At 41.1% G+C, this 234631-nt stretch overlaps 2 protein-coding genes and 1 long non-coding RNA gene across 17 annotated transcripts; 2 read left to right on the plus strand and 1 right to left on the minus strand.

The window, feature by feature from the left end:
- Positions 1-362: 362 nt before the first annotated feature.
- MTFR2 (mitochondrial fission regulator 2) lies at positions 363-24600 on the plus strand. 12 transcript variants are annotated; one of them, XM_081907169.1, is made up of 14 exons: positions 433-571; positions 1133-1200; positions 1680-1827; positions 2622-2744; positions 5464-5568; positions 6622-6743; positions 7433-7608; positions 8718-9024; positions 10602-10782; positions 12104-12165; positions 20502-20597; positions 21240-21301; positions 23719-23751; positions 24307-24600. In XM_081907169.1, coding segments are annotated over exons 3-14 (1332 nt in total). In that variant the 5' UTR covers positions 433-571; positions 1133-1200; positions 1680-1764; the 3' UTR covers positions 24309-24600. The 12 variants fall into 12 exon arrangements, 11 of the variants coding, with proteins under 11 accessions (XP_081763304.1, XP_081763298.1, XP_081763295.1 ...); XR_014167262.1 differs by having other exon boundaries at positions 21240-21921; positions 23316-24600; XM_081907170.1 differs by lacking the exon at positions 20502-20597 and having other exon boundaries at positions 23719-24600.
- A 134-nt stretch (positions 24601-24734) lies between these two features.
- PDE7B (phosphodiesterase 7B) lies at positions 24735-180583 on the minus strand. Of its 4 annotated transcripts, XM_081907192.1 has the most exons (14): positions 180464-180583; positions 108145-108205; positions 104138-104301; positions 54363-54446; positions 48829-48980; positions 46335-46398; positions 44854-44949; positions 43379-43479; positions 41936-42067; positions 38184-38275; positions 36524-36668; positions 30015-30111; positions 27786-27866; positions 24735-25898 (listed from the first exon to the last, which is right to left on the minus strand). In XM_081907192.1, the coding sequence occupies exons 3-14, from the start codon at positions 104166-104168 to the stop codon at positions 25684-25686; spliced, it is 1290 nt and encodes a 429-aa protein (XP_081763318.1). In that variant the 5' UTR covers positions 104169-104301; positions 108145-108205; positions 180464-180583; the 3' UTR covers positions 24735-25683. The 4 variants fall into 4 exon arrangements, with proteins under 4 accessions (XP_081763318.1, XP_081763316.1, XP_081763317.1 ...); XM_081907190.1 differs by lacking the exons at positions 104138-104301; positions 180464-180583 and adding an exon at positions 179562-180430; XM_081907191.1 differs by lacking the exons at positions 104138-104301; positions 180464-180583 and adding an exon at positions 148877-149263.
- Positions 180584-181312: 729 nt separating this feature from the next.
- LOC309367697 lies at positions 181313-234285 on the plus strand. The gene is made up of 2 exons (XR_014167292.1): positions 181313-181451; positions 233155-234285. It is a non-coding gene; the product is annotated as an uncharacterized lncRNA (long non-coding RNA).
- Positions 234286-234631: the final 346 nt, after the last annotated feature.

Below are 234631 nucleotides of genomic sequence, written 5' to 3' on the forward strand. Positions count from 1 at the left end.
TAAGCCGCCCTGAGTCGCTGTCAAAGGGAAAGGCGGGCTATAAATAAATATAATAATGGTAGGGATGGCAACGGTTGTTAAGTTTTCATTAGCTTCAATGGGAACTTGATGAGATATTAGGTGATTATAGCTTTTGTCTTGTGTGCTGTCTCCCATAAAAGCAACTAGAAGTGCAACTAAAACCACAACCCCTCGCTGACGTATGTTTAACATATATGAGACACTGCCTCTGTGCACACAGCGGACGCAACAGCACCACAGCGATCCTGCCGCCGACCGACTAGAGCTCGCTGCCGCTTCCCATCAGCCCCCGCGGTCAGAAAGCTTCTCTCCTACGGTCGGGCTCCGCGCCGCGCCGCGGCAAACCACACCCTTTCCAGAAACGTCGCCTTAGCGCTGCGGGATTGGCTGCAGAGCGAAGCCACGCCTCTTCCCGCTCGTCCAATCAAGAGAGGGAGTGCCAAGGTTTGATTGCGCTGAGTCCTTGTCTCGCGCTCAGCGTCTTTCCGCTCATCTCTCGCTTCGGCGTCCGCGCGCGCGTGTCTGTGAGAGAGAAGTCTCGCGGTGGCGGGTGAGTTTTCCCTCCGGCAGCTGCTTCGGTCTCCGCGCGGTGCGCTCGTGCTGCGGGGCGGGCTTCGTTCTGCGCCCTGCTTTAGCTGACGGCTTGGGAAAGTCGTATGAAAGCAGCCCCTCAACGGCTGAAGGAGGACCGTTGGGGCGGGGTTGGCTCTCCCCACGCGAGTTGTGGGTAGCTCCCTTCCCGGCCGATAGGAAGCGGGCCTGTCGAAAGACAAAATAAAATAAAATAAAAAGCAACCCGCCACCAACAGCCCCCTCACCGAATGGTAAAACTCCCCTTCCTGACCCCTCAGCAGCTGCAATGAACGAGCGAGGACAAGGGATTCCTCTGCTTGAGACCTCTCGCCCGCTCTCCCTTCTTCCTGTCACATTGTTGAGGTTTCTGCAAAAGCTGCAGAGTTTGTCCTGGTAACAGTTTCTCATTCAGCTAATACTTTTTTTGTTTTCAATATTTTTATATCACGGTTTAATCATGTTTCCAGGTCTCTGTTTACAAAAAGTCGTTTCCTTCCGCCTCTAAACGCGCGGCCGTCCCTTTCCCTTTCTTCCGTAGAAACGTGACCCTCCGAGTGGTGCAGCAATAAAACTGCTCGCACATTTGCAAAGCTGAACCGGGTCCAGGTTGGTTTCGGATTAGATCGGGGAGCGCGGGTTGAGGTTGCTGCGTTGCAGAGGGTTGGACTGGGAGTCCCTTCCAACTCTACAATTCTCAGTTTGAGGTGTTGGTGAAATGGTGGTTGTGTTAAACATCAGCTGCCTCTTGAGTTAAGGGGCGGGGGGGGGGTTTGAGAAATTGTGGTTCATTCTCTTGGCTGTAAAAGTGTGGCAATGTTTTTTAGTTGTGTGTGAGAGGTGTGTCCCTTTTGAATATTAATACTGCTCCTGCAAACACATGCTATGGATCGAGCTTGAGTTTGGGGAAAGTACTCTACAATTCAATGATTCAATTATTATTTCTAATAATTTATAATACTCCTTCCTTATTACTCTTTTAACTAATTGTGCTTTTACATTGCATTTATAAATATTTCATGTGGATGTATAAGTAAACTGAGTTTGTAGTTTTACCCTAATTATGAAATAAACTCTTCTCTTTGCAGCTGTAGCAAATATTTGCTGATCCCCTCTGGCATGTGCAACAGTAATTTTTAACTGGCACTTGAGTTAATTCAAGTGCTTTGTACTATGTCTCTTGTACTGAATCTCTTAAGACAACTGCTGGAATATTATGGTGTGCCACCAGAATTGGTAAGCAAATATTATTGACAAGCTCAGGAGTGGGGATGTTTTATGGAAGTTTTGTATTAAAACAGAGTTAGAGCTATACAGTTTTCACAGTGTTCCATGACTCCATTCTGTATGCTTACCATCAGCGTCTAGGGTTCTTCTGGTGAGTGTGGAGGAGTAGAGCAGGAAGACGGCTGAATGATTGAGAAATTTGTATATCCTTCCTGGAGAGGAGGAGTCTTGCAGTTTCAGACTTGATTTCAGCACTGAAAGTGCTTCGAACTGCATTTATCACCAATAACATAGTAGTAAAGAAGAACATCATAAGGGACAAGAATTAGGAGTCCAACAATGGCCTTAACAAAAAAAGGACTATAATAAATATCACGGAAGAGAGGCATAAACCACCCTCTATAATCTGATTGATCTATATAATGTGAGTTTGCCTCTCTGTTCCACTCCCTGCTGACCTGAAGAACAAAGCGAGTCCAACTTTCTGTTCTCAGTCAGGAGGGTAGTGCACCAAATAGCAGAGGGGTATTCAGTAGAATAAAGTCTCGGATTGTGAAGGCAGAGCACAGCCACCATGACTAGAGCTACCATGCTTTTCTCTAGAAGGTAGAGCTGGAAGGTTCCTCCTTCCCAGGGATGGCATGAAGTTATCCCCTCCTGATCCTGCCTTCTTTCTGAAGAAGAGTTAGCTCTTTTCTGTATGCTTCCCTACCCTGCTGACTGAGAATCTAGAATGTTTGGGTTGATTATAGATTCTTGGATTGGCACAGATTGCCTTTTTATGACATTTTTTCTTTTTACAGCTTATACAGAGGTGTGAAGTTTGTCTTAATGCCTTTGCTCATATGATTGCATCCCATCTTCCTTCAAACACCTCTTCAGGAGCACACTTCCAACAGTTATGTGCCATCTCAAGAAGCTATGCAGTAAGATCATCAACATTTTTCTTTTTTCCTTAATAGTGCTTATGAAGTGTGTAGGTGTTGGCTTCTTCCATAGCAATTTTACTTCATGACTAGCTTCACATTTCTGCACTATCAGAAATGTTCTCCAGTGTGTCCTTTCCCTTCACTTCTTTCTTTCTTTCTTTCTTTCTTTCTTTCTTTCTTTCTTTCTTTCTTTCTTTTTTATCTTGGGAGTCTTCCATACATGATGATGATTAATGATATTTCTATGCCATCCTGTAACCAAAGTTATTGGTGGCATACATAAAAATGTTTAAAATAAAATATAAGCAATGAAAATAAGTTGCAGTATATGCAACACAGGACAGATTATGTAATAAAATTTAGCAAATATATGCTTTTTCACAAGCAGTTATCTTTTTGTAACTTCTACAGTTCTACACTGTACCTTTTAATAACTTCATGTGCTATTTATTTTTGTTAATGAAATTTCAAGACTGTCCTTCATCACACACGGTTAACACAGGGTGGTTTCCCACATAATGTAACACAGCCTCATATAACATAAAACAGTAATAAACTTAAATTGCTAATAAAAACAATAATCAGTCAAACATGTTGGTGCAGAGTAAATACAAAGGCACATAAAAACAAGTGTATTTTAATTTGACTGTTGACTCCCAGCAAGGATGTTGCCATCTGTGCCTTCAGGAGAAGAGAATTCTACACTCATGGTGCTACGCCACAACAGACAAGTTCGTATCCTCCATCCCGGTAACCGGTTGGTATGGGAAGAAGTATAACAGGGTTGCAGGTCATTTGAAGCTTTAAAAGTCAACACTAGCATCTTAACTGTGCCTGCTAACATATAGGCAGCCAATACAGATCATGCAGAATAGGTGTAAAAATGGTGCAGATGCACCTATCAATACTCCAGTGGCAGAATTTACCACTAGCTGGTTAAAAGACATCTCTGGATGTCTTTAAGGGATCCCCAGTGTAGAGTGCATTTCATTATTATTATTATTATTATTTATTAAAATAATTCAAGGAGGTTTCCCAGGTAAGTAACACCCAGACTATTGAAATGCACTCTAATAGAATAGATAATAGATAGAGTGCATTTCAATAGTCAGGTGATACTTACCTGGGAAACCCCCTTGAACTTGGTACAACCTCCCTTTGAGGAGACATTCACAGGATTGCACAGTCAGTGAGCTTTATTGAATCTCTCCACCCCCAACCCCATTATTTCACGTCAAGTACTTTTTGACTACTGAAATAATAATAATAAAAAATTATTTATATCCCGCCCTCCCCAGCCAGAACCGGACTCAGGGTGGCTAACATCAAAATATATAATACATTAAGACATAAAATTCAGCAATCGACTGAAATACAGATTAAAATCGGATTTAAATCAAAATAAGATCAGATGGATACCCGCAAATTATAACTATGACTATAGCGGTTGGGAACTTTAAGTACTCACCATGCTCAGCTATTTGTATGAGCCGGTGAGAAGAGTTAGAGAGGCCACTTATATGCAGGGTCTTGTAAAAGGAGAGGGGTCAGACTGAGCCCCAACCAAAGGCCTGGCGGAACAGCTCCATCTTGCAGGCCCTGCGGAAAGATGACAAGTCCCGTAGGGCCCTAGTCTCATGCAACAGAGCATTCCACCAGACGGGGGCCAGGGCCAAAAAGGCCCTGGCTCTGGTCAAGGCCAGTCTAACCTCCTTGAGGCCTGGGACATCCAAGATGTTATTATTTGCAGACCGTAAGGTCCTCCGTGGGGCATAGCAGGAGAGGCGGTCCCATAGGTACGAGGGTCCCAGGTCATATAGGGCCTTAAAGGTTAGAACCAGCACCTTAAACCTGACTCTGTACTCCACCGGGAGCTAGTGCAGCTGATATAGCACTCGTTGGATGTGGTCGCACTGCGAAGACCCCGTACGTAGTCTCGCCATGGCATTCTGCACCCGCTGGAATTTCTGGGTCAGCTTCATGGGCAGTCCCGGAGGAGGTAATCAAGCATGGATCACAGTGTCTAGATCAGGGCGAGAAAGATAAGGAACCAACTGCTCAACACGGCGGAGATGGAAAAATGCTGCCTTTGCTGTATCTGTAACCTGTGCCTCCATAGAGACGGAGGCGTCAAGGGTTACACCCAGACTCTTGACAGAAGGTCTGGCACTAATTGCGCCCCTGCAAGGGATGGGAATTTAACCCCCAACCCCATGTCATCTCGACCCAACCAGAAGACCTCTGTCTTTAAAGAATTTAGCTTCAACGCAACCATCAGGCTCCCACGCAACCATCCAGCCATGGCCTTTTGAGAGATACAACACATAAATTATCTATCAGGTAAAATAAACATGCTGAATCAGACGTCAATCAATTTATGAAAACAGTTTCCAACTGAAGCATTCCTGCGGAAACCCCCCCTTTCCCCCCCAATTGTATGATTAAAATTGATGATTCGTGTTTACCTTAAAATCCTGCACAGTAACAATCACCTTTATTTGCCCAAACAGTAAGTGTTTGCATCTGCTACTAAGCTGAAAACCAGCCTACACTTTTTTAATTCCTGCAAAACGCATCTATCTTAAGGTTTTGTTAATGTGCACATACATTTTATTGGCTAAAATATAGATGACAAAGCAACAAAAGTTATTTAATTGGTTGACAGCTGTTTTAAAAATATTCTCATTTAACTTGAAGAGGATTGCTTGATTCTTAGGTGTCCTGGGCATGGGAAAGAAAAAAGTATGGATCTACCCGAAGTTTCGTTCGCAGACTGGGGAAATATCTTTCTTTAACTCCTTGTCCAAGGCCTCAGTTTCAGGTATAGGGGTTATTGCAAAGTGTAAGATTAATACAATTTTAATACATTATTTAAAATCATGTTCTGTGTGGCATATAATAATGTAGGGAACAAACAGCAGGCATCCCTAAATGAATTCTACTGGAATTGTGCTGTTTAGGATTTGGAAATTGGTTATAGAAATGTATTTTGAGTTATGGTAGAAATGATTATTATCCAGCACTGAGAATTAAGGAGGAAAATGGATAAAGGGAAGGGAAAATCCTAAATATTTCTATGCTATGAATATGAAAAAGAAGTATTTGAGAGTCCAGAGCTAAATGATTTTGGAGACAATGAGATCATCTATGCTGTAGTACTTGGGGGGGGGGTACTGAATACTATCTGCTAGCCATTGCAATTCAGCTAAAAGATGGTGCTGTAACTGTGCTCCTGAAAAACAAATTGAGAGAATTGTGCTCTCTCCCACCTAAGTGTTGGCTTTTCAAAAGAGTTATGGTGGTAGTGCCTCCAAACCTCTTGAAACAATATGTATAACCCTGCTGTTGACAGTTCTAGTTTACCTCATCTTAAATGAATGATTAGAATTTTCAAAGATAAAGACAAGGAGTAAAAAAGTGGTTGGAAGTATGGCATTGCTACCAAAGAGGGCAATAAAGAGTTGTCAAGTTGGAGGCTGCTTCTTGCCATTTGTGTACAGTGGCTTGCCATGCAGATCAGGTGATACTCACCATGTCTCACTACTCTTTGCCCTTGCGGTTGGATCCATGCAGTGAGCCTCTGCGCATCACATATTGACACACAAAGGCAGGCAACCCGCAGTGGCTTAATTGGTGGCTGATTTGTCTGTTCTTGCTCTCAAAAGGTTATTCTGCTTGGCAAATAGCTGATAGGATATCGGACAGGACAACAACATCGTTCTCCTGCACCACTCACTAAACAGAGAAATAATTCATTAAAATACTAGAACTAGTGGATGCTTGATATTTTTATTTTGTATATATACAGTATATATAAATGTATACTGATATACATTTATAGACTTTTAATAATATTTCTTCCCTGCTGCCTTAGGTAATCCAGAGTTTGAATTCTTTGACATCTGAGCAAAGTATTTCTAGTAGCTCTGTTACACCATCTCTTGCTGATGTTTTGTGGATGGCAGAAAATGAGAAAGAACCATACGCTAGATTTAGGTAAGTAAAACTGACATGTCTTTAGAATAAATGTTTGTTTTATAATGGAATTGTCTCAGTGATTCTTAGCTACTGCTTTCTTTACTTGAGAGACAATAACAATCAGCATTTGATTTTTTACAAGAACATCATCCAAGCTTTTGCAGGCACATTTATATTTCTCAGTAATGGGTTGTATCCTGAGAATGGAGAGTGAGGGAAGATGAGGAGGGTGGCTTTCTCATTCCCTTTCCTTCTGCCCACCCACTGAGAAATGCCTCTCTTAAATGTCAGGAGACACGTCCCCCCCAAAGAACAGTGGCATGGGGGGTTTTATTGAGAGAAGAAGATTGCCCAATATGTAATAGAAGCACTTTGTACAAGTAGACTTCTGATTGTGCATAAGAATATAAGATGAACCTGCTGAATCAGGCCAGTGGCCCACCTACTCCAACATCCAGTTCTTTCAGTGGCCAACCAGCTGCTTATGAGAAGTGAACAAGCAGGATGTGAGTACAACTGCACTCTTCTGCACCTGAGAGAAATGCCCACAAAACACAGACATATATAGAATTGTGCTGCAGAACACCTAATGTTGAGTTCTGTCATGGTCAGATTGAATATGTTTGTATATCTCTTTACAGTAATAATTTTGGCTTTTTCAGTGTTTCCTCTGTTCACTTATAAATCTATACATTGGTATTTTCTAGATTTGATGAATGGAGAGGAGTTATGCCGATTGCTACAAAAGGAAGTATGCAAAACTTAACTGTTGTGAATGAAGATGCATTCAAAAAAATTTCTGCTCTTGAGAATGAATTAGCTCATCTTCGTGCACAGATTGCAGCAATTGTGGCAGTGCCTAGATCAGGAAATGATCAACCATGTAAGCCTGTCTTTGTGATTCCTGATACATGTGTCCATGCATGGCTCCTGCTCTTCATAATGTCCAGTCACACTGCCATCTCATAGCAACATTTATATAGAAAACTCTCTTGATATTTCATTGTCCAGCACACAGTGTTCATATGTTTAAAAGTTAGATATGTAGTGTAGGCAAGAGAAAACGAAATAACATATATTAGAGTCTAGTCAACACACTAGAGAGGAGAGTTATTGGGAATTTTGCCTGAATCCAAAGAACTCGCAATTATTTCTGTATATTCCTAGGAGGGAACAGCATTCCCCCCCCCCCACCGCCCCTGCCCCCCACAATGCTGCCTGGTAAACTTCTTTTCAGATTGAGGGAAAAGTATAGTATAGTATAGAGGTCTACTGTTCAATCAAAAAAGGGGGAGTCATGGTTGTTGTTGTGTTATAAAATATTCATTAATTATGTAAATGAAAGTTGGGGCTCTGTGCATTGCCCATATTTTACCATTGTACCATAACAGCTGAAAATGTTACTATATTCTTCAGGATTCAGCCTTTTAGAAATGAGGATTATAAACACTTTAACAAATAAATTTGTAAACATTTTCTTGTAGCCCTTATATCTATAGTAATGTGCTTGAAAAGGTGTAATAATGATGTCTGAAATCTTAAACTAAAGAAGGACTGTGAGTGACTTTAGTGGTGGGAGGTTGTCTAGTATAGTTTATTTACCATATTTTTATCCAATTCTTTCTCCATGGAATTCATGGCACTATTTATAATATTACATTTTACCCATGCAATATTTCTGAGGAAACCTAGGTTAAGAGAGAGTCATTCAGTAGTTGTCATGGCTGAACAGTGATCTGAATCCAGGTCTTCCTTGTCCAAGTCTGAAATCTGCCAGAACCAGTGTAGCATAATGATTTGTCTGTTGAATAATCTTTTTAAAAGAACCTTTCAAGGTAGTATGATTTTGTTCCTTGGAGTCTTCTGTTGTTTCATGGAAGACAACTCTTGCTAGACTTTGCTGGTAGTGTTAAAAGTGCATCAAAGGACCTTCATGCCATTGTCTTATCAACATTAAAGTTCCCTAATATCACCTCTTTAATTGTTTAATAGGTTCAGGCATTGTGAATTCTTCAAACATGGCCTTTAATGCTCTCTCACAGCCAGGAGTGACTTCGACACCAGTCCCAAGTTCTCACATTGCTGTTCCTCCACCGCCACCAGCACCACCATGTCCAGCTGTACCGCTATCTAATTTTGATTCCTGTAATTCAGCCATTGAGCTTATTAAACAACGTCGGGCTTCAAGTAAGATAAGAAATACTACAGATAGTACAGGTTGGCAGAAGGAAGAAGCTCTTCCCACTATGATGGATGTTCTGAAGGATATAAATAAGATCAAACTAAGAGCAGTTGAGAGGTATGTTGAGCAGAACATGCGTTTGAAGATAAAATAATGAATATAAAATATGGTCAACATCTTCCCTCTGAGAAGTTATTTAAGAGTGCCTGAAACTGGTGTTATATGCACAGGTGCCTAGCTGCTGTCAGCACCCACTCCTGCTTGAATGCACTTGACTGATGAGTGAATACATAAATTGTACAGAACTCACACTGAACTAGCAAAATTATTTCCCCTGAAAATCTAAGTTGGTGCTCATAAACTTCCTTCCTTTCCCTGTTGTGCTGAGTGGGTGACAGAGACATGGCATTGAAACCTCTCCTGATAGTTCATTATAGCTGCTACAAATCATTTTTGCTATATAATGTATTTATTTTTATTTAACAAACTGTGTATACAACTTAACTCTAAATACAGTTGCACCTTGGTTCTCGAAGGTAATCCATTCCAGAAGTCTGTTTGACTTCCAAAACGTTCAAAAACCAAGACACAGCTTCCAATTGGCTCCAGGAGCTTCCTGCCCTCAAGCGGAAGCTGTGTCGGACATTCGGCTTCTGAAAAACATTGAAAAACCGGAACACTTACTTCAAGGTTTTCAGCATTCGGGAGCCAAAACGTACGAGTACCAAGGCATTCAAGAACCAAGGTACTACTATACAACCTCAAAGTGGTTTACAAAGATGATAAAAATCACATCAAGATGGCCAAAAAAAAATCAATTTTTAGTTAAAAACAGTTTATTTTGAAAAGGAAGATCAATAAAATCAAAAGCTAAAAATATATGTTCTACAATTTGTTGAATTCAAATAATAAGTCGTAACAGGTTAGCTTCCTTTTTTCCCTAAGGAGTCTTTTCCTGGATCTGAAAATGAACTGAAATCAAGAATGAGGTGCATGATACCAAATTTGATACCTGAATGCATCAGCACATCACATAAATTTGCACGAGGTTGTGCTGTTGTGAAGGTGCCTACTTGTCATGTAGTTCAATACGTCTTGGTGTCAGCTCCCCAGACATAGATGAAGAATTGGCTACCACTTTTATTTGAAAAGTTCAAGTGGCTCCTTCATGCTCTCACATGCAGCTGAACTCATGGGAAAGGATCTACAGTGGACTCAATGAGTTCTTTAACTCTCTTCCTCAATACTAGGCCAGGTGCACATAGTGTCAAGTGTACAGCAAGATACCCAGAATTTACTTTGCATGAGAATGCATTGATTCTTTTCAAAGTGACCCTTTGCTTACAGAAAGCACTTTGATCCAGCGCTTTGATCCTGTCTGTCAAACAGGGAAGAAAACAACTTTCGCAGATACACCTCTCCTTGTGCCACTTCCCATGCTATTCTGAAGAGTACCCCCAATCCTCTGAAGTAGATTTGTGAAGGCTTTGGTGGTTGAAGAGGAGAGAGGGAATACATGAAAGTTTTCTCTTTCCTGGTTGTATTGTCAGAAGCCTTCCTGGAATAAAAAAAGCCTTCTATCTGTGGAGGGTCACAGAACTGAAGAGGGTGGCAAGTAGTACTGCATGCATTTACTATGTAGGAGAAGCAGCATCTTTGACTGAAGATTGCAAACATTTTGGCTCTCTTTCCAGATCACCAGGAGGTACACCTCTACCCAAAACAAAAAAAAGAATTGCATCACAGTGGGATCCAGCAGCTTTAATAGCAGAAGCTCTTAAAGAGAAATTTGCATCACAGAACAATGATGATTCCTTTGATAAAGAGAACAGATCCTATGGTGCTTCTCCATTTTCCAGTCCAGATACCCCAGTGGTATGTATCTGGTTTTTTTTTTTTTTGTTAATGGCTTCTGTCATTTATATATGGCATCAATACTAGTGATATAGAATGAAATAGTTTGTCATTTTATTAATTATAGATATTTTTGTACAGCTCTTCTTTAAAATTGCTAGGGCAACCTACACAAGGACATATAAAGTCAGTTAAAATACACTTACAGCTTACAGTTTATATTAAAAGAAAACAGTAACAATCATAACAGGTGTAACTGTAGTACAGTATAAAAAAGATCAACAGCATTGAAGAGATCTAAAACATACTAAGAGATGTAACCAAATTTAAAAGATTAATGCTGCTACAAAAGCATTAAGCATGGTTTTAAAGCTAGTGGAGGAAACTTGAGAGCGGACTTCCTGAAGGAGGCTCCCATGTTCCAATTATGATCATTTACCCATGATTAAGGATTGGGATAGGGTTGCCTCTGCACTAGCTGAATGTCTTTCCCATCCTTGCCCAGTGCTGGCAAGTGCTTTCCATCTTCTGCATTAGGGGCCAGTAGAAGGAGGCTTACTTTCAAAGTACAGGGATGGCTTGAATTCTTCTGTTGTCTTACAGAGAGAGGATGCCACACAGTAGCTGTACAGTTGTGATCCTAAGTTTATTTTCTTGTGATACTTTCTCTTGACCCTTATTGAATTCAGGAAATGAGTTAAAAAATAAACTGCCATGCAGTAGTTTCAGTTATTCAGAAGCTGGTGGGAGATTTATAGATGCATTTTGAATTAAATAAATAACTGAACAACAATAATTGCATATGTATACTGCCCATATTTACAGAGACATTAAAAATACAACAGCTACTTCCAAAATTAGCAAAACCAGTTATAAAAACATTAGCAAAATATACCAACATACACACAATGGCTAAGAACAATTAAAAACCCATATAAAATGAGTTTAGCCACATAATACTAGAACATGACAAACTCAAAGTGGGAAAGGAAGTTGTGAAGCAACCCATGAAACTCTTTGTCATGAAGAGCAGCTGATTTGTTCACATTGGACACAGGAGCAGGTGATGAAATAATTCATTCTGAAAAATGAGTAAATTTTGATATTTCATATCAAATATCAAAATTTGTTATTTCATATCAAAATGCTTCTTTTAAAACAGATGAGTCATTTCCTAACAAATTGGTTGTTTATTGTAGGCCTATGTTTGACATTCTCACTTGCTCTACATTGAAGCTTCTTGTTTGGCCTGTTCATTAAGATTGGAGAAAAGTGTTAATCAACTCGTATATTCCTCTTCAATCTTTTCTAAAAATAGCATTTAAAATGTGTTTTGTTTCAGGTTGGCTGTCGCGTTTTGAAGCCAAGTATGAAGCAGACGCTTATTAGAACTAATGAGCTGATGTAGGTATCACCTGCAAAACCAGCAATTCATATTTAGCCATGGTGTAGAGCTTCTTGAGAAAAGCTCTGCCACTGGTTTCGTAGACCTTGATACTGTGCTATAAAGCAACGGCTTTTAGAGCTAGCTGTTTTTCATTAATCTACTTCAGCAGCCAAGCATCTGGAATTTGTTTGCGTAAAATATTTTATTAGCAGGAGTATGTTTTACTGGTTTTTATAACAACTTTCTAGTCTGGGCTGCAGAATTTAAAGCAGACACATAAACATGTCAAAAAAGGGAAGAGAATAGTACCATAGAAACAAAATATAAATTAATTTGGTTATATGTAGATGATAATATATTTACGAAACGGTATCCTGTTCATTTGTTTTCCTGTAATGGGATTAGCTATTGTGTGAAGAGTTGATGCGTGTTGTGGCTTTTGGCCTCTCCCCTGCACATTCACATTCTCGGCAGCCTTACTTCAACACATTGAGGATATCTCTGCAGAGGGAGCATCTGTCCCACCTAACACATGTAGCCTTTCCCCATCAACTGAGACCCTTATGTACGGAGCTTGCATGTGCTTGATGGGCTTTCCCTTTGCGATCTTGCCCCCAATGCATTTACAATGAGGGAGAGGTTGGGGGTGAAGACACAAAGACAGGACCAGTGGACAGAGCCCCACTTCCTCTTACATGATTGCTAATTTCATGATGGGAACATCACTGAATAGGGTTAATGTGTTGATAATAAGGAATAGCTTCCTCAAAATTATCCCTTTCTCAATTTGATTCAGTGTTGCAGCCTTATAAGATCTCAATAATTGGCACCAGTGGTGTTTGCTTGGTTTTGAGTAAGAGACCATTAATTTCCTTGAATACTGTAAAAGTTTGTAAAGAAAACACAGGAACTGTGTGCATATTTGAAATGCATGATTCAAATAAATATTGCTGTTGACTATTTGCACTCCAGTAAATTTTGCTTACAAAAGAAATCTTTATGTCTAAACTGTATGATCATTCTCCATGACTGAAATATTTCAGATTTCGTAGTCTTGTGTATGAAGATTTGTGGAGGAATATAAGCTATATGATATGTCATTCCCCTTGTAACTTACAGTACACTATACAGGGTCAAAGTCTCATCTAAAAAAGTTTGCATCTCTTCTACCACAACCATTTAAACTCTGGATGCCCCGTCATACATGCAACCTAGATATTGCAGAGCCCAGAGAGTTTCTGGATTTTACCCATAATGTGTGTTTATCAGGTTCTCCCCATGTATTCAAACCTTCTGGTGGACTCTTGCGGACTTTTGAGTGTTGCTTTTTATTTATTGTATTTTTATATTTTTATTTACTTACCGTATTTATATTTTTATTTATTTTCCCAGTTACAGTGCATTGTTCCTTATAATTCTTGCAAATGGGTTTTTTTGTGTGGATGGCAAGCAGAGGAAATTTGGCTCAATATATTGGTTTCTTTCCCTGAGATTAAATTGCTTCCTTCTGATAATTTGTTGCTTGATATTGTATTCTGTTCCATCATTGCATGGTTCTTTCTCAAGGGAGAGATAACTTTTAGTTCTGTATAAAGACATTACTTGGCCTGTATCATAAATAATGTGATAGCAGTAAATGCATGTAATTTGAATGTTGGCTATGTGTGCCTGTTTAGTTATTGAGTGATGTGCCACTCTAGAGCTAACAGTACATTGATGTCTGTCTTAGTATGTCACCTCTTAATTGTAAACAATTAGCAGTGTGTGATATATAGCCTTTTAATATTTAAACAGTGGGTTAGAGATAACTTGGAAGCCATGTATGGTTGGGTGGTTTTTTGTGGCAGTAATGGAAATTCTAGGACAAATTAAAAGATATGCAATACTTGCCTTCTTATCAGATCTAAACCTATTTATCTTCAACAACAACAAAAATGCATTGTATAATTTGCAAAGTATTTCTCAGTTAGTTTTGTAGCATATTGTCTGTCTCTCAGTTGTTTGAGGGGAGAGGTGAAAAAGGAGTCAGGTTGGAAGGATAGCAGATGCAGGAAACTCTTCTTCTAGCAGTATGTCTAAGCTATATCAAAGGTTTCCAGAAGGCAAGCAGCAATTCACAAGATAATTAAGGCCCTGCATACACTTTGCATAACAATGTCAGTAACAGCCCCCCAAAAAACACATTTTGGATTTGAGTGTTATCTATATCTCCTTTAGACACGGCAATTATTACTCTCAACTGTTGTAGATTTTATTGCATAAAAATCTTTATACCATACATTTTGAGTGAGTAAAAACCTTGTCTTAATGAGTGTTTCACTCATGCTAAAAGAGAAATATTTTATAGGAGTTGTTTTTTCCATGTTTGTCATAATTTTCAGTTGCTTGTAACTTTTCCAAACGGAACTCATTTTGTATTTGAATGTTCAGTTGTGGTTGTATTTTGAACAATGAAATTTTGAGAGTGAGGTTGGTTTTCATAGAATCATAGAATTGGAAGGGACCCTGAGGACTATCAAGTCCAGGGTTTCCCAAACTTGGGTTTCCATCAGTTTTTGGGCTACAATTACCATCATCCATGACCACTGGTACTGTTAGCTAGGGATGCTGGGAGTTGCAGTCCAAAAACTGAGAGAGACCCAACCTAAACTAGACTAGCCTAAATCCATTTTGTTTCACTGTCACTGGTCCTCAATCATAGGTTCATTCCATCCCTGTTTGCGGACTTAAAAATTAGGATGATGTTGATGCATTTTACATGCACTTCCCCACAAAACACACAGATTTCAATGCTTTTGAATGCATTTCCTCTTTTAATATGACTTAATTTACCATATTTTTCGCCCTATAGGATGCACTTTTTCCCCTCCAAAAATGAAGGGGAAATGTGTGTACGTCCTGTGGGGCGAATGCAGGCTTCAGGAAGCTATCTGCAAGGCTTGGGAGCCCGCGGGAGTTCCCGTCGGGCTCCCTAGGCTTGCGGATAGCAGGCTGCATCCCGAAGCCTGGGGCGCGGAGTAGTGCGCCACGGGCTTCAGGCAGATATCCGCCTGGGGGGAAAATATTTTTTCCCCTTTATTTCTCCCTCCCCCCAAAAAAACAACTAGGTGCGCCCTTTAGGGCGAAAAATACAGTACATAAAATACGTATTATTGTGCACAGTTTTTTGGACCAAAACTATTGTTTAGTTTAGCATGTTTAGCTTGGAGAAGAGGAGGTTAAGGGGTGATATGATAGCCATGTTCAAATATATAAAAGGATGTCACATAGAGGAGGGAGAAAGGTTGTTTTCTGCTGCTCTAGAGAAGCGGACACAGAGCAATGGATCCAAACTACAAGAAAGAAGATTCCACCTAAACATTAGGAAGAACTTCCTGACAGTAAGAGCTGTTCGACAGTGGAATTTGCTGCCAAGGAGTGTGGTGGAGTCTCCTTTGGAGGTCTTTAAGCAGAGGCTTGACAACCATATGTCAGGAGTGCTCTGATGGTGTTTCCTGCTTGGCAGGGGGTTGGACTCGATGGCCCTTGTGGTCTCTTCTAACTCTATGATTCTACTGCAAAATCCAGAGGAATGTATGATTGCATTCTGAGCCAAAAGGACGATCAGAAAAATATGGAACAAATTCCTCCGTCATCCTGATTGTGAAAATGGTATCTCAGTCACATCCTTTACCGTAGATGTTAATGACCAACCCATGTATTTTAAATGTGATTAACACATGCTTCTAACCACCAGAGGGCAATCTGATACTATAGCTTTGCGCAAAAAAAATAAAAATAGTTTTGCTTTTATATTGCCTGTCTTCCATAGACAGCACCTTTTCTTCCCAGAAGTAGAGTTTAACAACCAAATACCTTGGTTTTGTTTTTAGTCTGTTGATATTCATGCTATAAAGTTTCTTGGTCTTTCTAGTTTCTAAAAGAACTCGAGCGTAGAAGGCTAGTTTCTCAAAAGCTGCAGTTGCCTGGTGATAAACAGGATTCCTGCATATCCAGAGGTAAATTCCCCTCTCTGTGGGCTCATTACCACATATTTCTCTACTATTGTGCTATGCTACTTGTTCTCTTAGCAGTCCCCCCGCACCCTGATTTGTGTGGCATCCCCATTCTGTTGGTGTCTTTAGAAGATTACAGCTGCATCAGCACTTGGAACTAGACCAGCTAGCTGACCAGCTATTTCTTAATGTAGTAGTATGTGGACTGTAGTGACCGTGGTATTTCTCGTGTGAGTTCTTTGCTCAGTGTGCTTGCTGCTGTCTTCCCCTTCTCCCTGTGGTCTGTTAATATTTATCAGTGGAGTGAAACCTCTACAAGTGCTCAGTCCTCATGATGCATGGTTGTTCTTTGTCTTCTGGTGCTTGTGCATCTCCTGATATTGTATGGGAGCTCTAACTCTTGGCAGTTGTGTTTTGCAGTTCTCTCTTACATTTCATACGGTCTTCTTTCCAAAACCAAAAAATCAATGCATTGCATGGCATAGAGTTACCATTGCCTGGCACAGAATTAGTAATCACCTCTGTAGCCTGGATTTCTTGGATCTCCTGGACCCTGAGATGCAAATGGGACTTGAGGTTCCTTTATTTGGAGCATATTCTAGGGCTTATTTTTTATAAAGCAGAAGTGCCATCTGGTGATACACTGCTAATCATAAGAATTTTGGTGCACTAACATACCTCCCATAATCCAGTAATCTGCCCTCAAGTCATTTTTAGTATCTTAAATAATACATTTTATCTGATAAAACTTTTTGCTTCATCTAAGGAGTTTTGCATCTTTTAAAATACTGATTTTTTCCCTACAGCATTTTACCATGCATTTAGCATTATTTCAAGTTAAATAAGTAGAAGGGGGAAACTCAGCTATAGAGAATATCATCCTGCGAATAGAGACAGCACTTTGGTTGTGGTTTATTTTTAATTTGCTTATCTTTCAATTGATAAATGAGCATTGGCTTATATTTCACACTAGGGTTAATATAGGTTGAATAAATTCTCTGTACTTGGTGTTGACTAACTTTTATATTTATGGATATTTGATAAAAAACACTGCACAGAACTCTGACACTTGGAAAATTATGGAGTGCAGTATGTTCTCAACTGCTGGAAAAGCCCGAAAATGGGATCAAAATTTCTAGCATATTAACTCATAATGCAGATTGGCATAGGCAGCCCAAGTAACAAATGGCATGAAATTTAATGTTGGGCTATAGGAGTCATGTTACCCTTTCCCACCCTCATCAGTTTTTGATTTGGTAATGGAGAATTTCTACTAGCACTCAGAAATACATGGTTTGTTTCCTTGACTCACAAATATAAAAGTTATTAGGATACTTCTGTGATCAAGAAGGGCTTCAAGAGATCCTGATTTTTTTTGGAGGGGGGAAGAATCCTGATTAAAGAAAAGTGAGAAAATAGGGGATGTTTTGATATCTAAAAGTTCTGAGAACTTCTTACTAATTGTATGATGTGCTCTAAGAGGGCCAAGCCAAACGGATTGCTGTGATAAGAAGTATTACCCACTCCTGAACCAATTCTGAACTGTAGGGGGATTTTCAGAAATAGTCTAGAGTGTTCAGCAGGCTTGTAGAATTCAACCTGTATTTATAAACAGCATCTGAAAGTGGCAAAAATTCTTGTGAAGATGCAAGCACAAAGCAAATGCTTGACTAAATTGGCTAAAATGTGAGATATGCACATATGCAAACACCATCCTTCTGTATTTTTTTTATTAACAGTTATCTTTTGACATGAATACTTACAGCAGTATGTTAAAGATACAGTTTAGTTCTTGGCATCACTGCATAGCAGTCACAATTTCACACAAGGCCTTGTTCAGACCTAACACTAAACCACAGTTTGTCTGTTTAACTTAACTGTAGTTTGTACATCCAAACCCTCCCCAGCCACCTAACTATGGCTTATATACAACCAGGATATTAGAATATGAAATCATGGTTTGAAGCTGGTTCATGATTCTCTGCTTGCTTGAACTATGTTCGTCATTGCAGCCAAACTTGCTATCCTGGGTTAACCCCTTTTGTTCCAGCCTTGTATCCCAGCCACCCACATGGGTAAGAGTTGTTAGAAAATGCTCATGCAGCCAAGTGAATCTCACTGGCAGTTTTCCAGCTCTTTCCTTCGTTCCTCCTCTGCCTAGCATTAGGGTTCCCCACACCCATGCCATGACAAGCTCTTCCTTTCCAGCCTGCCAACCTAGCTCCACTTTGCAATGAGAAAATTTATGTCATTTTTTTACTAGCATGTATCCAAGAGCACATGTTGAAAGCATTCCTTTGTTCTTAGTATCTTACCCCAATTTTAAAGACAAATGCAGCTTCACAAAAATCCTATCTATAGCAAGTACATGAAGCTGACCTTTGTTCTTCCCCATTTATGTGCTTTTGGCAGTTCTGTTTCTGGGAAACACTCATGACCCTTCAGTCCCCCTTTGGTCAGTATCATGCTATCACCATGGACTCAGGCAGTCCAAGGATGATTGCTCACTCAGAGTAATCATACTAGTACCAAGGTTTGAAGATTGTAAACAACGTGTGATAGCAATTATTGGGGAGAGTGTTTTTTTTTAAAAAAAAATTACATAAACACTCTGTGTTACTTTGTATTCCCTTGGAAAGATGGTGTTGTTTATGTGTGTCAGCTACATTAGCAATATCTCAGCTCGGCTGCTGCAGACTAGTAGTAGCTGTTGCTACAGAAGCAAAGGACAAGAAAGAGAGAGGGATTTTTGTTGACACATGAAGAAAAGTACAAAAGGGAACTCTAGAATATGAACTGCATTGAGGCGATACATAGCCAGCTGTCCAAAGAAATGTCCTTGAAAGGGATCAGTTGTTGCATTCTTCAGTTCTGTGCAAAGATGAACACTCTCAAAAGCTTTTTAAAATTCTCACTACTCACTATAAGCACTCTGGGGTAGAACCATGCACTATGCTGTTCTACTATAAAGTAGCCTCACTCCTAGATACAGATGCCACCCTTGGCTACTGGGCAGTCAGCAGCATTGGTGGCCAAGACAGGCTGCTCCATTGCTGGCTAGGCAGATCATCTCTTCTGCTCCTGGAATTTCTGGAGAGGCATCTTCAGTGGCAAAGCTTCAGTAAGTGCCGTTATCATGGTAGCCATGTACAAACATCAAGAGGACAAAGAGGCTGATGGTGACTGTACCAGAAACAACTGCTATATCAGCCTGAATATGCTGTCAGATGCCTCAGAGGAACTGTGCAATGGGACCAAGAGGGCTGATGAATTGCCTGTGTATTTCCTACAGTCTTTTGAGGACTGGTTCACCACCTTCCTTAGGTTCCAAGATAGGAAAAGAAGAAGAGCAACCACCATCCAGAGCTCCAACTACAGATAAGAAACTTGACATAATGCAGACCTTGGCCCCAGAGATAGGTCTGTCAGAAGTCGGAGTCAGGAATGATTTTTACAAAGTTGGGAGCAGACTTCAAATATGTTCAGGTATGAAACAGAGGTTGGTGGTTTGGGGTATGTTCATGTCTGTGGAAAGAGTCCATCTTACACTGCTTGTGGTTGGGAAGTTTAGTGTTTCATTCACAGCTATGAGGGTCTCTGGAGGCAGAAATTGGGCAAGAGTCTCTTGTGTTTACTGGGTGATTGGTAAAGCTGGGTGGGTAGTTCTTTCAGAGCTGGTGTCGGATGATTGAGTATCCACTGGAGTAGTATATGCATCCCTTCCATTATCAGTCATATTTTGGGGTGGCTAACAAATTTCAAAGAAATGGCCATGGAACTGCAGGGAGATGTCTTGCAGCAAGAAATTATTTTATTCATGAGGGTTGAGAAGGAAGGATTTAGAGATGTGTAGGGCATTCTGAAGAACTGGGGAAGAGAGGAAAAGTTTGTGGCTTGTGTTTGGCATGAGGTGTAACAAGTATGTTCCTGCCCCATTTTTGTAGCTAGGTAGTAGTAAGAGAACCAGTAATGTGAAGGCCATGCCATTCCTTGGCCACTGCAGAGGCAGCAGAGTGGGCAACAAATCAGCATTACACAAAACAATCCATTGTATCAATTGTGAACAAAATGCATGGCTTGGTAAACAAACTGGTTTTAACGAACTGTGGCTTGGTGTTATGCTCAAACACAGTCTATTGCTTCCTTTCAGCTTAATGCATATTCATACACAATCATAGTAGCTAAAGTTTGGTCCTACATTTGGTTTTGTTAGGACCATGTGATATTATTTGGCATAGCTTTATGTAAAAAGATGTGTTTTATACTCAAGTCTAACTTCTATTTGCATTTAAAATTTATGTACCTAAATATATATATGATTGAGTATTACCAATGTTATGCTCATCATCTGTTAGCAGAAGAGGAATGGAGCAAATTTTCAGTGATCCCCAAACTAAAAAATCTTCTTTGGAGGATCCCCCCCAGCCCTTCAGAACAGATTTAGGGAAGCATAGGTAGGTAGCGGAAGGGAGGGGAATAATTGGAAATTGCCTAAATCTCTGTTTTGCTGACATGCCTTCCATCAGTTCAGTGGAGAGACAGCGGTGGATGCCATCCGCTGTGCTGAAATATTTGCCACAATACAAAAGCAAGAGTTTCTTTTTGCAGTATGGTTCCCACAGAAATAAATGCTGTTGAGGGTGACTTATGCCCATATCTAGTTAAAGAACTCAGACTGACCCGTGAATAGACTGCTTGGTACATGACCTATCAGAATAAAATTGTCCGTGATAGCCATTCTTCCATTCAAAAATGAAAGAAGATAATGCCCAGAGAAATCTCGTTTTTCAGACTTGGGGAGAACATCAACATACTCTAGAATTTTTGTTTATTTGTCACTTCCAGGTAAATGTGCTTAGGAATTGCAGCCTTTATTTAAAGTGTGTTTCACTGAAATCAGTGAGACTTCTCACAAGTATATGAATATAGTTTTGGAATATTTGAGTAAATTGCAGCTAGGGTTTTAAAGTGCACTGGTATCACAATGTGGCCCACTTGCCCACTTAAATTGAAAAAGAAAGGAATCTGATAAGAATTGTAGAAAAATGTCAAAGTGGAGTTAAATATTGAAACATTCAGTAATTTATCCTTTTCAGCAATCTGTTCATCCCTCCTTTATGGTTGACTTCAATCTTCAGAAAGACACAGAGATACCACGGTAGGTAATTAAGGTTAAAATAATAATCTATGGAATCCTAATTAGCTTTTTCTTATCCTGATATGTGGAAGAAAATCTTGAACAGTCTTTGCTATAGTTTTGACAAGTTAATGCTGCTATTACTATTTATATAAAGCTCCTTTCTTCACAGAGTGAAATGTGGCTTCAAAGTCCATTTTCACACTAATCTAAAGAGATCACACTAGTATTTTATTTTTTCAACCTAAGCTTTCCTTTCTGCCTTGGGACTTATTAAGGTTTACATTCCTTTGGCTTGGAGACTCTGTGGCTCTTGTTGTGTATTTCTTAGTTCTGGTTTTTGGCAAATCACTGATATTTCACTTCTTAATGCTTGCTTTTAGTATCTGTTTTTTAAACTAATGGAAGTAGCACTTCAAGACATTCATTCACACAACCAGGTTTCTCCTACAGTAGGTTGTAATTTATCATGTGCTGGTGGCACAGATAGAACTCCCTTATTAAACGAACAGTGCACTCATCTGTGTCAGGGAAGCTGAGACAGAAAAAACTGATTACCGCTCTAGCTGTGTGAATTGGCTATATGGAGTTGCTATAGGCCTCATTAAGGCAATGAAAGTGTGGGTGTTTCCTAAGCCAGTGTTTCCCAACCGGTGTTCCGCGGCACACTAGTGTGCCGCGAGACCTTGCCTGGTGTGCCGCGAGTCGGGCGGCGAGAGGCGGCGGCGGCGAGGATCCGCGTCGAGCCGGGGGCGGCTCCGCGGTGGTGGTGCCGAGGTTTCTCTCTCCATTCTCCCCTCACACACACACACAGGAAATAACACAGGATCAGCTGACAGGACCCGGCCAATGGGGCGGCGGCGGGGCAGCGCGCGCAAAAGGGAGGAGCGCGAGACAGCGGACGAGGAGGAGGCCGGCATGTCCGGGCAGCAGCAGCAACAACAGCAGCAGCAACTCCCGGCTACGGCTCCTCAAGCCCCGGGCAACCCTACTCCCTCACCAGCCTCGGCCGCCCTCCTGCTCCACCCGCCGCCGCCTCCCCCGCCGCCGCCGGCCACCTCGGCCCCGCCGCCGCCCCCTCCTCCGCCCGCTATCGCCGCCACCACCACAACAGCCGCCGCCGCCTCAGCTGGGCCCATGCATGCTGGGAGCGGCGGCGGCAGCAGCAGCGCCCCGGCGCCCTTCCTTCACGGCGGCGACCCGGCCCTCATGGTTCGGGAGGCGGGCGCGAGAGCCCCACCCCTCGGCGCTCGCCAGCTCCGCGCGCGTCCTTGCCTGGGCGAAGGTGCTTCTTGGACGGGAGGCTGCGGCGACCAAAGACCCCGGCGGCTGTCAGGAGGAAGCGGAGGAGGAGCGGGAGGCTGACCCCGAACTTGTGGGAGGAGGCGAGAGAGAGAAGGCGCTTGGGCAGCCACCCCAAGCCGGCGCACGCGGGCGCCCCTTTGGAGCTGCCCACCTGAGCGCACGGGACAGGAGCGGCGATTTGATTCGCGCCAGGCCACGCTTGCTGCGGAGGGAGGAGGAGAGCGGCGCCTTCCAGCCTCATCTCGCTTCGTGACAGCGCCGACCGAGCCTGAGAGGGAGCAGATCCGAGGGGGATCTCCCCCACCCAGCCACCCCCTCGCCGCCCGCCCTGCTCCTGTCGTGGCAGCTGACGAGCCGACTCGCCCTGACCTGCGGGGTCCCCCACGCCGCCTCCGCTCACGGCGGCGACCCGGCCCTGAACGAGCAGGAGAAGGAGCTCAAGCGGCGCCTCAAGCGGCTCTACCCGGCCGTGGACGAGCAGGAGGAGGAGTTGGAGGAGTCCCTCAGTCCCTCGCTTTGCTGCCTCCTCCCCCCCCCCACCCCAAAGCTTGGAGGTTCCCCGGCAAGGGGGAGGGGAAAAAATTGAAACTTACACTTTCGTGCGTCCCTCCCGGCGTGACGCTGTGCGCTGACGTCACGGGGCTGTAATGGTGGTGTGCCTCGAGATTTTTTTCATCAATCAAGTGTGCCTTTGCCCAAAAAAGGTTGGGAAACACTGTCCTAAGCACAGATGTACCATATCTCATCCAGAGAACTCTTGAGTTTAATCAAAATGTAATGCTGTTGTGTAGCTGTATGTCATAGAGTTCTTCAGCACTGTTCTTCAGTGAATTTCTTGCAGTATGTTGCAACTAAAATGTGTGCCTGAAGCTCTGTTTGCTCAGTACACTTTCTTCCACGTTGTACAAAGGGAGAAAAAGCTTTATATTTCAATCTCTGAGCAGAAGTAAGCTCTTGATTTGACTTGCAAACAAAATGTTCTTTTGCGTTGTTGTGAGTTTGCTTTTCTGCTGTGTTCCAATTCAGGCAACACCTAAGATTTCATGGTAGTTGACTTGTTCCTTATTTTGATGATGAATTTTTTGAAATCAAAGGATAGTTAAACTTTATGATGATTCACATTTCCATTGCAAGATGCATACGGAAGAATGGGCTGACATGTAATTGTATGTACTCACTTGCTTTTTGAAATTAATCTGTCATAGAAACTCCCTCATAATTGTATAACAGTTTGGTTATCATGGAAATTAAGGAGTACTTATGTAATAAGCAATTTTATGGCAAATCTGGAAGTAGATCACACCTAATAGTCACATAACTTATATGTGACTAGTGTAAAAAAAATAATGGATTGGATGATTTTCAAAATGAATTTTCTTTAAATTGTTAAACACATCACACACTCAAACAAGTCTAGGAAATCTTGTATTTTTCTCTGAATTTCAGCAGCCCAAAATAAGATTTAACTATCATCATGAAATGTGCTTGGTGAAGCACTAGTAGATAAGCAAAACCATTAATGGTTCTACTTGTATATAGGAGAAAGTGAGTCCAGAAAATTTCCCCCCTATATATTCAGTAATCAGTTACTGTACTCCCATATTTCTGCTAATTTTGGCATGCAAAACTGACTTCATGAGATTCAAAATGAGCTGTTTGTGATTGTTGTAGGTAGAGTACTTCTCATTATATGATAAAAAGAATGAGCTTATGTCTGACAGGAAATATGACTTTCAACAAATTTTTGGTGGGGTGTGCCTCTCTACTCCCAATGATTGTGGATACATCTCAGCACATTCAATTACTGCAAAATTTCAACAAGATCCATGACTACGAAGAAGCCCTTGCCGATTTTCCCTAAGTGTTTATTCTCCAAGCTTCATTGGGTTGCAGTTTGCCACCATGTTCCTAAATAAGGTAAAATTTTGTGAAAAATATGGACAGATCATTTGAAAATACGAGGAGGGTAGGGATTGGCAACAACTGAACTGAGTTCAGCTTAACTAGAGCAGTGTGGCTTAACACTACGGAGCCGCAGGTGTATCAAGCATTCAAATAAATTGCCCTTCTAATCTTGAAAACAGGCCGGACTAAAATGAGATGACTTTTGATAGCCATCAGAAAGTAATGGATGCTAGAGGTTAAGGCCTTTATCTGCAAACAAAAGTGTATTAATAGTCTAACATCTTTACAAATGCTTCCAATACTAAAACTAAAAGTATTTTGTTCACAGTGCCATTGTTTATATAGGTAGCTTTCCCATAATACTTTGTTATTTCGGTATGGGATCAGTAGCGCCTTATATGTACAGGAGACACACATGTGCGAATATAAACAGGTCACAGATACAGTCATCAAAAGAGACATCTGGAAACATTTAAACTGTACAACTCTTCCCTTTTGGATTTGATAGGAAATACTGTTCTTGCAGTGAGAAGAATGCCAGTCTTTTACCTAAAGTGGCATAAAATGGTTAACAAAATGGGGCACCACCATGAAAAAGCTTTGTGTACACAGAATAACCTTACATCAAGGTTCTTAGATTCCTTGTCCAGTGCACCAAATACAAAAATTAAAAAGGCTTTAATTGTTTTAAATGAGACGCTTTTCTCTTGCATGGCCAGATGTCCTTCTGACGGTGCTGGTGGTGGGTTTTAATGTGCAGCCCAGCTGCCAGACTGAAGACTGTACATTGCTCTAAGCCGTCATTCACAAACACACATCACAGCATGACCCAAAGTGAATGCAATAGATAACCAAGAATGCATTGGTCTTGCCTGTATCCTCTAATCCTCTTATTAGTTGGTACCTGCCTACTGCCCCAGCTTCAGCACTACTGAAAAGCTTCTCATTCAAGCAGTTTGTGATCAGAAGTGATGAATGGCTTCAGATAGTAAGATGAGGAAGTGGGATTTGGCTGAACTTTAGGGCCAAACCCCAAAGTGGTGTAGGTTTAGTTGAGGAGGACATCTGTCGCTTTGGCTTTCCTCCCTGATTTCTTCGCTTCCTGCATTGTTGACCATGGCCCAACAGACCCCTTGGGGTTTTGTTCACTGTTGTGAAAGGTAGTAGCACTGCAGCAGAGTGCTAAGCCAGCACTATGGGGCTTCTTCATTTAAAGTCTGTTCTTCATTTTCAGTCATTGGGACTGTGTGGTCAGTGCTCCTGCTGCTGCTGTATTGCTTATGAAGCAGACTTCTCCACTTGGTCTTGTTCCTCCTCAGATGGTTCAGCATGTTTTCAGATAAGGGTGTGTTCCCAGTAAAGTTGGCCCATTCTTCAAAGAGTGGCTCTACAATGTAGGTCATGAAGCCTGAGGGAAAACACGAGGCAGAGCATATCAGCAGCTAAGTCAGCTAGGCCTTCCCGCTAGTACAAAGCTTGAAATAAAACCTGTGGACCATGTTTTCTTCAGCAGTGATGGGGGGGGCGGGGCAGGGGGAAGATGGCAACATTGGAGCCTCATGTAGCTTCAGGCCTTCAATTTATTTAAATTTAATGTAAATTTATGTTAATTAAGCTGGCAACACCACCAGTTGCTTCTACGTCAACTCCTTTCTTCTGTTTTCAGCAATGGAAATTGTCTAATAAAAAAGGGCAATGGTATACCACTTGAACTGTGTGGACTTGCCCCATGCAGAAGCTTGAATTAGTTGTCTAATCCAATTTTAAGTTTAAATTGTATTAAATTTGCATTTGTTTAATTCCTGCAGAGATGTTGACCTAGCTCATCTATTAGTGCCCTCTGTCCTGAGAGCTTATTTACTAGTTCAGGAGGTCTTAGGGCTACTTTGCACAATCCAGAAAAGGATATTACAATTGTATATTTTCATGGTGACCACTGTTATAATGTGAACAGGAACTGGAACTGAGAACTGCTGATAAACATCTGTTCAATGTCTGAAACAGTAATTAGAGTTGGGCCATAAATTGTTGCGAACACATTTCATGTGATGCTGCTACTATTATAAAAATATCAGACATTTATCTTTTTGAATTTGATCTCTGGGTACATTCATATTTAATTACTCAAAGAAGACAGACACCAAAACAATTTAATCTGTCATTGATTTTAACCATAGCTGGTCCAACTTTTGAATACCGCAAAGCTCAGAGAAAAGTAGAAGCATTTCTTTGAGCAAAACATTTAAAGGTTATAACTATCTTTTTTTATTTGGCAGGCACAGGACCAAAAGACAGAGGATTTATTTTTAACTGGAAAACAACCATTGAGTTATTCAACTAACGAGCCTTGTCCTTCAATTCTGTCCTAGACTTAAGAGGACTTTGTAAATAGTCTATCCAGGTTTGGGGGAGAATGGAAGTTGACTTGAATCATTTGAAAGAGGTGAAGGTAAAGTAAATCCTCCAATTGCCTATTCAAAATGTGCAAAACTGGGGTGCATCCCACCTCTCAACTTCACAGACACATGTGCTTTGATGTGTACAAAGGGGGAAAGGGGAAGATGTGGAGGATTCCTGGAAAACCACAAACAACTTGGTCCTGCACGAATACAGGATTTCAGATTTTGTTTCCTTGTTAAGTATTTAATTGAGGCTGTGTTGCAGAAGGTAAGCAACAAGGTTCATCTAGAGGTACTTCATGCAGCACCCTTTTTTACTGGGTTGGTAGTCATGAATTCTGTTTTTTTTAATTATAGCTAGTAATGGAACCAATGTCTGTCCCATTACACATAGATTTTTCTCCTCAGAACGCTGAAAGTGATTTGGAAACAGGAACACTGAGCATGGTGTCTACATTATATCTACTTTTCTGTCTGGTAAGGAGGCTTCAGTTGGTGTTGGGACTATTCTGTTTCTTCAAAATTTTGCAAAATGGGTTTTGACATAGCAACAGGACATGGGGAAAGAACTTTTACCACCACATGCAGCTCTCCATCTGCTGTCTGTTTCCAGCCTTAAAAATGTCTCCTTCCCCAATCCTCGCATTTCACTTGTCTGACAAAGCATCAGATCATGCGAGTGAAAGATTCCATACGGCTGATCTGCCCTGTATGTACTTTTTAGTTACAAAAATGTATATACTTTTTGTATATACTTTTTTGTTGCAGCTTAAATTGGTCTCCTGGATTGTTTGCAAAACTAATTTGACTTTGGGTAACTTTTATATAAATAATCTATTTGTACTTCACCATTTGGTTTATGATCAGGCTAATGATGGAAGGCATTGCATACTCACCAATTTGTATACTAGGTATTGTGTCTTTCTGCTGATTACAAAGAGGGCTTACTTCCAAGTCAAATTTCTTCTCCAGGTCACCTACCAGAAAGAAGGAACAACTTTTGAAGGCTTATCTGGGTGGTTGCGGTTCTTTTGTGTCTGTGTGATATACAGGACACAGGTTAACAAGAGTTTAGAAACATCTATTAATATACTAACCACGTTTGATGCTGTAAATGTGTGTGCAAACAAACAAAAAGCTTTGTCATTGTCTAGTACTCTTCCACTGCTGTCTAAAAGACACATTGTAAATAGCCTTTACAAAGCCATGCGTCCTAACAGTGCTATCCTAAAAATGTCTACCAGAAGCCCTGCTGGATCAGAGCAAAGGCCCATTAGTCCAGTGACTTATTCTTACAATATTTCTACAAACCAGGTACCTATGGAAGCCTGCAAGCAGGTAATGAGCACATCAGCACTCTCCCCATGTCTGCTGCTCCTCAGCAAACCTGTATGATACTGGAGGGTAGGATGCAGCCATCATTGCTAGTAGCCACTGGTCGCCTTATTTTCCATAATTTTATCTCTAAACCTAGTGTTCATTATTATATTTTGTTAATTCTACAGTTCAACTATGTGTTGCAGGAGGAAGTATTTCTTTTTCCCCTGTCCTGAATCTCCCACCATTCAGCTTCGTTTGATGAAAATGGTTTCTAGTATTTTTAGAACTTCTCTCTATCTACGTTCTCCACATGATGCATAATTTTATACATCTCTAGCATATCCCCCCTTCTCCACACTAAAAAGCTCCAAATATACCTTTCTTCATAGGGAAGTTGCTCCATCCCCTTTATCATTTTGGTTGCCCCTTTCTGAACCTTTTTCAAGCCCTTTCCACCTTTATAAGGTACAATCAAAACTACACAACATACCAAGTACAATCACACCATAGATATGTATGACAGTCTGATATATGTAAGGTTTCTCTCTCTCTCTCCATTTCTTGCCTCTAATATCTTCCTTGATTCTGCTTGCTATCCTCTTGGCTTTTATGGGATACTCAGAAGGAGGTCCCATTGAGTTCCATGGGATGTACTCCCTGGTAAGTGTAAATTTCCCCTAGGAAATTTTACTTAATCCTGGTTTGTGTCATTCAGAGTTACTGCGCTGAAGATTCTTAGACTCTTGATTTTCATAGATTAATGATTTTAAAATTTAATTTAAAACAACAACAACACATTTAATAGAGATTTTGTAATGACTTGTAACTTACCAAATTGTAATTTTGTATGACATGTTTGCAATGCCCTTTTGGAACAATTAGGACTATGTGAAGCTCAATGAATAAAAGATAACATGAAACCATGTGATCTACTGGCATCTCCCTTGGTGTGCCTGACAAGTGCATTCTAATCATTAGCAACTCTAATGACATGCACAATGCTCAAGATGATACCTCACTTTGGAGGCAAGTAGACATTTGTCCAGAACAGAAAAGTTTCTGAGTGAGTTGGGTTCATGTTGTCCTCAGATGTTATCTTCTGCAGGTGGTTTGTCACTTGTAAGGACTGCATTTTAAGATTCAGATATCTGAAGAAGTGTGCATGCACACGAAAGCTCATACCAAGAACTAACTTAGTTGGTCTTTAAGGTGCTACTGGAAGGAATTTTTTTGTTTTGACTATGGCAGACCAACACGGCTACCTATCTGTAACTGCATTTTAAGAATGATACATGCTTGCAGGCAAACTCAGACATCGTTGCCCAATATCTGGTAGGTAAAGGTAAAGGGACTCCTGACCATTAGGTCCAGTCATGGCCGACTCTGGGGTTGCGGCGCTCATCTCGCTTTATTGGCCGAGGACGCCGGCGTACAGCTTCCGGGTCATGTGGCCAGCATGACTAAGCCACTTCTGGCAAACCAGAGCAGCACACGAAAACGCCGTTTACCTTCCCACCGGAGCGGTACCTATTTATCTACTTGCACTTTGACGTGCTTTTGAACTGCTAGGTTGGCAGGTTGGCAATATCTGGTAGTCCAGCTAATTAAACAGCCTTAGTTCTATTAACTTACTTCTTCCCTTTAATCATAGCCACTTATTCAAGGAGGCCTGTCAGCATATTTTTGTGGGAGGTTTAAAGTGAGCACTGGGCACTGTGGGATAAGTAAATGCCATTTCCCATTAACAAAACCGGATTGAGTGACTGGAAACACAAACACAAAGTGAAATGTATGAGCCTGCTGACCTTGCCTGTAGAATTCCTCACAAACCCGTTCACTCCACTGTTTGCTCATTTCCCAGAGCCGGCAAGGATTGCAGATGTCTGCACACTTTAGCGCAATCTGGAAATAAGGACAAGAAGGTATGAATGACGCAGTAAAAGACACTGCACTCCATACACTGAAAACACATGTGTAGTATAGGCCTAATGTCTGTTGTGCCAAGAACACCACTGTTGTTTATGGGCACCAGGATTGCTCAGTCCAGTATTAAAAGTTTAATTCAGCACATTTTTGGGGAGTTACTAGATTTTTCATGAATAAGAATGAAATTGAAAGGGAAGAAACTTCAAATGAAATAAACACACACCTTCAAAAGTACCATCTAAAAGCAAGTGTCCCCCACTCCTAATAACCCACAGAATACTTGGGTCAAAATAATAATAATAATAATAGTGATGGTATAAAACAAAGTCAATTCTAGCCAATAGGCTAACATATAGAGTTCTGTTTTGCATAAAGCAAATACATTGTCTTAAATGTTAATTAACCGTTTTTATGGAAGGATTATTCTGGATCCAGGTTTGTCCATGGGAACCTTGGTACCTGAAAATTTCCAGAATGCTTCTGCAAAACCATATGTTTTTATTCTGCCATATATGATACATTGACTTTGGTATTGCCATTGTCATGATTTTCTGCTAGGCTCTAGAGATTCGTTACCCTGAGTTTCCTCCATTTGTCAGCTAAGTTTTCCCACTTTGTAACGTAACTTGGCTCCTATTCAGATATAGGTCAGATAACACACCCTTTAATTTCAGGTGCATAATAATTTTTAGCTGGTTCTGGATTTAGATTTGTAGATTGTTGCATGATATGCTATATACATCAGGGTACATCAGGGTAGTGTTTCCAAACTACCCTGAATGTTCCATGAGCTTCATTCAGGAGGCCCACAGCAGGTCTGTGAATCCAATCTTTTGAAAACTTTGACCAAAAATAGACGGAACACAAACTACTTGATATGTTCTAGCATAACTTCAGCTTTTTAAAGTTACTGATACCTTGGTAGTCCTTATATTAGCATTGCAACTTAATCATAATAAACATCAGTTCATTAATCATTTCATTAGCTCTTTCAATTAATTAGTCTAAATCTTGAATTAAACCTCATAAGATATTAATCACAAAATTGATCAGTTGAGCGAACAGCAAGAGCATTCATACTCAAACACTTAATTCTTGATACACTATTCATTAAGCAACCAGAAAGTGCATTACTCAGTTTAATCAATTTGCTCACTTCCAAATTTTACCCCCACAAGTTGTTCATCAACACCAGAATTTCCCTTCTGAGGTAGAATGCTTTAGCCTATATCCTTTGGCTAAAGATAAAATCAGGAAGACACTGTAGGGGAAGAATGCTTGAGTACCGTGCTGCGATCCTAGTGACTTATTTCATTGGGTGAGGGTATATATCAGGACAGCTGTTTTAAGTTGTGTGACTTGTTCTTTTTATGATTGCTAGGTGGCTTTATTCTCATTTCCCTCATCCCAAATACTGCTTCTGATCACACATGAAATATCTCAGCCCCTGTGAGGAGTTGTTCATTTTGTTGTCTCCTTTTATCTTTCATGCAAATATGGCTATGCCATGAACATGTGAAATACTATTTTGGTCAAAGAACATTAAGTACAAGGTGTGAGAGACTAGAGGCAAGATAGACAGGTAAGTCTGTAATTATGCTTCCGAAGAAGCAGCATCTGCTTCGTGATTTGTTCTTCTGACTCCTCCACAGTAGCAGCTATGTTAAGCAGTCTGCAGGCGGGCTTTCCATTTGAAATGGAATAATGATCTCAGCTTTTTTAAAAAACTAAAAGCTATGAAGTAGGAGGCATCTTCTACTGTCATTTCTTTTGTTAAGCAATCAGCGCAAGTTATATTTCAGGTTAATAACCATAATAGTGGGACCTTAGTCTGAAGATCCTATTACCTACTGCATTACAGCTAGAACAACCAATTTGAGTCTTTCTGAGCCTAAATTAGATTTGGCTTTGTCACTGCCCTCTGAAGAACAGCCAAGCGAGACGTGATAGGTAGAATGTAGCAGATTAGAAATATTTAGGGATGGCTTGGCATTCACTTCTAACAAAGTTAGGGGAAATGATTCTAGATACTTGGCAAAAAGAAGGGCTACCAGCTTCTTTTCTGGCAGGGTGCTCCTTTCATAAGATGCCTGATTAGCAGAAATTGCAGAGTGAAATGCTTCCTAGTTGGAGATACATTGATTGTCAAAGCTTCACCTGCTGAATTGTGCATGGCAGTCTGCTTAGATGTTCCATGCAGCACATTAGTAGTAGTATGCTGATAAGATAAATAATAAGGATAACTAGGTGCAGGACTGTACTGTATCATTTTCATAGTTAACCAGGAATATGCAGCATAATTCATTATAACTGAAGTTCACTGTTGTTTAAATAGCTTTAGGATACATCTCTCTGGAATAACTTTCAGTGCACACTTGAGTAAGAAAAAGTGTTAAATACATCTTTTCTGAGGAGCTACATCAGGTAAGTGGAGAGGAATAGCAGCACACTTTAACTGCTATATAGTAGCATCTAGCATCTCTGCTGCTATATTGGTATAAATATTCAATAAAATGCAATCCAGAACTTCTTCTATAATGAAAACAAAATGCATTAAGGGTGAGGCTTTATTTTGATAGAACAAGGGACTTGTATATTTTTGCTGAACTCTTTAGAAGTGGGGAATATCCTCCCACCGAAAATAAGTAGTTTAATTGCAGCTTTTTCTACTCAGACATCTGCAAAATCCATTTAAGATTTTCATGTGATGCCATTTATTTTTGCTGGTATTTCTCTATAAAGGGAAGATATTTAGAGCGGAGCTCTCTCAGTAACAGAGGCTGATGTACCTTCAGCCCCAAAGTTTACATGCTGCATTAAATGTTCCCATAATATATGCAGCCAGATCCTAGTTTAAAGCAACAGAAAATGGTTAGAATTTGGCTGGCATGCTGACATGTTTCCAGTCATCCCATGACCCTGCACATGGGAATTATTATGTTCCCATCAGCAGGACAACTAATTTTTGAGAAGCCTGGTTCCTGAAATTTGGTACTTGTTTGTGTTCAAGTGCTGAGAGAATCTCTTTGGAAAGCAAACTATGAATGCCAAAGTTATGAATCTCAGAGAGGAAAAGTAATATAAAATCCAACAGAGAAAAAATATAGGTGAAAAGCCCCCCACTGTGACTCTTGTAGGGAGCTTAGCAGATTGGAGAGAACCAAGGCATTCAAGTACTCCCCCACCCCACCCCAGTAACCAACATTGTTTATGATGCTCATTGCTAGAATAGTTAAACCTCAGCCATGTGTAACCAGAACCAGCATCACTTCTCATCAGCCTCTTTATCTTCTACAGTGGTACTTCAGGTTAAGAACTTAATTTGTTCTGGAGGTCCGTTCTTAACCTGAAACTGTTCTTAACCTGAGGTACCACTTTAGCTAATGGGGCCTCCCGCTGCGCCGCAACCATGCAATTTCTGTTCTCATCCTGAAGCAAAGTTCTTAACCCAAGGTACTACTTCCAGGTTAGCAGAGTCTGTAACCTGAAGCGTCTGTAACCTGAGGTACCACTGTACTCTACAGAAATATATGTACATTTAATTTCCTCCATCTCAGTTAATATTGTGATTTTTTATATGGAAATGTATAATACAGTGGCTGGGTTATATGTGCCCCACGGAACACAACCTCAGTGGTCTCACTCAGTCTAACTAGCCTAGGAATGCTTCCAGATGGAGGGCTTCTAGCACTGCCAAATTATTGCTCTTCTGCTGGAAGGCACAAGTTGACATGTCATTCACTGTCCACGTTTCCAGAGGTGTGGCACTTGTTTGGTGTCAGCATCTTGCTATGTTCTGTCTATACCACGATGGGCCATAGACCAGTGGGAAATATTGTCCCCTCCCCTTTACTGACTCCACATAGTCACCACACACTTTCTCTTCACATTTTGAAGCTGGTGCCTTTTGTCACCATTTCAGCACCCAGTTTTGAACTGGTGTGCATGCACTTTTTTTTTCATGGCCAGTTTTGACATTCCACGATAATACAATTGCATAACTTAAAAGAGTGCAATCCAGTGCAAGAGGATCATAGCCTTACTTTCAAGTACCGTATTTTTCGCACCATAGGGCGCACCGGACCATAGGGCACACCCAGTTTTTTTGGGGGGGGGAATAAAGGGGGGGGGAATTATTTCCCCCCCAGGCGCGGGGCTGGGACGGGGGAAGCTCAAGCTTCCCCCGACCCCAGCCCCCAAACAGGCAAGTCTCCTCGAGCCATGGGAGCGCTCCCGCTGCTTGCGGAGAGGTCCGTGAAGCCTGGACGCGCTGAGCTCAGCGTGCGCAGGCAAGTCTCCGCAAGCAGTGGGAGCCCAGCGCTGTCCCCCGAGTTTGCGAGGCTGGCGACAGGGAGGAGCAGGCTTCTCCCCCCCACCAGCCTTCTAGCCAAGTCGGGGGACAGCGGGATGGCGCACTGCGCCTCTCCCGCTGTCTCCCGAGTTTGTGGGGCTGGCGACGGGGAGGAGCAGGCTTCTCCCCCCCGCCAGCCTTCTAGCCAAGTCGGGGGACAGCGGGAAGGGCGCGCTGCGCCTCTCCCGCTGTCTCCCGAGTTTGTGGGGCTGGCGACGGGGAGGAGCAGGCTTCTCCCCCCCGCCAGCCTTCTAGCCAAGTCGGGGGACAGCGGGATGGCGCTCTGCGCCTCTCCCGCTGTCTCCCGAGTTTGTGGGGCTGGCGACGGGGAGGAGCAGGCTTCTCCCCCCCGCCAGCCTTCTAGCCAAGTCGGGGGACAGCGGGATGGCGGCGTTCCGCCTCCCCGCTGTCCCCCGAGCTTGTGGGGCTGGCGGTGGGGCTCTCCTGAAGCCTGGAGAGCGAGAGGGGTCGGTGCGCACCGACCCCTCTCGCTCTCCAGGCTTCAGCGAAAGCCTGCATTCGTACCATAGGACGCACACACATTTCCCCTTCATTTTTGGAGGGGAAAAAGTGTGTCCTATGTTGCAAAAAATACGGTAAACATTGCTGTGTTTGGGTTCTAGGTCCTTCCTTTTTCTTCACAACCCAGCTAGCAATTTAATGTTTGCCTTTTCTAGGCAGTTTGGCAACTAGAATTTTGTTAAATTGTAATTGTGCTCTTCATATACCGAAAACTTAAAAGTGCAAACAGCAGTGTGTAGAGAGTGAGAACAACTCCCTCTAGGAGAGGCAGCAATTTAATTAGGGAGTTTTTAAAGAAAAGGGGCTATGCAAGGACATTACAGCCATCTTCTCTCAACCAAGCAATGCATTCCTTAGTTCCCTTTCTGTCCCAGGCATTCTAAAAAAAACCTTGCAAACAGAGGATTCCTTGCAACCAGAGAAACTGCTCTTTGTAATTAAGGGGCCAAACAGTTGTGCAGTTATAAAAAGAGGAAGTAATTAATTAGGCTGAGCCTTAAAAGAAGTCAGAAAAGTAACACCGGGAATCTTTTACACTACAGTGATGTTCAATAGTTGCTGTTCTGTTGCCTTCTTTCCCTGTTGTCTCCTCTAATGTTTCAAAACCGATGCCTGCTTGTTTAAATGGCTTTCAAGAAACAAAAAGTCAACACTGGTGAGAGCTTGGCTAGCTTTTACTTGGGTGCACCAATAAAAATGCACGAACTGTAACACAATTGTGTTCTGATCTTTTAAAATCATGTAAAAAAACAAAACAAAAAACCAGCACTTTCAGCCTGAGACAAGTGGACTGAAGCCATACCAGATTCCATCTGGAACACACCTATTACGTTTATTCAAAAGTAAACCCTGCTGTTTTCAATGGAACCCCCCTCCCCTTCCTAAACTCTAGGCAAATAGCTAAGGAGAGAGAATTCCCCTTATCTGCAGTGCAGGACATGAAATGGCTTTGCAACCAGAAATGTAATGGCATCTCTAGCATGTCATTTAGCTTCCCAGAATCAACTCCCACTGTGCCTCAGTTTTACTTTTTTCCTGTCTGCAACTGCAGAAGGAATGTGCTGCTATTCCACTCCTTTCATCATAGATTTTTTTAGGAGATAGGTAAAATGACAGAGGTAGTGCTGGGAAATATAGGAAGATTACAGGATGATGACTGCATTGTTTAGCCCTTCTGTTAAACATGAGTAAACAGGGTATATCACTTGCACAATAAATGCCTCCACTGGGAGCAGCCTAGGTAGAATACCCCAAATGCTACACATATTCACAAGCACATGTTGCCCCTATATCAATCTTGATGTAACTATATGGCGAGGAAAGCTCTGCTCCATAAGTAGCAGGAGAGAAGTGGTATGCTGTTCCCCTGTTCTGCATGTGTATTACAAAAGGACCCGACAGTTTGTCAAGCCAATCCACACATTGAATGTATGAATACACACACACACACACACACACACACACACACACGGGTTATGTGTTCACAGAAAGAGGTAGGAAAATCTTTACATTTACCTGAAGCATAAAATGCCTATCGGGAGCATCCTCCATTTTCAAATCCTGATTTTTGAGATGAGCTTTCAACCGGATCAGAAATTCGTTCTGCCTGTTGATGTCTGTTGCCAAGATCAGGGAGCCCAGCTGCTGTTCAATATCATGCCTGTAATTTAAAAAGGAAAAGTGTGTTTTGAGCAAGGCATTATTAATACCTCTTCATATCATCTCTCCTATCTTCTGGTGTTTGGGGATGCCAATCCTTATTTAGCACATCCGATTTAATGCACCATTGCTGAACTCACTTTGGTATACTTGTTCACAATTATGCTCCAAAAGTTTTCTCCTCACTCCCAGAACCAAACACTCTGAACTGGTTTAGCAACTATCAACCCATGACCACTAACTGCATCCTGGTAATTGGTTAGAATCGCTCAATTACTTAATTGTCTCTCTCATCATAACGAGCTCAAATAGCAAGTGGTGAAGGAAAATGTATGGCTTTCCAGAGAAGCTTTTTGAGACTTTATGGCAGTGATGGCCAAACTTGGCCCTCCAGCTGTTTTGGGACCACAACTCCCATCATCCCTAGCTAACGGGACCAGTGGTCAGGGATTATGGGAGTTGTAGTTCCAAAACAGCTGGAGGGCCAAGTTTGGCCATCACTGTTTTATGCTGACTTTATTTGCAGCGGGATGTTTTACATTGCCCTGGTCCAAGGTAGAAGGTTCCTATTCATGTATGCCTCAAGTGGTTATTATTATTGATTTTTTTATTGAATTTATATACTGCCCTATACCCAAAGGTTAAGTGGAATGTAAACAAAATAAGGTAAGCCAGTATTTTTCTCTTTGGTCTGTCTTATTGGCTGTTACTTTAGTCAGACAATTAACTGTGACATTATTTTGTCCATGAAAAATAGAAGGATGGGAGATTTTTTTATCCACAATTCCTCCCCCCTACCGAAATTTGTTCCCATTTCTAAAAGTATATTGTTTCATAAAATGACTTAGTAGCACAGCGAATAGATTAAGGCAGAGTCCAAAGACTAAATATTGGCATGTTCAGCTCAAATGTATGAGGAAAATTAAGCTATTCTAGTGGGTGTGGGCAGCACAAAATTATCTTGCAAAATTACTTTGGGGTCAGAGGTGGCAGCATATTTCTCCTTTAATGTGCTTTGCTGTCTCTGGCTGTTTTCCCCCAGAATGCCCTGGCTTGCAGTTCAAGAACATTATTTAGAAATGTTTAATGCACAAAAGAGCACCCACAAGGGATGTGTGGTGGTGATGGCCCAAGAATAATAAATTTCTGGGTAATTTTGAGAAAATACAATAGCAGTCACTGATTCTCTCTCTCACACACACACACCCAAAATTTGCCAAACACTCCCTTCCATCACTGCAATTGTTGAAATGGGAACTATGTTTCATCTCAGATACAAAATTTGTGTTTGTGTGTGTTTCAGCTGAACCCTAGAATGCATGCAATACCAGTCAAACTGGGCAATTTTAATGTAATTTTACTTTTTTCAGATGGCTATCCCTAGGATGCATATTTTCTTTCATTCACATCAATACTCTGTATACCTCCCTGTACGCAGGGGAGTTACGAAGTTGTCAGAGTCAAAATTTTCTGGAAAATACCATGTTTCTTAAGTTTCCTAGTGGATGGTGCTTACCTCTCTTCTGTTGGCAGATGTGCAAGCAGCCTTGACTCTCGAAGCATGCCTATTGTAGATCTCCAGTGATGATTTTCTAAAACAGAGACATTCTGGAGGAGGAAACAAATAACCAAAAAGATTGTCAGCCCAATGAAGTCCATATGAATGGAGGAACAGGCATCAGTGCATGTTTCCCTAACTGAATGGGAAACTGCACAGACCAATGGGTTGCTGCATGAATTATTCCCCGGTCCTATTCACCAGTCAGGACTACATTGCTCCAATTACACATTTGAACCATTGTACATCAGTTGTTTGGAATGAAATGGGTAGCAGGTCTCCCTCCTTAGCTTTACCAGTATAACAGCATCATGAGTCCTCAACTAACTAATGTAATTCCCTTATGCATGTGTTAATTTTGTATGTTAGTTCTGGTGCTGCTATGATTAACGCTGACTGTACCTCGTGATCTATAATGACAAGGCAGGAAAGCAGGAAGAAAACAAGAGCTCATGTTTTCATTTGTAATTGCCTATGAAAGTTGGAGGCAAAGTCTGAGCGATAACGAGGCGTTTTTCATAGTGGGAACTGTGGTTCCAAGGTCCTTGTCATCATTGTTCAAAGCTCCCCTGCTGTCCTTGTGGCATCAGGGGCTCAAATCAGAACTTTGTACTTTGGGAAGCAAATTATGGTACTTGGTACATGCTGTTCCCATCTGGAAATCTCCGGTCACAAAAGGCAGCTTTGTCATGCATAAATGATGGAATGTACTAGAAATAACACATTTTCTTCTGGAATTATTCATGCAACAACCTTATTCCTGTATGCGCTCACATTTAGTGGTGTCTAATGTTTGACATAAATGCTGCTTTTTCATTATTTGTAACTAGCATTTTTGCACACATCAACATGCATCAGTAAATGACTGACAGGCTGTTATGCCAAAATGTGTAAGAAGAACCATCGACTAGGCATGTGAGTGCTAAGGGGGGTTGGATTTTTTAAAAAAGTGATTTAAAAATGTTTTGGAACTTTTAAAATAAAGTAGATGCTGCTCCTTATGTATGTGATAGTGATATAGGGGGCACTGTTCCATGTCACGCTACATTTTAAAGCATGCTGTTCTAACAGGCTTGAAACAAACATCAGACTTATATTTTTACACACTGTATCCACACATGCACTTTCAAAACACACCTGAAATTGCCCTTACATGTGGTATTTTACTACAGCTCTTCACATACTTTGAGATACTGCAACCAGGAGACATTCAGCCACATACCAGAAAATTAGGCTTCTACAATTGAGTTAAAGCACTCTGGCACAGCAAATCCACTTAAAAAACACACCTGACTTTTTGCAGTTAGGAAAGTGATGGGGAAATGAAGTAAAAAGTGTGGGATAATGATTAACAGGAAGACTTATAACCACTATGCAAACAAATCAGGTTGAAATTTGTAAACTACTTGGAAGTGGTGTTTTTTTTTAAAAAATAATCAAGCTGTATCTAAATTGTATGGAATAAATAAATAAAATTGGGATGAACGTTCATTGTCATATAACCATCCTGCAAACAAGTTGGACTGAATGTTCAATAAAAACCAGATCTGCATAAGCTTTGTGAAAGCAAATCAGGATGAGTATTTAATTAAAAATGTTGTCTTGAGCCTTATAGTAACGAATGCCTCAGATATGCCTTCACAATTATATTGAACACTCTTAAAAATGGAGGTAATTTAGTCTGAATCTTGTTTTGTTACAAGATTAAGGTTTCTTGCTCGCTTTATAATTTGTAAACTGGTTTGTTGAGTCCGTCTTCTGATGGAACTATGATATTGCTCTCTATATTCTTTCTTTTGAAGTTAGCATGGTGTGGGTTTCCTAAAATAGGATGCCCTCTGAGATGTGGTTGTTCATGTGAGGATGAGGACACTTGGAAAATATACTTATGAAGATTCCTGACATAGCAGTTTATCTGTATGTCTATGTGATATTATGCAACATTTTGGTTTATCTGTGAAGACTGTACAGTTCTCAAAGAATAATCTGCATTTACTTCATAGGATAATAATGTTCAGAGTTTTCTTTTCCTCCTATCCAGAACCCCTGACATTTGGAGGAGTCTGGAGCAGTGCCCCAGATCATCACAGTGGTATGATCTATGTTTGGCTATGGCTTGTCAAAACAGATAGAGCAAGCTGAGTTACTCACAGGATATCTCAGCATCCTTCTGTCATAGCCTTGGCTCTCATAGCCCTGTCTGTTGCTTTATCTTAGTGTAGGACAGTCTGGCCTGTTACACAACTGACATCTCCAGGGAGAAAGTATAGATGGTAGTGAGAACTGAAGAGAATCTCTCTCTCTCTCCCCCCTCCATCCCCAATTAGTTCAATAGAAAACCAGGATTCCCCAGAGAGCTGGTTACAGACTCAATTGCACTAATCTAGTTCACCAGAAACAAGCAGAGCACAAGTGAGAGTGGCCAGTGAATTAGGTAGTATAAAATACAACCTTGTACTAGCATACTAAATCCTAAGGTTCTCTGACCACAGTTATACATTTCAGATACAAAAGCAACTGCTTGCTGTGGGTAACTTCTCACATTCTTTTTTGAAGACATGGGTGCAGTCTTTGGAAATCCCCTCTGTGCACACTGTACTTTATGTTTTGAGGATGAGAGTTGAAACTTTCCAATTTCTTAAGAATATCTAGGAAAAGGCCAACTGCTTCTCTCCAGCCCCATCTCCCAGTCACTACTGCCTACTTTAAATCAGGAAGGGGTTCTGTGGGATGCCAGAGGGCACACTATATTGTCATTTAGCTAACCTGTGCCAAACAGGTAACTTATCCACCATATAATAAGTGGAGATGATGGGGGAGCACAGGGAACAAAGATGTAACTAGTTACTAGTAAAACAGTGTATCTGTGTGAAACAGCTCTTCATTTTGAACTGGGGTCTTCTCTGAAAAGTCTGGCTTTGGGTAGGATTCCATAGAAATACAGAATAGCACTGAATGTTGTAATGGGAATATAACTTAAAAAAACAAAGTTTATAGCACCTGAGATAAGTTTGAAAGTGTGAGGGGACGTTTTCCAGTGTCTTCATAGCTCCACTTTTCTCCCCAAGACCAAAAAACCCCCCAAAAATGTATTGTGCAAAACAGGAAAAATTATTCAAATCAGTTTAATTTTCACGAGTTACCAAGTTCAGATGTTCTACTCACAAAAGTTGGGTTGCCTAGGTGCCAAAACTCAACTTGAAAAAGAAAAGGAAGGAGCAGCATATAGACAGCCCTGAATATACAGTGGCACCTCGGGTTAAGTACTTAATTCGTTCCGGAGGTCCGTACTTAACCTGAAACTGTTCTTAACCTGAAGCACCACTTTAGTTAATGGGGCTCCTGCTGCTGCCGCGCCGCCGGAGCATGATTTCTGTTCTCATCCTGAAGCAAAGTTCTTAACCTGAAGCACTATTTCTGGGTTAGTGGAGGCTGTATCCTGAAGCGTATAACCTGAAGCATACTTAACCAGAGGTACCACTGTAATGATGCCTGATTATTTGTGATGGTGACTAGAACGTTTGTTTGTATAAGGGAGAAGAATTGTGTAGGATTCGTATCCAGAAATGGTTCCAGAATTTACAAGACTCCTTCCTAAGATAGAAAACCTAACGTTGCAATTGTAGTGCTGCAATATAAAATGCAGCTAAGCTATAATAAAAATCTAAAATTGTACCTGTATAACTTTTGAGACATAAGTACATTCTCACCTGGTATAAACTGGCAAGATGGTGTTTGGTTTTTATCAAAAATGGTTGGTTTACTCCTGGATGATCTACATCATGTGCTGCAGCAGCGAGTAGTCCAAGCATGATGTCCAGAGGTGTGAGGAAGTTGGCAAGCTGCAACCATGCAAAAAATCAAGGTTAAATGAAATATGAGAGCTGTTGCTCACCATTCACAGTTAAGCGAACTCATGCCCATAAAACTGTTCAACTTTTATGACAATGCAGAGTAAGTTCACTATGTAGCTCATTTGCATGACACTGATGAGGTCATAAAGGCTCCTGAGTTTATATTACAGCTCCACATTGATTTTTGCAGCAGTACACTTGGGGTGCTTCCAGACCTCTGCTATATTTGAGTGGGATTTAGTCACATACTAGCAAATCCAGTTGTGCAATTAAGTCGATGTGGCATTCTAGCACAAAAAACCCCTTCTTATAAAAATAAAAACCAGACCTTTTGCATAAAAGTGTCAAGAAAAAGCCCTGGGAAGTGTGGGATACCATTTGCTCAATGCAACATTTTACAACCTCCCTACAAACAAATCTGAATGCATGCTCAATAGGTAGCTGACAGTGTCTAACGTCACAAACGTCGTGTAAACAAATCAGGATGAATGCCTGGAAGTGACCTCGGTTGAAACAAATGGTTGAGGTGCCAGCAATCAAAACAATGTTCAAATGGGGAGGTGGATGTTACGTGTAAATACCTTTTGAAAATCTGCCAAAGGATAATGCAGATACACGTGATACCAGCCAGACCTCATGCACTACTGCCACAATGACAGATATTAATGGTGAGTAAAAAGTAGTGCATTGTAAAAAAGCATTATTTTAGCAAATCTCAAAAGTCAGTGTAGCACCCTTTGATTTATGACGGGGGGGGGGGGAGGCAGATCCAGCTGTTCTGTTGCTGGCTGGCATTCATGAATAATGTAGCTGTGAATAGCTTAACTGAGGGCTCTAAACAAATGGAAAAGGTGCTGCATAAGCAGAGTACATACCTACAGATATATTCATCAGCTGTTCTATTGATTTGGTGACACTGGATTTAAGATTGCCTTATAGGTTCCAAGCAAAGGATATGCATGTCTAAGATACTTTGGGTGGTAGTCAGCTATCTTTTACTCAGTGTAGACCCACTGAACCCCCTCCCCTTGCAGCTTTCTTCATTTGAGCTCCATAAATTCTGTGTGTTTGTGTAATTTTGTTGTCATTTTTAAACAACTAAGAAACTGTGGCTGATCAACAGATCTGCCAGTAGATCCCAATCTATATTCTGCTTCACAGCAACTCAGTCAATCCACAAACAAAAACCCCCAATATACATCTTGAGGAATGCATTTGTCTTTCATTAGTAGAATGGCATCAATATGTCCTATTGAGAAATTATCTTAACAATTCTTAGGAGGGAAGGAGTTTGGTTACCTTGGGCTCCTTTAGGTAGCAGTGCATAGCCTGGGTGACATCAGCAGCATGAACAGCATTGTGGTATGGGTTTTGACTGTGATAATCTTCTTGCACCATAACTAGAAGTGAAAGAAGATAAACAATTGGCGTAGCCCTTAACAGTGCTAGAAGGCAAAGGGTTAAAGTGTCACTTATATTTTGAAGCATTCAAAAGTCGAGACCAACCAAAGTGTCACAAAATAGTGAGCAAGCTCTTGAGTCCAAGAGAATTCTTCATCAGGCTGGATGTTAAGCAAACCAGAAGGGGGAGATGTTAAGCAGGAGAGGAAGTGAGAGGAAATTCAGTTTGGCACTGAATTCATAATGCCTACATTGGTCAAAAGTTCATTTTTGTTGCATAGACAGAATGGCTAAGGGTATAGGGATTGTCATGCAGAGTGCCAGCACTTCAGAATTTACCACGACACCACTGACTCTTACCCCAAAACATAATCATTCTTTGAATATGTGATTAAAATATGTTTGGTCATTTTGAAACTTTGGATTTATGTCTTGAATTCAACCCACTGAAGCTCTTTCTTAAAAAGAACCCAGTGGCTTGGCACTCTTACAAGACTGTCCCTTGGTGGAAGAAAAACGCACCCACATGCTAGAAAAGCTTCGCCAGACTTTGAAAGGCTTTGAAGCCTATTTTATAAATTACCCTTTATTGTTCTTCATGAAAGCATGGATTCAGAAGAAAAATAAATAGTATTTGTGGGGGATAGGGGGAGAATCTATGATTGCATAATTATACAGTATAAGATTGCTTTTCTATATGAATATTAATATGTTGGTACCTGCGTTTTCTGCTGCAAGAGATTAACACAGCTACTACCTATCTGGAAATGGCCTCAAAATATGGTCCTCCAAAATCACCCCTGCACTAAGGCAGAGACCAGATATTCTGAATCTGGATTATCACTTAAAACAACAACAACTTAGCATTTTAAGATTCTCTAGATAATATGTTTATCCCAGTTCTGGAATGGGTCAACTTTCCAACTTTACAGCTCTCCCCACTCCCATTATCATAAGAAATGAGAATTGTACAGGTTTGCTGTTGAAGCCGAGCCTCCCATGTAACTGTTCAATTTCAACTTACCAAAGACTGATAAAGGAAATGTCACACTAACCCACACTAAAGAAGAACATATTATACCAAGCAGAGGGCCTTCTCGGTAGTGGCGCCCGCCCTGTGGAATGCCCTCCCATCAGATGTCAAGGAAATAAGCAGCTATCCTATTTTTAAAAGACATCTGAAGGCAGCCCTGTTTAGGGAAGTTTTTAATATTGAATGCTGTATTGTTTTAAACACTCAATTGGGAGCCACCCAGAGTAGTTGGGGAAACTCAGCCAGATGGACAGTGTATAAATAATAAATTTTATTTATTTATTTATTTATTTATATTTATTTATTTATTTATTTCTAGAGAGAGGGAAGAAGTACTTACCTAAGAATCTGTGCAATGTAACCATGTCTAACTGAAAATGGTGGATAAGCCCATGTACATTGAAGAGGTGGCACAGCAAGGTTACAAGGCTGTTTCCTGAGGGAACAGAGAGACGTGCATTAACTGGATGAAAAAAACCCATACAGTGGTCCCTCGGGTTAAGAACTTAATTCGTTCTGGAGGTCCGCTTTAGCTAATGGGGCCTCCACTGCTGCTGCACCACTGCCATGTGATTTCTGTTCTCATCCTGAAGCAAAGTTCTTAACCCAAGGTACTATTTATGGGTTAGCGGAGTCTGTAACCTGAAGCGTCTGTAACCCTAGGTATCACTGTATTTAGCAACCTTGTTAATTGTGTTACTGTCTTGCCCCGCTAGCTGGGTCCCGCTGGGGACCCAGAAATGCAGGCTCCATAAGCCTGAAAACCTTCCTTCTGCTTCTCAGTTATGTTAACGCATAGACTCATGTTACCTCAATGGCAAGAAAATCCCTCTCATAATGGTATTTTCAGAAGCGTCCCCCAAAATAAGGACCATAGGACTGGAGGGGGCATAGCTTGGTGGGTAATCTAAATGGCTTGCCCAAACAAGATTCCCTGTTCATATCCTACCATCTCCAGTTAAAGACAGTGAGACTGCTGGTGGCGGTACTGGCTTGTGGTCCCACAATGTGCCTGTACGGTAAATAGCAATTTTTTGCAAATAGTTTGGTGTGGTGAACTGTCTTGTATTCACATTCAAAATTCCAAGGGGTTGTCTTCAACTACAGCCTTCTCAGAGTAAACCCGTTAAAATTAATGAATCAAAGTCAGTAGTGTCCATTAATGTAAATGGGTCTACGCTAAGTAGAACTAGCACTGAATATCCTCCTACATGTCTAAAAGTTCTGCAAATTCTGGAAACTAAAATGAATGATTGCTATTTAAATTGCTCTGCTTCAAGAGCTAGGAGGAGATAATAGCATATATATTTTTTCAACCAAATAACATTGAAAAACAATTCCCAAGAAAATTGCATTGTAGTTTTCTTAAATTATTTGCAAGACAAATTCTGGGTTATAGCAGAAAATGGTCTGGATATGTTTTTTGTGTTGTTGTTTTTTTAAAAAATAAGATCTAGGCAATTGAGGGAAAGGAGTATTTCTATGCTTCAAAGATTCCAGGAATAATGGTGTCAATAGCCAAATCTCTACTGCCTTTTGACATCTCTTCAGCATACATATATTGTCAGCCTTTTCCCACAACCATGGGAGCTAGAAACTGGGCTCTTGAAAATGGATTGCATTTTTTCAGAAGTTTGCACATGCCACCAGATTCCGTATGGAACAGATTCTGCAATACATGATGTGACTGCAGCTATGCACACTTCTAAACCCTTCCCTTCATTTAGGAAAACTGAGACATAGGTAAAAACTATGGCAATAAAAGATTTAAGGCAATGATTAAGAATCAATGTTCTCTGAAAGGTATTTTATGCAACTTACCATTTGTCAAGCGGTCAAACAGGAAAATGTCAAAATCCCACATTCCCACTTTGGATAGCATATACTGGGAATATAAAAATAAAAGGCAGAATGTACAAAATAAGTATTGACAGATTTACGTGAAATCTTAAAATTTACTTTATAAATTATGGGGCTCATGGTTTCTGGGAAACTGCACACCCGCGTTTAAGATATGTGAAAGTGGGCTGAATTTGCACAGTGGTAATGGAAATGCACTCTATATATGTTCAGAAGTAACCATCCCCTTTCACATGCTCTGGATATGAGCTCACAAATTATTATTTACTTTCTTATGTTTGCCCTGACCTTTGACATCTGAGATATGTGCTTTCAGGACTCACCCTGGTCCTGTGATTGTAATCTGTTTTAACTGCATTTTGAATTTTTATTTGTTGTAACCTGTCCCGGGTGAAGGGCAGGTGATATATTTAATAGCAACAACAAGGAGAACAATAAATATTTAGATTTAATAATTAATAATAAACCTAAAATAATTATACTAATTTAAGAAAAAATATATATATTAGAAATAATTTAGTACATAAAATTGTACTCTTTGGTACATTTATGACATTTGAAAGTGTAAGTACCTTTGTTTTAATTAAGTAATAGTTCAAATGTAGCCAGTTTTAGAGAGGAACCTGCATAGCGAACACTGCCATCCTATACATGTCTAATCCAATCTCAGAAGCAAGCCCAAAATGAGCCTTACTCTCGGCTGATTGTGCATAAGATTGCAGTCTAAGACACCTACATATAGCTTAGTATTTGTCAGTTGGGAAAAGAGCACTGTAAACAAAACTAGGTTTTTATAGGGAAAGCTCGTTATTGGAACTCACATTATTGGGGGCAGGGAGGAACTCAGAAAATGGGGTTGGGGAAGCTATGGCCCTCCATTTCTGGACTATTGCTCTCTTCATCCTTGATGGGAGCTGGAGTCTAACAATATCTGGATGGCCATAGTTTCACATCCCGGCTGTAGTGTAATTAACAACAATTTAGAAAATCAGCAAGACCATCTTATCTAACAGGTTCTCTAGAAGCACCCATAGAAACCGTAGAAAATTAGCTATGCTGAACTTGCTTTCTTTTTATCCCATTCCATCCAAGCAGATATATATCCTTGAAATAAGTTCTTAGCATAGCTCTAAATATATTTCTCTAAAAAGAATCAGCATCTTAAAGAACCACAGCTTCTGCTTTCCACTTTCAGCTTCACAGACTTCAGAAATGTATTTATTTCATATATATTTTACATACTGCTTAACGCTAGAACCGTCTCTAAGCGGTTTAGAAAGAGAAATTGAAGGTTTGCCCAAGACTGAAATGAGCTTCTCAACTGTGTACCCTCCAACATTTCAGACAAAAACAGGGACACATTTGCAAAACCTCAACTGGTTGAAACTTCCTGACATAAGAATGTAAGAAGAGCCTGATGGATCAGGCCAAAGACCCATCTACTCCAGAATCCTGGTCTCACAGTGGCCAACCACTGTGGCCTGCATGAAAACCCACAAGCAGGATTCGAGCACAAGAACACGCTCCTTCCTGTGGTTTCCAGCAACCAGTATTCATTGAAAAGTTTGTTTGCTGAAATGCCTGCTCTCTGCTGTATTAATTTACACTGCAATACCTGGTCCAGTGCTGTTTTAGAAACCATGAAGGCAGGGGGAGCGCATCCCATTTTGCCGCTTGAGGCAACTTTCCCTGCCCTTCCGTTCCCATACCTGTTGCGCCACTGGCACTCCTTCTTTCAATGCCCTTCTGCTTCTGCAGTTTGGGGTGAGATCTTACCCAAAACAATCAAGATATTGCGCACTCACAAATCTTGTGCGATTACAGCTGAAATCAGTGGAACTTCTGCGGAGGCAGTGGGGCATCCATAGGACTGCTGCTTGAAGCATCCACAGCAGTGTGCCTAATGGCAGAGCCAGCTCTGCTTGAAGGTATGGCTTCTTTTCACAGAATCACAGAGTCGGAAGGGACCATGAGGATGATTAAAGATATAGTAGAATCAGGGTAACCAACATGGTGCCCCCCAGGGTCACACACTTTTGAATTCTACAACTTGCAACATTCATAACTATTGACCATGTTGGCTAGGGCTGATAAGAGTTGTAGACCAACAACATATTGACCGCACCATGTTGACCACCCGTGTGCTACAACACACTTGGGTCATTTCCCCTCCCTCAGCAGTCCCCAAAGTAGCAGTCCCCAAAGTAGCACACATTGTTCAGGAGAGGCTTCTGACCCACTGGAGAGGCATTTCAGGGGGTGCAAGTGCTAACAGGGGGAGGAGGGGGTGAGAAACATTCTTTCCATGAACTTCCTCATGTTAAATTATCTCAGGATCCAATTCTACTTATCTAACATTCCTTCATGTTGAACTCAAGCAAATCTTCAGCTGATCTCTTTGTTGCATTTAGAACAATAAGTCTTTAGTAGGGAGTTTGTTGGAAATGCCTCTTACCCTTGCTTGCCCAAGGTAGCCTTCATCCAGCAAGTACAGCGAAGCCTGTGGTACGATTCCACGCAGTAGCCTGGATGCATGGAAGTATCTCTGGAAGCTCAACAGTCTTTTTACCTTTTTCTTTGTTCCAATTTCCCCTGAGTAAATGGTATCTGTGGAAAAATGACAGGTACAAAGATCTTCACTAAACGAATAAGCAGGAACTCAATGAAGGCCAGATTTTGACTATGCTGAAAATGCAGAAGTACTAGGACCATGGGGTTTTCTCTTCTAAACAGATATGTTTCTGCCACTATATTCTACTCTCCCAAGGGCAACAAGAAAACAAATTATAAACTGTCAAAGATATGGAGCATCAAAGCATGGATGCTTTAACATGTTCTACTGGAAAAACAAATATAAGGATAGAGTGAATTATTTAAGTGGGTTTTTTCAGTGAAAAACAAAAAAGCAATGTGATTCAGAACACCTTGGACTTGCAACCAGCATGAATATTTGATAGAACAATGTTCTAGGGAATGCTGAGTAAACCATGCTGAGGGGAGCACTGGAAGATAGAAACAAAGCCAAATTTCAAACAGAATGAAACATCTGCAGTCATAACAGAAGTGTGAAAAATATCCTTAAAAATGCATGTTATATTTAAATAATGTAATAGTGGCACTGACTAAACACACATGACCAGATGGTATCTGGTACAAGATGCTCCGTGATAATGTACAATTCATTATATTTTTATGTCTCCCAACTTAGCTTACATAGGTGATGTTCAGGTTGGGGCAATTGTCTTGGGCCTCGTACATAGAGGCACCCAAACAAACCAAGACAAACTTGGTTATGTTTCAGTGTTCATCATAAGCTACCCGCCATTTACTGGGTCTGACTTCAAAAAGAGACATCTTCTCTTTTTGTCCCTTTGTTTGGCCTCCCCTCCTCTCTCAGACTGCCAGGACTGAAGCGGCTTGACCCAGACAGTCTGAGAGACCAGTTCCCAAAGAATCTGCAATCAATTGTTTCTAACAGAGGCTGTATGCATATTACTGACTTAAAATATAATGAGGTTATCTCTACCCTGGCTGTGTTTCAAACCACTTTCGTATTTATCAGTATGGTTTGATGTATTTCAAAGTCACCTATGTTGTAATATTCATTTATTGACTCACACTTGAGTGCATGAAAGGGTTAGCCTGCGCTGAGCTCAAGTTGCCAGTGTAGGTGAAGTTACTAGGCTTCCAGCAGCCTTTGCTTCCTCCCCTCTCTTTCTTTTCTTTCTCCTGCTTCCCTCTCTGTTACAAGAGAGAAAACAATCTCTTCCAAACCTCTCTCTTCAACAAGCCACTGTCTGTTGATACAAGTGGAGGAGAGGGTGTGTTTATGTCTTCATCATATGACTTAACAGTTTCAAATCAGACTGAAGCTGGTATAGGGGGAAATGCATCAAAGTGCAGCATTTCCCAATAATCTACAGGATAGATATGGACTGTGGCTAATGTTCTGTGTTCACAGTCCATTGGTGGGAGCATACTGGATGTGGAGTTAATGGAAGCAGGGATACAGCCTGACTTGTGCTTATTGGTCAGCAGTTGCCTCTGCTTGTGAGTTTCCTCTCTGAACAAGAAGTGTGCTCCAAGCTTTCCAATCCAGTTCAGAAATTCCACTGAAGATTAGACAAAGACCCAATGACCACTATTAGAGAAGCTACTGTGTTTCTAGTCGACCACTGGACAGGAATTTATTCCACTGAAAACCTACTAAATTCAGTAGGGAAACCATCAAAATTTACAACATTGTACTGGCCAAATTGGTTGATACCTGACAGCACATTAACTGCTGAATCTGCAAACAGATTAAGGTAAAGTACTGAAAACTTAGGTTTAGTTCCACTGACTCTAGAGGGGCAGCAAATCATTCTGCAAATGCAATTGTATGCTAGAACTGCATTGTGTCGCAGTAATAAATTTGACAATCAACCATCTAAGGAATTTTCAGATTGAGTGTCTTAACCTAGCTTCCTAAATCTTATCTGTAGTTTTATAGTAAGATACATTTCAAAGTGTAAAATTATGGCTGATTACAGAGTAAGTGAAAGGAAATAGCCATTCTTTCCCCCCGTTCCTCCTTAAGGAAAATGAACATAACCTGCAATAACAGAAAACCCTGTTTTTCATTTATCATCTTAATAGTTCATCCACTTTGTTCTCTTCCTTGTGTCAGCTGGAAAATCTCAATGTTATCATCAGAACACCCTTTCCTTAGAACAGAAGGTCAGGTAACAAATTAAGCAACTCACCGCTATATATGTGTGTGTGTGTGTGTGTGTGTGTGTGTGTGTGTGTGTGTGTAAGTGTAAGTCATATATGAAAAAGGATCAAGTAACTAGTCAGATTCTTGTACAAATATTGTCCAAGTAATATAAAAAAAATTATGGAATTAGAAAAACAATCCTTTATTGTATTTGCAAGTTAACACTGGGACATTATTTTAGTGAATTAAAATATCTCAACAAGTTGATTTGATTTTCTCAAAAAAAAAAAAAAGGGGAAGGGAAGAGTCTAACCTACTTTCAGTAATGGTTTCAACTAATTAAAATTTGAAAAACATATATATATTCACCATAACTGAAGTCCTTTGAGAATCCTACACGAGGATTCCATAACTATCTCCTGTTTCATGGTATTCCAGCTTTGCTTGTGCATCTTCTAGCTAAAAGTATCATCAAATACTTCAATATATGTCTAATCAGAAGTAAGCCTGATTAAATTTTATGAGACTTACTGCTCCTGCACCATACTTTTAAAGCACATTTCATTTCCCAAAGAATCATGAGAACTTGTTAAGGAATCTTGGAATTGTATACTACAGTATCCAGGATCCCATTTGGGCATGAGGAAAGAAATGAGCTTTAAATGGATGGTGCATACACAGCCTTGCAGCCTAACTTAAGCAAATGAAATGATTCATGTTATTGGGTTTGAAAATAAAATGCCATTTTACTAGTATTTGATGGGTCTGATACCAGTATCAATTTCTGTGCTTTCAAAACCTGTAAGTCACATATGCAGTGCCCTTCAGCCTGTTTGATTCTTTACTAAGTCCATCTTGGTAGGCACCAGTCTGACACAGGCTGAACTTTCTATGGTGAGCATGGGGATGTCTCGGAGAAAAAAAGGCCTTTCCCCAGGGCACTTTCCCCTCTCCAGCTGTGCATTAGTGCCTGACAGGGATTTCAAGAAACTGGTATCTGAGTGCACCAGACACTACATTTGAACACTATGATATTGGTTTGGAACACAGTATCAACTTTCATGGGGGTTACGTTCTGGTGATCACACCTAAAGCCAAAACTGCATATACAGTAGACAAAGCACTGGGTTCAATTGCAGGTGGGATGTCCAAAATATTACACCCCCCCCCCCAGATGTCTGCCCTATTTCTTCCCCACTTTCAATTTTTTTTATTTATTGCTAAGTGCATAAAGTTAAATGCTTGGAAGTTACAGACTTACTGTAGTCTGTTCTGCCAAACTTGGGAGAGAGAGAGAGGGAGAGAGAACGTGTTCTAAAGTAGACAGATGAGCCACAAGTCAAGTTCAAAGTATACAGTTCACTCTACTTGAGCCAGGGTTACCTAAAGACATTTCGGTGCTTGAAGCAAAATCTCCAAGTGGTGTCTCCCCCAAGCCCCAAGCTAACTTCTATGAAGGAAGAAGGTTCAGAGAATGAAAATATAACCCAAGAATACTAACTGTACTTGTATAGTTGTTGGTCAAAGGAAATCTGCATCCTAGTGTTAATATTTTTAGATATGAAAGTGACTTTCACAGGACAATCTTGTGTAATTTGTCCTAATGAACAATAAGAGATGTAGGTCTCATTATCAATCACTTATAGGTGTTAATAATGACGTATATTAGTATGGTTCATAGTCCCTTTCTTGGGCTGTAGTTCTAGGTTCTTAATAACAAATTCCCCATTAGGAACATAACAGGTTATTGGTTTGTGAGGTTTTTAGTTCTTGCTTTTATTATGTATTTGGTGTTTTTAACTTGCATTTGTATGTTGTGAACCGCCTTGATATCTATGGAAGAAGGGTGGTATAAGCAAGCAAGTAAGCAAGCAAGCAGGCAAGCAAACAAGCAAGCAAGCAAACAAACAAACAAGGAAAAGCCCCCCCCCCCAGTTCTCTGGGATTCACTCGCCCCCCTGCCACTGTACCACATGGAATTCCCTCTTGTTCTTAATTAAGGCAATCAAGAAATATGTGCTGTATCAGTCATTGACAGATTGCATCCTAAGATAATGAAAGCCAATTTTAATCACCACACATGAGTCACTGAAAAGATTTGGTTCAGTGATTCACTGAGCAACTTAGTCAATCGGAGGATTAAATTATTGCTGCCTTACCAGGAGAATCTGTTTGGAAAGCCAAGCTGGGCTAAGCTCCAGTAAAATGGGGGGAAAGGATGCAATAAACATCTGATAACAGAAGCGCTATAAATAAATGTGACATTTACCCTTCATACTATACAGATAACCTGTTCTTCTACAGATGGCCATGTTTAATTACACACAAACATCAGAACTCTCACTTTGAGAGAATTGAGGGGTTTACAGAATTGCGACATGGTTTGTACACTGAAATGTGCTACAGATTCATTAATAAATGCAGGTTAAAGGCACAGTTCAGATGAAGGAAAGCATTTTAAGTTCTGTTCAATAGGATTTTAGAGTGCTTAACTGTGGCTTGATTGTGGCCCATACCACAAGCAGAAATTCCACCAAGTGAAAGGAACACTGAGCTAAAACCATAAATCTTCATGAGTTGCAAAATTCAGGATTACATATTCCTGGAAAACTCCCAGGCCTCAAAGAATCAAGCCCCACCTGAAATCCCAAGTGGAAATAGCACACCTGATCCCGCACGTTATGCAGGTACAGGATTCTTCATCACATAACAGCCCTTTGCTTTGTATGTCTAGCTTCCTATTTGACACATCAGGAAGATGGAGGGGGAACTCCCTAGAATACTTCCTAAGGGCTCATCCACCACATCTGCTTGTCCTGTGCCTAGAAAGCATGGGTCCAAGCAGTCTCCCCCTTGCCCCACTCTTTTCTTAGGGAAAACCCACTCTTTAGCTCTAAACTGGAGGGAATGGCAACCCACAGAAAACCTGGTTGCCATTTGCTCTGATTGAGTGCTAGAGAGCAGTTTTCCCTGGGGGGAAGCTGTGGGACAAAAGGAAATGTGGTTAGATTTTCCATATGTGCCTCTGATTTTATTTCTTCAACAGCAGGCAAGGTAGTGTGTACTGGCTTGTTCTCTTATCTGTCCATGAATTCTAGCCTCTGGGAACATCCAGAACTGAGTAAGCAGTTTTCACCTGATGCCGCAGCTAAGGTAAAATAATTTATGAATGTGAAATTTAATTTATGACTTTGATCATAAGTATTAGATTTGTGGTATAACAAATTAAATAGTGCATTAAAAAAAGCCCCTCTGACCACAAATCCACTTTCCGATAAGTGATCACTTACTGTTGAGAAGGCGGAAGTCTATGAATGGGTAGGAACCACGTCGCTCAGAGAGAACCCCTGTCTGACCTCTCAGCCGTGCATCTCCTGCAAAACATGATTATTCAGCCAAGATTAGAGACACATTTTCTTCCAAGAGAATGTTGAGATACCTTTTTAAGCCACGAGATTAATGGTAGCAAAGGAAAATGTGTATGAAGCCAAGTTTGATTTGATATAGTAAACTGGGTTTACTATACCTGGGGGGAGGGGTGGTCTTTTCTCAGCTTAGGGTCTGTATTTCCTTGTGGTTAGCCATCCAGTTAAAAGTAAAAAAAGTCAAAGTAATGAAGTCTACAGCCATCTGTGCACATTTGATGTTCCTATGCTGTTCCTACTGCTCGTGGAATCTGCACTGATCTTTTTTTGGAGAGTGAGAGGAGGAAGCGGCCAGTGAACTATAATATGGCTGCATACACCTTATAAGCTTAAAACACAGGTCATACCTTTTCTCAGTTTGGACTGAAGTTGGTTTGGGGGGAAACTCATCAGATTGGTATTTTGTATGGATAGATACAGAATAGGTATGTATTCTGTGTTACATTGTGTGTACACAGCTTCTCAGAATAGCAGAGGGAGCACCGGATGCAGAGTAAACAAGAATGTGTACACAGCCTAAGACACACATCCTTTATGCTAACGGGTTTTTCAGCACACTCACAAGAAACAAGTCTTTTGCAAGTTTCATGTAAGTTAATGGAAATTGGGCAATAGCTAATTGACAATACAGTGACAGAGTCCAAGAAATGTGAGTCATTTCCTTCTTATGGAGTAATTCAAGACTTCCATATCCCTGGAAATCCATATTTATATCTGTATTTGGTTAGCAAAACAAGCACATACTGGAAACAATTATAGTAGTCCTCACCTATAGGTCTTGACTCTTGCTCATTGATTACTTCATCAAAAATAGTGAACATATCAATTGATTTCATGTATCTCTAGGCTGATTTGAAATGTCTAAAATTATCATTGAAGATCTGCAAGCAAGAGCATATACAGTGGTTCCTCTGGTTACAGACGCTTCAGGTTACAGACACTTCAGGTTACAGACTCCGCTAACCCAGAAATAGTATCTTGGGTTAAGAACTTTGCTTCAGGATGAGAACAGAAATCGTGCTCCGGCGGCGTGGCAGCAGCAGGAGGCCCCATTAGCTAAAGTGGTGTCTGAGGTTAAGAACAGACCTCCAGAACGAATTAAGTACGTAACCAGAGGTACCACTGTATTTGTGGCATTTCTAATACAAGGATCTTTACTGGGAAATTAACATGCATTTTAAATACCAATATTTCTTTATATAATTTTTTAAAATCCCATTCTTCTCCCAAAAAGGCTCTCAAGGTGACTTACAGATTATTAAAAAAAAAAAAAAGCCAGAGGCTTACCATTTAAAAGACATGGCACAAAAGGAAAAGAGGGGAGGAGGAAGAAGGAAAAGGCAAACTCAGGCACCAATCTTTAAAGTTACATTTCTTATAAAGACTGGCTCATAATATGTTTAAAGGCATTTCTCAAAACATGAGCTTAAAAAGAAAAAATATTACTCTGAAATTAGTACTTTCTGGTTCCAATCTGACTAGAGTTTTGCATGATAAGTTGTTCCATTAGTACATTTCCCCATGTGTATCAGTTGCTGGTTCAGGAACAACAGACGTAAATCAAATGGACATCCAAGCAGAACCAAATTAAGACATTTAGAAGCCCTAAGCACTGAAAAGATTATTGTGCCCTCCACATGTAATTCAAAATAAAAGCAATACTAAACCGTAAAATAAAATTTTAAAATAAAAAGAAATAAAACAGAACACAGATTTATTGCAACACATGACAGGACTTGATTTCCTCACATTATTTTGACCTACATTACTAGGCAGGAGTAAGTAGTAAAAAGAAAACAGAAAAATGGGGGGAAGAGTGTGGAGTGGATGGTTAGGAAGTCTAAGTTCTGATGTTCACAGCCCGGTGCAACAAGTCACATGTAAACAACTTTTAAAGTGTTAATGCATTTGGATCTGGTCCACTGTTTCTTGCTCCTTCTCCTTGGGGCAGGTTACCATGAAGTACCTCCATCAGAATCTTGGGTACTTACTGCAAGACTTTGGAAAACGTTTCTTTCTCAAGTCTAGGAGTTAACAGCAAGGAGACTAATGCATGCATGAGGGCAGAAACAGGGTGAACAGGTGCGTGTGTGCCAGCCCTGCCCCCTCCACATCACCCCCAACCTTCCCCCCCACAAAAATGTGTTCACATGCTGAGATTAAACCCTTTCACCTAGATAGTGCATCTGCTATTGGGGAATTCATTTTTCATCACTTCGATAATTACATTTATCACTGGCATATTTGATTACCCGCCCACTCTTCCTGATATGTAGTTGAAGTAGTGTCATAGGAGTGTATTGGCTAGTGCCGAGGACATCACTGACAAAAAGCAGCGCCTCCCATGCTCGATAAAACAGATTATCTTAATCTGCAGACACTGTTGTCTTCTTCAGAGGCTCAGCTGAGGAATACTAGTTTCTCCTGTTCTTTTTATTTTTTTAGTTTATAAGAGCTCACTCTACTTTCTTCATTTCTGGAATGCATAACTTCCATGTTTACAAAAACAAAACAAAACCCTAACAACCTGGCAAAAGAGCAATCTGCCCACATCATGCTGTGAATTTCTGTGTCCCTGTTGTGTGACCCCAGTGACCACAGGCTGTGTGTATATAGAAAAGTGCTGAATGTAAATCACATGCTGAGTACTTGCAAAAGTTACAGGCCAGGTAAATATTGTTTACCATAGGAGACATTTCCAGTAGCAACTCCATGGCAACTGTAACGTATGTTCTACCCTTAAGATTTCGGAGGTTTGATAGTAGCATCATTAATTGCAGGAATCGGCACATGCATTTTAGGCTTTCTTGCATGCATTCCACCTTCCTGCCTAATTTCTTCAAAACCAAAGCAGAATGGGTGTTACATTTTTCTTTTAACTTCATATTCTCTTAAAAAGAAAGGATTCTGTAGAAAAGAAACAGAAAACTATAATCTTGAAAAGCTAGAGTTGCTCCAGCCTCTTTGCACCACGAAGAAAAATAATCATAGCAAAGATAAATGGAAAAAGGGCTGTCTCTTTTCTGCTTGTTGAAGCTGAAGTCAAAAGATATCACTCAGGAATGTTCAATGTTACAAACAGCTACTTGTCTGTCAGAGCCAATGGCTGGGGCAGCTGCTGGTTCTCCCAAAGGAGACGTTCCTCAGATTAATCTGTTGCCCACTTCACTTCTTACTTTGTCTGTGTTTAACAAAAGTCTGTGCTAGGTTTTTTGTTTTTAATATGGCTTATTATGTAACTGTCAGCGAGTGTGGGTGCTCTGATGACAGCTTACTGTTAATGGAACATCAGTTTAAGTGACCAAAAACAAGCAGCTGGCTATAGCTAAAGCTTCAAGGTCAATGTGGGATGTAGAGAAGAAAGCAAGACAAGACTGGGACATGGCTGGTACCAGCACCAGTTAAGAGCAGGGCTGTAGACCAAAAAACATATTGAGCTGGATAGTCGACATATATGCAATGCTGAGGAGCATGGGGCTACTCCAAACATCTGCAATTCATGGGTGTGCAATACCACACTTGTTACAGAAAACAGACTGAAATGGTTATCCTATAAAAGTCTGTGAGTGTGCAAAGAAACACTGAGAACCAAGGTTGCAATCATAACCCCACTTACCTGAGAGTAAGCCCCATTAAATTCAACAGGACTTAATTCGGAACAGACATGGCTAGGATTATGCTGTAAGTAACAACTGACGTGATCTATCATGATATTTGTGCCACAGCAACCTGTTCCCCCTCCCCCATGTTTTTAATGAGATTCACAAACCCAACCCCAGACAGGCCCATTTAGCCTTCTAAAACCTCCTGAAAGGTAAAAGTCCAGGCTTCCTCCCTTGCAGTGCCCTATAATTCAGGCACTGAAAGGGAGGCAATCTTAGCATAACTTCAAGAGCACATTAAGAACATAAGAGCCCTACCAGATCAGTCCAAATGCCCATCTAGTGCCGCATCCTGTTGGGTATATTGCATTTGGAAAAAACAATTCACTTTAGTTTTTGAAAAACAAACCTTGCAGGTATCAAGATCAGTTGCATTCCTGTGCAGATTCAAAAGCTAACGAGCATAACTCAACTGTCCTTGAATGCCATTGCTGCATTTTACCACGTTGCAGACCTCAAAGGGTTATCACATTCTACAGCTTATTCCCTGAACCAATGATTAGCAGAATAAAAAAATGAAAAATGCCAGATAATATATGGAATTTAGCTTCTGAGTTAGAAGAATTTAAATTACCCTATAAAGGGTGTTGTTGTTGTTTTTAAAGTGAACGTAGTCTGATATAACTAAACTCACTTAGCAACATATAATGCATTGTGTTACTATGGCAACCCGATAGCCAGGGCCTTCATTAATATTTCTAACAAGTTTCATTACGATAATGTGTTTTATTAATTATGTAAATACTAGTTGATGAGTGTTCGGTTGCCTTTGTAAAATTCCTTTCACCAGAGGAGCAGCGTTCACATGTACATATTGATGCAGAGAACTGAACTGGGAATTAACCTTTTTCATTAAAGCATGCTCACCACTGCCAATTTTATTTTGACGGAAAAGAAGCTGTAGGGTCCCAGGATTCTGGATCTGACCTTCCACCAATTTCCTAGCAACTCCCCCTCCCTTTGCTCCTACTTGTGTTCAAAGGTCTGTAGTAAACACTATGCATAGGAAGCTCCCCCATCTATGACATGTCTCGGATTCATGACTTGCCATCAATTGGAGGATGCCAATTGTTTTCAGCTTTCTAAGTCCTAGAAGTAGAAACAGCAACTCGTGGATTTCCAATGAAGCTGAATGTTGGAAGATTCAAAACAGATAAAAGAAAGCACTTCTTCATGCAGAGCCCAGCTATACTATGAAACTCATTTGCATAGGTGGCAGCGATGGCACCAACCTGGATGGGTTTAAAAGAGGATTGGACCAATTCACGGAGGAGAGGGCTATTGATGGCTACTAGCCATGAGAGCTATGTTCTGTCTCCACAATTGGAGGCAGCAATGTTTCTGAATGCCAGTTGCTGGAAACAGCAGGAGGGGAGAAGGCTCTTGTGCTCAAATCCTGCTTGCTGGTTTCGCCCATGCATCTGGTCAGCCACTGTGAGAAAAGGATGCTGGACCAAACAGGCCATTGACCTGATCCAGCAAGCTCTTCTTATGTTCTTAACAACAACACAATCTAGCACACAAGGCAGAAAAGGTTATTGCTCATATCTCTATGTGCTCTGTTAGTTCTCTGTTGTGGTGGTGGTGGGAAATTTATTTGCATACACAGTAGCTTTCAAAAATCCGATCCTTTATGTGCTTTTGCTTGCAAGGAGTTGCTCTTATTAAAAAGGCATTCCCATCAACGATCTGGAGTGATACAGCCCCAATTTGCCACTTCGTTATTCGGCTGCATATGTAGACTAGACTAATTTTCACTAGTTTGTTTGCAAAGCCTAGCTCATTGTTTCTTTAAGCACTTCAGTGTTGTGGTAGGCACCGCTCGGTAATTAGTGTGTGCTACTGTAATAACTTATTTGCAAACACAATAAAGCAGAATCAAACCATTAACTTTCACAATTTTAAACAACTGTGCCCTTTCCAATTGCCTGAAATATCTGTGACTATTTCTTGCAAATGATGAACAAATTTCCAATTAAGAACGGACTTGCAGATCATTTATAGCTCTCAGCAAATGCATGTCCTTTGTCTGTGCTCATGGATTTAATGAGTCACACTGCATGCATTTTGTTTTATGATTGTGCAACTGATGTAATATGTACATAGTAATTTGTGAATTCTACTGAAGATACAATTGGACTTTCTTTGTTTTTCAATTATTTTAAAGCACAGCCTGGCCAAAATCACACATGAGCTTCAGCTGGGACCAGTGCTTTACTTATAGAAAAAATGGTGCCAGTACTATGTACCCTTGAGTACACCCCTCCCAAAGCACTGGTTGGGATTCTCTTTCCAATGCATTTCATGGGCTTTCTTCACTTTAACTGTAAGCAGCTCCCATCCAACTAGTGTAGAATAAAAGAGCCTTCTACTTCCCAAGACTGTGGTGTATACAGCTCTATAGCTACTGTATTTTTCGCCCTATAGGATGCACTTTTCCCCCTCCAAAAATGGAGGGGAAATGTGTGTGCGTCCTATGGGGAGAATGCAGGCTTTTGCTGAAGCCTGGAGAGCGAGAGGCGTCGGTGAGTACCGACCCCTCTCGCTCTCCAGGCTTCAGGAAGCTATCCGCAAGCCTTGCAAGCCCGGCGGGAGTTCCCACGGGCTCACAAGGCTTGCGGGCAGCAGCCTGCAGCCCAAAAGCTCAGGGGACAGCGGGGAGGCGGAGCGCCGCCACCCCGCTATTCCCCGACCTGATCTGGAGGCTGGCGGGGGGGGGGAGAGAAGCAAGCTTGCTTCTCTCCCCCCCCCCGCCAGCCCCACAAGTTTGGGGGATAGCGGGGCAAGCTGCTGCCCCACGGAGGCTAGAGAGGCTGTCCCTGAAGGCAGAAGAGGGAGACGGAGCGCTCCATCTCCCTCTTTTAGCTTGGGGATGGCTGCGCAAACCTGGGGGGGGAATAAATTTTTTTTTCTTGATTCCCCCTCCCCCCAAAAAAACTAGGTGCGTCCTATGGGCCGGTGCGTCCTATAGGGCGAAAAATACGGTAAATCCAGATGCATGGGGGCTCATTCTTCCCTACCCCCCTTCTTTGCATGAGATGCCAACTAATGCATCCCAATGCCAAGTAGCTGCTGTAACATCTGGCTCATGGGCAGCTTCTCCTGCCAGATGTGTTACAATAACCATTGAAACTGATCCTGCTGGAAATTTAGCCAGGCTGTCTTTGATTGTCTTTATTCTGACAAATGCCACCTGCTTTGGGGGATGTTCTTTGTTTTAAAAGGCTTGTGCTGTGCTTTTGAACATCTCCAATATTCTAGATTGGACGCCCTATTTGTATCACAGGCATTTCTGGTTTTGTTTTGGGAAAATTCAAATGACATGCTCAAATTGGCAAAATTTGAATATTTAGGTTGCAAGTCTTGGATTTCTGGCAGGAATCTAAACATTTGGGCAATGGGGAAAGGAAGAGAAGCATGTCTTCAGAAAATCCAGTAGCAGCATGAGAGCTAGAAGTAGGATTTATAGAGGGGAAGTTATGCAAGGTACAGAAATAACTTTGTGTAGGAGTTTTTGTGATCACCAAGAGTCCGGCACAGATCACCCATTGATTTCTAAAAGGTTTGCAAGCTTTCAGCGATTTAATCATTAGATTCATCAATTAAAACCTTGCTTGTTATACAGCTGCAAATTTTAGTCAGTGTATGCATTTTAATTAGTGGGGCCAAGACTGCTGACTTTTCAAAGCCATTTTGCCTCTAGTGACAAGGAATTAAAATGTAAGCAATGAACAGGCTCTTCTTAGTATTGTGTGGAAGTTTTCATTTATTAATATGCCAAGCTGTATCACAATTCCCCAAAACACACCTATAGAGAGGTTTCTTTAAATGTGCAATTTTATTTCAATTTAACAAATTATAAACTGTACAATTCATCTGCTAAAATGTTCTTACTAGTGAATAGCAGTATGCAGATAGCACAACTTCCTGTATAGTTCTCAAAAGTTTTTCTCTGTGACCATGAAGGCTAAATAATAATAATACATATAATATGTTTAGGATTCTGTATTTCACATACTTTGCTTGGATCCTAAGTTGTGGACATAAGGAAACTCACAGAAGAAAAGTTTCCCACACTTCCTCTGCCCCCTGAAAAATCTCTCCAAAGGTTGTAGTCCAGGCCTTTAAATTACAAATATCTGTATTAACCAAATAATTGTTTTTAAGAATTCATTTAGAAGGGTCCTAGCTGTGCCCTTCAATTCCCCAAACTCTTCTTCAAGTCATATTTGAAAACATAAAGAGCAGGATGTTTCAGGAACTGGGCTGTGTGATGCAGGCTCAGTTTTCGCCTTCCCCAAACCTTTCTGAATTTCCAGAGTAATCCCAGGGGGACAAGCCTTTTGGCCAACTTTGGCCAAAAACATCACAAAGAAAGTGGCCCCTAAATTGTAATATCCTCATCCTATTCATACAAAGGAAAATGCTCCCCTCCCTTCTGCTGCCCTCACTGTCAATGTTTCCTAAGATATAGGTTAAAGCTGAAAAATCAGTGAGGATATTTATTTTGGCAGGAAAGTCCTATAATCGTGCCTCTGTATTTTGTTTCTTTCTAGGCAGCAAATCCTTATATAGAGAGAAGAGGGGGAGTTTGGATGTTCATGCAAAACAGATGGTTAATCTCAAACTTCTAGATGAAAACATTTTACAAATCTTGAAGTTATAAACCAATAGTGGTTCCCATACTAGTTCTCTCAAATCATAACCTTGAGTCTTTGGGAACAAAGGCATATGACTGTATAATATTGAATGAAATTGTAGAAATATATGGTTTCTCATTGTATATATTTTAGCATGTGTAAACTTGTAGGAAATACTGCACAGAGCTCTTTCCTCCCAGGCACATAAACTCATTTTGTAGCTCAGTGTGATAGTGCGCAGGCTTCTCTGAAATGCAACTTTTGCATCTTAGAAGGAGGTAAATAAGAAAGGCTTACTTATTCATTCATTCATTTACCCTGCCATAAATCAATGTGAATACGGGGGTCAAAATTTTCTGAATTTTTATTTATCTTATTTATATAATCCCTCATTGATCAGGAGAAGGAGAGAAAACATGCTGTTGTCAACAATATGAAAGCCAAGTAGTGCCTTGAAGTGAATGTGCCTTAGACCACTATTTAAGTGTTATAAATACACATTTATAAAATAAAAAGGCTATGAAGTTGACTCTCCTCCCCCTTCCTCCCTGTAGCAGCTCACCAAAGTGACCACATGGCAGAATGCTGAGAAATTTCAATCATTTGGTCCCAAGAGTAGAAAGAATATAGCAAGAAAAGTTCACGATCCTCCTGCTTTTTGCTATGTATCAAAAATTCAATTCAATTTTCAATTAATTTTTTTGTTGCACTAGCCATAGGCCGTGACATCATTCAGAAGGAGAACAACAACAATAACCATAAAAATCATCGGGCACCACAAATACAATAAAACCATGGTCACAGCTACTAAAATTATTTGTTGCATTAAATAGAATAGAATAGCAGAAGATTCTCAAGTAAGATGCGCCAAATTAAATATCTAGTTCTTTCCTTCTGATCTTCTTAGCTGCCAGTGCATAGAGTGCTACTTTATAAGTAACAAAGTCATCAGTGTCACTCAGCAGCCATTTCACCCTTTCCTCCCTATTCAAATATGTTCCATTCATAAACAGGGGTTTTATAAATCAGTCTCTTGGGTCTATATATAACGGGCACTGCAATAAATAATGGCACACGTCCTTGATGCAGGGTTGTCCACACAGAGTCTCTCTTCGTAATGTTCTTTGCTGTACCATCCACCCAACACCCTCGAGGGCATCACTTGGAATCTTAGTTCTGTAAAAGCGATTCTTAGTATGGCAAATGGGAGCTTTGTCAGGTATCTGGCTCGGGCATGCTACGTCTTGATAAGTGGGAACCATGGTGAGCTCTTGGTAGAAGCACTCATGGTTAGATCCCTTTCTGCATTGGACCTAAAGAGACAGTCTCTTAAGTGCCTCTTATCCATCTTCATGGTCACCTGAAGATCTTGTAATTGATATTGGGACAAGAGGCGCTGGATGCCAGCCTTCCAACATTTGGTCTGTTCCCGTTCTATGTGAGACATAGTGGGGAATCTCTCCTCCGAAAGAGATTGAAGTCTTTTCACATAATTTAGGCACAGGCAATCAGTTCTAGCCTGTATTGTTCTCACATCAGCTTCAGCACGAAGAAGAGCAGCTGGGGTCCCGTTGGGGAGTGAGAGAATTTTCCTGAGGAATTTGCTCTGCACTATTTCTAAGGCTTTGTTAGCATTTGGGTCCATGCCCCATATCGCTACTCCATGGAGCATCTGGGAAACCACTTTACTGGCAAAGATTTTCAACACAGGTTCTAATAGGTTCTTACCCGCGGTAAAATATAATTCCATTAGTGCCCCACAAGCTTTCTGCACTTTGAGTTTCGTAGCCTCAATTCCATGATAGTGTCTCAATGAAAATAACTCCCAGATATCTGAAGGAGCGTATTTGCTCCAGATTCTGCTGATCCATTTTCCATTTGAATCTGGGACTACGCTTCCCAAAGACCATAATTTTGGTCTTGGAGTAATTCACGAAGAGGTCTTCCTGCTTGCAGTACATAATGTATCAAAAATATGTACATGGCATGGAGAAAGTGGATAAAGAAAAGTTTTTCTCCCTCTCTCATAACACTAGAACTCATTGACATCCAAAGAAGCTGAATACTGGAGGAGTCAGAAAGAAAGACAAAAGTACTTAAACTATGGAATTTACTACCACAGGAGCCAATGATGGCCACTAACTTGGATGGCTTTAAAAACAGAAATTGTATGTTTCTGAATACAAGTTTCTGGAACCAGAGGAGGGGAGAGTGCTCTTGTGCTCATGGGTTTCCTACAGAAATCTGGTTGGCCACTGTGAGAAGAGGCTGCTGGACTAGTAGGTTTGTTGGCCTGTTCTACCTGGCTATTCTTATGTTAAAAGCCTCTTTTGAAGGTTGGGGAATAGTGAATGGTGTCAGATGTCACATAGAGGGCTGATGGATACTAGTGAATCCCTGAAAATTTGGTGCAAACAGCTTATTTGGTAGTCTGAGTGCACCACACTTCCATGAACAGTTAACACCATCTCTTAGATGTTACCCTGAGTCCATTGAAAGAAGGATGGGCTAGAAACCTAACAGATAAATGCACAACCAGCACTAGAGTAGGTTTACCAAACGTAGAACCTTAGAACATTCACAAAATGCCAGCCATTTACTTTCTGCCTGCAAAATTCTTGATAGAACATCAGCTTGGCCAGGTTCTTATTAAATCTAGGAAGCTGCAGTACATAGATGGTGGACTACAAATAATATTGAGCTGCTCATTTCACAAGGCTGTACTTGGCTGCCATTTCCCTCCATGGCAGGGATGGGGAACCTGTGGCCCTCTAGACATTACTTCCATAATCCCATACTGCTGTGATGGGGCTGATGGGAGTGGGAGCCCAACAACATTTGCAGAGGCCACTGGTTCCCCACCCTTCCTTCATAAGGAAGAAGCTTCTCTTTAAGTTGAGCTCCGGCTTCTTCAGACGCATGCTCTGCACTAACTTGCTCTTAATCAAGCAGCTGATCTGATCAGCAGGTAGCTGGAATCAAGCTTTAAAAAAATTATTTGCAGAAATGCAGAGCAGACATGTCACAACATGCCAGAACATGTTCAGAGGCCCAGCTTCTTTCCTTTTTAATCAGGCAAGTAATTTCCGTAGTCTTCTTTTATTTTTGTTTCGTTCATTGGAGCATCAACAGGTGCAATTTGTGAAAGTTAGAGAACTCCAGGGTGTGTGTGTGTGTGTGTGTGTGTGTGTGTGCGAACAATGCATGCATTTTTAGTGGAAAATGTTCCACACAAAACCCTCCGAATAAAAATTATTCAACTTTGCTGTCAGCAGTTAATTCCAAGTGAAGGGAGTAGTGATGGCAAAGCCCAATGGATAATGCTTCTCTGGCACAACCAACACACAATAGTGCTTGTATGTGTGTGCTCTATTGCCCACACTCACACACATTTGTTGCTATCTTCTATATATTACAGTTCATATTTGTACTACAGACAGACACAAATACTTGTTAATTTTGTTCACAAAGATTTCCTGGAACTTCATTGTTCAATCTGAAGTTGATCTAAGCCTTTTTCAAAATCATTTTACTACACATCTATATTTTAAAAGGTGCATTATTTGGAGCACACACTAATACAGGCTGCCCGAATTTGTTTAAATCCAACCGGCTGGAAACTAGACTATCAAAACATCAGGCTTGGCAACCAGTGAAGTTATGTAAGCAGAGGTGATATATGCCAACAGGGTCTCACTCCTGTTAGGAACTGTGCTGCAGTATTCTGTAGTAACTCGAGTTTTCAGGTCATGTGCAAGCGAAACCCTGCATAGGCTGCATTGCAACAGTCCAATCTTGAACTCAGCAGTGCCTGAACTACTATGGTCAAGTTTTCCCCCTCCAGGAATGATCAAAGCTGTTGTACCAGGTGCTGCTGGTAAAAGACACTTCTAGCCACTGGGGTTATATGGGCCTTCAGTGACAAAGCTGGACCCAGAAACACCTCCAGAGCAAGTACCTGTTCCTTCAAGGGGAATGGAAGCCCCACCCATCTAATTTCTCATACCCCAAAACCACTCACCCCACACTAACTCCATCATGCTAGGATTCAGTCTCAGATTATTTTCTCTCATCCATTTCCACCAGGCACCTGTGTAACCTCTCCTGATTCAGATGTCATGGTAGTTATATTCAAGTATCTAAAGGGCCCTCACATGGAGGATGGAGCAAGCTTGTTTTCTCTTGCTCTGGAAGCTAGGACCTGAACCAGTGGCTTCAAGCTACAAGAAAGGAGATTCCAACTAAACATCAGGAAGAACTTTGATAGTAAGAGCTATTTGACAGTGGAATGGACTCCCATGAGATGTGGTGGGCTCTCCTTGGAGGTTTTTAAGCAGAGGTTGGATGGGCATCTGTCAAGTACAGTCATACCTCGAGTTGAATATGCTTCATGTTGAGCACGTTCGAGTTGCGCTCCGCGGCAACCCAGAAGTAACTGACCACCTTACTTCTGGGTTTCGCCGCTCACGCATGCGTAGATGCTCAAAATGACATCACACGCATGCACAGAAGCGGTGAAAAGCAACGCGCACATGCGCAGACGTGCCGTCGCTAGTTACGCTTGCTTCTAGATGCGAACGGGGCTCCAGAACGGATACCGTTCGCATCCCGAGGTACCACTGTATTTTATTTTATTTATTGAATACCGCCCTATACCCACAGGTGTATGATTTAGTTTGCAGCTGGTTGGACTAGATCACCCTTGGGATCTCTTCCAACTCTACAATTCTAACGGCCTTGATGAAGTTAGGACAGAAATGCTTAATCCACTGTCTAGACTTCTCAAGTACCTACACTGTTTTCACTGCTTCTCTCTACCTCACTCCACCAATGTAGCTACTAGATCCATACTTCACTGAGCACTAGTAAGACCAGCCTTATCAGAATAGCTCCTGCATGTTTATTAATGCCATTCTTTTACCTTTTAAATCACTAGGATCAAAAAGACACCTAAACCAGTGGCTTTATTGGCTACTCACTGGCCTACCATGACACAAATTTAAATAATAATTGTGTATACTAACTTTTGCTGCATACATAATATATACTTTCCCCAAGACTGGAAATTGCGGTTTAGCCGTTACAGAGCTATATTTCCTAGCACCCTCAACAAACTACAGTTCCCAGATTTCTTTAGGGAGCTCATGTGCTTTAAATATAAGGTGTGAATAGATGCATATTTTAGTTTCTGAGCATATTAAGATAGCGAGCAGCTGTGGTCTCACATGGCACTGTGCTTTCCAGTATCTCCAGCAACTCTGCAAGTAAAGCTTTTACACACACACACACACACACAGGCTAGAGAGCTGGGCCTCAGCATAGCAGACCAGCTGCTCCCCTAACAACACCCCTGACCCCAACCAAATAATTGCTGTCCTCAATTTGTCTCCCTTCTTGCAGATAATGTGCCCAAAAGAAATTACAACACACCTTCACTCCAGGCTTCGAGAATTGCTTTCCAATGGAGTCTCTGCTTCAAAAAGAAGAAAATTCCACAAGGAAAAAATGTTCTCAAGCAAGCACTGAATTCTATTACGTTTCCCCAATTGGTGCAAATTTACTTTGATACTGACAGCTGAAATTGCCATCCTGGGGGGTCACACATATAATCACTAAAGCAAACCAGGTGTTTGGGAAGGGCAGTTGGTTCTACAGATACTGTATTGCTTGGTTTTTAAAGGGCCAGTGCACAGGAAAGACCCTGAGAGCCTAAGAAACAAAACTAACTTCTTCAGTAGCTGGGCCAAAGCAATAGCACACGATGCCAGGAAGAGTTAGAATAATTTGTTCAGCCTACAGGAAACAGCAGCAGCACCAACACAAGCTTTCCACACTTTTTTATTGTGATGTTTTTAACAAGCCAAGCAGCAGACAATAGTAGATGAGGGCACTAAAAAGAAGCTGAGCAGTCCATGATTGCTACAAGAGCAAATTAGGAGCAAAGGAAGCTGACTCATACTGAAATCAGACCACTGGTCTATCTAGCTCAACATGGTCTGCTGCGCTAACTGGCAAGTGGCAGTGTCTCTCCAGGCTTTCAGATAGGGCCATTCCCAGGCCTACTACCACTGAGCTATGGTAATTCTCCAGCTGTTATCCCACATTACATTTCTTTCCTGTCATTTCTCTATAGAGTCCAGAATAACATATGTGGAATTCTTCCATATTACAAAAGGTCAGGGATGCAGGTTAGGTGAAGAAAGCAATGATCAGGTTCTTCTTGGTTGCAGCTTGGACTTAGTGAGAACGAAGCTGAAGAAGAAGAAGAAGAAGAAGAAGAAGAAGAAGAAGAAGAAGAAGAAGAAGAAGAAGAAGAAGAATAGTAGTAGTAGTAGTAGTAGTTTGGATTTGATATCCCGCCTTTCACTCCTCTTCAGGAGTCTCAAAGCGGCTAACATTCTCCTTTCCCTTCCTCCCCCACAACAAACACTCTGTGAGGTGAGTGGGGCTGAGAGACTTCAGAGAAGTGTGACTGGCCCAAGGTCACCCAGCAGCTGCATGTGGAGGAGCGGAGACGCGAACCCGGTTCCCCAGATTATGAGACTACCACTCTTAACCACTACACCACACTGTACACACTGGCTCTTAACCAGAAGTCCTGATTTTGGACAGCATACTAAGTCAAACTTAGCTCAGCATGCCAGCAGAAAGAGAGGAGCAAAGCAGTGTGAGCTTCTTTCTGGCGACTGATACTCACATGGCTTCACTAAGCCAAGGCTTTGCTTAATTTTGTTGAGCAAAACTGGAGAGACAGGGAAGAGGAGGCAGACAGAAACTGGTGCAATGTCACTGAGATTCATGGCTGAATGGAGACATGATCCCAAGTCTCCCCAGTCTCAGTACTCCTGTCTACCATGACACCGTATTGGTTTTATTAATTCAGCATCTTTACAGAAATTGTATTAAACCAGCAGCTCTTGTGGCATCTGAATATAGACTGCATTTTTAATCAAGACTTATATTGGCTTATATCTTGATCAGGTTCCTAAATTAAATGGGCTTAGATTTTCAAATGTTTCATGCCAGGCAGAGGAACCTTGGCAATGTTTTCCTCCTGAACAAGGGCCCCCCCCCTGATTTATAGCAGGAAAAACAATTCTCAAAGTCGTTAAAAAAAAGAGGAAATTACAGACTGAGAGCAAGGACACTGATCCTGCATGTTACAGAACATAAAAAAGGCTGAGAAAACACAATTAGGAATGGGCAAATAGTAAAATGATACCATGGGCCTTTCATTAGAGCAGTGAAAAAGGCAACTGGCTGGAAGAATGAGAGCATTTTTGGGAAATCTTTAAAAGCTGTTTTTTACTGAGTTCCTTCCTTTTTATTTTACAAAGGTTTTATTTTTTTAAAAGGCTACCTATGATAATGTATGAAATATATTAGCTTAAATATATTGGCTTAAATGTAATTATGCAAAGGATTTAAGAAATGCTAGATTCATAGAGTCATATTGCAATAGGAGACCAGAGGGGCAAATGAGCCTAGCCCCCATTGCCAGACAGGAGACGCCATCGAACACTTCTGATATATAGTTGTCAGGCATTTGTTTAAAAGACCCTCAAATGAAGGAGATCTTTCAATGATGATTAACTCAAGATCCTTGAAGATAAAAATGTAAGATTAACCATTTGTTTTAGAAGGCAATAGGGCAAGGAGGGCAAGAGGTGAGCTGGTAATTAAGATTCCATGTAAGATATATTATTACTTATTTGTCATTTATATATAGCTCTTTGTGTTCCATATAAGGACAGGAGGATATGGGTGTATCTTTTTGTGATTAGTTATAGCAATCAGCCAATAGGAAATCCAACCAGGCTGATTGAACAGAGGCAGCCCAAGGAGGAGCAAAGGGGGCTGGATTAAGGGAATATAAGTGCTGGCCATAATGGCAGGAGGCAGGCCAGAGCTTGGTAACCATATACCACTGTGCCTCTCATTTATTTGTCTGACAAATAAATTATTATTTTAATTTCTCTGTTGCTGCGTTGAATATTTCATTCCAGCTAAGCGTTAACCACAAGCAGGGTGCTACACTCTTACAGTTCTTTAAAAACACAGCAGCAGAATCCTCTCTATTTCTATTTTGATTTCTCATTATTTTACCATTTTACTCTTAAGAAGTGACCCTTAATAGTATGGACAACTGAATTTAAAACAAGTAAAATGAAAAGCCATGTGAAAAACATCAGGTCTAAAATTATTAAAATATATTTAAAAGATTAGCATATGTGACATATCAGCTAGTTATTACTGAGAGAAGATAACTAAGGCTTAAAACACATAATCTTAATAATCAAAGAAAGTCAAGCTCGTCTTTTATACTTTCAATCTCTAGTGTCTACTTTTGTTAAGTTGTGCAACACAAAGCCTCTGTTGTGCAACACAAAGCACTGTGCCACCCACAGCCTTTGGCATGCAGCCCTGAGAGATGTGCCTCCCTGCTGAAATGCTACAAAGGTGCCGGAACACCCCAAAGAGAAAAAGGCCTGGCAACCCCTAACAAGGAAAAAGAAATATATTTCACCCTTCATTTCAGTGCTGTTTTAAATATGGATGAAACCAGAAGGGACCAATCCAATTGGGTTACATGTTATGTGCATAAGAACTTCACCTGCCCTTTAACATCATATCCTTGAAATGATGACTTTGTGCCAAGTGTGGGAAGGTACACCCATATTGTATGATGCAATAGTGTCATATATTGTTGGCACACAATTTCCCATGATTTTGCTGTCAGTCAGTTCTCAATTCCTGAGAAGAGTAATGGATGACATGGGATTGTGGGCTCGAGACTCCATCCTGGAGGGTGTGGGTATGAAGCAGCACAGAGTCTCCTCCATTTCTATAAGATAATTGGATTCCTTTTGGAAAATTGTATATTGGAGGGTATATAGGACTTTTTTTTTTAAAGAAAAACTGAAAATTGCTGCAGAGATGTGGAGAACTGAATGGATTCCCCATTCCCTCACATTGTCCCTGGCCTCAAACCTAGAGCTGGCCCTAGTTGTGGTAGTGGGGTATTATTTCAGTTTGATGTGGGAAATAATCTTCTTCAGTTTCAATAGTCACTGCTTTACAACATTTTTAGTATCAATGTTGTACAGTACCAGGACACTACAATTTTACAATCTTGTATGCTTTTTTTATCACCAGGAAGCATTTTTTACCACCAGAAAGTCCCTGCATAATGACTTTGCCAACTCATAAATGTTTTTGTAAATTTAACTTTTGGTATAATAACAATTTCCTGTATTATACCAATAAATGTATTATATAATATAATTCTATAAAAATGCACCCACTGTTGTACATTTTTTGTTGCATTGCTGAAAGAACAGATGTTATTAAGCATTCCAAGCCTTTATTTAATCTCCACATTCTTCCTGTTTAAAAAAAGCAAAACTGAATGGGTTGTCTAGAGAAATAAAATTTCTGGTTAGTAAAGCTGCTGAGATCCACCACCCGCTCTTGTGGGGGGAAATTATATCCCTGACCAAATTACATGGCACTAAATCTCACTTTATATTGGAACTGCCCAGCATCAGGTTTGGGCCAGGAATTGAGCACTTGAGAAATGTTAAATCAAAGGTTCTTTTAGTGCCTTCAAGTTATAGACCTTCATTTTAAAGAAAATTAAAATGAATGCATTTCCCTGGGATTTTGCAGTGGCTGATATGCAGCAAGTGTTGCTTATTCTATGGTATAAAGAGCATTCAGCAGCTGCAGGAAACTTTAATGCATTCAATATTATTATTAAATTTATACAGCACTATCAATTTGCACCATATTTTAGAGAGTAACATAATGAAGGCCTACTGGTTGGATTCTTTAACGGCTAAATGGATGTAAATGTTTGAGTCATTTCTAATCATAAATACATAGCGACAGCATTCCTTTGCCACTCCCTGTCCAGAATGTCTTCATTTTATCTGCTTCCTAAGAGAACTTCTCAAAACATCCAAAATAAATGTAAGAGTAAACAGAGTGTCATTCAAGAAGTTTTGGCTGGACAATGTGCATTGCCTTCCAACCAATTTATTTAAGCAGCTACTGCTGTAGCTAAAGAATATAAGCAGATGGAAGAGAAAACTAAGGAAGAGGAAATGAAGAATCAACCTACGCGTCATGGCAGTAATGCTTCTAAACCCAAGTCTGCTCCAGTCATATAAAGGGGCAAGGGGTTCAGTTTTAAGAGTAAAAGGGGATAAAACAGCAAGGATGCCCCATTTTCCTTTTCTCTCCACCACCCTCTGCTCGCCTGTCTGCTGCCTGCCACCTGACATCTTTTCACCAACTTGGCTCTACCCTCTAGGACAAAAGTTCCCATTGGGAGGGTATGTAGGGAAGGCAGCATGGACCAGATGAGAATTCCACTCTCTTTGCATACGCTTTTCTTTTAAGATCTGGTCCCTGCACCCTTTCCACATGCAGGGGAAACATGCACTTGTGGCCATCATGGTTAGTTTAAGCCTGAAGAAAGGAAGGTCATTTGCCATGAAGCTAGTGATCTGCGTGCGCAGCTTGCCCTTTTAATTTCCATGGCAAGGACAAAGGGCAATAAGTGTGGGAGTGCCCGCTCAAGTGAAATGCATGGGCAAGTTCAATAGCAACACCAGAGACCTCACACCTATAAGAGGCCGAGGGGAAGATGTCTTGTATTCGTTTGGTACCCAGCTCACTAGATGAATCCACAGCACAACTGCACCAAAATGATTTCAAGGGATAATTATAAGTACTCCGTATCACAGGACTGATGTTATTCTGTATAGACTCTTCCTTATATTTTAGGCTGCACTATTATCTAAAAAAAATCTTGGCCTTATCATTTAAACTCATCTCTGCTTTCAGTCCGCCTACAGGGTGAAAAATTGCAGCTCTGAAAAAAAGAAATCTGTCTGAGGAGTTAACCGTGTGTTAATGCGAGTGAAGAGCTTTAAGAGCCACTGGTACAGCTCTGAAGTACCATTTCTTAAGGAATGTAACGCAAGGTGGAACCATTAGTAATGACAAGCAACAGCATCAATATTTGCATTTGATTTATTCTTATCAGAACACTAATAGCAACAGCATGCACGGTGCAAATGAAAGATTAAGATTACATACGCCAAGCAACGGGCTTTCAAATAAGAAGGATGTACAGCTGAAAAATCAGAGTGCAGTCACACATAAGCAATAACATAGCCAGGTTATAAAAGTGACAGCCTCTAGATTGTTATAAAAGAGGAGAGAAATGCAAATCCTGCTGCCTGGAACATCATGTTCTTTCGTGTGTCGTGGTTATTGTGCCATTTTTAAAACGTCTCAGTTCTTACGTACACAAGATAAGATATAATCAGCTGCTCCAGAGCCATACTGCAAGTTTAACATCTCTCCTCTTTTGTGTGAAAATCTATTGGGAATGAGGTAGTGCTTGCTGAACACTTTATAATTGCTCTCTATTAGTAATAATTTACATTATATTACAGCTGTCACAGAATGCCAAGATAATTCTATCCACCCCCCACTCCAATTACTCTTCCTCCTTTTCCTCTTAAGGAGCTTTTCAAGAACTCGTGCTTAAAAGGATCCTGTTCCGTGAGTTAGGTTCTCGCCAAAGCGAAGACCAGAAGCAAAGAAAAGAAAGAAATCAATAAGTGGAAAGAACCTGATTCTTGCAGAACGGATGGATGCTGATCACACCTGACTATGAAGCCCACTTTTAAAAAAAGTGTTGCTTTGCTCTTTCCAGTTAGAAAATAGACTGTAAGGAGAAAGAATTTCAGTCTGACACTGCGACTGGTATGGCATGGGGTGTTTCCAGACTGTCACTATTTTCCAGAAAATTCAGGTTGCATATTTACAGTTGAATTTGAAGGTTTTGCAAAACAAAAATGTTTGCCAAAAAGGCTGACCTTTTGTGATAAGAAAAGTGGTGGGGAACTTGCACTGGAAAGTGTGGGGTAATACTTGCTTAGATGCAACTTCATCTAATCTCTCTGCAAACAAATCAGGATGGATGCTCATGAAAAATGTCATCTGGAAGCTCCCAAGGGATCATTCTGCACAGGGAAATAAGTGTGTGTCCATTCTTTAAATAAAGTTTATGCTGTCATTTCTGCCACTAAGCTTTTTCCATTTACTTCCTCCTTATGGTGAATTCTAAACACTACTTTGGGGTAGCTGCTATTCCCATGGCCAATGCGCTCTATCCAGGACACTATGGTAAAACCAAAATAGTGGCTTCTATGATAATGTTTGGCACAAGCCTGGTCATTATTTGAATATGCTTACACTGCATGATTGTAAAACAAGGATATTTGATTTTTTTTCTATAAACTTCTAAGAAGCTAGTGGCTGGGGAGGGCTTGCATCAACCAGTGGGAGAGACTGAACAGAAGGTACTAGTGACTGAAGAGGCTCAATCTTGTCACCTAGAACCAGGTGCCACCTTTGCAGATAGGAGCAATCCACCTACCGTAACAAAGTGAAAACTTGCTAGCTTGACATTCCTGCAAAGCGAGAAAGCATTGAGAGTGACCATGTCTCATCTTTAAAAGCTTGGTGGGACAGATGGGGAAACTTGTTGGGACATCTCTGTCACTGCTGTCCAAGTCTGAACTTATTGCCCTGCTCATAAGCTCCTGAGCACTGTGTCTGCTACTGAGCCTGAACCACTACTGGCCACTTCTCTTACCTAGGCAGTTATCTTTCCAAAAGGGCCAACATTGATGCCAAAATCCAGCACTGCCTGAGCTCTGCAAGTGTGGCTTACTTCCGATTGAAGTGCAGAGTGTTTGAGGACCAGGACATTTGCAGGGAAACCAAAATGCTTGCTTATAAATGTCATCTCCAACTCCTCGAAAGATTTCATAAACGGTGTCTCTAAAAATTTTTACACATCACTTGGGAAGACAGGCAAACTAATATCAGTGTATTGAAAGAAGCAAAGATCACCAGTGTTGAAGCAATGATTCTTCAACATCAACTTCATTGGACTGGTCATGTTGTGCGTATACCTCATGATCGTCTTCCAAAGCAACTACTCTATTCTGAACTTAAAAATGGAAAGCGTAATGCTGGTGGTCAACAAAAGAGGTTTAAAGACTGTCTCAAGGCAAATATAAAAAAATGTAGTATAAACACTGACAACTGGGAAACACTGGTCTGGGAGCACTCCAGTTGGAGAACAGCCTTTACCAAAGGTGTCATGGGCTTTGAAGACACTCGAACTCAGGACACAAGGGAGAAATGTGCTAAGAGGAAGGCACGCTTGGCAAATCCACACCGTGATCAACTCCCGCCCGGAAACCAATGTCCCCACTGTGGAAGGACGTGTGGATTCAGAATTGGCCTCCACAATCACTTATGGACTCATTGTTAAAACCGTGTTTATGGAAGACAATCTTACTTGGATACAAGTGATCACCAAAGAAGAAGAAGAATAAAGAATTCCTTTACTTACAAGTAAAAGCCTCTATCTGCATGTTCTGGATAGGAGCCAGGACAGGTATAACAGAAGCACATTTCAGTCTTCTGTAACTTTAAAATACGTTTTTGTTCTCTAGATTTTATTTTAAAAAACCACTTAGAACGATCTTAAGTTACGTCTGTGATAGAAAATGGGTCCATCTTGAAACAATTTCAGACAGGAAGATAGCACTGGTTAGTGAGTGCATAGTAGCAACCTATTTTAACTCTGGTCCATAAGAAAAAAAATTTTAAAGCCTGGGTGGTCCTTAGGTGGCTCATTCTCAGCTAATAACACGGGCAAGGCTGAACACAAACTTGCTGTGTTTGATAGACAAAACTTCTACCTAAGGATGATTAAGGCCTCTCAAAGCTGAGACATCTTTAAGTGGGAGTGAAACACTCGATAAAATAGACATTTAGCAGCAAGATTCCTATCGCTTATCAAGTTGTCATTTTCTTTTTTATTCTTCTTGTCAAAAATTGTTTATTTCAGATGCATGCATTGCTGAACAAAACCTCCAAGCTCTAATCTTTCTTTAAGATAAATAGAATAGGCCCATTTTAGATAACTGAAGGAATTCCTTATTTATGTCCAGCATGATGGACTATTAGATTTAACAAAATCACTACAAAGCATGGTACACAAATAAATCAATCCACCGATTCAATCAACTGCAGCAAAATATACCACATGGAGATCTTGAGGCAATTCTTGCTGGCAAACAAAACTTTCATTTCTAATCTTAACAGCCCTTGTTACTGAGCCTTTTTGTTCTCCTAAGAGATTTTAATTTGCCTTTGCTTCATACACTCAACATACGTGTGCAATTACCATAGAGGAACATCCCCATATAAGCTGCAGACTTTTTCCTAAGCGGATGTAAGTTCATCTGATGTATGTGGTGGGTGTATTTGGGTGTGTTTGTATTTCTGTCTCTAGTTTTCTCCCTTGCACTTTTTTTAATTGTTCTGTCATTAGCTACAAACATGGCTTGTTAATTCCAAAGACATTTTATTCAGATTTGCTTTCAAGATTTTCTTCAGTCTTTTGTGAGCCACACTGGGTGCCTCATATTAGGGTATAAAGGCAAACTATAAATGATTTTTCATATGTACAGGATTTGTCAGTCACAGGATGTACATTCAGATTAACAGAAAAGGAAATGGTGTGTCAAAACTGAACCAAGCACGAGAAATTCTACTGCAAAGAGCTCCTTTGAAACATCGTACCTATTTACAGAGCTATTTTCTTTTTCATAGGATGCAAGGTTGGGAGTCGTACAAAAATGATATTTCGAAGTATTTTCAATATTATTTAATGCATTGTATACATAGTAGTATTTTAACTACAGAACCATGTGAAGTTCAAGATTTGAGGAAGATCTAATTCATTTCCTTTGAAAACACACACACACATTCTGCTTTTCAAGCTATGCAAAAAATAATTAATAGCGTTTTAAAGGTAATATCTTTTTTTTCATTTACCCCCACAGCGAAGCACATTCTTTCTTATATCAAAGGAATGCTTGCAATTTTGTGGTATTATGAAAACCCCAATTAGTGATCCACAAGATGTGTTGAAAAACCGTGCCTAAGGTGTTACAGACATTTAGTGGCTGACTTCCAGAGGCCTGAAAAATGTCTCTCTTGAAAGAAATGTTAAGAATTGAATCATTGCAGTCTGGCTGGGAAATGCTGTTAGAAATAATTCCTCCAACAGTTAATAAAAGCCTTTCTGTAGGGGAGGGTACAATATCCTCTGTGTACCAACAGGATACAGGAGGTGAAAAGACGGCCATGCTTCCTTTCGTAGTGCAAAGGCTTGCTACTAAGTGAGGTGCTGTTTACTATGATAGTCTGTCTTACTGAATGGCAAGTATTTCAGGTTGTTGATTAACAGTCTCTTTTTAACTACTGGACAATGTTGGTTGCTAAATTATCTATTAATTTAAGTGACAAGTCTGTCCAGTAAGCAGGAGTCTTTGACAGAGTGGTTGTGAAAAGTCACTGTACTTATTTACATCTATTTAAGCTTCAGTTGAACTTCTCTCTTTTTGCATTTCTTGGTGTTTGACTCCCACAGTTTATTTCTCTGCTCTGCCCACCTGAATTCAACACTTTATTTGTAGTGCAGATGACATTGGATTGCATTCAACTAAGTAAATGTGTGAGCAGAATGACTTCTGCTTCCACAATGGGACTTGTCTCCCTCTCCTTCCTCTGTGTGTGCCCGGCAACCATCCCCAAATCTGCTCTGGATGATCGGGGGAGGTGGGGTAGACCCACTGTGTAAGTGTAAGTCATTCCTACGCTTTTTATGCCTTCCTCTCATTCCAATTTTAAATGTTTGAATCTTAATTTACATGGGTGTTTAAAGTGACACACACGTAAGAACTGAGGTTAAAACAGATCTCAATAAATGTATTTACCACAGCTTCTAAACTGACAACAGAAGGCCAAAGGTACAATTAAACCAGAGTAAGTGGGATATTCACTTTTCATAGAAGTCAACTATTTTGGATTTATTCCGGTCTATATTTATACACATCCTTCACTTATCCAAAGGGCTCTCTAATATATACAGTTTTGTTGCAACAGCAATCTACATGTCTAGTTTTTAACCATCCCCCCCACCCCCCACTCTGGAATTATACATTGCAGTGAGGGAAGCAGCCACTATGATCCTAAATAATGTGGATTTTGTTATGGGCTTTATTTCAAGTTCCTGTTAGTTCTGGAAAGATGCCACTCCAGCTCAAATCTTTGCAGCCTAAAGTTGGCAATGTTGTCTAGAGAGAGAGAAGGGAGGCCCACAGCTGCAAGGAAAACAAGAATGTGCCTTCTGATTCCACATTCACAAATCTGATTAATTTTGCATAATTGTAGTACTGAAGTCTTGGGAGCCATGAGTGAGTGAGTGCCTGTCTCCTGGTTTGCTTCTTGCTAAAGCTCTGGAATGCGAATGAACTACACAACAAGACAGCAGCACCAGGCCACCTTAGATCCATATGGAAGATTGTTACCTGTGGCACATCAACAGAGTTCACTCCATAGAACTCCATAAAACAGACCAGAGTTTATTTATTGTTCCTTTCAAGTGGTCTGGGGAGCTTTCATTTGCTGAACCTCTCAGGGAATGTGCAAGCTACCATCCCCTTGTGTAAACCACAGAACTGTTCAGATGTGTATCATCTCATGCTCTCAACTGATTCCCCCCCCCCGTCCCCCCGCCACACTTGTTGTATTATTTCCAAGGTTAACTTCAATTTCTTCTCCACAAAGAAACCGAAACGAAAGCTAAATGAAACCTCATGTGAACTAGGCAGCACCATGAGTCTAAATGGATTGAACCAGCTTCTGGTTTTGTAAACAAAAACAAATATGATAATAATGTCATAAGTCACTGACTCTATAAAAGGCATCTTTGGTGAACTTCTCTGGTTAAGGAAGGAAAATAGAAAGCATATTAGCCCAGACTCCTTCTAATATGCTGCCCACAAGTGTCATAAGAATGTTCCTTCCTCTCTGGTTTACAGAACCGCCCAGTTACTGAATTATGAAGTACTACATAGCATCAAACTATATAAAATAACCTTTATTTTTCTAATAGTATTCGTAGGCATTCCCAACTAGTTTTAATAATAATAATAATAATAATAATAATAATAATAATAATAATAATAATTGTTCTTAATGTTGATACTGTTGTTTTTATTATTTTATTAATCACCTTCTACCCAAGTATCTCAAGGTGATATGCAAACAACAACACACACACACACACACACTTATTTACCTCCAAAACAATACAAAATAGACACCCATGGCAGAGACCCATTCATCCAGCAGGGAAAGCCTGTCACAACAAGTTGTTTTTGGAAAAAGAAGAGTGTGGGAGCCTATTGTATGTATTGGATCAGAATGTGGTTGATGTTCTACTGCAAGACTTGAAGGCTAATCGACTGATAATTTTAAAGATAAATGTTCAATAAATAAAATATTTGGCATGCTCTTGGATTACTCAGTTCAGTCAGCACTTGAGCAGTATACTTTAGCTGTCCAATTGTGACTGGTTTCTCTTAGACAGGCAGAGACAAACACAATATTTTAATGATTCACAAAGTTTGAGTTATGGGTGGAATCTGCATTTTTTAATCTTAGATTTCTACCAATTGATTTTTTATGACTAATACTTTTCATGATGTTGTACATAAACAGTGTGCTTTTTCATATGTGCATGTGAGGCCATCTAGAGTATGTTACCCCCCCCCAAATGCTACAGTAATTTGACCTTGCCCAAACCATAAAGTTTCTCAGTCCTCCACTGCAAAGTCAGACCTATGCACATTTCTGGGTACACAGTGCCTACAGAAATATTAGTGAAAGGCTTGTGAAGTCTATGTGGCCAACTTGGTCAAGAAGCATGAACATTTAATTAGCAATGAGTGTTTTGCACTTTTGTTATCCAACTTGCAGCATATAATTACAAAACTCTGGTAAGTAAGCCTTTACCCTACTTTGTCATGCAGAAAGTATGTGCCTAAATATAATGCACACATTGGTCAGATAAATAAAGACATTCATTATACCATTAAATCAAAGACAGAATTTAGGTAAGCATACAAAACTGAATTTTAGTTGTGAGTATATTCAGTACTCAATGATAAATCTGAACTTAATAGCATTTTCCAGCTGTAGATGCAATCTAATTAAACCAGATTCTGATAACACATTTTTGTCCCTATATGACAATATCAAGAAAACAAATAATCAGGTGAAAACTAATAATCAGGCTGTCAATCAGGATCATAATTACTATATAGACAGTACTTGTTATTGTATTAAAATTTAATACGCACAACCCAATTAGATGACTATCACTCAAGTATGTGGACATTGGAAACAATGGAAATAAAATCAGCTCTGTCAGATGGGCATATCTTCATTGTCATCAGTTAGACAATATTCTCCAGGCCCTGCTGGAGTACCTATGAAAAACTGGCAAGTAACCTCTTGACAGTGACTCCCATGAAGCAAAAGCAAATAGTGCAGACAAGCAAATGAGTGTTTTGGTAGCTACTCCAAAGCTTTGAGCCTCCTCTATTCTAGTGGTTCATGAAAACATAGGGTGAGTATTTTAGAAGTTGCCCTCATGGCAGCAGTTCCATGGAAGATGTGTGTGTGCAATATACAGAAACAACCTTTTACATCATTTCACCAAACCACATGGTGGCATGGTGTGGAGACATGCAATGGAGAGGCACTGCTGGGTTGCTTCCAGGTAAGACAGGATAAGATGTGAATTAGCTTTTCAATCATTTTCTGATAGTGTTGCAAGATCCTCGACTCCAGCCAAGCATAGAGGCTAGGGATGGGGAGGCAACAGGTGTTTTTTTTTAAAAAAGAACTTCTATTAAGTGTGTGTGTGTGTGTGTGTGTGAGAGAGAGAGAGAGAGAGAGAGAAAGAATATGCAATAAAGAGGGTGTTTGTTTCTTTGGTTGGTTGGTTGGTTTAGAAAAATACAGGCATCCTAAAGTTTGACTGATGTTTATTCCAACCAGGTTAACCAATCAACTTCTTTGTTTTAATTTCCTAAACAATTTTACTCAGTCATCTGATAGAAAGCCACAGTTCTTTGTGTTCACGTATTTGTTGGGAAACATTTGTGTACTGGAGTTGTTAAAAGATCTACAGGAAAAGGGAGAGGCTATTGAGATGTTTCACTTCCTGAAGGCATCTGAGAAGTAAGTACACACTTATACACCCTCATTATACATAAAAGCATTTGAAGTGACTGCGTGTCCCTCCTGTTGTGGATGCAGAGATCTGCCAAGCATTTTAATATGAAGGAAGGAAACAGAGGGAGATGTATGGTTTTCATGAAGGCAGAGAATTCACACTGGCAATTGCTGTACAGTAGAATAAACCTCCCATATTTAACTAAACAATGAGTAATTCCTGTTGTGTTTAAAAATATAGAACAAAATCCTGCTCCGTTATATTGGGTCCAGCCCAGTGAAATTCTGCTTTAAACAACCAGTGAAGAGTTCATCCATGTTGTATTTTGTAATGTGAGGTAGTTTTCTTTGATGTGCCAGAGAACTGTTCTTATGCTCTTAGTTTGTGATTCCACACCCTAATAAGTGACGTACATGAAGTGATAGCTGACAGCAGGGTTAGGTTTACCTCCTGTGGATATCCTGTCATGCAACTGTTTTGGAAGCCCATAGCCTTCTTTCTTCCCCTTTCCATTCTGGAGAAACAGTGAGGAGCAATGCTGGTCATGATGCTTATACTCCATCAGAGGAATAATGATCACAGCCCTCCATTTTACAGTTACTCGTTTCAGAATCAAACATAATGTTCCATAGTGCCTCAGTCACAGCTAGAAAAAGTTGTTTCCATGGTACTGAGAAACAGCTCTGCGCATTGCATTTCTTAGCATGCTGCATGCTTTTACGCAACCAACCAAAATGTATTACTGCGTAACTCTAAACAGCCCACGGTGGGTTTGATCACTCTAGTGTGGAACTGGATTGTGTGTGTGTGCCAAATGAATGCTTCAAGTACTAATCAACATATCCTAAAATGGTTGTATATCTATATCCTGAGATGCCATAAAATACTTGTGCTTAGAGGCGGATATAGAAATAGTGAGAGAAAAAGTCCCTGTACTAGCACAGTACAAACAAGTGTGTTGTGGTGGTGCTAGTACCTGACTCCAGTCTAGCTGGGGGAGTAAAGGCAACCACTGGCATAGTTTCATCTGTACAGATATTTATTCCAGCAATTGGGTGCTGCTCCAAGATGACATGGATCTAAAGCATATTGTTTGGAAGAAACTGCCAACAATTTTAGTGTAACTTTCAGGCATGCAACTGTGCATATGTAAACCCCCTAAATCCAAGTCATTATGGGCAGGAGTCACCGAAACCACTTCTAATGCTTGCACAACAGGGCTTTCCCTCCCTCTCTTCCTCCTGAATGCCCAAATTTGGCTTGGGAGGTTGTCCGTTGAACTCCCAGAACAGCATGCAAGGGGAGGAGAAAGGTCATGATGCCATCCAGCAAACTGTAATGCTTACAGAGATGAAATGTTCAGAGGAGTGTGATGTTAAATTACACCCTGTGGCTTTAAATGGGTTTTGAGAAATCTGTATACCACCCTATACCCATAGATCTCAGGGCAGTTCACAACATAAAATATGACTGTACACACTTTGGATTTAAAGTAATGTAATTGGATAGATGCTGATCTTCTCTAATCTTGGTCTCAACACCTTGAAACACCTTTCTTTAGTTATTCCCCTTCACCCTGGGATTTTATGCCTGCAAATGTCAGAAGAGTGGCCACAATAACCTGCTGCGTTAAAATGACCTTGCCTTTTCGCAGATACAGATGTCACTGGCAAAGTGGTTGGCAAGAGAAAAGACAGAGCATGGTATAGTGAGGAAAGGCAGGTTGGTGAGGAAAGATGTGTTGAGAGAATGAGAACAGCAGATAATTGTTTAATGCTTTTCTTAAATAAGAAAACACCTCAAAAACAATCAATGTCTTCACAGGTCTGGATATTTCTCAGCCTGCCCAACAGTAATAATGGAGATGAAGGCAGTTCATAAACTATACCAATTAATCATTGAATAATTTGTTGAAGGGATTTGATGGTTCTTGAGATATACCCGTTAAATGTTGGAAATGTGTCTGCTATGATGCTAGTTTTCTAGATTCACAGACTAGGCATGGTGAGTGCAATCTTTTCACAGTAAGTGACTGAAACAAAGATGGTATTTGGTCATTAACCAGAGGTACTTGGTTGCCCTTGGAAACTCCTGATTAATGTCACATTTTAGAAATCTTTTCCCACTGGTCCCCTTTCTGACATTTACTGAAACATATGTACACTATATACACATTTGTGTTTCCACAGAATACACTAACTGCACTTTTTATATACACAGATACACATTCCTGGCAGACATACGAGAGCCATTAGGAGCCCTGGAGACAACCATGTTCTACTGAATTCACAGGGGGAGCTTTTCTCTAGCTTATAGCAAGTAGATGGCAATATTGTTTTTCCTGTCTTAGTAGCTTTTCCAGTATTTTCCAGCCTCCCTTGCCCACAACATGTGGTCGGTGAGCATTACCTCATGCCCCTCTGGCCATGGTCCATTCCTCTGAATATTGAACTGCTAATTGCCCCACAAAACTTCAAAATACCTTTCAATTTGCCCTATTCCCTTTCCAGCCAAAATGCTTTAGAAATCATGCATAGCCTGGTCTCTTTCCTTTACCCAAAATAACCTCTTTGGAAAGACTTCTAATTTAGTGTCCATTTAATATAAGTTGTTCCCAGCCTGCAAAATAAAGTATGTAGTGCTTTTTCTCTGGAGGCCGACATGATTTCCTCCTTTTACCATCCCTGCTTTATTAAAAAATATAAAAGCATAATATTTAATCCCCCCGTGTTGATTACTAATGCTGAAACGCAGCTGCTTGGCTACAGCCACCTAGCCAATCATTCCCTCCACAGTCACCACAATATCATGTGGACCAGAAGTTATCCTGCCAAAAGCAATACATATACTCCCTAACTCAGCCTGTACCCTCCAAAGATACACGTTGTCTTTATGATTCAATCAGAAGTGTAGAAAAGTCTTCATCTTGACCTCAATCCTCTTTGAATGATAGCCTGTGGGTTCCTACCATGGGGTTACTGTGTGCTCCTGGTATACCTTCACCACATACAGTCCTAATCTTCCTTTCTGGATGCAAAAGTATTGCATGACCACTATGGCATCTGTATGCTATAACATGATGTTAGCTGCTTACTTATTGCAGCCCTTTTCTGGACACTTTGTACTTGCTGCTTGTACAGTAAGCATGCGAAAGAAAGAAAGAAAGAAAGAAAGAAAGAAAGAAAGAAAGAAAGAAAGAAAGAAAGAAAGAAAGAAAGAAAGAAAGAAAGAAAGAAAGAGAAGAAGCTCCTCTGGATTTCCACAAACTTTCCAAAACTTGTATTAGTTTAGGGAAGTTTTTTTTTATTTTAATGACTGCTGTTTTAATGTATTTTTAATCTCCTCTTGGAAGCTGCCCAGAATGGCTGGGGAAACCCAGCCAGATGGGCGGGTATACATACATATACATATATATATATATATATATATATATATGCAGGTTTTGGTGTCCTCGGGTGTCTTCCCGTGTAAAAGTTGGGGTGTCTAGGCGACGTTTCGACGAGGTCTCACTCGTCATCTTCAGGCTGGTGCTTTCGGCTTCTTGTTACTGGAACAGAGCAGGATCTCAGTGTTTGAGTTCCTATAAATACTGTTGAGGGGGTGTGGTGTATAGCCTCCAATGTTCTGGGCAGAGAGGAAGTTCCCAGGCTAGTGTGCCTTTTCTTCTTTTGTTCCTTAATTACTTGAGGGATATCTTGAGTGATTTCTTGAGTGATATCCTGAGTACCACTTAGGTGGGTCATTAGGTGTGGATTAGTTGCTAAAGTCTTTGTGTCTTGACCTCTTGAACTTTGTGAAGAGTTTTTCTGAGAAGATGGCTGTACTGCACTTAGTTGTGCTCTGGCTTGGCTTCGTGTATAGGGGCGAGCTGTGGTTTTGTGGCCTGTGTCAGCCAGATCTGTGTAGGGATTGCAGGGGGGTGCAGCATCCGGAGGTGCCACCATGGTTTGGCTACTGGATGGTGTCTGTAATTTATCTGTGGAGAGGGTCTGGGTTTGGGTCTGGTGTGGTTGATTGGTGATGGCGTTCTGTGTGCCTCTGGATCTGGTGTCAGTTTTTGTGGGGAGGGCTAATTTCCAGATGTCTGGCAAGCGGGATGTGTCGTCACGCTTGTTCATGTTGTGAGGGTGTTTCTCTATCTCGATGGCTTCCATGATTATTCTCTTGTGGTGATGTTCATGTGTTGGAAAAGAGAGGAAGTTTTTTCTTCTTTTTTGACGGGCCAATGGCATGGCCCTCCTTCCTTATATCAAGGGCACTACAGATAAAATTAGCAAAATCCTCCATAAACACAATATCAAAACAGCCTTTTGCACCAACCAAAAAATAGCCAATATCCTCAGAAACCCCAAGGATAAAATCCAGTTGGAAAACCAAGGGGTCTATGAAATACCCTGCAAAGTCTGCCCAGCCACGTACATTGGACAAACAAACAGACGAATAAATGCACGTATCGCAGAACACAAGAATGCCGTCAAAAAAGAAGAAAAAACTTCCTCTCTTTTCCAACACATGAAAGAAACAGGACACGAAATTAATTTTGCAGATTCCAAATTGCTCTTTAACATGGAACATCACCACAAGAGAATAATCATGGAAGCCATCGAGATAGAGAAACACCCTCACAACATGAACAAGCGTGACGACACATCCCGCTTGCCAGACATCTGGAAATTAGCCCTCCCCACAAAAACTGACACCAGATCCAGAGGCACACAGAACGCCATCACCAATCAACCACACCAGACCCAAACCCAGACCCTCTCCACAGATAAATTACAGACACCATCCAGTAGCCAAACCATGGTGGCACCTCCGGATGCTGCACCCCCCTGCAATCCCTACACAGATCTGGCTGACACAGGCCACAAAACCACAGCTCGCCCCTATACACGAAGCCAAGCCAGAGCACAACTAAGTGCAGTACAGCCATCTTCTCAGAAAAACTCTTCACAAAGTTCAAGAGGTCAAGACACAAAGACTTTAGCAACTAATCCACACCTAATGACCCACCTAAGTGGTACTCAGGATATCACTCAAGAAATCACTCAAGATATCCCTCAAGTAATTAAGGAACAAAAGAAGAAAAGGCACACTAGCCTGGGAACTTCCTCTCTGCCCAGAACATTGGAGGCTATACACCACACCCCCTCAACAGTATTTATAGGAACTCAAACACTGAGATCCTGCTCTGTTCCAGTAACAAGAAGCCGAAAGCACCAGCCTGAAGATGACGAGTGAGACCTCGTCGAAACGTCGCCTAGACACCCCAACTTTTACACGGGAAGACACCCGAGGACACCAAAACCTGCATTCCTGTACCCGTGAAAATCTACGAAAGCAAATATATATATATATATATATATATAAAATCCAAGATGAGATAGTGGCCCCAATTTATAAAGATATGCATAGGGCTTTCTCTAGGAAGATGTACAGGACCACAATTCTTTTCTATGGCTTTAAAATTTGAACATTGATGAAGTCAGTACAGCGAGTAGAAAGTGAACAGAAGAATCACTGTTGTACTTTCCCCTTCCACCTGCCCATTTCCTACGGTGGCCTTTCCTATACTGCACTTTGAGATATTCGCATTGATGAATAGGGTTTTTTTTTATTGCATTATCATAAGTGCAAGTTAGTACATGAAATGGTCAGTACAGAGTGTTTTTAAGTGCCAGATACCACTGTGCAAGGAAACCTAATGTGCATAAAAGTTCAGGCAGATAATCCATATTCTGTGAATATAGACCAATCTGCTCATTTTTCTTTCTCAGCTTTCCAGTCTTAGGTTTGCCACACTTCACTATGTTTGCAATTTCTTTTTTTAAAAAAGATCATCATGAAAATTAGGCAGTATATTAGTGCTAACATCTCCTAGTATACACTTTTTATAAGCACTTTCCCCAATATAATGCATTTATGCATTTTATTTTCACTACTATGTACATGTCTATGCACACTTTCCCCTAATAAACACCTTTTTTGTTCAGAATTTTTTGTTGGAGTATTGTTTTCCAAAATTCAGAGAAATGGGAATTTCAAAGGATAGCTATGTTTCGATTCCCATATTGTTTCAGGAAATGTGAATTAGGTATGTTCACATTAAGCTGTGAAATAAACTGAATTTGTCCCCCATTCCTCCCTTATACATAAACATTAACAACTGAAAAGTTCAATCAAAACTCAGTCAAGTGTAATCAGCTTTGATACAAATAATCAAGACAAGAACTCTAACCCAAAGAATGTTACTGCCCTATTTTGAAGACAGACACAGAACAAATGTCTGAAAATGACTGATTATAACAAAAGTATCTTCTTGATCTTACCAACATGTATGCTAAAAGAAATGGACCTATACTGACATTTTCATACTATCTGAAGATGCAGAGTAAATTAGGATCACAGTAATTGCCAGTACTGTATAAATAACACAGATGTATTTTTTGTTGACTTATTTGAATCACCATTTATAAATATACTAAATGGCCTCCTAAAGTAACATTTTTAAAGATGTCAAATATCATCGATCAGATTTGGCTGAAAACATGCAACACATTTAAAATATTTGCAAGACTTTACTAGCTAGGCACTAAAGGTGGCATCTTCAAAAGTTCACAAACTACTTTCAAAAGAAGTATCTGAAGAAGTGTGCATGCACACGAAAGCTCATACCAATAGCAAACTTAGTTGGTCTCTAAGGTGCTACTGGAAGGAATTTTTTTTATTTTGTTTCGACTACTTTCAAAAAGTAATTTTGATTCCACTTTAAAGTTCAGTTTCAACTTTTACCCCACTCTTAGGTTCAGGAGAGCAAAAACATTTATAAACAAGTCATAAAGATAATTCGGGTAGTTAAGCACTTTAAACACCCCCTGATTTCACTGGAAAAAACACTTTAGCACATTCATAAATATTTGTACCGTGTTAAAATTAGTGGGTTTTGAAACTTTTGTTTATTTATTTAAAAAAATATTATTTCCCTCACTCATTCCCTTTTGAACTTGGGCTGGAGGAGCTAACAAGCTTTCAAAGCTGGCTTTCAAACCCACCAAGACTGCATCTATACAGTCCCCAAACTTAGGAAACATTTTTTTTTAGCATATTCATTAATGTTGATACATGCAGAACTGTTAGGTTTTTTCATGGATGATTGCATTTAGGGAGTAAGCCTCCAGCATACTGCTCAAAATTATTTAAGTAAATTAACAAGTTAGCACTAAATCACAATCTTGTTGCTCCTAGATGACTATTCTGAACACATCTTCCCAGAAGCAAGTCCCAGTGAGTTCAATGGGGTCTATTCCCAGCTAAGTATAGAACTGCGCCTTAAATACCTAAATAATAATAATAATACAATTTTTCTTAAGTGTATTCTCACATAAGCAACATTAAGCTCATGTACTACATATACATAATTCATTGGTAAAAGCAACACATTATGTAAAATGCCATTTGTCAGCTTTGACTTTTCCAAGTCTATCAGAAACGTCCCTGCGCAACAAAAGAACTGTATAATATTTTCAGTTTACCTGGCAAAATATTTGGACCATCGCTGCTGTCCAGAACGCTTCTCTGCTTTGTCCCCCGAAGCTCACTTTTTGATTTCCAAATGAGCTTTACCATTCTGAACATCTCAGGCAACTCCCAACCTAGGATCCCCTGCTGACGAAAGGGCAGGTTGCCCGTGGACAAGGGTATCAGATCTCCCTCAGTCCCCCACCGCCTACCCATGTCCGACACGTTGAAAACCCTATTCAGCAAAGGCATCCTCAAAACACAAGGCTGCAGCTACTGGAGAGGAAAACTCCTTTGGCTCCAGGAGAAAATATAAAAAACAAAACAAGCTGCACATCACTGACCCAGTGTACAGAGAAGGCTCCTCTTACGCTGGCAGCAGCCTTGTAACTCCTGAAGCTGAATTGGCCAAAACTCCCTGGAGAAATGTACCTTTCAAAGCTCCCCAGTCGGGAGTGTTCTGGAACTGTTCCTTCTTGGATACATGCAAATATTGTCCTCGCCCTTTCCCTCCTCCTCTCTCAAGTTTTGAGCTAACTGCACTTGATTAATCCCAGTTTGCTGCTGGAACTATAAAGGAGAATACAAGCGAGGAGATATTTCTTTTCTCTCCCCCCCCTCCCTGTTTTACCCTCTGAGAGCTCTGACTATAAGCCACAGGCAAACAAAGGTACTGGCAAATACACCCACGGGGAAAAAAATTATTTACCAGTTCTGCAATAATTAGGCACTATAATGTGAACTGCGTCTGGCTTTAAACACAAGAACTTTGTCAAGCTATGTTCTGTTCTGAGGGACGGAGACAGACAGAGAAAGCCTGAGTAGCCTAGCAAAGCCATCTGAAATTTACCTCACTCTGGCTGGACCTGCCCTTAGGGCCATTTCCCCTGTTCTGCTAATGACTACCTTCTGGTGTCGATATTAAGAAGGCTGTATTTGAATTTATCTGCAAAATAATCCAATTAGCGTAAGATTCCCAACCCCCCCTTTCCTCTTCCCAGTTGTTTGGTTTTCAATCTCAGCAAATCCGAGGAGCAGACTATTAATCAAGGCACTTTGTAACCTCAGCCGCCCTTCAGATGGACAGGAAATAACACTGATTCACATTCCAGAATGAACTGTGAATGAGATGAATCAGGAAAGCAGTAAGATCCAGAGATGGCGTAATAACTAACAGAACAGCTCTGGGTTTGTTCTGAATTTGAAATTTTGTTTTTTAAAAAAGAAAAATTATTATTAAAAGAGCGGACGATGGTGGTCTTGGTAGACTGTCAGGTGAAAAATCAAGCTGTTGAAATTAAACTCATTTCCATCTAGAGCTGCCCCCCCCCAATCTTTAGCTCCCTCACTGTACAGTTTGCCCTGACTGAAGCAGCAAGTTCATATGAGGACATCTGTTGGTGTGGGCTAATAGATTATACAAAGAATTCAATAGTTCCACATTATTCACCTTTGAAGACAACACCAAAGACATCCTTCTCACTGCTCTTCAGGCCCTTGCGCCATCCACAGAAACAGAGGGCCCTTCATTTCAAGTGTTTTCAACAGAGTGACTAATGTTTGTACTGATGTGCACTAGTCAGTAAGTTTTGGTGTACAAAGTGCCTTCTAATTCCTAAATACTTCATTTTTGCTCTCTCTTTTTAAAATTTACTTGCTTCTTTAAGAATAGCAGCTGTTCTAAGCTACCGAAGCAGAAAACAACAAAATAAATCACCAACAAATTTAGCATTACATGCCAAGTCAGAAGGGATTTTTAAAAAATCTGCAACAGAGAACACAGAGAGCATGATATAGCGAGTTGAGATTTGCACAGGGGAGACCCAAGTTTAAATCAATGCTCACTATGAAGTACATTGATTGACTTTAGTCAGCGAAGTATCTCTTGACTTCTGTTCCTTCATCTGGCTGATTGTGAGAATAAAGTAAGACAAACCCATGTATGCTACCCTGAGTTCCTTGGAGGAAGGGTGGGATACAGATGTGTTGGTAGAGCTGCAATCCAGAACAATTACTAGGTTGTAAGCCCCACTGAAGCCAGTAGGACTTAGATCAGAGTAAACGCATATGGGGTTGCAGTGTTTAAGTAGTTAATATGTTTGCATGATGGCTAAGGAGACAATTATTTGGACTTCTCCACAAGAAAAGTTAGACAAGACACGGAAGATGATTTTTAAGAACACTGAAATCAGTTTGAGAGAGGTATTGCCTTCAAAGTGCACAAACATATTTCTCTTTCTCACTGTCATCTCTGATTTTGTTTTGCATGCTTTTCTAAGTTTACCTACAAAAGCACATAAAACCTGTTTACTAGAGGCTAAAGTTATATGATTGTAGAAACCACTTTCAGCATTCTGGGGAGAGAAGCTATTCTTTTCCCCCTTTAAATTTCAAGTACTTCTGCCTTTTCTGCACAGTTTTACAACAAGCAAAATTTAATTTCAGCTTCATTTTTGTTTTCGTTCCAGCCTAAATTAAGCATATTGTCCTTTTCTAGAAAGGAAAATCTACTTGCAGATAAACAGGATTTTCATTCTCAGAAGAAGAAGAAACAGAGCAGGGTGAATTTTAACATCCTTAGGTTTTAAAAAACGGAACATACAAGGTTATCCTGCTGGTGCCAAAATCATCAGAAGCAGCAGCATGATACTTCCACTGTCCTAAAATCCTTTGCCATGTTTACCTTAAAGTGTTTCCACCTCAAACAGAAGACGGCTGTATTATTAAAGAGTTTCTCAAATGTTCTCTAATCTGCTGTGCTACAAAAATTATTTCTCAACTCTGCTGTCCTTATAGTAAGCACTTCAATGTCACAGTTGTACCAAGAGCAAAGTTCTTCTTAAGTATTATACCATTGTTGTTGCAATTATATTATTTTCCAGTAGTAGTTAGCACCAGGATATCCTGACCCTTAGAACAAAGGGGTTAAGAAGAAAGAAAACAATGACATTCTGTAGGATTCCAGATGCACTGATCCATTCATAAAAAAAACCATGGCTGTAAGCCTGTTATGTCCCAGACAGATAGAATTCCAGCTGTGATATGTCTCTCTCTCTCTCTCTCTCTCTCTCTCTCTCTCTCTCTCTCTCTCTCTCTCTCTCTCTCTCTCTCTCTCTCTCTCGTGTGTGTGTGTGTGTGTGAGAGAGAGAGAGAGAGAGTATTAACAACTCTGACTGTTTCTGACCCCCCTCCCCCCTGTCAGGTTAGCCCTGATAGACCTGTAACAATTTTACTTGCTGTGGTGCACTCAAATAAACCACCTGGCATGCCCAGACGTCCCTCACTTCTTCAAGCAGTCATGTATGGGGGAGGCGGCAAAGTAACAATGGTGTCCCCCAGTGGGGATGGGGGTGAGGTTGAAGCAGCTTTGGGTTGTCAGCAGTAGCTCCACAGGTGTGCAGGTATGAATAAACTGTGAACTCTCCCAACGTAACTGTCACCTTACTCTGCCACATCCTTATCCCAGTGAGCAGCAGCAGCAGCACTGTTCCTGCCCCCTTCCCAATGCCAACTGTTGCTGACTTCTTCCCTGGTGAGACCCTGCTTGCTGGGTCCACCCAATGCTGCTGATTCAAGCATGTTGCAGACAACATCACCATGAGGTATGTGAAGATGGTGGAAATCTCTCATATACTCTACCTATGATTGGAGCTGGCCAAAAACCACACTTGGAGGCCTAAAGTTGATCTGTGATGATTTCAGTGCATAATGTGAGTGTGTCAGAGTGCCCGCCGGAGATCATCGACCAGTGCGACCAAGGCAGTTTCAGTCCCATGATGAGGCCTGAATCCCGACTGGAAGGGATCCAAATGGTCTGCTTCTTCCAGGCTAGCCTAGAGTTGTTCAGCAACCACTCGCTCAATCTCCTTGCCCAAGAATGGAAGATTTGAGACTGGGCGATAGTTGGCCATCGTGGCCACATCTAAAGATGGTTTTTTAAGAAGCGGTTTAATAACCGCCTCTCAGCGGACCTCTCAGCTGGTCCGGGAAGGCTCCCTCACGGAGGGAAGCATTCACCACCCCACGAAGCCCATCGCCCAGCCCTTCCTGGCTAGCTTTTATAAGCCAGGATGGGCAAGGATCAAGGAGACATGTGGTTGGTTTCACTCATCCAAGCAGCCTGTCCACATCCTCAGGGGTAACAGATCGGAATTGATCCCACACGACTAGACAGGACTCTAGCACTCTCCCGCCCTGGCCCTGCTCCCACGGTGGAATCTACCTCTTCTCGAATCTGAGCGACTTTATCTGCAAAAAAACTTTGCAAAATCATTGCAGGAGATCATGTGGCCCATACTGGGCCCTGATGGAGCAGGTGGTTCTGCTAAATTGCAAACCACCTGAAAGAGTCTCCTGCTGCTGTTTTCTGCAGATGCAATAGAGGCGTTGAAGAAAGTCTTCTTTGTCGTCGCTATCGCCACTTAATGAGAAGATGCTTCTATGATTGTTAAATTATCAGGGTCATCTGAACAACACAACCGCCATTTTATTCCTAACAAATAACTGTGCTCTGAGGTGAACTATGCAAGTATTTCACATCTAGTATCAGAGAATGAGCAGTTATTATTCACATCACATTTTGAAATAGCTAAATCTTAAGGATTTCCACATATTTGTGAACTTGCTTTTAATCTACCATGTGTCTGATGTTAAAAGAAATATCTGCTGTGTATCTTGCCAGTCTGTTGTAGTCTACTAGAAAGCCATCAATAACCTAGTGTACTTGTGTTCATTTTAGTTTCTGTCTCCCTCATCCATTTCCCTTTGAAAGGAAAGGCAGGCTTTAAGTTGGCACCAAACTGTCTTTTTGGCTCTCAACTGCCTTGGCCTCCTGCCTCCCAACAGCTCTCCCACAACAAATTAGTCAGGACCCACAAAAGTTGTTAAAAATCCTTTGTCCTTCCACTCCAGTCATTTTCATTCCACTGTCCAGACACTATTCTTCAGTGATAACCTCCTGTTCTGCCATGTCAACAACTTAAATGATACCTCAGTCAGAGGTTTTGCCAAAGGTTCCATCAGAGTTTACCCACTGATACCTAAACAAATGAGCCCACTGTTACATATCCATTCTTTCTGTAACCCCAGCACTGGGAATGGGAATCCCCTGGGTCTCATTGCAAAATGGTCAGTACATGCATGAGGACCTAGTGCTTAGATGGATAGATTGGAGAGAGAAGAAACATAAAAGTATAATAAAACCACCTACAATTGCTTATTATTTTCTAGAGTTATGTGTGGTTATTGCTAAAAAACCTATAATCATAGGCCTGAGTAATCTTGAAGAAAGATGGATGGGCTGAATATGCCTTTTAGATATAATTTTTGTCTTCTTCTGTGCCATAGTAACAGCATATAAAGTGATTGACTGCAAACCAAAACACGAACTCTTACTTGTTTCATATAAGATGACGAGCACTTTGCCTCTGGCATTTTGGCACATGGTGTGAACCCTGGTTTAGCATTTTTTCCTAGAAAGCACTTTGCAGCAGGAGTAAATGGGGCATGAACATTGTAATAGTCAGAGGAAAGCAAATGAGGTACTTGTGTGCTTATTTGCTTGGAAATGAGATAAGATGTCCCCATGATATGATATCTTCATTGTGCTTTTGGATTTTGAAAACAGAAATGAGGCAATGAAAAACTCTGTTGAAGATAAAAACACATACAGATGAAGTTTTTAAATATTTGTGGACATGAAATCCCTAAATATGCAGAATAAACTTACTGCTTTCTCCAGTCGGCATATATTTAGAACACAAGAATTTCACTGCTGGGTCACACGGAGAGGTCCAGCTAGTCCTCACTTTTGTTTCCAACAGTGCTCAGCTCCAAGTCAAGTCTAGTTAATGACAGCAATCCCTTATAAAGGGGTCTCCAACCTTTTAGGGTCTGTGGGCACATCTGGAGAAATGGGGGGCACATCACTGGAAAAATGTTGGAGGATATAGAGTCATTTGACCCCTGAGCCATCTGAAGGCAGCCTTGCATAGGGAAGTTTTCTTAATGTTTAATGTTTCATTATGTTTATATATATATATATTGGAAGCTGCCCAGAGTGGCTGGGGCAACCCAGTCAGATGAATGGGATATAAATAGTAAAATTATTATTATGGGACGTGCCTATTTTCATCGGAAATAATGGAGGGTATGCACAGATACCCTAGCAAAGAAAAAGAAGAGGACTAAGCAAAGTACTTAAACATATCCTAAAACACAGAAAAAAGCAAACAAACCAAAAGATGCCCAATTAAAAATAAAATACAAATATTTGTAGGGACAAAGGGGGTGTCTGAGAACACTGCAGTGCCTGTGAGCCCCCAACAGAACTGTATCTGAACATACCCTCCTCAATTACAGCTACTACAGCCAAGTACAGCTAATTGTCATGGATGGACCTTTCCTTCATAAATATGAGCTGCTAGAAATTATCAGATAGTAAAAGCAATGTATCCTCTTCTGTTCATGTTTTGTTGCATGCAGTGCGTAGTGTAATGTGTAGTTTGCTCCTCAGGCAGGGTGGCTGAGAGCGACAGCCTGTGGCTGGAGCCTAGACCCAGAAGTATACCAAGACTGAAAATCTGCACAGGAGACAAGAGAAGAAAGTATACTAAGGCTGCAAACCTAACCCCAAATCCATGCTGCTGGAGCAGGTTATGATTGAGTGAATTTTGCCACCTCTGGCTTCTATTTGTGATATGAAGCCTAAAAGCTGCTGCTGCAGCCATGGAAAGCACAGAAGAAGCAGCTATTACTGTAGCAATAGCTGGCACAAGACCTGAAGCAGGCCATTACCAGGCAAGAGTGAAGCAGGGTCATTTATCTGCTGCATCCTGGGCTTATCTATTCCCCAGAGAGAAATCTAATACATGCCCCTCTGCTGCATAAGTCAGATTTGGTGGAGAATCTGCTGCTCACCCCTTCCCAGTGCTTCTCAGGATTGCTCCTCCTGGTGGGAATAAATCCCTAGTGATCAGTCACAACATGACTATGGAGTCTCTCTCTTCACAACTTCAGTTTAGGGTTGAATTCCTACTGTACAACAAAGCTTCAAATTGCAGGATGTCAATAACATGAGGCAGTAAACCAGGGACTTTGGCCATTTGAAACAACTGCCACTTGAAAGCCTCTTACTCTACCTTCCTTAGATACTACCGTGTGTGTTGTTTTTTTAGAGCAGGTAAGAGCACACACATTCTGCTTCTGTTTACATTTTTTACAGGCTTTATGTCAGGCAAGATAACATTGGCAGCTGCTTCTTGCCTTGTTTCGGGCCTCTTTCAACCATAGGCAAGTTCATAGACTAAGATAATGTAATATGTAGGACTTAAATGATCCTTTTCCTTTGGCTAAGCACATTTTCTTCTCCCAGCTGAGTCACAGGTGCTGAAGAGGTGCTTCACATGGCATGGGCTTAGTCCTCCGTTTATTACATAATAACAACTAATACTTTGGAAATGTTCCTGCTCACATATGCCCTTTTATACAAAAGTATTAGTGTAGGAACTGTGCAGTACCCTCTGTAAAAATAAATGGAGTACCCTTTTTTGCTGGAATACAACTATTGAAAAGTGTGGGATTGTTGAAGAGTACTGAAATGCCCAATGACTAGTTTAAGAAAACAGTATTAAACTGCCAGTCAACTGTAAGCAAAGGCCAGGATTTTGAAGGAAGGACACTATGTTCTCTGGAAAAAGCTCAAAATTAATAGAGTTTCCTTTATCCTATCACAAAACATGTTATTACTATTTGATCTAGGACTTAATCTCTTTAATTTATTCTACTTTACAGCAGGGTTTTTAGTTTTGCCATTAAAAGTTTGAGAAACTGAAAGATGGATTGTTTTTTGTAGCTTGTGCACTATCTCACTTTTCCATCTGGTAAAACTGGTTTCTTAGGGTTGGGGTGATTGGGTTTTAATCAAAGTTCAGTTAGGCAATTATAGACTCTGGACGTAGTGGTCATTTGGAGGAACTTCTTTGGATGGTAATGTGTGTTACTTCACTTTGATACCATTGTGGCAAATTTTGATGCTCAGGAGCTTATCATATTCCCAATGCTACACCAGCTGTGCTGATCCATATAGACCCCAAAGAGCAGAAGCACATGACACAGTACACAATTTATCATGATAAGATGACAGATGGAACAGTGAGTTGGCAAATGGTGAAGCAGTGGCTGGACTTGGGCTTGGGTTCACATTCCTAATAAGCGATAAGGAATGATTTAGTAGTATGACCAGGGTGCTGAACATATTGCAGTTCTTGAAGTGTTGCTGTTCCACTACTTTACTTAATAAGCAAGACTTTCACCATGAATTGCAATTGACAGGCATCATGATGGGCTGGACTTGTCTCACTGAACAAGCATAAAATGGCAAAATAATCTCCTGTACTGAAGAAACCACACCATGCTCTATTGTATCTGTTTACTTGTAGGATGAAGATATTAGATGCCCTGGCCAAGGAAAGCATTCACTAGTCACTTTCTAATCCATCAGAGCACCAGACAGGAGGGTAAACTAACATCCAATCATAATAACACTCTGCATAAAATACACTGGTATCCAATTTTCACAAGAATATTATTTTTGTGTTACCCTTGTTTACTGATAATTACCACATTCCTGGGCTTTATTAAGCATCACAATATCTACTACTATACTAGGCTATTGGATGTAACCTGATGATGTCCTATTGACTTCAGTTTTCTTGGGCATGGCAGGTTTATGGCTCAGTTTGATCATTAGAGCTCCTACTCACGCAGCAGAGACTCAGTTGAGACTTGACCTGGCACCATCTTCCACCGGGCAACCAAACCATAGTTCGTTGTCTTGAATGAAATTTTGAATTTTGAATAAGGCTCAGTTTGATATCATATTGTTACTGGAAGGCTCACAGTTTAAAGTCATACACTGCAAGGAGCCCAAGCAGAACGTGAATGATATTGCCATCTATCTGTTTTTATAAATAGGAAGTCAGTCATGACTCTTCATTTTCCAGTAGATTCTTAACATTCCAGTACCATTATCTTTACAACAGTCTGGCTTCCTCCAGCCGTACAGTACTTCTAAAATAAGCCTTTGCATGCTTTTACTGAAAACGATGGAAACATTTTGGCTGCAGTTTCCCAGTTCCTTTAAAATAGAGCAGCTTAAAGCAGGATTTTCCAAACTGTGGTCCATGAGTTTCATTCAGGTGGTCCATGCAAAATAACAGGAACATCTGTTGCTCTATCCTTCTTAGAACCTGGTACTCTGTCCAGAAGGTAAGCAGGATGGGCAGGAAGTGACAGGTGGAGAAGACACTTGAAAGGAGTGGAGAAGATTGTCATCAAAGTTAATGGGAGGCTAGAATTAAGAAGTTTAACACTGATTCACAGTATTAAAAATTGTATTCTATGGAATTCTATTGTGTGTTCTGCTCTACTCCCAGGCTGGGTAGGTAGAAAGGGTGGCTATTTTAGTGGTGTATCAGTAGCATTTCTCCTCCTTTGCTGCCACGTAATTTGTGTGGCGGATGGCTCATCCCAAATCTTGGGACAATGATGAGGGAAATCATTTTATGGTGATTTTGTTTCAACAACTTCAAAAACCTCTTGCCTAGCAATAACCCGCCCTTAGTGCCTTGCATTGCTACATTAATTACAGTAAACTTCTTGTTTCATTTTAACAGTGTACATTTTGAAACAGCTGAAGTACCGAAATGGCTGCTCTTTGACAGAACATAGATCCCATCACAGTACAGGGAAAGTAGACTGAAATAAAAGTCCAACAATGATGCTTTCTGCCCAAAGTCTTTTGAAATTAATTATGGTGACATTTCTTTCCATAACACATATTAGATAGACTTCAAAGGCATATAGTTTGTTTTCGTACAGATGACAGCAGATGAAATTAGACAACCAGATTTATGCTGCTGCAATTCCTTCTGTCATTAAAAAAATGGAAATATGTTAATAATTAGAATCACATGGGTTTTAATTCTTCTGGCTCCTAAATAATAAAGCAGATGACATGTGCAATTCCCTAAAGAGTCCACTGAAGAAAATCTGCCACAACAGTAAATAGTCTACATAACAGAAGTATTGTGGGTCCACAGGCTTCTCGTCTTTATTTACCCACGTAACAAGTCCCCCCCCCATATAACATCACATAACTACTGGGTCCTGCTACAATCCTTTTGGGTGGGACCTTATGATGCTATGCATATGGAACTGGACCATTTGAAGAATTCATAGGTCTGTCTAAAGGGCTATCCAATCCATAATTCTGTTCTCATAGTGTCCAAGCAGATGCCTGCGGGAAGCCCATAAGCAGGGCATGAATACAACTGTACTCTCTTGCTCACACACCCCAAGAGACTGGTTTTCAGAAGCATGATGCTTCTAGTTTGAGAGATAATGTCCTGGACTTAAGGGGCTCTCAGTATGGTCCTGCTGCTGTCAATTCCCCCTGCCAAACTACTGGACCCTCCGCCCCAATCCTCTTATTTGTGGCAGTAGTGCAACTAGTATCCTCTTCCCTCCCTGGCTGCTTCCCTTGCCTATTCATCTGGACTCTTCCACAGCTGATAGGGTAGTGGAGAAAACAATCTCCTCAATTCACCCTTACAGTTCCTTGGTGCTCCTGAAAATGTGCTCTGCGGGGCTGGGGGAACTTCTGGAACCCTCTGGAGGTGGTGGTGGGGCTTCGAGGAAAGGGGAAATCAGCAATTATTGCCTCATCTGCCTCACTTGCACGAGTGGGGACATCTTGTGCATGGAGCAAGAGGTCCTCCTGGATCAGACTTGCTTCTGTGACCAGCAAAGCAGGTCTGGATCCAACCGAAGATGTTGCTGAGCTGAACCTATTCCTATAATTTCAGTAGCACAAGCCCATGCTTGTGCCATGGGAATCTTTTTTTTTTTTTTTTTAAGAAGTGAAATAGCAGATTCTAACAATTTAGTTGAAGAAGCAGCCATGGAATTTGTCCAGTGCTAAACTATCTGCTCCTGGGACACAAACAACAACAATAACAACAACACTTCATAAGCTTTGGAGGTATTATTCATGTCTGTTTAGTTTTTTCATGGTTTTCATTACCATCTCTTTAAAAACAAACACATAATGCAAACAACGAAGTACAATTTATGTCACTTTGTAGCCTTGCCTCCTTTCCACTGAGGAATCCGATAATTTGCCACAAGACAAAAAGCACAATCAAATAATCATTTGCGATTTAAATCTGTGGCATGAGGCATTCCCAGTAAGCCAATTGCTTCCTGTCAGAAAAATCCCTGTCCCAGTTTTGCCTTTGGGGAGACTCCAGGGAACACTCCTAACATTCTTTTGTTAATATTTATCTGCTTTTTAAAATTAGTGTTTATTAAATATTTCTTCATTATGGAACAAAGGTTAGCTATCTTAAAACAAGAAACAATTAAATACAATAACATGAACAATGAAAATACTAAAATCAGTAGTAGCATAACTATTGGTAGAAAAATGAAACAAATCAGAAAACCTATATAACTCATAGAAAAAAGCTGTATCATGTGACCTGTAAAAAGTTGTTAGCAGAAGCACTACAAGAAGATTGGTGGAAGGAGATTTTACCACCACCTTCTCTTTTGGCAGCTCCCCACTCTCAAAGCTTCTGAAGGCAGGTGGGCCTTCCTAAACAGGGGTGGGCTGTGACGTGGGAACATTGCCAAAAATCAGATGGAGACACCTTTAATGAATTGCAAAAAGGTATTCTACTCATGGTCATTGTTAGGGGGTGGTATTGGAGGGCCAGGTGTTTTGTACCAAGCTCCAGAACTCCTATTCCTCCCCCCTTTAAAAACTATTTATTTTATTTACTTTTAAATGTTTTATTTAGGGATGCTGGGCAGATTGGAAAGTGCTGGTGAGACCCCAGCCATCAGCCATCTTCAATCCACCCACAAGAGGCATCTATATAAAAAAATTAACACATGCCAATTTTGTCATACTCCTGTATTGCAGGAACAACCCTGCTACTACTACTCCCCTTCTGTTGGCACTTCTCTGGATCCAAGCCATTGAATATATACCCTTACTTGTTAGTATAAGTGGCCGTTTTTAGTTCCATCCCAGGGATTTAAGAACAACTGTTTGGAAGGACAGGATGCAATGTTTTAGTGGACACACGTACCCAGAAACGCTAGGCACCATGTTATGTGCAAATCCCACCACTTCACATGTTAGAGTTTAAAACATGGATAGGCAAACTAAGGCCCAGGGGCCAGATCCAGCCCAATCACCTTCTAAATCCAGCCCACGGATCGTCCAGGAATCAGCGTGTTTTTACATGAGTAGAATGTGTCCTTTTATTTAAAATGCATCTCTGGGTTATTTGTGGGGCATAGAAATTCATTCATTTTCCCCCTTCAAAATATAGTCTGGCCCCCCACATGGTCTGAGGGACAGTGGACCGGCCCCCTGCTGAAAAAGTTTGCAAAAAGTCAGCAGAGGTTTAAGAGGTTAACTTTGAAAGGTTCCGCATGTAAGACAGCCAGGATGAACAGAACAAATGTTCAGGATACATTGAGCAGAGAAGAGCAATGTGCAATAGTGGGGTGCATGCATGTGTGTGCTTAAATTCAGTTTGGCCACTAATTGTTGGTCTGAGAACAGGGGTGTTACAAATACTGTATATGTCTCCCTGTGGTCATCTGTGAAATGCTGGGCAGGGGTGGGGGTGGGTTATGAGAGAAGAATCTGCTTCACTGTGGAGCATAAGAAGACTCATGTCCTCCCCCATATAGTCATATTGTGGTCAGGTTATCCACGCAGGCACTGGAGACAGCCAGGCTAGATTATCTGACATAACACAGGACATCTGGCTTATTCAATACTTAACAACTGTAATTAATTGGCATCAATTCAGGAAATAGCAACAGTCTTACAGTTTCGACACAGCATCTGTGGGGAAAAGCTTCTGCACAGCATTCCCTCAGATCCCAATTCGTTTATCCAATACATGTCTCCTTAAGTATTTCTAAAACAAAATTAATCTCTCTCAGATTATGCAAGGGCAGCGTTGCCAGTTGCCATTAAGCAACGCTAAACAAGGGGCAGCCCTTTTTCTGCGGTAGTAGTCTAGTGAAATGCTCCCTTCCTGGCACTATCTGGACTTGCATGGTTCTGATGAGCAGAAAGAGCAGGAGGTGAAGGATGGGGAGCCCAAGCTGTAAGGGAGCATTAGAAGGAAGACCAAGCAACTGCAGCAGGGGATAGGGGTGAGGGAGGGATCTGGTGGGCCCAGAACAAAGGGGAGCTCAACAACTGGGACCAAGGCTGGCTTATCCATAACGCCATTGAAGCAATGCCTGCAAAGGGGCTCAGAGAGTCCTGAATTTAGCAAACTAACTTCCTCATGAGGCCAGCCTGGTGATGCCTCACTGGGGGGGGGGGTCATTGAAGACACAATGGTACTGATGACCAGACATTAGCCCTTCATGGGAAGACCCTTGAAGCTGTGAAATGGGAATTGCCAGGGTTGCAGGGGGTGTGATGTCACCAAAATTAAAAGTGCCTTTTGCAAGAGGCTTTTGAAGCAGAGGTTACCAGGGTGACAAGGGGCAATGGTATGCCCCACAGAGGACCTTAAGGTCCACAAATGACAATACTTTGGAGGTCCCAAGTTGCAAGGTGGTTAGATTGGTCTCAACTAGGTCCAGGGCCTATTCAGAATCACAACTATGATTTAGAATCGAGCACAAGAAGGGATGTGTGCTGAATTTTGTCTCCACACAGGGCAACCACTGAAATTTGAGACTAAGATTCGCCACTGTTATGGGAGAAGCGACAAGAGACACTCTTGAGGTATAACGATCTGCACCCTCTCCACTAAAAGGTTCAGGTTGCAAATATGTGTAAATAAACCATATTTCATAAAAGCACTTGTGCCTTAATTTTCTGAAGGAAACAAAACCCCTGGTTTAGGGCCAAGGCCCCTGGAATCTCATGCACCTCTTGGCACATTCATTCAGAATGTTAGTCATTGTTGCATTGACTGCAAATAACAGGAATCCCGCTCTGCTGCCCAGCTCAAAAATATTCTACTCCACCCCTGGGACACACACATACCCAGCCAGCATTCTGTACTTACTGAGGATGCTCAGTCCTCATTGGGGGTATTCTGAGCCTCCTCCTCACAAACACCCTTAGACTTCTCATTCTAAAGATTTCTGTCCTTCTGCAAACCTTGAGGTTCCCAAGCCTGCTGAAGATGTTCCATTTGTGTGTGTTGCCTTTTCGGTTGCGTAAGGATTTACACTTGGATGAGTTTGCTAGTAGTAAAAAGACGAATGGTAGGTGATGAAAATAACAGGTATTTGTGCCAATTGACAACACACAAGAGCCCTGTTTTTTGTTTCTTTAGTTCGGAGCAGAATTTTGAACACAAATGTATTTTGACATATAAATCTGCCTGGCTTTCAACATTGGCAATTGGCCTTACATTCAATGGTGATGATTTATAACATTCTATTAATACGGTCTGATTTTTCATCCTGAATGAAGAGCCCTTTAGAAACTCTAGGGATTGTAAAATGCCAGGTTACTGTTTTATTTCTGGGTCTTACAAATGAGCGGATCTCAGTTCTACTTTACAAGTCGCTTACCAGACGAAGCTGCACTTCTTACAGATACCATGATCTGTTTTCATCCAGAGAAACAGTCTGGAAGGGCAGGCTTCTTCAGGCATAAAGGAAGTAACATGCAATGATTTGGTATGTCAACACAAACGAGAGGCGGAGAATATGAGCAGGAGCAGTTACTGTAGATTCTGTGTTAGAGATGAGAGAAGAAACCAAAAGCTTGACAAAGGTGAGTGATGACAAGTAAACAAGCAAACACCATGCATGAGAAGAAGTGAGCGTCTTCAGAGTGAAAGAGGGAAATAATTTGAGATCTGGAACAAGGAAGCTTATTTCACAAACTAGAGGACGGGATAACTAAAATCTGCAATGTGAAGTTGGCAGGAGGGAAGTAGGGACCCCAGAAAGAGAGAAATTTCTGCCTAAAGGAAGAAGTCAGGCTAGCGGCTATGTCTGTGTGATAGAAGAGCAAGTTAGCAGAAGCAGAAGCAACAGCTTCAGAATTTGACAAACCTGTTGCTATGGCTACCTAGCCTACCAACCAACTTTCAGACAACCAGAACGTACTCAGAAATACAATTCATGCTGCGTACAAAGAGGACACTGCATATACTCACATTTACAGAAAAGTAGATGGGGAAAAAGAGCTTGATATAAGATTATTACTATTATTATTATTAATGAAAGGCAAAAGCTTTGTTGCTGTTTTCTAGATTATAAGAGGGATAAGACTGTGGAGGATGAGAAGATTAAGATTAGCCAAGAGATTTTGCTTTTCAAGGCCAAACAGCAAATGGCACTTCTAAGCCAAGATGTGCAGAACACTTTAGTAGTTACAGCAATATGGGGATAGTGGAATGCACTGCATAGGCAGGGTTATTTTTAAAAAATTGACAAAAACTTAAACTTGGGTTACCATGTTACTCTGACAGTAACTTGTTTTAAGTCTGTTTTAACACTGAATTTTAAACTGTTGTAACCCACCCTGCGGCCTTCTGATGAAGGACAGGTAATAAATTAGTTGTTGTCACCATTATAATTTGTTAGGGTTAAAAACAGGAATATTAGCTTGAAGAATAATACCGGGGGGTACCCAATCACAGCTAAATTAAAACCTTGAGTTCCATTTTGTTAGTTCCACACTTTCAAGCCTACCTGTGGCAACCATGCAGTTCCTTCACCATCAATTGCTGTGTCCGGTCCCCCCGGCAGCTCTACTGTTTATTAGTAGTTCACTTACATCCTACAACTTCTGCTCTAAATATGGCACTCAGAGAAGTTAACAAACATGTCAAACGTTGACATCATCAATGCCAGGAGAAAAACTATAAACATTAAAATACTAAAATAATATTTTATAACTAAATCACAGCAGAGCCCAGAAACAATGCCAGAAAAAACACTCCCACACCAACCCTTTTTGAGGTGCTGCTTAAATGAACCAAGTGAGGAGGAGTGCTGCATATTCTAGGGCAATCAGATTTGTGACACCAACACTATCTCCAAGACCACCTCCATCAACTTCAGCATTGAGAGTTAAGCAGTGGGCTGAGTGGTCTACAAATAAAATTCCAATCCTGCTTTTGGAATCAAGATGTACCACTGTAAACTCAAAATTATACAATTGCTGGATGTGGCACTAGGTCACGGAGGATCATCTCAATAGGTCATGGCCATACCACTTCCTGCAGCCAATCAGAAGCAGGACCTTCCTGCAGCCAATCAGAAACAGTGTTTTAGTTTCTGAACATTTTGGAAGTCTAATGGACTTCTGGAACGAATTCCGTTCGACTTCCAAGGTATGACTGTAGTTGTAACCAGTTAACAAATGAGCTGATTAACAAAATTAGAATCTCATAAATGTTACATAATGAATATGCCCAAATGGAGGATAATAATTATTCTAACTAAAGGACACAAATTATTAATTGTGTGGAACACAATGCATGGTACAGCTGCACTTTATCACAGAGAGCAACTTGAACTAAAGGCCACAGTTTTATTAGTGTCATTAATGAGTTATTTGTACCACTGTTCTCTTATTCTCTGTGAAAAACTGTATGGACTGTTTTGTGAGAACCGTGAAGACTTACTGCCAAATTACACACAATTTATATGCACCCAATATAGGGAGGGGGGAACTGATTCACTAGCTCACACAGATATTCAGGAAAGATTGTCTATAGGGCAGACCCAGAAGGATGGCAGCACTGTACCACATACAGTGGTACCTCGGGTTAAGTACTTAATTCGTTCTGGAGGTCCGTTCTTAACCTGAAACTGTTCTTAACCTGTAGCACCATTTTAGCTAATGGAGCCTCCTGCTACCGCCGCGCTGCCAGAGCACAATTTCTGTTCTCATCCTGAAGCAAAGTTCTTAACCCGAGGTAATATTTCTGGGTTAGTGGAGTCTGTAACCTGAAGCATCTGTAACCTGAAGCGTATGTAACCCGAGGTACCACTGTATTGTCACCTACAGCTCCCAGCTAAAACCACTCCAATGTATCATCAGTGATCTACAGCTTATTTACAATGATACTTCCATCTCACAGGCATTGGGTAGATCACAGGAGCACTTTATTGCTGCCCCAACTCCTCAAATGCCCCTCTGAGGGAAATAAAGTGGGTTTATTCTTTATTTATTTATTAAATTTCTACACCACCCTCCACAGTTTAAAAGGCCATGGATTGTTTAATTAGCCAGAGGTCTGGGAGAAGACAAATGTTTTTGCCTGGAGCCATGAGATATGTGAGGAAGGTGCCAGGAAAGCCTCCCTAGGGAGAGCATTCCACAAGTGGGGAGTCGTTCCTCCTTTTCTCATGGAGGAGGCACACAAAGAAGGGCCTCAGATTATGATTGCAGGGTGTGGGTCAGGTCGGTTTAGATTCAGCTGATCCATTGCCAACCTTACTCTATCCCCAAAATACTTCATTTCAGGGACTTGTGCTGGCTATTACTGGTGAAATTCATTACCAGCTTGTCAACAGCCCATATCTTAAGAGGTGCTGTAGGGACTTCTGTCACTGTGGTGGTGCTGCCCTCCTTCCCAACTGCTGCCAATACAGTTAGTGTAGGGCAGGGTTGTGGACCTCTGCTGAATCATAACCTCTGCCAGCAGCATGAATCAAGTGCTAAGATTGTTCTGTCACACTGCCACCTCTCTGACATTGCATATAATATAGATTCCTGGACTATTTGGAAAGTCTGAAAACATGGATAAAACAATTAAATACTGAAGTTTTCACACATGGTCTTTCCTCCTCACCAGTGCAAGCTGGTCGATTAGGGTGAATGAGGTACAAACCTCTTTCTGTCCTCAGCCAGGTTCCCCACTTGCCTGCCTTCTGACCTAGAACCAGTTTACTGGCTGTCAACTTCCTTCTCCTTAATTTCCGTTTTGCCCCTTGTAGAACTCAGCAGGGGCAAAACTAGAATTAGTTGGCTCTGATTGTCACTGGCTTTGGCTCCACCTTCTGTTGGCCTCTCAGCCTACCAGTTCTATTAGGCACCAGCCCACACGGTCTCTCCTCATAGCAAATTAACAACAGTCCCAATTGACTTCTCACTTAAAATCAGCACACATCAGATCGTCGAAGTAAGCTGCTTTAGATATGAAACAGTTTGTTGTTAAACAGAATTAAAACTGATAAAAGTAAGAACCTGTGCTCTTTATGTTGCCTAGTTAAAATAATAAAAAAGCAAGTTGATGCAAAAATGAATAAATAGATGCAGTTCCAGCTATGCAGTGTCTTGTCACAATCTGCATTTAGATTTTGTAGCCAACAGTCAGAAATCACTCTGTCAACAACTTTCTACAAGTGAACTGAGGGCTCATTATAATCAATTAGTGCTCATATGCATTCACTATTCATACCAGTTGCACCAAAGCCAACTATACATCCAGAAGAATTATGGCTACCAACCAAGCTCATTAAAATGCAGACACTCTTTGAAAAGAAACACCTCATTAAAACAGTGCATATTTCTCCACATACCAAACTCCAGATTAAAGAGAATGGACTCCACTTACCTAGCATGCGAACACATTTGGCACTCTGCTCTGGGCTATCGAATGAGATTTCTCCACACCTCTGGGGAAAAGAAAGGAGAGGAAAACATATTCAACGCAAAACCCAATATTTAATCCACGTTAGCTTTACAACTTTTACTGCTTTTGTTTTCCATATGCCTATTCCTTCATCCAAACATTAGAAATCAGTGTCATTTTAGAAGCCAAAGTTCTCTCTTAACCAGAGCCTTTTTATTAAGTGAGAAAATATGCCTTGCTCATCTCCTCCTCTTACCTTGAGATCAGGCTAATAAGTAACCCTTGCACTTTGGGATGCGGGGTGGCGGTAAGCCTTAGGAAAGGAACCTGGGTTTCTTGTCTATTTATTTTGCCTTTCTTTTCAGTTTGGTTTGTCATCAGTTTTTGCTTGAGTAGGAATTTAACCAGTCGTTTCACTGAACTTATCATGGGAATTTATAGGACTTTAATTATCAGTGCATTAACTGTGCTGTAGGGGACCCAGGTGGCGCTGTGGGTTAAAGCCTCAGCGCCTAGGACTTGCAGATCGAAAGGTCGGCAGTTCGAATCCCTGCTGCGGGGTGCGCTCCCGCTGCTCGGTCCCAGCGCCTGCCAACCTAGCAGTTCGAAAGCACCTCCGGGTGCAAGTAGATAAATAGGGACCGCTTACCAGCGGGAAGGTAAACGGCGTTTCCGTGTGCAGCTCTGGCTCGCCAGAGCAGCGATGTCACGCTGGCCACGTGACCCGGAAGTGTCTCCGGACAGCGCTGGCCCCTGGCCTCTTAAGTGAGATGGGCGCACAACCCCAGAGTCTGTCAAGACTGGCCCGTACGGGCAGGGGTACCTTTACCTTTACCTTTAACTGTGCTGTATCTTGCAGTATGTGGAGATGCTGGAGCCTAAAGTGCAGGATGGTTGCTTTATTGTCATACGAGGTCAAGGTGGCAAGGGTTCTGGTATTTACACCTGGCCTGGTTAATCCTATTTCCCTTCTAATGTTGTATGTTCCCATTTCCCTTCTATTCCTGAAGAAGGATAATGGAAATTCATGATTTCAGTTGAGCACAGGTCCATTTCAGACACGTCATAATCACAATGCATTTTCTTCAATTGAAAAATTTCATTGAAAAAATCACCTATTTGGAAAAAGTCATATACAACATAGAGGTAAAAAATGAATTAAAAGGATGACAATAACAATTTTGATCAAAAGTGTATGGAACACTAGCCTACTGAAAAAACTAACCCATAAACTACAGTTGTTGAGGGAACAAAAAGAAACGGACAACTTCACAAAGACTTGGCTTAACTTTATTATGTATGCAAGTTTTCCAGATAATAATCAACACCCCCCTCCCCGCACAGCATATAGCTCTATATGGCTAGAGTGATCGCCCAATAGAAAAAAGGCTTTGGGTTTCAAATCCTTTCCCTGCTCACACTCACATTTAGACAAACACATACTGCTCTTCATTATCCAATAAAGGAAGCATTGAGTTCATTAATAATCATCCTTACACTAGACTCGCTGAAATCTCTAAATATTTATCACTAGATGACAGCCACTCAAATAATGCTGATGAATGTACTTGAGAAATATTGTATTATTTTCTATTTATAGATTTTTATGTCTTTATTTTCTTTCTTCTTTTTTGTCTTCCTTTTGTTGACACCTGATTCTTCATAGATATAATACTATGAGGTCTCACATTAGAAATGTTTCTTATTTGTTTTTATATTCTATACATTGAGAGTTTATAAGTGTTCAACATGGTTAAACTGTTAGATTTTAAAAAGTGAATACAAATTATAATTATAAAAATGATTTTTTAAAAATATCGGGGAGTTCCAAGATGGGCCTCCATATATTTTTTACTCAGCTGAATGGAAGAGTTCCAATGAAGTTTCATGAAAAATGGATTCATTCCTCAAATATGTTTTAGGAGCCATGGCTCTACACCGGTGAGCTCATTCAATATTTTCCAAGAATGCAATACATTTTACTCTGGTTTACCACAAGGAGGAAATGGACTATACAGTAGAACACTGTTTGGTCAAGAAAATCATTTTTTCCTTTCCTATTTCACAGTATTTAATAGGCTTCTTCATTCCTACTGATCCCCCACCCCCATTTAATAGAACAGAACTTTAAAAGATGCATACTGTATTGAAGTTATTAGTGCCAGAGGAGAAAGATAGCTGTATATTTTACTGGAAAACTCTGTGTATGGGGAGGTCTGTTCTTGAGCAAACAAATACTTCGTTAATTCTCATTTGATTTTTCTTTTGCATTCACTATTATTTATAAGCAACAAACATTTTTTCCTACTCTCACAAAGTATGCCTTTTGGCTTCTTCATTATGACACAAGAATAAGGTCTGTGTGAAGGACCTTATATTTTTGTATGTTGTGGGAGCAAGAGAGCAGTGGCTCCTTCCAATCCTCCTTTGCTTCTCCTGTGCTATTCCTCTTTTTACCTCAATGTGCATTCGAGACCCTGTGCAAACAGTGCTCTGAATGCATGAAGGGCAGTGTAGAGGCAGCAATCTGTCCCTCCAGCCATCCATTAATTGTACAGGCTACAGCATCAATTTATATCGCATGTAGTGGCATGACAAATTTGGCTGCCTCCCAACGGCTATTAGAATCATTCTACTTGCCATGGCAAGAATCTCAGACCACACCTGGGTACTGACAAGCTAGAATGTGTGCAGAGGAGGGTGACCAAAGATCTGGAAACAAAGCCTCATAAGGAATGGTTGAGGGTACTGGGTATTGTTAGCCTGGAAAAGAGGAGAGGAGATATGACAGTCATCTTCAAATATCTAAAAGGCTGCCACATAGAAGATGGACAAGCTTGTTTTCTCCTGCTCTGGAGGCTAGGGCCTGAACCAATGAATTCGAGTTACAAGAAAGGAGATGCCTACTAAACATCAGGAAGACCTTTGATACTAAGAGCTGTTTGACAGTGGAATGGACTTCCTAGGGATGTTGTGGACTCTCATCCCTTGGAGATTTTTAAGCAGAGCTTGGATGGCCATCTGCCATGGATGCTTTAGCTGAGATTTGTACATTGCTGGAGGTTGGACTAGATGACTCTCTGGGTCCCTTCCAAGTTTACAATTTTATGATTCTATGACATGCATTCTATGAGTCTGTGATTACACTGTGTTCTGGAAGGACGCCAAGTCTCTCTGAAGTGCAATGTGGCATCCATGACAAGACCCCACACTTCATCTCTTGGAAATCTGTAGAATCTTGGCTGTCAGAAATATTTTAAGCAACACCAGTCAAGTGATTGTGTTTTGTTCCACAGTTCATAACTTCCCTAGATTGCTGGCTAGTATCTATGAGACCACAACATAAACAGTAGCATTGGAGAAATCATGCTGAAGTGGATCACATTCCAATGCTGGTTATATAGGAATTGTTGGGAATCTGGACTAGACTTTAGTTAATCTCCATTGAGATGGATGGTAAATTTAGGGTGTAGCAGGTCACACGCATAATAAATCCATGTGTAATTTAGTTTCTATACACAGGAACGATAGATGATAGCGGCAGGAAGGCATGACTGGTATTACATCAATGAAGTTGACAAATTCAGTACAGTACTAGCAGCAAAGACTAACTATTAGCACACTACAAAAATCCTTCTGAACTTGATGGAAACATTGAACCTCCTATCATGGGATCTGCCCAAACCAAATTCACACAATCTTCTCCTTGGTTTTTATTTCAATAACACTTTTTTTTTGTTTTTGTTATTTGCCCAAGGCTAACAATTTAAAGTAACTGCACCAACTTTTATAAATAGCCAAAAAGTTTTTTTTTAAAAAATCGGCACACTAAATACAGTAGCATCTTATAATAAATCCAGATCTTCTGTACAAATACCACAATTCAAATATTTGTGGGATCCCTCTCCAGCATGTGACCAAATGGGTAATTTATGTTGAACAGAAGACCATTTGTAAAGGACTTGTTGCCTCTCCAGCCCAAGATGCTCCCTGCATGTGAAGCTAACAATCAAATGTTACTTTATTCCCTTCAGTTTTGAAAATGGTAAGCCAGGCCATGGAACAAACTTAACTTCAATGCAGAGCAAAAATGAACCCCAGAACTTCAAAATGTAATATGTTCCTAACAGATCATCTGAAGCCACAAAATAGCAAGTGGCATTTTGGAGGGAGGGGAAAAAAAGGAAGCATACATTTCGCTGCTGCTGATGACAAACATCTGAATGCATTTAGAAATAGCCTCAAATAGTGCCTACTTTGAGAAGCACACACACTGCGTTTTCATGTGGCTCAGAATACTAATTCAGCAATATTCTTTGCAATTAAGAAAGGGAAGGGTGCCTTTAAAACTAGTTGGAAAATAGAAGGCATGTGACATCCTTCCTAAAAGCAAAGCTAACATTCTATTTATCTCAGTTACCATTGTTTAATGTTTTTAAATTCCAAAATACAAAAGTAAGTTGGGGAAAACATTTTTGCCAGCAAAAATTGCATGGGGAAAATTGATACCACCTAATGCAAACTTGTAAGAAGATTTCTTTAATATTCTAAAGCCTGGAGAGGAGGTTCAATTACCTGTTCCCCCCAAGACCCCACATGTTTAAATTATCTGAAGGAAAGAGGAATGCTTTTAATAAATTTAACAGATGAGAAAATGCATCTCTCACTGTGTTAGCTGTAAAGTAACTGCTTGTCGATCCTGTATTATAAATGTAAAATTAAGGAGTGTTCCAAAAATCAGCTGAGTTAAATAAATTCTCAAAGGCTTAAAACAGCAGTTCTGGGACACAATGTTTGAAAACATTGGGCCATTGAGAAAACATGCCATATCCCTTCAGCCATGGCCAGCATATCTGACTGTGTGCGTAACTACACACTACACACATACACATGAAACAAAAACTCAGTGGCTACTTTTTTTAACATTTCCCTTTTTTAAAAAAAAGCATTGAAACTATGTGTGGGGCAAAGTAGTTTCAGGAGATGAGTGGGGCATTTGGAACAAAAAAGAACAACAACCAGCAGGTGGGACAAGCAGTTGCTGCAGTTTCTCTGCTCCAAATTGCCCCAACACTGTTTCCTCATCACATTATTGTTTCATGCAGTGCCGCTGAGAAGTGGGAACAGAAGGCACAGATGCACCAGACCCACAGGCAGCAGGGGTTCTGAACTCTAAGCTTTCTTTAAAAAAAAAAAGGTAAAACACTAGGCTTCCTGGCCTGCTCCCACCTTACAGGATTTTTAGTCAATAACTGAACTCAAGAGTTTCAGATATTCATTTCTTATATTTTTATTTAAAATATATACCCAAGTTGCCCAGATGTTTACTGTTGTCATTTTTAGTCACACTTGAGCTCTTTGCCTGATTTAGGATTTGCATTAGAGATGGAGGAGAAATTCAATTCAGTCTGCATTTAAGGGCAAATCTATCAAATCTGCACTTTCTGAAAGAGTATGAGAACTGAAAAAGAGCAATCGTTCAAAATCCACATTTTTGTGAATTTTTTAGTGTTATCTAACCATGCAGTGTTTACAAAATCACACATTAAGGGAAAGTGTGCGTGAAATGAATACATTAGTGAAAATAGCTTACAGAAATGTATTATATTGGAGGAAATTGCTGGTAAAAAATGTGTACGTTACTCAGAATGTATAAGAAAATAGGCTTATTAGAAGAGATTTGATATTTATTTAAAGAACTTCACAAATTGCTGCAGAAATGTGGAGAACTGAATTTAATATTGGAAAAATGAGAAACTGAGAAGAAACTTGTGTCTTCTGTAGGTTCAGCAAAGGTCCCGATCCACTTACGGTACACTGGGCCCAGAAAATCCCATCTGTCTCAGTGGTTACATAGTTATGTTATCTAATTGGTTGCTAAACTCTAGCTGAACAACAGTTGATTGAACAGCTTCTATGCAAGTATAAAAGGACCAGTGAACTCATACAGCATGGTGTTGGCCCAGAAAAAACTGTTTACCATGTGAGACAGCTAATCAAAGACAATTTTGTGGGGTCTAATATGGGCTTCTGCTCCACTGAAATCATGAATTTCAAGAAGCACAGCATGCCTGCGGGAGTTATCTACATCTCCTTCTAGCAAGAGTACACTGTACTGATTTATACCTGGAGACATGCTGATAAGCAATGTGGAAAGTTATATTTACTGCAAAATGTATAAGAGGCACAATTATTTCCCCACTCTGCAGAGATGGGAGAAGGGGCATTACTAGGTAATTAAAGGACTTGTGGCAGAGGCCCATGACACAAATTTTCATAAGTGTATATAGTGTCTTTGAGCAACTTACGATGATGTCTGTGGTGTCACCAGCACTACCCTTTACAGCAGGGGTCGGCAACGTTTATCTTGCTTCAGCTGGATCTCTCACCCGCTTGCAGTTTCTGGCACTGCAGAAGCGAGTCCCTGCGCTGCGTCGGTTTAGCACAGCGTGTGAGTGGGCAGCTCGGTTTGGGGGCGGTTTGGGGGCCAGTCAAACAACCTCCGCGGGCTGCTTCCGGCCCATGGGCCTTAGGTTGGTAACCCCTGCTTTACAGCATGCCCAGCTGTCCTGTAAACAAAGCTTTTTTTGAGGGGGGGGAGGGAAGAGATCAGGAGATTTGTGGCCTGGCATCAAAGACCTGGGTCTCAAGCCCCCTGAGCCAACCCTAGCAGAAATGCGATTCAGTTTGCAGCTAAGGGGAAACTTAACTAATTTGGACTTTCTGAAACAATAGACAAGCCAAAACACATTCCAAATTCTGTAGCACAGTTCTCCAGCCAATTAATGTGTGCAAAACTGTATGTACTAGGGTAAAGTGTGCATTAAAATGTACATAGGTAAAGGTAAAGGGACCCCTGACCATTAGGTCCAGTCTTAGGAAAAAAAATAATTTGGAGAAATTTGCATTAAAATCCTGATGCATTTTCATGAGGACTTTTAAAGAAACTGCTAGCTGATGTTGAAGAACGGATAACTGACAAAGTTTGGAAAAATGACAAAATGAGAAAAACATATGGACAGTTGTGCCCATCCCTAGAAGGCATAAAGATTGTGGTGGTACTGAGGCTGAGGGAAGAGCAGCTCATCTACAACCAGCTTATAAGTTAAGCAATGAAGCAGTATTTTGATCTAGCAGCTCCTTCCTTTATGGCTCATACTCTTACAGCATATTCCTAAATACGGGTATGTTTACTCTGAAGTAACACTCAATGGGGCTTACTCCCAGGAAAGTGAATATATGAACACTGTCTTCATTGCTACATTACACCAACTCTTAATCAAGGCGCAAAATCCTCCCAATGGATCTTTTTGTTTTATTGACATGATTCGTTTTCCAGATGTTTACAGAAGGATAAATTTGTTCCTGAAACATCCTGCTTCTTTTGCAGCCAGCTGCCTTCTAGGCAACAACTGCAGGCCACTTTTTTCATGCACAAAGAGCAAGCATATCCTTTAACCTCTTCCACTTGGTTAGTTTTAGAATATGAAAAACCAGAAAGAAGCATAACTACTGATTTTTGCCAAAACAGGAAGAGGTCTGTAAAATTAGTAGCAGGGAGACAACCCAATCCTTCACGGTGGCTTTAGTCTTACAGAAAGAAGTTAGGACACACAACTATATCATATCTGTCAGTAAGAGGGGTGGATAGTAAAGAATCAAGGCTTTACCATCTAAACTAACTGAACATAGAACTGCACACTATTCATAATTTTTCAAAGTTTAAATCTAAGCTACTGAATTTTGAACATATTTTTTTCTCAGTGGAAGAGATGCATAACTGTATGCAATAACAATGCATGGGATGGATTTTGTCCTTAAATCTTAAGTGTTCTTCATATATTTTATGGATTAAAGCAATGTGTTAATGTACTAAATTAAAAGCTTTTTCACCTTGTTCTTCTTCACTCTAAGCATCAAATCAAACTATGTGTGTGTCTCTGTGTGTGCACACACAGTCTTCAGCTGTGAGAATGTATGTTCTAATATGCTTGCAAACTGTTGTCCTAGGAAAATTTGCTTGAGAGGGAAACATTTCCCTCACTCCAACCTGGCTTTCTTAAAAAGCCAAACCTGGCAGGCAAGGAATGATGTCACACAGTCATGTTGCCAATATGATTCCCCGACTGGCTGGGATCTCCTCGGGAACAATGCACTCCACTTGTTTTTTGAAATAAAAAGTGGTGTTAAAGCTGCAAATCAGGGAGAGAAGTTGTGAGTAGACATCTAATGCAATCTAACCCATTTTTGTGGGTGAAAATTTGGTGGAGCCCTAATGAACTGAGTACAAAATGCTGGCATTTTTCTTCCCTCCCTACTCTAATTGCTTAAGAAGTAATACTGCAAATAAGACTGCTATTCTGCACCTATGCAAGGCAGTGCTCTGTGTTTGAAATAAAACATTATCTACATAAAAGACAGATGAGTAAGGCTTTCTGTAGTTTCTGTTATTAACCTCCTAAGATGTGTAGTAATTATTTGTTTTCCTTTATATTTCACGTATACTACAAAGCCTACAGAATATTTTCAGCATTGTAGCAGCACTGATAAGAAATGAAGACACAGATAGGGCGCACCGCACATTTAACGCACCTGGCTTCTGCCAAGGAATACTGGGAATTGTAGTTTGCCCCTCATAGAGCTACACTTTCCAGGATTATTTGAGGGAAGCCATGTGCTTTAAATGCATGGTGTGAATGTGACGTAATCTTCCTGCACTGATACATATTTTTTTTTCAAATTTGGAGTATATTTTTTGAGATGTGGAGGACTGAGTGGTATGTGGAAATGCCTACAAAGAAATGTGGTTCATATGTATCTAAGTAAACAATAAGGCTGTGACCCTGTATGCATTTAGGCTTCTCATCCCACAGGCTGTACAGAGGATTGCAAGTGAAGGGGCAGTGAACCACATGTGTTCTGTGCCACTTTTTCCATTGATTCCTGTGAACTACAGAAAACACCTTGTACTTTTCCAGTGACATAACTATGGCAGTGCAAATTACCCTATTGGGTACAAGTCACCCTACTGGGTATAATAGAAGCCTGTTTTTATTCTGTCTTAGAATGATTGTATCTGAAGTAATTGGTTACATAAATTAGCAAGAGTTAGTTAGCCTACATTAAACATGCTCAGGCTACTATTATTTCAGAGTTCTGGAAATTTACTCATTGTTTACATGGAATAGTAAACCACTAGGAAGATGATTAGGCTATAAACCTAATCCCTATCTTCTTTTTTAATTGTGGTTGGCAAGCAGGTTCAATATTGAAGGCTTCATGTTATAAGAAAGCAACACAGGCAGGCCAGGCATCTGAATTGCTCCAAGTTTGGATTTTCACATAGGCATGAATGAATGTCTATTACAAGTGTATACCACAGTCAAGACTTGGCCCTCCTCAGTTGTATGGTTGTAATTTTCTTCTTATCTAAGCAGACATGCTTGCTTGTAGCTAATTAGAACAAAATGTAATGATATATATCCAACAGAAAAATAAAAATAGGCTGTAACTTGCTTTTTATGGGTGCATATAATTTTATTCCCTGTTTCAATGCATCTCACAAAGATCAGATGTTAAAAAGGAGTCTGTATTTAAGGCCAAACAAAACCCCCACCAACCTCTTAGGACGGCTACTCTTGCCATCTGGATGTAATGTAGTCCAGTGAAAGGATAACAAAGTTATGGTTTGGGTTTATAATGTTTTCTTTAGTGTTTTATGTGGTATTTCACAACCCATCGGGGCCTCCTCAGTTAGTACATTAGGAAACATCCACTGCAATATTAAATTCACTATGTGAAAAATTACGGTTTGCTAGAATCAAGTATTTAAAGGAATATCCCATTTAACTGATTTGGATCTCAGTCTTTTGGAATAATTTTAACTTTTAATGACCAAATAGGCAACCAGTTTGTGAACAATTGAGGTTTTATCTCACCAATACTACTCAACTATCTTGGTTTGGCTGGCTTTATACTCTATTAGACCTACGAAATGTGGAACATTGGCTTCCCAATCTTTCCTCAAAATGCATTACATATATATACTTTAGTTCTTTAACCTTAAGAAACCCAGCACCACCATAGAATTTGTAATGAAATCTTTTCCACTTGATACACTGTCTAAAATGCATAGTGGTGTATTCAGTTTATAGGCATGGTATGAACAAATATGCAGAATTATTTAAAAGTTTAGACAAATATATTTATTAAAACTTTACTTCTCCAAGTATATTAATAATACATAGGACTAGAAGTTATCCATAAACTTCAATAGTCACTGAAATCTGTACAGTTCCTTTAGGGAAACTGTTATATCATTAACATTAACTGCCTTAATTTGAAATCCAGATGCCAACGAACCATTCCTTAAAAGATGCAGAGGACAAGAAATTGGCTCTCTGGTCAGGGACTTCTTTAGTAGGCTTGCTTGAGCATCCTCTGAATCTTCTCTGCTTGTCAAAATATTTGACAAGCAGGACATGCAAAAGACAATGTCACAGTTGTCCCTGGAGACCTGGTTCCTGAAACCAACTGCTTTCTGTTGTCACTCTGGCACAAAACTGTCCTCAGAAACTGGTTGCGGAACTCTCCAAACCTTTTTAGCCCTCACAGCTTCTGCCCTGAATGATTTCAACCAATCTTAAGGTTCCTGCTAGGCACAGTTGCTATTGCTTCCTCTCAGATTCCTGAACTTCTTCATCTGAACTTGGCAATGCTGTGACTGCCGTTTTATATATCAGTCATTATTCTCTGGCCAATATCCTTCCACTTCTCTATCGGCCAACTCATTGGCCTATGTTCATGAAACAATTAGAGCCAATTGGTTCATCAACTGACCTATCAAAACCCAACCTTCTGGATTTTCCTATCCATTATATAAACTGAGAGGTCTAACTGCGAACCATTTACGACCTAAAACAGCTTACTTAGTAAATGTAGCAACTGTGGCCAGCATGTTTGTCAGGTACACTGTGCCAACAGTAAGTTTACCCCACAAAGTAACTGCTGGGCTTTAGTTAGGTAACTTCTCACTGTTACTCACTCATAAACACAACAATATTACATATATAACTATTGTTATTTCTATATTTATATAACATATTTTACCTCTTTTTTTTAATTCTCCACACAGCTTGAGATCTAAAGATATACAAACACATTATTCTATATTTTAAAGGGTGGCAACAGTTCAGTATTAATTTATTCCTAAACCTACTCTATGTGTTCTAATTTAAGAAAATCATATGCTCATGAAATTATGGCTGTGAGAATCTGAAATAGTTCAGTTAGATTTCTTATTATGCTTTGGTGGATCTTCAGTTCTCCAATCAACTAGAATGAACTGTAAGTGCATTGTGATGCGTTAGAGAGCCTTGATAAGTGAACTATCTTTCTACTCTTGCAAGCCCTATTTGGATGTTCATTATACTAGCATATAAGCAAGCTGTGAGGGGGCGGGGGGGGGTGCAATTTCAACTCTACCCCCTCCAATGCACCACTTCCATCCAGTCTGCAGCCTTTAAGTATGAGATTGAAGATCTGAAGTGGGGGAGATTTTTCTACCTGTGGAGTGTCTCTTCATGATTTAAAACTGCACAATCAAAGGCAAGACTTTCACCCCAATTCAGTTTTATACACACACAGTTCTGTGTCACTAATAGAGGCAGGATGTGATGTGCATTCAGATGCACTATTGAATATACATTCCATAAAAAATAATATACACTATTACTGCATATGAACTATTAATATTATATTATTGATTAAATGCATGTGTCACCTAATGCACAATATGTCTTAAGCAACTTAACAGTTAAAACACACTTTAAAAAAACATGCATTTAATGCCAAGTTATATGTACAAAAAATGCATATGTTGGGATAAAATACAGTGGTACCTCTGGTTAAGAACTTAATTCGTTCCGGAGGTCCGTTCTTAACCTGAAACTGTTCTTAACCTGAGGTACCACTTTAGCTAATGGGGCCTCCCACTGCCACCGCACGATTTCTGTTCTCATCCTGAAGTTCTTAACCCGAGGTACTACTTCCAGGTTAGCGGAGTCTGTAACCTGAAGCATTTGTAACCCAAAGTGTTTGTAACCCGAGGTACCACTGTATGCATAAAATACACAGCTTAGTGAATGTAACATTAAAAAAGTAATCACACGGGGGGAAATTGCTTTGCAAAAAATGTGTATATTAAGATATATTTGCATTCCTTGTTTCTCAGTCACTTGCCGAAGAGCTTTTGCAAGGAGGGAACAAATATTCACCAAACACCGCACTCCCCCAGTTTTCACTCTGCACTCCAAATGAGAAGGGCCTTGCAAAATATCCTGGATAATGCAATGCATGTTGCTTGGAGGAATCCAAGGCTACCAGCAGCTCTGTGCCAAAGATACTAAGCACTGGGTAAACTCAAGGTTCCCTTCATAATGAAGATTAAGTACTTAAAAGTTCCCAGCCTTCCACTAAAAAGACAAGACAAAAAAATTCTGGTCACCAGGATATATTGCCAAGGCTGCTCTCAATGCAAGTCTCTTTGAAATGCACCCAGACAGTTGCTCCCTATAATCCAACAGGGTGTCTCAAGTCTGACACCTTACAAAATCATCTTTCAAAGAAACCCAGAGAACCTGGCGGGTGGGGGCAGGGATACAGGACCCATAGAGAAGCTGTCTGTCCTTACCTCACCTCATTCCAAACAACTGAAGAACCCATAAGAACTTCCAAAGCCATGAAATGGGATGTTTGAAGACTGACTGAAAAGAAATTTATTGTCTTCCAAATACATAACAAGTATGCCTTTTTTGTTTCCAACATCCACAAGTGAAAATGAATACTTAGGGTACAATCTTACATGCACTTACCTAGAATCAAGACCCACTGAGCATGCAGTGCCGTTCCTGATGGAAACTTCCCACTTTGAAGCCAAACACCAAATCCTCACTTTCAAGTCACACATGCATTATTCCATAAAATTTCTCTACCTATGTTTTCAAGCACATTGTACTTGATTCGTCTTGTCATATGGGGATAGTGAGCTGCCTTACACCAGGCTAGACCAACCAGTATTAGCTACACTGGCAATAGCTCACCAGGGTTTCAGATTTATGTGATGAAAGGCAAAAAACAGTGGAACAATTTTATGCAACCTGGTGGGACTTTTTATCTTAAATTTCACACAATGACCTGCACAACTACTTACTTGCACCTAAAAAAGAAATATGGTGCATACAAATCTATTTTGTCCTACTGTTGCCACTGGCCAAATGGGTTTAGATATATTTCACAAAAAAACTTGTTTACCAGAGGAAAAAGTGCACACTATGCGCAACAACCCCTCTTTCAAACTGCCTACACCTCTGCAAAGACAAAGAAACCCAAACACTCACCTGTCTCTAGCCTTTCTGCAGTACAATTTTGTTGCAAAATGCCAGTTTTCTGAAGGTTTACAATTAGATTGCATCAGTTTTACAAGTGTTTCACTGTGCAGGCAGAGATAGGTGTTTTGGAACAGTGACAACACTCAGAACCACATACACATTACTTAAATTCACCTTAAATACTGTTTCCTCTTACTTACAAATGCTGCACAGACAGTGAAAACTCAGACCAACCAGCCTGAGAACCCACAGCACCTACAGTTAATAAGTGGAGGATCATTGTTTTCTATTTATCCCATGCTTATCCCATCCTTTCACGAAGGAGCTCAGAGGTGGCTTACATGGGTTCTCCTAATTTTATCCTCCTAAGAACCCTGTGAGGTAGATTAAGCAGAGAAGGAGTGATGGGCCCAAGGGACACCCAGAGGACTTAATGACTGAGTAAGCTTTTGAGCCTAATTTTCCCTTGATCCTAATTACAGTAAGATAGCCACACTGTTCTTCCCTTTTTAAAAATCTAGCTAGATGAAAAGAGTTTTACAGCAGGAGAGCACTTGGCCTTCAATGACCCCTCCCCCAAAGCTACTAAAGCCACATGGATGCAAAGAAAGGAGGGGGGAATAGTTGCTTAGCACTAATTGCATCACATATATTATGTAAGTGGTGCTCATGACGTTTGCAGAGCTTCAGTTGCATCCCAATCAACACGCTATCTTAGGTGGTATCGCATTTCCCCCAAATACAAACACATCGCTCTTTTAGTGCTGTTGGAAATGCACCAATCCCAGAAGAAAAGTATTACCTTAAGCCAAGACAGTGTGGGTAAGAAAGTGGAAACAAATGGTCATAGGAAGCCGCCTCAGCCGTCAATCTCAGTATTACACTGACTGGCAGTGGTTTTCCAGACAGGGGTCTTTCTCAACCCTATGTGGAGTTACCAGGGATTGAACTAAGGCATGTGCCATGTTACTAAGCTATAGCTTTGCACTGCATTTGAACTGAACTGAAGAAAACCTGATCACGTAAGAAAAGACCAAGTATCCCTTCCAGATACTTTACCCATTTGAAATGCCTATGAACCCAAAAGCTTATTGACTTGGAAAATTGAAAATTAGTGCTATATGGATATGGACAATTAGTAGAAATAAAATATATAGCTAATTTCTGGTTCTCATGATTGCTGAGAAAAACTTGGAAACAACTCTGTAACTCCCCTTCCTCCATTTCTTTTGCTGAAATACTACTTTTTATAAACACCTGCTTTAAAAAAACAAAAAAAGGAAAAATGCAGAATTGCGGAAAGAAAATTAATTATGTAGAGCTAATGTACGGACACACATTTAACCTGTACAGCCTGGTAACAAAGATGTCTGCTTCCTGGTTGGGTTTTTGGCACAGTTTACCTGGTAGTCTGAAAAATACTAGTTGCAGCCCTTTGGCTCTAAAGTCCCATAGCAGCTGATGAGAAAAGTTTCTGTTCAGCCCATGCACACCTGGCCCAACCAATGTAAGGATTAGGCAATCTTGTCCAAACCTATTGTTGTTGGTGGCTATGACACAACCACACACCTTTGACAGCTGCATTATGAGGACAAAGATTTGTCTGTATGAAATACAGAGTTCAGAAAGAGAAAACATCTTTTAATTGCAAGTCTAGTCATGTTCTTGTCTGTGTGATTTCTTGTTGCACATTATTATAAATGGGGAATCTGTGCGCTTTGAAACCAGTAGGACTCACAAGCCAGCTCTCCAGGAGGTGGCTGAATCCTATTGTTTGAAGTCTTTGTACCATGTTCATTGGCAAGGACCCAAGAAGCCCGACTCGGTTTTAGCTGGAGGGTCAGAAAGAGTGCTGCAGTTTACAGCCAAGCTTGGAAGATGAAACTGAGAAATAAAAATACACTGCAAGTTATATGATGGGTCAACAGGGGGAAACCTCTGTTCATTATAGGATTGTGTAAATGAAGCAGCACAGAATTCCCCGGAGACTGCACTGTTTAAAAAGCAGGTGATTGGTATGTTACAAGAAAGAGCATAAAGAGAGACGAGATTATTAGATGTAGTAAAATGGCTGTGGTGAATAAATCAGAATCTTATGGCAGTTGCCAGAATCTTACAATTGCCTAGATGGATAAAGATGTTCCCTTATTACTGTATATTCAGTATGAATATTTTCCCAAGTACTGTATGGCTGAGTTGGAGCTGGGGGCACTTTTCTCAAACATTTTCAGTAGCAGTGACACGTTTCCTTCTTTGGGGGATTCTGGGGGAGGGGGAGATGGCATCAAAAGGAAAACATAGTATTATCCCATTCAGAGTGAGTGCTAAGTGAATAAAGGAAGCATTGCCCCCACTCTGCATTGGCTTCAGAGTGCCACATGGGCAAATCTGACTGGACAAATAAGTGCATGACATCATCAAACCCACTACAGGATCCGCCATTTGTCAGGGGTCACTATTCCAAGGAAGACAATAGGCTAGGTCATTAAGAAAACGAAACAAATAAGCAGCTTATTGAAAAACCAATGGACAGTAAACAAGGGTGAGTAAGAAAATTCCAACTCCCCCCAAAACTCTACTTTTGTCTGTTAAATTGAATCAAGCAAACAGCTGGTGCAGTCCTCATTTTAATCAGACCCCATGCATGATATTTCAAAAGTAAATAGGACTTACTCCCTAATGAATCTGAATAGGATTTCTATCCAAGACATCATTTTTGGCTCAAGAATTTTTTTGGGGCTCAAATAACTCAACTAAATAATTAAAAAAGAAACATATTTATCTAAAGTGAAAGTAAAGTATGTACACAACTTAAGTACAAATGCATTTTTTTCAAACTGCTTAAACTAAAAAATAAAATAAAATATCGACCTCCAACCAATGCCCCCAATCCTAAAGTACATTCTGGAGACTATAATTAATGGTGTGTATGAGGATCAACAAACTAAGGCTGAATCCAAATAAAATAGAGGACATAACCATTTATGAGCCATGGCAAGGGATTACCAACCTTTTGGGGTTGGTCAATGCATTTGGAATTTTTAGAAATCGCCATGGGTGCCAGTCACAAAATGGCTGCCATCATGTGTGACATAACACAAAATGGTGGCCAACTGTGGGAGCAGCAAAGGTTAACTTGCAGCAATGGGGCCAAGGATGCTAGTTAGACTCTTACAACCCTCCATTAAGGTCACAGAGCTAATTGCTGAGGAAAGCCATAGACCAGACAACTCTTTATCCTTTTGGGCACCCTAGTGTGTATTTTGCTGAAAAATTCCACAATTTCTAATGCTGTCTACATATACTGAGTACAAGATAAACTCTCAAGTACAAAAATAATTCTCCAGGACCCAAGTTTTTCTTAATGATACCCCAGTTATCCTCATGCTCTTTCTGTGATGCTTTTACATCTGAGCTTAACAATAGATAAGAAATTACAGTGGCGACACATATTGGGTTTCTTCTTTTCTTCCTGTCCTGTGGCAATTGGCACAGTAGCTTTGTTTACCAGAACATACAGTTCGGTAGAAATCCCACAGTGACGTCATCCCACAGATGGAAGCTTCTCAGTGTGGCTTTTTGGGATAGTTTCAAACTTGTGATTCACTTCCTTAAATAGGAAAAAAAATATTAAGTGACACTTTAAGGCATATTGTATCCTTTGGAGAAATCATAGCTCAGTAGCAGCTTAAAGATCTGCTTGTGTTATGGCCCAGTACCTGCAGTTACAGAGCTGCCAGAAAGTTTGATTCAGGAAGACCTTTAAATATGATCCTAAAGACTCGAGTTTTAAATCATTTGAGGCCCATTCAGTGATTTCACACTAGCTTAACTCACAATACTGTAATGTGAGGTTTTAATATCCCTTACAAACAGGTACTGTATACCACTCCTTTAATTAAGTGGAAAGGAAGCTACCTGAGAAGAATGCCAGATTTCTAGTGTCAAAGAAGCCACTCTCATGCATGCATCATGTGACAAAGAATCACCCTCGAGATCACGTAGTGCCCTAGCCCTGCCCCTGACACCCATATATGGCATATATACTTCCCTTGCATTTTCCTGCATCAGCCCCACCAAGCATGGCCAAGGGTCAGTGATGATGCAAATCATAGCCCTACAACATCTGGAAGGCCACAGGTTCCCTATTCACAACATCTGTGCTAGCTGGGCTCAATACAATGTGCTCTTTAAATGTGCAAGGAACTTTATCCATGAATGCACATTCAAAGATGCAAAATCCCACATCAAACTGCAATAATAAAGATCATGGAAACCTTCACTGCCTGGTGTGGTATATAGACTTGCTATGGGGTAGAATTAGGAATAGCTCTCTGCTTAAAATGAGATCTCATGTAAGAATAGTGTCTTTTTGGTCACTGTTGAAATACCGCCCCCATGTATAAGACACCCCCTATTTGGGGGGACTCAGATTTAAGAAAATGGGGGAAGATGGCCCCGTGTATAAGACACCGTCTAATTTTTGACATTATTTTTTTAGGGGAAAAACCTAGTCTTATACATGGAAAAATATGGTACTAAAGTTGTGTATTTCCCTGTGCTCAGCTTTTATACAGTAAATCTGCAACATGTGCATTTAACTTGTGCACATCCAGCTTTATGTGCATGGCAATTATTTTTTTTTACATATTTTTAAAGGGGGTGGAAAGGGGGTGAGCATTCAGGAAAAAAGACACTGGCAATCCTACTGACCATTGCACCCAATGTGTTTTGACCACACACAATTTTGGATTACTGTATTTGTACATTGTAAATTAGGGATGGGGAAACCTGTGGCCCTCCAGAAGTTGCTGGACTCCAACTAGGCATGTAAGGCTACAGCAATTTCCTTCCCACCCAGAGTCTGTTGCAATCAGCACTGTTTCCATTCCACTACAGTCCAGCTTCTGCCAAAACCTACATTATTCACCTCACTAGCTGTCAAAATGCCAAACAGCTACCAGTGACTTCCTTCAAAAGGAAACATAACCTCAGTAAGCACTGTGCTCCAGGAACTGTTCAGAGACATGGAGTGTATGTAGCAATGTAATACCGTTTTCCAACTATGATAGGTTTTCACATATAGAGACGGCATGATATTTTATTTCAATATCTGTTTAAATAATCTGGGGGAATTAAACTTGGTGACTTAAAACTATTGTTGCTCAATTAATAAAGCATTTCGCAAAAGCAACTGATAAACCAGCAAACAAATTCTAATACAAAAAGCCACAAAACTTGGGCACAATCCGTCCTACAATGCCATTTTAGCTTAATTCCAGACATAAAACCAGTAGCTATGAAAGGCAACATGCAGTATGGTGTTAAGTTTTTTTCTCCCACTATTACAGGAAAACAGAACATATTGGCATGCTAAGAATCTCATGTACATCTTAAACAAACACAGCACATTGTATAAATGTCTCACATTTCACTCAAGGAGCAGCTGAGATTTTACTGTAAAGCGCAACTTCACTGAAATGGCAACAATATGGATGTATAGCCAACAATCTGAACACATCTAAACACAATCTGTCTTGTAACACATTGTGCAACGGAATACTATTTATACAAAGCGCCTTCAGAAAATGGGGAATTGTTAAAAACATAATAAAATATGCGGAGCTCTTACTTTGAAGCAGACTGTATAAATTGAGAGACTGAGAATATATGTTACTTTGTTTATTTGCATGCCAGTGATGGATTGTTTTCCACAAATACATATCCCAGTGTATCAGCCTGTCTCAGTTTTAAATGAGATTTTTACTGCAGCCCTGGGAGATGTGTACTCTGAAGAGCAAGCTAGCAATGTGATTCTATTCTCAGTATTTCTGAAGTCAATATTTTTAGTACAATACAAGAACCAGCTGTGTGTTGGATGAAAACAAGTTTGTAGAAAATTGCTTGTGAAAGTTGGAGGTGAAGGATGCACCCTGCTCATGAATACATAAGGCATGATCCTGCCAAAGCCAAGCACTTTTAAATACCTTTGATCCATCAGATATATTCAAATGGGGAATTATTCTCATATTTCAATAATGGATTTTTTTTTAAAAAAAGCCGCCTCTTAATTTTGGCTGCTTTGTGCCTTTATAGTCTATTTGAAGTTTTAGGTTGTATTCTCTACTTCGTATGTTTGAATAATAATCTTCCCGCAACATTAGGGTTGCCATACATCCGTAATTTTGCAGACATTTCCATGTTTCGGCCATTGGAAACAGTGTCCAGGTAGAAATTGATTTAATGTCCGGGAAAATCCAGACGTATGGCAACCCATATCGGAAGTGTAGATTTTAGTGAATTTCCCTAAAAATAGCTCAACAACTTTGAGCAAAACTAAAAAAAGTTCAACAATTTTGCCTGCCCCCTAAAAGCAGCTCAACAACTTTTGTGTCCAGATTTTCAGTTTTTGAAATATGGCAACCTTTTGCTAGCAGATAGTTATATTTTGTTTCACAACATAAAATGATCATCATCATCATCTGCTGTTTTCTGCATTTTAAACCTCTGTTGATGGCACAGGTAAAAAAAATTTTTTTTTTGCCAGTTGTCATGCACCAAGATTCTTACTGCTATCATGTTTTCAGGTGGGGGTGGGTGAGCCTTTGGCACCTCCAGATGTTGTTTGAAGTTCCATCATCCCAACCATTTTGGCCAATGGCCCTTGGAGCATGTTCCTAATCCTGGTTTTAAGGCATTTCTCCATAGAATTTAATTACATTTGGGTCAATACAATCCCATCTATGTTTACCGGGGGGGGGGGCATTTCCACTGAAAGCAGGATTTATTCTTGCTGAGTTCAATGGAAAATATGCACAGGATTTGTAACCAGTAATATTTAATCAGATTACAGAACCTCCATTCTTCTGGGGTAGCTTTATGAATCTGTCTTTTCCAAGGTGGGCAAGTATTAGGTAGTTTGTTATTAGGATAATAACACAGTCGCAAGCGAAACTGTACAGTGCCAAACATTAATTAATATAAAGTGCCAGAATCTGGGGTATATCAAGGCCAAAAACATATTTTACTCAGTTGAAAAGGTTTTTTTTCAACTGGAATCATAGGTTATACTTCGCCTTTTTAATGACTTATTTCGTTTTCTGTAGGGTCACATTTTCAATGTTGTAACATTTTTTTAAATCTCAGTAACATTTCTGAATTGTTTAACATCTTATAAGAAAAAAGCCCCCTGTTATTCCAACATTTTATTTTGGCACAGCTCCTGTACCTTACTATCATAAGAATTCTTTTTTTTTCTTTTTGTGTGTGAAAACACATTGCACCATGATTCTGATTTTCCTGGTTCTCCATCTGCATCCTCCAATATGGCTGATATTTCCCCCCAAAGAGTTCTATTGATGATTTTGCAAGTACCGGTAGGTATCCCCCCCCCCCATTCCTCTTTGTAGCACGCTTCCTTTGGCACTATCTAGACACAAAAGAGTCTTGTGGCACCTTAAAGACTAACATGTTATGCCATAAATAGTACTTAGACCCTTTTTCTTCAGAACTTCATCTCTTTTTAGTGCATATTGTTATGATGTTTAAGGTCCCTGTGATTTATGGACATATTAATGCCTCTCCTACTGCAACACGGCATAGAATTGTAATGAATTTGTTTCTACACCATTCAGATTTACTAAGGGAGGCATAGTGGTTTAGAAAATACACACATCATGAAACCTGCTAGGTACGGCCAGCTTATTCCTACTTTGGTGATAAGTGTTTAATAAAGCCTCACGAGGAACGTTTGAGGGAATTGAGTGTTTAGCTTGGATAAGAGGAGAGTCTGCCTAAACATCAGAAGAACTTTCTGATGGTAAGAGCTGTTCACAAATGGAATTGACTCCCTTGGAAGGTGGCAGACTCTCCTTCATTAGAGGAGTTTAAGCAGAGGTTGGATTACCATCTTTTAAGGATGCTTCAGTTGAGATTCGTGCATGCAGGGGGTTGGACTAGATGACCCTCAGGGTACCTTCGATTCTATGATTCTATAAAAAAAATGTTTCAATTTTAATGTGGAACAGAAAAAAGTATGTAATGGACCTTAGTTTACTGGTAGAATGGCTACCTTGACTTCCTAGTTTTCTCTACACCCACAACAGTAGGATTCTGCCTATGAAAGCTGATATACTAGTCTATATGAATCTTTAACAGTGTATTTCTATATATGTCTTACTTTGAATGATTTATACATAGTTCAATCCCAGGTATCTCTAGCTAAAACGATTTAACAGCTAACAGGTGCTAAGGAATATTATCTGTGCAAGTCCCTAGGAAGCTACTGTTGAACAAAGCAGATATCCCTGGACCAGAAAGACCAGTGCTCCAACTCAGTTTAAAGCAGATTCCTATAGTCATTTTCATCTAGGCCGGAACTGAAGTCTGGCATGCTCACTTGTGACAAGAAGCTATACAATGTGTGAATATTATTATTATTTCTTGTGGGTTTTTCTATGCCAAGGGTTGGGTGTTCAGTTATTTTGAAGCACACCTTCCCCTTAAATATTGCTTCCAGTTAGGCATGTTTACTGTTAGCCCAACAGCCATCACTATATTTTTGCATAATTGGACAAGCAATGGGAGATAAGAGTGTCTTAGTCATTACTGACTGGAAATCTTTCATCAGCCTTTGGAATTTCATATGCAGCAGATTTTGGGAAGAGGACAAGCATACTATTTGAGGAAGTTTAAACTAGGAGTTCAAGAGAACTAGGAGTTTAGCTGAAATAATTATAAATAAAATGAATTCCTGGGGTTATTTGTTGTAGATCTGATGCAGGATTAGCAGTTGTGCTGTGTGCTTTAGGAGTTTGCTTGCTCTGAAATTGTTCTACTTATAAATTTGTAAAGAAACAGATATTGCAGGGGCATGTACATATCTACTGCTTTTATAACAAGAAGGCAAACCTTGTAAAGAAGTCGCCCTTGCAAATTCCTATGACTCAGGAAATTCACATGATTATTGTTATTGTAATTTTTCTGATGTATTCCTGTACATTTTAGGAAACAAGTTACAATTCTACTCCAGGTTTTGATGAATATCTGAAACCTGCATTTGCTTACTTAGACATATGCTATGTTGAGATGAGGACAGGACTAACTTCAAAGTAAAATTTGGGATTAAGATTCAAGACCAATGTTTTCAATGGGGATGCAATGTATGTATAGGCATAGAATTGCAGCAAGTGTTTCAATTGTCATCTCAAAGAATGACATTAACCTTGAAGTATTTTCCACATGATTTCTGTAATTATCCAAGAGCTATACACTGCGCGGAAGATAAGGTACAGTAATTTGAAATGTAAATGAGCAGAACACTAATGTTATAAAAAGAATTGATAAATGATATACTAATTTCATTTCTGCATACTGCATTTAGATATTCTCAAATGTACTGAACTTCGATGCTTGGTTAAGAAACATTCTACATTTTATAAAAATTAATTGTCCCATACTAAGAAAACTTAACACTCTGGAGTGTAGCCTTAAAATATTTCCTTCCAACCATGAAGAGTTTTTGCTTCAGCAACAGAAAAGTAAGATAGGATAATATTCTAGAGAGAGTATAACGACAAATGACCTCAGCCAGTAACATTAGTCTACGCTGACATTCCTCTGTATGTCACTAAACCTACGTCAGCTCCAAAAATAGTAGGGGATAAAATAAGCCAATGTGTCAGCAAAGCAAGAGCAATCACTACGTCAGCAAATATTCAAAACTATGCCTAAGACCACATGAGATATCTAAAGCCACTTGTCCTTGATCATCAGATGCACTTGGAATGTGACAAGATCACACACACACACAGACACACACACACACACACCCTTGTGGAATACGAAGAAAGAATGCAGACAAATTTGAGCAGCACAATCCTATAGTCAAGATCCTCTAGCTAGGGACACTTGGAAGTGATGGATAGTACCATCCCTAGGGTATGGTGAACTGAGGTAAATACCTTTGGCTGCATGCTTTGGGACCCCAGCATAGGGATGGCTCAAAGCATTACACTGCCAGAGGTGGACGCTGCTGTCCTTACTACTCCTTGTTCTCCTCTCCTTAACCATCCAGTTTAAAATTGTTTTGCCACTACAGCAGCACCTTTCTCTCTCTCCCTCCCTCTGAGGAAGGAGTGAGGCATTTGGGGCAAGGTGGCCCAGGTGGTCCAGAGAGTGCCTGTGCTGCTGTGGCAGCGGATAGAAAATGTTTTAGTTTCAAGTTTGTTTAAACATTCAACCATTTTGAATAAAGATTCTTAAACCAGCAGTGATGCAGGTGGTCTCTTATGCCACCTTGCCCAGAATGCTTCACTCTGGGGAAGGACCACCTTATTCAATGAAAGGGGGCTGGAGTAGCACCAAAACAATTTTAAATAAGGTGTGGGGAGATGAGGAGAAATGGGAGCAGGGATAGTGGCAGAAGCAACAGGCACTTGGAAGAGCCCCACAGCTAGGTTGACAGCAAGTGTGACTTTCTCAAGCACAACATACCTCTAGAGATGGTCCTAGGAACAGAAGCCTTGATATCGTACTGTCCAACATTTCCGGTCAAAAAACCCCATCTTCCATTATGTGCTCCTGGGCAAGTCATGTGACCTGCTCTGCAATCTTAGCCCACCCCCTGTGTTTTTTACCCAAGACAAGAGCACGTAAGATGGTCACTGCAATCTCGTACCAAAAAACAGGATGCCCCTTTTTCTGGGCACTAGGTGGGTATGCGATATGCCTGAGCAATATGAGCTAGAGTAGCAGAACTACCATGACACACTATTGCCAGCAAAGTACACCCCACACAAATGAGCAATAGAATAAGGGAACACACACCATTATGTATAAGTACCATGTCGTCCTACCTTTTGTCACATACACACACAGGAAACACACGCATCTGCACATGTAGGCAACTTTCTGTTGGCAAAGACCAGTCACTCCATTCCAAGCATTGGCATGCTGGTGAAACACTTATTAGCACTTTCTGGATCCACTCTAGCCTGTTCAATACAGGTGTTGGCATTGCCATGTGTGTTGTGTCTTTCTTACAGAGGTGTGTGCTGGGGGGGGGCATGCCTTGCTTTATTGTGAGTTCACTAGTTCCACATGTAGGTTGTTATGTGGACATTTTTGCTGGCCTAGTTTCTGATCGGTAGCCACTGACAGAGTTTCCAGGGAATGGGGGCATGTTTCTATACCATTCTTGCATTCCCACTCATGTGTTTTTCATCTTATCTCCCAGACTCAGCAAATTAATAACAACAAGAAGAAGAATATACAGTGGTACCTCGGGTTACAGACACTTCAGGTTACAGACTCTGCTAACCCAGAAATAGTACCTCGTGTTAAGAACTTTGCTTCAGGATGACAACAGAAATCACACAGCAGCGGCACGGCGGCAGCGGAAAGCCCATTAGCTAAAGTGGTGCTTCAGGTTAAGAACAGTTTCAGGTTAAGAACAGACCTCCAGAATGAATTAAGTTCTTAACTCGAGGTCCCACCGTAATAGAGTGCTCTTCCTGTCAGCATCACTGGGGTATATCGCCAGTCCCAGCATAATACAAGTGTAAGATTGCTCTGCCTGGTGACAGTCTTAGAGTAGGGTTGCCATTTCCCAGACATATCCAGAATACTGCTGCTGCAAGCAGTGTCCAGGTGGAAACCGTATTAAATGTCCAGGAAAATCCATGTCATTTTTGCTGATTTGAGAAATAGCTCAAAAACGAGTTGTTTTGCAAAATTGCAAAGAAATTTGACAATGACTTTGGTCAAAACTAAAAAAAGGTAAAGGACCCCTAGATGGTTAAGTCCAGTCAAAGGTGACTATGGCGTGTGGCGCTCATCTTGCTCTTCAGGTATTTTGTCCACAGACAGCTTTCCGGGTCATGTGGTAAGCATGACTAAACCGCTTCTGGCTCAACGGGACACCGTGACAAGTGCCAGAGTGCACTGAAATGCTGTTTACCTTCCCGTCACAGCAGTACTTATTTATCTACTTGCACTGGTGTGCTTTTGAACTGCTAGGTTGGCAGGAGCTGGAACAGAGCAACAGGAGCTCACCACTGTTGTGTGGATTCAAACCGCTGATTGTCTGACTGGCAAGCCCAAGAGGCTCAGTGTATAGGAAACATGTATAGGACTGCACTGGCATACATTTTTGTGGACTAAGCCCACTTCATCAGATGCATAAGCCAAGCTCAAATATATGCATTGTAATCACTGAGACTATCCCAACTGCCATTGCTGGAAAAGCAATTAAGATCAAAGCAATTAAGATTGTGTTAACAGCTCTGTTGGGGAGAAAACCTTGGTCTCAACCAAGTCCTAAAGGAATAGAGTCAAACTTGCCCATAAATTCTGAGTCAGCAATTTCACGCTGGAATTTCACCTTGAAGTTATTTTATTGAAAAATCATGCCTTTTGGATAATCAGCAGAATGTCATGAGATATTTCAGTCTATTTTTAGTATACTATATTTAGTTTGGAGACAATTTAAGAAATCAGCTGTAGACACATACTGTTATTATTGTGCATGGGAATGTAAATTAAAAAGAACATTATATCTGGTTGCGTTTTTTAAAAAGTTTGTGTTAAGCATAAATATTGCAATGTTTGTGCAAATGTCACAGAGAAGAGCGCATGTTAGAAGCATAGGATTTAAAATAAAAGTTTAATAAACTGAGGGTGGGAAAGATGCACCTTAGATTGTTTCCCTCTCATTCCCTTGTGTGTCTTAAAAATGGCTTACAAATGGTGACCTAGCAATTCAGGCTATTTTTCAGAAGCTTGCCTTTAAGACAGAGTACTCCACCCAAAGCAAGAAGTAGCAACGAAGGGATGAATTTGGTACAGAAGCCAAGTGATATAGTCCAACAAAAGCAGCATTTCCCCCACAAAGAAGAAACACCTTCTGGAGGTGTTAACTAATTTCCCAGTCCCTTTTCCTGTGTAGGGTAGTCAGGTGAAAAAGAGGACAGGTCTTCTACACCTTGAACAGTTAAATAGAAAAGGAGGTTTACACACCTGCAAATAGAACTCTGTTCACTTTGTCACCTGGCCACACCACTCATGTCCCCTTAACCTGATGTCTTCATGGAAGACAATCTTACTCGTCTGCGAGTGATCACCAAAGAAGTCTAGACAGCTACCATTAACTTCTATTTCACAAAAATCTTTGCCTGATGGATTCTGCCAATTATGCTGTTGTTAAAAAGCACAACACCCGATGTGCATGCATGTTTGTGTTCATAGAAGGGCTTTATCCAACTCCTTACATTCACCCACTTCCTTCTTGTACAGAAAGACCACTCTAGAGCACAGAAAGGCCCCATTTCCCAATTATTATTTTTTCCAATCTTGTGTGTGCCTGTTTACTCAGAGATAAGTCTTGCGGAGCTCAATGGAACTTACAGTACTTACAAGCAGGTCTGCGGAGGATTGCAGCTTCAAAAGTATTCACCTGTTTTGTATCTTTACAGGTTGTTTAAATTGGGCTCCCAGACAGCCAGCATATGAGTGCTGCACAGATACTGGTACTTCATGAAGCCATAGTGCTGTCACAGAGGGTCCCAGCCGTAATGAAAACCAACTGTGCATGAGGAAGGGAGAAACTAATCTGATTTGACTTACATCTGCCATTGGTTCTCCAAGCATTGAGGCTTCACCGACTAGCTTGCAGGTGGCATCCTGCATAAACCCCACTGAAACCCATTGAGGATGAATGGCACTGACACTGTTTATAAGCGTTTCTAGGGTACTCATGGAACTTTTAAAGTTATTATTTTGCATTATTGATAGTCTATGTCCACAATTTTTCTGGGTTTTTTTAAGCTACTTACTCACATTTACTATCCTAATTTGTGTTCTATATCATTGCTATATTACAGAAGTGTAAAAGCCAATATTGAATATTACAAATGGCTAGGGTATGCTGTTTTAAGAATTAGGATCACTTTGTTTTCAACACCTTAATTTAGTGAGGTTGTTTCTGAATTTCCATTGATCTCTCTTCTTCTGAGTATCCATAGACAAATGTGTTTTCTTTTTCTAAAATAAAATCTAAATGAGTGCTTCTCTCTCTCTTGACTAAATATTTTTTCCTATGTTTTCTGCCAGAAAAGAATGTTTTTTTTAAAAAAAATGCTTAGTAAACATAGCATTTAAACAATGATATTAAATGCTCAAGCTTGCCTTTCAATATATCAAGATAGAATAGAATCATTGAGTTGGAAGAGACCACAAGGGCCATCGAGTCCAACCCCCTGCCAAGCAGATAAATGAGCCTGGTTCATTATCTTTACTTGGTTTCTTTTTGTAGCAAATCCTTCTTATGGAAGATCTTCCAAAAAGATAATGAGAGATATTTTATGGCAAATATTGTCTCTAGTAACATATGTGAAGAAGCTGTCAGGAGATCCAGACGTCTGCAGAAGTTGCACCCTGTAGAAACTCTGAATGAGGGAGAACCTCAAAAGAACCCATTGAAGACAGAGTGCTCAGCAGCCATGGAATGCTGACTACCTGTTTGGAAGTGGGAATGGAAAACTGGATGGAAGGAGGAATGGAATGGACTATCATACAGGAGGGCATGGCTAACTGACTGAAAGAGTAAACAGAAGCACTTTACACTGTGACTTTTTGTTGCAGAGAGAACAATTATTTCTGTCCTATCATGAAAAGTCTCACTGTGACTAATGAAGGCAATACACGTCTGAATCTTCCAACTGACTAGAAGGAGACTTGATGCTACCAAGAAGCTGCTGGTCAAGATGGTTCTGGAATTTCAAGGGTAGCTTCAAGTACCAAAAACAGGTTGGGCAGAGACAAAACCAATCAAATGTAGAGTGGGCAATGATGGTTTTCCCAAACTTGGGTTTCCAGCTGGAGTACAACTCCCATCATCCCTAGCTAGCAGGGATGATGGGAAATGTAGTCCAAAAGTAGCTGGAGATCCAAGTTTGGGAAATCCTTCTCTACCACCTCAGCTACATGGCTCTGGAAAGAAGCATCAAGGGCTTGGCAAATTTAAGGAGTAGCAGGGATGTCTTGAGAGGGAGACAAAAGTCAGGCACTTCCCAGGTCACAACTGTAGTTGCAAAGGAAAGGCTTATGACTTAATTTGCAAATGCTGACAGCCTGACTGCTGTGCAGGGGTTTATTTTCACAATGTTGTGGCAGGCCTGGAGGAAAGGCAGGAGGAGAGACAGAAGGGCAATGGAAGTGACAAATGCTGTTTGAATTATAGTGGCTTCCAAATGCTACGGAGCAACACAGCTAAGATCATGGCTGCCTTGTCTTTCATAATATGGTGAAGGAAGACAGATGCTGCAATAAAGTTGTGTAATATATAAAACCACTATACCAATTCAGCAAGCAGAAAACATTAATTGTGAGCTGGACAAGAAAGGGAGGCTTGTTTCTTTATGCTATTGGCAAAGTCCTAGAGAAACACTGCCTTCTAATCTGTCCTGAGTAGAGTTAATGCTAGTGTTAATGGGGTTATATTTTCCATACACTTCTCATTGTAAACACATATATTTCACAATGGTTTGTTTGGGGAGCTGTGTTCCCTTTCATTTGTCTGTTTTGCCTTGCCACTATTCCTAGCAGGGTTGGAAATGTATTGCAACCAGGCCATATGAACCCATTTTTCTTTTCTATTGAATGCATATTGACACTCTTCTGCCTCGAAACACTCAGTCACCCTGAATTCTCTTCAGTTTGTTGGTATCCTCCTCTAACTATCAACCAATCCACATATTGGGACATAATGAATTTGGAAAACGATTCTCAGGCAAATAATTCTAACTTGATATCAGCTTTGAAAACACTAAATAGTTTGCTCCTAATTAGAACATTCTTTTAGTTGTTCCCAAAAACTGATATGAAGATGTTTTTGAAAGATAATCATGGTGCAAATGATTGGGTTTTATGAACCACTACCTAACATTATTGATTTAAATCAGCCTTTCTCCCACCAGCTGCTATCCATATGATTTGGACTACAACTCTCATCACTCCTGACCACTGACCATGCTGGCTGGGACTGGTGGGAATTCTAGTCCAAAACATCTAGAGGGCACTAGCTTGGGAATGGCTGCTATAAATCAAACTACTCTGCTGTGAAAGTCAGGGTTGTTTTTTTTAACTTTCTAAGTCAAATTTTAAAAATGAAATGTGAAAGTGACTTGATTTTTAAAAAATAAAAACTGCACAACAGTTAATCAGTTGAAATTAGACATTAAAAATTAAACTTCAGTTCTAATTAGGCATTAAAAATATATTTGATTTGAGGAACAATGCTCTCTGTTTCTCACTATTCATTTTTCTTATTTTCTTTGTTCATCTAAAACACAGTGTTACAGTACCGTTGATTCCTCTTGATGTTCTAGCATTTAAAGATTTCTAAGCAGTTTAAAGATCAAGAGAAAAAGCCCCCAATGATCATGCATTATTTTCCTCTTTAAACAGCTATCGGACCTAATCCCCCAAGTGCTTTTTGTATTTGAGGGGCTCTTCAAAGAGAAGTCTGGCATTAAGAGGAGGGATTGGAAGGGGAACCCCATTGTGGAGAGGGGGTGGGAGACTGGTGCATTAGTACTGTACCTTCCTTATCCCTAGTTCCATTTCCCTTTACTTATTGCTCTTACCCCAAAAAGTTGAGTTTCTGGGTTTTTTTCCAATTAGAAGGGTGGTAGTCAACAGTTTTACTCAGAGGCACCAACAAGAAAAACTGTCTTTGCCTTGAAGTATCTCCAAAGCTTGCTACACTACAAAGTGAATGGGATGGGCCCTTCTTGTTAACGTTTCAAGTTCTTTGTGCATGCCAACATGGTGAGAACAAGTCTACCATTCCCCTCTTAGTTCTCTTTAACGCACTGAGAACTTGGGGGTTGGTTCTCTTCACTTTATGCTGGGCACCTAGAGGGCAGCCAAATGCCAGGAAGAGATTTACAGCCACTGGGGACAACCTGGAAACTGCACTTGTGGATCCCCATATGCTTACAGTCCAAATTCCCATACTCTGGGGTTGTGAAGCAGATTGCTTTTAAAAACCCTTGGCTAGAAAAAAGGCACTGGTTCCTGCAGCTATGCATAGATGAGGTTTCTCAGCAAATCACAGTCCAAATCCTCACATTTGGTTTGGATATATACATGTGCCAGGGAGATGGGATGGGCACTATATAGGCCCATGAAAGCATCGTGTATGACATGGTCCTTGGGTATAGGATGATTAAGTTCAAGTGCTCACACACATGAACATGTGGAAGCATTTCTATAAAGTCCCATGTGATGGTTGAAACATAAGGATAGGCACTGAATGACAAGCCCCTGCTACTCCATATAAATGTCCATTTATAAAAGACATAGGGATAAATTAACTTTTATCAAAAGGTTCTTGGGAGGGGTTAATGAGAAAACGATTCTGAAGGAAAATAAACTGATAAATAATAATACAATATATGGACCATATGCTTTGCAATTTTAGAGGTTTTCTGAACATTAGAACAAGATTCCAGAACTAAAGCAAAAAGTCCTAGGAAAATGTTAATGTTAACTTATTTTTACTTTAGTAAAAAAAAAATGTTCAAAACTAATACATGTTGACATGTTTTTAGTGAAAACTTAACCTTAACAATCCATTATAAAAGCATGGGAACTAAAAAAAAGAAGAAGTTAGATCATGATTTTATCTGACTCAACACTGCAATCTGCAACCAAATTAACATTTTGACAAAACTTAATTTACTGGATCATTCATGTGCATTGCAAATGGCACTTTTATTATTTGTTGGTTTGTTTGTTTGAATCTTGCACACCACCTCGGGCTACTTTCATTTGAGAAGCTGATTAAAATAGTGTAAATAAATGATAAAGAACAAACCTGTGTACATGTAACCACATAACTACATTTGTACATTTGGCCTCCCCCAATAATTTTTTGATTCTGACTTACCTATCTTCTCTCTCAACCCAGTCAAATTTTAGATTGCAAGCTCACCAGAACAGAGAGACCTCCCACACCCAACACTAATGTCTTTCTTTTGTGCTTGTGCTCACTGTAAAGTACCAGATCTGTTGACAGGGTGATCTATATGACAGGTGGCTGAAAAGTTCTCAGCTTGCCTTTTAGCCAATATCTAGGGAGGAAACCTGTGGCATTTCAGATGTTTGATTCCATCTCCCACCAGCTCCACTCAGCATAGCCAATGGTCAGGGATGATGTAAGCTGAAGTCCAAAACATCTGGAGGGCACCAGGACTCCCATCACTGTTGTAAATAATATAATATTTCATGCAACATAATAACAATATTTCACCTGGAAATCTGTTTTCTTGGGGATTAACTGCATTCCAAACTGATATGGAGACAAAATAAATCCTAAATCCTTACTTGATGTCTTGTTCAAGCAAAACTCCCACTGGGAATAAGGATGGAATGATAATGTGAGATTTGGCCTAGAGCAGCAACTTTTTCAAGTAGTTGGTTTTAATCAGCTCAGGACTGTTTATACAATAAAACATGACACTCATGGAACGTTTATATCCTGAGATAGTTCATAATGGGAATTTCTAAAAAAACCCAGAGTCCTTCAAGAGTGGTTCTCACACAAAATTGTGTGTGTGTGTGAGAGAGAGAGAGAGTGAGAGAGAGAGAGAGCACATTGCACCTTGATATGTCTTTCCTTGTATTTTCATAGATTTGTTCTTCCATTTTCCCTCTTTCTAGTAAGGTCAATAATGGAGAGAAAGCTATAGGAAAACCTATGATGAACATAAGATGAATCTGCTGGATCAGGCCCCATGGCCCATCTAGTCCAGAATCCTATTCTCACAGTGGGCAACGTAGACCCATGGGAACCCTCAAGGAGGACCTGAGCACAAGAGCCCCCCACCATCCAGCAGTTTCCAGCAGCTAGTATTCAGAAGCATTACTGCCGCCAACTGCGAAGGCAGAACATAGCCATATCATAACTCGTAGCCATTGAAAGCCTTGTCCTCCGTAAAAAGTTTCTTCTAAAGGTTACCCTAATACTAGAACAATTCAGCAGTGAAATAAGCTACTTAGTGGAGCTACGAGATCTCCCTCCTTGGAGAGATATTCAAATTCCAGCTTTCAAGAAATGTTTGGTCAGGCATCTGTTGAGAATGCTTAGGCACATGATGTTCTATCTCTAGGACTGAAATCCAAATCACTAATCTACTACATATAGCAGCTGTAGCATTGGGATTAATATCAATGTCCAGAGTTTATTAGAGAGCAAAGAGGACTCCTAAAAGCATATTAACCACATGTTGTAAATAAATATTCTAAGTCCTAGCAATACCTCTATTTAAAAAATAAAAAAAATTACAAACCACTTATCAACACTACTGTTTAGGCATCTAAGCTCCAGCTAAATAGGTAAAGGCATATTCCAGCCAGTTCTTAAATCCTATCTACTAGCTTGTAGCCTGGCCCTGCACTGCTTTGCCTATCATGCTAAATATGTAAATATGTAAATAAGCATGTTCTTAGCAATTAAGATGAAGATAAACCTGCAACAGCTGAGTTGTTTCACAAAACTAAGGGCTCATCCCTACCCCCTTTGTCTTTCCATTTCTTCCCTTGTCCCTAGGCACGGATCCAAGAGGTTTTTCTTGTGTCCCATCTGTTTTCCTGGGAAAACCTGTGGTTTACTGCTGAATGAGAACAAGCATCAATCCACAGAAAACCTGATTGAAATTTGTTGTGATTTATCAATAAACCATGGGTTTTCCTGTGAAAGCGGCAGGGCAAAAGAAAAACCTATTGGGCCTGAGCCTAGAAGCCACGGGACAAATGGAAGTGTGAATGAGCTCTAATAGAGGTGGGATCATAGAACTGTCGAGCTGGAAGAGACACCAAAGGCCCAACCCTCTTAAACGCAGGATTCACAGATATAGAATCCCTGACATATGGCCATCCAACTCATACCTGTCAACGTTTCCCTTTTCTTGTGAGGAATCCTATTCTGAATAAGGGAATTTCCCTTTAAAAAGGGAAAACGTTGACAGCTATGCCAACGTTTAAAAACTCGAAAGGAGGAAAGTCCACCACCTTCCAAGGTAGTCCATTCCATGTTGAACAGCTCTCACTGTCAGAAAGTTCTTCCTAATGTTTAGTCAGAACTTCCTTTTTGTAAATTGAATCTATTGGTTCAGGTCCTGCCCTCTGCAACAGCTCCTAAGCTCTACTGGGACTTGCTTTGCACTTGGGGGAAGCAATAGCAGAGACACCAGGTAGCAGAAGTACTTTCAACTACAGCAGGGAGAGAAACATAGGAACAAATTCATTGCTCACACCTCTCCCTGACTCAGAAGCCCAAGGGTAAAGGAGGCAACCATACCACCACTGTGTCAGGTTGAGTTCTCTTCCTCCTGTCTTTCTTTGTACTTTAAAGAGTCCACTGAAAGGAAGGCACATGCAGGTTTCACACACACCACTGCAGTTACTTTTGAGGCATCTCTCTCATGGTCGGTGTGGATGTGGGAAACACAGAAATGCAGTTTTCGGTGTGCTTGCATAACCGATGGCTAGGCAAGCAGATGGAATTACATTTGAAATTTCACTCCAGCTTTCCTTTCCTGTTACAATAGGCACGGGAAACCTTTGGCTCATCAGACGCTGCTGAACTACAACTCCCATTAACTCCAGCAAGCACGGCCAATTGTCAGGGATCATGGGAGTTGTAGTTTAGTAACATCTGGAGGGACAAAGCTCCCCCACACCAGTGTTAGGACTACCTTAAAGAGAAATGTTCTGTCATTTTCTTTTTTTAGTCCTCCACACACCATTACACACACACACACACACACACACACACACACAGACACCCCATAGTTGTATACACCTGGGACTGAGATTTTTACATTTTAACACTAATGGCATAAAAGTGTAGGAGGAAAGCCTTCTCATTCCTTCCACAACTCCCCTTCTCCCTCCCCCACCTACAGTGAAGATGACAAGGTTGTTGGGAAATCTTATCAGTTTCAAGGCTGCCAGTAAGCTTCACTTCACCATCCTCCCCCTGCCTCCAGTGTAACTGACAACCTTGGGGGAAACCTTGTCACTCACGCTAGGGAATTTTTATCCATCCAGTCCGTTTCCCTGCCACCATATAGCTGAAGAAAAGGAGGGGGAGGTTCCATCTCTCAAAAGAGGCCGTGTATGAGCACAAGCACCCCTGAGCACAGCAACACTTAATTTTTATAGAAACTAACAAAAGTATTAATTTCACTAGAAGACAGAGGGAGAGATTGCAAAGGAATTGGCAGTGGGATAGACTAAAAGGATACCTATGGGATTGTGTCTGTTTAGTCACAGGGTAATATTGACAGGCAGGTAATGGAGACTCGTCCTGCACTGGTCCTGAAAATGCCCCCCTTTAAAAGCAGTTTCCAAGCTACCACACTTCCCTGGCATAGAGGCAGAGCACAAGTTTGGTAAGTCATAAAATAGTTCACTCACAAAACTCTTCCAATGTTGGATTCATGTGCTTTTGCATACAGCAATCAGAAAAGATGCACAGGCAGTAAAATGTTGCTTAGTTACAAAAGGTAAAGGTTTCTAAACTATTGGTAGTGAAAAACACTAGCTTCAGACTCTGTTCAGGTCTGAAACAAAAGAGGCTGGTTAAAGCCACGCTCAGAGCTTCTTATATACTGAAGTTCACATGGGTAGAGACAGACAGAGGCTTGGTGACCCATTTCCTCTCAAGGTGGGAAGTGATGACATAGGCTAAGCCTGGCAGGACAACTTACTCCAAGGTTTAACCCCTTCATGCACTAATTAGATTCAAAGATGCTAGAGCTATATGAGGCTGGAACTCCACACAGACAACTCTGTTTTCATAAAATGCCAGTCCGTAAAATCCCACCTACACCCATTTAACCCAGGAGGAAATCCAATAAGGAAAAGGGGGGGCTTTTGCCAATGGGCCATTTTTGACATCTCAATGACCTGCTTGCAACATTATGTCCCTGTCTAGAAGCACCTGAGGTGTGGTGACATTTTAGGCACGGGTGACATTAATTTGTCAATTGGCAGTAATGAGCATTGACTGAACTGAGGGTGGAAGGTGCACAAAGAATAATCAAAATGCTTCAATTACGATTTGCCCTGTACTTTCTAGACACAGCTCTGCACTTTCAAGCTCCTTATCCAAGTGCTTTTTTATTTGCCCCATCTCTTCCTCCACTCTTCAGCTCTTTAACACTGAATCAGAATAAACTGCAACTCAGGTTTCCTGCAGATTGCCATTTACTCCCCATTGGTTTTCAGGGGGAAAGCACCAGGGCAAAAACAGAAAAGGTGTGAACTTGTAACATGGCACAAAAGGCAGTCTGGTTAAGCCTACATCTGCCTTCCTTCAGACAAGTGCACTTAGGTGCTCATCCAACAGCATCTGCTGCTCACTCCCTGTGATGAAAGGAGCAGGAGATTACAAGGTTGCTCTAGCAGTTGATGACAGGCACCTTGCAAGTAAGATAAACTTTGCAGGATATCTGTACCAAGCCAGTTGAGAATAGAGCTCAGTAGACGAGCATCATTTTAAAGATGTCCAGTGCTGCTGCACCAACCACTTTCAGCTATAAACAAAGTCTCTGCATTGTTTAGTTACTGAATATATGGCTAGGATCCATCAGTGAGTAATAACAGGATCGATCAATTGTAAGCATGGGTCACCAGAGATCCAGCTGAGGAATAATACACAAAGAGGCTGGATGAAAATGAGTTCAGACAAGAACAGGGTTAACAGGTGGTTCCTAAGCAAAAATAGATGTCCGTGGATAGTTCCTCTCAGAAGAAAAAAACGGGAGGAGAGGGAATAACTCTCTAACAGAGTACAATTGCTGACTAGGTTCAGGACATAAAAGCAGAACAGGCTTAGCACTGCTTTTCAGCCATAAAGAATAACTATATGAAGCATTTTTCAGCTGCTGCATTTGCTACAGGAAACTGCAGCAGAGAACTCGGGAATGACTGGCACATCTTGTCTTGCTGCTGCCTTGCACATGTAATGCAGCTCTGAACGTTCTCATTTTTTAAGCATGTATTAAGGTCGCAAAACATGATCTTTATTAAGGCAAATATTCAACTACACACACCAGTTTTATCGGCTTTACTGTTCACGTGGGTCAGGAACTGCAGACTTGATAATCAAGGGAGGGTGATGAGTTTATGACTGGGCCATGAGGACACAATGCTTGCTGTGATTTCCTAGGCATTTGTGGGAGTGTGTCAGGCAGGGGTCAGGAACCTCGGACCTGGGGGCTGAATGCAGCCCCCACAAGCCCTTAGGAGTCTCCAATGGTGGGTTGAATCTGGAAGAGCTACAGCTCCTCCCCAGCCCTGCTCTGCACCCAAAGAACATAGTCATGTGTCCTTTGACTATGTTAAACCTATTGTTTGCCTAAATGGAGGAGAGAGAGAAGTAGCAGCCTGTGAATTTTGTGTTGCTGGTATGTAGTTTACTGTAGAAAGGAAAGACTCTCACTCACTTTTTGCCTCTGGCCTCAGGCACCACTGGCATGTAGCCCCTGGAAGGGTTGCCTACAAAAAAATTGTGGTTCTCAGACTGAAGGAGCTGCCCCTGCCCTTAGATAGGGCATGTCTGGTGGTAGGAAGCACAGAAGTTTTAAAGATGGGCTTCTTGCACATCAATTCCAATCACCTATTGACCCAAATCTGCCTGACTGAAGGCAATGTGGTGTAGTGGTATACGTGAACAAGCTAAAACCATACAGAAGTTGCAGCTGAAGGTGTTATTAGTGTTTATCATAATGCATTTCAGCCTGTGCCAACCTACCCTGAGGCTGAAATGAGCACATGTAAGGAAAGCTTAAAGGTTGAATTGTGTAAAGATAAATATATTCTCTATGAACTCTAGCGTAAGAAAAATGGAATGCTTACATGGTGCTGTTAATATTCTCATATGGAGCTTTGATATGTTTAGGCTATGACATTGTTGGACAAAGTAACCAGCCACCTTAGGGGTTGAGTCAAATCATTCTAATAATTTCATTTTATTCTGACATTTAGGATGGAATTCAACATCACACTCTTCCAGTAATTTTGTCTGTCCACGCACTGCATCTTGCCAGATGTTCTTCCCTCTCCCTGCCTGTGCATTGTTTTGTGGGTTCTCCTGAACCCCAGAGCCAATTTTGGAGGGCATAGGGAAAGGAGGGAAGAAGTCCCCATTGCACAAGTCCTTGCGCAGGGCTTTTGCTGATAGGGCTGGTTAGGTGAATCCCACCCTTATCTGGCTACCTTGTCTTAACATTCTAATGCTAAGTTTTCTTTCTTGAGGTCCTTTGGAACTTCCCTCCTCTGGAAACTGAGCAAACATTTGGCCTGGGTATTATTCAAGCACAACAGAACATATTTATTTGGGCTAGAGTTTGTTCTTGCTAAGTTAGGTCATTAATTTCAATAGGTCTACATTGAATGAAACCTGATTGAATACTGCTCCTTGTGTGGATTTTTTTTTTTACCATTGTTATGTGTCTACCTGATATCTGAATTATGGTATACATTGTAATCAGCTCCTAGCATTTGGGATGCAGTGGACCAGAAATTTAAACAAATGACTGATCAGTGTTGTTTATAGGACATTTACAGAAACTAGCCAGTGTGTCCCAACAGAGTGCAATTTTGTTTCTGAATTTTGTTCTGATTCTGAGTTAGTATGCATCTTAAGGCATTTTAAGGCATTTTATCTTGTTCTGAGTTAGTATGCTTTTTAAGGCATTTTATCACTGTTTGCAAGCCTGAAAAAGTTGCTCTGTTCAAGAATACTGCATACAGTCTCTTTGCAGACATTCTGAGGGCATGCAAAACATTTGTATAAAATGGATGCTTAGAAGAGGCAGAGTGATCCTCTAACCATATAGAAGACACACACAGGGCCCCAAACCTATTGAAACCAATAGAATTATAATAACAAATTGTAAGAACAACATGTTATAAAAGGCAATGGCTGATGCTGAAAAAGGTATCCTAGCGCTGAGGTCTTCTCCTGTCCTGTGAAATGTGAAGCATTTCTTTTCTCGTGATGCAAGGGCACAACATGATGTCTTTCCATTCCACTCATATGTTTCAACTGTCCCTATTCTAAGTTGCTCGCTTCCACTGAAGGGAACAAGGGAGCCCACAGTGGGATGCCAACACGCCGTTGAGTAAGTGCTGCAACATGTTGTGGAACATTGGAGAGACGCACCACATGGTGTACTGATTTTTCAAGCATCTCTGCATCTTCTGTAACATTTAGCTTCTCCCTTGGTTGTTGTGACTTATTTAAACCCATTAAACTCACAAGGATTTAAACAGAACTTAACCTCTCCTGATCAGCAGTCAAGACTTCTGGATGCCGGGGGAGGTCTCTTCCCATTTACAATCCTCAGCACTCATATAGTATAGTGGCACATTAGTTACATACCCTAATTAAACTTGCAACAGGGACGTTCAGGGTACAACCCTATACTTGCATTCATGGAAGCATGCACTACTGAACACAGTGGGACTTGCATCAAAGTAACCTGTAAAGAATTGCACTGTTATTACTATCAGAAACTAGTGTCCTTCAGAAAGTTTGAGGGCTTCTTTCTTCTTCCCTCTGATTTGTCCATATTCCTGTTCCTGCTACAGTGATCATTTAAATTGAATAATGCACAATTTATACATAGCAGTTGAAATGATTCTCTTCAAAATAGTGTTTTTGAATTTCCGGAGCTTGCTAACATTTTTCAGTGTATAAGATCTACTGTAGACTGGAGAGAGAAGCGAGAGAAGATAACAGTTCAGCTGATAAAAACTGACTGTGGCTGACAGGCAAAAAGGGAAGAAGGATGCCTTAATTCTGCATATGAAATGTGTCATTAAGCAATTTATTAATGACAGCAGCCTCTTTGTTCTTGCAGCCATCAGTGAAGATACAGCAAAGGAAATGGAGGAGCTGCAGTTATGCATTTGCAATACACAAAGTCCTTGTTTTTCCCACCAGGCACTGCAGGATAGCAATTGTCCATTCACAGCACATAGCAGATAGTCTGCATTTCAGAGCTAATATTTTACCATTCCTAAGCTGGCACTTATGAATCAAGTGCAGTTACTTGTTTCTCCCCCCCCCCAAAAAAAACCCCTTCAAAGTATATTTCTAGGGTGACTCATCCAAGGTTTCTGAATTCGTAAAAGCAAAATGAGTTTGAAATTAAGAACAATTATTTTCAAAAATGCAACACGTCCCTCCTTCCGAACAGCTCGACAGAGCTTTCAGAGTGATGAAACTGTGCAATGCCTTCAGACAATACACCTTTCTGCCATTATATATGTGTGTGTGCATCTTGGGCTATTTGGGCAGGATTTTAAACATACATCTCTCTGGGAGCAGCTTTCTCAAATGCATGTTGCAGCCACTCTCCTGAAAACAATGTGAGTTCTGTTCAGCTGAACCACTGCTCCTGCTCCCTGCAGCACTAGCAGGTCACTTGAATGCTGCAGCCGCCCTCCAAGTTAAGAGTAGAGGCTGTTGTTTGATGACCAGTTGAACGTATATGTCACCAAACAGTCCTGAGAAGATGCTGTTCACTGTTTTGCCCTTCAGCTAGCTGTTAATATGTTATCTCTTTGTTGATAGTTTCAGCACAAACCCTTCAATGAAGTTAAGGAAACAGAGGAGCATTTGTAACCTGCTAAATCACTCAGAAGATAAAGATCTGTAACATATATTGCCAAGAAATATTTTTTATTTGCATTGCCATTCATTTCTCCCGCCATTAAAAACAGACTATATTCCTAGTTATCTGTTCCAGCACATTTACAGCAGACATTTTCATGTCTACTCAGAAGTAAGACTCGTTGAGTTCAGTGGGGTTTTCTCCCAGGTAAATGGGTACAGGATTGCAGCCTCAGTTACCTGTAAAGCTTCTCTTTTTCAAGCCACTGAAAAGCTTAAGAACGAAAGGGGGAAGAAAGCCTCTCACTCTCCTAATGGTCATTAAGTGTTACTGTCCCAGAACCTTTCCTTTATCTTTTGCACTCAGTTCAGTTACAATTCATGCAAGTTTCCGTGGCTTAGGGACAATACCAACAACGATGAAAATGCAGCCACGGATATTTAAAAAATAAGCAAGCAGCAGTTTTCTTAGTGAGAGCCATCAAGGTTTTCTTCAAAACACAAATATCACCTCTGTTACTAACTTTGGCAAACGCAATCTCTCTTTCTCTCTCCCCCCCCCCTTCCTGCAACCTTTAAAACAAACCTTCCCACCCATGATCATGCCGTTTCTGAGGATTTGCTATATACATACCTCAACCATTAAACAAGACATTTAACCATAGTGGCAGTTCTGTGACCTTTGAATGCTGCGAAATCTGTAAGCGGCGCAGCTTGTTCATGAAGACTTGTGCTGCAGGATCCAGAAACTGCATTCAGGATGAAGCAAATAATTGAGGGAGACGCGCGAGAGGAGAGAGGAAGGTGCGCATGGACATGTGCAACGGGGTGGGTGGAATGACCAAGGAGACAGGAGAGTGCCAAGGAAGCAGAAAGAGAGGCTCTCCACAGAAGACGGCGGCGGCACTTTCCTGCCAGACGGGTGCTGGGATAGAGCGCTCAGCTGGGGCTTTGCTGCAGTCTCTGAGTGGCTGAGTGTTCAGCAGCAGCAGCAGCAGCAAGTCGAAGGCCAGTGCCGTGCCTGGCTGGGAGGTGCTGTCAACTGCCACAGGCACAACCGAGCCGGCCAATCAGCTTGCGCCCTGCGAGCTCGCTAGAGTGAAGCCTGCTCTGTTTATGTTTCCTCGTTTCAAGAGTGACGTCAAAGGGGTTTAGTTTTTCCTCTGCATGTGCTATTAATTTTAAAGGACTACTATGGGAAGAATGTGGCAGTGATTTCGGCAGGCTACCACCCTGCTCTAGAAAGAAACCAGAGCTGGAGGTGTCCCCCCCCCCCAATCCTACCCCCGCCAACAGATTATTCTTTTTAAAAAAAGAGGAAAAGAAAAGAATCAAGATCTCACTTAGAAATGTTTTTGCAGTCCGTTTTGCTGCCAGAGCGAGCTGATGAATGCCAGCAAAATAAAAAGGCTTCACATATAGATTTGTGTTAGGACGCAAGACTGCACGTTGCAGGGGTTTGATGGAAAGAATCTAAATAAAAAAGGAGCTTTGGGCTATGTGCGCACATTTTATTCTGGAATCAATGGAGACTGGGTATTTGGAGGTTTTTTTACATAGTCCACACAGTGTCTAGATTATTTTGTTGGTGTTTTGCCCCGAAAAGTGCTTCTTGAGAAACTGGTTTCATGACAAAAGTAAAAGCTCAATGCAGATTGATGCATTACCCTGCAGTGTGTACATGGACGTAGGGAGGATTTTTGTTGGGTGGGGGGCAGGACTTTGGGGGGGGGACAGAACCAATGTGACTGGTCAGTTACCTAAATATTTCTATTGTTTTTCTATTCTACTGCCCCCTTGCCCCCCCGGCTACGCCCATGAGTGTGTCCACTTGAAAACAGATGAGGGTAGTCCCAGCAGTGGGTCTACCTGATCAATGACTTTGTGGGAAGGTGTATACTAAGACTGCAATCACTGCTTCCTTCTTCATTCACCTGGGGCATATGAAAGGAGGAAAAGGCACAAACAAGCTCATCAAGGCAAGGGCTTTCAAATGAATCTGTTCTCCTTCTGTGTTCTGTTGTTATATATAACATATATCCAAGATCTATGAGGAAGAACTGAAGGAGGACTTGGATCTGAATTGTCACTGTATTTTCATGTTTGTTACTACTCTGGACCAGATTTCCCATGCTTTAATGTTTCTGGTATTTGTTGATATCAGATTTATTTGTTTTTATTTCCAAGGGTTTGACAAAAATAACTGTTCCTTAAGTTTTACTTATCAACTTCATAACATGGAAACTTACACAATGTCCATATTCAAAGCCCCTAGGCAGCACTCCATTTTTCTGAGTAAACTTGATTCCAAGCCACAGAAAAGCTGTAGGTGGTGAAGGTCAACCGTAGATGAAGGTTGCCTTCCACTTTCTAGCCACCATGGTGCGCATGTGTGTGTTGGGGGGCTAGCCACTGTATTCAGTGGCAAAGAACAAAGAAGCAGACCATATACTGGCACTCTTTAACTTGGCGTTCACATGGGAGAATGAGGAAATGGAGGGAGAAGGGGGAGAGATTGAGTAAGAAGACTCAGTGGTCCATCAGAGCAGTTCCTGGGCCTGCAAACTGAAGGGGGGGGGCACTCACAACCATAAGATCCTCCTCCTCCTTCAGATGTGGAAAATGCACTAAGAGCGAGATGTCCTGGCTCTCTCTGGGTAAAGAATTCAAACTCAGATTATGGTTTCTGCCAAAAACTTCCATGCTCAAATCAGTATGGTTCATGAGCAAGGCACAGGTTAAAGGCACAACAGGTGCAATATGTTGGCTGCTTAAGCTAAAATACTGATCCAGTCATTGACACATACCAGGGATCCCTGTTGTAAAGTAATGGGGTGGGCAAGAGTTTAGTGTGGCAAGTGAGGCATGTCTTTGGACTGGGCAAGCAAATGGGAACTCCTTCTGGTGGGTTGGACCTGAACTGTCCATTCATGCCAGTGCTGGCAATTCCATGTTCTAGGCAACCTGGCATCTGATGCTCCTCCAGAGGCAGAGGCTCACCAGTAGGAACTGGAGGGAAAGGATGCTCCAGCAGTGCAGGGGCTGTGGGCTGGGCTGGCATGGGCTGCTTGGGGGACAGTCTACTAGGTCCCTCACTGGGATCAGACTCCCAGGTTCTCCCCAGGAAACTCTGATGTCTCTCATGGCCCATTTCAGCCTGCTGGATCCCTCCCTGGAATAATTGGCTTCCAGCTACTCACGCTTCTCCCACTGTTCATGCTGATCTGACCAGCCTCTCCAAGACATCTCCATGAGACTTGTGACACTAAACTTGTACAAAGGCCCAGCTGATGGTGTCTCTGCTAATCTAATTGTAATCAGAATGCAACATGATATTTAAGCAAACAACAGTTGCTTTTATAGCTTGGATGCTAGATCTTTGCAAAAATCTAGAAGGTTTGAAGCTTAAACTCAGTGCATAAGTGCAGCTGGAAATTGTGTGAGTTCCTGTGATACGTTTTGTTTGTTTGTTTGTTTGTTTGTTTGTTTGATTGATTGATTGATTAGTAGATATGATTGTGGCAATGAAGGAAAGTCCATGGCAGTGCTAAAGGGAAGGTGGTGATTCAACAAATCCTTTGTTTATAATACAGCACTGGTTTAAAGTATTTGGAAGTCAGATTGATACAAATGTGGTACAAGCCAGGTGAATCAACACCATGTTTGAGCTGTAATAAATAGTCATGCATAGACATGTCATAATTTGGAAGCAGAGAATTATCTCTCATACATTTTTTTAAAAGCAAATGTGAATGTTAAAAGAATGCTGTGAACTGCTCCAGTTATGCTGGAGGGGTGGAGTGGCAAGACAAATTTCCTTAAAATCATAAAGCACAACTGGGTTGCTTTAAAAATCCTTTATGAAATGTCTCACAGGTTCAGTAAAAGCTTGTTTCATGTAATCTCCCAAGAGGAACATTAAAAGGTTAAATCTTTTATGTAAAAGTTTCCAGAACAATTTTGAGTATTTAGAACGGATGGTTACATTTCTAAGTAGATATACCAGATAAAAGCATATTGTCTACTGTAACTTGTAAGAGAGTAACATGTGAGATTTGAGGCAGAAAGAAATAAGGGTACATCTTAGTATAGGGGAAATAAATGTGGCGCTAATCAACAGATATCAAACTGCTGCTGCAAAGGCATTGTTCATACTACAAATTCAAGCATAGATCAGAACAAACATTTTGGTGGCATTTCCCCTCAGCCCTCACAGATAATTTATAGATTCAAAAATGTCTGAATCCTATGGACTCCTGTTGGTTCATCATTAATTAGTGAAGAAATAATTGCATAATATAGATCAGAGATGGTTGAGCAGGCCACTGACTAGCCTGCTTCATAAATCCATTCACATGCTCAACTTTTCAAGTCAAGGAGTTACCTCACAATGGGTCTTTTGACCTCTCAGCTTGAACAGTCAAGCAGCCCAACTTCTTGCCCATTCAAATTTCTGTTGCACTACACTACATCATTTGAGGGCAAATGGTGGTTTGCACAAACCACAGTTTGCCACGTTCAGATGAAATGAAAAATCTCCTTCCTTCATGTGCAGGGGAATGGTGGAGGGAGGACTGTACAAGCCTGTAGCTTGCCACTTCTCATTCTTGTCATAAGCAACCATGGTTTGTCATCACATCTTCAAAATCCATATTGACAGGAACCCTCTTAAACCAGTGGTGTTTCTGGTACTAAATTAGGAGTAACAGGAAACTTTTAAATTTTCTAGATTTGGACAAACTTTTGGTTTCATAATTGTTCACGTACTAGACACAGAGGTTTAGTCTTAGATATTTCTATTTCCAAATTATTGGGTATAATGCATATTAAATCAAGACTGCGCAGTTACTTTTTGCACTTCTGTTTACGTTTGTACTCCAAACTAATTTGTACTCTGTTTATTATATGGTTAATTTGCTACATTTTGAAAAACACAAGTATAAAACCTTTTTTTTAAAAAAAATTGCCCACATACATGAAGCAGTGGCACGTGTGTGTGTGCAAGGACAGTGGCACCCTCCCAGCAGCAGTACTGCTTGCCACAATAGGGATGGGACAGGGCAAAGTGATCACAAGGTCAAGGGAGTTCCAGGTTGATGGCAGTGGCCTTGCAGATACATGCACCCGCTGCTTGCACCCAACCTGGAGTTCCCCTAACCTTGCCCCCACATCTCCCCACCACCTTCCCCGCGGATGCAGTACTGGCACCCAAAGTACACCACTGCCGCTCCGTTCTCTCATGCACTGCTGTTACATACGTGATCAAAATATCACATAATATTGTTGAGTTCTGTTGGGATCCTCACTATTGCCCTCCAGTTTCAGCAGTGGAATTTTTTGGTCAACGTTCTCAAGACAACAACACCCCCCCCCCATACTGTTTTGCAAAGAGTGGATGTGTTCATCGGTGACAGGCATCTCTTTTTACCTGCCCTAAATAATGTATAATTACAGACCCTCCAAGTGTCCCTATTTTCCAGAGACATCCCTGATTTAGAGAAGCTGTCCGTATTTCTGATTTGATCCCAGAAGGTCCCGCTTTTCCTTAGGACGTCCCTATTTTCATCGGAGAAATGTTGGAGGGTATGTTAGCGTTGGGGTGGTTTGTGTGCCAGAAAGGGTTGCACAGAAGGAGGGGAGTGGAAGGAGGAGGCATGGACATGGGAGTGAAGGTGAAAATGGGGTTGCAGAATAGAAAAGTGGCTTCAGAAATGGAGTTGGGAAGGTAAAAAATGGTTGCATGGGGTGGGAAGGGGGTTACTATGGGAGGAGTGGCAGGGAGGGTTGGCGCGGGGCTTGAGCAGGGGTGCAGTCCCTATTATAATATAAAGGCACTGAGTGCATTTATAGTGGGGAATTTGGGCCTCAACATCATGCTAGTGATGGTCTTAGTTTCATACCCCAACCATTAGAGTAGAAGCTGAAAGGTCAGAGTTGCAAGTACTAACATGAACAGCCACTCCCGGGTAAGGCAACACCACTGAACTTCCAGCTTACTACGTTAGCTCAGTAGTTTATTATTACATGACTGTGTGATGTAATACAAATTACCACTGCCACTCCAAGGTGGTAGGAAGGAATGCAGCTCCCTGGGATCAGGATTCTAACTGGCTGGTTATTAATACATGGAATGGCATTAACCGATAGCAGGGGATGCGACCCTGTGACTAGTGTGCACAGAATTGCAGGCAATAGCTGGAAAGAATCATGGCTGGCCGTCTGTCATGGCAAATTAATGAAAGACATTAAAGTAATCGTACATGGACCCCAACTTTCCTTCCACGAATGTAGCACAGTTCTCCCTTTTCTTTGCTGCATCCCCCCAGTCCTCCACTGCATCTTGTAAATGGCCTGCAGCTGAGCTATGGGCCTTCTCATTCATTCATTCAAATTATATACGGCTCTATACCCGCAGGTCTCAGGGCAGTTCACAAAATAAAATCACAATATAAAACCACAAAACATACAACCAAAATAAAAGCAGCAGCAACTTTGTTGTCAATGTCTTTCTATCTTAAAAGGAAAACATACCTGCTCTTTTCTTCCTACCACACCGAGGTGCCCAAGGAAGTTTTCAAAGAGAGAAAGAGGCGTGTTCCTTCTTATTGCTGTGCTGGTTGCACCTGCGGTCTCTTCCCTGCTGCTGGCAACACAGGTGCAGAAAAGGCTTGCTAGCTTTGGGGAGCCATGGTTGTCCAGCCCAGCTGGTAAAGAGAAGGCCTTTGAGGAAGCTGCTGTTCCTTTAAGAGTTGCACAGAACCAAGAATTTCACTAGGTGCAGTGTTTCCCATGCTTTCTGACAGAAGAAGGCAGCAGGTGGAATTGTCCTTTCCATGCAAGGTTGCAGGAAATTTTTCAGGGGGAGGGGTCTGAACTAAACTTTATCCCAGAAATCTGTCTACAGAAGCAATGCCTTCCTAAGGGTTGTAGAACCTCTTCACAGCAATTGGTCTGGGCAAATGCCTCCCACTGGCTTCAGTAGGAGGCTATTCCCAAGCCAGATTGCTGGGGGTGAGGGCGGGAGTCTGGATACGCCTGAGTGGCCCCACCCACTTTTGCATTGGCCCTGCCCACCAGCGGCATGTGGCTTTCAGAAGGCTAGCCATGAGGAAATGCATCTGTCAAGCTCAAAAATATTCCCAGCCCCTGCTTCACAAAGACACAGACGAACATGTCTCTGGAAGCTGGGAGAGAAAGGGGCTGGTGCCCTCCATATTAACCAATTTGGGCAGTTGAAGTGCAGCTAATACCCTTTGCTCACATCTTTATCACGATTGTGGCACTGTTCTTCTCCAATTCTGTCCTCATTTTATTTATGAAGTAGGAGGGTTCAGCGCTATTTTTCTAGAAAAGAGGTGCCGGAGCTTGCCACGAACGCCTCCCTTGTTCTCTTATAACGGCAATGGCGCCCACCTGAGAGGTGCTGGAACTGAGTTCCGGCGAGTTCCGGCTGAAAAAAGAAGCCCTGGGAGGGATCACACCATAACAGTCATATAATTATTGTGTAACAAATATAAAATGAAGAAGTTGCGTTCACAACTAAGAACCAACGTTAAATGTTTTGTTTAAAAACCATAACCAAAATTTAATGACTCTTCTGTACACAAGAAAGTAATAATTATCTTGTAGTGAAAACACAAACCAAAGGAAGAATAAAGTGTGAGAGAACGGGTAGGAGTGTGTGTGTGTGTGTGTTATGAAAGGACTAAAATGTGAATTAAAGGCATATGTTGACTGAAATCATTTGAGCAGTTCCTGATCTATAATCCTAAAGGCAGACTATTCTATCAGCAAGGCTCATAATCGGGCTAAACATGACCCAGATTAAGAGGAAAGCTCTTGGCTAGCAGGGAGGAGAAGTTGAATTGTGCAATGTTCAGCGATTAACTCAGATTCACTATAGGGATGAGCGAGGATTTTACAGTCAATCCCTTGTGAAAGTGGTAGGTCAGCATGACTTTCTTCAGGACAGAGACAACAGAGTCATATTTGTCATGTGTACTCTGCCTGGAAACCTGCTGCCATTCTTGATGCAAGGAACTGAAGTTTGACAGAAAACCACTTGTCTGAGTCAAACTTCACATTCATGCTTTTCTGACACGAGCTATTTGGTGATCTTCATTTGCAAAAGTAGCATGGTACAGGAGCTAGTAACTCACCAATCACACTTGCCATGGCTCAGTATCATTGTATTTCTAGCTCACATATGGTATTGCCCTTATACTGACAAGTGTAAGAATGGCTACCAGTTCTGTGGAAACAAAGCTTGATGGTCCCTAATCCTGGTTTCCAGTCAGTTTAAGAGTCAAACAACACTTGATATTTTGGTGTTTAACCTGAGGGTTTTCTAAAAACATTAATAATAATAATAATAATAATAATAATAATAATAATAATAATAATTTATCATTTCTACCCCGCCCATCTGGCTGGGTCTCCCCAGTCACTCAAGGAGGCTTCCAACAAAAGGTTAAAAATACATTAAACCATCTGTCATTAAAAACTTCCCTAAACAGGGCGGCCTTCAGATGTCTTCTAAATGTCATATAGTTGTTTATTTCTTTGACATCTGACAGGAGGGCGTTCCACAGGGCGGGTGACATTACTGAGAAGGCCCTCTGCCTGGTTCCCTGTAACTTCGCTTCTCACAGTGAGGGAACCACCAGAAGGCCCTTGGCACTGGACCAAGGGCCGGCACCAGCTGGGTAGACTGATAACTATCAGGATCAGATGAAATCTGGAAGGGGGATTTACTGAGGAAGAGGGAGATCCTGAGGAAAATCACTTTTCTGAAATTTGTATTGAGAGGAAATTTCCCATTGGAACCAATAACAGAATAACATGGACAGGCAGGGTCGCGGGCCTTGTTAACTATGCTTTAGGATGCTACAAAACATTCCTTTTGATTTTTGAAGTTTCAAGCAAGAATCTCTTTGCAGGGTATTCTTTAAGACTTTTTCACTTCACTGAGTTGCTATTCACCTTTTCTGTCATGCTGACAGTGTATAATGATGAAATTTCTGTGTTGCTGTTCTTTAATGACACTAGTGATATCATGATAGTTCATTTTCTGTTGGTATCTTTTACTTCCCACTAACCAAACTGGGGCCAAACCTTTTGCTCTGATTTCCTTTGGACCATGTCGGTGAGCCTGGGGGGGGGGGTCTTTTTGTCTGGACAACCCAGGACCTCCATACACACTTCCCAGGCTTGTGCCCCAGGGACGTCACTTTGGTGCTGCTAATGCAGACCTTTGACTTCAACCCGGGGACACACTACATTGTCTCTTGACCAACAACAGAAAACATGTAGCAGAAAATGGACTATGAAGGAGTAATACCTGTACCCGGTTTATATATGAATTATACTAATATATATGAATTGTCTAAATCAAGGGATACATAGGTAGAGTAATAACAAAAAGCCCTGCTGCTTGTAGCAGTTAGTGTGCAATAGCATTGCATTCGTGTAGTATCACTAGCATAACACCCCAAAATAAAGGATGTGCAAAATGCAGTGCAGGGTTACAGATGGATCCGCTGGATCCAAAGTCTGAGTGCTGCTACAGGAAGAAGTTTTAACCACCTCTGCATATGCCCTGGCCAGCAAGTCTGCAGATGCAGAGGGGAATGAGTTGCTCTCTGCCCTACTCTGCCTTGATTAAGATTCGTCTCAGTGTGTGTTTGTTTTGTCATGTTAAGCTAGTGGTCTACTAAGGCACCTAGATCCTATTCACATGTACTAGTGGCAAGCCAGTTGCCCCTGATCTTATATCTGTGCAACTGGTTATTCCTGCCTAAGTACAGAACCTTACATTTGGACCTATTGAAATCCATTTTGTTAGTTTTGGCTCGGTTCTCCCATTTATTAAGGTCATCTTGAATCCTGACTCTGCCTTCTGCGGCATCGGTTACCCCTCCCAGTTTGGTGCCATCTGCAAATGTGATGAGAATTTGATGAGAGGGAATGGCCCAAGGAGAGTCCAGAGAGCTGGAGAGAAACTCCTGGAGGGCTTCATTTGTCCCCTGTGCCCGGGGTTCCCCACCCCTGCTTTCAATGCAAAATGTTTTTATTTCACCTTCTGGCTACCATTTCTACTGATGCTGAAACTTTTGTCCCATGACAGCCTTATAAATGACTTGAGGTATGATATATGTCCAGATAACACACCTTGCTTTTCAATGACAGATCACTAAGTCATTTCCATAAGCACAACTGCAATACCACTCCAGATCTACTAGGCAGATGCGCAGAGACTGTTTCTGGTGGAGAAGTGCTCTTTCCCACTTTTTGTGCGCACTGTAAGACACACTTAGCAAGTCTGGTGCTCTTTGAAGTGTGCACCACTCAGAGTGACGTTAATCACTGGTGGCAGTCTCTCATTGTAGTAATCAAGAGTGTTAGAGGTTACATAAATGAATGTCACCCCGATAAGAGAATATGAAGCAGACAGTCTCTATAGAAGAGAATGATGGGGAGAAACAAGGAAAGAGGAAGCAAGGAGGAGACAGTCAAGGGGGGGGGGACAGGGGAGGAGAATGGAAGTGAGATGTAAGTTCACAATCCTTCTCTCTCTCGCACATAACGTATCAGGAAATATATCAGCTGCTCAGTTTCCTTATCTTAAAAAGGGGGAAATATATTTAATTGTAGTGAGGATGAATATACATCCTGAAGCAGTCATATAATATTGTTATAGGAGGATGTACTTTCTATAAACAGGGGAAGAGATATTGTTTTGCAGTCCATCTTCTTGGAGTGGTAGGAAGACAGCCTTTATGAAACCAGCTTCCTTGACCAGCTTTTAATGCATTATGTTTTATTACGGTTTTATAAATGTTATATATGTTGGAAGCCACCCAGAGTGTCTGGGACAACCCAGTCAGCTGGGCAGAGTACACTTCCACTTCCTCCTCCTCCTCCTCCTCCTCCTCCTCCTCCTCCTCCTCCTCTTCTTCTTCTTCTTCTTCTTCTTCTTCTTCTTCTTCTTCTTCTTCTTCTTCTTCTTCTTCTTCAGTGTACTTCAGATTAAAGGTGGTATTCAACTAAGTTTTACTCAAAGTAGAACCACTAAGTTAGGTCCATTAATTTCAATGGGACTTTTCTGAGTAAAACTTATCCCCTGGCCGTTTCCAGATGACCTTCTGATTAAGTATTTATCCTGATTTGTTTGCAGAGAGGTTAGACAATGTTGGCAATTTATTGAGCATTTCAACATTCATTTGTCTGAAGGGAGGTTAGATGACATTGCATCGAGCAAGTACTGTGCCACATTTTCCAGTGCATTTCCCCATAATTTTCCATATTGCAAAAAGTCTATTTTTTATTTTATTTTATTCTAGGTTGAGCAAGTATTGGGATGTACAGCAGGAAGAACCAGACAGGACAAGACAGCGGGAAGCACCACAGCAATCTGGCACCCCAGAGCTGGTTCCATGGGTCAGCAAAATTGGGATCCCAGTGCTGACCCCCAGGGCTCACTGACCCTGCGCTTCCTCCTCTTTGGTGTAGCTGCCTATTCATACAAGCAGTGACTTCCACCACATCCTCCCCATCTAAGAAGTGGTATAGATTCCCAGAGGGAGAGAGTGAATGAGCAGTAGTGACAATGTCAACGAGGAAAGTGGGCTCATAAAAGGAGGGAGTTCATTGAGAGACTATTGTCCAATGATCACCCCCTGCCCTCTCCTCCCCCAATCTAGAACCAACATTAAAATGCACATCATTTTGAAATTGGCACAAGTTGGAAATGTTTATCTTCACAAACCTGATATATATGTTTTTGTGTTGTCTGTTATGTCTATAATGTGCAATTAATACATTTGCTCCTGGCCGCTTCATCCTGAGAGACTTACAGCTAACAAGCAAGGAAGGTGATGTCTTGATATCTCATGTGTAGGTATGGAAGGGGGGGGATTTAATTTGCTTCCCATTTAAAGGCAAATCTACCTAATTCACACTTTCTGATGCAAGACTTGAACTGGAACACAGCCAATCTTTGAAATTCGCACTTCTTCAGATTTTGCAACACAATTCTCCAGCTAAGTAATGTGTACAAAAATGCAGGTGCTAAGGTAAAGTGTGTGTGAAATGTATACATTATTGAAAATAGCATACAAAATGCATTTTGTAAGAGAATAATGCTTTGCAAAATGCGTATATTTGGCGAAATTGCATACAAACACATGCACATTAGGGTAAGTTCACACCGAAATGCTGCGAAATTTTCACGAGGACTCATTGTGTGTGTGTGTGTGTGTGTGTGTGTGTGTGTGTGTGTGTATTTTAAAGGTGCAAACTGACATGGAGATATGGCAAACAGAACTTGGAAAAATGAGAAACAGAGATAAGCCAAAACGGTGAGATTCATCCATCCCACTTCATGCATAACATATTTTAGTCCCCATTTTGTGGTTAGACGAAGCATTGGAAAAATCAGCATCTAGACACTGGTTGAAAGGACTTGACATCTGCATGAGTGAATACCAAATGCAGTAGCCAGGGGTGCCGAAACTTTTTTCAAAGAGGGCCAGATTTGATGAAATGAACATGCATGAGGGCTGACCAAAGTTGTTGACCCTATTTCCTTTAGGATTGTAGTTGTTGAGCTTTTTTATGATTTTACCCCAGGACTTTGGATACACAAGGGGTGAGGGTGAAATCCCAAGCTTGGTTATTTTACAAATCTATTACCAAAGGGAGCTTTGCATGCCCTATAATTTTGTTCTGCATCGTCAATGGCACCCCTGCCAAAGCCTTCCCTTGTAAAGTACACTTTGATGCTTCGCTTTGTCTGGTTTCCAGTCTTGTATAAACTGTTTCCTTTATGATTTAAAGAGACAGTAATCAGTGTCCTTCACAACAGGAAACATCTGATGGGCTGTAACTGGTAAAAGCCATGCTACGTACCACCTTCTTTTTCGTTCTTTCATTCTGCCCATCAATGGACTTTTGTGGGAGTTTACTGGGCTTTAAAAGGAGCCAAGATGATATCTTTTGACTCAATTTCTGAGCAAGAACTGAATTAGGATACTAGTGCAAATCTCAGGACCTATTTAAAGAAGAGAAGCGCCTGATGGAATGGAGTGCAGACTTAGGGCATTCAATTCGGCAATATTAGAAAGTTGCCCTGGGAAAAGGCAAAATGCAAATTCCAAGCTTGTTTTGTAAAGACAATGAGAATTGACGTCATTCAGCTCTGTCAGTGATATTTTGCCTCTTCTGAGAAGAAGCCCCCAGGGGTCCCCAGAAGAAAATGAGAAAATGCCTGTTTTCAAATGGGCTATGAAACTAGTTAATCAGAACAATGAATATACCAAGTTGGCTCAAAGTTGTAGAATGGAGGTGACTATGCAAATAAAAATCCATGAGAATTCATGAAAAGATTTGGCCCAACTGATTTCTGCTTTGGAATGTGAATACTCAGTGCCAGAGTCTATTTGAAGTTAAGTAGGTGTGAACTTGATCGGTGCCTGAGTGAGAAACCAGTGGCAGTCCAATGTCATAATCCCCCAACAGTCCCTAGACTGTGTGGTGTAGTGGTTAAGAGCGGTAGTCACGTAATCTGGGGAACCGGGTTCGCGTCTCCGCTCCTCCACATGCAGCTGCTGGGTGACCTTGGGCCAGTCACACTTCTTTGAAGTCTCTCAGCCCCACTCACCTCACAGAGTGTTTGTTGTGGGGGAGGAAGGGAAAGGAGAATGTTAGCCGCTTTGAGACTCCTTAAAGGGAGTGAAAGGCGGGATATCAAATCCAAACTCTTCTTCTTCTTCTACAAGAGAGAGCCCCTCTTTTCCACTGCCTCTCCCTGAGGGAAAAATAGCCCCCTTTTGCCTCTCTCTTTGATTGTTAGATACCATCAGCCCCAGTCAACATGACCCATGATCAGGAATGACAAAGGTTGTTGTTGGCTACCCTTGCTTCAATTTATGTGGGAGTGAATGCACACACAGCCAGTGAAACTTAGTGTAAAAAAATGGACCATCCAAGAACACAAGTGTGTCTATGTTTTCCTATATGAAATGTTGGAAGGGGTATGATGGAAAGCTCTCATTCACCTCCACAAGCCTGCTCACCAAAAGGGGTAACTGCACATGGGGTGCATAGTCAGGGCAGGTGGGGGGGGACCTGATAATCTGTAACTTCTCACAAAACTGTGAAGTGAATTTTATTGCACAATCTCCATGCAATCAAAAATCTAGGGCTTAATTTTAATATAGCTTTGAATGGATGTTATTCACAGCTAACTTTAGCTGGTTCAGAGCCAAGGAGTAGGGCACCAGCAGTATTTTCATGACTCTATCTTAGGTAAGAAGAATTTGACCTTTTTATCTCATCCTCACAAGAAGCCTACGGTGTGGGTTACTTACTTACTTAATATCAGAATCATGCTTAGTATCTGTATAGTGCTCTGAAGAGTTTTCCATGCATTATCTAGTTGTAATCCTCCCAACGCCCCTGTAAATTCTATTATCCTCCATATTACAGACAGGTGGGGGGAGGGCTGAGGGTGAGAGAGTAGCTCTTCAGCCAACTGTTGTGCCATGCTCAGGCACAGTCAGCCTTTATTTCCAAGCAACGGACCAGAATGAAGACTTTTCCACTCCAGTCTGCCACTCAAGCTCCACCCCCGAGTTTGCCCCTCATAAGGCAATTTCAAAATTTAGGATAGCGACTTCAGTCGCCAACTGGGGCAAGTCCCAACAGCCAACCACCATGTGGAATTGTTTTGTTCCCGGGGGTGTGAGGGACTGCTGGGCCGGGCCACAACCACTGCCCACCTCTGAACCAGGTAAGCGGCCATTATCTTCCATATTACAGATGGGAGGCAGGAGGACTGAGCTCCTGGTAAAGGTGAGATTTGAAGAAGGGCCTTCCTGATTCATTGCTAATTCTCTTAGTCTCTATATTTCACCTGGTATGCTGGAAGCCACCCAGAGTCTCTGGGGCAACCCAGGGTACAAATAAGTAAGAAGTAAGTAAGTAAGTAAGTAAGTACTGTAAATAAGTAAGTAAGTCAGGGCTCACACTTTTTAAACATTTCAAAGTAATAACTTTGATAGGAGCTTTGCCAGAAAAATATTCCCCAGTCGTTTCCTTACTTTGCCCTACATTGAGAATAAAATGTGTATAACAATACATGGATCTTTTCGATTGAGGCCTCTCAGCACAGTATGATGCTGTAGCAGATATACCAAATGTTTAGACAAGCATTTCAGGGACTTTGCATGGCCATGCGTGGCATTCATTTGGAAACTTTCCCCAGTAAAAAAAAAAAGACGACAGTGAAGTCAAATCATGTTATGCACGTGAAGTCAAGGCATTAGTGATAACAGCTGTGTGCTGTTAAGAAGAATAACTTTTCTGAATGGAAATACTACCTCCTAGTTTTTAGCCAAATGGATTTTTTTAAAAAACAAAAACAACATTCCTAAATTTTAGCAAGAGGTGATTTCTGACCTTCCCTTGGTTGCTGTATTGTCCTTCCGTCATGGCAGCAATTTGATATGGCTTGGATGGGGCCCCTTTATTTCCACTCCTTTCCATTAACTGTTGGTACTGATAATTTCACTTTTTAAACAAAACAAAACCAAACCTCTCTTTTCCTGTGAGTCTAGGCAGTGAACAGAGCAATAGAGATCAACAGCCAAAAAGGAACTAGAAGAATCCCTAAGCAAGTCTAAAGCCAAGTTTATGTTTGGATCAAGTGCAATTTCAGCCACTGGAACCAAGTACACACGTGTGCAAGGAAACACATAATGTTATAGAGGAGTTGTTTTCAGCTGCTAGTTAGGCAAGCCAGAATGTTAGTCTTGCCATGGATCTGCATGCCTCATAGATACAGAGCTGTGCCAGAGCCAGTTCTTCAGTTCAAGGCTGGTGAGAGCAAGCCCTTCAGCTACTGATCTGTGCCTACTTTATCCACCCCACAATTACCTCCTGCGTGTTTCTCTCTTTGCCTAATGCTTTGCTATATTTTCTCCTGCATTCTGGCTGCAATCCTAAACTCACTTACTAGTGAGTAAGCCCCACTGAACACAGTGGGACTTTTTAAAAAATAAACACGCCTAGGTTTGCACTGCATTTCTTCCTTGGGAATCCGTGGACAGATGCCCTGACAGCTTTACTGCTAATGCATTATCCTTACAAATGATTTTACTTCTGTTATTGGACCATTTCTGCAGCAAGCTGTGTTTGTGTTGAAAAAGGAAGCATTAAGTCTGCTTGTCCAACAGCAGGCAAACAGGAAGTCGGCTTTTCATTTACATCCCCTGTCCTGCCTTATTCATTCGGTTCTAAACTGTCTGCGTAGAGCATGTTGCTCTCTATGGAATGGCTATAGCAGATAGTAGTAGCTTTTCGGCCAGTTAAAATCTCAGAGAGTTGATGAGAATTTCCAACTTGAGCTGAACCATTTAAAGAGCTGTGCAAGTCCCCGAAAGTGCAATTATATTTCCAAGAGCATGGCAGTAATCTTGGAGAAAGCTCTTAATGAATCATAGGCGAGGCACGCTTCTTAGATGAAGCATATGTTTTTTGCTACTATCTTTCACAGCTCCATTTTGTGGCGTGGTGAAATCCATAGGAAAGCCGCTTAAGGGCACGGCCAAACTATTTTGTATCTACTCCTGAAGTGCATTAACTAAAAGATGGTCTTAAAACATAAAAAGACAAAAATGACCCTTTATTAAAGCTTAGACATGCTGTGTATTTTGGACGTGACACAGACATCTGATTGGAAGGCTGCCTAATGCACTGCTACAGACGTATAATCAGCAGATGGAACTCTGGGTCACAGCTCTCAGATGAAGTGAACACAAGGCCATTTCTCCTTTGGAGACTTGATCTGGCTTTTGACTTTAAAAATTTAGAACAGGAACGGAATGGATTTTTTCTTGGATAAGGACAGCTTAGCTCAACAGTGCAGGGGCCTTGTCTACTGCAGTACCCAAACGCTAAATTGTGCCTTCTAGAGAAGAAAGAAAAACTAATGCCAGAGTCTGCTTTTCAAGGATACAGAAAGGCTGGTTCTACAGGTGACAGTCATAGGCTGGCATTCAAATAAGCTTTACTCATAGTAAAGCTATTGAAATTAACAGAGGGTGGAGGGACTCACAGCCCCCAAAAGGATCTTGCTTGGGTGCCAGCAAAAAACAGGCATGCCTCTATCTCTCAATTGCCCAGGCTGCTTCTAGCGTCTAGTTCTCTCACACACAAATCTGGTTTCTGTATTTCTAACAACCAGACAGTTGTGGAAGGGGGCTCCACACATTTGCTCTCTGGCACAGAGCCACTTCCTTTGTTACTTTAGTGACCCATACTTTGGGGACCTTTATGGTCCCTGTCTGGTTAATTGAGCAATTGAATTCCTGCTGCAGCCAGGAATGCATGCAACCTACCCCCACCCACCTCCAAACACACAACTCTCTCTCTCTCTCTCTCTGTGTGTGTGTGTCTCTCTGTGTGTGTGTGTGTGTGTGTGTGTGTGTGTGTGTGTGTATAGAGCCAAAACAGTAGCAATCACTAGTGAAAGTACACATGGACTGCACTATGTATAAATATTGTATAGTATTCTGCAGAATGAAAGTTTTTTTTAAAAAAAAATATCCAGTGCAGAATCTATCAAGGGCTTGCACAGACTTTCTAAAAAGACTGCAACTCTCACCACAATAGTTTTTGGGATGTGGAAAGTACTGAAGACTTTTTACTATGAGAAACTGGGGAGTGGAATTTGATTCTCAGTTTTGCTGGGCAATAAATATAAAACTGTGTCATTGTTTTGTGAATTTTCTCATTACTCTGTTGCCGCACTAGATCTCGGCGTTCAAATAAGTACTCTTCAGCCTTCCAACCCAGCTAGCAATTGTGTTCCTTCGCTGCTGAAGTCCTCCTCTACATTTGTGCTATCATAAGAGTTGTCATGGTAATGGCGAACATGAGGTCAGCGTCCGTGGCTGGAGTGAAATCCAAATGTCGTTATTCAGACTACTCTTATGTGAAAAACTGGAGAAAAGAAAAGAAAAGAAAAGAAAATCATTCAGACTAGACAGAACCTCCCCCCTCTTCTGCCGCCACCAATACTCACAATTTCAAAGAGGAGGAGAAAGGAAGTTATAAGTTTATATAAATAGCTAATAAAAGCCAAGAGTGCATATTCTCCAACATTCTACTGATGAAAACAAACATTTGAGCATTTGTAACATCACAGCAAGGGGTCACAACCAGAGTGCCACACACACACACACACACACACACATCCAGCCAGGTGAATGATTGTGAAGGCCCTTCTTCTAGGCATGGCATTCCTTTCCCTTGCATTGACCTGTCTTGGACTGGCTCCTGAAGTAAGATCTCTTACGAGTGGCCGAGCATTGCATGCAAAATGCTTATGAGAACACCTTCGTTCCAACACCCTTCCTTCCTTCTTTCCAACAAGAATACACTTCAGGACAGGGAACTTCAGAATAAAGAAGCAGCAAAAAACAGTTTCTTCTTCAAATCACCTCTCCATGGCTCCCCCAAACCTTCAGTATTCCAAGCTTGTTGGCAAGTGTAAAACAAGTGTCCTGAATTGTAATTTGGTCCTGAATTTGGAGTAGAAACATGGAGGGCATCTCTCCCACACTGCTCTGGTTTAAATTTCCTCTTCCAGTGCAGCAGTTTCTTCTTCTTCTTCTCAAAATAGGATCAGGATTCTCCAGATGACCTGTTTATTGAGCATTCATCCTGACCTGTTTGCACAATGCCTGCATGGACATTATAGGCTGTCCCCTGTTTATTGAGCAATCATTCTGGTTTGTTTGTGCAGGGGTTACATATGACTTCCTGCCAATTTATTGTTGCTCTACAACTTCCAGTGCAGGGCTGGAAAACTCTTCTTGGACCAAGGTCTACATTCTCTTCTGGAGACCCCTGGAGGCTGTGCACAGTGGTAGACCTACATTTTGGAGGCCCTGAACCTTGACCTGTTATGGGGGCTCCACCAATAAGGTCTGGCTAAACCACTGTTGTTTTCTTCCAGGGAGAATGAGAGATGCCAGTATAGACAGATCCACTCACCCCTAGTTTCTACACACACACATGCCTCTATCCTCCATGCAGCAGCCAAGCAAGGGGAATTAACAGAGTTCAGGGACAATTCCTAATTAGGTTAAAATACTTGAGGACTGGTGAGCCTGGGGAGAGAGTGTGGCACGGGGAGATTCCCATTTGCCCAGAGAGCCATATTTGAAGGGGCTGGCCTAAGTTGCTCCACCCTGTTCTAGTGTATTTCCACATCACTTTCCTTGCTGCAAAAAGTCTGGTTTTTGTGGGGTGGTTGCACCAGAGTGTTTTAACCCACTTTAATTGCACAAACCGAAATTTGTTGTTACATAATTGAATCTCCCCCACAAAATAGTGATAGTCTGAAGGGGACCTTACATACATCTGCATGTAATATATAGATAGTGCCACTGCCTACAATATTGCTTTTGTACAAATATTTAAGATAATGTTTAATAATGGATCTGTTTGAACTCATTATAGAATAGCTGCGACTCAAAACACATTTAGTTGCATTAGCCATCCAGATAGACACCGGGGGTGGGAAGGTAGGATGGAAGGAATGTAAAGCAATCCTATTTTTGTGTCCGCACAAATACAACAGCTCGCATCAGCGCCAGAGACAAGGTGCATCTGCCCTCCCACCACACACATGGAGAATTAACTTCCAGACAGATTCAAGGATGGGGCTGAAACATGATTAATTGTACAGTACTGCACGGATATGGGTGCACAATAGCACAGGTTTGTTTGTTTTTATTTTTAAAAATGCTCCTAATCTTTGCAAAATGCAAAACAGAGATAGTAATCTGTCAAGGATAAGCATCAGAAAACAGGAAAACAGATGGAGGATGCAAAACCGTTTGCAGGTATCTGTAATTTTGAATAGCACCATATCTTGAATAGGACACTTGACAGCCAAACTACATGTTACACCCAGTTTCATGTTTCTTCAGCAACAGCACCATCCGCTGGTGTTTTTCTTGTTTTTGCATTTTTCAAAAAAACCTGAAAAGTAGCCCCAGAAGCTGTAGTTTAGAGTGTTAGACCAGTGATGAAGTAAGTGACCTGTCCTTCCTGTCATTCATCCACTTAAATCTCACATCCCACACAACTGTTTCCCCTCCCCCCAAAATCCTGATTTTGGTCTTCTACACAAAGCTAGGCATTCTCCTCTCTCTCACTTTCTTTTCTATTTTTAAGTACTAGTATAAAATATCACATTATAACATTGTGGTGGTTTTTTGTTTCCTCTATGCATTGTATATCTTCTTGTGTTTGGGTCCATGAATAATATTAGGATGCTAAACCAGAAAGTGTCCTTAAAAATATATATTGATGAGTTTTATTTTTACTGGCAGGACTTCACACATAGCACCAAATGTGGAGGAGGTATCTGACATAAAAGCTGGCATTTACCATGAGCAACAGAATGGAGTCTTCCTCGCATCTATTAATGATCGTCATATGGAGAGAAAGGAGTTCTGGTGGAAATCAGAAATGCATTAAGTCATACTGACTATTATATGCATGTGTGTATTCAGGTAAAGAGCAACAGAAACATAATTAGAAATTACTCACTTTGTTCAATGTAGAGTTTGTTCAGCTGTTGCCAGTAAAGTTATTGTTTTACTACCCTCTAAATGAGGACAGAAGCTTTTTAACTTCTGAAAATGTTTTCTCTTTTTAAGGACAGAGTTCATCTTCGGCTTGATGTTTTTTTGGTCCAAAAAAGCAGAGAACAGCAAATCCTTTTCTCTACAAACAAAATGTGCTACTTCAATGCTCCCAGTAATTTCCATAGCCTTGCTTAAATTGTTGAAAGTGTTAGAGGTACAGCAGTTGCCAAAAAACTACACTTGGAAAATATATTATGCTTATATGCATATATTTTGATAGGATGAACTTAATGCTTTCAAAAGACGGCTGTTCAGCATGCTGAAAGCAGTCTCTCTGTCTCTCTGTCTCTCTTTCTCTTTTATCAGCTTCCCACACACAGCTCTGTAAATGGGACCCCCATCCTGATGCATGGTGACACACTCTGATATTCCACTCTTGGAAAACTGCTTGCTTGGGCTACTCTTGAGGAAAAACCAGCCAAAGCAATCTGGAAAGTATGGCACATTTGAACAACGCAGTCCTGATGGCTCAGCACTATTTCCTTGCAATGATGTGTGCTTCAGTATCTGTACACTTCTGAACTCCTGCTGACAGTTGCCAGCTCCATACTTTTCTTCTCAACACCTCCTGTGAATTTAATTCATCTTGCCATCCTTAAATATAACCTAAGGCTGCCACCACTTAATCAACCCCAGCTTCCAATATATTTTAGTGGGGTTTTCTGTTTTGTTTTTAAGTGCTTTAACTCTATGTTTGAGTTAAGAGCGCCTGTGTTTTCTTCTCTCTCATCCCTGAAGCCTTTCTGGACTCACAGAGTCAGCACTGGACTGCTGGTAGACAAGCAGAGAGGGAGATGGAGTGTGTGGTGACAGGAAGAGCCTGAGGAGAGGCAAACCAGTGGCATCTCTTTTTCCAACAGTTACTGTCTGCCGGCCCTTGCCTTTAGTTTGTGGAGCACATCCGCAGCAGGGCAAAGGAGTGCTAACTAGGAGTCACACTATGGCATCCCAGGTGAGGGGACTTCAGTTGCTGCAGGTGTTCAATGTAGGAATAAAGTGGAGTCAAGTGTTGGCTGGCTATTCTTACTGTGTAGTTGTGCCAGCAATTTTCTTTGGCTTCCCAGCCACAATCCTCCTGAAAGCAACACCAAACCTTACATCATAGTGGTGGCAGCCGCCTAGCTGCATGCTGACCCATGGTTTTCCTTGCATCTTTCATTTATACTAGGCATAATGGCACAAGATAGCCACTGTGGGCTGCATGTTCAGAGAAGCAAGGCTGAAAGATGCAGTGTGCAAAGGGGCACATGAATGGAGACAGGAGGGTGCTGAGGTAAGAGGCTATATTGCAAAAGGAAGGAAGAGGTGGGTAGGCCCCAGATTTATGAGTAAACATGCACAAGATTGAAATTTACAAGCAGAGCAGACCAAGTCTGGTATCATGCTAATGCGTCAATTAAACATGCACACAATTGAGCTCTGCAGCTGAAGATAGGCTTTGGAAGAGACTTGGTAGCATAAATAACCGTATGGAATTTGCTAACATAGCACATCTTCTTAAACACTGACACTGCAGCACTGGCCCCAGATTCAGAGCAGGAGTCTTCCATGAGTTTCATTTTTGTGTGAGTTGGTAAGACTTTTGCCTTATGAGCCATAGCTCCTCACCTTAACTAAAGGTGTGGGGAAATCAGCCAAATTATGCAAATCCTTCGTGGTTCGTGTGTATTTCTGCCAATCTGTCCAGCAAGAATGAAGGAAGGAGAGGAGGGTTTTTCCCCAGCATCCTGAAGCAGCAGAGGACCCATATGACAGAATTCAAGCAGCTAGATCTGGGTTGGCAAAGCCAGAAGAATTGTTGCCTTACAGAACAGATGAACTGGCACCAAACAGCTACGAACTGATGATTCTAAAGTAAAACTGGTGGCTCTGTCTCTTCCAAGATCTTCTTGGGGCTCCTCCACCTCCAGAGTTTACCAGATGGAAGGGAGGTCTCAGGCTGCCAAAGGGACACTGCAGTGCCTGATACATGATTAGGCACATGCCTATCATAGCCATCATTCATGATGTCCAGGTGGTAATGAGAGAAAGATTAGAGTTGGGTTGGAGCTGCTGGGAAATGCCACAGTATCTTGCTCCTTCTCTTCAAACCTAATATTGAATCCTGGGTCCAAGCTTGAATTTATTCTATGTTTGCAAAATTGTTGGTTTTTTTCTATTTGAATTTACTGGCACGCTTTGTAAACTGATTTCACTTCTCCACCCCAATGCTTTGTACTCGTGTAAGTGAATGATTGTTGTACGCAACTTTGGGCAAAGCCCACTGGAATGGTGACACATAAATAAACTCAATCAACCCATCAAATAGTTGAAATACCAACGATACCTTTAAGATACACTATTTTCTAGAGGAAACAAAGGATCCTCACAATGCCAGCCAATTTTTGTTCTTAAAAATTACTGAATCCCAGCCTTTTGTCATCCGAGTTTCCAGCATGCGAAGAGCTTGTACACCTAATGAAGCAAATTTCATATGGACCGAAGTCATTGTATCAACTTTATAAGAAACAGAATTTTCATCCTTAAACTGATGGAACACTGCAAAGTTGTCCTACCATACTGTAGAGCACAACTGGGGAGCATGTGGTTCTCCAGATGTTGTTGGGCAGCAGCTTCCATCACCCCTGGCAATTGGCTAACCTGGCTGGGCTGATGTGAGCTGGAGAACAGCAACATCTAGAAGGCCACAGGTTCCCTATCCCTGCTGCAGAGCTTTTGTTGTGACTCTGTAATCAGGCAGTGGGAAAGGAGGTGAGGAGAACTGAGAAGTCTTCTGGTCTCTTTTCAGTCCTGCAGTTCTTAAACATTCTTTTTACGTGTATTATTAATCTTTTTCATAAGCCTTTCTCCTCGTCCCAAGGTTATGGTGGAGGGGAAGGCCCTATGTGCTCATTCTGTAGCTACTTTTTCCATCCCAGAGAGAAAAATAAGATTTTTCAAAAGGAAAGGATTAGAAGAGGGAAATAAGTTGTGCGTCCACAAAAAAAGGGTACAAGGAATCTTCCCTTTCTAGGCTTTGCTAAGTGTAAAGGTATTGCACTAAGGGGGAGTGGAAAGAATGGGGACAGTGTTGGAGTCATGCATTGATTTGAATTTATATTGGCAGATGCTGCATGAGGTGTCATGTTATTTCAAGTTTTGTTCCACAGCGATGAGCTGCAGGAATCATAGATGAAGAGAACAGACTTGGTTGGGATGGCTGCAAATGTCTTGGCTAACCTGTAAAGACCTCATTCATTTTCCCCATTTGAAATCTCTAATGCCATAGAGGCCCATGGACTCAGCGTCTTCTTAATCAGATACTTAGACATATTTAAAATAAGGACCCTTCTAGTCAAGCCTGAACAAGATTGGCAAATATCTTCAGGAAATGGTTTGGTGGCAGCAGTTTCCATCACTGTACCAGTTTACAAATCACTTTGTGAACTGCATTCAGATACCCCTACCTAAAGCTCTTATCAACAGGGCACCCTGTACATCAAATGGATTTCTTGATCTCACTGGAGAACATTTTTAAAACAAGGAAGCCATTTAATAACCCTAGGGGTGGATTCACGTGTGGGGAATATTGCATTAGATTTCTTGATTATAACGTTAGCTCTTCTGTCACGTTTTCTAATGTTCCTTCTACACTGCAATAATGCATACTAAATAAGTACTGTAATAATGCATACTAAAGATGTGCTGAAGGACAAAGGAATCATATGTATACCATCTTCAGCCAAACATTTCTGTGTGCCCTGTACCCTGACATACTGACAAATACGTGAATGCATAATTGTAACTCCTGATTTTTTAGGTGTAGGTAAGCTTCCATTCCATCTTGTGCCCATTGGAAAAGATGCACTACATTTCCTTGTGGGTCATTTTGAAGGCCAGGATAGGCAGGTGAGATCTCACTGATTTAGCAGAAGTTCTGCACCAGCTGAAGCTTCTGAACCATCAGGCAGCCCTACATATAACGTGTTTCACTAATCCAGCCTAGATGTTACCAGAGCATAGACAACAGAAGTTAGGCTATCCCTGTCCAGGACATAGGGGTGCAGCTGGGCACCATCTGAAGCTGATGGAAGGCACTCTGCACCATGAAGACCACCCAGACCTCAAGTGACAGCAGAGGATCCAGGGTTACCCCCAAGTTATGCCCCTGCTCCTTCAGAGGGAGTATAACCTCAACAAGAGAAGGCAACCTCCCAGCCATCTGGTCTGTGGAACCACCCAGTAGCGGTGCTCAGTTTGGTCCAGACTGAGCTTCACTTTGTTGGCTCTCATCCAGTCCATTATCAAGGCAAGACATTGGCCCAGCACATCCACTGCCTCACCTGAATATTGGCCATCCTGGTTAGTTCTAATGGGAACTGAAGTCTAACAATATCTAGAGGCTGCAGGTTCCCCATTCCTGTGCTAAACCCTAATTTCCTGTATTGGGGAAGGGCCCTGGTTTAGTGGTGGAGGATCTGCTTTGCATACAGAAGGCTGCAGGTTCAATCCCTAACATCTCCAGGCATGGCTGGGAAAGATCATAGAATCATAGAATCATAGAGTTGGAAGAGACCACAAGGGCCATCGAGTCCAACCCCCTGCCAAGCAGGAAACACCATCAGAGCACTCCTGACATATGGATGTCAAGCCTCTGCTTGAAACCCTGGAGAAACACTGCCAATCAGTGTTGACAGAACTGAGCTAGACAGATTGCTGGACTGACTTTGTATAAGGCAGCTTCCAATGTTGACTAACAGAGATCAGTTCTAGGTCCTGGCACAGCTTACAGACATGTAGAAAGCTGAATCAATGCTCCTGACACCTAGAACGAAACTTTGTCTCAAAGCACTTCAGGAACAGAAAATGTGCTTCTAATCCATCTATTCAAATGAGGAGGGATGGTTGAGCTGTGATGCAAATTATATGGAACTATTATAACAGTTTTCTAGGAGGCTTTGTCTTTTAGATGACACTTAACATGAGCACTATTTTCCTCTGGTGGGACGTGCTCTAGATCTTGCATTAAATGCTGCATGTGCAGCAGATGCCTGCTTTGGTGTGGCATCTGATGCAAAGCCTTTCATTCCCATTTTTGCATGTGTTACCTTGGCCAGTGGGCTTGCCTGAAACAATACCCAGGGCCTTTTGCAATTCTGGTTTTTAAAGTGGGAGGAAGAAAATTAAAAGTCTGCTTCTTCCTTGCAAGCTTAAGTCTAACTCTATCTTCCAATTAGAATAATTGCAGCCTAGTTGTCGGCCCACCTCCGCTTTGCAAATCAATATTCATTCCACATCTGATAACTTACATGCACAGGAGCAAGAGACGCACAGAGAGGCTGCATGTTGTTCCATCTCAAAGGTGGCAGGTGGCTGCATTTCAATGTTATGTTATGTACACGGGAGATGTGTTTACACAACATTTTTACCAGGGGGTTTACAGCTAAACTATTGCTGTGAGTCCCACTGCAAATGCTTGCATTTTCTCATGGCTGAATGCCAATTCCAATGCCACAAAGGCTGGCAACATAAACCCCACTTGGTGGAAATTCCTCGCAGGGAGCCGCAGTGCCTGGAGACAGGCAGTCAAGTCATGTATCCACAGCAGTGAGGAATGACCGTTGGGAGGAGCACAGAGAGGAGAAACACCGTGGTGCACCTGTAGCAGCAAAACCGGACACCTTCATCTGCCACAGCTGCAATAAAACATGTCTCTCCTGTATCGGTCTCTACAGTCACAGCAGGCACTGTAACTCCATTGTGCCTCATGGATGCCAACAACAAAATGCTTATTTTACTGAATGCGTATCCACTAGAGAAATGAATAACTGAGCCTTGTATAAACTTGGTGGCTTTTTGTGGTATTCTGTTTATTTATTATTGCATTTATACCCCACCTTTCTTCCAATGTAGCACACCTGGTTCTCCTTCAGTCTCCATTTTATCCTCACAACAACCTTGTGATGTAGTCTGAACTGAGAGACCCAGTGTGCATGATTGACAGAGTGTGGGTTTGAACCTAGCCTGACACTCTAACCATCACACCACACACTTTGTACCTGGTCCCTTTATTTATCCTCTCTCTGTGTGTATGCTTTGCCCTGATTCATCTGAAGCTTCAAGTTCTCCACTGGGGAAAATGTATAAATGATGTTTGTTTTTTACTGGGAATTTGCAGGAGGTGAGCATTTACCCTAATTTGCTTGCACAGAGGTTATCAGTCTTCCTGTTAATCAAATTTTTAACCTGCACTTTTCAGCACATTCACTGTCACTTTCCTAACTGCATTTTTTGTGGATCTGTTGTGACAGAATGCTTCAATCCACCTTAATTGTGAAAGCCTACATTTTCAGTATTGGGATGAATGCTTAATAAACAGGTGCTCTGGAGAAGCCCAAAGCTTCCTGATCAAATGTGATGCCCTTCACAACCCAATTTTTCTGCAAGTAGATGCAACATAATAAAAATTGCTAAAAATAAACCACAAAAAATTACAACATTAAAAGTAAAACAGTAGTATAAGTTATCCAAAGGGGCAAAATAAAGATTAAGGCTGCATACACACAACATTTTATTCCAGAATCAATGGAGACTGAGTAGTTCTTTTTTCTATGTAGGCCACCCACAATCTACATCTACTGCATATGTTTTAGCCTAAGAAGAGCTTCTTGAGAAAATGGTTTCGTTCTGAAAATAAAAGCTCATTGCAGATTGATGCTGCAATACCCTGCAGCGTGCCTATTTGGAAACAGATGTTGGTGGTCCTGGCAATGGGCCACCATTGGTCCACAACTGCTCAATGACATAGTGGGTGGGCATATACCAAGGTCACAATCACCACTTCCTTCTTCATTCACCTGGGACATTTGCAGGGAGGAAAAGGGGAGCGTTTTCAAATGCATATCAAGTAACCACACCCAACCTTGTGGACAGTAGGATCTAGGATCAATCTAGATTGAAAGCAGCATGTTGAGGACAAACAATTTTGGATTGGGGGAAAAATAACAAGCTGCATTTGGTTAGTGTGCATGCAGCCAAGGCAACCAAGAAAACCAGAGAGGACAGTGGCTGCGAAGCTCATCTCCTTCTCCCCTTTTAAGTCTTTACAGCAATATACTACAACCTCCCACTCTTTTGGGCCAGAACTGGCTCCCAATCTTTTCTCCAATTAAATTATAGCAACATTTTGTTCATAGGCTTCACACAGTCAATCATCATCATGTCGACAGATTTCAAACACATCCATATATCTGCAGCCCCTGCTGGAGAAACCAAGTGTCTGGTTATTTATACTGTGTGAAGAGAGGACTGTTATCAGGCCCCTGGATACAATTCATTGTTTCTGTGAGTGATGACAAGCTTCCTTCCTGTACTTAACATCTGATTAATGTTTGACATATTTTAATGAGAGCATTGAGTAGTCATGAAGAGGAAATAAAGAAGGCCTTGTCGTGGTCCTCTTCGGAAGGGACAAGATTGAGAAAATGTACGGCAGAATGCTGGAGACAGAGGAATACCAGTGAAAAATAAATGTATGACGTGCCTCCCAATGACTAATTTGCAACTCATTACATTATTTAGAAACGATGGAAAGACTAAGGCTTGGTTCAGACACCCACTGGCTCTACAAAAGTGGTCATGGGAATTAGGGTGGGAGCAAGGGCTGCTAGTAGGGTTGCAGCCTGGTGGAGACAGCATGGAGGCATTAGTAACACAAACCAGGGCTTCCATGTGTGACCCAAACATGTGGCTGCTGTGACTTCTGCAGTTATGGAGGCTGTGTTTGGGAATCACCATGTAGAGGCCTCAAGTGCTACAGTCAGCACCACTGTAGGATCTCCACCAAGCTGTGAGCTAGCCAACAGTCCTGTGCACTCAACAGCTGTCTGAAATAGACTTCAAATTATCTTATACAAATGGGTGTGATTCCAAGATGGGAAACATGCCTCCATGGCTTCCTGATCTTGGTCAAAGCCTGCTTTCTTCTCCTTCCCACACTATTCTACCCGCTGCTTTCCTCTGTCCTTGTTCCATCCCCTTTTGGTTGGACATTCAACTAAGAGTGTGGCCTGGAATGGCTTCTGCCTCTAGACCTGGCTTTGCTCTCCATCCTGATGCAAGTCCCAATCCAACCAATATCTGTAGCTCTATCTCTCTGCATGCTTAACTGCCTGTGGACTGGATTTGGTAATTGGAAAGTCCTAGTATACTGGAACAGGTGGTCGCCCCTTGCATGGATGCAGCAGCTGAATGCTACACTTGCAAAACTTTGAAGCAGATTAGCCAACTTGGTGCCCTATAAATGTTTTGGATTATGATTCTCATCATATCCGACCATTGGCCACAACCTCTGACGGGCACCTCCTTGGCTACCTCTTCAGAAGAATGAGATAGCAGGACACCATTGCTTAACGCAGGCTTCCTCAAACTCAGCCCTCCAGATGTTTTTGGCCTACAACTCCCATGATCCCTAGCTAGCAGGACCAGTGGTCAGGGATGGTGGGAATTGTAGTCTCAAAACATCTGGAAGGCCGAGTTTGAGGAAGCCTGGCTTAACCATAAGTTAAAGAAGTATGAGGCCCTGTTTTCTTTATGACTCATCAGACACCCTTAGCAACTTGATAACAAATTCTCCCCCTGACATTCAAATCAAAATCTGCCATATACTGTATTTGTCTGCAGCAGGACTGTGGCCTTCTAAGATGTTGCCAGACTCCAACTTCCATCATCCCCAACCATAATGGTCAATAGTTAGGGATGATATGAGTTGCAGTCTTCTGAAGGGCCGCAGGTTCTTCAGCCCTAGCTTATAGCCTCTAAATTTCATTGCTTGCACCACAAAAATAACACAAGATGGGATGAATTAGCCCTTATACAGGAATCACCTCCTCCAACACTGCTTCAATACATGACTGCTTCTTAAGACCTAGGGCGCCCTATTAGCTGTCCCAACTGTGGCAGAGGCATGGCTGGTTGGGACAAGAGAAGGAGCCTTCTTGGTGGCTGCATCCAAGTTATGAAGTAGCTTACTTTGCAAGGTTTGCTTGACTCCTTCCCTTGCCATTTCCTGCCATTTTATGAAAACTTTCCTGTTCCAGTAAGTTTTTTTCAAGCCTGTTTAGGGCTTTTATCTGCTGCGCCTGTCTCAGTTCTTATATTGTGCATGTTCTCTCTCTCTCTGTGTGTGTGTGTGTGTTTTTGTGCTGTTGTTTTATGATGAGATCGTCGTATTTCAACTGGTGTTAGCTGTTCTAAGCCATGTTAATGCATTGGTGGGATATAAATCTTTGGCAGAAAGACACCATTGCATATGTACACAGAGTGATGATTTGTTGCCAGTTGAGAATGCTTATTTGGGAAAGGACAGTCCCCCTTGCCAATTCTGGTACACAGTAGGTCTTATAATAAGACTTGTAGTTCTGTAACCCATTGTGAAATAATAGGCTTATTTAGACAAGCTCACAGGTTGTTACTGTGAGGCAAGTAGGAACTTTCTATCATAACAACCCTATTTTGCTGCTGCTGTTTTTTCTGAAAGCAGCAGCCACCAACATCATATATCAAGCACCTTTAAAATACATGTAGACACACAGAGAGAGAGAATACAAAATGCAAGGAAGAAACTGGAGTAGTCTAATTTTTCTTAAATATGGTGCAGTCTGAAAGATTCAGGCGCTTTAGAAATATTTACATGCAACTTTTCCATAATGCAGTCTTTTGCCATTCTGAAATTATTATTGTAAACCAGGTATAGAAAAATTGTTGTGGGACTCCAACTCCCATCAGCCCCAGCCAGTATGACCAATGCCCAGGGGTGATGGGAGCTGGAGTCCAACTGGTCCCCACTCCCCTGTTGTAAACCAAACACAGCAGAAAACTATGGAAAATTAATTCAGCCCTTAACAAGGAGAATTAAGATAAGGCAGATGGTGGGAAACAAAATAAAGCCTTGACTGTCCTTGTGAGGCAAAAGCAAGTGCAAATGAGAAAGAAAAACCTAGAAGGATTCTGAGCAGTATTCAGATTTTGTGAAATCAGCCCTCTCTGGTGCACTTTTCAGGCTGCATCTTCTCAGCATTATCTCTCTCCTGCTTCCTTGCCCTGAACAAGACTTGATTATGTGCTGGATCTTACCCGGTGACCCTAGCTGACTTCCTTTTCCACACAGAGCAACGGCAGGATAATTAGTCAAAACCAGGATGATGGCTTGCTTAGCCAAGTTCATTTTTCTACTTTGACCCTACAGTTAGTCTCTCCTGGCTGACAATTGCCATTCTGCAGAAGGGACAGCACCAGATATGCTGCCTCAGCTTACAAATGCAATATGAGACAAACAGATTTAGACCTTATTGCTGTACATGTTATAGGTCCAGTAAGAGAGAGACAGAGAGAGAGAGCACCCAAGGGAGAAAATCCAAATCCATACTCCACTAAAAACATATAAAGATGCATAGGTAAATACCATTTGTTTTGTCTCAAATCAGTCACCTACGGCAGCTGGCTGTCTCTGCCTCTTGATGTCTTGCATTTGAGCTGGATTCTACCCCCCCCCACCCTTGTACAGATCAAAGGATCTAATCATGGGAACACAGCAGAACCAAAAGTGCTCAAACTTACCTCAGGCATGGACAACATGGGAAGCTTGTTCTCGAGTTCCTCTGACCTTGATGAAAGTTCCTCCCAGAAATCACATTCATATTCTTGTGCCTTCACCAGACCCAGTTCGAACCACATAAACTTGGAAGTGAAATCTCACTGATTTCAAGGGAGCAGCATTCCAAGCAAGTGAGCTTCGTATCACAGCCTTAAGCACAACTCTTAACAATCTGACACAGACCTATAGAAAGCAATCTGGGAATCTCCGTCTACAGGACCCATTTCCTATTGGTGCACCTAACTGAGGTGGATACACATACTAGATTTTGTTTTATGGGACTGTTTTCTTTTTAATAGTTGGAAGTATCCCTGAGTGAGGCAGGGTAGGGTACGTGCTTTCCAAATTAATAAAATCAATATGCTGTCCCTGCATATTTTTTTTTTTCAAAACACTTCTTTCTTTCTTTTTTACAAATGCTTTTTTGTAATACATAAATGCAACAATGGCACTTCAGTTTAACCGTCTACTGCCATGACTTGCACTAATACCAAGAAGCAATTTTGCTTACATTTTAACATATAGGTATTTTTCCACCTTCAGAATTTTACTTCTGGGCCAGGGAGTGGGAAGAGAAAGAGAGAGCTGAGGGAAGGTCACAAAAAAACAACAACCAATGAAGGCCATCTGCTCACAGCTGTGAAACAATGAATACAGTTCCACCTCATAAGTAGCTGCTTCTAATTATGAAATTCACTATACTTTTCTCTCTAGAATAATATGAAAAAAAGACTCTGGAAAAGAGTGTCACTATGGCACTGGATAGAAAACTGCCTAGAAGCACTCCCCCCCACCCCTAATGCCGCAGGCCAGGAAATAATATCTGCTCCAAAGCTAACAAACTTAAAATGTGCCATTTCCATACCTCTTCCCTCACACACGCCAGTTCGATCCAGGCTGAGGCCTCTGAAAGATATGCTGCAAGAAGCAGGCGCTTGGGAGGCACATGCTGTAGCAGCACTGTTCTGACATTTGCTAAGCACCAGAGTCCCTCAAGTGACTGGGAGCTAAGCCATTGACGTCACTGAACAATAGGCAAAATATTTCCTCCTCCTCCATAGCCCTGAACTGTAAACACCAAGCCTGAACACAGCAGGCTGAACATTTGGGGAGAGGTGGGAGAAAGAGAATGTGAGAAGCTCTCAAGCGATGCTGCCTGAAAATAAGCAGCTGCTATTGCTGCCGCAAAACAAGCGTCTTCATCTCCATTCTGTGTGTGTGTGTGTGTGTGTGTGTTGTGTGATTTATGCTGTAAGATTGTTGGAACAGACTTGATTTCAGAGCCCAAAGTAGTAGAATATATATCATTATTTAGAGGCTAGGCAGAAGGTAAGATCAGGATCTGCTTCTTATTTGAATTGCTTAACAACTAGGGTTGCCATACATCTGGAATTTCCCAGACATATCCGGAATACTGTAGTTGGCAGCAGTGTTCGGGTGGAAATTGGCAAATTGTCTGGGAAAATCCCATGTTGGCAGTGTCATTTTCGCTCAAACCTTTGCCCCTCCCCCCAAAGAAGCTGAACAATTTTGTCAAAAAAGGCTCACTGCTTCAAATATGGCAACCCTATTTAACAATAAGAAGAACATTTGAGAGGGGTGGGTTTTTCTGTTTGGATTTGATATCCCGCCTTTCACTCCCCTTCAGGAGTCTCAAAGTGGCTAACATTCTCCTTTCCCTTCCTCCCCCACAACAAACACTCTGTGAGGTGAGTGGGGCTGAGAGACTTCAAAGAAGTATGACTGGCCCAAGGTCACCCAGCAGCTGCATGTGGAGGAGCGGAGACTCGAACCCGGTTCCCCAGATTACAAGACTACCGCTCCTAACCACTACACCACACTGGCTCTCTTCTGTGGCAGGACTGTGAGTTTTATGAAGTTCTGGTACTCAGATGCCTGGGCTCTGTGTTCTTTAAATGAAGTGTATGTCCTTTTACCAGGCTCCAGTGATGGAACTCAAGACTCTATGTCTGTCCAAAGAAAGCATGTGGCACCACCACCTGCTCAAAAAGCCTTGTGGTTGATGAAGAATCACATCTCTGGGTGTGTGCCTTTTGTGGAAAGCTATTATTCTAGTGAAGATGCTAACGTTCTAATTTAGACTTCTGCTGCCATGCTGGCTTTGCATAGGTTGGGAGTTTTTGACACGAGGCCACTTTAAATCATTTGGTTCTCAAACCTGTATTCTGAAACAGTAGTCTGAAGAGGGCTTTAACCACACTCTTTTTCTGAGCATTTTAAGAGAGTCTGGAGTGGAACATGCTTGCAGAAGCCCTCTAGACGATGCTCCTCTTGTCTGCAAGTATGTGGGTGGGTAGAATTGGATGGTTTGAATGAATGTTTGCATTCGTTTCTGAAAAATCCCATAGACAGGCTAATTCTGTAACTGGGAAATTTGTATGTCTGGATTGTATCTTCAGCATTCCCCCTGGATGCAACCCTCCCTGTCCTGGATGCCGTCAGCAATTCATGGTGGTACAATGATAAGCATATTTCTGCTCTGTCTGCAAAAGTGAACCATCCCCATCCCAGCGAACTGTTCAGAGCTCCAGTGAGACCAAGGTCCAATCTCAGTGCTGAGGCATCTGAAATTAATTAGTTAACATCAATATGTTTATACCACAGTTGACTGCTGAACTTCAAAATTAACCATATAAGAGATTTTTCAAAAGCTTGAAGGAAAGGGGAAAGTGCAAACATTTTTGCCAAATAGGAAAAACTTATTTCATTCACATTTTGGATTTTTGTTTCATAATTTGGTTACTCAGTCATAGCTAAACTCAGGGCTCCCCGCCCCCCCAGCTGGAGCTCACCAAAGCTCAGCTCCAACACCTCTCAGGTGGGCACCATTGCCATTGGATTTTGTTCTAAGTTCCACACAAAACATTCACCTTCATAGCACAGAAAACTTCATTCCCTATAACAAATGTAATTGGTTTCTGAAAAATCATCAGTGCACTCAGACTGCTAGTATTTTATGAGATAGATTCAGGCACATACCAGGAAACTGGTGCTTTGTCACCCCAGCACACTTTATAAAAGAAACAGAACTTTCTGCAGGAAGGAAAGTGACAGGGAAATGCATGGAAATGTATGGAATGAATGAATGATTCATGGGAAGACATATTAAACATACTGTAGGCAAATCAGAATGAATGCTCACTGTCATATAACCTCCCCACAAGCAAATTAGGATGAATGCTCAGTAAGGCAAGCTCTATGTTTGTGTGTTCATGCCTGATGCAGGCTGTTTTGCAAATTGCTCTGTAGCAGCTGAAACTAGCACCCGCTATAATACAAAAGGCCACCAAATGAGCCATTGGTTGCTGTGCTGAGTGAGTCTTAAGCTTTAGAAACTGTTCTTCTGTTAAGTAGAAGAGCAAAAGCATACACACACACACACACACACTATTCTTCTAACCGACTCATGCCTGCCAGAAAAAATTAAAGATAGAAGCAAACCAAGTAGTTGTCTTAGCCCTCCAAACCAAAATGCAAACCGCATCATTAGATTATACACAGAGGAGGATAAAATGGTATGGTGGTGAATAAAATGTCACTGTGACTTTGAAGAAACATTGCTGGAATATCTGCCCTTCCTTATGCATGAAGAGAAAGACAAACACTCGGTTTAAGCCAATGGAAAATCATAATAACCATATTTTACATTTTAATTGGATTATCTCCAACTAATTAGAAAAAAAAAGGTCATGGAAAGTAATTACTGTGAATTGTGGAGAAGTCTCCAAAATGAGGATATTAGGAAGCATATTAGGAAGTACCTAGGAAGGCCCCTAAGGAGTATTTGAGTAGGAAAAAACTTAACAGAAAACAGAATATTAACTCAAAATGAGATGCACAGCCATGTGCACAAGAAGTAACTAGAAAAATATGTTGCTACGTGGCTCTGTGAAGTCCCATGAAGTAAATCAATGGCCTCAACATAAGTTTAATTATTTCTATGTGAATGGGCTGTCACACATTCATTCACTTGCACTTTATAGTGTTGTGAGTTGGGGGGGGGGAGTGGGAAGGTTAGGTTGTATGATACTTGAGCCCCTTCCAATTCCTGGATCCAGAAAGATTTAAAATCTAATGGAGGATCCCATTGTTGCATTAGCCAGGCAAGGGCCATAATGGCCCCTTGGTATGGGTCATCAGTATAAGAAAGGAAGTGGCTCCCTCCCTCTCCTGGTTGGGTGTTGGAAGGACAATAGTCAGAGTGTGGTGTGAGTGTGGGGCTAGAAGCAGTCAGAGAGTGAGAGCCATATCTAATTTCTGATACAATCTAAAGCTGTGGCTATGGGAGAAGGAAGACCCTCCTGCAGTCTTGATGCATAAACCCCCTCCACCATAGGCTCAGGTTGTATTTATGTATGAATAAACCATACATCATAAAGACACCACAGTCTCCACTGTTCCTCATTCTAAGGAAACTGAACCCTGGTTAAGCACCTGCAACCCCTGGAATCTTACCCCACTCAGAGATTGGGGTGGCGTTCCACAATAGCTATACCTCCACCATCTTGTTGTTTGAAAGAACAGACCCATTCAATGAAATGTGGATGTGTGAAGAGGTTGCATATAATGTGAAGGATTAGATGCACTGAGTTCATTCAGTCATTGTACTCTACTGATCAGCCAATAGTCATGTATCTGCAGTGTGAAACATCACTCCAGACTTCCTACAAGGAATACTCAGGGGTAAGGGGATGGGGGCCTCCCTCTCCTTGGTTGGTGCTTGGTGGTCGCAGCTTTGGTGAAAAATATGCCACCTTTCAGAGTTTACTGTGTCATGGGAAATTGGACAATTCCTCTGCATGCCTTTACTTAAAGCCTCGCTGCTTTCATAATTCCACTTCTTGCATAACGAGGATGATGCCATCTAGAAGCCATCCCGATACGGCACAAAGAATCACAGAAAGTCAACCAACACAATGCTCAACGTGCTTGCCCTATTTTCAAAGCTGGGTTAAACAGGAATTTGCCAAGTCGTGCATCCATATAACTATAGAAGCATCTGACTAGATGAGGAAATGAGTTAAAACATCCTTTTAGAGCTCTTTTGCCGCCACTTACCCAGCTACTAGCTGTGCTATCTTTCCACTCAGCAGATGCATCAGTCATCTCTCTTTAATATCAGATACTCTCTTTCACCCTCTCTGATTAGTTCCTCTGCTAGCTGCTGCTTTGATAGAGCGGAAAATATTAGACTGCATCACAAGTTAAGGTGAGAAGTTCAAGAGACCAAGATTTCGTCTCTTGCTGCCTTTTGGTTGTATATAGAACATGCAGGCTGCCAGCCAGTTGTGTATGCGGCATAAGTTACGTTTTAGTAGGTGTATGTCACCACCGGTGCTCATATGGAGAGCTTTTTCGTGATTTGAGAAAATCCACATGGTATGTAGCTGTCAAACATCATAGCCCATTCAATTAAACTGGTGTCTCGTGGCAGTTTGCCTAAAATGTGGCAGCCCTAACACAGCTGCTCTTCCACAATTTGAAATCTTGAAACATGGCTGCACATCATGGCGAGCACTTTTAGGTGCCCATTTATAAGTAGTCCAGCTAAGGGAAATGTCCCTTCTTGCTTGCTGTTCCTCTGCCTTGTTTAAGAGGATCTCCCCGCTTGAAACCCTTGAGCTGAATTCTGCAATTCTGCATAAGTTCTAGGCTGTGTTGGCATATTTGTATATATGTGCAGTGCCCTCTTCTGGGGGGAACAAATTTAGCTATGCGCAAAATGAGTGGAAATCAGGGCAACTATGGCATTTCAGAAAACAAGCTTAACCTCTGACACATGGAGCAATTTAGAAGAAGTTACTTGCACAGACATGCTGATGAATGAACTATGTTAGATGGGGGCAGGGGGCTGGAATCCAGATAACTTTGTGTCCATTAGGGCTTCTCCTTCCTTCTCTCTCTTTTTAAACCTCCCACCACATCATGCTCCTTCCCTAAGGAAAAGTGAATCTGTCCATTTTGGTTTGTTTCAGTTTTTCATTTGAGTCTTTAGTCTGAAGCTCAGTTCAACACAATGCAGCACAAGGTTGTTGTTTTTAAAGCCCTCAAGAAAACCCATCAGCATTTTAGTGTGCATTCCTCTACAATATACATTTTTTTGCAAAGCATTTTCTGTAATATAACACATTTTGTATGTTATTTTCCCTAATATATGCATTTTAATGCGCACTTTCCCCCGATCCATGCATTATTTGGTCAGAGAACTGTATTGTAAAATTTGAAGAAGTGCGAACTACAAAGCATTTTGCTTCACATTTTGTTCTGGAACCAAGGCAAAATAAGAAGTAGCCAGAATCCCACTCCACATATAGAACTCATCACACAGCCCCTCTCAGTTGCACAGTATATCATCATCTGAGGCAGGATATAAACAAAACATAAAAGCAGCTGTCACTCTGCATTTTTATCCTGTGGGTGAGCCCAGCTTGACAGACATAGTTGACAGGGACTTCTTAATTGACAGAGATACTGACCCCCAGTGATTTGAACGCAGTTTCCATCGTCATATTGCCTCTCCCTTACGCTTCAGGCAGCCTGTGTGCCTTTATTATTTATTTAAGCACTTCATGTACTTTCATTCAAATAAACATTAATTGATTGCTTTGAGTTCTTGTGGTGCGTTTGGCTGCACAGGAGCTCCACGGAAGCTGCTCAAGGGTGGATACACTTATATGTAAGTATGTTTCAACAAAGCTGAGCTTATTAAGGTAAACTGTGTCTTCGCAGAAAGCCTTCAGGGCTTTAGGCTACCCATCTCCACCTCTCATGCCTTCACAGGAGTGTTGAATACTTCCTCCTTAAAGCCCTCTTCAGGGTTTCACCCATAGCATTTTGCCTCCTGCGGCGAATAGAAAAATGGTGTGTGTGTCTCTCTCTCTCTCTCACACACACACACACATTCCACATGCAGAAGCTGGATCTTATTTCAACACTGGTGACTCCACTGTGCCTGAGAGCAGAAGCCTGGCTCCAGGGGTGCAGGGCAAGCCAAGGCTCAGCAGTTGGTTGCTGGAAACCACAGGAGGGGAGAGTGCTCTTGTGCATGAATCCTATTTGTAGGTTTCCCACAGGCATCTGGCTGGCCACTGTGAGAACAGGATGCTGAACTAGATGGGCTACTGGCCCGATTCACCATCTTCTTATCTGGCACCTCACGCTACCTAATATGTAGTACATTCCAACCTGGCTCCTCAGTCTCCTAGCTTGCCCTAACTAGGGAAGCTTAGAAGGCCATGCTGTCATTGGGTCCAGGTAAGTTTCTCAGCTAACTTAGGCTACTTCTTGTTGTTGTTTTTCTTCCCTCATTGCTTTGTGAAGGAAGAGAGGGCTCTCCACCTGCTAGTCTCCTAAATCTCTGGCCTCAATAACTCCCCCCTCCACCTTGGGAGGTGGCCCATCTTCTGTCCTGACCACTTATCGGTGATAGCCCTCTCCAACGCAACATGCTGCCAGCTCAAGGGTACGCAGTACCAGCACCTCTTTTCTGTTGTGTGGCACTTGCTGTAACAACTTCATGGTGAGTACTGGGGGGGGGGGGCAGAGCTCTGCTGCTGGCCACAGCTGAGCTCCAAGGGCAATTTGTCTGTGTCTGATGCTGCAGAAGAGGTGGGCCAGCAGTGGTCCTTATCATAATCACCTTATCATTCAGTTGTAAAACTGCTGCAGGGATGGGGTTCCTAACATCAGAGCTGCCAGCCTATCAGAACTGTGCACAGACATCTTCCCCTGCTTATGGAACTGGTTTTTACTGAGCTTGACCCCGTGTTTCTAGAGCAGATCCATGACTCAATGAACTTGATAACACAATGAAAGCAACAGCAATAAAACATATCAGTCAAATACCAATTGGTATTTGTGTGTTTTTTTTGTTTTTTCTTCTTGTATCAATAAAAATCTTAAAAAAACACACACATATCAATCATATCAACTATTATATCGTAAGATTGGCAATAAGATGTGACAAGCATTAAAAGCACAAAAACCCTAACTGCAATAAAATCAAGGAGTAGGTGTGTAGCAGATTGTTACTTGCTGGGGCTACATATGTAGTCAGACAGCTAAAATTCCCATATTTCCAAACATGATTTGAAATTTTAAGTGTCTTTATAACCCCCAATGGAAAACACTCCTTTTACGACTCCTTTGAAGAGAATTCCCAAGCCTGAGAAAGTCCTTTCCTAAACCATATGGCCACCTGTCCCCGTTCCCCCCCCCCCCCGGCAGGTGGGGAAATAGTGAGCAGGGCCTCCTCTGATAATCTGTGTGACAGGGGAGGCGCATATTGTAGGAGGTGCTCCTTCAGATATCCCGGACCCAACGCAATTAATAGTTATAAAAGTCCGTACCATTACTTGCAATTGTGCCTGGGTACAAATTAGAAGCCAATGGAGAATATATGTAATAGAGTAATATGCTCCACATAATGGGACCCAGCTAGGATCCTCATCGCTCCCTTTTCAACTGTATACAATTGCTCCAGGTTTTGGAGGGCCCTTGGGCCCTCCCTGAGTACATGCACCCACTCTACTTCTGTTCTCCTGCCCATTCACTTGCCCTTTCCCCCAGTCCATACAATCACTCAGAGGGAAAATGAAAAGCAAGCAAAGGATGCTCTGCTCACCTTGGTTAGGTGTGACTAAGCAGTGGCAGTAAGGAAAGGCAGCAGAGCTATGCGGCTTCAGAGGTTGGGAGTGGGCCCTCTACCGTGGTGTGGCTTTGGCAGTTGCCCAATGATGCCTATTCTTGATGCTGGCCCTGGAAGCAATATGTTTGGACATGGTCTGTATCTAGCATATATATACAGATTTGCTCCTATAACACTGAAACTGCAACTAAATATATGCAGAACAGCAAAGAAGGGGAAAGATAAAATATAAAGCCAGATCCTTTTTTTCAGGCTCGTAATTTCTGTGAATTCGTTGGAATGTGAATCTTAGCACTTCAGAAAGCCAACACAAACCCACTCCCAATGGATTTAAAGCAGAATTTCTGCTTTCTGCATCTGCTATTATGTAAGAGCATTTTCCCGTCTCTCAACTGAATCGCTGCCCACCCTCTAATGGAGAGCCTGCCATGTAAGAGGAGGGCTATTCCCTGTGTATTTAACTATGCAGCAAGCAGGAAACAACCTAGAAGTACATGGTGATCTCATTGCAGGGTCATTTTTTCTTACAAGTCTTCTCCAGGACAAGTTGGTGTTTACAACTCAGCAGCTGTCATGGGTTATTCCACACTATTACAGAGACTTATGGCACAATCCAAGGAGCTGCTGTGCCAGCACAAATACTCACAAGATTGCACTGAGAAGTCCAGTGGCAGTAAAAAGAAAAGAAAAGGCCACAATTTTCAGCCTTGCGCGGTGTGACCTGACATCAACCGGACTGTAGATGCAGTGACAGATATCAGGAGGCTACTTGTGAAACACGAACACATACAAAAACTATAGTAGCTGAAATAAATATTGGCGCTGAGTAAAAAATTTATGTTGGGTGAATCAGTCCGTCTTGATGATAACTTGCCAGAGCAAGCAACTGTGGTGAAACACACACAGAAGCCCACAACTATTCAGTGCTTTCTTCTTCATCATCATCATGAAAATTCTGTTCTGTCCCCTCTCTGCCCCATTCTGCTCCACTGCCACCCCTTGCAGCACCAAAACTGGCACACCCATCAGTGGTCACATGTGCGTCGGTCACACACAACTGGGTCAGTGCCTGCAATGTGTTCTACATCAGACTTCCCTTGCAGCTGGTCTGAAGGCTGCAGCTGGCGTAGAACACTTAGGGTGAGTGGGGCTCCATCCTGAACATATCCCGGTAATGCTGAGGGGTGTGCACAGGCTTCCTGTTGGCCATGGAGCCAGTTTTCAAGGTCTGCTACTAACATTCAAAGGCCTGAATAAATCCAGACCAGGCTATTTCAAGAAATACTTTCTGCTCCATTGCCCATTAAGGTCATTACAATCAGCAATTGCAACCCAGTCAGTTTTGCCATGGCCTGATGATTATCAGCTTGTGATAACAGAGGCAGGCTTCTTCACTGGTGACACCAGTTTTGTGGAATGCCCTCCCTGCTGAAATACATGAAGCTCCAACAGTATTGGCAGTCAACCAGCTTCTGAAGACACACCTGTTTAGACAACGATTCCCCTGAGTTTGAACTTTGAACAGTTTTAACTTCTTCTTTTTGACTGTTTAATTGTTGTGCTTTTTAACTGGCGACTATTCCCCTGAATTTGAACTTTGAACAATTTAAACTGGTTTCCCCCCTGTTTTTTTTAACCGTTGTGCTTCTTAGCTGCCATGTTTTGCTGTCTATTTTAATCCATGCTATTTTAAGGTTCTGTTGTCTATTTTAATTATGTACGCATTTTTATAGCTGCAAACTGCTTAGAAGCCATTCTGGCACAGATATATTTTAAAAATTAATAATAAAATAATAAAAACAAGCTCTTCTTTTGGAAGAAGGTTAGTTTGAAGCTTGATTGCACCTTTAAATGCAGATGAAAGTGCTTTTCAACAGTGCAAGTACTTGTACAAAGGAGTGTGTGAGAGAGAAATTGCATCTGGCCAAGTTGGTCCATGAAAGCTTATGGCACAATAGATTGATTTCTCACCTATAAGGTGTCTCAAGATTCTTAACTGCTTTTTTTGCAAAAAAAATAAAAAAGGACTTGTGTGCTCCACTGGAAAAAACAAATTTGATTCAAGCAAGCTACAGTACGCTGCATGCTGCTAACAGAAATGACCCTCTGTCAGCAGCCAGTCAGATGTAGTAGAAAATCTCAGCAACAGCAGCAGTTTAGGAGCTGATAATTGTTTAGAAGCTGTATCATCCACTGCTTGATATCCTTCTAATTATTATTTTCCCTCAGGATTAAAGAGAAATCAATTTTAAAATGCTAAGTTCAATAAGATTAATTGGCAATTAAGTGCACTTTGGCTGTGGAATAAAAATGATTGGTCGCATCCTATGGCATGGCTAGGAAGGAGGACAATACTTCTGTACACTTCACTGCAAACCAGCCTAACGTGTCATGGTTTCATGCAAGGTTTTAATAAATTAAGACCTCTTCTTGATTTTTACTGATTTCCTCTTCCTCATGATCAAGTTCTTAGAAGTGAATCTCAGCTGGGAAACAAACATGTTTTAAAAAAACCCTCCATCTGGAGAAAACAATGAAATGGGTTGTATAATTTTGCAGCGAATGGGAAGACCATTGCTCAGTGTCCTGTATAGTGAGGGGGGCATTGAGCTGCCCACACTGTCTGCATCTAGCTGCCTGATTCTACACAGTAACAATCATTAGATCTTGTAGCTCAGCTAAATCTTACACAGAACAACAAGGCACAACTCTAGCACTTTTGCTCTTTGCTTTCCCCAAGAACCATAGTTTAGAGACAGGGGTTAAAAAAAAAACAAGGAGAAAAATACTGAGATAAAACATCCTTTGGAAGTGAATAGTGAGGGCATCTGACTGTTATCCTATCACCCTAGGCATCCTTGAAAAGTGAGTCAGTTGCCTCTAAAAAAGTCCCACATGTCGTTTGATATGTTGTTCTTTGTGCACCTTTGAGGTCTTGTATGTCTTTGCTTCCGGCCCAGGTGCCTTCCCTTGTTTCTTTCCAGGGCAATTGGCTAGCCACTCTGTGTGAATGAGCAGGGATTTTCTGAAGCACAGGTAGCCAAGGTTGTACCTTCCAAATGTTGTTGGAATCCAACTCCCATCAGCCTCAGCCAGCATGGCAACTAGTGAGGGACGATGGGAATTGTAGTCCAATAGATTCTGGGGAGCACCACGTTGGCTACCCCTGATCTGATGGCTAAATTGACAAAACATCTGCATTCAGCCTGTTGCCTAATCTGGGGATCTTTTGTTTAAAAGTTTCATTTTTTATCAATAGCTCTGAAATTCAACTTCAGTTATTAATTTAATACGTTAGGCAAAAATAAATCGAGGTGTGGGTTTTCAGAAATTGTATACAATTAAAGTTTGTGCCTGTAACCAGTATTGTGAATAGCATAATTCAATGCCACTATGTGTACACATATGGACACATTCAGAGCAACATTAAAATTTTAACTTGATAATGTAGGACTTCTTAAATTTTGCACTGTTGCTCTGAATGCATCTTGATATAATAACATCTGGTTACCTAATCTACATAACAGGCAGATAGATCTGGCAATCATTTAGTGTGACAACAGGAGCAGAATGAGACAAATGGGGAGGAGCACTGAAATAGCAATACCAGACATGGTAGAAATGATACTTTCCCCAACAATTTAGGCTCTGGATCGTCACTTTTAGTTCTGACACTGACAATTGATAATTTTCCACATACAGTATCTAGCCCAGCGGGACTTGGAAGGGCCCCGACCCTGGTAAGCAACTAGGAAACATCCATGCAAGCTTCTACAAGACTTTCTTAAAGCAACAGTACTCCCTCAAAAACCAATACGAGTTTTGTCATAGTGGCAAGTGATATGGTTCCAATTAGACAACAAGAATACAAACAAATGGCTCACTGCAGACATCAAATTAATTCATACTCTCTTCATATTTTAGGTCATTCTCCCACAGAGTCACACATATTTTCCCAGATATGGAAAAACTTCTGTATCCTGGGAAAGACAAAGGGTGAGTCAAAGTTGATTCCGTGGGTTTTTGTTTTTTATTGTGCTGTCTGGGAGCAATTTTCTTAAGTTCTGTCGTTTATCTGGCATAGCTTGGTTTAAGAACAGTGATCTGTGCTGAGATGCTCTCCCTGCCTACCTGCCTCAAATCACACTACTTTCTAAGTTGAAGCCCCAACAAAGAACTTGGGGTTCCTCAACAAGCCCTTTAGTCACCTTGCTAACCCAATGTAGCACAGCTGGCCAGCCCTGACTTCTGAGTCCACTTTGAAGTTAGTTAGCTGCTTCTATGAAAGCTCAGGAGCTTTTGAGCTCTGCTTTCCAATGGAAGCAGGAAGGGGTAGAGCTGTACCAAACTGAATCTCTAGCATCTCCAGGTAGAAGATGTGTCATTAGATTTGTTTGTGAGGTGGGATTCACATCCCACCTTCATTCTTGAATGGCACCAGAGCAGCTTACAACAACAATACAAAAACAATGCCAGACATAGCATAATATAAAGCATTATGTGCATGTGTTTGCTGATTGGTTGCCATGATGATGATGATGATGATTTGTTTAATTACACATAAACTACTTTGCCACCCATGTAGGCAAAAACAGCCAAGCAGAAAGCAAAGCCAAACCAGTTTGAAACCAATATGAATTGTTTGGCAAAATAAGCACTGTATTTGGCAAAATAAAATAAAATAGTGCACTTTGAATGCCCCCATTTCAAAATAAAAAACACACTCCACAAAAATGTGGCATAGTCCTAGGTTTAGTAATAGACTTCAGAGCGGCCGAGTCAGATAGACATATATAAAAAGATGCTTTCTACTAAATCAGTTTTCTTGACCATTTAACTCCAGAGTTGTTGACTCTGACTGACAGTGGCTATCCAGGGTCCTAGGCAAATGAGATGCTCGGGACTAAATTTGGAGTCCTCTGCATGTAAATCACACACTCTACTAGAGGCCCAATAAATTGTAAGGGAAAAGACTGACATGTCCATAGCCAATGAGTAAAATTCATAGTTGGAAAAGATTTTATACCTTATGGATGCAATCCTAATATCCCACTTTCTTGGGAGTAAAATCCATTGAATTATTGAAGTAAGACTTAAATCTGAGTAGTTAGAATTATACTGATAATCTCTCAGTTTCAAAGCTTTTTATCACTGGAGATGTTTTGCTCCTTTCCCCTTCATTTCATATTTACAGCTATAAAGCCTCCTAACTTTTAGCCTGCCACTGGAATACGCTTGACTACTGAGTGATATTCAGAGCATCAGCACCAGTGTAGCAGATCTGTGCAGGAGCTTCAGGGTGAAACCTGAATTGTTTGGTATACTTCAGCCAAGGTCTTTTGAACAGTATCAACAAATACTGTTTAATTCTATGCAACTCTCTTCCAGCAGAGGTCAAACAGGCCACCTCCTTGTTATGCTTCCAGTGCTTACTGAAGACTTAAAAAAAATATTCCACCAGGCTTCTCAAATGAATTCTGATTTCATAGTTTTAACTCATTTTTAGTCTTATTGTACTAGGTCTCCTGTATACTTCTTAGAGAAGATAGATTAAGCAGATTAGTGCAAATTGTTGAAGTGAAATAGAATAAGCCTCAGTGAGCCACTTTAGAATCAGAGAATTGGAAGAGGGCACGAGGATCCAATATTTTTGCCTAATGTGGCACTCAAACCCACAACCCTGAGATCAGGAGTCTTATGCTCGACCAACTGAGCTCTCTCTCCAGTGAGAATTTTTATTCTTGGTCTGATTCAGGACCCTTCCAGATGACATATTAACTGAGTGCTATCTGGAACCCAGAGTTCCAAATTGCCTGGTCTTGTTGACATGCATGACAAACTCTTTTTTTAGGTCTGAATGATTCTAAAGTGCTGTGAATGCACAGGTGGCCACAGCTTTCAGTTCCATTGTTTCCTTTGGGCCTCTTCTCCCCACCCCGTCCACAAGTGTGCATGTGCAAATTGATCACAGACATAAAATAAGAAGAGAACTAACCATGGTTCCTGCCTGGCTCTGCAAAAACTAGAGATGATTGTACCAGCATATCAGTCTTGTCTCTTCCAGCCTGCCTGCTTCCTCCCTTACTGCCATTGCTGACTTTTCTTTCTTTATTTGGAAAAAGTTAACCATGAGCCCTGTGCTGAATCATAATGACATCATGCGATGATTAATAGGTGGCTGGCTCCACCCACCTGTCAAAGTGGACCCTGAGTCTGATCCTGATAAAGATCTAACCTGCAAAGCCAAAAAAGTTTCCCACCCCTGCAATACCCAGTGCATAGCCAACATCATCCAACCTCCCCGCAAACGAATCAGAATGATCACTCAGTAAATAGCTGGTAACATCTAACCTTCCTCCGAACTTTGTGCAAACGAATCAGGATGGATATTCAATAAACAATGGCATCTGGAAGCAACCTTTCTCTCCCTGGTGGAGGCAACTGTGGCATCAATGTGCTTTTATTGTATAATCATGATATATTTTTGTGAGTCGGTGGTTTATAAATGCTCTTCTAAATAAATAAAATTAAAAAGTGAAAGAGAGAGCAGAAGGAGGGCACAAGATTGATGGCCCAAACAGATTCACTGTTCAGTCAATCTGCAAATAGAGCTACTATTGTGGATCTATGTTTTCATTACATCTGTCTTTGTCCTGATGTAACTTAGGAGATACTACTCAGGATGTAACCCATTCTTCCCAAATTCAAATTCTCTTCTCCACGTCATTCTCTTAGTGCTACATACTGTACAGAGAAGGACTCTTAACCTGTGGCTACTGTCACACTGTTTAATTTAAGCATGCATTTTACACCTCATGATTTAACAATTTATGGGTTTGCTTGCTTGTTTGTTTGTTTGTTTGTTCATTCGTTTGTTCGTTCGTTCGTTTCAATGCAAGTGGAAAGAATGAGGGGAAACTGCTTTTTCCTTTCTATTACAGTTTTAAGGGCTTTGACTCACGTTTTGTAATCAATATGCTTTCGTTTGTTCACATCACCATGTTGGACTGCATCACCATAGAACATACTGTACTTTCCCCGGTCTTTTAATTTAGGGAACCACATGAAAGTTTTGTGGGTAGCATGAGTAAGACTTATTAAGATTGCTTGGACTTTGCATGGGCTTAGCCTGCAAATGCTTATAAAATGGATCTGAAAGGAAAACCTAAATGGATATTTCTCATATACGGTAAGATGTAAAATCCTAAATGCTACTTTGTGCAATTTTTAGTACTGGGACTTAGGTTGCCTTGTCAAAAATGCCTTGTAAACTGTCCTTTGTTATAATAAGGATAAAATATTTGGCAGTGTGCAATATTAGCCAGCCCATAAATTGTTATAGAATTTAACTCCATCTAAATGACAACTGAAATTAATGAACGGCAATTAATGGTGACAATGAAATTTGTATCACTCACTGAGTGTACTTGAAATATATCAAGTTTAATAAATGTACATACAACATTATCAGGAAAAATAGTATTCTGGAGTATTTCTAGGACAGGGGTCACCAACCTTTTAGAACCTTTGGCTCATTTGGAAATTTGAGTGACTCCTGTGTGCTCCTTCCCCTCTGGTTGCTTATCTCCCTACTCCCTTGGGTCACTCTCCCAGACAGATAAACACAAACAAGGTTGGATAAAATTCTGACACAGCAGAATTAAAATTCCTCTTGAATTTGCATGATGCGATATGGGTCCCCAAAAAGCTACCATCAAATAAGAGCTTACGGGGTGGGGGGACACACAATAACATGATCTGTTATTTTTACCAGATCTGGTGCTTGTCAGTTCCTCAAAAACATTGATCCAAGGCATGGGTTTTCATGGGTGTCCTCCTCCCCCTTTAACATAGGATGACAACAAAACCACCTACAAATCACAAAACACACAGAGATGGCTTATGATTTGATGGCTGTTTTGAGGGAATCCTCATAAAAAATGTTCCTCCAATTCATAGTTTTGCATCATGGCAGCAGTGAAAAGCACTGGATTTTAATGATTCAGCCAATGGAGACTAGGAATGGGGGATAATTTTGATCAAACTGCTGTGGAAACAGGAAGAACTGAACGTAAGACTGGAAAATTGAGAAAACGAGGCAAGCCAAAATTGACAGATTAGCCTATCCCTAATGCAGACAAATGTGATCTATGATTTGATGGTGGTTGAAGGGAGAGTCTGTGGAAAAAACCCCCATGCAATTTCAAAAAGATCAGTTTTACTAGATCTAGATTTGTGTGTTTACATGCATCTTCTCCCACCTTGCCTTCATAGTACTCCATTATCTTTCACTTCTGATTCCTGTAGCATCCCTACCTTCTCCTTCCTGGCTAATCCATTTTTCTCCTCCCCCTGCATCCTCCTCCTTAATCCCTGATCCCAGATGTCCAGAGGGGCCCTGAGTTTCTCCCTTGACTCCTTAGACACATGGAAACAAAGTAGTGATTTCACTTTTTGTTACTCTGTGTGTTGTTGCATGTAGCAGAAAGGATAGTCCTGTGGTCCCCAAATCCCAGATGCCAACCGTGTACTACCAGTGGAGGCAACAAGGGAGCACAGACAGGATCCTACAGTTTCCTCTGTTTCTTTACTGTTGTTCCCTTGGAAGTTGTGTGCTTGCTCATATCAGTGAAGCACTGGTCTGTCATTCTTTGTCAAGTCCCCCCACTCCACCCCCTGCAGCAACTTTGACTTTTTCAGTACATGGGGGCAGAGGATATATGGTATCATATGGTGAATGTGAGTGCAACCCTAGTAGAGAGAAGCAAAATCTTCCCTGTGAAGCGTCTGGAAAGGCCCTCAAAGTTGGCATAAGCAAAAGAGAAGCTGCCGTCTGTTTTTTTGGAATCCTGCCGAGCCTCGAATGAAATACATTTGAGAAGCCGACAAGCCTGGCCGTGGACTCTGGAGAATAAATTACTGGTGTATGAAAGATTAGAAGCACTTAATTTCCACTCCACATCCATTTAAACATGCATGATGTTGTGTTCATCAGGGAGTCACTTTGCTCACAATTGGACAGCATGCACACAATGCCTTGTTCAGACAAGAGAAAGGCGACAACAAAGTGAAGGGGGAAACAAGCAGTAAAATGTGTAGCATGAATTATACAATGGGCTAAGTCGCTCAGACTCAAACACCTGTTATACAGCAAGCTGAGAGAGAGAGAGAGAGAGAGAGAGAGAGAGAGAGAGAGAGAGAGAGAGAGAGAGAGAGAAGCCATGAATTGTTCAAATGTGTAATGGGGTTGAAACAATTTGCAGACTGAAGTTTGCAGAATGCGTATCAGGAAGATTGCAATGTCTCATGGAATCATAGAGTTGGAAGGGACCATGAGGATCATCTAGTCCAACCCCCTGCAATTCAGGAATATGCAGGTGTCCCTTCCAGGGAAGAAAGAATAGCTGAAGGAGGGGTGAAGATCAAGCACAGCTGAAAAAATTATTCAGAAAAGTGATTTGGCTGAACTAGGTTAGACAGTAAACCAAAAAGAACTGAAGTAAGCTTTGAACCTGCATATGAACCATACAAAGCTTGAGGGACAACAAAACAAGATAAACTGCTGAGGATATTCAGTTTGGCTAAATTCTCTCGCTGCATTCCTATTTATATGGATTCATACAATAAGGCAATTCTGTGGCCAGTTGCATAGATCATAAAGTGCTTCCTCTCTTTGACATCTTCCTATCATATACAAGCTGCACTCATCAATAAGGGCAAAACTTCCCTGTAATAAACACGCCACTGGAATTAGAACACAAAGACTACCTGCCATGAGTAGGTACTGGAAAACATCACTGGCATTAGAATTTGACAAAAGCTCATGATAGAACAAGGGCTCCACTCTTCTCCGCTGGCTGGGAGACAACAGTAACTTCACTACTGTTATTACTCCGTGAGGTGACTTCAGTGACATTGATCTGGAAAGGAGCTTAGAGGAAAACGGAGACTGCTTCCAGACTGTCAGTATTTTGCGAGATTCAACTGCATACCAGAGATTTGGATTTGTGCAATTAGAATGGATAAAAGTGCTCTATTGCCCAAGCACAACACATCCATTTTCCTAAGAGATATGAACATTTTTGCAGTTAGGAAAGTGTCAGAAATATGCACTTAGAAGTGTGGGATAAACCTTTGGCTAGTGGGAATTTGTATAACCACCATGCAAGCAAATCAGAATGCAATCAGGATGAATGTTCATGGTCGTATAACCTCATAGGAAACAAATCAGAGCAACTGTTTAAATAAAGACTCAACATCACCAAATCTTTGCATAAGCTTTGGGCAAGCAAATAAAGACAAATGCTCAATAGACAGGTCATGTGGAGGAACTCAGAGAAGATCTCAACAATGGCAAAGTCAGAATGTGACTGAGATGGGTGGATATTAAGGTGCAGCAACTTCTCACAGCACAGCGTAGCAATTTTGTCAAGAGAGTTCTTTCTTTTTGTATATCAATTTCAAAATACTGTATGCAAGTAGTGCAACAAATACGAATTGTTCGTTTGTGATTATTCTTGGCTCCCTTCCTCCTCAAAGTACACATGATATATATGGGTTGTATCCAGTGGTGGCTTTGTGCTGGCAAGAAAGCACTTCTGCTCATGCAAGGCAAAGCACAACATGTTTCGCCAATCACCCTTAGCTACTCCACCCTTCCAAAGGAAATCAACCCTGCTCCTGAGGGTTGGGGGACCTTCCAGAACAGAATGCTGCAGAGGGTTATGCTGCAGAGAAGTTCAGTAGGTGGGGTAGATGAGGTATCATGCCTTGCATGAGCAAAAGGACTGCTTGCTGGCACAAAAGCCACCACTGGATACAACCCTGTGCAAATTTAATCCATGAACTAAAACTCATATCGTCAATGGAAGAAGATCCACTTTTATCAGGTGCCAGCTCATGCTGCTTATGTATTTCATTCTTGGGTATTTATTCACATCCAGGGCAATAAAAAAAAAATCATAAGAACCAAATTTACTGGACAGATCTCTTTGGCAATCACTCATAGCTGAGTAAGATTGTCTTCCATAAACATGGTTTTAACAATGAGTCCGTAAGTGACTGTGGAGACCAATTCTGGATCCACACGTCCTTCCACAGTGGGGACATGGGCGGGAGATGATCACGGTGTGGATCTACCAAGCGTGCCTTCCTCCTAGCATGTTTCTCCCTTGCATCCTGAGTTCAAGTCTCTTCAAAGCCCATGACACCTTTGGTAAAGGCTGTTCTCCAACTAGAGCACTCACAGGCCAGTGTTTCCCAGTTGTCAGTATTTATACAACATTTTTTTAGATTTGCCTTGAGACAGTCTTTAAACCTCTTTTGTTGACCACCAGCACTACGCTTTCCATTTTTTAGTTCGGAATAGAGTAGTTGCTTTTGGAAGATGATCATAAGGCATGCGCACAACATGACCAGTCCAACAAAGCTGATGTTGAAGAATCATTGCTTCGACACTGGTGATCTTTGCTTCTTCCAGTACACTGATATTAGTTCGCCTGTCTTCCCAAGTGATGTGTAAAATTTTTCAGAGACACCGTTGATGGAATCTTTCGAGGAGCTGGAGATGGCGTTTATAAGTGGTCCATGCTTCACAAGCATATAGTAAGGTTGGTAGTACAATAGCTTTGTAAACAAGCATTTTGGTTTCCTTGTGAATGTCCCAGTCCTCAAACACTCTGCGCTTCAATCGGGAGAAAGCCACACTCGCAGAGCTCAGGCAATGCCAGATTTTGGCATCAATGTTGGCCCTTGTGGAAAGATAACTGCCTAGGTAGGAGAAGTGATCGACATTTTCCAACGTTACACCATTGGATTTGTGGCGCTGCAGAGGGGTTATTTTGTACTTGTTGGTGCAGCACTTTGGTGTTTTGGATGTTGAGTGTAAGCTTCTGCAAAGATATTTAGGATGGTTTGGAGGTCATCCTCTGAGCGTGCGCACACTACATTGTCATCAGCATACTGAAGCTCTATGACGGAAGTTATGGTAACCTTACTCTTCGCTTTCAGCCTGCTCAGATTGAAGAGCTTTCCATCTGTTCGATACATGATTTCTACTCCGGTGGGGAGTTTACCTTCAACAAAGTGTAGGATCATGGCAATGAAAATAATGAATAGAGTTGGGGCAATAACACAGCCCTGTTTAACACCTGATCCTACTGTGAATGGTTCACTTTGAGAGACATTGTTATCTGCAATTGTTGCTGTCATATTATCATGGAGGAGCTGAATGATGTTTACAAATTTTTCTGGGCAGCCAATTTTCAGAAGAACAGTCCACAGGGCATTACGATTTACAGTGTCGAAAGCCTTAGTCAGGTCAATAAACGCTATATACAGGGGTTGGTTTTGCTCTCTGCATTTTTCTTGAAGCTGTTGAGCGGTGAAAATCATGCCCACTGTCCCCCTAGAGGGCCAAAAACCATTTTGGGATTCAGGAAGGGTAACCTCGGATATTGTTATGAGACAGTTTGCTAAAATCCTTGCAAGAATTTTGCCAGCCGCAGCTAATAGAAAGATGCCTTCCACAATCAGTATTGTCACCTTTTTTTAAGAGATTGATAATTTTGGCATTCCTAAAGTCTGCTGGGATTTCTTTTCTTTCCCAGATTTTTTCGAAGAGCTTGTGAAGTTGTTGTGTAAGTTTAATTCCGCCCACTTTGAAGATTTCAGCAGGTATCCCATCAGGTCCACTGACTTTGTTGTTTTTTATTTGGTTAATAGCTGTACACAACTTTCCCAGATTTGGAGATACTGCAAGCTCATCTCTAACTTGTTTTTGCAGAATTTGTGAGAGGACCTCAGCAGCTACGGGGGAGTTGTGGTTAAGGAGATGTTGGTAATGTTCTTTCCACCACAGTGCAATAGCTTCTTTATCTTTTAGAAGTGTGATACTGTCTGCTGAGCATAGGGGGCACATGCCATGAGTTATTAGCCAACAGATGGTCTTTGTGTGAGAGCCAGTGTGATGTAGTGGTTAAGAGCGGCAAACTCGTAATCTGGGGAACCGTGTTCGCGTCTCCGCTCCTCCACATGCAGCTGCTGGGTGACCTTGGGCTAGTCACACTTCTCTGAAGTCTCTCAGCCCCACTCACCTCACAGAGTGTTTGTTGTGGGGGAGGAAGGGAAAGGAGAATGTTAGCTGCTTTGAGATTCCTTCAGGTAGTGATAAAGTGGGATATCAAATCCAAACTCTACTTTGTGGCTTTAAAAAAAATCTGTGCATCATGAGTGTCGGCTAAGTGCTGGATCTCTTGAGCTTTTTTATCCATCAGGTGTTTTTTAGTTCTCTGGTTCTTCTTTGAACCTCAGCCTTAGCGTTGGCAAAGGTTTTTTTCTTAGTGGCACAGTATCTCTTTGCCAGATCTGAAACCCTTCCTTTTCTTGTCAATCATGCGTTTAATCTCACTGTCATTCTCATCAAACCAGTCCTGGTTTTTCTTGGTTTGCTATCCAATAGTTTGTTAACAGGCTGCATTAACGGATGTTTTTAGCTTGGTCCAGTGTTCCTCAGTGTTATCAGGGAATTCTGAAAGCAGATGGCCCTTAAGAGTCATTTGGAAGCAATCCCACTTAATGGGATCTTGAAGGGCTTGAGTGTTCATTTTGCGCCTTGGTTTCCTTCCTTGAAGCCATTGTGGAGCGTATTAGTCAGTGATCTGTCCAGCAGTCGTCGGCGCTCGTCATAGCTCTGGTAAGGAGCACATCATAGCGATCTTTAGCACAGACAATAACATAGTCTAAGAGGTGCCAGTAGTTTGACCAAGGGTGCCTCCATGAAGTTTTAAATTTATTTTTCTTTTGAAAAAGTGTGTTGGTAATAACAAGGTTGTGAGCTGCACATATTGTCAAAAGTAAGATTCCGTTCTGGTTGCTGTTACCAACACCTTCTTTCCCAATAGTCCCAGGCCACAGATCGAAATCTCGCCCAACTCTTGCATTAAAATCACCCAGGAGGATAATTTTATCTTCCTTAGGAATCTCTGATAGGACGGTATCCAGCTGAGAGTAAAATTTTTCTTTAATGTCTTCATCGGCATCCAGTGTTGGTGCCACTTATAATAGTAGCCTGTTGGTTTTTGGTGAGCTTTATTCGAAGGGTTGAGAGTCACTCATTAATGCCAGAAGGGACTTCTGACAGGAGCTTCACAAGGTCGTTTTTGATAGCGAAGCCTACCCCATGTATTTGATGTGCTTGTTCAGATAGACCTTTCCAAAAGAATGTGTAGCCTCCTTTTTCTTCCTTTAGTTGTCCCTCGCCTGCTCTTCGAGTCTCTTGAAGCACTGCAATATTGATGTTAAAACGTCGCTGCTCTCTTGCAATGATGGCAGTTCTGCGTTCAGGACGCTCACTGTCTGTGTTATCTGACAAAGTCCATATATTCCATGTTCCAAAACTCAACTGTCTTTTACGACCACTGGGCGCGGCAATCCAGTCAGGGGAAAAGGGAGGTAGACTATGTTTAGGGCACCTTTTCTCACCCCTCCAGCATCCCTAACCCTAGTACAACACTAAAGGGTCTTTTCAGCTATCATCAGAAAAGGGCCTAAGAATATGTTGCTCTACTAGAAGTACTGGATTATATGGATTTCTAGTTTTTTAAGATCTCCTAGAGGAGAAAGAAGAGGGGAAATGCTTTGGGTTGAGCAACCAACATGCAAGAGAGACGACCTTTAACCTTGGGCAACCTGCCAAGCGCAGGATGTTCTAAGCGGGAGTAGTCATATTCAAGCACTTACGATTGCAGTGATAAAGCAGGCAGGAAAAGAGAGCAGGCTGTTCACAAGGGCACAGACAACTCACCATTTAAATTGTAGCCACTCTTTCCAACTTAGATTATGTGTATTAATTCCATGTTTTGCTTTTAGGGACGGTAAAGGTAGCCAAGGGCCCTATTAAAACAAAGGAGGCAATTGGTTTCCTTTAAAAAATAAATAAAAATGCACCATTCCTTAGAAGTAGATCTACGCCTTAATATGTGCCCTGTGCAATCAGTACATGCCTGTTGAAAAGTAAGTGGGGGTTATTCCCTAGTAAATGTGGTTAGGATTGCAGTTTTGGGGTTGTATGTGCTAATAAAGAAGCTCTGTGAGTGAAAGGGTTTTTGCTTGTGCAATGGAAGTTCAACTCTCTCCCCCTTATATCTGTTCTCCCAACCCCCTGAATCACATTTGGGGAGGGCACAGGGTCAGGGAAAAAGAGAAGGGGGAGAGATCCTATTGTCCTCAAGGGAATCCTTGTGCTGTTGGGATGCAGTAATACTTCCAAGAGACTGCAATCTACTCCCACTATAAAAAAACAACTGGCAGTGATCTACCCATTGGATTGACCAGAGTTGTTGAGCTTTTTGGGGGGTGGGGAGATTGATGGGCATTTCCCTCCCCATTCCATGTACTCGTGCCATTCCACATTATTTCCCCACCCCTACCAATCTCCTCCACTGGCTACTGCAGATATGGCAGCGGTTTTCATCATGATGACATTATTTGAATTAGACAAATCTGAACCTGAACTTGGCCCCTAAGGGACCCAAGTGCTGAGGTTGGGCAGGCCTCTTTTGAGAGGCATGCTATGCAATTGCTGCTACCACTGAAAGGCCCCTGCTCCACGTAGGCATCTGATGAAATTCAACTGGTGGTGGCACAAAGAGCAGGGTCTTTGATGAGCTGTGGTAGGTGGAGCAGCAGTGCTCACCTGACTTTTGATTGGCGGCATCACTGCTGCACAGCGGGAAAGAGGGGAGGAGGGTGGAGGAGGCTGTGATGACAGCATGGTGACAACAAACCACCTGTAGCACCAGATTGGCTCTGTCAATGCTTGTGTAGTGCACCCAATTCACTGCCACCTGTCTCTTTCCATCCTAGTATGCAGCCACACTACAAGCGACCAGAGGTCAGGTGAGCGCTGCAATCCCACCTCATTGGCCACACTGCCACTGTGGATATTGAGCTCAGTGCATGAAAAGGGCTCCTACTGTATGAGGTGTTCCTTTTAGGTCCTCAGATCCCAAGATGCTTTGGGTGTTAAAGGTAAAAAAATATATATTTCATTGTACACTTGTTTACCGTAAGCATAATAATTCATTTTCCACCATGAGCCTTGTGGAAAAGAGCATACACTAATTTTATGCTACTTCTATACATTTCATTTCCAGGCAGTGTTCAACAAAATGCATCAATTTGCTCGAGAAAGTTAACTTCTGAGAGGAGGAGAAAAAGAAAAACACACTGACATATCAAACACACTTATCAATCTGAAAATATTTGAAATGGTGGTCAATGTCAACCCCTGAGGCAAAGAAATTCTTGGCTCCTCGAGTGAAAAGCATTTCAACTCTTGAGCACAAGAAAACGAACATTTCAACATTTGTAAGTTAGAAAAGAAACAGTGGTATTCCGACCACAGGTTCAGGTAAGGTTCTTGCAATTGCATTTGTGCCAAATGTCAGTTAAACCAGAAATGAGCCAAACAACAAGAGAATGGCCATAATAAGGATATGCAGGGGAAACTGAGAGGCACGCATTTCTGAAAGAAGTTTGGCCACAGAAGAAACAAAGAAATCTGACTTTTGGAGAAAGCATTTTTGTTGCACTCATACATAATTCAGCTGATCAGAATAAATTAGTTCTGAAACCTCAATAAATATTTGGAGAAAGCTTATTGGCAGCAAGCAAAGTTTGCTTTTAGACCAAAGGCTAACTGGAGCCTGAAGTTTCAAGGAAGCCTTGTGCCAACTCTTCTTCAAACCTGAGGCCCAGCCGTCTAGACCCCAGCATCACACTGAGATAGGAGTAAGGCTGAGGTTCTCTGGATTACTCTGCAACACATATCAGAAAAAGAAGGGATCTTTTATAAGCTATATAGATCTTGTGCATACTTGAATGTGCCCTGCTAAAATTAACGTTGGTTACCAGGATCTCTATTGTCAGGTAGAGGGGATTCCATAGACAAGTCAGCCCACTTGGAAAGGATCAATAAAGTTACCATCTCTCAGTTCCATTGCAGCTACTACTGCTGCAAAATGCCTGATACAGCTATGTTTCTTTGCTTTCTTCAATAATGGTTTCACTCACTTAAAAACAAAGCAAAAAACTTTTCATTTAAAAAAGCAGATACTTTCACGGTATTTACACCTTGGAAGAGGTTGTTGAAACTGTGCATACCAAATTATATTTGAAATGTGCTGATTTGACAGCTTTGGAGAAAAACTGGTTGCTGTATTTATGACCTGCTATATAAGTATTTGCTTGCAAATTAAATTAATGTGTGGTTTAAACTCTTCCTCAATGTAAATATGTACAGTTTTATGCTTCCTTACGTTAGACAGGGAGGTATTCCATTTGGAAGAACATTAACACTACAAACCATTTCAGCTGCCAAAGTGGTTAAGTGTTGTTACTGCACTTGCTCAGGTCATGCAGCTCTCTATGTGTGTCTGAAACCTACTACCTGTGTGCAGGCAATAAGCCCTTCTGGAACACAAATGACTGGAGAAATTACTCTAGCTCTAGGGGAACATCTCCCTCTGTGGCTCTGGCTGCATTTTGCCAGACAATAGGCTGCTGTCAGCCCAACAGAACTGGCCCAGAGACTAACATGTTTACCAAAATATGCAAGAGCACACAGCCTAGGGAACTTTAGTCTAGGTAGGAGAGTGCCTTCCTAACAGATCTGGGAGGGAATAAAAGGCAAAGGCAAAAAGAAGAGTTTTAGTTACAGAGTGAAATAAAAGGTAAATTACTAAAGGCATGTGTTAATAACAAGCAACCCGTCCTTATTCAGATTGTTTAAAGCACCATAGGGTTGCCATATGTCCAGAATTTCCTGGACATAGCTGGAATACTGGACATCTGTATATGGCAGCTCATGTCAGAAGTCTAGATTTTGCCAATTTTCCTTAGAAACAGCTCCAAAATTTCAGAAAATTAGCTCAACAACTTTGTGTGTGGCAAACCTAGGACTCCATCCCCACTTTACTCCAACATCTGCCATTGCTTAAAGTAGCCACTTTCTTAAACTTCGCCCTCTTCCATTCCTCAGCTGTCTCATGTGGAAGACATAAAGGATGCAACGCATACAAATATTATGTTGTGTTTTCAGACAATGAAGGTACTTTGTGCAAACCCCTGCCCTTATTGTAACCCTACCTCTTCAACCCCCATGTTCCTCCCATGTCATGTTGTGCGGTGTGCCTTCATTTTTGCTCTCCTACCCTGCCCTGACTTCGTACAAATCAAAGACTTTAATGAGAGACTACAAATCCTCCAGGAGCAGCTATGCTCTGACTTCAGGCAAATCCAGGATTATGGAGGGGAACTACAAAATCTCCAATGGGAGCTGAGTGACGACATTCTTACATTTTTATTATATAGACATATGTTATATAGAGGGAGGGCTGCTTAAAAAGGAAGAAGAGGAGGAGTTTGGATTTGATATCCTGCTTTATATACCCTAAGGAGTCTCAAAGAGGCTAACAATCGCCTTTCCCTTGCTCCCCCCCCCCAACAAACACTCTGTGAGGTGAGTGAGGCTGAGAGACTTCAGAGAAGTGTGACTAGCCCAAGGTCACCCAGCAGCTGCATGTGGAGGAGCCGGGAATCGAACCTGGTTCACCAGATTACAAGTCCACTGCTCTTAACCACTACACCACACTGGCTGGAAAGGAAAGACCAATAATACACACCTAAAAGCTTAACACACAAAAGCTGCTAATAAGCAAGTCTTTCACTTCAAACCAATTAATTTTCTGCCAGGGTTATTTCCCACACTTTGGACCAGCTGAATGGAGAGCATACAAGAGCTACCTGAAAGCACTGTTCTCAAAAGGAGCCATCTACCTTAAAGTAGGTGGGCAGTAATGGGGAGGGTGGGGTAGACTTCACCACTCCCACCCACTGGCTTAAAGGAAAAGTTCTATTTGAAGCTGCCACCCCCTTTGTCTGTAGATGGAGAGGGTTGATATTTCAAGCAGCACTTTTGAGAAGTATTTTTGGGAGCATGGGAGTCACTTTACATTGCTTTTCAAAAGTGCTGTTTGAAGCAGCTTGTGTGCTTCTCCTGAGAGCAGGTGGCTGGATGGAGAGTGGGGGTCTCTTCTTCCCCACTCTACTGCTGCTGCTGCCACTACCGCTGCCACTGCCACCTACCCAAGACATGCATGTGCTGCTTCAAACAGCATTTTTGAGAAGTACTTTGATCACCAGTCACCAACTGATGAGCAGGGGTTAAACCCTTCTGTCTCGGCTTCTGCAGCCAAGGCAGAATTAAATCCTGTCCTCCCTCCAATAAACTGGCATCAGCTGATGAATGGGTGGGTTGGGTTTGGGGAAAGCTAATTCCCTAGCCAGCTAATTTACTATTCAACTAAAAAAAAAATTAGATGACTTGTTCTTTAAAGAGAGTCTACTATAGTAACAAAATGCATTCTGTTATTTCAGAGTTGCAAACGTTTTATCAGCAGAGAAAAGGAAACGGGTGCAAATAACTTCTTCCCCAAAGACAAGGAAGACAGCAACAGAGCTAGAAACAGAAAACATGGCTTAACTTCAAATCATCTTAGAAATACTTGTGATTTAGAAAAGCTGTGTGTGTTTATGTGTATAGAGCATGGAGAGATAAGGGAGCTATATGAATGCACTAGGCCATCAGAATGGATTCCACGTACATACAAACTACATGTACTTAGGCTCTGTCACTGCAGTTACAAGCCCTGAAAAAACAGAGTTCCTGAAACAATACTATTTATCTATGTTTCATATATGTATTGGGTCTCTTCTGATAGCCTGCTGAATACACAATAATGCAGGGTTCCTGATCACGAGCAGGCCTCTAACCATGTTTAGGTGAACACACTGAGACTCTTCCTGCGGATTTTTGTGTCTGGTATGTAAAGGTTGGAAGTGGGTGAACAGGGATGTTGAGGATGAGATTGCAGGCACACCCCCTCCCCACTTTAAGCTCACATGCAATCACGCAGAAACTTGAATAGAGAGCTTCAATGTTTGGACAGAAGTAAGGAAGGGAGAAAAATATTTTGACTGGCCTCTCAGTCTCAAAATGGATCGTAAAATGCATGTTATAGGCCAAGAGGAGGCGGGGGTCTTATTGCCTTTCAAATATTCTTTCTTTAGTAAGGAGTTGAATTCAATTTACAGAAACAACAATGGTTTTTTAATGGGATGAAACAAAGCTGCATATGGTTGAAGTAACCATATTTTTGTAACGCTCTGAATATTGCTTATGCTGGCTGCCCTTTTTACCATGTCACGTCCAAATCCAGGAAGCACATGGAATTTCCTTTCCATCTGACTACTGAACAGGAAACGTTAGAATGGTGAACCACATGGAAGCTTTGGTTGAAAGGCAAATGAACCCACACATTCACTGGGGTTGTCTTGATGGCTTCATCCATCATGGCTGCCCTTCCTTCCCCCACCTTTTTTTTATTATAGAAATCAGTGTTGAAATCTGCTTGGAGAGAGCTTCCTCACTGTATTTCATGCTCAGCTAGTGCTCTATTTATTCCAGCATGTGTCCTATCCACCTCTAGTGACTGAGTGTTTATGAGCTTCTTCTAGGGTTTGGGAAAACCATGCTTTTAACATATATTAGAATTATTTTCGTTTGTTAGTCGCTTTACACAAAAAAGTCTCAAAGCGACTAACAAGATAAAATACAGATAAAACCAGAATTTATTTTATTTTTACTTTATGCTGAGTCAGCTGACATTAAAAACCTCCAGGTAATCAGATGTCTCAGTAAGGGGATGTGCTACAGGCGGCAGCAATACTGAGATAACTGCAGACAGGATTCAAGCAATCACTTTTGAAAAAGAGTCATTTTAAGAACTGCACTTCAAAACCATTTCAGACTTGAGGCTATCTGCTTTTGTTTTCGGCTATTTAGTAAGTGACTGCAAACAGGGGGAAATGTCTCCAGCTGGGCCTCAATGATGGAAAATGGACATTGTTCAAATACTTTTAAGATGAACCTTCACAGAAAGTTAGGGTGACCTTTCACAAATGTATTTTCCTGTTCCATTATAAGATCAGACTACCTGCAGTCAAAATTAAGAACCTATTTGAGGTTATTTGAGTGAAACCACAGCTATGTAAGTAAATAAATAAAGCAACAGACTGTGTCAACCACAGTTGCTACATTCTCTCCTGTCTTAGCTCTGCCTACTTGAAAAGGGGGCAGGGTGAAAATGTGGACCCCCCCAAAAAAAAATCTTCTGCAAAAGGGGAGGTGGAGCCTTGGCAACCATCATGGGAGGTATCAGCAGTCCAGTCAAGCAGCACATTTGTAAAGTGTTGCAATTATCAGCAATATCAGATGCATCAATGAACTCCTAAAAATCTTCCTTGAGGAAAAGCAACTTCCCATAACCATTTAACTGTTCCTTTCAATGGCACTGTGTTTCTGAGGCCAGGGAGAAATTACAGCTCTAGTTCAAGAAAGATTGCAAGTATTTTAACTATTTAGAAGCCTGTGGTGTGGAAGAGGTGGAGCAACAGTATTTGCAGGAAGAGAAGAATTCAAGTGTTTCAAGCAAAGAGAGATGCTTTTCTGTGGCCATTCTCCGACACTGCAACCCTCACTCCAGAGATGTTCACCTGGAGCAGCAGGTTAGGCAGGTGAAAAGCCACTTCATCTGCCCGGAGAGTGATGTTGATTTCAGTGATGTTGTGGAATTTTTATTGTTACGTTATTTACTTTTTATGTTATGCAGAGCAACACCACTTTAAGAGCCAACATCAAAGGCCTCTTAAGGAGACCTAACAAAGTTTAGGGCTGTTTGATTAAGGCAAAGTTTCTGCGCACTAGCTTTGCTCACTGTTTCTGGATGGCTTGCTAATAAAATGCCTTTAGTTCAATAAATAATAATAATAATAATAATAATAATAATAATAATAATAGATTTATCATAAACATGTGTACAAATTAATACATAACTATGGAAACAATAACAAAACCATATATGGAGAATATTCAGTAGCTTTTATAATATCTTCAGGATTTTCTGCTTTTGTTTTAGTTTGGGTGCAAATTTCACAGCCATACATCACAATTGGACAAGAGACTGTTCTGTAGGTCATCCATTTTGTGCTCCAGGGAGAAGCATTTAAATAATACAGAAGGTTGAGAACAAACAGATTTCTGCCTATTCTGGATTCTTCCCTGCTTTTTCTTTTCTGTTCCATTTTTTTAAAAAACTGGAGTGGAATGCAAAACAGATAACTGGCTCAGAGCAATGAAACCCATTTTGTTAGGCCTTGTCTAAAATGCTCCACAAAACAAATAAATCAAGGACATACAGCTGTAACAAGGCTTTTTTTAAAAAAGGGGAGAAATGCATATACAAGATGCAGTGGAAGATTTCAAAAAGACATGTGCGTGGGAATTGGGTAGATAATATTCGACAGAAAATTACTCTAGATAGCATTATTTCCAAAGAATGTGTACTTAGTTGAAATTTTCTTCTTTTCATTTTTGTCTCACCATTTTATTATTAGGCATTCTTTTTAAAAATCTAAACACCAGCCAGAAAACTTTCCAAAGTTGTGGTCAGTGTTTTAAAGAAAAGGCACAAAGGCATCTAGAGCACTAAAAGATGGGAGAGTGGAAGTGAAGAAGAATTTTTAAATGTATGGCCACTTCAGTTCTATTCCTGGTCTCATCTGTGCTTTGTTTTTCAAGCAGTATCACACCACTTTGAACTGTCATGACTTTCACACAAAGAATACGGGGAACTGTTGTTTGTGAACAGACTTCTCAGGAGACCCCTATTCCCCTCACAGAGCTACAATTTTCAGCGTAATTTAACAGTCAATCCCTGTTCCCAGGGAACTCTGGGAATCGTAGTTCTGTGAAGTAAATAGGGGTCCCTAAGAACTCTCAACACCCTTAATAAACTACATCTTCCAGGATTCTTTGTGGGGAGCCATGGCAGAGGGGTTATTCCTTTGTTTTTGTTTTATTATGTATTTTGTGTTCTCATTTTGTATTTTTATGTTGCGAACTGCCCTGTGAGCTTCAGGTGAAGTATACAAATTTAATAAACAACAATGGATCTTTAAAGTGGTTTGATACTGACTGAAATGTTTTGGTCTCCTTAAAAAAAGAAAAGATTGTTAGCCTACAGACATCTGAGTCTGTACAGTGACTAGAAAATTTTACCTGTTTTATAAATAAGAAATGGTGAATATAAATGATGTTGCAGATCTACAGCCAAAGCCCCAGCTCAATTGTTCACATTAATATGTGAAATCCATTCACTCATCTTTTTTGTATGTACCTTCTCTAACCAAGAATTTCCCCATTTTCCAAAGCTCCATGGTTGTCCAGACAATACACAGTTTAGCCCCCCCAAATATTTATCTACCAGAATACCAGATAATTCTAGTACTGTATTATCTTTCTAATACCAGCTGTTCTTTCAGTGAACACCCTCACATCTCCCTTTCCTTCATCTCTGTCCCTCCACCAACCACTCTAATTCAGTCCCCAATTTTAACCACCCCGCATGCCTCATTCCTGTGTCATTCAAGCAGCCACCTATCTCATCCCCTTTCTTAAAAATATATATTCCAGGAGTTGCCAACCTGGCACCTGCAGGTGTCATGGCATCCATGAAGACCTTCACTAGTGGTATCAGGCACAGACCCCAGATTCTGAGCTTTCATGGTTTTCTTTTTAAAAAATAATAATCTAGTCCTCCTAGAAATAAAGTTATGAAGCAAAATGTACAGGTACCCTTCTAAGCAATTTCCGTTAAATGGGTGAAATCAGAGCTCCAATTGATAAATTAGTTGTTTTGACACCAGGCAAGAGGAATCTCTGAAGTCCTGAACTGCTGCTGTCCCCGTCCCCCCCACTTTAATGCACTTTTCCTGATTCTTATTTTCTAGGCAGCAGTTCAGCAGGTTAAGCCTTTTCTCATAGGGAAATACAATTCTGGAAAAAGCTTCACTGTGATTGTACTTTATCGTGTTTTGTCATGCTGCCTGTGCAGTCATGCAAATGGAGTAAAACAGGCATGAAGTTGTGGTGGTGCAGTGATTCTTGCCATGTCTGGCTATGACCCAACAGAACTAAGAATGATGCAAAAATGGCCAGCTGCTGTTATTATGCTAATTCTTTGGTTGGTTTAGGTCCTAGTAGCACCAAAATAAGGAGTCAGATCCAATTCTGGTTCCCAGATAAGAACATATATAAGATGTATTTGAAACAAGTATTCTTTGCACCCACGCTGTGCATTTTTGTTTGTATACAAACAAAACTCAAGAAAAGTTTATGCATGGAGTGCAGAACTGGTTAGGGCACCGAGAAAGACTGCAATAGCACAAGGCATGGTGTTATGTAAGCACCTTTCGGAATAAAATTCAGTAGGTGTTGAATGAGATGGTTGTTTGCAAGAAATTGCTCTTTAATTTGCTAGTATTTTCTTTTGTAATGCCTCTTATTTACAGCATTAGCAAACACTTGCATTTCCAGAAATATTCTGCGATCCTCAATAATCGTATTCCAGAAAAGAAACAATGATGACTTCTTCCAATTGCAGTCAAAACATAGTGGGGGTGGGGGTGGGAATTAAAATAAATGGAAGAACTTTTAGTTTAGGATGCAAAGTTGAAACAAATTCTGGGATTATCAATTTACCATGATGTTGACACTCCAAGACCTACTTTTTCTGTCTCTAAGATGTATGAGAATACGCCAGACTAACTAACATATAAATAATGATGGAATATATTTAATCTTCTATTAATTTACTGCATTTATATACCGCCTTTCCGCTAAAGCACTCAAGGAAAGTTGATTAAACTATTAATACCTAGCATAAAAGTATCTTAGCAAGGGAGTCCCTCTCATCATGCATTCATCTGGTATCATATCATCCAGAAGCTATCGCAGGAACCTGCTGGTGTACTCTAGTCATTCTTGTGATACCAATATAAACTGTCCTCTCGCTTGTGCAGCAAACACTGGAGCCACTCATAGACCGGCTGTGCTCTGCATCAAAATGCCACTTTTGCTTTCCCCAAGGCTATTCCAAGCACTACTATATTTCATTTTCATTTTGTCACATTTCAACCCACCTTTCTTCCATCACAGAAGTCAAGGTAGCACACCTGTGGTTCTCAGACAGTCTCACATCTAGATACTAACTAAACCCAGATCTGCTTTGCTCCAGTGGTTTCATACTGAGCAGGGATACTATGAAAGAGAAAAACAATGCACTTTCTAACTTTTCACAAGTCAGGCCCTGAGGCAGTGATGACTAGCGCTGCATACGCATTATACCTTTAAAGCACATTTGAAACACATTTCCCCCTTCAAATAATTCTGGACACTGTAGCAACTAGCTACAGTGTCCAGAATTATTTGAAGGGGAAAATGTGTTTCAAATGTGCTTTAAATTTTTAAATAAAATGTGCTTTAAGGGCTGCTGAGAATTGTAACTCTGAGAGGAATAAATCACAGTGCCCTGAATTCTTTGAGGGAAACTTTGTGCTTCAAATGCACTTTAAATGTATAGTGTGTATCATGAGGATTTATAACTGAAGGCATTGTTCTCTGTTCCACCCTGTATTCCTTACATCCAACATTGTTATCCTTCCTCTACAGTTCATCTTCTTCTTTCCCCTTTTTTGTGAACCACCCTGAGATCTATGGATGAAGAGCGGTAAACAAACAAACAAATAAACAAATATTTTGCCCAAGCCTGCATTATTGGTCTCACTGCCCACCACAGAAAAATAATAACTTATGTAATTTACATAATTAATTGCATTATTGTGCTACTCTATCCCATTCATTTCAGTGCAAATATAATATAAGGGGGGGGGGAGTATGTAATCAGTTATGTAACATTTGGAGACTGAAAGCAACAGCAAATACCAATCATATTTGCTGGATTGATTCCTGTTCTTGACATGGGACAAATAAGCAAACACCAGGAATTTGTGCTTCTGTACCTGTTAAAATTTTCCAACATCCCTGGTAATGACTGGCGGAGATTGGGCAAAAGGTCTATGCCAGAGGCAGCCAATGTCCTGACTTTCAGATGTTGTTGGACTCCAACTCCCATCAGCCCCATCCAGCAGGGTCAATGGTCAGGGATGTTGGGCTGTAGTTCAACAACATCTGGAAGGCAGGGTGTTGCCTACCTCTGGTATGTGCTCTTCTGTGAACATACAAAATCGGCAATGTGGCTAGACAGCTTTTAGTGTTGCAACATCGCCTCCCTCCCCCCGCCAAATTCTCTGCTTTAAAAACTCACATTCAAAGCTGCCCCCAAGATGTGATCAGAGAAAGCTGCTTAGCTGAGGCTACTCTTGGAAGCAGTGAAAATGGAATCCCAACGCAGGTTCCTCATTATCTTGCAAATCTCTTTAATCAACCTTCCTCAGAAGGTATGATACAAGGGGGACTTTCTGAAAAGATCACAGGGCATAGTGTCCTTAAAATAGGAATCCATCAGCTGCTGACCAGATTAATCAACTGGGAACTGGCCCAACACCTGCTTGGCAGTTGCAGATCTCATGGTTATATGTATGCATACATAACCCGTCCTTTCCCCCTGCTGACTTCCAAGTGATGGCATCACACAATGATTCTGGAAACTATTTTGAGCATAGAAGCTTTTAATAGGCCAGTGAAGGATTCCGTTCAGACAAGCCTGTAGGATGGCTCAGGAAGTTAAGGAGATGCCCTCGATATGAGGACAGTGAAAACATTCTCAGACCAATGTGCTTTTTTCTGCCTTCATCTCCAGATTTTATAGCAGGCTTGCCCACTAAAATCAAGGCCAAAAGCCTATTGTTTATTCATAAACAATATGGGATGCCCAAATGAGGTATCCTCCTGCTATTTAGGTGCAACAGGCAAGGGGACTTAGCTAAGTGGTAGGGCACAGGCTTTGTTTTCTGAAAGACTCATGTTCAATCTCTGACATCTCCTGATAAGATTGGGGGAAGACACAGCCTGAATATGAGACCAGAAGCCCTGTTGAAAGCTTCTGGGTAGGAGAGAAAAACTAATGATCTTGCTGTGTCAGCATTCTGATTGCCCGGCCAACTAGAAGACATGGACTATGTTTTCCTGGAAAGATGAGAAAACATTCACAGAGCAGAGACATATTTAATAATGGGGCATTTCAGCTATCCTGATGTCTGCTGGAAGTCAAACTCTAAAATATAGGATGGGGGGGAAAGCTGACTAGCCAACAGTATGTGAGGAAAAAACTGAAGTGTCTTAGTTGATCATAAGCTGAAGACAAGCCAGCAGTGTGATGTGGCTGGTATGCAGTGTAGTACAAGGCTGCACCCCATGCACTTGATATGAGAAGAGTGTTTATACTGTATGAAGATAGGCACAAACAGATGTAAAACATTATTAAGCAGAAACAGGTAAACCCCAGAGCTCGTAATACATTCCTTGAACACTGCACCTGATACTGGCAACTATTTTTTTCATAGAGTTGATGGTGATTTGAAAGATGGATCATTGCTCATGGTGTGTTTACCCATCCCACTTTCACCTCTTTTCAAAAATATACAAAAAATACTTACCTAAAAATGGAACATTGCAGGGGAGGATAGATATGAGCAATGTCTCTCCCTGTCTGAAACTATTGTCTGTCTCTAGCCTGACTCTGACACTTTGTCCTTGTCTCTTGTGTTGCTGTCTCCTCCCTTAGAAAAAAAGCTCACTGATATAACCTAACCTTTTAAAATTCACCTTAAGTACAATGGATAGGTTTTCCTGATGATTTTTTTGACAACTGATATATGTTGCGTGGCTGCCTGGAAGTCATTCGTTAACATTAAAATATATGCTTATCCAGTTCATTCATTCCAGGAAATCCTTCTATTCAGACACAATCTCCAGAGATGGACAAAATTGGGTGTGGGTAAGAGCTAACTGATCTCGGAAAGATTTTCTGTACTCTTCAAGTCAATGCTCACGCAACAACCATTTTTGGGCATTCTAAAAATACCATTGTATTCTGAGTATTCACTTCTGATTCACCAGCAGCATCCATTTCTTTGTGTAGATTTCCCAAAGAGCTTATGTGAGCTTGGCATGCTCTTTGGTTGGTTTATCTTACACAAGCTCAAGGAACACAAAGCAGAGAATAAGGCAAGAGACCGAGAAAGAGCAGTGTATATTATTCACATCTGACCATTTGGCTTCAGTCTAGGAAACAAAGGCAGCCTTTGCAAAGTTATGACATATCAGAGTGGTTATGACGACTTACGCTAGAAGACTGTAGTGAGAATTAATAGACAAAAAAATGTAAAGAGTATAGTATGAAGAGATTGAAAGGACCTCATTCATGTTAACAGTAACTAATATATATGGTTTAGGGGAGCTTCTTTTATAATACATTGAGAGCAAAGAGACCGTAGCTCAGCGATACAGCACAGGGCATGCTTTGCATACAGAGGGTCTTAGGTTCAATCCCTGGCAACTCCTGTTAAAAGAATCAAGTAGCAGATAATGGGAATTCCTTTGCCCAATCCTACAGAGCTGTCGCCAGTTTGACGACACGGGGCTATGAGGACAAATAGCCTGAGCTGGCATAAGGCAGCATCCTAATAAGATTGCTGAATATCTTCTTTTTCATTTTGAATCCACTAAGAATATTTTGCAAATTCCAAGAAAACCAAATATTCACACCTTGCAAGGCTATTACTCTGGTCTCTTTCCCTGACACACATACACACACACACACACACACACACACACCACTTTTCCACTAAAGATACAAAACAGCTGATCTTAGGTCAGTGAATTTCTTCCATTGTCCTCTTCTCATCAACCTCTTCATTTGCTTTTCTGGTCACATGAGATATCAAAAACTGGGGGCCAAAATCTGGCTTCTTCACTTTAAAACTGAGACATGAAGGAATCTCTTGTTTTTCATGAGTGAGATCTCTGTTTGGTCCGAGTTCTACTTTCACCCAGTTTGACTTAGAAACAAGGATGGAAGAATATAAGCTGTGTGGGATGATTTTTAGGTATTCCAACCTGAGGATATAGGCAAGGGGCAGCAGACAGGAGTGGATTGACTAGTTGGGTGCACGAGGTAGAAAATAAATGCCTCCTTGAGAGAAATGATTATCCTAACCATCTTTTGAGAAGCACTTTGCAAGCATTTTGTATATATATTTGAAAAAGAAGAAGAAACATCCTTCCTAGTTAATTGGGTCCTCCCTTAAAGAGGGCACGTATTGCAGTGAGACCTGGACAACCAACACCCTGTGTTGTGGGTGGGTACAATTGGTAAGCCACAACACCCGATTGGTAGGTCCCTAAGTTGGGTACAATCTGGCCAATGGGACGCAGTCCAAATGGTTTGAGGGACCTATTTATGCCCATGCATGTGACCCAGAGCTTCCTCTTTTGGCGTGTGCATTTGGAACACCTGCCCATCTCTCCCTACCTTTAGGGCTTGTTGTGCTTGACCTTGCTATGCCGTCATGTGTCGTCTGTCGTTGGGACAGGGGCACAGCAGGAATTTTCCCCACTTGGCCGATTGGCTGGTGCCATTTGGGTTTCGCCTGCCGCGTAGCAAATCGTCACAACTTGTAAGGTTGCTGATAGGCTCTTGTTCAGGTGATAGGGATGGGAGAGCGGTCTCACCATCCCTATGTGAAGGGTATTCCGTTAAAGGAATCCAGGGACTCGATGGTTTGGTCAACCCCTGTGAGGGGGTTGTGCCCATGCCTGAGTCCAGGGGTAATTTGGGTGGCGGAGATAGCCTGTTCCACTTTTATATGCACAAAGATGGAAAGACTCATCATTACAAACAATGGAGGAATGGTTGCAAAAATTACTGGATTTAGCTGAGATGGCAAAGTTACATGTTTAATCGGAGAAAAGTCATTGTCAACTTTTACTAAAGATTGGAAGCTTCTTATAGATTTCTTGCATGAAAAGAAAATGAATTCATGATACTGTATTTGTGTTTGAGGATTGAATATAGTGTTGGTTTATAGAATGTGGATTTATTGGGTGTTACCTTGGAGTGGATGTACTGAATAATTTTTATATATAGCTAACAAATGAAGAATTGGAAGTTCTCTTTTTTCTGCCTCCTCTTTCTTTTTCTTTTCCCTTTATCCTTTATCCTTTTTCTATTTCTCTATATCTTTCTCTCCTTTTCAGTATTTTTATTCAGACTAGCTTTTTAGCTTTGATAAAAAGATATTTGACATTATTTTTTGTATTCCTTTTCCCAAATTTTAATAAAATCTATAAGAAGGAAGGAAGGAAGGAAAACACAGGCACAGTAAAGTTTAAAAATACAATAAAACCAACAGTACAAAAACTAGTAGACTATCAGGATAAATGTATAAGAGGCTGGGTTGCTCCAGCAGTTGTGACTACAGTATGCATGTATGAACACTGAATGAATAAGTTGTTATTTGAGCCATAGTTAATTATTTTCTCTGTGCTTTGTAGCTGCAAATTAAAGGATCAAAAAGTGATTCTTGCATTTTAGCCTAAATGGGAGGCAATGGAACAAACTGTAAGTGCTGTATGACTCACAACTGCATTTCTTTCTTTATCCAGTACGGGAAAAGCTCCTGCTACCTTTTGCATAATCTAACTCTCCAATCTTTGCAGAGAAGCCACAGAAGAAACCTCATTTACGTACAAATTCACCACAGCAAACCACGTAGGCAGCAAGGTGGAAATAAGAGGCTTCTAAAATACTCATATTACATAAATAGCTGGAATCACTACTTATAAACAATTTAGTAAAGGTTTTGATGAAAGTCTTGGAGAATGAGATAATTATTTTCTCAAACGGCACCCGATGGAATCTCTTGTTTTCAAAATTTAAAAAGTGGCTTTCCAGCGAATGTTAAACAGGCATGGGGTAGTTATGTAATTGTAATTTCTAACATTAGTTTCTGTTAGTTTGCAAGAGAACATTTTAAGTTCAATGAAAGTTGCCTCTTTTATTTTATATTCAAGAGGTGCTTGATTATTTACTATTATGTTAGAAAATAGCCAAGATATTTTGGTAAGAAATTCTACAAATCAACATTTTATATGTGTATGCACACAGACACACACAGAGAGAGAAACACATATGGCAAGGGCCACTTGATCTTTTAATAGCAATCAAGAGATGGTGAACTGTCTTAGATAAACTGATATGAAACAAAACCGAATATATATGATGCAACATTATACAGCTTCAAGAAAAAGACTTCCTCCAGTACTGAATTTCTGGCTGATCAAAAACAGGAAATAACAGAAATCTCGTGCAGCTAAACCTCAGAAACCATTGCCAGTGTGCCCATTGCTAGCATGAATGTAACAAACACCGTAGGCTCTAGCTGTATAAATAGGGAGCATATTGTGTTATGATTACAAGCGCGGTTGCTCAGCAGGATATGACATTCCAGCACCAGTAAATTTGCCTCAGTACTTGGGGCATAATAAGTGGATGCATTTCCAGGCCCATGCTATAAATGTATTTTGCAATCACCACGAATCCTCTTTGTGGAACCGTTGGGCAGCATCCAGATTTCAGGAACATATTCTAAGGGGCTCCTTTTAAATCATACTATATGGTTAAAAGTAATGCTTACTACTTTTATTACTCAGCTTGTTGGCAAAATCAGGAATCAATAAATAACAAGGCAGGAGTTTTTTCCCAGATTACCTGAATAATATGGGACTCGAAGGCCCTGTTTTGTGGTGGTTCCAATCCTTTGTTCTGCTTCAAGCAATGGCCTCAGAAGTAGGAGAGTTCAAGGCAAAATTTCTGGATCTGCAAAGGAAAGCAAGGCAGATCAAACTCAGCCTGAACATTATAATAGAGCAGCATCTCCTTTGGGTGGGGGGACGGGGGCTAGAACTGCCTTCAGTGAGAGGAGGCCTCTTCCAGAGGCATAGCTTCGAAGGGGGGGGGGCATTGCCCCAGGCAGTTTTTGGGGGGAGGGCATTCCTCACAATGCCCTGCCAGCCTGCAGGCCAGGTGAAGGGCTGTGTGAAAAGGATGCCACAGGAAAGGGAACACATAGGGCTTGAGAAGGACACAACAGGCATGTGCCCTGCCAGCCCAAGCAGCGCTGGGGTCGCAGGGCACCATGAGTGAACCCTTCAAATCAGTCAGCCAACTGTGCACCTGCCCCAGGCACCAGCCAGAAACACTCCACCACTGGCCTCTTCCATTAAAGGGGCCTGGCGTGTTTATCAGCTGTTGCCTCACACTGGACAAAAGATGCCATAGCTCCAATTGGGCTTCTGGGCTTGATCAGAGTACCGTATTTTTCGCTCTATAAGACGCACCAGACCACAAGACGCACCTAGTTTTTGGAGGAGGAAAACAAGAAAAAAAAATATTCTGAATCTCAGAAGCCAGAACAGCAAGAGGGATCGCTGCGCAGTGAAAGCAGCGATCCCTCTTGCTGTTCTGGCTTCTGGGATAGCTGCGCAGCCTGCATTCGCTCCATAAGACGCACACACATTTCCCCTTACTTTTTAGGAGGGAAAAAGTGAGTCTTATAGAGCAAAAAATACAGTAAGTAAAATGCGCTCCTCGTGTGTGAATGCTTCCAAGATAGTAGGGATGGCCCTGGTGGCAATTCGCTCCCACTTCCTTCAAATCCATGGCTTCATCCTTCAAAGATGGGGAATCAAGACTCTGAGGTCATAACATACTTAAAATGAGGGAATGTGGTTGCAGCTTGTTTAGGATTCAACTGTACTCCCCTTGAAGATTCCAGTTTTCCATTTGGGTATTATTGCAGATGCATCCCTCAGCCCAGGTTTTGGTGGTGGCCAGGAGCATCTTTGCACAGCTAAGAACAGTGCATTAACTAGGTTCGTTCTTGGAGATGTCAGGTTTGCCACAATTACTAACACAGTCCTTAGTTTTGGATTGTTTGGGCTATGTAATGTGCCCTTTATGGGGCTGCCTCGGAAGCTGGTTCAGGGTGTTGCAGCCAGATTCTTGACCAGAGCCAGTTACAGCAAATATGTGACCCTATGGTTATAGCAGCTTCACTGGATGCTAAACTGGGTCAGGGTTATTAATGCTGGTTATGACCCATCAAACCCTAAACAATTTGAAAGATCACCCTCTCCCATATAAGCTGACATGGTTATAAAATCTTCAAGAGAAGCTCATTTCAGCCCCATCAACACACAATACACTTTTGGCAGGGGGTAGAGAGACACACTCTAGAGCCCTTTCTGAGGGAGACTTGTCTAGACCCCTCTCCAATTACCTTCTGTCGGCAGATGAAAACTTCCTAATTCAGACACAATTCATTTTTCTTTGCTGCTGTGTGCATTTCTGATCATGCCGGTTTTAACTGACTGATGTTTTTGTTGTTTCATTGGCTCTGGTTTCATGTGGTGTGATATGTTATCGTGACTTGATAGTTCATAATGATTTTAATTCTGTTAGCTGCTTAGGGAAGGTTCTCAGGGAAAGATGGGGTACTTACTTACTTACTTACTTACTAAATAAATAAATAAATAAATAAATAAATAAATAACATTCCCAACTTAAGAATATGCCAAAGCTGGATATGTGCCATGACAGACCTCAAGTCTGGGATCTGAAGCTAAATCTATTTATGCACAGGTACATGGTTATATACACAATCCATGATTATGCCCAATTATCACATTATCTATCCACCTCTCTAGTTATATCACATACTATATATCTGTTTCATTAGAACTTACTTCAGAGTAGAGCCCATTAGAATACAGTGAAACTTTACAACTGAATAAACATTCATAGGACAGACCAACACATAAAAGAAAGTACACCCACATACACAAATAAAGGTGAAATATTCCCATATATAAAATATACTGCAAACACAAATGTTGCCATGCTCCTTTGAAAACAATGAAACTGGACACGCTGAATTCCCATGCATTTTACACGGTTATGAAATATGAAATGTTTGTCTTAACAAAACAAAAAGAGCAGTTCCTGAGAGTTCATTGCTGACTTTCTGGTCTCTCTCAGCTTGTTTATGTCACATGCCAATCTGCGTCATTGGGTTGGTTTTGTGGTTGTGTCTGTGGCTCACTGAACACCCTGGTGCAAGAATGGAGTCACCACAATAGTTCAGCAAGTTAAAATCAGCTAACATGACCTAGTGTCCCTTTTTCAAAACATGCCACATAGAAGTGCAACAAATGGCTAAATGTAAGAAACTGCTGCACAGTACAGATAGAATAATGCAGCATTGTATTATGAGTGTGACTTTTCTGATCTAAGCAAAAGTACTGTTATAGGATTGGGAAGCTTTAAGGACTCTTTGCAGGGCAGTATGTAGGGAAAAGATGGAGGCAATCCCTAGTGTGCCGCTGAAAGAGCAAGTGTGTTCATGGATATAGGTATTAAGGCCTATTGTGGAACCACAAAGACAGCTTCAGGACTGGAGTGGAGGGTCTAAGATATAACACATGACCATCAAAACTATTTAGAATACACCATGGAATAGATTCAACAACAAAAACAGGTTTGACTTGTAAGGCAGATATCTTTAATGTGATCCTAAAGTTACTTAACGGGCTGTGATGTCTGCCTGTGATGTCTGGAAGAAGTTAAGGCTCCCAAGTACATTCTCATTCTCCCTGTGTCCTGTACCACATGTCTTAGGTTGTCAGTCTTGTTCTTATCTTTTCTAAAGGCACAGGTGCACTCTCCTGGGCCAAGTGTGTGTCTGAAGATGCAGTAAAAATTAATGCAAGATCTAAAATATACATGTCTCTTTCTGAGAGAACATCTGTAGACTCCAGGGCCGCTTCAGGGGATCTTGATGTATTTGGGTCTTCTTACACCGACACATGTATGATAATCCATTCATTACTTTTTCAAATAGCTCCAGAGAAACTGCACTTGGAAGAACAAGAAAACAGCCAGAACACCAAGATTCTTGTATCTCACTGCCAGTGCTCTTAGTGGCTTCAAGAACTCTTTGCAACTGGTCTGTCATGGAGGCACCAATTTGGGTTGCCATAATTAAGGTTCACATTTTAATGTGCACCTAATTCATACAGCTCTTCAACCAAGTAATGTCTATGAGGATGCATGCATTAGGACAAAGTATGCATAACAATGCACACATTAGTGAAAATTGTACCCCGAAATGCATTATATTAAGGGTACTGCTTGCAAAAAGGTGCATATTACAAGGAAATGCAGGGAAAGAATGTTTATATTAGGAGCATTACATACTAAAGTGCTGATAATTTTTTATAAGGCCTTAAAAGATATTCACAAACTGACAGTGGCATAGCGTTGGTTGCCACTGTGCCAGTTGGGGGGCACCAACCCAGTCCCGTTACCGATGCCACCAGAGCAACCCCACCCTCACTGGAGCAAAGTGGGGCCATGCTGAGCTGCCTGCTCACCTGCGCAGGGGAAAGCTTGGCTGGCCAATGTGACCCTTGGTGGCAGAGAAGAGCACCGGGCCATCATGGGAGTGCCTGCGCATGGCGGTGCCTGGTTTGCACCCCTCAAAAATCGTGCACATGGGGCCACAGCCCCCTGGCACCCCACACACTATGCCTCTGTGAACTGATGCAGAAATGTGTTGGATGGAACTTAAGGCAGGGAAATTAAGAAACTGAAAGAAACAAAAATGGGCATGTCTGTCCACCTCTAGCTATAATATATGACGAATACAGCTCCTGTATCTTTCACTGGTTGTGCAGAACAGGAGCAAGCACAATTTCCCCCATCAATATAAGACAATCTATCCTCATTGATTCTCGCTTTACATACCTTTAGTGTGCAGCAACACGTTGCAGTACCAAAAACACGGCACTGCTTCCAATTATGGCAGCCCCACTTTTGAGTGACACCTCTCCATAGCATCTACAGTGGTACCTCGGGATGCAAAAGGAATTCGTTCTGGAGCCCCGTTCGCATCCCGAAGCGAATGTAACCCGTGTCTGCGCATCTGCGCGTGTCGTGTTTCGGCGCTTCTGAGCATGCACGTGACACCATTTTGAGTGTCTGCACATGTGCATGCGTCAAAACCCGGAAGTAACGTGCTCCGTTACTTCCGGGTCACCGTGGAGCGCAACCCAAAAATATTCATCCCGAAGCATATTTATCCCGAGGTATGGCTGTAGTTTAATGTGCCTTGCAGCTTGCTTGCGTATGTATGTATGTATGTATGTATGTATGTATGTATGTATTTTCTTGCATTTCTACCCCACCTTTCTCCCGTCATGGAGCCCCAGGTGGCATACCCATGCAAAGCACTAACTAGATCCAGACCTAATTAGCGTCATTAAGGCCACTGCCTCATGTGCCTTCAGGCCATAGCCTGGGTCAATACAATAACATTACTAACCAACTCCTGGGGCCAAGGTCCCTCCGCTCTCCCCCTAAAATAATTAAGGGGGCTGCCGTCTCAAAGTTGATGGGCATTGCCATTCAGATGGTGTGCATGTACCACATCTCATGATCATTTATGTGGGACGGGCCTTACCTGTCCCTTCTCCCCCATTATTTTATTCAAGTTGGTACCCCACCCTAGTGATTATGTTCTACCTCCACTGCTGGAGGTATGATTCTGAATACCAGGGGAGAGTATGGTTGAGCCCAGATCCTAGTTTGTGGGCTTCCATAGGTGTCTTGTAATAACAAAATGGTGGACTAGGTGAGCCACTTGCCTGATCCAGCAGGCTTTTCCTATATGTTTAGGATAACAAGGTCCATTTCCTTTGCCAGCCACAGCTAATAACAACAATCAGAGAAACACACTGTGACAACGTCAGAACCCAGGGTACACAGAACTAGATGCACAGAAGGGTAAAGAACAACTTGAGGTGGGACTTGTTGGCATAACTGCAATGTTCTTTGGAAGATCTGCCCTTAAAGCTGGAAATATCCAGTTTTATTATTTGCCAACTGTCTCTACACAACAAATAAGAGAATAGCCTTGCTTGAGGGTTGGGGTGGGAAGACAGATTGCTGTGCTGTGTTTTTGTGTTTTCTTAAACATAGGAAAAAAACCCACCCCCAAAGCCTGCCACTTAACTTTTATATAAGCAGCTGCTGATATCACTTTTATATAAGCAGCAGCTCATGTCGCTTAGTGAGAACTGCTTGGCTACAGCTCATAAACATTGTAAATATTTTTAAATAGATGCAACAGAAACTAGTTTTACCCACTTGTAAAGCAGCTATCTTAAATAGCTTTCAATTGTGCAGAGAAATGTCTATTTAAAATATGTGATATGTGATTAATTATTTTCGAGCAAGAGACCTATAGTCCCTCACTCCCTGAAATGAAATAGATTCCTGAAAATCAATGAAGAAAAACAAACATGAAATGATAAGAGGCTTTCCTCAAAAAAGGAGTGTTTTAGTTGTTTCAAATTTTACTTAACGTCTACCTCAATGAAAATGTGAAAAGTGGAAGGGTATTCAGATTTTTTAAAGCATTAAAACGTTAAAATCAAATGCATTTAAAAAAAATAAGATTTCAGAACTGTTGGTGCAAAAGAAAAATATAGAAAGGATTCCTGGATGCTAAAATCCAGGTTTGGGGCAAGAACTCTGGTGAGAGAACTTCAGCAGAGATTTAAAATCTCAAAATATGCAGCGAAGTAAAGCACAGAAATATAGGCTGTTGGACCTTTAAAATATGCCCTTCTAAGTGGGTTGCAAAATGTCCCCTTAAAAAGCTTCTTCCTAAAGTTTCTCTCTTCTACCTGCACAGGAAGAAACCATGTTTGATAAATTAAAAATTGTTTACTTACAAACTCTTCAAAGGTCAAGTTCATGCACTTCAGAACACAGACATTAAAACTTAACTTACCAGTAGTTACAAAGTGGTAAAAGTTCCTAAATTATTGGCATAGGAACTCAAGAGTAGCTTGTGAGAACCACACAGCTGAGCCAGAACAACCAGCTCAAACCTCTCCCCATGTTGAGCTTCTCAGGTAGAGTGAGGAGAGAACAAAGGCTTGATTACCTAGTTCCTCTCAAGGTGAGGGGAAGTGGATTCAGCTAAGCCTGGGAGGACAGCTAACTCTATGGTATTAACCCCTTCATGCATTAATTAGACTTAAGCATGTTGGTTATCTGAGGCTGGTTATCCCACCCAAAAAAATGGCATAGGGGTGGAAGAGGAAGTATGGCACATCACCAGTTATGATATGGACATCGCTGGTGTGGTGTCACCCATATGCCAATGGATACCCGATATACTAATATAACAAGTATACATAGAGCATTTCAAACTCTGCTATACGAGTTTATTGTTATTATTTTATTGCTAACTGCTTTGCGAATATTTCTAGAAATTTGTATAGGATTGTATTCAAGAAACTTTTGCCAAGATTAGACCTTTTAGAATTATGGCCATGACTAACTTAGGTCCATAAATTTTAATGGGAATTCATATCACTTCCAGTGATTTTTCAGGGTTCTGAATTATGTGGGGAGCCTCTATGAGAAACCAGATATCTCATGCTCCCTGGAGGACCATATTTGGCGAAGTCCCAGGTGCCCACTGGGCAGACCCCTTGGCAGTCCTGTCCTTTGTCTGGTGACCTGGACTATAAGTGTTTCACCTATTTGGGAATTGTTTGTTTGAACTTTTCTCAAGAATACTGAAACTTTTTTTAAAAAAAGTTTACTTAAGGAAGCTTGAAAACCCCCAAATATTTTTCAAACCAAGCCAAGGAGATATCACCCATCATCACTAGTAAAAACAGGCGACCCCACAGGAAGGCAGGAAGAGGAAACAAAGTCCACAGTGTCAGAGTTGCCAGGCTTTGTGTGATGGGATGTATTTGTGGAGGGAAAAGGATTGTAAGGAGGTTACTGATATTGAGAACAAAAGCTATGCTAACAGAACTGTACAATTTCAACAGAAGCCTTATTACAAGACAGATGGAGATATTACAACATGTCACATGAGAAGAGAACAGATTTACCTGAAGTTTGGAAATGGTTTATGATGTTTGGATAAGGCCCTTCAGTAAATACCACATTTGATGGTTTGTTATGCTTTATTCCTCCCCAAAAAATTAAAATAAGAAAAAGCAATGAAAAAGAAAAAAAGGTCAAAACATGGATGTATGTTTTATTGCATTCTTCCCCAGACTACTAACTCCCTTGTAACTAAAAGAAAGAGCATCTGTACAATAACAGCTGATGTATGTATTTCCACCTATATATGTCACAACGGCAGCCACAGAATGTAAATATCATTCCAGTCTTTCCTAGTAGTAGGCTTCGTTTCCCCCCACCCACATAGCAAGGCAACACAGCCTTCCGTACTGGGTCTCAGATAATTTGTCAGCCCTTGGGGAAACAGACTGGGTGCATTATTATGGATGATAGTAAGCAGTTAAAAGAGGTATGCTAAAATAACTCAGAGCAACAAAGAATGTGCTTATATTTAGTAATTACTTTGTTATATTCACAATTATCTCGCTTTTGTTTATAGATTAAGCCAATTTTAACTTTATAGCCCTGCACAATAAAAAACAAATCATCAGCTAGCTGCTCTTCTGAACTTTTATGATATCCAGAACACTAAAGAATTCATACGGGAAGGTTTTGGAGAGTGGAGAGAAGAGTGAAGGACTGATATAGAAAGATAATTTGGCCATAACACTTTGTTCCTATTCAAAATTTACTGGGAGGGATAAGATTCCCCCCAATCCCAATTCCTGTAGGGGGGCAAAGCATAAAAGGCATAGACAACTTAATCAAGCCGGGCAGTGTATCAAGTAACCACACCTACCTTTCTGGATGGCAGGATCTAGAATAAATCTAGATTGAAAACAGCATGTTGAGGACGAAGGTTCTGGTGGCTGTGCGCGTGGCGCCTTTGGGTTCTGTTTACCTACCTGCCCCTCTCTGCTGCTTTCAGTCACTTTTGATCCACCTTAAATGGTTATAGTATTGGGAGCGGGCACTGCAAAGAAGATAACATTGCCTACATGTGGCTGCTCCCAGACTCTGGAACTTCCTCCCTCAAGAAGCTAGATGGGCTTCCTCCTTGTCCTTCTGCTGACAGGTGAAGACCTTCTTGTTCCAACAGCCTTTTGGGAATTGACTTTTAATGAAAGGGCTGGTGCCATGCTGTTTTTATTGCAATTGTTTGTATGTTTCAAACAGATTTTATATATGCTCATAGTTTTAGTTCTTTAGGTGTTTTTTTTAAAAAAAAGATTCATGTTTTTATACATAAACTGCCTTGATTCCTGTCAGGGAAAAATGCTGTGTGTGTGTGTCATGTTAAAGGAAAGGCATTCATATTAACATGTCTAGGATATGCAGATCTGCATGTATTCTGTTGATTTGCACAATTAAATCTGAGTAACTGTACTGCATAAAACCTTTGAGAGGAATTGATGATTCTCCTCATTCCTAAATCCCAAGGCCACTTTGTATTTTACCTAGCAATCATGCTTACTCGACTAAACTGAAGTTATATCAGCTGGTGCTTCCTGGAGAAAATATGTAAATTGTGAACGGCAATATACCTTCCCAAATGCAGTGGACATGTTCCAAGGGACCATGGCCAAGTAAGGATTAGCATCAGAGCTAAATCCAACCCTCTGGAACACACTACCTTATTTCCCCCTAATGCCAACAAGATGGGTATTTGGAAGAAGAAGTGGTTCCGCTTTGGGGAGATGCCAGCATCCTAATCTGGGGAGTGATTATCTGAGGCTTGAACTACCCTTTACCACCCTTCTTAAAAACATGTCTCTATTACTATCTACTTCTTAATCAGAGTTGTAAAGCAAAGTAGCTGACTTAGAAGCAATCTGTGGAAAATGTAAACACTGAAGAGAAAATAACCGCCCCACCCCTTTGGGAGCTTGCGCTGTTCTTTTATGTTTCTCATTTCATCCCATCCACTTTCAATTAGTACTTCCTGTTTAAACAATATCAGTTTTTTCCATCAGATCTGTGGTGGAAAACTCATTCATCCATTCGGCATAAGAGAGGTCAAGATCTTTATCTTTCTTCAAAGATTTGAGAAATAGAATTCCTGTCATTTGTGTGGTAGGAATAAGCAGCTGTAAGGAACAAACGAAACCATTCTAAAAACCGTGATATATAGCACAGAGACAAGCCTATGTGTGGCTTATGCAAACAAGAAACATATTCATGGTTCTACAAAGATAAGTGTAATTTTATACTTATCAGCTGGGATTCAAAGGGCCCATCTGTGAGCCAAAAGCAGTTGTGTCTTGATTCCGCCCATTACATAAATCGGTTTTCTCCTATTTATTATATTTATATAGCTTTAGTAGAAGCTGCATCATGATTCAAATTTAAACCTCTCTCTTCTTGAGAATTCAATTACTTCTTACCTTTAACTTCTTTACAAATTTGAAATTTCTATGGTGTCTATAGTTTGCAAAGTCAAAGCCCTTATTTTGCAAGTTCTGCTCAACCTTCTCCAGTCTGACTAGGTAAGTAAAACGAGCTTTGTACAAAGTGACACTAGGCTTCTTCTTAGGCTGCAAGATGATTCTTGGAAAGTATCTTATAACAATACTGGAAACTTTCTGTCCACAGCTGTCTCTCTTCTTCTGCAATATGTTTTATCATGTCAGCACCAGAGTAGTCACACATGTGCTGTGCTATGCTCCACATGAAGGAACTGATAAACATCTGAGAGTCCGGCTGTCCTAAAAGAGTTCGACGGAAGGAAAATGCCAGTTCCAAAAAAAGCCGAGGGATAATTGATGGAATAATCCTAATACTGTAATGTAATCTATGAAATAGTTTTCTCATCATCTGTAAAGTTCACATACAATAAGATAACCTTAGAGAAAGTGTTAGTGTTTACTTCTTTTTTTAAAAGAACAATGACATGCATGATTTCCATCTGGTGTCCTTACACAACTGGTCAGTAGGACGTGGACAAGCAATTCAGATATGTTGCTGCATTATATAATTAGCATTTACATATAATACAAGGGGTGGCATAAAAACAATGGCAGTTTGAGTAGGAACTGTGCAATGGACTGCTAGATGATTTGGAAAGATGAGGGCTAAACTAGATCTTGTGCAAAAGATCATGTAGATTTCTCATGAGTTTTTCAAATTAAAAGTAGCCTTTCCTGGCTGTAATGCAAGGGTGGAAGAATGTCATGGAGAAGTCCTTAACACTGACTCCTCTTGCCATTTACCTGCTCACTTCAACTACCCACCCAAGCTATTTCTTCCCTAGCTTAGGGAAAAGAGGAAGGGTGTCTTATTTTAAGTAGGAAAAAACAACCAAAAGGGAAAGAGTTAAATGTGTTTCCCCCATGCCATTTTTTCTGTTCTTTGTTGGGGCATCCCAATGCTGCTTTTCACAGTGGTAAATCTACACACATCTGGGTGTAGCACCAGGTTTGGCCCTAAGGCCAAATTAATCAGTAGGAGTTAAGATTGCATAGCAAGGGTACACTACTCCAAAATGTGACATTTGCAAATGGAATGGTAGACAAATCTAAGCTTCTTCCTGTGCAAACCTATATACTCAGAATTAGGGATGGGGAAGAAATTTGATTCCGTTCACATTTAAAGGTGAATCTATCAAATGCACACATTCCAAAACCCTGTGAGAACGGAAACATAGTCATCCTTAGAAATTTGTACATATCTGAATTCTGCAATGCATTTCTCCAACCAATATTGGGAGAAAGTGTGCATAAAAATGAACATATTCATGAAAATAACATAAAAATTCATTGTTAGGGAAATGGCTTGCATTATTCAAAACTGCATACAAGCATGTGTTTCTTAGAACAAATTTGAACTGAAATGCTGATTTTTTTTTGAGGATTTTTTTTTTAAATCACAACTTGCTGCAGAAATATGGAGAACTGAATTTAAGATTGGAAAAAGGAGAAACTGAGAGAACTAAAAATGGCCATCTCTACTCAGAATCAAGTCCCACCACATTCAATGATGCCTACTCCCAGGTCAATGTGAAGAGGTCTAAAAGGGTCAAGTGCACAAATGTGCCACATTCAATATATGTACTTAGAGCAACAAAAATGGATTTTTAAAAAGCAAAATAATATTCAGATTGGAGTTGCCAGAGATGCACAAGGGAAACTATGTTTTAATGTACAGGCAAAGTCTTTGCTGATTTTTGTATTGTAGATGTATGTTTTGTATTATTTTATTAACACTATTGATTGATACAAGTTTGTCATGGCCTTTGGTTAAACAATAAACCTAGGAACTACAAAAAGGCTGAAGATTGCTCAGTTCTACACATCAGTACAAAGAATAAGATTTAATTTCTTTAAAAAAATCTTTAAATTGTTGAAGCAACTGAAATGTGCTATGAAGACAACCTGAGATAAGGATAAATTCTTTTTCACAAATAAGCTGGTTATTTTCTAAAGGTGTAAATACAGATTTCCTCCTGATCAATATCTAAGAAGATATAATAGGGGTTTTCTTACACCGTAACTAGCAGGTGTGTCTGTGACTCCTTTCTCATTTGAAACACAAGAGAAAATCCACAGATCCACTATCTATCATTATGTGCTTTGATTTATATTTTCCCTTCCTTGTTCTAAAAGCTTAATACAGTTAATGTTTCCTAAAATAAAATATATTTCAGATTTATAAATGGTTGATTTTTTAAAAAACTAAAAATGTGTTCCATTTTTTAAAGCTGAAATGTTGACATGTACAAAATGTAATAACTCAGCATTTTCAAACAAGCTTGCATGTGACCTGTGCAAATATGAAGTGACACAGCTGATGTGATAAATCTAACAGGAAGGATGGAACAAAAAAAATTCCTTCCAGTAGCACCTTAAAGACCAACTAAGTTAGTTCTTGGTATGAGCTTTCGTGTGCATGCACACTTCTTCAGATACGTGCTACTGGAAGGAATTTTGTTTTGTTTTGACTATGGCAGACCAACACGGCTACCTATCTGTAACAGGAAGGATGGAGTCAGTTCCCAGAACCAGTGCTTCTTAATCTTGGGCAGTGTCTAATGCACCTTTCCACCTAAGGGAAGGGGTGTGGAAACAATACAATTATTTTTCTTAATGCAGAAGATTAAACAGAGCAGTGTTGAGTTCATTTATCCTAGTTTCCCAAACTGAGGGGGTGAAAACCTGATCAATAGCTCAATGTTTAATAGGATCAAGAAAATGAAGTCTAATTTCCAAGCACCAATTTTTCTAAAAATACTTTAATATTCAGTTACCCTTATGCAGCTCTATAAGCACAAAGAAGTTGTAGCTGCATGTGATAGCCCTGCCAGAATATCAGCAATCTGCTGTTCCATACAAAGGAAGAAGAAAAAATGACTACATATTCTAGACATACACCTACCACCGCCCCTGACCAGCTGTCAGGTACGATGGCTGAATTTCTATCTGGGGTACACAAAACACAAGCCAAATATAGGCTGGTTAGTTCTTGTGCTTGGGTCCTGTTTGCAGGTTTCCCAAAGGGAGGCCGCAGGTTGGCTACTGGGAGAATAGGATGCTGGACTAGATAGGCCATTTCCTGATCCAGCAGGCTGTTCTTACCTTCTTATGAACAGTTAACATCATAGTTCAAATTCCTGGACACTGGCACAAGAGCCTGCAATAAATCTAGATGCCAACTTTGCTGCCACATATACCTGGACAACATCATTATTGGCCTCAATAACATCAAACATACCATCTCAGGCCTATTTAATTGTTCATCTTCCAACATTATATATGCTTTCAAAGGCCAACAGTGCCCTTCAGCTCTCTATATTGGACAAACAGGACAAACCTTATGCCAAAGAATAAATGGACATAATGACATCAGGAATCATAAAACAGAGAAACCAATAGGAGAACACTTCAGTCGCCCAGGACATTCTATACAAGATCTTAAAAGTAGCTGTCTTATTGCAAAAGAATTTTAGAAATACACTTGAAAGAGAAGTTGCTGAATTACAACTCATTACCAAACTAAAAACAATGGAGAGACCTGGTCTGAACAGAGATATTGGATTCATGTCCCATTATACATGCTAAAGCTAATTTTGGACACCTATCCCTTTAAAAATCCCTTGCCCTTCTCTGTGGAACAAACTGCCATCATTAACAGTCATCAACAGTTATAAGGTTGTAGTGACCTCTGTTTCAGAGTATCTGAATAAGTGTGTATATACACGAAAGCTCATACCTAGAAAGCTTATACTTAGCTGGTCTTTAAGTTGCTACTGGAACATCTTTCAATATTCTTTAAAAACATCTTTCATCATTGTTATTTATTATGACAGACCAACGCGGCAACATTACCTGAATCTGTATGACCTTGGGTTAGTCTTCTCTGAACCTCTCTTACATTCAACCTTGTTGCATGTGATTGTAAGCTGTAAGGAAGCACAATTTGTGACACTAAACAACCCATTCACTGAATACACATCTATTAAGGCATCAGGTTACTCAGTCCCTGGTGTAATTTTTTGCACACTAAAACCACAAACTTTCTTTCACAAATATATGTATATTATCTATTATGTACAAAATATCATTTTCTTTTGTAGCTTAGACCACTGTCAGTGGAGTCAGTCATGTCCCACATTTATGATGTTTCTCTGCATGTGTATATTAGAGCACTAGTTTTGCAAAAATTAGCACAAACATAATGGATGAACTGACCCTAAAAATGGTAAGTAAAAATGTGCCTCCGAAATAATTTTCCAGACAGAGAGATGGGGGTTGGGGTTGGGAAGCTATACATGAATGTAACTTCATTGCCACCTAGAGGACAGTGTAAGACTAAAACTAAGTTTTGACATTTACTTTCTTGCAAATAATAGCCATAGCCTGTTACAGTAATACAGTATTATGCTTTTATAGTAATAGTCTATTATACTATACTATTCTTTTACGTAGAAACCAGAAATCCAATTGGCTTGTGAAAACAGCATTCTTCTCTGCCAAGATCCAGGTTTGAGTTGTCTCAATGTTGTTCTCTCCACATCCATGGGAACATCTTCCATTTGTTTAGGCCCAAGTCTGTAGCAAAATAAAATAGTAACAGTCTAGACTGCTGACATTGCTCATCTGCTAGGCCAAACCTGCTTCTTTGCTTCTTATGCCTCTGCAAACAAACACATTTGCACAAAAACATACGCAAACATACACACATAATGGTTCTCTCCTGGTTGCTAGGCAGTCACTGTATTATTTCTTAGAGCTTCTCTGTTGTTCTCGAAAAGTAACTAAACTTCAAGGCTGAATATCTTTTTGCAAAAGTTAAATTCCTAACTTACAAACACAGCTTTGACTCATAACACAAGAGTAGCCTAACGTTTGAGACGTCTGATAACATTTGACAATTTTATGTGCAGGTAAATACATAA

This window comes from Podarcis melisellensis (assembly GCF_964234715.1).
Source record: "Podarcis melisellensis genome assembly, chromosome: 3".
Classification (NCBI taxonomy): Eukaryota; Metazoa; Chordata; class Lepidosauria; order Squamata; family Lacertidae; genus Podarcis; species Podarcis melisellensis.

What these genes read in the sequence shown, in the direction of transcription:
- MTFR2 (XM_081907172.1), top strand. Translation starts at nt 1,765, where the DNA reads ATGTCTCTTGTACTGAATCTCTTAAGACAACTGCTGGAATATTATGGT. An exon ending in ATCAGGAAATGATCAACCAT is followed by an intron (nt 7,609 to 8,717) that starts GTAAGCCTGTCT and finishes ATTGTTTAATAG; the next exon opens with GTTCAGGCATTGTGAATTCT. An exon ending in ATTAGAACTAATGAGCTGAT is followed by an intron (nt 12,166 to 19,435) that starts GTAGGTATCACC and finishes TATTTCCTACAG; the next exon opens with TCTTTTGAGGACTGGTTCAC.
- PDE7B (XM_081907189.1), bottom strand. Translation starts at nt 89,761, where the DNA reads ATGCCTTTGCTGAATAGGGTTTTCAACGTGTCGGACATGGGTAGGCGG. An exon ending in TGGTCCAAATATTTTGCCAG is followed by an intron (nt 54,447 to 89,523) that starts GTAAACTGAAAA and finishes CATGTTTTGCAG; the next exon opens with GAGATGCACGGCTGAGAGGT. An exon ending in TACATTGCACAGATTCTTAG is followed by an intron (nt 43,480 to 44,853) that starts GTAAGTACTTCT and finishes TTTCACTTCTAG; the next exon opens with TTATGGTGCAAGAAGATTAT.